The sequence below is a fragment of the Pseudorca crassidens genome, chromosome 11 (genome assembly GCF_039906515.1).
Source record: "Pseudorca crassidens isolate mPseCra1 chromosome 11, mPseCra1.hap1, whole genome shotgun sequence".
NCBI classification, from domain to species: Eukaryota; Metazoa; Chordata; class Mammalia; order Artiodactyla; family Delphinidae; genus Pseudorca; species Pseudorca crassidens.
The window spans coordinates 39,668,706-39,957,063 of NC_090306.1; the positions used below are offsets into that span (position 1 = coordinate 39,668,706).

The following is a 288,358-nucleotide window of genomic DNA, read 5'->3' on the forward strand; positions in this document are numbered from 1 at the left end:
AAATCAAAGAAGAAATTTAAAAAAAATAACAGGAGGCAAATGAAAATGAAAACACAGTGATCTAAAATCTATGGGACTCAGCAAAAGCAGTTCTAAGAGGGAAGTTTATAGTGATACAGGCCTACCTTAGGAAACAAAAAAAATCTCAAACAACCTAACCTTATACCTAAAGGAACCAGAAAAAGAAGAACAAATAAAACCCAAAGTTAGTAGAAGGAGAGAATTCATAAAGATCAGAGCAGAAATAAATGAAATAAAGACTGAAAAACAAATAGAAAAGATCATTAAAATGAAGAGCTGCTTCTCTGAAAAGATAAGCAAAATTGATAAATCTTTAGCCACACTCATCAAGAAAGAAACAGAGAGAGCCCAAATCAATAAAATCAGAAATGAAAAAGAAGTTACAGCCAACACCACGGAAATAGGAACGATCATAATAGATTAATAGGAACAATTATATGCCCAAAAAATGGACAATGTGGAAGAAATGGGCAAATTCCTAGAAATGTACAGTCTCCAAGACTGCAACTGAAAGAAATAGAAAGCATGAACAGACCAATTACCAGTAAGGAAATTGAATCAGTAATTTAAAAAAACTCCCAACACATAGGCCAGCTATCGCAGAAGCCATTCACTTTTTAAGAGACTACTCTGGCTGTGGAGAATGCAGCGTAGTAAGACAAGAATAGAAGCAGGAGTTACTGATAATATCCTTGTAAGAGTTGGTTCTTGCCTGAACTATGGTGGTAGCTGTGAATGTAAAAAGAAGGACATGAGCTTGGGTGCGGGATGAGAAAGGTATGTTCACACAATGGTTAAAAGCATGTATGGCATATGTTGAAATTAAAAGTAGAGTAAGGTATTAAGACTTTAGTCATCAGGGAGTTATTGAAGGTTTCTTGTGTGGAGAATTGATAGAATGAAAGTAGTGCTTTAAGATTCATGTGGGAATACAGTGCAGAATGGATTCAGGTAGAAGCAGAGTGCAAGAGAGGGAAAGAGATTTGAGACAGGAGATATGTTAACAAATTTATTCTTCCCATAGTCCAGGAATTAGATGCTAAATCCTAAACCTTAGTGTATAGGTGCAGGTTGAAGCAATGGGAGAGAAGAGATCAGATGGGGATGTTGGAGAGAGAGAGAGAGAGAGAACTGAGGGTCCAGGGCAAAATTTTTTAGAAATTCAGATCTGAAAAAAATAAGTTTCAGAAAGAAGGAGGGTTGTTGGTAGAATCAAAGGCTACAAAGTGTAGTAGGATTATAGGAACTCTGTGTTTGCCAATTAGGAGATATTTGGCAAGCTTTTAGAAAACATGCTGGAATGATGCTCAAAGATGGGAGACAAGATTTCAGGGAGTAAGAAAAAGTGAAAGAAGGAAAAGGCGTTTGTGATGACAGTGGTCCAGGCAACTACCTTATATTTAGTGATTACCCGTCAGGTGCAGAGGGAAAAAAAGAAAAAGTACATGTTTTATAATGAGAAGGCCAGTTTTAAAGAAACCTAGGGTGTTGAGTTATCTGTTGGCCCTATACATTCTACATAAGAATCGAATTTACTTATAAAGCTGAAAAAAATAAGTAAAAATAAACAAAGTTTGCCACATTATAGAAACAGTAGTTTAAAATGGACATGGCATTTTTTCTGTGCTGAACTAGAAAGACAATTTTCCCCCCTTTTGAAAATAATCACTATTTCTTTCTTTGCGAAGAATATGAAAACATGGTTTATTCCTTTTTCATCCTCGGAAGTAGCTTCAAGGATCTCTGTTTGTAGGAGTGATGGGGGCAAAGAAACCTTAAAAAAAAAAAACAAGAAAAGGCATTTCACTCAGTCTTCCTGATTGACTCTTCCTGCATTATCCAATTTTAACTAAATCTATAGCTCGCTATACTGTAATATCTTTAAAATATCTCCTCTTACAGATTTGGCAAAGACATGGCACTTTTTAAAAAAAAAAATAAATTTATTTATTTATTTATGGCTGCGTTGGGTCTTCGTTGCTGTGCACAGGCTTTCTCTAGTTGTCAATGGGGGCTACTCTTCACTGCAGTGCGCGGGCTTCTCATTGCGGTGGCTTCTCTTGCTGTGGAGCACAGGCTCTAGGCACACGGGCTTCAGTAGTTGTGGCACACAGGCTCAGTAGTTGTGGCACACAGGCTTAGTTGCTCTGCGGCATGTGGGATCTTCCCGGACCTGGGCTTGAACCCGTGTCCCCTGCACTGGCAGGCGGACTCTTAACCACTGCGCCACCAGGGAATTCCCGGCACTTTTTTGAAGTGACTATATTTTTCTTTCTTTCTTCTGTAACTTATTTCACAAGTAATTAACATGAGTCAAAGGCCAGCCTGCGGGAAGTTTGTGATATTTCCAAGAAAACTGGGTCGGGGCAGGGTGGTAGTGACATCTATAGGAGGAAAAGTTTATAAAACAATGCCCCTATGTTTCTGAGAAGTTGACACACAATTCCAATTGCTTGCTCCTACACTATAATAATAAAATATTTATTATTATTATTCTGCACTGCAGATAAATGGAGAGGCAGAGTTCTTTAGGTCTTGTGTCCAAGAGGGAGCGGCGTGGTATTAGATCCAAGTAAATCTAAGTTTGAATTCCTGCTTCATCACCTGCTAGCTATGCCAGAGGCTACTAACTTCTCTAAGTGCTCATTGTCAGCTTATGTTTTAATAGAATACCCTATGTTTTAGCAGAGCACACAGCGGCCCAGCCGTAGGCTACATTTCCCAGCGTCACTTGCAGCTTGATGTGGCCATGCATCTAAGTTCAGATCAGTGGGATGCGAGCAGAAAGGCTTTTCTCAATTTCTGGGTCATCTCCTTCAGGACAAAGCTACTTGCCCTGTATATTTTCTTTCCCCTTCCTATAGGCTGTAACATGTATATGGTGGTGACTGAGCTTTGGCCATGCAGGAGATGGCAAGAGCAATATAAAGGGAACCTGAGTCCCAGAATGGCCCTACAGAGTAGAGCTGCTCCAACAACCTGGAATGCTCACATTGGGCTATTAAGAAATAAACATTAATTTAATTAATTAAGCTACTATATTTTCTGGCCTCTTCATTACAGCAGTTCAGGCTGTAGCCTCAAAAATACACTTGTTAAGAGTCCTTGGTGTTTAACCCCTCTGAATATCAGCTTCTTCTTGTGTAAACAGGATAATGCCTACATCACATCCTTGCTATGAAGACTAAGTGAGAATACGTACATGAGGACCAGAGCCTGGCAGGTGAAAGGTGCATGATAAATATTTGTTGTCTTCTCTTCAACCACTTAGGAACATGTGTTTCATGTACTTTTTCAATGAATCTAGAGAGTACAGAGACTGACTGTAAAACAGCTGAATAATAGGGTTTGCACTGTCCAAAAGACACTCCATTCTAAGACACTCTAAGTGTTGTTTGAATAAACTCAGGAAATAATTGGGTTAATCAGATGAAGTCCAGTTGGTCCAGCAACAAGTTTCCCTATTAAATCTCCAGTGCCTAGCGCAATGGCTGGCCCCCGGTAGGCCCTCAATAAATATTTATTAAAAGAACAACTACTGGGGCTTCCCTGGTGGCGCAGTGGTTGAGAGTCCGCCTGCCGATGCAGGGGACACGGGTTCGTACCCCGTTCCGGGAAGGTCCCACATGCCGCGGAGCGGCTGGGCCCGTGAGCCATGGCCGCTGAGCCTGCGCGTCCGGAGCCTGTGCTCTGCAACGGGAGAGGCCGCAACAGTGACAGGCCCGCGTACCGCTAAAAAAAAAAAGAACAACTACTCAGCCATAGACCATTCAGGGTGGACGTTTTAAGTACTCAAGAATTTCGAGTGACAACACTCCAGTTGTGAGGATCGCCGGATGTGGCGTATGTGAAAGTCCCTAGCAAATGCATGACATACATATAATAGGCACTCCAAAGCTTTCATCAGACCGTGAGCTTCCTTTTTTTTTTTTTCTTTTTTGCATTCTTGCACATTTTAAATTAAATTTTCCCAATACCCCAGTAGGTGAGTCAGATACTTCCCAGAGACAACATTAACAAGACATATTCAAAGACATCTAGAAGCTAGGAGTAGAAGTGAGCTGGCACTCTCCTTACTGTGGTGCCCCCAATTCAGTGACTACGTCTGACACATGACCCTCAATACCTCCAAGGGAGCTGTTTGGAGGTCATGCCCCACACCATTTTCCAGAACTAACTGGGCCATGCTAGACTCAGAATGGGCCACAGAAGAGGCAACCGTTTCCCAATTTTTCACTAGGGAATAAATGATCCAGGGTGTCACCAAATCAATTCATCCATGCTTCCTCATCACAGCTCTTGATATTCCAGTCCATAACTATCTTCAGGATTTCCTTTTTCACCACCAGGCCCTCCAACCTTTGCATCATATCCACACCATTGCTGTGCTTCTTCTCCAGAATGATCTTGGCTTTCCACATCCACTTTTTTTTTTTTTGCGGTACACGGGCCTCTCACTGTTGTGGCCTCTCCCGTTGCGGAGCACAGGCTCCGGACGTGCAGGCTCAGCGGCTATGGCTCACGGGCCCAGCCACTCCGCGGCATGTGGGATCTTCCCGGACCAGGGCACGAACCCGTGTCCCCTGCATCGGCAGGCGGACTCTCAACCACTGCGCCACCAGGGAAGCCCTTCCACGTCCACTTTTTAATGGTTTCATGGCAAGAGCAGTATATGCCACTGAGCCTGCTGTAGTTCTTGCTGAAGTCCAGAAATCACAGACTTTGTTTGTTGAGGAACACGATCATATGCTTCTTGAGGGCCAGTTCTGGGTCTTGTTTGCTACTTTATCCCAAGTGCATAGCACACAGTAAGACTAAATATTTGTTCAGTGCACAGAACATTGATATAAAACGTTAGCTATTTTTATCTCCAGCACTTCCCTTCCCTCCCCTCAACCCAAGAAAGGAGGAAACTGACATGCAAAGTGAAGCAACTTTCCCAAGCTGACTCAATTTTTAAGTAGCAGAGTCAGTATCTGCCCCAAACCTGGGCCTTACTGGGCCCACATTTTTTTTTTTTTTTTTTTTTGCGGTACGCGGGCCTCTCACTGTTGGGGCCTCTCCCGTTGCGGAGCACAGGCTCCGGACGCGCAGGCTCAGCGGCCATGGCTCACGGGCCCAGCCGCTCCGCGGCATGTGGGATCTTCCCGGACCGGGGCACGAACCCGTGTCCCCTGCATTGGCAGGCGGACTCTCAACCACTGCGCCACCAGGGAAGCCCTGGGCCCACATTTTGAGGTCTTTCCACCTTCAACCTAGATAAATACTCTTTCTTGAGAGCAGATTTTGAGACAAGAAAGATACTTGAGCACCAATAGATGAAGAAAAACAACTTAAAGGAGAAAGAAGTTCAAATATTTTTGTATATTTTACAAATTTGTCTAGGTACTATACAGCCCAAAGCAGTGGTCATTTTTCCTACTCCTTGCTTCTTAGAGGATATAAACTCTTCCAAAGCACCCCCCTCCCTTTTTATTCCAATGAGCTAGGGTATAACTAGAACTTCTGGAATCCCTGTGGGAAAGAATATTCTTTAAAAAGCTCTTTGTTAAATAGCCAGACTAACGAATCTCCAGGCTTCAGCCCTGGGTGGTATGTACACTAGAGAGGAAAAAAGAGTTAAGCCACTAGCAGGGCTCTCATTGTTCTAACTGAAGCTGACTTGCAACGTACTTTACACTTTCATCGTAAATATCAGAACAACGGATGAGTCACTGATCCTCAACAAGATGTCACTGCTCTTCAGCAAAGGGATAAGTGGAACTAGTTCCCCTGTGCTGATGGCAGCTCAGGAGTTGATTGTAAATAGCTTGGTTAGGACTGACTCAAGACACAAAATTCTGCAGGGAGCAAGGTTTTTCTTCCAAACATACCTTCCCTCCCAACTTATCTACTTTAGGAGCCGTTACTGTTTTTAGAGGCATAATGTTTTTTCCAGCTGTCTGATAAGAAAGATATTGGCTGAGTAGATTTTAGTTGGATGCTTTTGCAGCGATATTTGCATATTAAAATAGCAGGTGAGGGTGAAAAATGTTTCTCTGTTTAGATTCAGGAGTGCTGCCTCCATGCTATCTCTAGACTACTGGCTGACTTGAAAATATAAACCTGTAACTGACCATCCTTCCGTATTTCTTCTTAGGATCCGCTCAACTCAAATAAAAGAAATTAATATTTATTTGTATTAAATATTGTGCGTGTATGTTCCCAGGTTTACAAAGTTTCTGCAAGTATTATCTGTAACTATCGTATTGGGCCTGAGATATCCATGATGATAAGGATTTAATTAATACGTCTTTCTTTCTATCTTCGTTCTTCCGTTTTAACCCCTTCCTTCCCTTACCACTTGCTCCTCTTTTTCTCTCACCTGAATCACAAAGGTGGACTCTGGTCAGGGTGAGAGTATTTGGAAACCATATCAATACCCTTCCAATTCTGCCCCTGGGTGTGGGGAAGGAAGGTGCTCTTAGGTTTTGCCATCATCAGTCTTGTGAACACTCTTTTGTGAGGAGCTGCAGCCACAAAGGACAGTGGTAAAATCTGCCTTCAAGCTCACTTGGTTCTCCGGGGCTATCATTGTGTCTATACGTGGATGCTTTGCACTCACGCAGAAATCAAGGCCACCCCGACAGCTACCCCAGTGCTGATGAAATATCTGGACAAGGAAGATCCTGCCCCACACCACCGTCCCTCACCTGAACTTTGTGTCTTTTGAGGTTTGGATTAGATTCTGACAGAAATTTTTTTTTTCTCAAATTAGAACCTATTTGGAAAGATAATAAGGGAACAGAAATGCATTTGGGGAGGGGGAGACCTTGGGGGTGGCTGGGCTTTCAATTGTTGACTTAGTGGAAAAGGGAGAAAAAAATATTATGAAGCCAGTGACATTTTGGAACTTGCAGGAATTTGGTAACGAATAGTAAGCCTCTTTTCTGTTTTCTTACTACTCAGTTATGGGAGACAGGAGTGGGGCAGCAGGGAAGGCCAGGTTGGGTGCAGCCCAAGGACAGAAGAGTAAAGGGAAGCAGATTCAGGTCAGAGAAATTCCTCGAGAAGAAGCAGCTATGTAACTTCTTCCTTTCACACCTCATTTATAAAATGTAGTCAGTTTTCTACTTGGAGGAGATATGATAGCACCAAACAGCTGGTAAAACCAAACCACGCCAAACATGGTACTAATTGGATATAAAATAAACTTCCTTCGTAATCCACATTTGCAATCTGCACGTAGAAAGAGAATGAATTTTCTCAACATTCATTCAAAAGTATAAAATATGTAATACATTCATGATTGTTGAGGAACAATATACCTTTCCTAAATTACTAGACAAAAACCTTATTATTGGTTAAAAATTCATTTTAATTATGTTGTTTAGTTGAGCTCTCATTTCTGGAATCCAAGAGATAAACAGCAGTTCCTTATTGCCTGCACAGTTCTTCCCCTGGTGTCAGCGGTAGGGTTAGAATCCCCAGCCTGCTCTCATGCCCCTTTGGCACAGCAACCAGTGACAGCTTCCCTGGGGCAGGCTGTTGGAGGATGGAGGGACATGGCTCATCTGATGATCAAGGACCAGGCAGCCCCACTTTGCAGTAAACACAGCGTGGCATCCATTGCTTCACTGTTAAGTCAAACAGGAGACACCTTCTGATATGTTTAGAGATTAAAAAATTTTTTCATATATATATATACACACACCGTAGATGTGTTTTGCTTGTATTATTGGAGTATGTTATATGGAGTACAGAAAGATCCCAGCACAGTTTTATATATTCTCACACCAAATTGAAAAGGAGACCCCATGCTCAAATACAGGTGAGACATGGTTTGTTAAGTAAAGAGAAGCAGAATTCATTTCAGGAGGGCTTCTGTGAGGCCTTGTGAGTTTCTAAGGGGGGCACCGTGTGGGACATATCCCTAATGTATTTGGCCACCAAACTCTATTTTCTTCTTTTTTGTTTTTAATTTTTTTCTTTTAACCAGGACATGTCAAAGGACTGGAATACTAAACTGAAAGGCTGCTTTAGAGGCTCAGTATGTCAATAATTCAACAGATCTTTCAGAACCAGTTAGACAGCAATACTTAATAAGCACCTATTATGCACCAGGCAGTATCCTGGCTGTTGGGTATATGGGGGTGAAAAAGACAATGTCCTTGCTTTCAGAGAGCTTACATTTACTGAAAGAAGATAGGTAACAAATGGGTAAACAAGGAAGTTTCACATTGTAGTGTGCAGAAAATAAAAAAGCCTAATGTGACCCATTTGAACTGAGAGCTGAATGAAAAGGAAGACAGAGCCTTGTGAAGACAGGAAGGTATATTTTGAGGAAAGAAGAGCATCGAATGTAAAGACCTTGACATGGAAACCCATTTGGCTGTTGCTCATAGAACTGAAAGAAGATGAGGTGACTGGAGTGGATCCAGCAAGGGGAGAGTGAAGAGAGATGAAGGTGGTGACCAGCAGGGCCAAGTGCGGGGGCAGGCTTGTCCAGCTAGATTCGGCAGTAAGCCACTGGAGCCTCCTGTTCGGGGTTTGTTTATTTGTTTTCACTTCTTTACTTTTTATTTTGAACCACCTTCAAATACAGAGAAGATACAAGAATATACAAAGAATGGCCATATACCTTCCACCCAAGTTCCCCTACAAACTCACATTACAACCATCGAAATTAAGAAATTAATATTGGGGCTTCCCAGGTGGCGCAGTGGTTGAGAGTCCGCCTGCCGATGCAGGGGACACGGGTTCGTGCCCCGGTCTGGGAAGATCCCACATGCCGCGGAGCGGCTGGGCCCGTGAGCCATGGCCGCTGAGCCTGCGCGTCCGGAGCCTGTGCTCCGCAATGGGAGAGGCCACAACAGTGAGAGGCCCGCGTACCGCAAAAAAAAAAAAAAAAAAAAAAAAAAGAAATTAATATTGATATAAACCTATCAGCTAAGAGATCACATTTAATTTCTATAATATTCCTAATATCCTTTATAGAAAGTTTTTTCCTTTTGGAACAAGATCCAATCTAAAATCTAAAATCACGGGTTGCATTTAATTGTCATACCTCTTTAATCTGCTTCCACCTGGAATAGTTATTCTGTCTTTCCTTGTCTTCTGAGACCTAGACGTTTTGAAAGATTGCAGGCCAATTATTTTGTAGAATGCCCCACAGTTTGAGTTTCTCTGAGGTTTCCTTAAAATTAGATTGAGGTTATGCCTTTTGATAGAAACTTCACACAAATTATGCTGTTTTCTTTTCAGCATAACATGTAAGAGAGTACATGATGTTAGTTTGTCCCATTTCTAGTAATGTTAATTTTGATTAAGGAGGGTCTGTTCAGATTTTTCCACTCTAAACTTATTATTTTTTAATCTGTGCTATAAGTTATCACGTGGAAGAAAAGCTTTCAGACTATGTAGATATCCCATTCTTCAATAAACTTTTACTGCCTGATTTTAGGATCCATTAAACCATTGTCATTGGGGTTGTCAAGTGGTGATTTCCTAATTTCACCATTCCTTCAACATTTATTAGTTGCATTCTGGGAAGTGATCAAGATGGCGGATAGGAGGAGGTTGAGCTCACCTCCCCCCCATGAACACATAAAAATACATCTACATGTGGAGCAGCTCTCACTGAAAACAAACTGGAGACTGGCAGAAAGGCTCTTCTACAACCAGGACTGCAAAAGAAAGATCCACACGGAGTCAGGTATGAAGGGAGGAGTAGCAATCAGGTAGGTACCTGTGCTCCTAGCAGGGGACACAGAAGAGAAGGAAGATATCATGGGCTCTGAGATCCTCCCTGAGGAGTGGGGTGTTCAGGCCACATATTGGGCACCAAAGCTCTGGGGTCCAACACCAGGAAGACAAGTCACCTTAGCTGGTTTGAAAACCAGTGAGACTTAGAGGAGGGCTGTAATAAACCAAGAGCCCACTCATGAAGAATGCACACACTATGATGGTTGCTCAGTCCTGAGAGAATGGCTGAGAAGCAGACTGAAACTCCCTGGAGCTCTGGCTGGTTTCCTGTGCCAACCCAGCACATATCCTGGCCTGCACCGGGCCCCTTCCCCAGCCCCTCTTGCTCTGATGCAGCTCCACACTAGGGTCAAGTCTGCCATGGCTAACTCAAGGGAAGGAGAAGGAAGAAAACCAATGACCTGCTTTAAAGAAAAAAATAAGGGAAAAGAAGAGAACGAAAGAGGATGAAAAAGAAAGACACGGAAGGATTTCCCCCTTTTAAAAAAAGTAAAATTTAAAGCAAACAAAAAATAGGGAGAATAGTATACTGACCCCTTCCCATCACCTCACATGGACAATTCTCAGCCCCCGACCAGTTTTATTTGATCAATACTCCTATGTTCTCCCCTTCTCTCTGGATTATTCTGAAACAATCTCAAAATTCATATCATTTTATCTATAAAGTTTTCTGTATGCATATCAAAAGAATTTTAATTACAATACTACTATCACACTTTAAAAATTCACAATTATTTCTTAATATCATCAAACATCTAGGAAGTGTTCAAATTTCCTCAGCTGTGGAGGGTTTTAAGCAGAGAAGGAATATATTCATATAGAGATTTTCAAAGAATTTCTTTAGCCACTGAATGGAGAATGGGCTGTAGAGAAGGAAAGAAGGAAAATAGGAAGATCAGATAGGATTCTGCTGATTGCTTTAGTCATAGATGATGGTTAGTTGGATCAGAGTGCATCATGGGAGATAAGAAAAAGGGCTCAGATGCTTAATGTACTTTGGAGATAGAATGAACCAGACTTGTTGAATAGATTGGATATGAATATCAGAGAAAAAGAGGAATGAAGAATGACTCCTAAATTTTTGGCCTGTGCTAGTGACTAGCTGTTACACTGTATTCATTATCTAGTGCTGTGTAACAGATTTCCCCCAAACATAATCATTTATTTTCTCTTATGGCTTCTGTGAATCAGAAATTCAGATATGTCACAGCATAGATGACTTGTTTCTGTTCCATGTATGGAACTTCACCTGGAAGTCTCAAAGGCTGGAGGCTGGAACCATCTGAAGACCTGATCAACTTACATGTCTAATGGTTAATAATGGCTGTCAGTTTAGCCCTTACTGTGGCTATCAGCTGGAGTACGTACAATGGCCTCTAGATGTGGTCTGAGCTTTTTCACAGTATCGTGTTTGGCTTCAAAAAGTGAGCATCTTGAGAGATCACCAAGCAGAAGAAGCTCTACCCTTTCTAAGGCCCAGTCTCAGAAGTCACATAGCATCACTTTCTCTGTACTCCATTGACCAGGTTAGTCACACACTGTGCCCATACCCAAGGAGAGAGAACACAGAACCCACCTTTCAGTGGAACAGTGTCAGTCACATTTTAAGAAGAGCATGGGAAATGGGATGAGTATTTTGGTGCAGCTATCTTTATAAAATGCAATCTGCCATAGGTGCTATTCAGTAAATGGAGACAATTTGGGTAATGGTGTTTTGGTGGTGTTCATAAGTCTGTTCTTACCAAGAAGGAATGTAGAATAGACAGACACAAGAAGCTGGAGCACTCAAGAGGTGTCCAGGTTAGAGATAAAGATTTAGGGGTCATCAAGATATAGATGGCATTTTAAAATCATGAGACTGGGTTAAATAACCTCAGGAAAGTGGAGAGATAGAACAGAGGGCTAGATGTCTGGTAGGGAAGGAGTGGGTGTTGAGTATGGAGGGACTCTGAGTGAGATGCCCTCAAAGCCTAGAGAAGAAGAGTTTCAACAAGGAGGGTGTAGGATCACTTTTAAGAAGCACCATCTATGTAGGATTTAAATATTTTTTGAAAAATCTTAGATGCTTAATATATAGTCTGAGCTATTCATACAGGGTCCTTCCCCTCAACAGAAAATATGAAGAACTAAAATATGACTAAACAATTAAAAAAGCCTTGACAGTAAAGGGTATTAAATGGTAACATGGGAAAATACGGGATGTTTTGCAAAAACATGTGAGAAGCATTAAACATAGACTGGGGAATATCAAAAAAGACTTCCAGGAGGAAGTGAAATATAAGCTGAGATCTAACAGATAAGTGAAAGCCAGTTCACAGTGGAGGGAGTGGTCCAAGTAAGAGGAACAGCATGTTCAAAGTCTTGGAGGTATGATAGGGAATGAAATCTTCAAATAACTGAAGATGCTGGAAATATTGAAGATGCTGAAGAAGTGTGGAGAATGAGGCTTGGCATATACACAGGACCTCAGGTTATGAAAAAGTTAGCCACTATTCACAGTGCTATAGGAACCCCTTGGGGAATTTGAAAGGAGTGATTCCATCAGATTTTCGCATAAGGAGGATCATTTCTGACCACAAGAGGGAAAATGGACTGGAAAGAATAAGAAAATTAGTAAGGAGGTTTCAGCAGTAATCCAGGTGAGAAATAGCTCCAGCAATTCAAATAATTCCACACCATCAAAGTATTCAGATTTCTGATCCTACCAATTTTGTTCAGTCATGTCCTCACTGTTTTATCTTTTGGATCCTATAATACAACACTAAAAGCACTCCCTTGTTTATACCGTCAATTCCCACCCCTTCTTTCCCTCTGTTGAACTTACCTTGCAAAACCTACCTCTATTTATATCCAACTGTCCACCTATTTGATACATGGACCTGAGTATCAGATGTGCCTGGAAAATAATATGACCATGCTAACAGGTTTCGCTTTCAATTCATGACCTCATGTGTGTCTCTGGTGTGATCCTATGCTATTTCCCTAGTCTATTTACTTTCCATTTGTCTTATATACTATTCCAAACCTTCTCTCTGCTTAAACCTCCTTCCACATTTTCATCCCTTGCTAATAACCTGTGTTTTCTATTTTACTAGGTAAATAGAAATTATCAAATAATAGTTTCCAGACCTTGAGGACATTATATTAAGTGGAATAAGTCAATCACAAAAAGACAAATACATACAGTTTAACTACTTTACATACCTCATGTTCAAGTCCAAGTACATGAGGTATATAAGGTAGTTAAACTCATAGAAACACAAAGGAGAATGGTGGTTGCCAGGGGCTGTGGGGAGGGGAAATGGGAGCTTTTCAATGAGCATAGAGTTTCAGTTCTGCAAGACGAAAAAGTTCTAGAGATCTGTTGCACAACAACATAAACATACGTAACACTACGGAACATACACTTAGAAATGGTTAAGATGGTAAATTTTATGTTATGTATTCTTTACCACAATTAAAAAACAGGTAGCTTTCAGTCTGCCACCTGGTCCACCCACAGCTGGGTGTTTGGTGCCCACCCCAGGTCTCCTGTCCCTGCCACTTCTTCCTCATCCAGCCGTCTGGTCCCACGCACTTTCATATTCAAGCAGAGGTGCCAATGAAAACAAAACAGAGATGTCTGTACAGAGCTACTGCCCTAAGAAAACCCCGAGGCAGAAAGAAAGGTGAAGGTATCTAGGGTAAAGTCTCAGAGCTCTCAAAGACTGCAGCCCAGACCAAAGGGGAAGTTGCCCTGTGAGCCCATCACTGAGGAGAAGCTGTTGGGACCCCTGAAGAAGTTTGAGGAGGATACTAAGAATGGAATGCACGTGAAGGAGGACTGTCCAGGGACAGCACAGAGAGTGACAAACCTTAGCATCACCAGCAAGAATCTATGCGAGGGAACTCAGGGAGCAGAGGAAAAGGGACGTGCATGCTGCCCAGGGTGGGTGAGAACTGACTTCCCCCGATGCCTGGAAGAAAGGGCTGAGACCCAAGTATTTGGCTTTTTTGTTTCCTAGTGTTAAGGGGCCCAGTTTGGGGGGGAAATGTCATGTTGAGCTGGACTCCATTCTTGGGCACCAATCTGTTGCCTGTCCTAGGCAACCAAAAGGACATTTAACACTTGTCAAAAACATCCCAGTAGAGCACTCACTTTGAATTGGCTGCTAATTCTATGAAATCTTTTGTGATTTCTTCCGTGATAATCTATAGGGTGAAAATGTGTAATTGCTGAAAATACCGCATGAAAATCGACACATAAATAAGTTGTTCTTTAAAAATACCCATTTGTGCCGATTGTTCATCTGCTGAAACAGCTCTGTCTCAGAAGTATAATATACCTTCCAAAAGTTAGGTCGAGGGAAGGGACAGTATAAACCAGGAGTTGGCAAACTCTTTCTATAAAGGGTCAGTGAATATTTTCAGGTTCACAGGCCATTTGACTGAGTAAATGGTGCCAAGAAGGCTAAGATAATTCTGTGAGTTGACTGCAGTCATAAAACATGCTCCTTCTTGTTGATTATAAAAATATCTAGCAACGTTCTGGAAGAGGGGATTTTACTTCACTTTCACTCACAAAATTATTTGTGAATTAAATGCTAGTGAAAATGAAGGCTATATGGCAAGTCAAAGTGCCATGGGGACTCATGCCTTGATGTGGTTTGTCCATTTCACTAAACCATCGCTCTAGTTGTTACAGGAAGTTATTTCTAATCTCTGTAAGTGTGAGACCCTCGTGTCAGTTTTTCCTGATACCTCACCTAGCTTAGCCAAGTATTATATATTTTAAAAATGGGATTAAGGGCTTCCCTGGTGGCGCAGTGGTTGAGAGTCCGCCTGCCGATGCAGGGGACACGGGTTCGTGCCCCGGTCCGGGAAGATCCCACATGCCGCGGAGTGGCTGGGCCCGTGAGCCATGGCCACTGAGCCTGCACGTCCGGAGCCTGTGCTCCGCAACAGGAGAGGCCACAACAGTGAGAGGCCCGCGTACCGCAAAAAAAACCAAAAACAAAATAAAAATGGGATTAAATCAAAATAACTTTGAGATTGTGTTATGGAAATCCATGTTGCCCCCTCTCCACCAGCAATGACTTGGCTTCTGTAGTATTAAGCTGGATGTGTGAACATTTAGGGGTGTTTGGTATTTTCCATCCTTTACAGCAATTGAGGACCAGCTATTGGCAAAGCCGTGGCCTCCACTCAATTTCATAAGCAAAGAACAAAAACAGAGCAAAACAGAACAAAAGCCAAGTAGGAAAGTTTCTTTCTTAAGAAAGCCTCCTGCCCACCACTGACCTAGCTGTCCTGACACTGTGATTCTAATCTCATCCAGTGGTGTGGGTAGTTCTAATGCTAATTTTTGCATGACCCTTCTGCCTCTGCAAGACAGTGAAGCAGCCCTGCATGGGGGCTTTGGAAACTTCCAGAGGACGAGGTACTTCATACACTTTGGTCCAAACTCTTCAAGTGGAGCACATTTGTCCATCCTCCCTAGCAAAACCAAACCAAAAATATCTAACCCTGAAAATCTAGTAACCAAAAAATTCTCTCAATGAATTCATTGTTTTCAAGCAGAGCTACAGGTAATCTGGCCTAAATTGCCCTTAAAAAAACAATTTTAATCTCAAGTTTCTGCCTTCCCAATATTAGAACCCTCTTTCCTCAGAACCCAGGGTATCAGAGAATCAAAGAGATTAATGCCCACATCAAAGACCACTTTCCTATTTCACTTACTCATTTTTCTGTGCATAAGAAAGATGGATCTTGGGGAATGATAATGAATCAAAATGGAAACTAGAAAATTAGCTACAATCTGAGTTATCTCTTCCCTGGAGCAAATCAACTGCAGTGCTTGGTAACATCTAGGAAGCTGACACATGTATTAGTCTTCTCCTCAATAAATAGAGAACACACGAAGGAGTTTGCTTTCACCATGAAGTACAACAAGCTCCAAGGGCCCTTTGTTAAGATTATAAACTGACAGGTCATTTTCACATAGTGAGCGGAGCCATCGGTTTTGAGTCCTAGCCTTGCTGATTGCTCACGTGTGTTAGTTCTTGAGCCCTGTGCTCTCGCCTAGGGAGGCACTGTAGCAAAACGGTTAGAGGCACAGACCCTGGAGTTACATTGCCTGTGTTCAAACCTTGATCTAATGGAAATATCTGGCATTTGCTATGTAACCTAGTGCTCTAAATTAGCACCAATAATGGTAGAACAACCTGTCAGTGTACACCTCCTACTGTAATGCCACATGAAAAACACAGCATCTTCCATGACAGATTCTTGCCAAAAATGCTTAACTTGAATCTAAAAGCGTCTGACTTAAGGTGCAATTTACAGGAAATGCTAGACATTGAACAACAGCATTAGGGGAGAAGAGTCATCCACAACTATTCTGTTCTCTTGAAAAAGTCAAAATCAGTGGGAAAAAACGTTGAGGAATATAATCAGTTGCAGTGTGTGAAACGTATAAAATGCATAAAAGCCTTGGTCATGAAAGAGTCTGAGATTTGAATATGGATTGGGTATTAGTTGGTATGAGGGAAGTGTTTTCTATGTGAATATATTATTTATGTAGGGATGGCATGTCATGAGGTCTGCAACATTAATATGATTCAATGAAATATACACAGAGAGACAAACAGATAAAACAAATAGAGCAGAATATTCGCAATTGTTGAAGCTTGGTGGTGAATGTAGAGATACCTGTTACACTATTCTTTCAACTTTTCTATGTGTCCGAAAGCTTTCAAAATAAATATCTGAGGGGAAAAAAGATAGCTTCTACAGCACCTACCAATACATTTACCAATACACCTGCATCTGCATTCATATACTATGTGTTCCCTATGGTTTTTGTGAGGGAAGTTTTATTTTGCTTTGTACAGCCAATATCTCCATGGTGTACTGGAACTCATCACTTTCACTTACCCAAGGACATTATGACAGCAATTTTCCCTTCTCTCTCCCACATTAAAACCTTTCCCTCGGGACTTCCCTGGTGGAGCAGTGGTTAAGAATCCACCTGCTAATGCAGGGGACATGGGTTCGAGCCCTGGTCTGGGAAGATCCCACATGTCGCAGAGCAACTACGCCCCGTGTGCCACATGTACTGAAGCCCACGCGCCTAGAGCCTGTACACCTCAACAAGAGAAGCCACCGCAATGAGAAGCCCGCTCACCGCAACAAAGCGTAGCCCCTGCTCGCCGAAACTAGAGAAAGCCCGCGTGCGGCAACAAAGACCCAATGCAGCCAAAAATAAATAAATAAAAAAGAAATAAATTTATATAAAAAAAGAAACCTTTCCCTCTCTTGGCCCACATACCCTTCTATCTACTACTGCATTTCGCCACTACCCTTTACAGAAAAACCCAATCCAATTTCATAAATCTTTATCGGGTACCTACTCTGTGCTGAGGATATAGTAATGAACAAAAGACAAAAGTACTGCTCTCATGGAAGTCATCTTTTAGTTGGTGAAGACAAATAATAAACAGAATAAGTAAACAAAGGATGTAGTCCATAAGAGGGGGCTAGGAGATAAAGAGAAAATAAAGCAAAGGAAGAGGGGTGGAGAGTACCTGTGTAGAGGTGTCCAGGGGTGCTGAAAACCTGTATGGAATCTTGTATAGCGTCTTGCACCAAGGCATATGACTTGGCAAGCAGAGCCTGAGCTAGATTTCAGGCCTCACTTCATTCCCCCTGACCAGACACCTGTGTAGAATAAATATCCTGCACAACCATATGGGGTGACTCTGGCAATTTTGCAATTTAAATAGGGTGGCTTTGTAAATACTTTAGATTTTCCTATAGTTAGAATAGGGAGTTGTTGTTGAGCAGAGAGTAATATGATCTGACTCAGGGTGATGCTTTTAGCATCACTTTGGCTACTGTGTTGAGAATGGACTGTAGGGAGACAAAGGTGGAAGCAGGGAAACCAGGTAGAAGAATAATCCAAGGAAGGGAGGATGATGTCACAGATGAGATGTTTGTGGTGAAGGTGGTGTGTAGTGGTCCAATTCTAGGAATATTTTTTAATAGACTTAACAAGATCTGCTGGGCTTCCCTGGTGGCGCAGTGGTTGAGAGTCCGCCTGCCGATGCAGGGGACACTGGTTCGTGCCCCGGTCCGGGAAGATCCCACATGCCGCGGAGTGGCTGGGCCCGTGAGCCATGGCTGCAGAGCCTGCACGTCCGGAGCCTATGCTCCGCAACGGGAGAGGCCACAACAGTGAGAGGCCCGCGTACTGCCAAAAAACAAAAACAAAAAACAAACAAAAAAGATCTGCTGGCAGGATATGGGGTATACAAGAAAGAGAGAAATCAAAGATGACTCCGGACTTTGGGGCCTAAGCAATCAGAGGAAGAGTGTTTTGATTATCTGAGATGGAGAAGATTATGGGTAGACCAGAGTTTGGAGGAAGATCAGGGGTTTGACATTGGATATGAAATTTTAGCTGCCCGTTAGAATCCAAGTGGAGATGGATATAGAAGTCTAGAGTTCATGTGTCTCAAAGAGTTTCAAGTCTCCTCAAAAGAGTTGTCTGTAGTCATTGTTATCACTTCGTCTTCCCTCCTTCCCCTGTGAACTTGTGGTATGTTGAGATATACGCTTGGTCTTTGTACCCTGTTCCTGGCACAAACCGCAAACCCTTGGAATCTTCTGAGTGATAGGAGTGTCTTTTGTCCTTCGTGAAAGACCCCCTTTTGAGCTTATGCTAATGAGGTGACTTAGGGTGGTGGCCCTAGGTAGCCTTAGGACGGGGCTGGTCACCCACGTGATTAGAGTTAGAACTTTCAGCCCCACCCACCGACCTCTGAGAAGGCGAAGGGGGGTGCTGCAGATTAAGCTCTATAAAAACTCTTGAAAACAAGATTTGATGAGCTTCTGGGGTGATGAACAGATGCACAGGCTGGGGGGATGGTACACCCTGGTTCCATGGGGACAAAAGCGCCTGTGCTTGGGATGCTTCTGGATCTCGCCCTGTGTACATCTTCGTCTGGTTGTTCATCTGTATCCTCTATGAAATCCTTTTAATAAACCGGTAAATGTAAGTAAATGTTTCTTTGGGTTCTATGAGCAGCTCTAACAAATTAATCAAACCCAAGTTGAGGGGTGGGGGAACCTCCAATCCATAGCCCGTTGGTCAAAAGCACAGCTGACAACCTAGACCTATGATTGGCATCTGAAGCAGGGCAAGGGGTGCAATTTTGTGGGACTGAGTGCTTAACCTGTGGGATCAGTTGCTATCTCCAGGTAGATAGTGTCAGAATTGAGTTAATTGTAGGACACACAATCAAGTGTCCACTGTGAATTGGAGAATTGGTTGGTGGTGTTGGAAGAAACATATTGGAGAACCCGTTCCAGACTTTTGTCCCCTACCACTCCTCTGAAACTGAGGTCACTGTTGACCTCCCATTGCTAAATCCAATGACCAGTTCTCTTCACACCCGAAGAAATCTGTTCCAGCTGTAGGAAAATTGGAAGTCTTTTCAAAGTTGTCCTATCAGATTCATTTGACACAGGAGATCATTTTCTCTTTTTCCTTTTTTTTGAAAAAAATTTAACTGAACCTCACCCTTTTCTGTTCTTCGTTCCTCACTGGACACTCCTTCCATCTGTCTCCTTTGCCGGTTTTTCCTCCTTTTCCCAATGCAAGTGTTGGAGTGGAGAGTGCTAGAGCTGAGTCCTTGGACTTAATCTCTTCATATAGATTAACTTTCCAAGAAGTCTTATCCAGTCCTAAATTTATATCTCCAGTGTAGATTTCTCCTCCAAACTCCAGACTCATGACCCATAACTACCCATGACCCATTTTCTCCTCCAAACTCCAGACACCCATGGATGTCTAATATTGAATTCAAATTGATGGGCACAAAAATCAAACTCCCTTACCCCTTACTGCCCTGTAGTCTTCTACATCTCAAAAACAGCGACTCCATTCTCCTAGTTACTCAGGTCAAAATCTTAGAGTCATTCTTGACTCCCTCTTTTTTTTCTCATATCCATACTGACTATATCAGAAACTCTTTTCAGACCTACCTCAAAACATATCTATAATCCACATCTACTACTACCACTCTGGTTCAAGACCATCACCCCTTGTCGAAATTAAAGAACTCGTCTCTTAACTGTCTCCCTTCTTTTACACTTCCTTTTGCATAATCTAGTCTATTTCCCATAAAGCGGTCAGAAAAATCCTTTTAAATATCAGTTCAATAACTCCATCCACTTATTCAAAACTTTCCAAAGTTTTCCCACAATTATCCAGAGTAAAAGCCCAAGACCTTCTGATGGCAAAAGTGATTTGCAGCACTCCCCCTCCCTCACCAACCCTGACCTCCTACCACTCTCCTCCTGCATCACTAATGCTACAGTCACATGGCCTCTCTGCTTTTTCTGAAGACACTAAGCATGCTTGTCCTCAAGGCTTTTGCACCTGAAACTTAACTCTCCTTAAAACTCTGTTCTCTCAGGTACTTACATGTCTGTTCCCTCACTTTCTTCAAATCTCTGCTAAAATGTCACTTTATCAGAGGCTTTCCCTAACCACTCCGTGTAAATCCGCATCACTCTCTATTGCTCTTGCCAAGACAAATAAGACAAATGTACTTGTTTGTTTGTCTCTATCCACTGGAATTCACAAATAAATAAGAACATTTGTCTTACTTGTCTTTATCCACTGGAATGGAAGATCATAAGGGCAGGGATGTTGTCTGTCTTTGTTTCTACTATTAAACCCACAGCACCCAGGAAAGTGACCAGCATATAGGTAGTTCTCAGGAACTAAGAATGAAGAATGATGGTGGTATATGTATCAGAACAGTGACAGTGAGATGGGTGGCAGCCAGCCTCCAAGATGGCTCCCCAAGATCCCTGCCTATGGTCTTCATGCTCTGTATAAGCCCCTCCCTCAGTGAGTAGAGCTGACTGACCTGGGTAACCAATGGCAGAATTGACGATCGTGTGATTGACAATTGAAACTGTGTGATTTCCAAGGTTAGGTCATAAAAGATGTTGTAGCTTCCACCTTGCCCACTCTCTTGAATTGCTCATCTGCAGGAAGACGAATGTCGTGTCATGAGGATGCTCGAGAAGCCTCCAGACAGGCCTGCATAGGAAGGAACCAAGGGGTCTGCTAACAAGCAGCACCACTTGAGAGTGAACTGTCTTGAGTGGAGCTATCTTAGGAGAAGATCTAGTCAAGCTTTTAGGTGCAGCGCTGGCCAGCATCTTGCCTAGAACTTTGAGAGAATGCAGCCCAGAATCCCTTGACTCTGTTGCTCCAACTTCCTGACTCATAGAACTGAGTGAGATAATGTTTATTGTTGCTCTAAGCCACTACATTTGGGGTTAATCTTTGTTTTTGTGGGGGGAGGGTTAATCTTTTATGCCACTGTTGCCATGACCTCTTTGCTGGTTCTCCTTGGAACTTTTACACTTGCTTTTCCTTCTGCCTAAAACTCCATTCCCTCAGATAATTTCATGTCTTAATCTCTTACTTCCTTCAAGTCTGTGCTAAAACATCATGCTATGCAGTTATGCAACAATGTAACAATGGGTAACAAACACAGGCTGTGTTTGAGATATCCAGAAGGTGGATGCCACAGGATTTAGCAATTGACTGGGTAGGAGGGAAAAGAGAGAGAGGAAGGAGTCAAAATGATGCTCAAATTATTGGCCTGTGTGATTCGTGGTGTCATTCCTGGTTTAGAGAAACTGGTCTGGGGCAGAGATTATAAATTTAATTTTAAACCTGCTGAATCTGAAATGTCTTAAATATCCAAGTGAAGATGTTCAAGCATGCAGGCAGATATACCATTCGCAACACTGAAGAGAAATTTGGGCTGCAAATAAAGACCTTGGAATCAGGGCCAACTCTACAATTTGCAGGGCCCAGTGTAAAATGCAATGCAGGGTCCCTTCTTCAAATAGCCTCTGAGGTCCAACAACTGCTTTGTCCTCCTCCCAACAATTTGGAGGACTAAATGCTCTGGATGAGGGTGGGGAAGTTGAGCCAGGTATCTCCCCTTCCCACAGCCCGTATTCTCCAAACCACATCGAGGGACACCTCCAAGAGATTGCAATTTCCAGGCTTCCCTGGTGGCACAGTGGTTGAGAGTCCGCCTGCCGATGCAGGGGACACGGGTTCATGCCCCAGCCCCAGTCCGGGAGGATCCTACATGCCGCGGAGCGACTGGGCCCGTGAGCCATGGCCGCTGAGCCTGTGCGTCCGGAGCCTGCGCTCTGCAACGGGAGAGGCCACAGCAGTGAGAGGCCCTAGTACCACAAAAAAAAAAAAAAAAAAAAAAGGGGATTGCAATTTCCATGCTAGGATGCACTGGCACAGGGAATGGGTAAGAGGCTCATCCCTACCAAGTCGCCCACTAGATGGACTGTGGCACTGACAGTCCAGGACAGCTGCCGCCATGCCCTGCCCTAAGACAACGTGGGTGCACACACATGACCCTGACTTTCCCGGTGCCTGTGCCCAGGCGCTGCTGGTCCTGTGGTCCTGGAGCTGGGTGGGGTGAGGAGGAGAGTAGGTGGGGCTGAGATGCCAGAAAATGGGCGGAGCTGGCAGCTGAACTTATCCCAGGGAGGCAGAGAGGTGGTGGGAGACATGCTCCACTCTCCCATTAGACTTCACTTACAAAACAAAGACCCGAAGGTAATGTTATTAAGAATTTCAATCAGGCAACCACAGAGCATTGAGACCTCAAACATTAAGCCCTTCTGAGTGCAGGGCCCTGTGTGAATGAACTGTTAGTATGCCCATGAAACTAGCCCTGCTTGGAAAAGATAATAAAGTTGTAAGAATGAATGAGTTAAGTAGGGAAAAATGAGAAGAAAAGAGGCCTAAGGGGACTTCCCTGTTGGCGCAGTCATTAAGAATCCGCCTGCCAATGCAGGGGACATGGGTTCGATCCCTGGGCTGGGAAGATCCCACATGCTGCAGAGCAACTAAGCCCGTGTACCACAACTACTGAGCCTGTGCTCTAGAGCCTGCACACCACAACTACTGAAGCCCGCGCGCCCTAGAGCCTGTGAGCCACAACTACTGAGACAGCATGCTGCAACTACTGAAGCCCGGGCACCTAGAGCCTGTGCTCTGCAACAAGAGAGCCACTGCAAGGAGAAACCTGCGCACCACAACGCACAGTAGCCCCCGCTCGCCGCAACTAGTGAACGCCTGCGCGCAGCAACGAAGACCCAACACAGCCAAAAATAAATTTAAAAAAAAAAAAAGGAAAGAGGCCTGAGGACGGAAGCCAGAGAAGCACCAACATTTAAGCGATGGGCAGATAAAGATGGGCCATCCTGTGGCCAGACAAGGGTTGCAATTAATCAGAAGACCAATGAAGGAGAAGATACTTTGTCTCTGACCCCTGACTTGGTAAAGCTTTGCAAGCTATCACCTGGCCACAGATTGTTAGGCACATTTTGTTTCATAAACTATTCATGATATAGTTGATAATTTTTCAGAGTCAAGAGTGTGGTTCTTACCTAGGCCTATTACCTCGATTATTTTTGAAGCATATGTTACTCAGTTGAAAAAAAAATAATGCATGAAAGAAGCTGCAGGAAATAAAATAGATTAAGTGAAAGAATGGAATTTACTAATAGACTTACAGCTAACCAAAGTAAATAATTCATTTCCCTTCTAGCAACAGTCACTTTACATATAAGGCCAGCAATGTTTCTCTGCAACATTTATCCAGCAAGGAAAATGTAAACTCTAAAATCTGTGAAGAATTTCAAATGAGCATTGAAACCTGTTGCAAAATCAATCACAAGTGTTTTCTAACTAATTAACCTTGAGCAAAGCCTTAGGCCCTAAGAACCGGACTATTTGATGAAAGAACTGTGGCAGGGAGTTGGTAAGAATTTTAGAGCTTAGAATTGGTGGGGAGAAAAAAAGTGATTTTTAAAAATGGATTTAGAAATATCTCTGGAAGTGGTTTATAAAGTGGCTAAGAACACAAATTCTGAAATAAGCTGCTTGGGTTTGAATCCCAGCTCAGTCACTTACTGCCTGTGTGATTTTGGACAAATTATTCAATTGCTCTGCACCTGAAAGACTGGTAACAACTCGTAGGGTCATTATGAGGATTAAATGACTGAATGTAAAACATTTAGAACTGTGCCTAGCACATAAAAAGTACAATATGCATTTGTTAAATGAAAATTGTGAACATCAATCATGTAACCAAAATACCTCTGGAATTTCTATTTTAGTAGGTCCCATAAGAATTGGCGAAAGAGTTCACTAAAAGAAAACAATCTTTTCTCCTTCTCATTTTTTTTCTTCTTCATCCTCCCATGCTTTTTTCCCACCCTCTTATCTTCAGAGTACTGTATTGGTTTCTCTTTATATTAGAAATAATTTTTTCCCAAAAGTTTCCTTAAGAAGTAAGTATAATGTTTCCTGGATATTTTCTTAAAAGTAATTTCCTCATGTCTTATCATGCATATTCATAGCTGTTTTCCCACTCCCACTTACAGTTGATCTCAATGTTTTATTTCTTTCATATGAAAACATCAGAAGTATATAGAATAAAATGCACAGTAGATTTAGTGTTATCTGAATATTCTAATTATCATAACAATTCTGAATTAAGTGGAAAAAATATAAAAAGTTTCAATAAGTGTTAGGGGAACAATGAATATAACAAGGATTACAAATACACCTTCTAGCCCTTTTGAGAAGTCAAAATGGACCCATCTGATTTCACCAGCTTCTTTGAAAAAAGTTCTGCGGATGCACAATCCCAGGAAGCCGCAGTTCAAACTACCCCATGTATCTTAAAAGCAGAAATCCCTTTGTATTTGTCTTACTGTTCCCTCTGGCCTCCAGCATTGTCTTCTTATACTCTCTGCCTCAACTTTATTTCAGTACTTTGTTTCCTCTGGTTCTGACGTTTTTTCACAGTGCTTTATAATAATTTATACCTAACCCATAGTGGAGGTCTTCACTTCTTTTGCCTTTGTGATACCGAGGATGAAGTTTTCAAGGTCCCCATACGCTGCACGCTCAGTGATCATCTTCCGACCACTCCCTATGCGCGCTCCTGCGGGCGGGGGTAGGTGGCGCTTCTCCAGCCTCCTAACCTCACTTGAGGCGGAAATCCTCCTGCCTTTTGTGAACGTGTTTCTTTAGGTCTCGCTCTCTTGGTCTTTTTTCAGTTGTTTCTCATCTACGAGTTTGACCTCCTCTGTAATTGCCCCCTCCCCATTTTCCCTACAGAATACACGTTCCCCCACTTGGAGTCAGAGTAATTGATACTTTAACAACATCCTCCATTGGCCCCCACTTCGTCTTTAAACACCATGCAAACGCGCTCTCCTTCAGGGTCCTGCCTGGGAGCTCCAGCAGCGTTTCCCCCCTCTCTCGTAACATATGTCAAAGAGAGCGAGGCTCCGGACGTGCCCATATATGACCTTGGAACAGAAAGCTGCCTCGTTTGGAGGCAACGTTCGGGGGAACCCTCCCCACTCCCACCCTCGCGTGCTCTCGCCTCCCCCTTCGGCGAGTTCAGTCGCGTGCACAACGCGGGCGCCGGCTACTCCCTCTCTTCTCCCGACTTCCTTCTGAGAGCCTATAAACCGGGGGAAGTTCAATCATTCCTCAGCGAGCCTCGGCGCTCACTGGGCATGCTCAGTGGCCGGGCCCGGCTCCGGTGGCCAGAGGCTGCCTTGGGCTCTAGGGCTCGGGTCGGCGGCCGCTTGGGCTCGGCTTCCCCGAGCGCGGGCTGAGTACAGCGGCCCCTGAGCCGGGAGCGAGACGCGCCCCGCCGTCCCCGCCCGGGCGCCGGCCTCGCCCGAGCGCCGTCGTTCCGGACCCCGAAAGCCCCCAACTTCGCGCCAAGTTCCGAGCCGCCTCCGGGGGGAGCCATGCAAATGATGACCAGGGACGGTCTGCTAGAAATGGAGCTGGAGGAGGACGACGACGACGATGGGGATATCGGTGAGCCGCGGGTTCCGGGGGTGAGCTGACGCCGGGCCCCGCGTCCGCTCCCGAAAGCCCGAGCCAAAGCGGGAGAAGTCGGGTACTGCGCGTGGGCGCCGCGCCCTCGGGAATGGAAGTTGGCGGGGACCCTCGGCCGCTCAGAGGAGCTCGGGTGCGGGGGGCCGTGGGGGTGGGGGGAAGCCCGCGCCGCACGCCCCGGGCCGCAGTGCGGCTGCCTCGCGCCGCTGACCGCCGGGCGAGCGGGCGGCCCCCGGGAAAGCCGGGGAGGCGCGGGGTACGCATCGGCCCCTAGGTCAGTTTCCGGACGGGCGAGGGACGCGGGCCCTGAGTAGTCACGGTAGATACGGGGACGCCCCCGAGCGCGGAAGTCTTGACTCAGAAAAACAACTTTTGGATCATTTTCTCCGGCTCGAACAGGCGTGGGCGGCGAGCCCGTGGGCGGGGTTCGGGGAGCGCGCCCGGGTTGGGAGAGCAGGGGTGTGACCCGCCTGAATCCTCCTTAAGGTGAAAGCAAACGGCGTGGCTCTGGGACGGAGGGTTGGGCCTGGGTGGGGCGGCCCGGGAACTAATTTGTGGCCGCTGGGCGCGGGCCGGGATCCTTTTTCCATCAGCAGCACCCGCGGGGGAACGGATGGGAGGAGGAAGCCCTTAGTCTGGGTGGACCGCAAGGCATTTCCTACCCGTCCAGAGGGCCCCGGTGCCCCATTTCTGGTTAAAAGTGCTTAGAAAGAGTGGACAGAACGGAGGGAGAGCTGTTTAAGAGTTAAACAAACAAACGGAGTGGGAGGAGGTGAGGAAGGCGAAAGCAATTGGAGCAGTGGGGAGAAAATCTGGTCCCTAAAGAGAACACTGCCAGGGAATGATGGCATATTGGGTCCGTCCGGAAGACGAGCAGTTAAATTACTAGGCAGACTCTGACTCAGTTTCCTGGACGCCAAATCAGTTTTAAAAACGTAACAGTTCCTGCTCATGTGCTAATACTTTTCTCTAATATATGCTTCTCTAATACCTTCTTCTCTAATAACTTTAGAAGTCATTTTAGGAGATAGATGTGGTTTTTCGTTCACGTTTTAGGTTCTGCTCATTTATTTTTCTGGTTTTTCCAGCTCTATTGAGATATAATTGACATATAACAATGTGTAAGTTTAAGGTGTACAACGTCTTGATTCGACACATTTATAAGTTGCAGAATGATTACCACCATAGAGTTAGCCAACACCTCTGCAACGTCACTTAATTGTGTCACTTAATTTTTTGTGGCAAGAACATTTAAGATCTTCTCTCAAAGTATAAGATACAGTATTATGAACTCTAATCACTCTGCTGGAAATAGATCCCTGGAACTTATTCATCTTCTAACTGGAAGTGTACCCTTTGACCAGTATCTCCTCACCTCCCCCGCCCCCCCCCCACATTCTACTGTTTCTGTGAGTTCACCTTTTTTATATTTCACATATAAGTGATATCATACAGTATTTGTCTTTCTCTGCCTTATTTCACTTAACATAATGCCCTCAAGTTCCATTTGCTTGTTGTTGCAAATGACAGGATTTCCTTCTTTCTCATGGCTGAATAATATTCCATTACATATATATATATATGACACATCATCTCTGTCCATTCATCTGTAGACAGACAATTAACGTCTTTCCATATCTTGGCTATTGTAGGCACTGCTCATTTAAATCCAAAAACAAATTTAATAGAAGGGATTATACTCCATGGTTTAGCATTACCTTTCATTCACTTGAGAACAGTTTATTAGGTGTCCATTCTTATGGAGGGAGCAAATAGTAGTATTCTTTTTTATAGGAGAGAAAACTGACGCTCACAGGTTCATCTGCCTAGCTTCTCACACAGCTTATTAAGATTCAAACCCAGGTTTTCTGACTTGCAAGACCTGTGCATACTGATGCCCTTTTCAGCGGGTCACTCCAGCTGTCACATAATATATAATGCTACTATTTAGCAGGCTGCCGTAGTAAATCATGATTGCATACAATATAAATCATAGGAACAAACTTTAAAAAGTTACAATAAAATTAGCACAGTCTGTTTCATAGGAAAACACTCATCTGTTATGGTGAGGTGTCACTGTTTACACTGACAGTTGTAAATAAATAAGGGTAAAAACCCAAATGGAAATTGAAGTAAGCAAGAGACTTTGAGCTTTGTTCCAACCTGCCATCAGTAGATCTCAATTTAGAAAGAAAACTAACTTGGGCTAGTTTGTATTAACCTGATAGTTGTATCAAGTCAAACAGTATAGATATATTTAAGAAAAAGTTAAATATCTCTACTCTTCTTGCATCCCACCCTCCATAGTCTACTGAAATTAATACTTTTGTAGTTGTAGGATTAGGTGTTGGGAGGCAAAAAATGAGTAAGATGCATGCTTTGGCTGTGGAGAGGTGGGTCCCATGGAACCAACCATTGCAGTAAGTGCTGTTATTGAGGTACATACACAGCTGTGGAGGAGGATGGGAGACCGCTGCAAAGAAGAGATTGTTGGGCCAGGTGCTGAAGAAGCAGGCAGGCATAAAGGGCAGGAGGAGAGTCTGGAGTTTCAAGTACTGCCTATGGTGGAAGGGAGCAGTCACGAGGCTGGGAAGGCAGGGGGGTGTGGCACCATGAAGAATCCTCCAAACGTTTTAAGGGTTTTGGATTTTACCCTGTAGGTGATTTGGAGCTCCAGAAAGGTTATACGGAAAGGAGTGATAGAATCAAATTTGCTTTTGGAAAGATCTCCCTGGCAGTGCATTGGGAAATGGGTTGGAGAGGGGAGATGCTTGAGGTAAGCCTTTCTGGTAGTCAGGTTCAGAAATGGCCTGCAGTGGCCATGAGAATATAGAGGAGTGGGTCTGAGAGCTCATGAAAGAGGCAGCATCTCCAAGGTCTTGGAGACCGAATGTGTCCAGCAAGCAGAGAGGAGCCTGGGATGACTCTTGGACTTGAGGGCAGTGGCAGGTGGAGGAGAACAGATGTGCAGGAGGGGAGAATTTTGTATTGTTCCAACAAGCCTTACATTCTTCTCTGCTTTAGCTCAGACCATTCCCCTTCCCAGTAATACTGGACTCTCCTCTTTCTCAGCAGCTCTCTCTCCTTCTAAACCTGTCACAATCCCAGGAAGCTATTGTTCCCTCTAGCCCAAAGCACCCACCGATGAATGCTCACACCCCTTATTTTTCTGTTCCATGCAATTAGCATTCACCTTGTATTTTTGCTATTCATTATCTTTGCATTAATTAATCCCCCCAACTAGAATGTAAATTTCTTGGGGACTGAGACTAGGTCATGCAAAATATCCCAAATGTTGTAGACATGCCATTACTATAATTTAAGAAAATTCTCACTTCCTCACCCTCTAAAGTGAAAGCTTCTCAAAGGCAGCTGTTTTGTGTACTTTCTGTTCTAAGCTATGTCCCTAGTGCTTGGAATGGTGCTTGATATTCAGTGGAAGCCAAGCAAATCATTGTTGAAAGAAAGAATAAATGAATTACTTTGAATAATTAAACAAATAAATTAAATTATTTAATTAAGTAAATTTATTTAATTAAATAAATAAATGAATAATAAACATAATGCTTAGTGGTTTTTATGGCCCTCATGGAGTTCTCTTCTTTGGCACCTGGAGATGCCCACAGTCATCTGCTATAAAAACGTTGATTGTACATACTCTTCCAGGAACTCTTCTAGGTTCTGTGGTCCCTGACCTCTGGAACCTCACTATCTAGGAAGGAAGCAGATATATGAATAGATAATTGCAGTCATCTGTGATTAATGCTGTACTGTAATCAAGATGTGTACCAGGGTCAGTGGTGGTACCAAGGATAAAACATGTAACCTTGCTTAGGGGAATCCAGGATGGCTCTACAGAGGCAGTGCCTATGCCAGCCCTGGACGAATAACCAGATAGGTGAGGGAAGGAGCTAGAACAGTAGAGTGTCCTGAGCATTCCTAAATGTTCCCTGATTTCTCAACAAATCACCCTTGATGCTGCCCTTGCCTTATTTGCTATGACAAGTGTAAATGGTGTGTGTGTGTGTGTGTGTGTGTGTGTGTGTGTGTGTGTGTGTGTGTGTGTGTGTATTCTTTACCAGGGTATGACAGCTAAAAACAAAGCAAACTATTCTTAAAGTCATTCTCTTTGAACACAGTCAGTCTTAACCTGTTGCATAAACCTTTTATTATTTTCAGTTTCAAATCCACAGTCACAATTTAGCTTCCATGTTCTGACTCTCAAGTCAAATAATTGCTTTCCAAAATGTTCCCCAGTCTCATCTTACAAGTCTCATTATTCTTTGGATCTGACACAAACAGAGGTCTAAAAGAGGAAAAGAGTTCTACACACATGCCCCCCACCCCTTTTTTTTCCTCAAGGAGTTGTAACAGTCACGTATGTTGATTGCTGTATATTTGTGTTTTTTCCTCTTAGAAACCAAGGAATTTACACTAAAAGCTCCTGTGAAGATTTCCCTCAGAGATATTATTTAAATTCTGACATTCTTGGGGGAAGATTATACTATACTGTTAAGAATTCCACAGTCAGGCTTTAAGTTAAAGGATGGTCTTGAACTCTCAAAGCGTTATTTGTAGCAAGTTAGATTAAAATCATTGTATTTTATAGAAGTTTCGACTCTAGCTAATACTTAAGGTTTTCTTATGTTATCATACATATCAGTTTGTGTTTTGTATTCCAGTCAATTCAGTAAATCTTAAAACGTATAGTCTTAGGGGGAGAAGTGCTATCTTATTTCCCTTTGTATGCTACAGCCTACATATAGTAATGCTTTTCACATAGTCCCAAACATTTGTTAAGGGATTGTTTTTTAGATTGTAACAGGAAGCTTTGTTTGCTATAAGATTTAAGCTGCTTGATCTGCTTTTGATACAAATCATTCAGGGCTGGGTCTGTGCAAAAATCACGATTTTTAGAACAGAAAAACATCATTTCCAATCACCTTCAACCAAGGAAACGTACTCCTTGACTGATTGGTAACTCATATGTAAATGTAGAGGTTGTGAGAATTTAATACAGTCAAGTGATTGTCTTATGCCATTATTGCTTTTCTTTTAGTTTTGTCTTGCTTTTTTAAAGGCAACTAAAATTATTTAGCAGCCATCCCAAGGAGCAGCCAGTTTAAATACTAGGTGAAAATGTCAACAATAGAATATTTTGGACATGTACCAAAGAGCAATCCAAATACTATTCAGCCCCAAATCAGATAGAACGTTTGCACAGAAGACAAGTTGAAGGGTTAATAGGCAACTTTCTCTGCCGTGGTCTTATTACTGCCCTGGCTACATGTCTGAATACTAATTGAAAGAACTTGCTGCAGTAAGTTATTCAGCAGCCAAAAATACAAATGAAAGAAAATATATTCTTTTGTGAAGTCCAGATGTTGCTTTTATATTTAATGCTTTCAATCTGAGACATTGAAACTCTACTATTTCCTACATTATTTAAAAATACAAATACTTGAAATTGGGGGAAGAAAGGATATTAGTCATTAAAATTCTCTTTTCTATAATTTTTATTTTAACTTTGGCAGAACTTTAGCCAAAGGTCAAAGTCATGTAAATAGATGTTCTTTCACAAAGTAGAATTATGCAAATTACAGGCTTGTTTATAAAGCTTGTTTTATATAAACTAAGATTGTGTTTACATAATTGATTTTTTTATGATTCTTCAGACATTCTATCTAGACGTTTGAAAAATAGTCTTTGGCTTTGCACAGACAGGGTGATGGTTAGATTTTTCTTGTGGCATCCCATAGACACAGACTTAAGCATTAAAAAAATTTTTTTTCTGATTTCTGCAACGTTTTTAAGAAAAATTGTTCCCCACTAAATTAAAAAAAAAATACACCCTCCCCACATATAAAACTTAGACCCTTAACATTATTTTCAGTGTTTTATTATAATTTATATTATGATTTTAAACAATTGCATTCATTTGTTGTATCATTTTATTTCCTTCTACTGTTACTTATTAAACAATTCCTGAATGCTCAATCTGTGTAAAACATAAGATACTTTTTTCTAAAGAGACAAAAGAAAAACAAATAAAACACACCTTTGTTTCTAAGTAATACAAATAGTGAAGAAACAGTGTAAGCTCACTGATCTTAGATGCTACTTAGGGAAAGTAGATTTTAAAGACTGAGTTTCTTGGTTTCTTTGGGGAAAGTTAATCCCTAAAGAGGACATTTGAAAAACAAAAAGGAAGAAAGAGCCTGTGAAGGCTGTGCTGATGGAGAACTGTGAGGAGGGAAGGAGACAGGCCTGCAGTCAGAAGACCTCAATTAGCGGTTGGCTTTGGCACCTAGAATCTATCACCTGGGGCAAGTTTCTTGGCTTCTCAGCCTGTCTTTTCAGCCATGTGGGGTTGCTAGGAGGATGCAAGAAGGCATGTACAATGGGGGGTGTGGGGCCTTTTCACTCACACTACCTGAGTGGCAGTTACAATATCACCATCATAATGAATTTTTTTATTTAAAAGCAGTCATGGGAACTGCTACTCTTTTTTTTTTTTTTAAACATCTTTATTGGAGTATAATTGCTTTACAATAGTGTGTTAGCTTCTGCTGTATAACAAAGTGAATCAGCTATACATACGGAACTGTTACTCTTAACCTTGGAGAGCTCTAAGTCCTTGCCTGGTTTTGTGTTGTTCTGTGTCATATTATGCATGCAGGAACTGTCCACTAAGTGTCAGGTTAAGGGTGATCATGACCGTGGCTGTGCTACAGACACATGTACTTAAAGATAAAAGAGTTGAAGAATAGCATGTGGTTTCTGCAAAGAGATAATCACTGAGTGTGCTTTCCTATACTCTTACTGATCTTCTGACAGAATGACAGTGTTATTCAGATTCCGGGAAACCTATTTCAGGGGGAATCTCTTTCAGGGAATCTTAGCAAAAGGTTCCAACAGCTGACACTTGGCTCCCAATAAATGGCTCATAAATGTAGGGATTGTATTTCCATTGGTAGCACATGTGGCTTATCCTATCCTCCCAATTGCTGTCAGGCAGTTCTTACCAAGTATGTATGCCCCCATGTGTCACCACGTAACTGAATGCATAAGAAGTGAGGAAGAAGACTTTTTTTAAGTAAGAAGTGAATAGCTTTTATTACAAATCGAGCCTTTAGAATATCACAGGAGAACTGAGGAGAGAGATTAAAACTGAGAGAGTTTTGATTGATGATGAGATTCTCCATTGTCACTACTGAATTGTGGAAACATGGAGGATCTTTCATAGTGTTCCCCATTCCGTGGAGAGAGGGAAGTCACAAGGCAGTGAAGGGAGATTGTTGACCTGGTGTTAAAAACCTTTGACTTGACTTTGACATCCTTCCCACCACCCCTTTCCCAATTTCTGATCATTGTACATATGCAGGCACTGTCAGTCTTGGCCGCTCGTCCTCTTAATGTCTTCTAGAATTGGAGATTATCCTGCCTTTCTCAGAGGGGACCTTCTCAGCCCCTTGTTGCCTCGGCATACTCAAACCCCGCTCTCAGAGGGCTGGGGGATGGATGCCTTGGGAATCGACATCCGCTTGGATCTGGAGGGAAGAAGGAGAGGTGAGGCCCCAGGGATTCCCCCCCCCCCAACAAAGCCCTGGATAAGTGTAGGTATTAGGGATCAGGTGAAAATGATCTTTTCTTGAGGTTTGGATTTGCAGATGAAAACCTGAATTTCATTAGAGGTACTTATACTGGAGGCAAAAGAGAAGGATGACTCTTCCCTGTGTTGGAAGATCATTTCCACCGTCTGTTACAGACAGCCTCACCTTGGCCAAGGATGTGGACCTGCGTCCTGTTGGACTACGAATATCTGTGGTGAGGGAGAAAGGGGCCACTCTGCTGGCCTGTGGTCCTTTTTATTTATCCACGTCAGCTCCTTCTCCCCAGTTGAGTCTGTTATCTTGCCTCTGACTCAGTACTTTTGTCCGACACTTAGCCTGGGTCTGCAGAGGTGGAGGGCACCACTACTTAAACTTACGTTTTAGACAGGTATAAGTTCAAATTCTAGTCCAGACATTCACTAATGGTGTGACCTTGAGTGATTAACATAACTTTCTCCTCCTCTGTAAAATGGAGCTAATATTAGAACCTACTTCAAAGGTGATTGTGTTAAAAATGACGATTTTAAAAAGCTTACTTTGCAGGATGGTGGTGCCTGATACACTAAAAGCCCTCCATAATTATGAGCTAACGTTAGTATTATAGATAGCTGCTTTTACCTATATTTTAACTCAGACGTATCTCTTTTGCTTTTTATTAGCAGTTTTACCATTCTTCCACTTATATAGCTGTCATTTTTTGTCGTTTTCATTGAACTGTGAGCATCTTGAGGCTATCATCTCAGTGAGCAGCTTAATGCCTGGCACAGCATAGGCGATCAATACAAGTTTGTTGAATGAATGAGGAGATGAATGAAAGATATTGACTATTGAAGAGCTCTGTGCTATGATTGGAAAGGTAGGCCTTTGGACACAGATCAACCCTTGGACAGGTTCATAAAACTTTGGAGCCTTGGTTTCCATATTAGAAAAGTGTAGTAGAGATAATAATACAGAAAGGGTAATGATGCTTTACGGAATTGTTATAAAGTTTAAAGTTAACATATAAAAGGATGAGGAACAGTTCCAGGCACATAATAGGCCAATAAATAATAGTGACAGTCCTGATAAAGCAACTAAAAATGGAGAAATGTAAGTGACTGGCGTAACCTAAGTTGGATTTTCCAGTAGATGGATTTCACAATAGAATTGTATCATCCCTTTGAATATATATAATTTTAGTAAGAAAGGTAAGAGAATATAGGATAAAGATATAATGAAATTTAAATGATACTTTGATAGCCTTTACACTAAAGAAAATGTGTGAGAAATAGGAGCATTTCTTAATCTAGCAAATTTAAGATTTTGAAAGTATCTTTTATCAAAGTCTAAAGGGTAAAGTTGATATTGATCATGTGAACTTTCAATGAAATAAACAATAAAATATGTAGTTTTAAATAAATATGTAATTTTGCTTATGTGAATGGTCAGTTCTTTTAAACGGGAAAATTCTAAAATGTTTAATTTGCCTACAAGACTAAAATGTCTGTTCATTGAGTTTTATTGAAAAGTTTGAAGTAAAACCTGTTAAAAGAGACGGGTGTGATACGGATCAAAATGATAGAACAGAAGACATGAACACACAGAGAAATTGCTACCCTTATGGTTTGAATTGTTTTGAATTTAGTGATATAAAAAAAAAATCCATACCTAATTTGCAAAATAGGTATATGAAATAATGTTTCTCATTTTGTAAGCTTGAAGTTTGGGAATGATTCAGCCTACATCAGTTTGTTAGAAATTAAACACTGCCAGGCCCCCTCTAGCAGCATCAGACCTAAGAAAAGTTAGACGTTCCATTCCATTTGGGTAGGTGAGAGCAAAAGCATAGGAAGAAGGCTCTTTTTAATCCCCAAATACAGTAGAGTTTAAGGTTATTTGCTTTATAAGTAAGGCTTTCCTAGAAGTGACTTTTCAGTAAAAGCCAGAGTTACATCCTTCAGTTAACTGCACTTAGGACTGCAGTTCCTGTTGTCCCCTGGGTTTCAGCCTATCCTCCATCCACAAGATGCCAGATTGTCTCATATTTCCTGCCTCCATTTAAATTTAGGTAGAGTCTGTCATACAGAGTGAAGTAAGTCAGAAAGAGAGAGACAAATACCGTATGCTAACACATATATATGGAATTTAAGAAAAAAAAAAAAATGTCATGAAAAACCTAGGGGTGAAACAGGAATAAAGACACAGACTTACTAGAGAATGGACTTGAGGCTATGGGGAGGGGGAAGGGTAAACGGTGACAAAGCAATAAAGAGGCATGGACATGTATACACTACCAAACGTAAGGTAGATAGCTAGTGGGAAGCAGCCACATAGCACAGGGAGGTCAGCTCGGTGCTGTGTGACCGCCTGGAGGGGTGGGATAGGGAGGGTGGGAGGGAGGGTGACACAAGCGGGAAGAGATATGGGAACATATGTATATATATAACTGATTCATTTTGTTGTGAAGCTGAAACTAACATACCATTGTAAAGCAATTATGCTCCAATAAAGATGTTTAAAAAAAAAAAATTTAGGTAGTATTTAGTACTCACTGGGTACATGCTTCTATAACAGGCATATTGCAGCTTACAAATCACAGAGGAGACGTGAACATTTCTAACAGGCTTTGCCCTCCACTCTAAGGGTGAGCAACACAGCAAATGGCTTTTGAGCAATGGGGTAATCATGGTTTTCCTGAGGGTTACAGTTGCCTAAACTGTGGCTAGTGGCTTGTTTTCTACTCCAAAATACTTACTTTGAAGAGTTCAGTCACCATACTGACTGACTTTGGCACACACACAGAAATCCCTTTGCAAGCTGATCATGGAATTGCTAGCAGTGGCCTTCCTAAATCAGGTCTATTGCTTTTTTAAAAAGTCATGTACATAGAGATTTCATTTAGCTCAGAGCACTGGCTTGATCTTATCTCACAATCTTTATTAATTGAGTAAATATTTTCTGAAGACTTCCTATAGGTCATGTGCTATTCAAGGTCTGAGGATAGAACCAGGGAGAGAAGATCACATCTATCGGTGGAGCTTATATTCTAATAAGTGATCAAATAAAATCCAAAAATGCATGTGGAAATCCATTCATTTACCTAATGTCAGCTTAGCACCTTCTCTGTGCCAGGCATTGTGCTGGGCACTAGGAATTTAATACACAAGACAGAAGAAACGGCCTCTGCCCTCGACGAGTAGCCATGCTGGCAGGGAAGACAAACATGCCCACCGATCACCAGCAAATTATATGTAAAGATTGTGAAAAAAGAGACAGAACCAGGATAACACAGCCGAGGACGGAAGTGGGGTGTATCCAAAGCCGGTTCAGGGGGCTGGGCCCTCCCTGGGGGATGGCTGACAAGTACAGCTGTTTTTCTCATAATTCTAAAAATAGCATGGACTTAGACTATAATCTTTAAAAAGCAGGTCTACAGGAAGGCTCAAGATGTACATTAGATTAACCTGTAAAACGCCGCACGTGTTTTCAGGCTCACAACTTCAGCTGTACTGGGGGAATCCTCCACGCAGGAACTTTCTTTGTATTGATTTCAGTAGCTGTTAACGCACCTTGCGAAGGTGAGCAAGTAGCATTACTGCTGTACTTTCGGTTCTGTGCCTCTCCTTTCCTTGGTAGATGGGCTAAAATGTCAGCACTGCATTGGAAAGCAGCAAAACCTCGTGGGTCACTCCCAGTTCCTTTCTGTCTGTCTTTGTAGCTCGGTGTAGCATAATCTTCTAACTGAAGTTGGAGGAGAAGGTGAGGTTGGGTGCAAGCAATTCTGTGCGTTTTCCCTGAGCTGTCAGAGGAGGATGGGTAGATGGGGTAGGTACCTCTTGTTCCTGTGCTCCATCCTTTCCTCTCCTGACTTGAACGGGGCGGGGAGCTAACAAGAATGCCTTTTCTAGATTCTCAGCCGGGAGCTGCTTCTCTGGTCTTCCTGCACAGGTCGCTGTGGGGTGTGACTCATTCCTGTTTGGAAGTGACCGACTTTGGCTGAGAGTCATAACCAAGCCCCTGAAGCATGAATCAGAATTTGTGTGATGGTGGAAAAGCCCCACAGAGACCCTGAGGTGCTCTCTCAAGAATTTCTCCCCTTGAGAAATCCTAATACTAGAGAAACACTCTCTAAACCATAAGGTCCTACTGTATAGCACAGAGAACTGTATTCAATATCCTGTGATAAACCGTGGAAAGGAATATAAAAAAAGACTATATATATGTGTAACTGAATCACTTTGCTGTACAGCAGAGATGAATACAACAGGGTAAATCAACTATACTTCAATAAAAAAATATTGAAAAGAAAATTAAAAAAATAGAGAAACACTCTCCAGAATTCCTTCACTGTGAGTAGCCAGTACCCTGGTATTAGAGTAATATGGAAGATGCAAGTTAAAACTTCTTTTGTTTTCAGTTGATAGGACAGAAAGAAGCAGATGCAAATTGTTTCCATTTACTCTTAAAAAATCCTGTTATTTTTCTGTGTTAGGATCTTTTCATACATGACTGAAATCTAGCAGGCAATATGACTGTATTGTTCAACTTATTGTTATATCCATTACAACTAATTCCTTTCAGATGGAGCCTGTTTTCCTTATAAATGCCATTGAGATCAAGTATAAGAGATCCTATCATTAACCCTTTGCCATGCTTTTATCTGAACCCTCCATTCTAGTAATGTTTATTTAGTCCAGTGTTATTTTTAACATGTAAAAGGCATATTTTATACTATAAAATGCACAGTTCAGTGTTCAGTTTAGTAAATTTTGACAATTCTGTAACCACCCACCCAAAATAAGACAGAGGACATTTTCATAGTCCTTTCATTTCAGGCTGTCACCACCCCCCAATCCAGGCAAACACTTAATGACATCTACTACCATAAATTGGTTTCACCTGTTCTTAAACTTCATATAAATGGAATCATAGAGAATATAGTCTTGTGTAGCTGGCTTCTTTCACTTGGCATAATATTTTCGGAGATTCATCCATGTTGTGGGTATCAATAGCAGTCTAGTATATTTTTAACTATAAGAATATCTGGAAAAATATTTTGAATTACGTCTTAACATATTACATCTCGGATAAGGAGCAAACTAACAATACTTAACCTTTTAATTCTATTTTTACTCTAAAGTCAAGTACTTTTTGGTCTTAGTTATTTTTGTGCTTTGTAATCTTTTTAGAAGCTCATACAATGCCTTGCCTGTAATAGGAAATTGGCAGATGTTCCCTTTAAGTTGGAAGGGAATGTATGAGGAAAATTAACTCGTATCTCACTTTATAGAAATTCAGATTTTAACTGCCCGCTGTGGTGTGAAACCAAACAGCACATTCATTCTGGGCACTGGTCTGCTGATGATTTTACTGATGAGTGTACTCGTCCAGAGTGGACCGTTTGTGGGCTCTTTCCTCCAGTGTAAGGAGTTCAAGTGTGATAATAATTCATTTTTCCAAAAGGTCAGTTCTTACTGATTTTTATTTTAACTGGTAAAAATATTCTAAACAGATATTATTAGCCTCATTCGGTAATTGAAGAGCTCTGAGAACAAAAACAGTAACGGTGACCTATCCAAAATGAAGGAGCGAGTCAGTGTCGGTGCAAGATACTCGATTCCAAAATATTTGTTCTAGCACATGTGTTGCAAGCTCCCAGAGAAGTTATTGACACTGACGTTGGTTTCCTTTAAGAGTGACTCATGATTTCTTGAGCCTGGTTTCCACTGTTAGTCATCCCCACTGCTTGGGTTAAAGCAGGCTGTTAGACTCTGCCTGGATTCCAGCCTTCACAGTCCCCCCACCTGGCCCCCACCCCCTTGATTCCCACCTCCTGGCTCAGCCACTCAGCAGTCTCTGGAACCAATTCTGACTCCAGGCAAGCAGGATTTTATAATTCAGCCTTTAGTATCAGTGCAGCATCAACCTTGTGTTTGTGGTTCAGTTCAGGTAAGTTGGCTTGTCCTTTTTTTCCCCAGTTGCCTAAACTCCTTTCTCAGAAACATGCCTAGAACGTCAGTATCCCTAGTTCTTCAGGTCCTGTCTTAGTCCCATCAGTGTCTCCTGATAGCTCTCATGCCTGGGAAGTGAAGTCCTTCCTCCCCCTATGTGGTGCCCCCTGTCCCTCGCCAGGAGCAGACCGTAATCATGGCCTGCCCGTGTCCCCAGATTTAATAACGTGAGCTGTGCCTCTGTTCCTTTCTTTAGCTGTGCTTACCAGTGGTACCGTAAATCTTGGACCCTAAATTGCCATCAGGCTGTATTTCTTTCCAGTCCATTTCATTAGTCATGCCGTGCTGGCTGCTATAAGTGGGGCTGAGTAAGAGTGGGATACAGTTTCCTGCAGTAAGAGATAGGAGACTTAACTTCAGCCCGGCACCTAAGAAAGATCAAGTGTTTACTGGAATGTGGGCAGACCACCTCCTGGGCAAGGAGGAAATCTGCGCCTGGCAGTAAACAGTTCTATTCAAAAGCAGTTCCCCAGTGCTGGGAAGGGACCTAGTTGAGCATCGGGGTAACTGACCCAAGCTGGTACTCAGCTGCGAGTGCTGATGACTGTGGCTGGAGACCTTCCTTCCCCGTTCTTCAATATGGAAAAAAGATATTTTCCTAATCTTGTGCACGTACAGCTTTAAGAAAAGTACCCTGGTCAAAATTTCCAGTATTTGAAAATATGCTGAGAATCCAAAAAGTAGAGAACCACTCTGAGCTTTTTCCTTCCCTACCTGATGCCAGTGGCGTTTCTGAACGAGCATGCTGGTCTGCTTCCACATATGCCTTGGTTACCGCATCCTCTGGCAGGTGACCTGCCTCTTGGTTCCTGCACTGGGCTTAGTCCAGGCGTTTGCTTCCAGGCCTCCTTCCCCCCAGGCCGCCTCTGCAGCCTCATCCTGGATCTCCCCTGGGTCAGGCTGACTGTCTTTGGAAATGGCAGAGACTGTATATGATGGGGAGAGGGGTCTCACCTGCCTTAGGAGAGGGAAATTAGCTAAGGTGAACGCACAGGCAAGACGCTCCTAACCCAGCTGTGACAGAACCTAGAAGACATCAGGTTCACGTTTTAATTATTTCAAAAAAGCGATAAATGCCGTGAATAGGCCGACTACATAAGGTTGATTGTCAGACTTCTAATAGAGCTAGTGTGTGTCCCTGTCATTTGTTTTATTAAGCTTTATGAGTTTTCACATGTGAAGTTGAAAGGAGATTGAGAAAGGTTCCCTTCAGAATTTTAAATTTTATACAATAAGGTTACAGTATTTCACAAACCTTTGAAAAAAGCTGATTGTGACTACTGACTTTTAATCTGCAGCTAGAACAGAAATGTATATATTAACCAATATTTTGCAAACATATGTAGAAAATCCATCGTCTGTGGCTTCTGTATACCGTGTTGATTTATTTGTTACTTTATTTGTCCACAAGTAGTAAGAGATTATTTGGATAATAAAATAATTATGGTGACACATTGCTTTGTAGCTTTCTGAAGTCTAAATGAATTTATTGTACATAGGAGTCACCTTGACCATGCATTCTGAACTTTTAAAAGCACCACTTTCTTCGTATTAACCCAGTCGTGACCATCTGGAATAAAGCATTTTATTTTTCTACGTATCTCTCCTCAAATATAAAGCAGTGATTGAATTTACCTCCTTTTTGGTCTTATTAGAGATGTTTATAGATACATATTTTAGTGTAATTCATTACTGCAGATTAAATGGGAGAGATTCAGACATAGTACAGATTGTCTCTCATTTAATCTCCTGGAAATGTGCAGTATAGAGAAATACTTAAATAACTTAAAGCTCATTTTCTTGTAGGAGTGGTATATAAAAAAGATTAGACTAAGGGTCTTTTGTCCTGTGTTTTATAGAAATAATCACAAATACTTTAATCCAATATAAATGCTGTATAAAGCTTTTCCTGTAGCTTAAAAATTGATTGGACAGGGAAATACAGTAACCATATAAAATCATACTTGATTTTTGATGACAGAATAGTAAAAGTTTCTGTTCATGTTCTTCATGATTCCTGCCGTATTTTTATTGCAGCCGTTAGAAGATGAGTGAGTGAAAGGCTTTGCAAGTGGGAGGGGTGGGTTTCGAAAGGGCTCTTTGAAGCCGCGGTCCCTAACCTTTTTGGCACCAGGGACCGGTTTCGTGGAAGACAGTTTTTCCACGGACGGTGGGGGCGATGGTTCAGCCAGTAATGAGAGCGATGGGGAGCGACGCGGAGCGGCAGATGAAGCTTCCCTTGCCCGCCTCTCACCTCCTGCGGTGCGGGCTGGTTCCTAACAGGCTGCGGGCCGGTAGCGGTCAGCAGCCCAGGGATTGCGGACCCCTGCTTTAAAGGGCAGTATCTGTGAGGCATCTTTTTTTTTTTTTTGCGCTACGCGGGCCTCTCACTGTTGTGGCCTCTCCCGTTGCGGAGCACAGGCTCCGGACGCGCAGGCTCAGCGGCCATGGCTCACGGGCCTAGCAGCTCCGCGACATGTGGGATCCTCCCGCACCGGGGCACGAACCCGTGTCCCCTGCATCGGCAGGTGGACTCTCAACCACTGCGCCACCAGGGAAGCCCTGTGAGGCATCTTTGAGGAGGCTTGTGGGAGTCTGAGGCATGGAGGGTGGCCTTTTTTTTTTTTTTTTTTTTTTTTGGGCCACGAGGCTCGGCTTGCAGGATCTTAGTTCCCCCACCAGGGATCGAACCATGTCCCCTGCAGTGGAAGCACAGAGTCCTAACCACTGGACTGCAAGCTACCACCTGAGTTCTTAACTTAGGTCTGTAGATCGCCATGGGTGGGCTTGGAGGTGGGAGACTTCTTAGATCCCCTAAACTGTGTGGGAAAAGGTTTTATTTGCATATTTACAGGTCTCTGGAATCCATAACTGTCATCAGATTCTTAAGAATCTGATGCTTCTTGATCCAAAAGGCTTCTTGATCCAAAAGGACTGAATTGCCCGTTCGGTGAGACTGGGACAATTATGATACAAAACTCATGAGTTAAAGTTTGTCAACTGCACATAGCTGTAAAATCGCTAGCACTGCTGCCTTTTGAAACTGGAAGTCTCTTTCCCTGTGCTGTCATCATCCACTCCTGCACTGATATTCGTAAGCCCACCTGCCTTAAAATGTGTGCATGACGATGGCTTCCCTTACGTGGCTGTATTGGGGGAAGACCAGAGAAGGAATAGAGAATGTTCTTCTTATTATTATTTTTTTAATATTTCTTGACTTTTGACTTTCTGTTTTAATTAGGAATCTTTGGTCACAGGGGACAGAAAGTCAAATCAAGTGGCCTGAATAATCAAAAGAATTTATCAGTGCAATAAGTGAAAGGCTCAGGGGTAGTTTTCATTTCTGGAGGTAGCCTTGCCCATGGGTCTCATGGAAGGGACTCCCAGCAGTACCAGCTCTCTCCTTGTAGCTGAGGGCAGTGATGGTGTCCCACCTGCTACCCTACTTTCACCATGTCATCCACAGAAAGGAAGAGTTCAGGTAACTTCTCTTCCCTAGAAATCCCAGCAAATAGCGCTGATGGGATTGTATGCCCACCCCTGTAACCACCATTGTGGATGTGAATTACAGGGTATGTTGATGAGCCCTCGATGAGAGTGGAGTTACTTAAGCCGCATAAATGCAAATGAGGAGTATGTACATTTCTTTTGAACTTTTGTATTGTTACTTTCTAAAACCAAAACTGGGGTGAAATAATCTGTCGTTTCAGTATACTGAAATGTAATTTTTAATAGTCTTATGTTCGCTTTTCTTTTTAAATTTATTTATTTTATTTTTGGCTGCATCGGGTCTTCGTTGCTGCGCGCAGGCTTTCTCTAGTTGCGGCGAGCGGGGGCTACTCTTCATTGCGGTGCGCAGGCTTCTCAGTGTGGTGGCTTCTCTTGTTGTAGAGCCCAGGCTCTATGCATGCAGACTTCAGTAGTTGTGGCACACGGGCTCACTAGGTGTGGCTCGCAGGCTCTAGGGCGCAGGCTCAGTAGTTATGGCGCACCAGCTTAGTTGCTCCACGGCATGTGGGATCTTCCTGGACCAGGCCTCGAACCCATGTCCCCTGCATTGGCAGACAGATTCTTAACCACTGCACCACCAGGGAAGTTCCTGCTTTTCTTAATATAAAAATTGGAGTCATATTTTCTATTGCTCTGTCTTAAAAACAAACAAAAAATTAATATTGATTTTTTGGGGGGCCCTCATTAGAGCCCCTCCTCTCTCTCCTTGGGATGGTGGTGTTAGCAGCTCTTTATTGAAAAGATATTTCCGTGGCTTAATCTGCTTTTTCACTGTGTTACTACAAATGTTTTTCGAATATCTCTCCAGTGTAAAGCAGTAGAAAAGGCTCGTTGGGAAGGGTTTTCTGATGTTAGGTTGACTGAATTAAAATCTTTACTCTAATACATACTGGTTGTGCAAACTTAAGTAAGTTGTTGAATCCCTGAGCCGTTTTCTCTCTTTGTAAAGATAAAATGAGAAAATGTACTGAAAGGACTTTGTATAGTGCCTGGGACTAGTAGCGTTTATGTACGGTGCCTGGGACTAGTAGCTGTTTATATTAGTCAAATTATGCCAATCTCATGATTTCAAGTAAAATTATGATAATGTGTACAAGAACTTAATTATAGGCATTCATGAATGGGCCCATGGCTAATTAGTATGTCTATAGAAATAAAATGTTCATTGTAATTTTGCATAGATTCTCTTGGGTAGGATTCCAGAAGTTAGATTGACATTTTAGTCAAAAAAAACCCAAGAAGATTATTAAGTTGACAGAGGTAGCATATGGTACATTAATATTACTAATAAGCATTATTTGTGTTACTGAATTAAGTCTGAAAATATCAGGAGGGAAATTAGCTTAAAGCACTGAATTTCCAAGTCTGTCCGAGTGTAAGTACACAGTACATCTATAATTGATTTTATTCCTCAGGTGACTTTATTCAGTTTATACTGGGGCTCACTTTTCATAATATTATAAAAGGGATGAATAAAAATGAATATATTCATTTACCTTCTATGATAAATAGTTTCAGTCAGAATTGTTGAATCAGTGACATTCTTTGCAGCCAATGAGTACAAGACTGAAACCTGTTGAAAGTTTACTTTGTGGCTTTTGGGTTTCTTGCACTTTCCAGTGCAATCCTCTTTGAGTTCTTCAGGATTTTTTTAACCTGGGTCAGTATAGTGCCTGAAATATTTCTACACCTGGGAATTCAAATAAAAATAAACATTGCTAACCCTGAGGCAAGAGTAATGGGGCTGAGGTTGTTGGGCTTTGAAAAAGGAAGCCTGCCCAGTAACCTATAATAATGTAGAGAGGCCAGCTGTGGAAATGGATATAGAGGGAATCCTAGCAGATTTAGGGAATTCATTCTTGTAATTAACCTAATGGTATAGGTTGTTAAACATTTACATGGTCCAAATATAGACTTTTCCCTAAGACTGTTTAAAAATAGACAAAGGAGGGACTGGTCTGATTGTTTTGATACAGCCTTGCTGCCTATAAGGGTAGACCAGATGACTTCACATGGGTTAGTTCCATCCCATTTTCTAATGAAATCTATCAATCCGAGATTTGTTAAGTGTCTGCTCTATGCCTATCAGTGTTAAAAACTAAGAAGGTACATAAAAAGAGTAACATATGTTAAGTGCTATGTATAATTTTTGTTTTGTTTTTTATTGTGCTTTCTTTTTTTTTTAAACATCTTTATTGGAGTATAATTGCTTTACAGTGGTGTGTTAGTTTCTGCTGTATAATAAAGTGAATCAGCTGTACCTAAACATATATCCCCATATCTCATCCCTCTTGTATCTCCCTCCCACCCTCCCTATCCCACCCCCCTAGGTGGTCACAAAGCACTGAGCTGATCTCCCTGTGCTATGCGGCTGCTTCCCACTAGCTACCTATTTGACGTTTAGTAGTGTATATATGTCCAAATGCCATGTATAATTGTAAATACTCTGTATGTAGTACATTTAATGGTTATAATAATGCTATTGTTACCAACTCGGGTCCGGCTGCTCGCTGCTTGAAAATCAATATGAGAGAGAGAGAAAGAGAGACAAATGTTGGTAGAAAGGAAAGTCACTTTTAATCAGAATGCTGGCAATCCAGGGAGACAGTGGACTCAGTGTCACCCCAAAACTACCTCTGAAGCTTGGCCATGAAAGCTTTTAAAGGGAAAAAGGGAAGTAATCTCAGTTAATCATTGAGATGGGGGGCAGAGTCATCGCCTTTCCCCACTGTGTGCAGGCTTGTGTGCAAATTTGCTGACTCCTTGTGATTTTTCTTTAGATGCTACCTTGTTCATACAGTTTGTCCTCGAGATTACTGAAGGGGAAGCTAGGGAAGAGATCTGGTCATCTGTTAATTACTTATTCTTCATTTCTACTTCTTTGATCTATGGAAAGAACCAACAAGTTAGGTAAAGTATTGTGTTATCAAAAGATTTGAAAGGTGTGCTAGGGCCAGAGATGAATAGAGCATGGGGGTGCCTGGTTTAAGGTTAGTGACAAGACAGAGGGGCCTCCTGCAGAGAGCTCTTTCCTGCAAAGAGCTCTTTCCAGCCAGAAGTTGCTTACAGATCCCCACTTGTCAGAACATCATTCCATTTCTGTGGGATAATGGATGAAGGTGTGTCTTCTGTAACTTCTTCCTGCTGACGTAGGTGCCACATTCTTAGAGTGGGAGATGTCGACATGGGTCTGTAGCATCTCTTTGCTGACAGTTGTACCTGCCCGTATAAATATACAGGTAGAACAAGCTACAATGATTTTGATGCCCACAAAGATATAGATTATTATGAGCAATAGTGTTAATCCCATTCTCTTAAGGCCAGTTCTTGGAATTGTGCTAGTCATAGACTCAATATTGCTCCAGGTGGAGCAGCTTCTGTCATGGCTGCCGTCTGGTCATCATGCAGTCAGCCTTCTTCCTCTGGTGACAGTTACAGTGTTTGTAAAACAACTCAGGAATGTGCATTAGACACTGAATGTGTGACTCTATTGTCTTAATCATTAGCTGCTTGAGCCTCTGCTCCTTTGTGACTCAGGGAAGCCTGGGAGACTTCAGCTTCTCTGCAAACGAGGCAGGAGACATGAAGGGGCCTTTGTACTTGGGGGTGGGGAGCTCACAGAGCTCTGCTCGGTTCCTCTATTAGGTAGGTGCTATTATTATAATACCGTTTTTATGGATGATACAGTTGAGGGTCAGGAAAGTCAAGTAATTCACTAAGGCCACACAGCAACTAAATAGTAAAAGCAGGATTGGAACTTAGGCTCAAACATTATACCGATTCCTGGACAGTCTAGTTATGGATACAAGAATGCAAAATAAAATAAGAACAGTATAAATATTTGATGAGCTAATGTACTGCAGGATTATGGATCTTATTTCATAAGAATCTCATTGCCATTAATTTTGTTTCATCTGCATGAAAACCCTGCTAAGTTCTCCCTAGGTGGAAGGCTGATCTGGATATGAGAGTGAGTCCTTAGAGTTAATGAAGGAAAGAGTTTGATAAATACTGCTGTAAAGTTACTTTTTCTTCCCCCTCCTGGCAAGCATATATAATGGTAATAACTTCATTTTGTGTAGCTGTGGCACTTACAGTTAACAAAGCACTTGAGTCTCGCTTGATTCTTACAACAATCATGTAGGGTTGGCAGGACATCCATTTTATAGATGAGGAAGCTGACCTGCTATGTCACCCTGAACTTTTGCCACTACGCTGTTCTGTTATTCAGTTTAGAAACCTTTTGCCAAATAGGATGGCTGCATTTTCTTTTGTGTTTATAGAGCATATACACGAGGTAGTAAAGAAAATGTGTTTTGTGATAAGTAAACTTTTTAGAAAAAACAAACCAAAGAATTTGGAATCAATTGACCTGAAGGAATATAGAGGAAGACACTGGCAAAAGGCATTTAAATAAAGGGTTGTGTTGGGCTTCCCTGGTGGCGCAGTGGTTGAGAGTCCACCTGCTGATGCAGGGGACACGGGTTCGTGCCCCGGTCTGGGAAGATCCCACATGCCGCAGAGCGGCTGGGCCCGTGAGCCATGGCTGCTGAGCCTGCGCGTCCGGAGCCTGTGCTCCGCAACAGGAGAGGCCACAACAGTGAGAGGCCCGCGTACCGCAAAAAAAAAAAAAAAAAATTAGAGCAGATGTACAATGTGTTTGATAGGCCACAAACAGGCTGTTCTAGTTAGCATAAAATTCAAGTTAACTCATGAATAAGCCAGAATGTCTTCCCTGTACCTCAGTATGTGAAAATTTCTTTTATCAAAAGTAACACCAAGGTTTACCTTGAAGATATTTCATGTGAAACGGGAATGAAGAGGTGAAACCTTAGGCATACTTTTTGAAGCTAATGCTACTGTCTATATTACTGAAGCAAATTTTGGTCAGAAGTTTTATTCCATACTCTCCAAGTAGTAATTCTTCCCAATTTCACCCAAGGAGAATGTTTAAGATAAAGGCGTTAGAAAGAAAATAGGTCAGATTGTCCTTAACTTTTAATAGAAGGTACAACTTCTGAGAATATACCCAAGTACTAGTTTTTGAGTTCCCACAATAACAGAATAAAAATGTGGAGATGGGATGTGATGAAACCAAGGTGGGTCCTTTGAAAGGACAGACCTGGGAGCCCAAAGGCCTGCTTTCTATTTTTAACCCGATTGCTAACTAGTGACCTTGGACACTTAACTAGTCTGGATCTGTTTCCTCAAAAGCCAACAGAATGTTTCGCCTGGAGATCTTCAAAGCCCCTTGCAAATTCTGTGATGCTCTACATAGTTGCTACATAACAAACTATCCTAAAGCTTAGTGACTGAGAGCAACAGACAGTTTACTACATCTTGTGAGTTTACAGAGATTCAGCCACGGCTCAGTGAGTAGTGCTCAGCTGGTAGACAGTCATGTCCAAGACAGCTTCCCTCATGTTTCTCTGACCTTGGCAGGGGGTCTGGAAGGCTGGGCCCAGCTGGAGCTGTCCATCAGCCTGGCAGCCTCAGGGTAATGGGACTTATGACAGGGCAACTCAGGACTCAGAGACCAGTGTTCCCATGGACAAGACCGGAGCTGCATGGCCCCTCACGGCCTGGCCTTTGAAGTCACAAACACCATTTCTATCAGACTCTGCTGGAGGAAGCAGTCACAAGCCTGCCCAGATTCAAGGGGAGGGGACATAGCTTCCACCATCTAATGAGAAGAGGTTCAAAGAATTAATGGCCATATTTTAAAGTTGCTATAGTCCCATTCACTGTGGAGGGTAAAGTTTGTTCAACTGTGGTAAAACTTGCTGTTTTAAATTTGGCCTTCTCGAAATCTTGGCAAGATGGAAAATTCATCCTTACGCCCTAGGAGAGAATGCAGATGACCAAAATTAACACCCTGTTCTCCACTCCTTTTTTCTTGCCCATTCTCTCGTAGTGTTTGCTTATTCATTGAACTTTTTAAAAACTTTTATTTGTTTAGCCTACATCTCAAAGTCCTCAACCACTGCTTAAGCTTTATTGTTATTATTATTATTGTTATACAATATAAAGAATACTAAGATCTTGGAAAGTGGAGCTTGAGAGTATATTCCAAGGGCTTGACATGGGGTGAAGAGCATGGGGTGTTTCCCAACCTTTTCTTTTCTTTTTTTAAAAAAATTATTTTGTTGAAGTATAGTTGATTTACAATATTGTGTTAATTTCTGCTGTACAGCAAAGTGATTCAGTTATACATATATACATTCTTTTTCATATTCTTTTCCATTATGGTTTATTACAGGATATTGAATATAGTTCCCTGTGCTATACGGTAGGACCTTGTTGTTTATCCAACAATCTATCTACCTAATCCCAAACTCTCAATCCATCCCTCCCCCACCCCCTCCCCTTTGACAACTACAAGCCTGTTCTCTGTGCCTGTGAGTCTGTTTCTGTTTTGTAGGTAAGTTCATTTGTGTCACATTAGATTCCATATGTAAGTGATATCTATCGTATGCTATTTGTCTTTCTCTTTCTAACTTAGTATGCTTAGTATGACAATCTCTAGATTCATCCATGTAGCTGAAAATGGCATTATTTCATTCTTTTTTATGGCTGAGTAATATTCCATTGTATATATGTACCATATCTTCTTTATCCATTCATCTGTTGATGAACATTTAGGTTGTTTCCATGTCTTGGCTATTGTAAATAGTGCTGCTGTGAACATAAGGTTGTATGTATCGTTTGGAATTATAGTTTTGTCTGGATATATGCCCAGGAATGGTATTTCCGGATTATATGGTAACTCTATTTTTAGTTTTTTGAGGAACCTCCATACTCTTTTCCATAGTGGCTGCACTAATTTACATTCCCACCAACAGTGTAAGAGGGTTTCTTTTTCTCCACACCCTCTCTAGCATTTATTATTTGTAGAGTTTTAAATTATGGCCATCTGACTTGTCTGAGGTGATACGTCATTGTAGTTTTGATTTGCATTTCTCTAATAGTTAATGATACAACCTTCTTATTTCTAATGTGCAGTTGCTTGAAGCAGAGAATCTGGTGGGAGTGCCGGCTTCACCTGGCTGAGCACACAGACAGTCACAAAGAGGTCATTTCAGCAGTTGCAAAACCGTATTTTATTTTATTTTTTATTTTAATTTTTTTTTGTGGTACATGGGCCTCTCACTGTTGTGGCCTCTCCCGTTGCGAAGCACAGGCTCCGGACGTGCAGTCTCAGCGGCCATGGCTCACGGGCCCAGCCGCTCTGCAGCATGTGGGATCTTCCCAGACCGGGGCACGAACCCGTGTCCCCTGCATCGGCAGGCGGACTCTCAACCACTGCACCACCAGGGAAGCCCGCAAAACCGTATTTTATCGTTAAACAGTCAAACCACCTGATCTGATGCATCATGTTTCCGTAATTTTAAACTTAAGTGTAACATTTTGAACTCATCTCTTCTGGAGACCTGTATTCATCCTGAATATAACAGGTGGTGTTGTAAAGTTTAAAGAAATTAATAAGCAAATATTACAGGAAAGTGGTCAAAAATCTCTAAACACAAACATATCTGTGTCTCCAAACATGCTTAATCATTTTTTTAAAAAAGTCTAGGTGATTTTTTAATTTTAATTTTTTGTCATTTCTTAAACTAGTTTTTATTAGCTATAGTGTATAAGAAATGACATCTCTCCGTTGCTTCTTAGATAGGGACACATGCTGAAATTGGGCTGACAGTCGGTGTTCTCATTAAATACTCATTTCACTGCTGTGAGGGGGTTTTGTTGCCCAGGCCCATACAACTCCCACATTTTACCGAGGCTCAGAGTGAACTGTAAGGAAGTGGTGGCGGTGGGGATCAGCCTTTACTTTATTTTATTAATGAAAGTTACGTTGTGTTATTTCATTGTGTCTTATAGGTGATGGTTTGGTCATTGACACACCTAAATGTAAATATAAATTTGGACTCTGAGGGGGCAAATTACAGTAAAGACATGATCCTTATAAATCTCTTTCTCTAAGTCAGCTTTGGGGATTTGTGGAAACCTTCACACAACAGGGAATTGTCGTGATTCTTGACTCATTCAGGTGTTTATCTTTCTCTTGAGACTTGCTTAGGAAAAAGGTTACCACTGTATTGTTCTTGCTTACTCTCTGCAGATGCTGTTAAATCAACACTTTTATTAGCCTTTTATTGATTAGCCTTTCATTAAAGACTTATTGTGTCTTTTATTTATTTATTTATTTTTTAATTTATTTTTTGCGGTACGTGGGCCTCTCACTGCTGTGGCCTCTCCCGTTGCGGAGCACAGGCTCCGGACGCGCAGGCTCAGCGGCCATGGCTCACGGGCCCAGCCGCTCCGCGGCATGTGGGACCTTCCCGGACCAGGGCACGAACCCGTGTCCCCTGCGTTGGCAGGTGGATTCTCAACCACTGTGCCACCAGGGAAGCCCTCTTGTGTCTTTTATTAATTAGCCTTTTATTAAAGGCTTTTTGTGTCTGTTTTTAAAACTGGCCCCCTTTCCTTGTTCTGTCAAAAAAATGTCTTTGCTTTATTGATAGTGAGATGTTCTGTAGACCAGCATAACGTAAGTTAAGACCCTTACAGCGAGTAGAGAGCATTCTATAGTTTGGGTTATTTAATGTCACATTTGTTTAATCGCGTAAATATTACATTGTCGCTGGAAGAAAGTAAGAATATACAGAAGAAGAAACAAAACGATAGCACCTATAAATGTCCGTTAACATTTTGTTTATATCAGGAGTTAAGTATTTATGTTGAATAAAATATAAATTAAATAAAAAATATTTAACAGCCGATACGGCGCAGGCACCAGCTAATCAGAATGGACTGGCCTTACACAATATATACTGTCTGGTTAAAATTGGTTTGGGGGGCTTCCCTGGTGGCGCAGTGGTTGAGAGTCCACCTGCCGATGCAGGGGACACGGGTTCATGCCCCGGTCCGGGAAGATCCCACATGCTGCAGAGCGGCTGGGCCCGTGAGCCGTGGCCGCTAAGCCTGCGTGTCCGGAGTCTGTGCTCCGCAATCTCCCAGTTTATCCCTCCTCCCCTTCCCCCCTTGGTAACCATAAGTTTGTTTTCTACATCTATGACTCTATTTCTGTTTTGTAAATCAGTTCATTTGTACAAGTCATTTTCATTTTAATAAATTTTGGTCTCTACTAGTTGTGACTCCCAGTTCTGGGTGGTTATCAAGAGGGGAAATTATGACTCCATCGGTTCCTGGATGGATAGATCCTGCATCTCCTTCCGGCCCCACATGTCTCCACTATAATCTTGAAGTTATTGCCTCTCTTTTTATGGTCAGGCTGCCATCAAGTCAAGTGTGCGTATGTTGTGTACACATACATATGCACACATACTGTTGACAAAGATGACAAAAGATGACGAATTCACAGTATTTGGCCTTTCCTGGCTTTATCAAACACTGTCACAGTAATCATTTCAGATTCTGGTGCCTTCCTGGCTTTCTAAGCCTTTCCAACCTTTACCGAAGGCAGTGAATGTAATTTATTTTCATATCTGTCTGTCGTTGCATTGGTACCTTGGAAGGGCGAGTGTTTTCCATTTATTTGAATGTTCCTACTGTTAATCATTACCAAATCATATTATTACTGCCCATATATAAATCAGAAAAAAACAAATTTGATTTCTAGCATTCTAATGTGGTAAAAAATTGATGAGTAGAGGAAACTTCTTATGCAAATGTAAGCGACTGACAGAGAATAAATATGGGCACAAACTCTTGCTGTTATAATCATCTTTTGACCTCAGCCACCCTTTGTATAGCCCAAGTAATGACTGTTTGATATTTATTATAAAGCATATTAAGTTCCGTGATTAACTGAACCTTTCATTCCTATTTTTTGTTTCACATAGCGGTGAAAACAGATTGTTCTATTATCATTCTTGCCAGGAAATTTACAAAATGTATAAAATTATTCATAAATGCATTTTAAACTGAAGATGTATTAATGTATTTATTATCGGGTGTACTGGGCAGAAAACATTCCACATTTGAATGGCAGGCACGTGGTTATAAATTCACTTCCTGCTGAATATTAATCATCAACTCCATATGGCTGGTGGATAAACCTCTGAGAGACGACCAGGATATGTAAATTCTTACCCTCGTCATGGACTTTTTATCTGACTTTGTTTAATGTTTAAAATAGACTGAATGACCTTTGAATTTAAAAAAAAAGTCATCCTTCCTGAGAAGTCCAAGGGCAGGATAGTCTCAAGATGGATTATTATTCCTTCTGCTCCCCTCTTGGCTTGTGGGATCTGGGCTCTCTTGGCCCCTCCTGTGTCTGACTGTTTCTTCCTTCTTGGTCTCCTGCTTCCTCTGCTTGACTTAAAATCCTGGTGTTACTCAGAGCACCAACCTGGATTCACTTCTGTTCTTGCTCTATTGTCCTTCCTTCCTCCCTCCCTCCCTCCCTCCCTCCCTTCCCTCCTTCCTTCCTTCCTTCCCTCCCTCCCTCCCTCCCTTCCTCCCTCCCTCCCTCCCTTCCTCCCTCCCTTGCACCACACAGCTCACTGGATCTCATTTCCCCAGCAAGGGATTGAACCTGGGCCATGGCAGTGCAAACCCAGAATCCTAATCACTAGGCCACCAGGGAACTCCCTGTTATTGCTCACTCTATTATATGTGTTTTCTGAGGGCGTTCCATTCACGCTTGCAGTTTATAGGGTCTGACCTGCCTTTGGACTTCAGACCTCCCTCCAGGCCATCTCCACTGGGATGTACCCACCTCTGTGCTTCCTTGTTTTCCTACTCTATTACCCCCACTCCACCTGTCCTGTGACCTCCTCAGTCTGGTTCACCACTGACCCCAGCATTTGGCAAGGCACCTGGCGTGTAGTAGGCACTCAGAATGTGTTCAGTGATTTAATGTTCACAGTCGAACTCATTATTCCCCAACCGCCACCTCAAAATGCACACACTGAAAAATGCATCTCTTCCTGTGTTCCCTCTCCCAGTGAATGCCACCCCCTATCCACCTTCCCCACCTCCTCTCTGTCCTCACACCACCCTGCTGCTGCTTTTTCTCCATACCCAGTCCTTTAAATTCTGTCTCCTGTGTTTTCTGAGTCCGTTCTCTCGCCTCCATCCCAAATATCACCGCCTTGGTCCTAGGCTTCTGTGTCTCTCACCGGGACTGTGGCCTTATCTCTCAGTTTGTATTGCAGCTTTCCAATCTTGTCCTCTCAGATCCACCTTTTTGTACCATTGCCAGATTAATTTGTCTACAGTGCATGTCTCAACATGTCACCCTCCTAAACTTACAAGGCTTCAGTGAAGAAAGCTGTAAGCTTTACCAATTGCAACATATTTAAGTAAATGGCAGGGGGTTTTGGCGCTCCCTGTCTGGGGAGACAGTAGTAAAGTCCTCATGCTTTTCAGGTGTGTTTTTTTTTTTTAGTTTACTACAATGCTAATCCGGATCCCAAAGGGAGTTTTTTGAGCAGACTGGATATAGTGATTCACTCGTCTTATAAATTAAATGAGTGAGAATAAATTTAAAAAATTGAAGTGTAAGAGAGTGGTCTTTACAGTAAGAAAATTTGGTGTTGAATCTTAACTCTGCTACATATTAGCTGGGTGGCCTTGTACCTCTCCCTCTCCCCCTTACCACTCAGCCCTTCACTATGTCTTCCTCTTTAAAATGGGATTACTATGGGAAGTACCTCTAAGAATTTTTGTTAGCATTAAATGACATAATGACAGAATACATGTAGTATATTTAGCACAATGTCTGGTATCTAGCAAATGCTTCATAAATGTTAGCAGGATCAAAAGTACATGAAAACCATAGTCACATACACATACGTATGTGTTTATGTAATACATAAAGATGGTAATGGTGGTTGTCTCAATATGGTGGGGTTGTAAATGTTTATGACTTTTCTCCATTTTCTACAACTATCATCTGTCACTTTTCAAGTAGGAAAGAAAAAAATGTCTTTCAGTGACTTCCTACCTTTACGAAATAAATTTAAGCTCCCTTCCACCTCGTTCAGTGCCCTTCATAACCTCATCCCCTCTGTACTGCTCTCTCCTCATCTCTGATAGCTTCCTCCTGCCTACATTTTCAGTCACCCTGAATCCTGAATTACTTTGTTCCCCGTACACACTGTTTCCTGCCCGCCTGCCCCTCTGCTGTCATGTCCACTACTAACTTTTCTCATTTACTGCTGCTGCTCCTTGAAGATTTAGCTTAAAATCACTCATCCCATCAGGTTGACCATTAGGATCCCAGTGTTAAAATTATCTGAATTTGTGTCTGTTTCCCCTCAATGGACTGTTTTTCTCCAGAATAAGGACTTTACTAGAAGCTGGAAATAAAAGATGATGAAGTTACAATCCATGCCCTTAGGTTGCTTATCATCTAGCAGGAGAAGAAAGCCATGTAAATACACGAAGGTAGTAAATGTTGCAGGATCTCTGATACAAGGGCCTGCTGAGTATAGTCATGAAGCAATAAGGTGCGATGAGACCCTCTTGGGGGCAGTGGGGGAATTAGGGTGAAGGGCTCAGAATGTTTTCATTCAAGAGTGATGCTTAAGGGCTTCCCTGGTAGTGCAGTGGTTAAGAATCCGCCTGCCAATGCAAGGGACACGGGTTAGAGCCCTGGTCGGGGAAGATCCCACATGCCGCGGAGCAACTAAGCCCGTGCTCCACAGCTACTGAGCCTGAGACCTTAGAGCCCGTGCCCCAAAACAAGAGAAGCCACCGCAGTGAGAAGCCCGCGCACTGCAACTAGAGAAAGCCTGCGGGCAGCAACGAAGGCCCAACGCAGACGAAAATAAATAGATAAAATAAATACATTTATTAAAAAAAAAAAAGAGTGATGATTAAGCTGCTGAATAGGGGTTTCCTGGGCAGATAACATGGGGACCCGTGTTCCAGGCTGGGCGTGGGAAAACAGTTCGACACAGAGAATGGTGACAAGTTGAGTTTGAGGTGGGGTCTCCAAAGTGCTTGGCACGTGATAGAAGCTCAAAAACTTTCAAACTGAACAGTGTACCCCTCCTAGTATTCCAGGTATGGGCTTCAGGAGTTTGCGAATTCCTAGAAGTTGTATATAATATTTTATGTTTATCTGCTTCTGAGAAATTTTCTGGGGAGAGGATCCTTGAATTTCACTATTTTCCCAAAGAGTTGCATGGCCTACGAAAGGTTAAAAACCACTCTTGACAAATATTCTGCCACTGGAAATGGGTGAGGTGAGGGGCGGAGGACAGACAGTGATTTGAAGATAAACTGTCCCCAGCTGCAGCTGACAGGGGTGCACCTGGGCATTCACAGGGCAGTCACTCACCTGCTAGGGCCGCTGAGGGCCTGGTCACAGTGGGCACTTCAGGCAATGGTTCCACGCACACTTTTCTGGCTCCTTTCAGCCAGCAGGCTCGTTCTGCTTTCTGTTTGCTCCATCTAAGCCATTACAGTGTTCTTTCCCTGATAGTCAAAGCAACTCTCCAGGGCAGGAAACATTATGGGGTTGAAAGACTGGGGAGAGAATGAAAGCACCATATGTTTTATTCCAAAAATAAAGTAAGGAGGTGAGCATGTGAGGGGAACAAGAAAGCAAATGCAGTAACCAAAGCAATTCAGTGGCAATGGTGTTAAAGAGACTGCATTAAAAGACTGCAACTGCATTAGCCCCCCAGAGACACTGTGGGGTCAGCTCATTCATTCCTCAGTGGCTGGTAAAGAGATGTGTGAATTACCCGACTCCTAGAATCCTGTCTGGTCACACCCAGTGTCCTCCTCCGCCCCTCTGTGCAGCTATATACCTTTGTTTAGAACATATTGCACTATGGTGTCCTTGTTAACACACTTTTCTTCCATAAGGCAAGACTGGCTTATTTTGGAATACCCAGCATTTACCGCTCAGCTCAGGACATGTTTATTGAAAGAACACACTCGAGCTTTCTAGCCTGAGAGTAGTGGGGTTCATAGTTCAGTCTGCACAAAGGAAACCCCAAACAGCTGAAGACTTCCATCATCCTTTGTTTGGTTCTTTTCCTGCTTTGCCCAGTGAGGCACTCAAGTAAAAGAGCTCATCAAGGAAGGGAGCAGATCTTCTGCAAAGCTACAGGCTGCTCTTTTGAAGGGAGAAATGTGGTGCAATGTTGAATCCGATGCAATCTCAGAAGCTATCGGCTTGCTAAACAGTGTTGATGATGACAAAGCAAAGCAAGGGACAAAGGTTACGGAAGCAGACGGAGGGCACTACCGGTCACACTTGGATCTGTCTTGGGAGCGCCCACACACCCCCATCGGTCGCCCCAAATCAAGTAACCTTCAGAAGCATAATGATTAGTTAGTTGTATTTTCCAAAGCTCAACATTGGGGTGCATGGATCAGGTGCTGCCTTACGCGAAGCTCAGCCCTGCTCACAGGGATTTGGAGGATCCCTTACAGTGTTGGGGGGAACTTGCAGAGGGCTCAGAGCTTGTTTAAAGGAATGAAAGATTTTAAGATGGGAACACTGAAGAAGGAAGTGAAGGGTGGCTTCATGGTCTCAGGTGTGTGAAATACACAGAGAGTAGTGATTAATGTTTTCCTATTACTAAGGAACAAAGAATAGGAATATTGTTTTGAACTATATGAGAACTGAATTGATGGGATAACTTAAAATATTATTGAAAATATCTTCCTTTACTCCTATCATATTAACTTTGTTTATAGACAGTTGGTCATTTTTAGCATTCAAGTCATTTACTGTTGCTTTCCCAGATTAGATACTCTTTTCGAAAGAAGGAAAGGAAACCAGTGATACTGATTGAGCACCTACTGACTGCAGGCTCTGCTCTGGGTTTTCTTGTGTCTCAGATTTGCAAACATCATCCCATTTAATACCCAAGGGGCAGGTATTATTATCCCCATTTATTTGTGGGGAAACTGAGGCCAGGAGCGCTCAACATGACAATTATAGGTGGCAGTCCTAGGTCTTTTTTATATGTTACTTCAATCCTGAGTCTGTGCAACTCCAAAGGCCTTGCTTCTAATTTATCCTTAAATGTGGTGATTCTCATGTTTCCTGAGTCTGTCTGGATGCCTCATTCTCTACGAGGGATTCCAAACTGGCCCATCCCAGGTCCGGAAAGCCTTCACCTCTGAGACAAACTGTGCATTTGATGCAGTTCGGCATTTCCGTGTCCAAAACAATCATCTATTCCTATTTCTCAGCCTGGACAAAGCATACTTACGGAGCAGCAAATTTGTAATGCATGCTTTCCAGCATTGCAAAAAGAAAAAGAAGAGAAAGACATTTCAATATAATAAAGTTAAAATTTTAACCCTCACGGCATGCCTTTGGGTTGTCTCCACAGTGTGGGCAAGCACAGATAGTATGCAGTATCAAGGCTCATAGCAAGGTGAATGATTCTCATCCAAATTAAACCTGTTGGTAACCAAACCTTCCTATCCCTGACGTCTGCTGTGCCACATACTTTTCTGATTGTAGTGTTACAGTCAGCTCTCTGTATCCACAGGTTCTGCGTCCACAAATTCAACCAACCGTGGATCAAAAATATTCCCCCCCAAAATTTCCAGAAAGTTCCAAAAAGCAAAACTTGAATTTGCCACAAGCCAGCAACTATTTACATAGCATCTATATTGCATTAGGTATTATAAGTAATCTAGAGTTGAGTTAAAGTATACAGGAGGATATGCTTAGGTTATATGCAAATACTACACCAGTTTATATAAGGGACTTGAGCATCCAGGATTTGGGTAACTGCAGGGGTGCTGGAACCAATCACCCGCAGATCCCAAGGTATGACTGTAAGTGGTCCATTGTAGATATTTTGGAAAAAACAGAAAATTGCAAATAAAACAGAAATCACCCCTAATGCTACTGCTCAGAGATAAACCAAACATGAATACCTTAGTGTGCTTCTTTCCAGCCTTCTAAAAACGCAGAATTTTATATAGTTTAGAAATACAGTATCCTGTCTTCCCACTTAACTTGCCTCATAAGCGTTCCATGATATTTATTTTTCATTGTGGTAAAACATACAGAACGTAAAATTGACCATTTTACCCAATTTCAAACGTACGATTCAGTGGCATTATATACATTCACCGCTTTTCGTCTCCAGGACCTTTTCATCATCAGCATTCCTTATATTTAAAAATGCTTCACAAACCACATTTAATAGCTGCATAATATTCCACTAGACAGAACTGACGTGGAAGCCTTTGCTAGCAAACATTTCACAGATACTTATTTTGTCTTCACTGTGAGGTAGACTTTGTGGCTGAGTCCATGAACAAAACACGGTTTTTGCCTCCAGGATCTTAAGTCTGGTGAAGAGGTTGTTCATCAGCAGGCAATCTGATTCCCATGGAGGGTGAGCACAGGGGCTGTGGATGAGAGTTTAAGTCGAGGTACCGTTTACATAATCATCCCTTGATCGTTGCAGATCTAACGTGTAGCAGATTATTTTGCTGTTATAAATAATACTGTGAGACTGTTGTAGGTATAAATATTTTTTCACATTTCAGATTATGAAGATTTTGAAAGGGGACTTACTGGACTACTCATTGTAACAGGGCAATAAGTAGAACTGGTTATTGTCATTTCTCAAGGTCAGGGGCGGCCACAAAACGTTTTCATTTTCTCTTACACCTGATGAGCTCTACCAGCTTTTTCATAAATGTGCATCTTACTTGCATTTGGCAGGATTGTGTGAAGCGTTGGGATTGGGTAAAGAGTGTATCCGACGAGGAAGAGCTAGGAAGGGCAGAGGCAAAGTGATTGTGGCCTAGGTCAACATTGTAGCACAGGGAATGTTCAACCTGTCCAGCTGTTTGTACTCATTTCAGAGGCCTTGGTTTAGCTCAGGCTTCAGGGCTGTGCTCCACGGGGCTCCCTTCTGTGAAATTCCAGACTGGTGCACTTGAAGCCCACTGTGCAATGAAAGTAGCCTATTAAAAAAAAAAAAAAGTAACTTTATCATCTAAACAGAAACTTCTGGTCTTTTGTCCAAGCTGCAAGAGACTTTTGGATATCATACAATACTTCCCTGTTCAGACAACAGATGAAGATTCTGAGGCTTAGAAAAGTTAAGAAACATTCTGAAGAAAACCAGTTGGGTGGACAAAGCAGAGAGATTCAAACTCATTTCTCTTGATTTATCTGGCGGTCACCCCATTACCTGTCCCATGTTGTCTTAGCCTTTGTTCTTCTCTTTACAGGAATCCTTTTCTTCTTCCCACTTCTAAATTCCTTATTTTGTTCTCTGCTGTTTTCTTCTAAGATGTTACTCATTTTCGGTATTGAATATGTATATGTGCTGGCTGATATCTGTCTACAGTCGTCACATGATGCTGGTGTGTTTGACTTCCTTTAGTTGACTAATTTGTTTGACTGCTAACTCTCTCTTCACCTGGGCCTCATTGTTTATTGGAAAGTTTCTCTTGGCTCTGGCAAAACGAATCAGTTATGCCTTATTTTTCTCCCTTTGTGTTAGTCCCTTTGGGTAATTTTGTGGGTTCTGTTTGTTTTGTTTTTGAATTAATTTTAAGAAGTAATATACCCTTCAATGATACAGTAAATGTTGAAACCTGGTTCAGGGCCAAAGAGTAAGCAGTTTTTAAATAGATCATGTATGTTGAGAATAGGAATATTAACACGGATCTCTGATACATTAATTTCATGATGTTTGATACATAAAGGTTAGTTGGTAAACCTTTTACCATGTGTACACGTGTATGTATTTATGTAAATGTGCATGTATTTTTTTTTTATGTGTAGTAACTCTTCCTTCTAAGGTCAAGTTGCATTGCTTCCTGTTAGACAAAATGCCATTATCTTCAGTAGAGCTTCATATGTATCTAATGACTCTAAATATAGCGCTGTGGGCCCTCTGGTAATAACCAGAAAAAGGAACTTAAAAAGGCAGAGCGCCAAATGTGGTCTGAGGCTCTCAGCCCCAATATGAGGTGATTATTATGCAGTTGGAAAGTCCTGTAGCTTAGATTCTAAACAATTTCTGGTAATCAATATCTCAAAATAATTCACAGAGTTATCAGGTCCTTTCATTTATGAGTGAAAGGAACAATTCCTCATTTATCTGAAGTCTTTTATGTTGGCAATTCCATCCTTAATTAAAAAGGCATTGGCATTTTCATTATGAAAATTGTTCTTGTGGATTTATATCTGAGTCTATTAATTTAGTGTTTCAAAACTGATTAGCCTTAACCCATATAGTTACTTTTATACAAAGGCAACTTAAAAATTGATTTTGGAGTATCTTGATTTTAAAGATCATTTCAGACATCCGATTTGCCTGTGTTGGTTCTCCTGTATTGATGTATTAAGTTCTGGAGAGCTAAGGAATAAATGCAGTACATTTCACTCCAAAAAAGCCATTATCATCCTCTCTTTAAAGGACTTGAGAGCCCAAGGAGACATACCCTGCTTCTGCACCTCACACTTGTTCTCTCACTCATTTCCTTCTCTATTTTTCAGTGTGGAATAGTCATTATGATAATAATAGCAATTATATTTTCTTAAGTGCTTACTGTCAGGCCATGTGGTATGCCCAACTTTAGTATTCATAATAGCCCTATGAAGATAGGTAGTATGATGCCCATTTTATACATTAGGAAGCTGAGACTTTTCCCAATAGATTACATGATTAACCTCCTTTGATTAACCCTTTGATTGATTGATTCCCTGTCATTTCCCTGTCATTTCTCTGGTCCATTCTGTACGTCACTGCTGGTCCCATCTGTGTTCTATAATATTCTCTTTCAGAAACACCTTTAAAGACTCCCCAGACTTCAGTCAGTCTACAGGTTGGCCCCAATTGCTTTAACTTTATATCCCACAACCTCCTTACAAGAACCTGCACCACAGACCCCAAGGTGAGCATACTGTGTACTTTCCCCCACTGTTCCCCTGCCCCAGCTCTGGCAGGTGCCTACTATGTGCCAGGCACTCTGTTAGGATCTTAGGTACATAGTTCTTGCCTTTAAAACTTTATACTCAGTGGCAAGGCAGACCTGGATATATTACCTCTCCTTAGCCTTTATGTGTCTAATACCAGATTGGTTTAGAGCTCTTGCCCTTGTTGAAACTTTTCCCTAACCATTCAAGGCAAAAGTGAGTCTGCCCTCCTCAGAACGTGGCCTGAACTGACTGTACCAAATACTTAGCTTCAAGTTTTGATCTTCTTTTCATGTGCCTGGATCTTAGCCCACTTCTGCGTTATAGAATCTGTAGTTAAAGTCTGTGGCTTTAATATCTCTTTTAACACTAAACTCTAATTTTTTTTTTTTGCGGTACGTGGGCCTCTCACTGATGTGGCCTCTCCCGTTGTGGAGCACAGGCTCCGGACGCACAGGCTCAGCGGCCATGGCTCACGGTCCCAGCCGCTCCGCGGCATGTGGGATCTTCCCGGACCGGGGCATGAACCCGTGTCCCCTGCATCGGCAGGCAGACTCTCAACCACTGCGCCACAAGGGAAGCCCAACTCTGATTTTTAAAGGGAGGATTGATTAATTTATAAAAATCTATATAATTTTATAAGGATATTTTAGCCTAGGAATATCATACTTTTAATATATTGCATTGTGACCTGAGACCACATGTATTAAGCTATAAAAAAATTAGGTGGGTACAGAAATATGGCATTTTGTTTTGTTTTTTGAAATTTTTACAAACCCTGGTACCAAATCTTTTATTTTTTAAATTGATTAATAATATTACAGTTACACTTTCTTTTTCATTAGTTATCAGCACAAGAAGAAAGCCTTTTGAATATAAGCCAAGCCTTTAAAGGACACTAATAACATATCTTGAGCTCTATTCCTTTTTTTTAAAAATTTTTTTTTAGATGTTGGGGGTAGGAGTTTATTAATTAATTTTCGCTGTGTTGGGTCTTCATTTCTGTGCGAGGGCTTTCTCTAGTTGTGGCAAGCGGGAGCCACTCTTCATCGCAGTGCGCGGGCCTCTCACTATCACGGCCTCTCTTGTTGCGAAGCACAGGCTCCAGACGCGCAGGCTCAGTAATTGTGGCTCACGGGCCTAGCCGATCCGCGGCATGTGGGATCCTCCCAGACCAGGGCTCGAACCCATGTCCCCTGCATTAGCAGGCAGTTTCTCAACCACTGCGCCACCAGGGAAGCCCTCTATTCCTTTGAGTTATGGGATTTGTTAAGTAAAAGGTAAGTGGCATAAGCAGACTGAGTCCTGACTGAGATAGGAAACCTGTTCTAGTCCTGGCCCAAGTCACTAAATTGGGTTACCCTGATCTAGTCAGAAGCATCATGTGCCCCAGTTTATTCACATGCCAGGTGAGGCCATCTTCATCACAGCAGACATAGCGGGGTTTTGACCCACTGAAGACTTTTGGGCGCCTGTCTCCATGTTATGTTAGTTTGAATTTCACCCATCTATTTATGTATATACAGGCATCCCTGGGAGATGCTGTAGGTTTGACTCCAGCCCACCATGATGAAGCAAATATTGCAACAAAGCAAACATCGCAATAAAGCGAGTCACAAATTTTTTGGTTTCCCAGTGCATATAAAAGTTAAGTTTACACTATACTGTAGTCTATTAAGTGTGTAATAGCATTATGTCTAAAAAACAAGGTACCTACCTTCATTTGAAAAATATTTTATTGCTAAAAAATGCTAGCCATTATCTGAGCCTTCAGCAAGTCATCGTCTTTTTGCTGATGGAAGGTCTTGATGTTGACAGCTGCTGACTGATCAGGGTGGTGGCTGCTGTGGCATTTTCTTACCGTAACAGCAATGACGTTTGCCACATTGCTTGACTCTTCCTTTCACTTAGTAACTGGCCTAGTTTCAATATTGTGGTGTCTCAGGGAGCAGGGAGGACCGGGGAGAAGGAACAGCTGGTTGATGGAGCAGTCAGAGCACACACAATACTTATCAGTTAAGTTTGCTGTCTTATGTGGGTGCAGTTCGTGGCGCCCCAAAACAATTACAGTGGTAACACCAAAGATGACTGATCAAAGATCACCGTAACAAATATAACAATAATGAAATAGTTTAAAATATTGTGAGAATTACTAAAATGTGACACAGAGACATGAAGTGACCAAATGCTGTTGGAAAAATGGTGCCAATAGACTTGCTCGATGCAGAGTTGCCATAAGTCTTCAATTTGTAGAAAACACAGTATCCACAAAGTGCAGTAAAGTGAAGTGCAGTAAAATGAGGGATGCCTGTACCGTGTTAGTGTACTAGGGCTTCCATGTAAAATACCAGACTGGGAGGGTTAAACAACAGAATTTATTTTCTCACAGTTCTGCAGCCTGGAAGTCCAAGGTCAGGGTGTCAACAGATTTGGTTTCTTCTGAGGCCTCTCTCCTTGGCTTGTGGACACCACCTTCCCGCTGCATCCTCACATGGTCTTTCCTCTGTGTGTGAACATCCTGAGGTCTCTCTGTGTGTCCATATTTCCTCTTCTTCTAAGGGCTCCAATCAGATTGGATTAGGGCCCACTCTATCAGCCTCATTTTAACTCATCAGCTCTGGAGAGGCCCGTTTCCAAATATAGTCACATTCTGAGGTACCGGGAGTTAGGGCTTCTACATATGAATTTTGAGGAGACATAGTTCAGCCCATAATATCTATTTAAAATAGCATTCATTTGTTTTAAATTATATCTAGAGAGACTAGTACAAAGAAGAAACCAAAAATAGCCTTCCTAGTTAAGGCCTATTGTTTAACAGCAGTGGGGTGGTAGGTACCTGAAAAGATAATTCAGACTGTATTGAGGGTATAAAAGGAAGAACGACACTCTCCTAGCCCCCTTCTCCTACGCTAAGGCAGCTTCTTTAAATACATTTACATACACGTTTACATACTCTGTTTAGCTCTAAACAGAGTCCAGGGGCCTTTTTTCCTCCTGTCTTCATGTATCCTACGAAATACGTATCTCTGGATCTGCACACGCTCTGGACTGGCCTTCTTTTAAATGGCTACATAGTATTCCATTGTGTATGTACGAGATTTTAATTTAACTAGTCACTTATTAATGGGCATTTAGATTGCTTCCAGCCTCCTCAGCCCCCCACCAGCATTATGGAGATGCATTTCTTTTTAATACCCATTGTGGAAAGAACAGTAATGGGCCACCTAATAGAAATAACTGACGTCCGATTTTGGTGACGACAGCCGTTGTTTTTCACCTTCCTGTCTCTGGGTTCGTACAGGAGTTGTTGTGAAAGGTGTTTGTCTTTCTTGCCCTCCAGTCCCTGACCATATGCCAGTACCTCTCCTTCCTGCGTAATGTGAAGGAAGGGCCTCCCTGGGCGGCCTTAGGTCATCTCTGTACAGCAGTCCTTCCTCCTCAGGAAGAAAGGCTCTCCAAATCAGCAGGCATAGGCTCTTTCTAGTTAAGCAAAATCGTCTTTCTTGTAAGCATTGCTGTTTCCTTGTCCACACCGACATATGCATCCTTTCTGGCTGCTTCGACCCTTCAGAGAGGGGCAAGCTTTCTAATGGCATGCGAGCATTCTTACCGCTAATCAAGATTTACAGCTGAGACCAGGACGCCCAGCCGCTCATTGGATTTGCAGACCCTCTAAGCGAACAGCAGCAGCTCCAAGATTAAGTGCAGCGCAGGGGCCCCAGCCCTGTTGTCCAGGCCGTTCCTCCTTCCCCAGGCCCAGCCTCTTAGTCCCAGGTATCATCTGGCGTTACTTTATAAGCTGCGTCACCCTGCAGATGTTCTTTTCTGAAGAATTACTTTCATTTCTGACTCATTTCAGGAAATGAGGCAGTCGATCAGAGGTGTTCTTCGTTTCCAGACCTCCGGAGAGTTCATTTTCTCCTTGGATTTCTAACCACATGTGGGCAGTGCTTTATTTACCCAGATGTGAGAAATAACAGTAATGAACAGCCCTCATCTTAAGGAGCCCTTACTTCCCTGAAGAATCCCATGTGAGGGCCCAGAGGTGGCTTATGCTCTTATTAACATCAATATTTCTGAGGCTTTGGTTTCATGATGCTTGTAGACATGCTGTGTGTATGAGTTTGGTGCAGGCAAAATATAATTTAGCAACAGATTTAAAAGGTAGTCTGGAGTGTTTCTAATGACTGTTTGTTTAGTTCACCATTGCCTAATAAGTGGATTTAAGTAACCTTGGGGGTAGGGAATATAATGTTCATATTACAGTCAACCATGCAAATCATATTCTAAGTATTGCAGAGCACACACCATGGAGTCACTTTATAGATGTAGTCCTTGGAGTTTTGAACTTAGAGCTGAGAGCATTTTGGAGTGGACATTTTCTACCTGTCATGCATCAACATGAATTATGCACATGTCCAAAATCAACCCTACTGTGTGTTACAACTCTGTCGGGGGCTTTTGGCACTCAATTCTCTTTTTAATTTGACATAAGACTTCTCATTCTTCTGGGAGAAACTGGCTTCTCTTTCCTTCCTTTTCCCATCTTTCACTGGCCATATAGGAAACTGAAGTCATGAGAGGGCCTAGAACAGTGGTTCTCAATCTGGGCTGCACCACGGAATCAGCCTGGGAACTTTCAAAAATACCGATGCCTGGGTCCCACCTCCCCAGAGAGTCTCGCCTAATTGTTGGGAATGCAGCCTGCACTGGGAGGATGTTATTGTGCCCTAAGGGTTGAGAACCATAGGCTTGAGAGCTCATCTCAGCCCGTGGTTCTCAGCCTGGGCTGCAGGCTAGCATCACCTGGAAAGCTATTGCCCAAAACGCTGCTGCCCCACCAATTAAAACCACACTTTGGGGGGAAGGATCCAGGATTTTTAGAAAGATCCCAGATGATTTCTGATGCACAGCAAGGATTAAGGTCAACTGACATAATCTAACCATTGCATATCATAGATAAGGAAAAGGAGAACTAGAAAGGTCAAATGGCTTGCTCAAGGTCAGATCCTGGTTGTTGCAAAAGCAGGTCTGGGACTCAGGTCTGATGCCTCTGACTGGTCTTTCTGCTGCCTACCTGGCCCCCTTATATTTGTTTGTTGTATTTATTGATGCCTCCTCATCCTTCAGGTGGTGTTCCTGCCTCCAAGAGGCCTTTAATGGCTCCTGCCACTCTCCCATCCGGCCTGGGTAAGATGTCCTTCCTTTATATTTGAACCACCCTCCTTCCCCTTCCCCTTGGACTGTCAGCTCTAGAAGGACAAGGCCCATATCCTTTCAGTAACTTGCTGGCATGTAATGGGGGACCTAGATAATGTTTGTGGAATTGAAATTCCCTAACCTTTTATTCACCAATTAGCCCACATGGATTGCTAAAAATAATCCACTCCTTTTGAAAGTAGCTTCTGAGAGCAAATGTTATTGTTACCTGTCGACCGCCCACTGTGCTGTGGGTCAAGATCTCATACACAAGGAACTCCCACCCTTGCCTTCCAGGAGAGAGAGTTGCGGGGGGGGGGTGGGGAGTTTGTCAAGGGGATTTTGATGACAAAATAATGAAAGCAAGATTTCTGTGACTTTACATGTTGCTCAGGGTATTTATAATATCCAGGGACTTGCGAATAACATACTTACAAGTGTGTGTGGTGTCAGTGAAAGGGGGCATGTGGCATTATCTTAAGACAAAATGAAAATGCTCTTTCATAAAAATATGTTTTAAGGACTAAATTATTTCCTTTATCATAATGCATATATAACTGAGCAACCACATCCACTAGCATAGCTGAATTAAATCCTTTGGCTTCTCAGGATTAATATGTTAACGTCTTTTCAATTGAGTAAAAAACTATTGAGGAGATCAAGATGGCAGAGTAGGAGGATGTAGAACTCACCTCCCCATGTAAGCACATCAAAAATTACGTCTACACGTAGAACAACTCTCACAAAAAACCAACCAGACAGTGGCAGAAGATCTCTTAAATGACCAAAGCTGAAAGAAAGATCCCATGTAACTGAGTAGGACAAAAAAAAAAAAAAAGTCATCAGGATGGGACCAGCACCCCTGGGGGGATCTGTAAAGGAGGGAGTGTCCACACAGGCAGGCCCTTGCTGTATGAAACTCCCCTGTCTGCTGGGAGGCCCACTGGGACAGATAGGGAGCTGGAGGGGCCTGGACTCTGCTCATGAGGCATGTGTACATGCTGGCTTGCTAGCAATCAGAGCAGAGAGAGACCAGCCCTGACGCTGACTACTACCACCTTGCTGCGCTTCCAAGCCTGAAATGCACGCTGGGCAGGGCTGCTAGTATGTACTAAAGTGCTGAAACTGCAGCGAAGGGACCTTGGGAGAGGACTTGGTCTAGCTGCTTGGAGACAGGCTGGAGGGCCTGAAGTGAGGTCCATTGTTAGTGCATGTAGGGTGGGACGTGGGTCCACCAACGGAACCCCACTTTCAGCTTGCTAACAGCAGGGCACGGCTCCGGTGGTGCAGGCCTTGTGAGCATGTACAGGGTTGGGGTGCGGCTGAAATCTGAGCTCATTATCAGCCCTCCAACAGTGGGGCCAGATCTGGGCAGCAGTGGACTTTGTTGGCGTGCACACGTGGTGGTTGGTGGCATCACAGAATCCCATGTCCTCAGTGGATAGCCCCTGGGTAGGATTATGCAGCAGTTCCTTTCTCAGCAGGAGTGCTGTAGTTAAGCCCACCTCACACCACAGCTTGGAGCTGGATCTGGGGTGGACAGGTCCAGGAAGAGGCCTGCCACAGAGGCAGCACAGGTCCCAGGCCACAGCACAACCACCTCAATTCCTGCAGCCACGATGCTCCGGCCTCCTCCACCAGCTTAGTACTAGGTCTGGGATGAATACAACAGAGAAAGGAATGTGGCCTTGGGCTGCTTCTGGGCAAAACCTTGGACACCTGCATGGGTAGCACATAGGTTTGCCATGACCACAATGGGTCTCATTTGCTTCAGGGCTCACCTCCTTGGGGGCAGAGCATATACTTAAGTACAGTGGAGCTTTATTGAACCTGACCCTCAGGACTTCTACTGCAATAAGTGGGGAGCAGACCTCACCACTGACATGGCTGTGACAGCCATGGAGCAAAGAGGAGGCATCACCCAACACCCAGTGCAGGATCTGGACATCAGAACAGCAGTCAACCCCCTGTCAAGGGGATAATGTCCAGCATACTCTGAGGAAAGATGTGGCAGGCATTCATACCAAAAACAGCCCAAGCACCAAAAATATTGCACCCACAGCCTGCACAGGAATGCTCCCACATAAAAACAGCCCTTCAAGAACAAAGTAGATAACTATTTCTCCTAAATTCATAGAGACAGAGAAATGTAAGTAATGTAAATATAAGAAATGTAAGTAAATGAAAAAGCAAAGGAACTACTCACAATTAAAAGAACAAGAGAAATCCCCTGAAAGAACAAACTCAGTGTACTTGACCCTGAGTTCAAAAAGGAGGTAATAAAAATGCTAAAGGAATTAAGAAAGAAATTCAGGTCACTGTAACTAGAAACCAGAATTAGGAAGCAATCAAAATTAGACAATTTGATTGCCAAGATAAAAACTGATCTAAAAGCAATGAATAGCAGACTAAATAACACAGAAGAATGAATAAGTGATCTGGTAGATAGAATAATGGAAATCACCCGACAGAACAGTGGACAGAAAGAAAAATAAAAAAAAAAAAAAAGGAACATATGAGATTTATAGGGTAATATAAAACACGCCAACTTATGCATAATAGAGGTTCCAGAAGAAAAAGAAAGAGAGGAGGGGATTGAAAATGTATTTGAAGGGCTTCCCTGGGGGCTCAGTGGTTGGGAGTCCGCCTGCTGATGCAGGGGACATGGGTTCGTGCCCTGGTCCGGGAAGATCCCACATGCCGCGGAGCGGCTGGGCCTATGAGCCATGGCCGCTGAGCCTGTGCGTCCGGAGCCTGTGCTCTGCAACGGGAGAGGCCACAACAGTGAGAGGCCCGCGTACCGCAAAAAAAAAAAAAAATGTATTTGAAGAAATGGTGGCTGAAAACTTCCCAAACCTAAAGAAGGAAACAGATATCCAGGTATAGGAAGCACAGAAGGTCCCAAACAAGATGAACCAAACAGACCCACACCAAGACATATCATAATTAAAATGGCAAAAGTTAAAGATTCTAAAAGCACTAAGAGAAAAGAAAGAGTCAGTCACGAGGGAACCCCTATAAGGCTATCAGATGATTACAGAAACTTAGCAGGCCAGAAGGGAGTGGAATGATATATTCAGAGTCCTGAAAGGGAAAAACTTACAACCTGGGATACCCTGCCTAGGAAGATTATCATTTAGAATAGAAGGAGAGATAAAGAATTTCTCAGGCAAGCAAAAATGAAAAGAATGCAGCAATACTAAACCTAACCTAAAGGAAATATTGGAAGGTCTTCTCTAAGTAGAAAAGAGTCAAGAATCTATAGGAAAGGGAGACTCACAATAAGAAAGGCAAATATATAAACTGATTGAAGATTACTTAAATAAGCCAGTACATAGATTAAAAAACAATAAAATAATTTTTGTGAAAGCAGTTATAACTACAGTTAATAGCAAAAGGATAAACATGAAGATGTAAAATAGGGCGTCAAAATCACAAAATGTGGGGGAGGGGAGTAAAAAGATGTAGATCTTTTAGAATGTGTTTGAACTTGTATGACTATTAGTCTAAAGCCAGTAGATATAGTTATGGGTCAACATACTTAAAAACCAGGGTAACCAAAAATCAAAATTATACAACAGATTCACAAAAACCAAAAACAAAGGAACTCAAGCATAATACAAGAGAAAACCATCAAACCACAAAAGGAAAAACAAAAAGGACAAGAAATTAATAAGAAGAACTATAAAATCAACTGGAAACAAGGTTTAAAATGGCAATAAATACATACTTATCAAGAATTACTTTAAATGAACTAAATGCTCCAAACTAAAAAACTAGAGTGGCCGATTGGATTTAAGAAAAAGAACAGAAAGGAACCAATAATGTACTGCCCTACAAGAGACTCAGTTTAGGCTGAAAGACACATATAGATTGGAAGTGAGGGGTTGGAAAAAGATACTTCATGCAAATAGAAACTACAAGAAAGCAGGGGTAGCAATACTCATATCAGACAAAGTAGACTTTAAAACAAAGTTCATAAAGACAAAGAAGGACACTGTATAATGATAAAGGGGTCAATACAAGAAGAGGATATTACACTTGTTAACACATGCACCCAATATGGGAGCACCTAAATATATAAAACAAATACTAACAGACATAGAGGGAGAAATTGACAGGAATACAATTATAGTTGGAGACTTTTAATACCCCTCTGACATCAATGGACAGATCTCTAAGACAAAATCAATACGGCAACAGAGACATTAAATGATACCATGGAACAATTGAACTTACTTGATATTTACAGGGCACTACATCCCCCAAACCCAGAATACACATTCTTTTCAAATGCACATGAAACATTGTCTAGGATGGACCACACACTAGGGCACAAAATAAGCCTCAACAAATTTAAGAGGATAGAAATTATTTCAAGCATCTTTTCTGACCACAACAGAATGAAACTAGAAATCAACCATAGAAATAAAAACACGAGGGGCTTCCCTGGTGGCGCAGTGGTTGAGAGTCTGCCTGCCAATGCAGGGAACACGGGTTCAAGCCCTGATCTGGGAGGATCCCACATGCCACGGAGCGGCTGGGCCCACGAGCCACAACTACTGAGCCTGCGCGTCTGGAGCCTGTGCTCTGCAACAAGAGAGGCCGCGACAGTGAGAGGCCCGCGCACCGTGATGAAGAGTGGCCCCCGCTCGCCACAACTGGAGAAAGCCCTCGCACAGATGCGAAGAACTAACACAGCCAAATAAATAATAAAAAAAAACACGAAAAAAATGATCACATGGAGACTAAATAACATGTTACAAAAAAAAAAAAAATAACATGTTACAAAAAATCCAGTGGGTCAACAATGAAATTAAAGAGGGAATCAGAAAATACTTCAAGAGAAATGGCAATGAAAACACAACCTTACAAAATCTATAGGATGCAGCAAAAGCAGTTCTAAGAGTGACATTCATTAGCAATACAGGCCTTCCTTAAGAAATAAGAAGAATCTCAAACAGCCTAACCTACCACCTAAAAGAACTAGAAAAAGAAGAACAAACAAAACCCAAAGTTAGCAGAAGGAAGGAAATAATAAAGATCAGAGAGGAAATAAATAAAACAGAGATCAAGAAAACAATAGAAAAATCAATAAAACCAAGAGCTGGTTTTTTGAAAAATAAACAAAATCAACAAACCTCTAGCCAGGATCACCAAGAAGAAAAGAGAGAGGACCCAAATAAAATAAGAAATGAAAGAGGAGAAATAAAAACAAATACCACAGAAATACAAAAAATAATAAGAAAATACTATGAACAAATTGGACAACCTAGAAGAAAGGGACAAGTTTCTAGAAATATATAGCCTGTCAAAATTGAGTCAAGAAGAAACACATAATTTGAACAGACCAATCACTAGAAGTGAAATAGAATCTGTAATTAAAAAAAAAACCAAAAACTCCCTGCAAACAAAAGTACAGGACTGAAAGACTTCACTGAGGAATTCTACCAAACATACAAAGAAGAACTTATCCCAGTCCTTCTCAGACTATTCCAAAAGATTAAAAAGGAGAGAACACTGCCAAATTCATCTGTGAAACCACTATCACCCTGATACCAAAGCCAGACAAAGACATTACAAAAAAAGAAAATTACAGGCCAATATCTTTGATGAATATCGATGTAAAAATCCCCAACAAAATATTACCAAACTGAATGCAGTAATGCGTAAAAAGGATCATACATCATGATCAAGTTGGATTCATTCCAGGGTAGCAAGCATGGTTCAGCATACACGAATCAATCAATGTGGTATACCACATTAACAAAAGAAAAGTCAACAATCGTATGATCATCTCAATAGATGCAAAAAAAGCATTTGATAAAATTCACCATCCCTTCATGATAAAAATTCTCACCAAAGTGGGTACAGAGGGAACATATCTCAACATAGTAAAAGTCATTTATGACAAACCCACAGCCAACATAATACATAATAGTGGAAGCTGAAAGCCTTTCTCCCAAATTCAGGAACAAGACAACGATGTGCACTCTCACCCTTTCTATTTAACATAGTATTGGAAGTACTAGCCACAGCAATCAGACAAGCAAAAGAAATAAAAGGTATCCAGATTGGCAGAGAAGAGGTAAAATCATTATTTGCAGATGACGTGATACTCTATATAGAGAAGCCTAAAGATGCCACACAAAACCTATTAGAACTGATAAATGAATTCAGCAGGGTAGCAGGATACAAGGTTAATATACAGAAATCTGTTGCATTTCTTTACACTTACAAAATATCAGAAAGAGAAAGTGAAAAAATGATCCCATTTAAAATCACACTGGGGAAAAAAACAACAAAAAACTGTGAATAAACTTAACCAAGGAGGTGAAAGACCTATACGCTGAAAACTATGAAACATTGATAAAGGAAGCTGAAGGTGATTCAAAGAAATGGAAAGGTATCCCATGCTCTTGGATTGGAAGATTTAACATTGTTAAAATGGCCATACTACCCACAGCAATCTACAGATTTAATGTGATTCCTATTAAAATCCCATGACATTTTTCACAGACCTAGAGCAAATAATTCTAAAATTTATATGGAACCACAAATGACCCAGAATTGCCAAAGCAATACTGAAGAAAAAGAACAAAGCTGGAGGCATAACACCCCCTGCCCCAGACTTTAGACAGTACTACAAAGCTACAGTAATCAAAACAGTGTGGTATTGGCACAGAAACACACATGAAAATCAATGGAACAGAATAGAGAGCCCATAAATAAACCCACACGCCCACAGTCAATTAATCTACACCAAAGGTGGCAAGGATATACATTGGAGAAAAGACAATCTCTTCAGCAAGTGTTGTTGGGAAAGCTGGACAGCTACATGCAAATCAGTGAAATTAGAACACTCCCTCACACCATATTACAAAAATAAACTCAAAATGGTTTAAAGACCTAAATATAAGATATGATACCATAAAACTCCTAGAAGAGAACATAAGTGAAACACTCTTGGATATAAATCATAGCAATATTTTCTTAGATCAGTCTCCCAAGACAAAAGAAGAGCAAAAATCAACAGATGTGACCTAATCAAACTTAAAAAGCTTTTGCATAGCAAAGGAAACCATCAACAAAACAAAAAGACAACCTCTGAAATGGGAGAAAATATTTGCAAAGGATGTGACCAACAAGGGGTTAATATTTAAAATGTACAAACAGCTCATATAACTAAATACAAAAAAACCCAAAAACAAATGCTAACCCAATCAAAAAATGGGCAGAAGACCTACATAGACATTTCTCCAAAGAAGATACACAGATGGCCAGCAGGCATATGAAAAGATGCTCAGCATCACTATTTATGAGAGAAGTGCAAATCAAAACCACAGTGAGGTATCACCTCACACCAGTCAGAGCAGCCATCATCAAAAAGTCTACAAATGGTAAATGCTGGAGAGAGTGTGGAGAAAAGAGAACCCTCTTACACTGTTAGTGGGAATGTAGATTGGTACAGCCACTATGGAGAACAGTATGGAATTTCCTTAAAAAACTAAAAATAGAGCTACCATATGATCCAGAAATCCCATTCCTGTGCATATATACAGAAAAGACGAAAACTCTAATTTGAAAAGATACTTGAACCCCAATGTTCTTCGCAGCACTATTTATAGTAGCCAAGACATGGAAACAATCCAAGTGCCCTCAACGGATGATTGGCTTAAGAAGATGTGGTACACACACACACACACACACACACACACACAGGAATACTACTCAACCATAAAAAAGGATAAAATATTGCTATTTGCAGCAACATGGATAGACCTAGAGAATATCATACTAAGCAAAGTAAGTAGGCAGAGAAAGCAAATATTATATATTACTTATATGTCAATCTAAAAATAATACAAATGAAGCTATATACAAAATAGAAAAAGACTCACAGACATAGAAAACAAACTTATGGTTACCAATGGGCAAAGGGAATGGGGAGGGATAAATTAAGAGTATGGGATTAACAGATACACACTACTATACATAAAATAGATAAGCAAGAAGGATTTCCTGTATAACACAGGGAACTATATTCAATATCTTATAATAACCCATAATGAAAAATAGGATAGGATAGATGTTAAAAATAGGATAGATGTTAAAATGATGTAAAGAGATTGCAGACAGTAGCCAATAATGACCCAAGTGCGTGAGATCTTTTTGAAGTCTTAGTAAGACTTTGTGGGTTCATGCTTTATAATTGGGAGTCTTCGTATCCCAGGTAAGTGGCAGTGTGGCAGGGTGTAAATAAAGCCGCCATTTATCAGGGGAAATCTTCCCAAAACAAATATCCTTAAAATTTTCCAGAGAAAGCTAAGTTACTTAGCTGGAGGTAAATATACAACATTTTTATATTAAAATAATTTCATTATATCGTGAATAAAATGCAAAGTTTGCATAACTTTTTTTTTAAGATGAGAAATTTTAAAGAACCACTTTCCAGTCTCTCCTTTGCTGCTACTTGGATGAAAAGTTAAACCAATAAAGGTTTTTGCTAAGTAACCAACTTCTATCTCACTAATTTCGGAGGCTCAACAGTACATTCTGGAAGACACGAAGGAGGGAAAGGAAGGGTTTATTAAATATGTAAGACACCATGTTCAGTGTTTTCACCCATGCTGTGCTGTCGAATCTTTATGGCTGTGCTGCAAATTAGGAATTATTCACAGCAGTTTTTGCATGTGAGGAGGTCTGTACGCACCTGTCCACTAGGAAGCAGAGCTGAAATTTGAAAACAGATCTGATTCCAGAGTCCTTGTATTTTTCCCCTGACATGGCCTTTCATGTCATGAGGGTGGAGGCGTCTCCAAAAGAGCCTTGTTATTAACTCTGAGTATTTCACATGCTGGTGGAAGAGGAGGGCTGACTTTAGCTTCCCCTAGAGTTTTTTTTTTTTAATAGATTTAATTAATTAATTTATTTATTTATTTTTGGCTGCGTTGGGTCTTCGTTGCTGTGCGCGGGCTTTCTCTAGTTGCGACAAGTGGGGGCTACTCTTCCTTGTGGTGCGCAGGCTTCTCATTGTGGTGGCTTCTCGTTGCAGTGCACAGGCTCTAGGCGCGCGGGCTTCAGTAGTTGTGACATACGGGCTTCAGTAGTTGTGGCTCGTGGGCTCTAGAGCGCAGGATCAGTAGTTGTGGCGCAGGGGCTTAGTTGCTCCATGGCATGTTGTATCTTCCCGGACCAGGGCACGAACCTGTGTCCCCTGCACTGGCAGACGGATTCTTAACCACTGCGCCACCCGGGAAGCCCCCTAGAGTTGTTATTAAACACCAGTAAGTTAATATTTACAAACTTCTGTGACACAGTTAAAAGCATTTCCCAACATTATCCTATAAAGTTCTGACTTTAAAATGACATGTTGTTATTACAGTGACCCTCAGAGTTCCAGTGTATTCATTGTCATGATTTTAAAGGGAGGAAAGGAATAGTCAGCAGTGGCTATGTTTGGCCACAAGCCATATAGTGTCAGAATTTTGTGATCTCTCTCAGACATCATGCCTTTGACTTGAGGGAGGCAGCAAAGCAAAATAGTTGATAGTTTGTGCTTTGCCCTGCAATCCCTGAATTTGAGAATCCTGGCTCTGCTACACACTAGCTGTGTTATGGCGGGCAAGTGACCTAACCTCTTTGTGCCTTAATTTCCTCGTAAGTAAAACAAGAACAGTAATAACTTGATTGCTGTTTTAAGAAGTGTATAATATCAGGCCTGTAAGAGCTTAGAACTTTGCATGTTGCAAAGTTAGTGCTCAGGAAGTATTTAGCTATTCTTAGTAAAAGCTAGGTGCTACATGGCCCAGCAATCCCACTTCTGGGTACTGCCCCAAGAGAAATGAAAACCTGTGTCCACATAAGACATTTTAACAAAAGTTCATAGAAAGTTTTATTCATAATAGCTCAAACCTGGAAACAAATGTCCATCAACTGGTGAATGGATAAACTGTGGTACATCCACACTGTGGAATACTATTCAGTAGCAAAAAAGAACAAAATTCTGATAGGGGCAACAACACGGCTAAGTTTCAAAAGCATTGTGCCAGGTGAAAAATCCAGACATAAAAGCCTGCATCCTTTTTGATTCCAATTATGTGACGTTCTATAAAGGCAAAACTGTAAATCACACAAATTAGATCCTTGCTTGCTGAGGACAGATCATTGAGGAGCAGAGGAGATTGACTGCAGAAGGGCAAAAGGAAACTTTCTGAGGTGATGGAAATGCTCTCTGTGTTTATTGTGGCGGAGGTTACGTGACTGTTTATGTTCATCAGAATGCATCCAGCTTAGAAAGGGTCCAGTTTTACTGTATATAAGTTACACTTCAATAAATCTGATTTTAAAAGTCAGGAACTGCAAGATGAACAAAGCATAGTGGGGAAAAAAAGGGGTTAGAAACTATCAGAATTGCCGAAAATGCAGCTATTCTACAGTTTCAGTTAGCATGTGAGATGGGAGGAATAATTTTGTTAATTTTCCTCTTACAGGCTGTGAGTTAGAAAAATGTTCTGTCCTGCTCTAGCATATCTGATTCTCTTGCCTCTGCTCTGAGCACTGTCTGCTTCCCCATTTTTGAGCTGTTGCCATTTCACAGACACAGGGATCTCCTGGGTTGCTGGCTGGGAGGATCCTGAAGGAGGGCTTGCCATGTGATGAGGCATTCATGGAAACAGATCCTTGGTATTCTAGATGAATTGAACGTTCCTAGTCCAGATAACTATGTAGTCTGAGTACACTTATGGGGAAGGAATGTTATCTCAGAGCATTTTTCATTCATCATGAGTCACAGAAGCCCCAGCACTTTCTTTTGGAGCCAGCGCTTATCTCAGCAGCCCAGGACATGGTCGACCACTCCCTCCTTCCTGAAATTCTTTCTTTCCTTGGCTTCTGTGATGCTCCTGCATCTTGATTCTGTTCACAACTCACTTGTTTTTTCTGTCTCCTCTGCTGGATCCGTCTCTCCCCATTCCTGGCCCCTAAACTTTGCAGCGCCAAGGCCTTTGTTCTCTGACCTCTTCCCCATCTTAATGTACTCCATAGGTGCTCACCTTCATTTCCTTCATTTTCCAGTCTGCATGTTGATGATTTCATATGCTTACCTCTAGTCCCCGTCTCTCCCTTGCTTTCCAGCTAGCTGCCTGTTTTATCTCGTTACTTGGTTGTCTAATAGATATCTCAGACTTAACAGGTCCAAAACCCAAGTCTTGATTTCTTTTCTAACCCTGCACTTCTTCCATTGCTTCTCATCTCAGCAACGACTCTACCCAGTTGCTCAGCCACGAACCTGGAGTCCTCCTTGATCCCTGTCTTTCTCTCCCACCTCATATTCGAGCCATTAGCATCCATCCCAAATCCAAGTGCTCCTAATCTCCCACCCCCACGCCTAAATCCAAGCCCAGGCCACCACCAAGGCTTCTGGGACTTCTGCAGCCACTTCCCAAGTGAGCCTCTGCTATGTACCTCTTGCTCCAAGTTCACACAACAGTCACAGTGATCCTTCTGTGTTAGACTTTTGTACGACCTGCAGTGGACTCCCTACAAACAGTATACAGTTCAAACTCTCAGCTCTGTTGGACTTAAGGCCCTTGCTAACTCTCTGTCCCCATCTCTTCCCACCCTGCCTATCTCTTGAGGTGCCCCAGACATACCGGCCTCTGTCTGTGCCCTGACATGCTGCCCCCCACGCCATATCTTCCTCTCCATCTCTTCTCACCCCCCAACCCCTTCCTGTCTAGGATTCCCGTTCCTGCACTTCATTTAGTTCTCCCTCAAATGCCACCCCCTCTGAGCTGGCCCTCATCTAAAATATCACTGTTACTCTATCCCCTTCACGTGCTTTATTTGTTTTCAACGCGTTTCTCCCCACCTGAAGTTGGTATATGAGTATTTGTTTATTGCCTCTGTCCCCTGGCAGACTGTAAGCTCCCTAAGGATGTTGTGCTGGTGTTTGATACGTATTTTCTGAACGACTGAAGGAATAAGAGAATTAATGTTCTGGTACCCCTATATTAAAAATTAAAGAGCCAAATATCTTCCTACACCCTAATATCCCTGTCTGTCTCTCACCCCATTTCTCTGTCCCCCTTTAAGGCAGAATTTCTAAGTCGTCTAGATGTACTGTAGCTTTTCATTACTCGTTTTCTTTTCACTCTGTCAGTCTGATATCTTTTCCCATCACTCTTGTGCAATTTCTCAGGGTCATTCAAGTCCTATGTGTTGCTGCCTCCAATGGATGCATTCCTGTCCTGTCTTACTAGGTCTCTGAGTAGCTTTAGCACAGTTTTCCATTCTGCTGTTGAAATTCCCTCCTAACTTGGCTTCCGCCATCTCTACTGGCCGTTCCTTATTCCTTTGCGGGCATCTCCTTCTCTTGGGGACCTCTGAATGTGGAGAGTTCTTCAGGATGTGGCTTAGGCCCTCTTCTCCCTCTACATGCTCATCTGTTCCCAGGGCTTTACATGCCGTCAATGAGCTGATGACTCCCCAGTGTATGTATATGTCCAAGAGTGACCTCTTCTGACCTTCAGACCCCACATCTGACTGCCTCCTTGACGTCTCTTTGGATGTCTCATGCTCAAGGAGGAAGTCTTGTTTCGCTTCTGTATCCCATCTCCCTGAATATGCCTTTCCACATCCCACCTCGGCCATCTTAGTTCCACATCCCACCTCGGCCATCTTAGTAAATGGTACCACCATCTTGCCAGTTTCCAAAGTCAGAAACTTGGGTGTCATCCTGTGTTTCTCCTTCATTGTCCCCCTTTGCCCCAGTACTATGTTTTTTTTTTTGTTTTTTTTTTTTGTTTTTTTGCTGTACGCGGGCCTCTCACTGTTGTGGCCTCTCCCGTTGCGGAGCACAGGCTCTGGACACGCAGGCTCAACGGCCATAGCTCACGGGCCCAGCCGCTCCACGGCATGTGGGATCTTCCCAGACCAGGGCTCGAACCCGTGTCCCCTCCATCGGCAGGCAGATTCTCAACCACTGCGCCACCAGGGAAGCCCACTTCTATATCTTTAATTAAGATACAGTGTTGTTACTTATCTATTTTTTTTTTTTAGTTTGAGGAGTTATCTATTGCTGAAAAAGTGAGTATTTAGCTCCCTTTCATCTACCCCTGCCCCTCTCCCCTCCTCACACAAACTCTTCCACCCCCTCCGCTCTCAACTGTAATTGTATTGTAATTTTGGTGAGATCAATACGCAGTGTTTACTTTATTATAACCGTGTAATACTATCTACAGAAGAGCCCTGTAATATCGTTTGATTGCTTTTCCTCTCGACTACCCAGCAGATATTGATTTTTTTTAATCTCTTAATTTTTGATGTACTTATGAATAGTCAACCTCAGACTGTACCCCAGCTGTAAATCTTCTCTCTAAATTACTCAACCACATAGAGAATCTACCAGATTCATATTTTGGGGGAAATTTCTCCAGAGCCTTCTGATCTCTTTGTCTCGGTTGCTTCCTCAGCCCCCAAACAGCTAGGGCTTCCCCTTTGCTGCCCTTCTGAGGTCTCCTTTTGCCTACCCTGTTTTGGAGTCATCAGTCTCTGGAACTATGACTTATTCTTTGTTGGTTTACCTCTTCATTTTGGTGGAGCACATTCTCCAGTTTCTTATGAAAAATGGGTGTGAGAGGTAATTTTTTGAGACTTGCAGGTCTGACATTGCCTTTGTTCTCCACTGGCTTTTAATTGATGGCTTAACTAAGTTTATAATTCCAAGGTAGAAATCACCTGTTCTCAGAATTTTGAAGCTTCTGCCATCCATAGTTGCTCTTGAGAAGTTCCTGTCATTCTGACTTAAAATCCTTCATGTGAGAAACCTTTCTCTTGAAGTTTCACATTGATGTACCTTTGTGTAGGTCTATCTACATTTTATATGCTGGAAACTCAGTTGGCCTTTTTACTATGGAAACCCCATTCTCCCACATCCCCACTCCTGTCCTTTCTTTAAAGGGAAAACAATGTCCTTTAGTTCTGGGGGAAAGATGTCCTTTGATTCTGGAAATTATGTCTTCCCCTCCGTTTTCTTTGACCATGAACACTCTGTTATTTGATATTTGCTGTCCTGAATTGGCCCTCAATCTCTGGGTCTTTCCTGTTTTCCATCTCTGTCATCCTATTCAACTTTCTTGGACATTCCTGAATTGTATCTTTCAAGCCACCTATTGAATTTTTAATCTGCCTTCATTTTAATTTCTATGAGCTCTTTTATTCTCTATTTCTCTCTCTCTTTAATAACGTCTTGTCCTTATTTCATGGATATGCTTTTCTCGGATCTCTGAAGATGCTAGATTTTTTATTTTTGTTTTTTAAAATTTCTTCCTGTGATATTTTTCTCTTCTCTAAGTTGCTTTGCTGTTTCTCTGTTAGGTGCTTACCTTAATATCTGGAAAGTCTTGCTGTTCCCTCCTGTTTTAGATTAGCTTTGATAGTGGATGGGGTTTGGCAATTCTGGGCTTCACTCTAGGGGTACCTGGCTGGGCTGTTTTTGTTTTGTTTAGGAAATCCTGTTGTTAGTATCTTTAGGTCCTTTTTTTTTTTTTTTTTTCTTTGATTCCGCAGAGAAAATACGACTAGTCTGAAAGCAGAAGACCGGGGGCCTCTCCATTCAGCGGTAATTTTTTGTGTAATCTCTTCAGTATGGAATCCCCTTCCCCAACTATGCCTAGACTCCTTCAGTCCAAAGATCCTTTATTGGCTCTTTTCAGGGAATACATTTCCAGTCTTCTCCTAGGTGGGGCCTGGGGGTTTGGAGGCAATCACTTGTCTTCAAGGAGTGAGAGAGAGTACTGCGGGTTCTTAAACTTTTTTTTTTTTTAAGTTTTTTTTTTAATGTGGACCATTTTTAAAGTCTTTATGGAATTTGTTACAATATTGCTTCTGCTTTATGTTTTGGCTTTTTGGCTGCGAGGCATGTGGCATCTTAGCTCCCCGACCAGGGATTCAGCGTGCACCCCCTGCATTGGAAGGTGAAGTCTTAACCACTGGACTGCCAGGGAAGTCCCATGGGGGGTCATAAACTTCTTAAACAGACTTTCAGCCATTTCTCCGCCCCACCTTCCCCACCATTTCCAGAGGAACCTGTTGCCACCACCCTCAGCCTCTTGGGGGTTTATAATTTAAATGGAGTTGCTTCTAGGTGGTCCTAGTTTGGGATTGAGCTTTCTCCAGTCTGTTCAGCCATTTGCCATTGGTCTGTGTGCTCTCCATCTTCCAAAATTGTGTTACTATCTCTAATTCTATTCTCTTTGTCTTTATCTCTTTATGTTCTTGGATTTGAGGAGGGAACAGAGCTAAATGCATGTGTTTAGTACTTCTTTAAATAATTGTTGTTTATGATGCATTTGATCACACTTATGAAACAGATTTCTACATAAGCTCTGAATCTCCATTTTCACCAAATTCAATTCTTTACTTATCTACAGTCAGGGTGGGGTGGAGTGTGGTAGAAAGTTCTCTGGACCGGGAGTTAGGAGACTTGGGGTCTATTCCCATATTTGCTGCAAACCACTTAATCCCGAGTATTCTCATCATGATTTCCTCATCTAGAGGGCCAGGGAAGTGAAATAGATAATTTTAAGGTCTCTTTGTATCCATAGGTTGGTTTTATTTCTAAATAAATAATCATGTGTAACTGAACACCAAATTTGGAAACAAAATTGCAGCAGCCATCTGAAGAAATGCAAAATGTGTCATCTTGTATTTGTCAGTCAGTCTCTGTAACTGACACCTTTAAAGTCTCAAGTAAAATTGCAACCCATATTCCATGAACAAGAAACTGTTAAACATTCTGATTTTTTCCCCCCTCTGGGCTATTTTCAGCTGTTAGCAGCTCAGCTCCAAAGCATGCTTGGATTCATGTTCTCATAACTACACAAAGTGTTCATTTTGAGCCAGAAAGGCAGGGAAGATAATATAGAAAGAGGTCTATTTTTTCCCTTCTACCCTCTGGCAGGGATGGCTATCTAGGTTGTACCCCACCGGGAAATGTGTCCTTCCCATCCAAGCCATGTGTGAGTAGATAATAGCCCATCTATGTTTCCTCTCTCCTCCATGTTGCTGTTCCTCAGTTAGATGGATAGATGGAGTAGACGTTGCATGCCACTGTGGTTTTGACTGGCGGGTGTGATCACTCACCCAGTGTGCTCAGCAGTGGTCAGTACAGTGACTAAGGAGAAAATGTGATCTGTGAGGCCAGTGACTTGTGGCTCGGAGACAAAGGTGAGGTTTCTTTGAGCAATGAGAGCCACCCCTCCCCCAGTTACTAGGACAGAATGTCCCTGGGATGGGGCGTAGGAGGCATTTTGTGAAAGTTCTCTAGGTTATTGTGAAACACTTGATTCTACTACTGACTCTGGGGAACTATTGTCTCAGGAGCAGGAGGCCAGAAAGAAAAGCAGAGTCTCGAGCATTTGCAGAGCTCAGGAAAAAATCATAACAGAAACTGAACCCCACACAGCTAGCCAGCTCTTATCAATCACAGAAATGATTTCCAACTCTCACTGCTTTCCTCATGTTCTTATTTCACACCCTTTTCCCTCATTCTTAGTAGGTCATCTTCTTAAACCAGAGAGGAAATGGAAGCCTTCAGGGGATACTGCCTCAACTTCTTTTTTTCCCTTTCTTTCACCCTTGCCCATCAATATGCGCATGTGTGTATGAATATGTAATATACATCATGTGAATACACATTTAATCTTACAAAACAAAGCACAACAAACAAAAGTATACCTTCCTCAACTCTATGGCCATCCTAGGTTCTGCTGTATCTAGTTCATTCACTCATTATTCAGTCGGTCAATATTTATTAGGGTCAACTGTGTGCAGAGACCTTGGCTGGGAACTGAGGGTCTCCATCAGACTAAATAGATATAACCCCTGCTCTCATCATGCTTCAGTCTCTTTTTAACTGGACTTCTTTAAAAATTATTGTTCTTATTTTGCCCCACTACAGAAACAACACATGCTTGTCATAAATTTGAAAGTTGATTCTTAATAGAAAGCCACTAAAGGGTTTAAATCAGAAAAGTACTGGGTCAGAATTGCATTTTCAGAGGTCACTTTGGCTGCTGAAGGGAGAAAGGATTGGGGGGGAGGGGTGAAAGTTGCTGGCAGGTCAGGAGATTAGTGCTGTGGTCCAGATAAGGGCTGCTGGGGGCTTGGCAGTGTAAGGTGAGAGAGGAGGACAGAATCAAGAAATACAGAGCACTGTAGGATGGTGAATGTTGGCTGTGGGGATGAGGGGGAGATGGGAGTCTAGGAGAACACCCAGGTTTCTGGCTTGATGAGCTGCATAGACAGTGGTGCCATTTACTGAAATAGGAAATAATGGAGAAAGAATAGAGGTGTGTGTGTGTGTACATGTGCATGTGTAAACATAAGTCCTGTGTGAACACTGCATTTGAGATGCCTGGGAGGTTTCCAAGTGGAAGTGTCACATAGGCAGTTGGATGTATAAATCTGGTGTTCAAAAAAGACATCCGAAATAGAACGCTGCACTTGGAAGCTTTAGCCTAAAGGTGTTAACAGATGCCATGGGGTAGATTACAGAGGGGTGGGCCTCGGGTAGAGCCCTGAATAGTTTTAGACGTAAAGGTTCAGTTAGGAAGGAGGTGCCAACAGAGGCGACCAGCAAGATGGAAGAACCTCCAAGAAAGGAAAGCAAGGGAAGAGAGTCTTCACAAGAAGTCATGGTCACATGTGTCTATAATTGTTGAGATGTCAAATAAGGCAACAAAACAAAACGAAACAGACATTAGATTTATCTGTGTGTAACTCATGCATGACCTTAGCTGGAGCCGGGTGCTAGGTAATAGAGGCTGAATCCCTGTCAGAGGGGTGCCAGCTCACCTACAGCCCTGGCAGTAGTAGCAAGGATTTTGGACTATGTTATAATGCAATAGATGCAGTGGAAAAGGCTGGTAAACTTGTTGTGTTTCCTTTTATGAAAGCTTCTTGTCTTTATTGTTTTATTCTGATTACCAAAGCAGTATGTATGAATATACATATACACTATACAAATTTTAAGCATTAAAAAATGTGACTGAGAATAACCTATACAAATTTTAAGCCTTAAAAAATATGACTGAGAATAACCTCCATAATCACATTCCCTCATTTATCACCACTGTTAATAAGTTGAGGCTTCAAGAGGTTAATAAGTTGAGGCTTCAAATCCTTCAAGATTTTTCTGTGCATGTGCTACCACATACACACACTTTTACACATTTACTTTAAAAAAAACTGGACTTATCGCTCTATAGTCTGCTAAAGCTTGTATTCTTATCTGTATAGTTTAGACATCTGGCTATATACAGCAGATGTCCAGTATTCTATTATGCTGCAGTATTCTCTGGATATTTGAGTTTTATTTAGTCATTTTTGCTCTCTCCCATGATGCTACTCTGAACATACTTGTTCATATTACTTTCATATTACTTGCGTATTTCTTTCATATGTGTACAGGAATTTCTGTGGAATAAGTTCCTAAAGTGGAATTGTGGGGACAAAGGGTGTGCACATTTGACATTTTGATCCTGCTTACATTGCCCAAGGAGAGGGGCTTTTTTTTTTTTTTAAGATGGAAGAATTTTGAGCATGAAAAATGTCAGTAAGGGGCAAATAAAGAGTCGATTGAAGTTGTTGGGAAAAATGCTGAATGTTCAATCATGAGAAGGCCACTGAGAATGGAAACCAAGGCATGGGAGGGGGCTCTAGTCTGAGCAGGGTGGACAGGGTGAAGGGGTCGGGGGAGGGCAAGGTCTCCAGCTACTCTGCATCCCCCAGAGCCTTGCCCTGTGCCGGCACATGGCAGGTACTCAAAAATACTTGTTGGTTGAATGAATAAATGAATGTAGTTTGGTTGATTTGGCAATGGAACTTAGCGATTTTTCCATCTGAAAGCATCTAGTTTTCCACTTTCTCTACAAAATAGAGGGTTAAGATTTCCTACTGAAATTGGTGAAGGAGGAGTTGGAGATTTGAAAGCCCCTTCTAGCTTAGTGACCCCAGATGCCCAGGTCAGACAGGACTCCTGGTCTAGGCATCTCTTACCTTCCTCTCCAATCAGGCTGTTGAGTCTAAGGCCTTAATATCACTGGACTTAATCTAATTCTGTTCATCCCCACTACTACCATCATTATGTTAGTTCCAGTCTGGATTCTCCTGTCAGAGCCGCCTCTTAGATGGTCTCCTGTTTCTTCAGGGCTCGTATCAGAGGCAGCCTCCTCCAAACCCAGCCAGGCTGGCTCGGGAATCTCTTCTTCTGCTCCCCAGCACTGTGCAGGCATCTGTTTTCACTGGACGTCACGTGTATGTTTGTTTACGTAAAGCCTTTACATGCCAGTGTCTTCCTGGCTATTTTTACATCTCCAAGACCAGCTGTAGTGCTTAGCTCACGTTGCATGCTAAATAAATGATAGGTATTATTATTATTTTTAATTAAATTAATTAATTAATTTTTGGCTGCGCTGGGTCTTTGTTGCTGCGCGCGGGCTTTCTCTAGTTGTGGCGAGCGGGGGCTACTCTTCATTGCGGTGCACGGGATTCTCTTTGCGGTGGTTTCTTTTGTTGTGGAGCATGGGCTCTAGGCCTGTGGGCTTCAGTAGCTGCGGCACGCGGGCTTAGTAGTTGTGGCTTGTGGGCTCTAGAGTACAGGCTCAGTAGTTGTGGCGCACGTGCTTAGTTGCTCCATGGCATGTGGGATCTTCCCGGACCAGGGCTCGAACCCGTGTCCCCTGCATTGGCAGGAGGATTCTTAACCACTGCGCCACCAGGGAAGTCCCAATGATAGGTGTTATTTTGTGTGAAATAATAAACTTATATTTGCATAAACTTGGTACAGGGACAGGAAGGACCAGGACAAAAGCAGGCATGAGATAAACTCACAGAGGACCAGTAACTTAAGACCTCTGATCCTGGAACAAGTCTCAGGATTATTATTCACTGCCTAGGGAGAGGCAGTCATTTGTACTATGATTTCTGCAATTAGCACGTTAAATTTTTTTAATATTTTGAGAAAATTTAAATACTTTGTATCTCTAACGTGATTTCGCTAGGTTCAGAGGTCTATTTATTTTGGAAATCTCAATTTAAGAACTACTTTGTGGTATTTTCTGGAGTAGAAATGCCTGGACTGCCTTAACTGCTTCTGGCCAGCTGGAGGATAATCCCATGACTGAAGTCCCTGATGGAATTCCAAAAGACATGGCTTTCTAACCCATTGAAAGAGCTCCCAAATTGGGATGGGATGTTCCTGTCTGGATCTGCCTGCCTCCTCTGTCACCGTGCCCCCCCCTCCCCAACACCGATCTGCTGGGGAGAGTAGTAGGAGGTCCTTACTAGCTGGCAACTGAACTAGTATTTCAAGTTACACAATCAGACCGTAATGAGAGATGAGACATGAAGAGATGGTTATTTTTCTGTGGAGCGAATAGCATGGGTTCAAACCTTCTAAAGCATTATATTCACAGCTCAGAAACTCTGTGCTCAGAAGACTAAGAATAGTGGTTTGGAGTTATCCGCATTCCTGGGACCATCTTAGAGGGACACTTGTCACGAGGGCTGCGGTCCTGTAGAAAGAGATCAGCACCCTGGGGCACAGGGCCAGATGCTTCATGCTGTGATTCCCCCCTTCACATCCCAAACCAGAGCTTCCCTCAAACAGCCACGTATTAGTACCACATGACCCTTGCCACTCTTTTAGCAGAAGGGAATGACTGGGACTGGGGACACGGTCTGGGTGCCCCACTTCTGAGCAGTCCCCCGAGGCTACTGGGCTATTGAATGGTGAAGGAGGAGGTGGATGAGGCTTGTGTTGCTGGGATTTTGCCCTTTATTTTCTCATCCCGTTTTCCCGTTTTCTCATCCCACAGTGGCAGCACTATGGGCTGTTCGAATGGGAATTTAAATCGCTTTCACGGTGTAGGCATTCAGTTCTCTGTAGCCTAAGATAATATCCTGAACCATTTAAAACTGATTCATTTGGAAGGAATTTTTGTACTCTCAGTCCGTTATTTAACTGATGGCTTGAAAAATGCATCCGCACATTCAAAATTTAAGTAATGGGCATGAGTTAGAAATATCTAAATATTAATACAGTAGAGGATGCATAAAAATGGGATTTACATTTCTTGAGTTTTCTTCATTTTCAGTATTAGACTGAATTTACATACACTTTCCTAATTTTTGATACAACGGAACATTTAATAGACTGCTGTCAGCATTTTTATTTCTTGACATACTCCAAAGGCTATACTCCTTTTTAGAAATTGAAAAGAGCTTCAGGATGGTTCAAAAATAACATTGTTTTCCCTCTCACTCTGTAATGCTTATGGCTAATACTTATCTTGTGTCTACTGTGTTCAGGTACCATGCTGAACACTTTACATGCCACAGACCATCTCTTCTTGCAAACAACCCTGAGAGGAAGTACAATCAGCCCCATTTTTCAGTGTAGACTCTGAGGCAGAGAAAGGTTGAATAAGCTGCCTAAGGTCGCAGTTAGAAAGTGATGGGTCTGGGCTCTGAATTCAGGTCTGTCCAACTCTAGCAGCCAGCCTTCGAGAAGTCAGGCATCCGTTTGGCCATTCAGCAGAGAATTGCAGAGTGCCTGCCTTGACCCAGGAACTATCCTAGGTGTTTGGGATTCGGCTACAAACAAGGCAAAATCTCTGCCCACATAGAACTCACATAATATATGAGTAAGTAATTATTAGTTAAATGCTAAAGGAAAGTACAGCAGGGCAAGGTGACGGAGAACAGGGGCTCTGCTCTGGGACTGTGTAAGTTAGGATTTGAGGGGCAGCATCTCCAAGGCTGGGATATTGAACAGAGACTTGAATATTGCAGCAGCGCAAGCTACCCAAGGCCAGTGTAATATAGTAGGTACAAGCATAGCCTATGGGCTCCTGGGTTCAAATAAGGATTCTCCTGCTCATGAGCTGTGTGATCTTGGGCAAAATACTTGGCTTCTCTGTGCCTCTTCACCAGTGATATAAAGGAAACTACAATACTTATCTTTACCTTATAGGGCAGTTGTGAGGATGAGATGGGTTCATATATAAAAAGAATTTAGCTATGAAACAGGAACTGGAGCATATTAAGCACTCTAAGTATTATCTGTTATTATCTAGGCCCTATGGGAATGGTGAGAAGTAGCTGGTTTCTGGGTAGATTTTGAAAATTCAACTGATGGGATTTATTGAGGAACTGAATGTGAAGGTATGAGGGAAAGGGGGCAGGGACAATCCCAACAATTTTGGTCTCATTTATTTGGTGGATTTGGGGGCCGCTTACCCAGATGGGGAAGACCTGGGGCATAGCAAGTCTTTTTGGAGGGGGAGAAGGCAGAGTGCAGGGAAGAAGTCAAGAACTTTGGCTTGAGCATGTTAAGACCGAGATGTTTCTTGACATGTTCATGTTTTGTATATGTTCACTGTAGAAAATTTGAAAAACATAGACAAGCATTAAAATAAAAACACTTGATATTCTGCCACCCATTATCTTTTGCTTAAGTTTATTTTTACCTCCACACAAATTTTAAATCATGCAGTATATGTAGGGTTTTTTGGTTTGTTTTATATCCTCTTCCGTTTATTGGAAAATGGCTCATGGCAAAGAGGAGAGTTAAAATACAGGCAAGGTGATAAAAGCCCGAGCACCACAAGAGCCCTCCACACTCACCAGCACCAACCGGGGTTATGGACTTTAGAGAGGTTTCTACTAAGGAGCGTAGAGCATGACACAGACCTTGTTTCTGCTCATCTAAGAACCCCCAGCCCCTGCTGCCTGGTACTGCCTTATGCACAATTGTTAGCAGACATTTTTAAACGACCCTTTTTTTCTCATTGTGGTAAAAGACACATAGCCTAAAGTTTACCATTTTGTAACCATTTTTAAGTGTATAGTTCAGTGGCATAAAATACACTCACATTGTTGTGCAACCATCATCTCCATCCATCTCTAGAACTTGTTCATCTTGCAGAACTGAAACTGCACCCATTAAACAATGACTCCCCATTCCTCCCTCCCCCAGCCTCCAGCAGCCACCATTCTGCTTTCTGTCTCTCTGAATCTGACCACGCAGGGACCTCATGTAAGTGGACTCATATAGTATTTGGCCTTTTATGACTGGCTAATTTCACTTAGCCTAATGTCCTTAGGATTCACCCATGTTGTCAGGTGTCAGAATTTGCTTTCTAAGGCTAAATAATATTCCATTGTATGTTTTGTTTATCCATTCATCCGTAGATGAACACTTGTATGGCTCCTACCTCTTGGCTATTGTGAATAATCCTGCTATGAACATAGGTGGACAAATATTTGAGTTCCTGTTTTCAATTATTTGGGGTATATACTATAATCTAGTTTTATAATCTACTTTTCACATTAAAACACATTGTTAAAATTTTCCTTGTCATGAATATTCCCTACAAAATTAATTTAAATAATTGCGTTATGTACTATCATATAGCTGTATCCTAGTTGATTTAAGAAAGCAAGTATTGTTTCCTAGAAATAGAATTATAAATTCAAAGGGTATGACTAATATTAAAACTTTTGCTACATTTGTCAAATTGCTACCAGAAACTTATACAACCTGACACTGGCAATATCTGTACGTGTTCCCTGCATCTTTGCTAATATTAGGTATTAATAACTACCTTCTGTCAATTTGATAATTAAAAATGATATATCAATTCTGGTTTTCCTTTTATGCAAATTTAGGGTTCACTTTCTAGGTTAGATTTTATTTGTAGTTGATTACTGGTTTGCTAAACACTCAGCTTGTGAGATGTTGAGAAGAGATAGAAGTCTAGGGGTCCCTCCTTCTTAGTCTTGCATTCTAAGGCAATCTCAGGCTTTTTGCTCTGTGTATATATGACAAGCTGCTGTAATAGAGTTTTCCTGTTATTGTGTGCTAAATACATTCTTAGTAGTTAAACTTTCACAAACCCTTACTCACAACTCAAAAATCCAAAAGTTGCTAGAAAAAAATGTTTTTGGTAATTCATGTTACAAAACGGGACAGATCTGTTGAAAAAAACATGACCTCAACCCACATGAGACTACTTATATTTTTTATTCATCCCACTTAGAGTGTTCACATTTTTGGCTGCAAAACATGACCATGGTTGAGTAAGAGGTACTGTCCCAGACCCCACTGAGGGTGCATAGTAATATACAATATATACAGATAAGAATTATTTTCTTTTTGAATCCTGAAAAGTTCTGAATTCTGAAACACAAACATTTTGGCATCAAAGGTTTTGGATAAGGGAATGTGGACCTATAGTGTTTTTTTCCTTGTATTTCTATGTTCCCGTCCCTCCTAGGCTTTAAAAACTGATTGTGAAATCAGGCCTACGCTGGCCTTGAGTTTAAAGACAGTAGAAATTTAAGTGTGGTATCTTCTTTCATCCCCAGGACATGTATAATCACTATAATCTGGAAACTGACAGATCAGTGACTAGGACCAAGTTTCAGCTGAGCCATAGCCAACTTCAAACTCAGGGTGGTGTTCCACTGGGAACTCTGGGGGTCTTAAGAGACTTGAACCAATTGGACTGCTGAGTGATAGTGATAGCGTTGCAAGATGTTGTTGGAACATACTTCTATAATTAATACTATTTGTCCTTTATAGAACATCAACTCTCTTAGCCAAGTTTTTAAAAAACAATACCAAATTGGTAAAATTAAATAAAAATTAGTCTTCAGTTTTAAGATTGATTATTGTTCATGTTATTAAATCTAAAATTTTCAAAATATGTTTGTTAAAATGGTAAAGGTTGCAGAATTGAAAAAGCTGACTCAAACTCATGTGGAATTGCAGGGGGCCCTGAATAGCCAAAACAATTTTGAAAAAGAACAAAATTGGAGGATTTACATTTACTGATTTCAAAACTTACCAGAGAGCTGCTACAGTAATCAAAAGTGTGTGATACTAGCACATGGATAAACATATAGACCAGCAGAATAGAACTGAGAGTTCAGAAACTGGCCAGAAATGGCCAATTGATTTTTGAAAAAGGTGCCAAGTACACTCAATGTGGAAAGAAGAGGCTTTTTTTTTTTAACAAATGTTGTTTTGACGGCTGGATTTCCATATGCCAAAGGAATGCAGTTGGACCCCAACCTCACATCACATATAAAAGTTAACTAAGGGCTTCCCTGGTGGCGCAGTGGTTGGGAGTCCGCCTGCTGATGCAGGGAACACGGGTTCGTGCCCCGGTCCGGGAGGATCCCATGTGTCGCGGAGCGGCTGGGCCGGTGAGCCATGGCCGCTGAGCCTGCGCGTCCGGAGCCTGTGCTCCGCAGCGGGAGAGGCCGCGGCAGTGGGAGGCCCGTGTACCGCAAAAAAAAAAAAAAAAGTTAACTAAAAATGGGTCAAAAACCTAGATACGAGAGCCAAAACCATAAAACTGTTAGGAGAACATAGAGGTAAACCTTTATGACCTTGGATTTGGCAGTTGATTTTTAGATATAACACCAAAAGTATGGACAACAAAAACAAAATAGATAAATTGGACTTTATCAAAATAAAAACTTTAGTGCAACAAAGGATATTATCAAGAAAGTGAAAAGAAGAACAGTGGGAGAAACATTAGGAAATAATATATCTGATACGGCTTTAATATCCAGAATAATAAAGAACTCCTACAACTCAACAAAAAGACAAACGATCCAGGTAAAAAATGAGCAAAGGACTTGAGTAGACCTTTCTCCAAAGAAGATCTGCAAATGGTCAGTAGCATATGCTCAGCATCATTTGTCATTAGGGAGATGCAAATCAAAACCACAACATCATTTCACACCTACTAGGATGGCTAGAAGTTTTTAAAAAACAGAAAATTACAAGCATTGGCAAAGATATGGAGAAATTGACACACTCATACATTGCCGATGGGAACGTAAAATGGTGCAGCCACTGCGGAAAACAATTTGGTGGTTCCTCAAAAGGCTAAACGTCAAAATCCTGCATGACTCAGTAATTCCACTACTAGGTATATACACAGAAGCACTGAAAACAGAGGCTCTAAAACAGTTACGTATACACTGTTGTTCACTGTAGTATTATTCACAATAGCCGAAAGGTAGAAACAATCCAAGTGTTCATCAGCAGAGGAGTGGATAAACAATATGTGGTATATGCATACAATGGAGTGTTATTCAGCCAGAAAAAGGAATGAAGTTCTGATACACAATACAACATGGATGAACCTTGACATCATTATGCCAAGTGAGGCAAAAGGACAAGTGGTATGTGACTCCATTTATAGGCAATATGTAGAATAGGCAAATTCATAGAGACCGGAAGTAGATTAGAGGTTACTATGAATTAGCAGGAGGAGGACATGAGGAGTTATTGCTTAATGGTTACAGAGTCTCTGGGGTGATTTAAAAAAAAAAAATTTTGGAAACAGTGGTTATGGTTGTACAACATTGTGAACAGAATTAATGCCACCAAATTGTACACTTAAGAATGATTTAAATGGCAACTTTTATGATTTATATATGTTACTATAATAACTTTTTTAGATGAAAAGGAACTAATGAATTCAGTTAGAATCTGGTAGGTTTGTGATATACATTGTGCTTTTCTATAAAAGTATTAGCTGGGCTTCCCTGGTGCTGCAGTGGTTGAGAGTCCGCCTGCCACTGCAGGGGACACGGGTTCATGCCCCGGTCCGGGAAGATCCCCCTTGCCGCGGAGCGACTGGGCCCGTGAGCCATGGCCGCTGAGCCTGCGCGTCCGGAGCCTGTGCTCCGCAACGGGAGAGGCCACAGCAGTGAGAGAGGCCCGCGTACCCCGCCCCCCACCCCCCAAAAAAAAGTATTAGCTAATGTGGTTGGTATATGAGAGTGAATAATGTGAGTTCAGAAAGAGACATGTTTAACTTCCAGGGATATTTTTGGAGCTGAATTATTGAGGGAAGTTTGTGGGAATAGGGAAAGGCTAATAAGAGGAAAACAGCACTAAACGTCACTGGGAATGTAACAAGATGGGGAAAATTGTGTTTACTGAAGCTCTTCTCGGGCCTAGTATTGTTATTTGTGGATGGTAGAAATCCTTAGAGTTGCCACTTGGGGTAGGGCTGGGAGGGTGAGATGCCCAAGGGACTCACCAAACTGTCCGCCTTTCCTTCTGCTGTGAAGTCTTCGGTGCTGCAGGTAGGAAATGTTCCTGCCTGATGCGTTGCTGGAGCAGTGGGCAGGGTGGAGGGGAAGCAGAGCCTCTCCTTTTTGTAAATATTGTCCAAGCATTTGAAGACTATTATCTTGAAGGGACACTTTACTATTGGCCTGTTTTGTATGTGGACATATCCCAGTGTGGCCCAATGCAATATATTTCCGGAAATATAAAAACTCTCTTATTATTACATAGGTAATTAAATTCATTCTGAGGAATTGAGCACTAGTAACTTTTCTAGAGTGACAAAGCATTTATAATTCATTCCATCATTTATTCGCTCATGTACGGAGTATCCATAATATGCTAGGTATTACTTCAGGTTCTGAGGAAACAATAAATTAAGACAGTGACTTGCCCTCTAGGAGCTCCGGGACCAAGTGGAGAAGAAAAGCAAGTCATGACCATACAGTGTGATAAAGGGGATGGACATATATGTTTTTTCCAGATTTTATCTTCTTGGAGGTGACCAGTTTGTGAGAGAGTAACTACTATGTGATTATTTGGGACTCTGTTCCATATAAGCTGCAAATTTATTTATAATAATCACTAATTTTTATTTCTTTTCCACACTCTAACCAGAAGACCAACTGAAAATACTATATTTTAATAACTAATAATGCAACGGTTCAGTGTTTGGACACCTTTCATAGTGATATGACAGGTTTTACTAGACCTGCAAAGTGCTATAAGAATGTGAGGTTGAGGCAACTAACTTAACCTGGTACGTAAATGGTGACATTGAAAAAAAATTTGAAGAAAGGGTAAAATGGTGGTGAGGGGAGGTGCATTCCAGGTAGAATGTACTAAGGTTAAGATTGAATATAAAAAGGATAAAACTTGGTGACTGACCAAATATCAAGAGTGGGGGAAAGAGAAAAGTCAAAAATGGCCCCAGCTGTAGTTTAGGTGGTTGAATCAATGCTAATACATTAATCAAGAAGGGAGATACAACAGGGGGCACCTTTGAAACAAGGCAGTTTTTACCATAATGTAGGGAAAATATTTATATTCTAAATTACTTGAAGGGTAGTACTGGGTCCTAGTCATGAGTCCAAAAAAAAGGGAAGAAAATGTTCTTACCCTAACAAATTTGACATATTCATAAGTGCTTTTTTCCTTCTTCCCACGTTAGCTGTTTTTTTCACTTCCAGAAATATGAGAGAGAGAGCACACTTTTGTATTTCTGAAGATGGGAAAAACAGAACTCTAAAAGAAACCATCAAATTCAATTTGGAATTTGCATTCCCGGAATGATTAGAAGAGAATGCCACAGTTTAGTTTATATGTCAGTAGCAAGCTGTGGTAAGAGGCTGATCCATCCAGATTCAGAAAAGTGAAGAAACATTTCCTGATTCACATTTCTTTTCATTGAAAGTTAGTAGCCAGCAGTGCTTAGGCCACTGAGGTCATTCAGAAATATTTGCTGAATTAATATTATCTTTTTCTATGTTTAAATTCATTTTCTTATAAAAGGAATGAATGGTAGGGATAGTCAAGGTAAAAAGTCAGAGGGAAAAATGGGTGCCTAACAAGGTAAAGGATGCCAAAATTTATTAAAGAATGAAGTTTTTTTAAAAAAGTACCCAATAGTTATACAGTACTTAACAGTCTTCAAGTCACTTTTATATATGTGTCAGTTAATTTATTCTCCACTTTCTGATGTAGGCATTATAATCCACATTTTAATGATGAGGAAACTGAGACTTAGGGTTGAGTGATGTGCCTGAAGCCACAGGGTTATACTGCATAGAGGTCTTGTGAACCAAGTCCACTGCCCTGGGGGGTAAAACGCAGCCGTCTTAACCTTGAAAGGAAATCTCCTGTCGTCGTGTTTTATATTTCATTATTAACTTTATTTTCATTAATAATGACTCTTTGGACCCATTTTAGAATAGCATTTAATATTACAGGGCCTATAATCTTTAAGTTTACAGCCTTTGGATAATAGGGAAAATCGATTTTCCCCTTCCCATCACCAAACTGCAGTGGATCCTGTAAAACTGAAGCCAGAGAAAGAGACACTGGAACCTGGAGACCAAATACGATATCATAGGATGATGCGACACGTGGGGTATAGGCTTAGCCTTAGGTGGTGTGGGGAGTGAGACTGGGCAGGCCCACATGATATCTGGAAATTACGGAGTGACAGGAAATGGTGGTCCCAGTGTGTGGTTGCTTTAAAAATAGTGGCTGGTGAGTGCCAGGTTATTCAGGTTAAACATTAGATATATGCTGAGATCCAGTTTTCAGAGACTTCTAGTCCAGTGGGAGAAGAGAGGTATAGGTATAGGTATAGGATGCTTGGCAGATCACTAGACGTCCTGCTCAATCTGGATATGTGACCATATCTTCATTCCTAAGGCAGTATGGCCCATTCTTTTAACACTTCTTTAATTGTACATTCACTAGATCATGGGATTCCTGAGGACAGTTTCTATACCCTCTTCATCACCTAGCTCCATCCTTGGCATGTGAATATCTTTAGCCACTTGTCAGAATATTGTATTTGTTTGTTTATTTTGTGGAGCTTTTCCATTAATTCTTCTAATTGTGAGTACTATACCAATAAATTTCACTGCATTTTTTTTCATTATTTGTTTTTCAAGATGTGTTAGTCAAGTTAATACTTTTCTGACTTACCGTGCTATTTTAATTCATTACCAAGTTACATTTAGCATCAGGGGACCCCTTGGAATTATTTAGAGCAGCTTAGGAGACATTAGTGAATTCAAAAAGATGTCCAGTTTTGGAGTCAGATTCAGACTGCCATTGTATCACTTCTAGTCGTTGACTTCAGGCAACTAATGATATCTAAATTTTCATCATCTGTGAAAACGAGGATACAAAGAAGATTAAGTAAGATCAGACCTTTAGAAGTGCCAGGCATGTTATAACACCCTCAGGAAATTTCTGTTTACATTTCTTCATGTCACGATATGATATGATTATGTTCTATGTACGTGAACTTAATTTATATTTAGATAGTGTTTTATTTTTTTAACATGATTTTGAATTGTCATTTGTATTCTTTGCACAACCTGTAAGATAACCAGGGAAAGTAATTTTTTAACTAGTTTCAGATAAATTGAGAATAGGTCATTGCTCAGGATCATGCAACTAAGTTGCAGGTCAACCCAATCAATCCCCTTAATCCATGCACAGTGCCCTTTGCACCAGGCCACGGTCTGTTTTCACCTGCTATCTCTCATATACTTGCTATGCCTCTGACCATTTCATTCACAACCAGTCACCATAAAGAAGATGTCATTTGGACCCAATGACCTGCCATACTGATGCTGTAAGTTAGATATAGTGTGGATGCCTAATTCTGATTACTTTTATTGCTGGGCACTGCTTATCAGCCAGTCTTTGGGCCTTACGCATGACGTTCCCGAGAGGTCATTTTGTGTTTTCTGATGGATAATAGGTTATCCAAGTTATAAAATGTAGATGATGGCTCGTTTTATTGCCCATTTTAGGTAAATCTCAATCATCTTTGCTGTAGAAGTTACCTCTCCATTTTGCAGTTGGGATGATTTCCATTTCTAATTGATAGACAAGTAATCATGTGAACTGCAACTTTCTGGTGAGGTTTCTACTGTTCTCTTATTAACTCATTAATGTGACTGGACTTCTAGACATTTCTGTTGGGGCCTTCATGTATGTCAACTAGTACCACCAATGACTTTATTCCTTTAATCTTACTATAGTAACTGCATTGATAAAGTTTTAAAAATATTGTTTCTATTTCTTTCATTTTAAACTAATTGTTATGTGATTAATTACTATTAAATTTAGGAAAAGTAAATAGTGAGTTTCTTTTGACCAAAGCCTCAATTATTTGAGTTTTGCCTATAGTAAACCAGTTGATGTATGTGTATACAGTGTTTTCTTTGGTATTCCTATAATACTCCATTAGTCTGTCTAGCCTAGCACTTACTAATTATCCTCAAAATAGGATTTATCATGTCTCAAATTCCTTTCCTCAAGAAGAGAGAACTTTGTCTGGTTCTTCTTGGTATTCCCAGGGCCTAAGAACACAATGACTGTGCAAAATATGTATAAACCAGGCAATGAATGTTTGTTGAACCTGACTTCCAGTTGAACTTCCACATTGCATCCATACAAAATTATATCAACATGTCAGGACCAAAGATTTTTCATTGAATAAACAGTTTTCAGTTCTCTCAGCAGCTTTGTGATGAACAGATAACATAGAGGTACCGCATGCTTTTTATATTCCAAGTGCCAAAATTAAATGAGCTAATTATGGTGTCATCCAAGGTGGTACTTCTGTAGTATAAAGTGAGGTATTACGGCAATATGAAAAATGCATTTCAAAATACTACATTTTAAAACGACTTATATAAAGAAGAAAATTAAATGAACATTTTTGCCTTTTTAGAATCTTTTTCCTGATTCTGCAGCTATTTTAATAAAAAGCCCTCAAAGTGTCACCTAGATTTTGACTATTTTATTTTTGCTGAGAAATGAACTTTTTCAACTGTGTTAGATTACCAGAAATGAGAATATCAAACAGTAACTGGAGCCCCTCAGTAGGGAAGTATAATTATCATATTAGCATCATAAACCATTTGCTTCTCAGTACTGTATTAGGTAATGAGAGCAACAGCTGCAGCTTTGTTCTACCTGGATGATGTTTCAATTAAGCCATTTCTGTTTTATTCACTCAAATTTACAGGTTCTACTTTGTGTTGACATTAACCAGTGAATCTATTAGTTTCCATTACCAACAGAATAACTAAAATTATAAATAGTTCTATATTTTCTCTCACAAATCCTGTCAAGCTGCATAGATGCCTTTAATTTGATAGAACATCTGGGCAATACATCTTCTTTCTCCTCTGTGTTTAGGCAAAATTTGTACTTTCTTTTTTTTTTTTTGCGGTACGCGGGCCTCTCACTGTTGTGGCCTCTCCCGTTGTGGAGCACAGGCTCTGGACATGCAGGCTCAGCGGCCATGGCTCACGGGCCCAGCCGCTCCGCGGAACATGGGATCTTCCCGGACCGGGGCACGAACCCATGTCCCCTGCATCGGCAGGCGGACTCTCAACCACTGCGCCACCAGGGAAGCCCTGTACTTTCTTAAGCTTATCCTTTCATTAAAAAAAAAAAAAATGTCAACAACAGCAGCTCTGTCCCATCTGTTGACCCCAGATACATAATAGGTAAATTGGGCATCTCTTTCTAAAGGAATCCAGATAAGATGCAAAAGTCAAGTCACTCCATCAGGTTTACAATACTTGTTTAAAAAAATACCTGCAGTATGATGTTTCTCTGACTTGCTAGTTCTGCCAGGAAAAAAAAGTGAATCATAAGCACCACAGATACAATTTCATCAGTGTCTATCTTACTGCTATAAAAAGGTCTTTTCTTCTTACTTGTAAACCAAGCTGCAAAACACCAATTGAAAACCCACCCTCACAGCCACTAGTATAAACACATTTTAGCAAGTTTTAAAGGTGGCCTGCAAGAATGTAATTATCTTGGACAACTTGTTCTGATGTTGGAATAACCAGTTTATTACAATTCCCTGAGTGTAACAGACTATGCAGTACTTGCTGAATGTAACAGACTGTGTAGTACTTGCTGTCGCCCCCTGGCCCCTGGAGTTCTCAGGGGCAAGCACCTTAATTTCGGCTCTGGTCACAGCTCTGCAAGCCATGGCTCACCTCATCTCTTTCCTGTTTCTGCTCTGGTTCACATTTAGGGCTCCTGTGATGAACTCAGTTTTTCAGAAGCATTAGAATCACTTGTCTGTGTTCTTTACTACTGGCACTTTCTTGCAGTTCATAGGCTTACAGTGATATGAGTTTAGTGGGCAAGATTCTGAGTGAACCTGAAGTCTAGTCCAGATATTGGGATGTTTCTTAGTGATGTGCCAAATAGCTGAGTGGTTGGCCGATAGTTTGGTTTTGTTAAACAATCACTTAGAGATCTCATAACTCTCACCTATACATACCCAGCTTTCTTTGGGGCCACTGAAGGGAATTTTTCTGGGTTGATAGGAACCCAGTCTCTCCTTTCATGAAAGCCTCTAATGGATTAAAAAAAAATTAATATGCAATTAAAAAGTCACTACAAAGCTAACATCACACTTCATAAAATTAAAAGTAATTTACCGTAACTTAATGCTTATCCCATACTCAATCTTCCTAGTTTTGATAAATACAAACAAACCTTCCACCCCTAGTTTTGATAAAAGCAAACCTTTATAGCTGGTTTGTTCAAGTTAAGATCCAGCTGAGTACCACATATAGCTAATGGTGGTTGTGATATTGTGATTTGTAATAAGAAATATATATTTGTTCTTCCTTGGTTCATGTCACAGAGCTCCTTTTTTATTTATTTATTTATTTATTATTATTATTTTTTGGCCGCACCTCGCAGCTTGTGGGGTTTTAGTTCTCCAGACAGGGATTGGAGCAGTGAGAGTGTGGAGCCTTAACCACTGGACCGCCAGGGAATTCCCACAGAGCTCCTTTTTTAAAACTCTTGGAATTTCCAGCGTGATGAGAGGGATAAAGATGCCCTTTGTTATGATAATGAGGTGCTTGGACAGCCCCTAGGTAACCAAAGGAGGAGGGCTGGCTGCCCAGGGAACCCACCAAGTGATTAGAGGGTAGAAATTTTCAGTCCCACCCCCCTGACCCCTGGGGTAGGGGAGAGGGGCAAATTGAATCAATTACCGATGGCCACTGATCGTCAATCACTCATGCCTCTGTAATGAAGCCTCCATAAAACCCCAAAAGGACAGGGTTTGGAGAGCTTCAGGTTGGTGAACAGGTGGAGCTGTGGGGAGAGCAGGGCGCCTGGAGAGGGCATGGAAGCTCTGCACCTCTCCCCACACACCTTGCCCCTGTACCTCCTCATCTGGCTGTGCATCTGTATCCTTTATAACAGCGGACCCCAACCTTTTTGGCACCGGGGACTGGTTTCGTGGAAGACAGTTTTTCCACAGATGGGGGAGGGGCGGGGGATGGTTTTGGGATGATTCAAGGGCATTACATTTATTGTGCGCTTTATTTCTATTATTACATTGCAATATATAATGAAATAGTTATACAACTCGCCATAATACAGAATCAGTGGGAGCCCTGAGCTTGTTTTCCTGCAACTAGATGGTCCCATCTGGGGGTGATGGGAGACAGTGACACCCAAAGTGTGTTGCTTATATCCAGTCTGCTCCGTAAGATGCAGCTTAATCGTCACTTGCCACTCACTGATAGAATTTAGATATGAGTCTGCAAGCAATTGATTATGGTCTCTGTGCAGTCAAACCTCTCTGCTAATGATAATCTGTATTTGCAGCCGCTCCCCAGCGCTAGCATCACCGCCTCAGCTCCACCTCAGATCATCAGGCATTAGAGTCTCAAGGAGAGTGCAGCCTAGATTCCTCGCATGTGCAGTTCACGGTAGGGTTTGCATTCCTATGAGAATCTAATGCCGCCGCTGATCTGACAGGAGGCGGAGCTCAGGCGGTAATGTGAGCGATGGGGAGCGGCTGTAAATACAGATGAAGCTTCGCTCGCTCACCCACCGCTCACCTCCTGCTGTGCAGCCCGGTTCCTAACAGGCCAGGCACCGGTACCAGTCCGTGGTCCGGGGGTTGAGGACCCCTGCTTTATAACATCCTTTATACTAAACTGGTAAATGTAATAAATGTTTCTCTGAGTTCTGTGAGCCACTCTAACAAATTAATTGAGCCTGAGGAGAGGGTGGTGGGAACCTCCAATTTATAGCCAGTTAGTCAGAAGCACAGGTGACAACATGGACTTCCGATTGGCATCTGAAATGGGGGCAGTCTTGAGCCCATAAACTGTGGAATCTGATGCTACCTTCAGGTAGCTCGTGTCAGAATTGAATTAATTGTTCAGTGGTGTGGGAAAAAACACACGTTGGAGTTCTGTTCCGTAGGGCTCTTTAAATCTCTAACAGTCTACCTTTTTCATGTCATTGATTTGTTGAAGAGGCTGGACCTGTTGATAAATGAGAATATTTATTTAAATGCTTAATAATATTTGACTATTTATGTAAGTTTATTTAACTAAGAATATTTTTCTACATGGCCATTACGTGGTTATACTTATCGATATTAATATAACCCAACACTTAATCAGTATTCAAATTTTCGCAGTTTGTTTTTAAGTCTTTTATATCTGGATTGTTTAAACCTGGATCCAACCCAGAGCCACACACTGCAAATGGTTGTTTTGTTCTCTTGGTGTCTTTTAATCTGGAACAGTCCCTTTTATTCACATCAGGAACGTGTTTACAAGAGGAGACTAGTGTCTTGCAGAACAACCCACCTTCTGGATTTGGTTCCTTTATCCCTCTTAACACTGTGCTGTCCAGTGTAGTAACCACTGGTCCCATGATGTTATTGAGCTTTTGAAATGTGGCTAGTGCAAATTGAGATGTGTTGTGAGTATAAGAATACCCCCCAAATGTAAAATAGTTCACTAATAATTTTTTATACTGAATACACACATGTTGAAATGATAATCTGGGTATATCAGGTTAAATAAATCTTACTACTAAAAATAATTTTACCTATTTCTCTTTCTTAATGTAGCTACTAGAATATTTTGTTTGGCTCCCAGTATATTTCTGTTAGATAGTGCTAGTCAACAGATTTTAAAACAGAAAGTTACTACCCTAAAATGACTCCACATCAGTTCCCTGACATGTGGAAGAAAAAAGAACATCAATAGGCTAAAGTGTTCCTGAGCTGGAATTTTATAACATTTAGCTGCCATGTCCTTCCATGTAGAAGCTAAGTGATTTTCCATGGTAGATCTAGCCTTAGAGCATTTTAGGACCTAATATCCTACAAGTGTGGCATTGTCTAGTAGATGAAATAGCTACTGAAGATTTTGAGTGTCCTGATTTCCAAAAGCCTTAAATAATGTCAACCTGTAAGTGTGCCACAGACGCTAAAAATAGTTAAGCCAATGCTGCTGACTTAAAAGCAAAAAAAAGTATGTGAGCCAACGGAAGATCATGCTCATTTATTTATTCGTTTTTTTGTTTCTTTTCAGTCTTGGAAAACCTTGAACAGACAATTGTCTCCGGTTTTGGATCACTGGAAAGTCAGCAGGATTTCCGAACCCCGGAGTTTGTGAGTACTACCACTCTATCTTAAATTTGTATCAGTTAGCTAGAGGTTTCTCACAAAGTGGAGAAAGAGGGTTTTTTGTTTTGTTTTGTTTTTAAATGAGTTCTTGCCTTCAGTGGCTCTAGATCTGGCACAGGCCTCGCTGTTAGGACTCTGTGTGCAAAGCTCTCGTCCTCTGGGGAGCACGTTCCTGAACTACAGCGTCTTGGCATCATGCACTGTAAGCTCGCTCTTCACGCTGCTTGTAATAGCAAATGGGAACTTGTTCTGCAGTAAAATAGCACTGTGTGTCTGAAACTCCCCCTTTATTCATTGATACCCCTGCTACCAGTTTCTGCTGTCAAAAACTCTGGAAACCAGTCTCTACTGAGCACATCCAGGTCCACTGACCAGTCCAATTCCTTTTTCATTCTGGAGCCTCAGTAACACAACCTATATGGATACATCTTGTAGGGCTAGGGATATTCTATTGGTTGTTTCTGCTAAGAAGGGAACTAAGTGCTCTCACTAAATTAGACTCATTAAAGATTAGCCATGGTTCCTACCCTCAAGGAATTAAAAATCTTATTAGATGCTACTGTGATTTTATTAATGCCTTGTTTAAAGAAAATTAAGCACATAGGATGCCTGGTGGAGAATGTCCTTACTAAATAGGTTTTATATTAGGCTTATTTGAAGAGGGTGATGGGAAGAAGTATGTCTCTAATTCCTATACCATGTTATTGTACCAGATGTGTAAGGAAAGCATGCCAGGATCCACCTAGATTTACTGATTTTTGCCCCCTGCTGCAAATGGCTTGTCTACCAACTTAGCAATGGAAAAATCTTTTTTTAATTTTCAAAATATGATGTGTAGTCGCCACTCCAGTAATCGGCAGAGCACAATTATCTTATTGATAGCGGAAAAAAAACAACAACAAAAAGCCACCTCATTATGTGCTTTCCCTCTTCCCACACACTCTTCGTGGATTGTCCCCTCAATTCAGCCAAGAGTAAGGAAACTCGGCAGGTCTCTGGACTGAAAAGGGATGGCACATGAGACTCTATCCACAATGCCATTTTATTTCAAAGTGTGGGACTCCTGTGGTGTACTAGCAGATTGCCTACTGTGAAAATCACTTGGGTATAATGGAAAGACATAGTATTCAATGACTTCTCTATTATATTCAGTGAGATTTTCAGTGAAGCAGAATTGTGAATGCTCGCCAGTATTCCTGCATCTTAAAGTAACAGAGCAGTTTTGTGTTTTTTTCTGACTTCTGCCGTTACAGCCCCAAAGTAGAATTGACACAGATATTTCACGTTTGAGCATGATATTGGTACAGACTCATGGAGCTGACCTTTTTCTGTTTTGTTATTTTCTAACTGCTTTTTTTTTTTTTTTTAATGGCTTTATTTATTTTGGCTGCGTTGGGTCTTTGTTGCTGTGCGAGGGCTGCTCTTTGTTGTGGTGCGCAGGCTTCTCACTGTGGTGGCTTCTCTTGTTGAGGAGCGGGGCCTCTAGCTGCATGGGCTTCAGTAGTTGTGGCACATGGGCTCAGTAGTTGTGGCACGCGGGCTCTAGAGCGCAGGCTCAGTAGTTGTGGTACGCGGGCTTAGTTGCTCTGAGGCCTGTGGGATCTTCCCGGACCAGGGCTCAAACCCGTGTCCCTTGCACTCGCAGGTGGATTCTTAACCGCTGTGCCACCAGGGAAGCCCTGATGCTGAAATTGTTAATCACAGTTTCCTTATTTGTGTGGTTGATATCAGATCTCTATATCCTGGCTATTATCTTTCTCTGATTGTGTGTTCATATCATATTCAGGGAGGAATCTGTGATTTTCTTGTGCTTTATAAATTTTCACACATCTGATGATCATTGCCTGCCACATCTTTGTGTAGCACGTACATAGCTGCTTGTGTTTTCTCGTCAGCATCACAGTAGCCCATGTACTCCCAGTTCCATAGTAAACATGTATTTCCCGAGCTGTCTCCATGGTAAACAAACGGAGGTATAGAAGCTGCCTTGAGAATAGGGTACTCAGGGGACTCAGGCCCGATATTTAAGGGAAGCCTCTTTTGTAGGCAGAAAGTTACAGCATCGGTCAGAATGGGTGGCTGCAGTTGGGGAGGTGGCGGATTGGGCACATGCCAGGACAGAGTCAGCTAAGGTGATCCAAACCAAAATCTTGAATTAGAAACAGGGACACCAGTACAAAACTGGGAGCAAAAAGAGCCCCACAAAATAAAAAATAAACTATGTATATGCCAAAAAAAAAAAAAAAAAAGAGCCCAAAGGCAAAGCAAAATTGGAAACAGAAAAGAGAGAGAAGAATAAAAGGAACTGGATAATCAGCCTTCTGTTCTTCTCCGGGTGGCATTTCGGAAGGTCCAGCCGCAGTTTGCTGAGTTGAACGGAAATAAAATAAGGCGTAGACCGTGTTTACTCAGGCCTTATCCTCAAATAGTTCAGATTTTAGAAGGATGAAGAGCCCAGTGTTTTTGTACAGAATGTATTTATATAGTTTTGTATTTATATAGTTATATAGTTTGGCCAAGAGGGAGGACAAAATCCTTATCATTATTAGTTTCCTTCAGAATTTGTTTTTCTTTCATTTGAAACAAGGCCTGAGAGCAGTGCTCCTTATGGCATGATAAGTACATTAAAGGTTTCCTTCCCAGTTCAGGTGTGTAGTGTGACTAGTCAGACAAAGTATTGCCGTGTAGTCTACATAAATCACGGGTAAAGAAATGCTGTTGTGAATCCCTCATGTGCCTGCAGACAGCGGCCACCTTGCAGGGCAGAGTTTGTCCCGTGATCACATGTTGCCCCTCCCCACTGTCTGCTCCACTCTGTGGGCTGAAGTGGGTGAGTTTAGCCAAACCACGCTGACATGTTAAAAGGTGAATGAAGATGTGAACATAGGTGCATGTGTTGTTGCCACCCCAAAGCTTGTGAGGAGCTGGGAACATGTTGAAACTAGACGTAGACCCACTCCGAGGTGAGGTGCATGTGTGGGTGAGGGTCAAGGTGAAAGGGACCTGGCTAAGGGCTGACCTTACAGAGAGTCCCTTGGTTATCTCACTCTGGTGGGAAACCATCTCTGTCGTGGTTCAGTTTTTTGTTTAAGCACAATGAAAATCTGTTTTATAACCTGCTTTGTTAACTTAATGTTTTATCCTGAACATTTTCCCATACCGTTTTTTCCCCAGTTTTATTGAGATATAATTAACATATAGCACAGTGTAAGTTTAAGGTGTACAGCGCCATGCTGGTTTTTTCCTCTGACACTGATATCTTCTCTGACATTTTCTGTTCCCTTGTGCCAATGAACTGTAATTCATTACATTAGAATTTTCAGAGCAGTTAGTTCAAGAGGGAACTTGTCGAGGAAACGGTGGCATGGTCGGATGCTCTGGGCCCATGTGATTGGTGACCATCATTTTGGGACACGGACCCTGAAAGTAGATGGGGTGTGTGATGACAGGTATCAGACTCTGAGGAAAGGGATTGACCAGAGTGAGGCTGGGAACTGAGTACCAGAGACCCAGATAAACTTGTAGGAGTTCAGACTAGAAGTAGAGACTGCAGCACTGGCCAAGCTGGTTAGAACCAAGGATGGGGAGCCATCCACCTGGGGATGGAGCATATAAAGGTGGTCCTGCAGCATGGCAGCACAGATGTAGGGCATCCCAGGCTCCCACCAGTGCTCCCAATCCCAGATGTAGTTAAGAGCAAAGGTGATCTAGGCGTCACTGCAGGGGCCCAGCCAGCGTGACTGCCCCAGCAGACCCCAGGTTGATCCCAAGCCCCGGGGAGTAGGAAAAAAACCTGGGGATTGAGGGGTTAGTAGGGGGAAATGTTGGGTAGTGGTCAAGGCTCTTTCTAGAAACCCTGCCTCTGTTGGCACTGACCCAGGAACTCACATGGGTCTGATTGCCTGAGTATACATGGGGCGAAGGATGGGGTATGGGGAGGAACTCTGATCTAGCAACGGTGAATCTGCGTGCAGCACGCTGGATAGAAACCAGGCTGCAGTCAACATGAGAACACGTGGAAGGAAAGAGAAGGCTAAGGAATTACATTTTATGATCTAAGTCTCGATAGTAATACCCTGTCTTTCGGCCTTTCCAGAACTTGAGGTTTATTTATGACTCCCTGGGCTTTTTAGAGGCAGGAGGATTCTTATAGCCTCTTGTCTCATGCCAGTTGATGATGTTTCCCTTTGTTTACCTTCTACCAAATGTGGTGTAAGTAACAAGATAGAGTTTGGGCTGGCAAAAGAATATTAGGATTACAACAGGGTAAACCAGGGAAGATGATGAGAAACCTCAGGATTTAGAAAAGGAAAAGAGACTTGGGAAGATGAGGATTAAAGTGGAGCAAATATGTTCCCTTCATTCAGCACTCATGGTTATGCAGAGAGAAGGAGGTCGGAAGAGTTCTTATGCCATTTGGAATTTTGTGTAACTGGCTCCCCTTTTGAGAGAAGATACTGCTTAACAGAGAATACAGTTGATTTCCTGAAATTCAAATTTGTTTGTCTTTAACTAGATGAAAATAGATGTGACCTTGAAGAAAGAGTTAAAATCTTAATTCAGTCAACAAATCTTTATTTGATGTCTACTATTTTAAGCACTGTAGCAGACAAACAGAAGACATCCTTGCACGTGTGGAGCTTACATTTTGGTAGGGGAAACATAAAACACAAAATAAATAAAGCACAACATGTCAGATGATGGTAAATCCTTCAGAGAAAAATAAAGGAAGGATTATATGTGTGTGTTGCAGAGGGAGTTGGTTACAGTTTTCAACAAGGTGTACAGGGCAAATCTCACTGAGAAGGTGATCAGTGGAAAGACCTGAAGCAGGGATGCTGGAGCCAACTCTTTGGAAAACTAGATGAAGAGCATTCCAGGCAGAGGGAACAACAGGAACAAAGGTCTTGAGGTGGGAGTTGGTGGAAGGTTTGGGGAAAGGAGGCCAATGTGACTGGAGTAGAATGAAGGGTGGTGAGAATAGTAGCTAGTGGGGACTTTACAGGCGATTGTAAACACTTTGGTTTTACTTTGAGTTGGGAAGTTATTTGAGGGTGTTGTCTGCAAAAAATGCACAGCCTAAAAGTTGAGAGTTATGTTTTATTTGGTGGACTTTCTTAGGACTTCGAGCCTGGGAGACAGCATCTCAAATAACTCTGAGAGACTGCTCCGAAGAAGCAAGGAGGGAAGCCAGGATATATAGAAGTTTTTGCAACAAAAGACCAGGTAGTCAGAACATCAAAGGATTACTGTTAAGAAAAGAAAACCAGCTATCACAGGTGAAAGAATTTATTGCTTTTCTATGTATGGGAAGATGCAAGAGTCTGGGCTCACTGAAATCACTCCTTTGACACGCACCTTAGCTATCTGGGGGCCAGTCTCCTCAGGTGCATTGTATGGGGGTGGCTGCAGCGGCTGACTGCTAGATGAGCTTGGCAGTGGGCAGCCTGTTTGTCTCCATCCTGAGTTCCCTCAGCGCTCACCGTCCAGGCGGCTGCAATGTGAAGCAACAACCTTTGTTTACTGATATGGCAGGCAATATTTTAGTTCTCAAGGGTAACCCTTGGCAAGATAAACTGGGGGGTTTTGAGCAGAAGGGTGACTTTACCTGACCTCACCTAGTTTTAGCAGGATCACTTTGGCTATTGTGAGAACAGTATGGTGGAACAGAGCAGAAGCAGGAAGGTCTATTGGGCTTCTCAGGAATCCAAGTGACAGATGGTGGTGGCTTGGTCCTGAGTGTTAACTATGGCAGCAGTGAGATATACTCAAATTCTCGGTAATGTTTTGAAGGTAGAACCAACAGGATTTTTTGACAGATCAGCTGTGAGGTGTGCGAGAAAGAGCAATCAAGGATGACTCCCAAGATTTTTGACCTGGAAGACTATGGAAGGAACAGCTGGAAGGGAGACTCTTCAGAGGAAAATCAAAATTCTGTTCTGGGTATGTCAAGCTTGAGACATCCAGTCCAAGTTCAAGGAAAGGATCTAGCTAGAGACCTGGGAGTTGTCAGCACACGAACAGTATTTAAAGCTATGGGACTGGAGATGAGCAGCAAGGGAGGGAGTGAGATGAATCAGGAAGAAATCCTGGCCTGAGCCCTGGGGGGGTTCAAGTGTTTACAGGTCAGGGAGAGAGGAGGAAGCACCAGCAGAGGAGACTGAGAAGGAGGAACCAGTGAGGTGGCGAAAAACAAGGAGAGTACTGGAGGCCAAAGGAAGAAAGTATAAAGTAGGAAGGAATGCCCAAATGATGCTGATGAGGATGGGTGGTTGGATTTAGCAATATGGCAGAGACCTTGACAAAGAGAGGTCTCAGCTGAGTGCTGGGGACCCAGAAGCTCATTAGAGAGGATTCAAAATGGAATGGGAGAAGAGGAATTGGATACTGGCATTTAGATAACATTTTCAAAAATTCTTGCTGAACAAGAATACAGAGAAAGGGGGTATTATCTGCAAAGGCGTTAGGTTGAAAAGAGTTTTAAAATTTATCTAGTTAGTTTTAAGATGGCAGGAATGGTTGTTTGTAAAGTGATGGAAATAATCCAGTAGAGAGAGAAACTTTGAAAAGGCAGGAGTGAGGGGGAAGAATTTCTGGAGTGATGACCTTGAGAGGGCAAGAAGGGGATGGAATCTCCTCCTTATGGGAGGAGAAGTGGGCATCCACCTAGAGCTTTAGAGACAGTTCATTCTTAGAAGTAGGAGGGAAGCCAGTGTATTAGGACCCAGGTGGGATTAGGTCAATAGATCTGCTAGTAGGAGCTTGTTGAAGTTTTTTCTCGACTGCTTCTCGTTTATCAATGAAATGGGGAAAAAGCCATTAGCTAAGATTGAGGAAGGAAGAGAGATGAAGAGATCTGAAGAGAGAGAAGGTATGAGACAGTCATCTGAGAGTGAATGCACTGGGTAATGGAACATGATTGCCTGGCAGCCCTAAGAGCCCACTTGAGGTTAGTTGCTTTTCCCATTTAAGTCCAGCTTGGGGGAGTAGGTGTGGAGCAGGCAGAGTTTGATTTACTTGTTTGGGGGTTTCTCCAGGTCAGTTCAGCAAAGCAAGACAAGGGTAAGAGAGTTGCAGGGTGTTTGCAAGAGCAGAGGACCACAGACATGAGGAAGGTGGGGCAATAGGATCAATAGATTTCTACCCTAGTGGGGTTTGGTAATTTTTGGAGTTTGGGGTATTGAAGAGCATGAGCTGAAAAAATAGGAGGTGGTAGTTGGAGAGTCAGATGTTTATAACTGAGGGAGGAGTAGTAAGTGGTACAGACCAGGTCTGGGCTATGAGCACTGGAATTTTGGGCTGAGGCAGGGTGGATTTGCACAGACAGGGTGTGAGAAGGATTATATATGTGGATAAGGAGAGCCCCAAGGATTATGTCAGGAGTAGTGTGTTGGAGAAGTAACAGTGAACCAAGGCTTAAATCTCCAAGGAATAAGGGGCAGTGACTCAGGAGTCAATAGATAGCTGCAGAAGGAGAACACCAGAGAGGTAGGAGGAAAATCTGGAGAGTGAGAGGATAGAAGCTGAGAAACAGACGAAGTGATGAGTAGTTTCAGGTGTTGCGTAGGGATCATCATGTCAAGATTTCTCAACCTCAGCACCGCTGACATTTTGGCCTGGATTTCTCTGTTGTAGGAGGCTGTCCTATGCATTGTAGGATATTTAGCAGCGTCCCTGGCCTCTACCCACGAGGTGCAAAGGACCCTCTCCCCCGTTGTGATCACCAGATATCTCCAGACATCACCAAAATGGTCCCCATTTGACAACCACTGAGTGAGATGAATAAAGAAAAGGCATTGAGGTCACAGGTGTCCTCTGAGAGGGCTGCTCCCCAGGAGTGTTGAGGACGCTACTTTAATCCAGATTAGAGTGGATTATGGAATGAGAAGGAGAAAAGGAAGTAGAAAATACTGACCTCTCTATCAAGGAACGAGTTTGAAGGGCTAGCGAATGAGAGAAAACTGGAGGAGAATTATGAGGGCCAGGGATGACTACCTTCTGTCAAGTGGAGAGACTTGCACACATTTACATGTTGCTAGGAAGTATCCGTGTGAGGGGAACAGGTGACTCTAGAGGAGCAGTCCCCAACCTTTTCGGCCCCAGGGACCAGTTTCTTGGAAGACCATTTTTCCACGGACGGGGTGGGGGGCGATGGTTCAGGCGGTAATGTGAGCGGTGGGGATCGGTAGGGAGCAGTAGGGAGCGGCAGATGAAGCTTCCCTGGCTCGCCCGCTGCTCACCTCCTGCTGTGCGGCCCGGTTCCTCATGGGCCGCGGACTGGCACTGGTCCATGGCCCGGGGGTCGGGGACCCCTGCTCTGGAGGAGAGAGCTGCCTTGAGAAAGGCCGTGGAATGGTTTATAGATGTGGAGGAGTCCTCATTAGGTAGGAGGAGCAGCGTCTCAGGCAGGCACAGGTGCGGAGGGCAGATGCTCTTGGTTTATGGACCCGATGGAGAGAAGCTGAGGGAGTTCCCATCTGACACCTTCAATTCTCAGCTGCTGAGAGTGAAGAGAACACTGAGCACGACCAGGTCAGGGACCCGGTCAGACCTGGAGAAACCTAGAAAAAGTGCTAGGCTTTCTGGGAAGTGGTGAGGGCCCCTGTAGGACTGAGGGGCCTGAATCTGCAATGATACCAAGCTGCCCTGCTGTGGCTTTCTCCGGCATCACTCAGACACCGAGAAAGGGCATAGTGGGCTGCAGCCAGAGCTGGGGCTTTGCTCGACGGGCATGATGGAAAGAGTTCTGGCAAGAGTGTTACTGAAAGGATGACCTGGGAAGTGTAACCTTAAAAAAGGAAGGGAGGGAAGAAAAAGAGGATCTGCAGACTGATTAGAAAAAGTCATGGGGCCTCTGAGGTCACTGTAAAATGAGAAGATGATGGTGTCTTCAGAAAGAGGGATTCTTGAGTAAGTGACTTTGAAATGGAAGATTTTCAAGTGATAACAAGGTCCTGGACGGGACCATGGCCGTTAATGCATGAAAGGGAGACTGTTGGACATAAGGGGTCAATCTACTGACGGACCAAGGTGCACTGGTCATGTCTGTGGATGCAGGTGTGCTTCTTGTCTGATGGAGGACTTGGAACAGAGAGGGAAATGTGAGCCAGGGCCAGATTTTCAATGAACCAGTAGCAGCAGCTGGGAAATAGGAGATGCTAGGCTCTGGGAAACTCCAGGGGTATATTCTACTTGCATGGACCTACATGGAACTGTTTTTCTTCCTCCAAGAACATTGGAGAGTAATACTCTGAAAGTGGCACATAGAACCAGGAGAACGTCAATCTTACTTCTTTTTCCTGACATGGGAATGGTCTGAGAAAAATCAGAGCCAACTGCCTATGGGTCTGTAGATTTTTGTTTTCATGTTTTGATTCAAAGTGGTTGGTCAAGTTTTCTTTAAAAGTAGGCTCAAGGATCCATTTTCATCTTTGTTTCCCCCCCACACCACCACAAATCCAGACTTCATTTTGGTTATTTCTGGTCTAAACGTCCCTGAGGCAACTGAATTGGTGCTGGGGCTACTGAGAGAGAATAAGGTTTATTTTATGGTCAGTCCAAGGTCTTCCTTGCGAATCCCAAGAAACCCAACTTAAGTCCCAAAGTCTGCCTCGAACTCCAACGATCTTCAGGATCCAGAAGACTGGGGATAAAGCAGGACTCTTCTGTTCAAGTATTTATTTATTTGGACTTACACTCTTGTGCCTTCTATAAACAGAGGAATAGGGTGGCTTTGCCTTGTAACTTTATGGCACTAACTTCACTAAACTAAAACGGAAAAGAAACACAACTAAAAAAGGAAACATTTCTCCAAAGAAGACATAAAGATGGCCAAAAAGCGTATGAAAAGATGTTCAGCATCACTAATTATTAGAGAAATGCAAATCAAAACTACAGTGTGGTAACACCTCAGACGGGTCAGAATGGCCATCATCAGAAAGTCTACAAACAATAAATGCTGGAGAGGGTGTGGAGAAAAGGGAACCCTCCTACACTGTCGGTGGGAATGTAAATTGGTGCAGCCACTATTGAGAACAGTATGGAGGTTCCTTAAAAAACTAAACATAGAACTACCATATGATCCTGCAATCCCACTCCTGGGCATATACCCAGAGAAAACCGTAATTTGGAAAGATACATGCATCCCAGTGTTCATTGCAGCACTATTTACAGTAGCCAGGTCATGGAAGCAACCTAAATGTCCATCGACAGGAGAATGAATAAAGAAGATGTGGTACATATATACAGTGGACTGTTACTCAGCTATAAAAAAAGTATGAATTAATGCTATTTGCAGCAACATGGGTGGACCTAGAGATTATCATACTAAGTGAAGTAAGTCAGTCAGAGAAGACAAATATCATATGATATCACTTACGTGTGGAATCTAATAAAAGTGATACAAATGAACTTATTTACAAAACAGACACAGACTCACAGATTTTGAAAACAAATTTTTGGTTACCAAAGGGAAAGGGGTGGGGGAGAGTGACAAATTAGGAGATTGGGATTAACATATACACACTATTATACATAAAATAGATAACTAATAAGGACCTACTGTATAGCACGGGAAACTCTGCTTACTATTCTATAATAATCTATATGGGAAAAGAAACTGAAAAATTATGTATAGCTGATTCGCTTTGCTCTACACCTGAAACTAACACAACATTGTACCTCAACGATGCTCCAATAAAATTTTTTTTAAAAGGTGGTGGGGGGAACCAGACAAAGGAACATTAATTTAGCAAAAGGAGGCTCAGAAAGAGAAATGATATCAAAGATAAACTGGATAGTAAGCATTGCTAAATTGGCCCATTTTTTTGTGGTAAGAATTCACAGGGCATTTCAGCGTTGAAAGCTTTTTGTGCATTCAGGAGAACAAGGTGATGGTGCTTTGCCTGAATATGGGGAAGGGGGACCTACTCATCTGTTTCACGTGGCTGATTCAGAAGCTACATTTGTGGATTTGTTAGGATTGGGGGGTAGGAGCAAAAATAGGCAGTCCAAGACGCAAAGATCTCAGAAATTTCTCTCCGAGTCACGTTTTTGGAATGCAGGATGTGTTTTCCCAGAGAAACAGTCATAAATGGTGAGTAGGCTTCTAGGCCCAGCCAGGCCAGATTAGCTAAAGCCAGTTGAACGCAGAGTGCTAACAAATTATCATTCTGTGCATTAGCACGAATCCTTTGGAACGCTCCAATCTTATTTTTTTTCCATTATTACTAAAAAAGTGTGAATAAAACTAAAGTGCAGAGTGAGGGAGTGAGTTGAGGCTTGTGAATGCTTGGCGTCATAAGTGAAAGAGAAAAGGGTTGATTCTGAGCTGTGTTAGGCCTTGAAGAAGCGGTGGTGGGTCCCAAGCCTGAGGAAGACAATCTAATGGTACAGATGACAGAGAAGAAAAGAGCTTATCAGCTTCTCTATTACAACTTTTGTCTTTTCTGCTAAGGAAGGTGATCTTTAGATTGAAATGGTTCAAGTCCTGGTAAGGGGCTATAGAGGTCCATGCTGCACGAGACAGTTTTGGAAAGGAATACAGTTATTCCAAAGGAATTAAATTTCCTGACTAGAAAAATTGTGTATCCAGTAGGGTGTTAAAAGAGCTTATAAATTTGCTCATGGGACCACAGTTGGTCATCTTGAGGTGATGTGGGGACCAGGACAGGTGCCAGAAGAGTAGCGGGAGGAACAAATGTGACAGTTTTCAAAAGGGGTGGGGTTAGAGTGGAAGCTGGGCATAGACTGTTTCCAGTAAATGGAGATATTGAAGCTGGGATATAACAGCTGAGTTTTTTTTTTTTAAGCAGATGGGTTGTGAATGTTAAAAAAAAGAAAAGGTCATCAGGAACCAACATAAGTTCAGTAAAAATAAGTCATGTCAAACTGAGAGCACGTCACCTTTTTTTTTTATTTTTTTTTTATGGGCATGATTAGGCTTGTAGAACAGGAGAAAGCCACAGATATTTTGTGTTTTGAGTTTAGCAAGATGTGTGGGGAAAAATCGCACTTAAGTACAGAATGAAGAAATGTGTGCCTAGTGAGAGTGTGCTTATCTGGGTACCTGATCTTACCAAGACTCTGGAATAATGGATGGAAATGAATTTCTAGAGGAGACAAAAATCAATATGAATTAAAGTCAGCTCTTGTGCCTAATTCATAAAGATCATCCGCCTGAGGAAAGATCATAAGAGCTGAGGCTCATGACTGATCACATGAAGAGGTTAGGTATTTGGTTAATTCAACTCAGTATGAATCGAGCATGTAATAACAGTGTCCGAAAGTTTATGCAAATCTGGGTTGCATTCGTACCTATGTGTTCAGAACCAAGACAGTACTAAGCTTCTCCTGTTCAGTATTGGTAAAGCCACCTGCCAGTCTGGGTGCTCCATTTTAAGGGGAAGCATACTGAGAGGAGAAAGATGAGCGTGGTGGTGGATCCTGACACAGGCAAGAACATGACAACAACTTTAAATATTTGACAATGGTAGTAGGTGGATGAAGGTGCAAAATATGCTATTAAGACTCATGGATACGAGGTATATATAGGCAGACAGATTTCATTTCAGTGGAAAGACGTTCTCATAATTAAACTACCTTAGTTCCTTGGAGTAGTTCACATACAGACGTACTGGATAACAGTCTAGGCAGGAGATGATGAATGGTTGAACGAGCCAGTGCGGGAGGAAAGGAAGGGCATGCATGTTTCATGTGCAGCAGGACCGAATGTAGTTCAGTCGTAGTAGTTGATGGAAAGCGGGGAAGGAGGGAAAGAGAGGATGTTTCCGGGAACATACTACTTCAGTCAGTTATATGTGGCTCACAGATGAATTTGAGTTGCTTTCATTTCATTTTATATTTCCCTCATTCAACCTGCCAAATTATGTAATTGATTAAAACCCTTTCCTCCACGTAACAGTGTTCCTTCTACGTGGTTTTATTCCCCTATTTTCAGAAACCCTTGACTGTAACATGCTTTGTGAATTCCTGCCCCACAATGCATCCCATTTGAAATTCAGCGAGCTATCTGTTATCTGGGGAATGTCAAAGTTAATTTGACAAAAACACGCATGAGGAAAGCAGGGAGCCCTGGGCATTCTGAGGGCACTCTGAACAAAGATGTAATATCAGTATTTACCATGGAACTCATTTGATTATAAGTCATCTAGAAGCATATCACAGTTATGGCCAAAAAAGCCCACAGAAGCAAAAGAATTGAGTTAAAGCTGAGAGTCTGCTGGTAAATGACCTGACCATGCCATGACCTAAAAGCAGCGTTAATAAAAAGTTGAAATAAAAATTTAAAGAGAAACACAGAACTTGGTGGAAATGTGTATACACAATATGAATTCACAGTATTCCTAGAAAATTGAGAAGGGAGAGCCCAGTGAGATTTCAACTGCAGCTGTTCCTCCCAACTCTTCATTAATTTGGAAGGCTTAGAGGCTTTGGAAAAATGATTTAAAATTCTTTTATTCCTGAAGTCCCAATAGTTAACTGTAGTTTTCCTTATTTCAACAACAATAATAATAAGTGCATTTTTACTATAAGTTTCAAATGTATTAAGTCTGTCTCTGGTTAAAACAAAACCAAAACCCAAAAATTATAAATCTGCTTTTACCCTGAAAACCCTAATGGCTCCTTCAAAGAGAAAGTGCATTTATGGTTCCTTCTCCCAAGTCACTTTTCAAAATGTAGATTAATGTGATCTGACAGATCGTAATAACTACCAAAGAGCATTTTCATTAATTATAATGGGCAAACCAATAATACGAATCTTTACGATGTTAGTATGAATTAGAATATATCAAGTCAGGGCCATACTTCTAGCTGGAGCAAAATTTGACTGCAGAGTCCAAATCCCTTAGAATAAAAACACATAATGAAAATTTTGACAGATCATCTAGTGATGCTAATGGTATCACCACCCTTTCATGCACTTTCATTAGCCTTAAGTGTTTTTAAAAAGTAAACTGTCTTGTGAAAGAGGAAGAAGAGAGGCAAACGAGAGGAGGCACTTCTGTGACTTTGAAAAGCGTTTTTACTCTAAAAAAAAAAAATTTCTTTTCTGTGAGGGAAAGTTCTTCTAGAAGTGCCCCCAGGAAGCTGAGCATGGATAGAATTCCAGGGGATCAGAGCCCTCTGTCCCTACTCGACTCTGCTCTCAGACCCTTGGGAAAAAAGTCGATTTTCCTTTTAGGACCTCAGTCTTCTCATGAATAAAAAGCAGAAAAATCAGCGGTAGATTTCCTCACAGGAGTGTTGTTCAGTGACTACACAGAGATTGAAAAGCATTTTAGCTATCTGAAAAGCGTGTTCATAGAATAATAATACAGTGAGAATTCTTACCTGACATTTATGGATTGGCTTATAGTTGGCAAAGCACATTGCAGGCACAGGGCTAGCTAGCCATGAAATGGCCACAACCCCACATTGTTCAGCCCAGCCAAACCCTTCCTGTTCCCTTGCACATGAAATCAGACTGTGTTTGCATCAGGAATTAGTGCTGCTCTCCTTAGAAGAGCGCACAGGAGCATTTGTGACTTATGCTCCTGAGAAAGTAGTTACAGGCACGTAGGTACCTACCAGATTATCAATGGGTTGAGAATTAATCATACCTGGCATTATTACAAAATATCAATGGTACAGTCTGTTAATAAACATGTAGAGCACTTACTAACCCTTGCTGAACTAGAAATAAGAGCTATTTATGTGCTATTTTGAATAAACCACTATCAGCTTCACTAAATTCTACAGTAAAATTTTTGTCTATTCCATCACGTAATATTCATTAATCAGTGTACTTCAAGGAATAATACCAAGCAGCATATCTCAGTGTTTACCCTCAAGACCAAGAGTGGGTATTACTGATGCCTCTGTCCCCTGCACATTGTATTATCATCTGACAGATGTTAGTCATGCAACTGATGCTGGTTGGTTGGTTGGTTGGTTGGTTGGTTGAAAGAATGTAAGACAGTGTGCTGTGTTTGATGATTTCCAGGGGCACTTACAGCAGAGATGCCAGAGGAGTTCAGTTTGGACTGTAGTTCTCAATCCGGCTGTGCATTAGAATTACTGGAGAAACTCTTGTAAAACGTGAAGGCCCAAGCTCCACCTTCATGTACTAATCTTACTCTTGCATATGTGTATATAAAGAACCTGAATATGTTTATAAAAGTTTACAGAGGTGACTCAAGTGTGCAGCCAGGTCAAAAATCATTGTCTTTGAAAAATCAGGTTTGTATTTTTGAAGAAGGTGGTATATATTGCAACCTTGAAGGGTACATTTCATTAAGTACTGAAACCTGTACCAGTCGAGGTTTTACCAGAAAACAGAACCTGTAGGATCATGCACATAAACACACGTGTACACATGTGTATAGAAATATATCTATACATGTGTGTACACATATGTACACACATATATATCTATATTAATACACACATGCAGAGAAATATTTATTAAAGAGAGTTATCTCAAGGAACCTGCTTCCACAAATGTGGATTCTAATCTGTGGAGCACAGTGGCAGGAAGGGCAGGCTGGAAACTCTTGGGCAAGGGTTGACACTGCAGTCCAGAGGTGGAATTTCTTTTTCTCGGAGAAGCCTTAGTTTTTCCCTTAAGGCCAGTCAACTGATTGGATGAGTCCCACTCAGATCATTTCTTTTACTTAAAGTCATCTGATTGCAGATGTTAACCACATCTACAGAATACGTGCATAGCAACTCTTAGATTCGTGTTTCATTGCATAACTGGGAATTAAAGCCCAGGCAAACCAATGCACAAACCTAACCATCCCAGTGGATACACTACAGGAAGGTATCCTAATAGCATGACCTATGCCAGTAAATGAAAGTGGGAAAGAGTGAGGTGTGCCCAGTTTGTATCCAGCACAGAGCTGATCTAGGGGAGTGGGAGGAGATGAAGTTAAAAAAAAGGTTTAGGGTGGAATGTAGCGGTCTCCAACTAAGGGTTTGGACTCTTGAACTGAAAAGACAAAGCGAATCTGTAGCGGCGGCACTTTCTCTGACCATGTTTTCGTCTGTTCTGTGTCTTTGCTGCCCACTTAGCTCCACCTGGTTGTGGAGGCACTTGAAATGTGGCTAGTGAGACAGAAGAACTGCATTTGTAATTCTGTTTCATTTTAATTCATGTAAATTAAATAGCCCCATGCGGCTAGTAGCTACTATATTGGACAGTGCAGCCAGAGAGAGATCACTCTGGCAGGAGGATCCAGGAGGCATCCGAAGGAGAAACAACGCAAGCTGTCTAGTTAGTAACCTACTCTGGTAGTCCTGGTGCAGGGTGGGTGGAGGCTGGGAAGGTGGGAAGGGAGAGAGAAAGACAGAAGTGAGGGAGGAGGAGATCAAAGTTTACCCTGTGGTTGGCCACTTCACCATCTTTCCAGCCACTTGTCTGTCTACCTTCCTGCTGTCCCTTCCTCTTACACCCAAGTCCCTCCTATCTGTCACATGTCCTCAGAGCTCGCCCCAGCTTCTCTCTGCTCACCAGCTGCTCTCACACTCACTTCCTCAGCTTCAATTGCAAGCTCTGTGTTAACAGCTCCCAAGTTTATACTTGTAGCCTTAGATCTCTCCTCTCAACCCCAGCCCCCTAGTGTCGACACTTGAAAATCTAACAGATTCTTAATCTTCCCCTCCTAATCATATTTCTCTTCCAGTTTTCTGAATTTTGGTAATCTCCATCCTGTCAGCTGCTCAAGCCGGAAACCTGAGAATCCTCCCAATCCCTTGTTTCCGACCTGCTGATTCAGCCTGTCCCTTTCTCCTCATGTCTGTTGCTCCCCACTGAGAATAGGCTGCCACCTTTCTTCCCTGGACTCTCCCATCTCCCCATTCCCACTTGTGCCACCCATGATTTACTCTCTGAGCAGTTCCTTTAGAAACAGAAATCACACCGATTCGTTTCTTCTGTGATGTGTAATGGAATTTCCCCCCTGTTGCTTTAGCTATCATACTACTAAATGTCATAGGATAAAGGGTTAATTAATTTCAGTTGATTTATTTAATAATATTTATCTAGTTAATATTTCTATAACCCTGTTAAGTAGGTACAATTGAGAAATGTCATTGAAATATCCCTTGGGGCATATAGTCTAGTGAGATAGACATTAATCAAATAATTACATAAATAATTAGACAATTAAAATTGTGAGATGTGACATTTAAAGACGAGTATAAGGTGCTCTGAGAGAATGTGAGGGGGGGACCTAAGCTACCAGGAAGGTCAGGAGGTCATAAAGAGGTCATGCCTCTTTATGGCGTGAGCCATGGAAAAGGGAGAGAGGGAGCTTCTAGGAAGTGGGAACTACAGGTGCAGAGATAGGGGAAAATACTTTACTTCGATGGGACAGCATAGCCATTCAAAACGTTAATGGAATATAGTAACTGACAACCGCATTGGGGTGGAGTGTGGTCTTAAATTTTCCAGACCATGTGGAACAGCCTTTGGAAACTGACAAGACTGAACCTTTGTAGAACTTGAATAAAATGGTTCTGTTAAACCCTTTGACTTGAATATGTTATCTCACGTCAGTTCAGCAAGTATCTGTTGTCTTACTTCCCTAGGTGTTATAGGTTAAAAACAGGTTTTTTTCCTTCATTATTATAATCCAATTAAAATTATAGTATGTATACACAAAAATAGTTAGATGACATTATACTATGTATATTGTATCATACTATTACAATTTATATAATGCAAAATTAAGAGCTAAAATGAATGCTGTAGAACAACAGTTCTAAACTTTTTATATTCTTACACTTTATACCCTTAATAAAGTATTGACTCCAAAGAGCATTTTATGTGGATATACCTATCAATATTATATATTGATAATATTATAACTTAAACTGAAAAAACTCTTAATTCATTTAAACATAACCAATAATAAACTCAGTATACATTAAAATAAATATTTTATGAAAAGTGACTTTTCTAAAACAAAAACATTAGTAAGAGGGTGGCATTATTTTATGTATTTTACAGATCTCTTTAAGAGAAGACAGCTGATTCTTCTATTTGCTTCTTTTAACTTCAGTTAAAAGTTGCAATATGTTGTTTTGGTTGAAGTATATGAAATAGATACAGCCTTACACAGATAGGTAGGTAGAAAACAGGGGAGTATTTTAAAGCCTTTTCCGGTAATTGTCGATATTCTTCTTTGAAACCACATTAAAACTCAACAACTGGTAGTTTCTTAAAGATTGCTTGTGACGTGGAATGCAAAACTGTTTCAGTGAACTTTTGTGTATTAAAAGCCTGTCTTGCATTTTTCACGTGCTGTTGGTCTTCTGCATTTCCTTTTTGGAAACATATCTATTCCGTTCTTCTGCCTACTTTTTAATTGGATTGTTTGTTTTTAGATGTTGAGTTGTATGAGCTGTTTATATATGTTGGATATTAACCCCTTACTGGTCATGTCATTTGCAAAGACCTTCTCCATTCAGTAGGTTGTCCTTGCAAAAGCTTTTTAAAGTTTAACTAGGCCCCATTTGTTTATTTTTGCTTTTTTTTCCTTTGCTTTAGCAGACGGATCCAAAAAGATATTGCTGCGATTTATGTCAAAAAGTGTTCTGCCTTTGTGTTCCTCTAGGAGTTTTATAGTATCCAGTCTTACATCTAGGTGTTTAATCCATTTTGAGTTTATTTTTGTATGTGGTGTTAGAGAACGTTCTAAGTTCCTTCTTTTACAGATAGCTGCCCAGGCACATGAAAAAATGCTCAACATTGCTAATCATCAGGGAAATGCAAATCAAAACCACAATGAGAGATCATCTCACACTTGTCAGAATGGCTGTCATCAAAAAGAACACAAATAACAAATGTTGGTTAGGATGTGGAGAAAGGGACCCTCCTGCACTGTTGGTGGGAATGTAACTTGGTGCAGCCACTGTGGAAAACAGTGTGGAGGGTCCTCAACAAACTTCCATGTAACCCAGCAATTCCACTCCTGGGTATAAATCCTAAAGAAACAAAAACAGTAATTCGGAAAGATACATGCACCCCAGTGTTCATAGCAGCGTTATTTACAATTGCCAGGGTGTGGAAGCAACATGGATGGACTTGGGTGGCATTACACTAAGTGAAATAAGACAGAAAAAGACAAATACTGTATGCTATCACTTATATGTGGAATCTAAAAAGTACAACAAACTAGTGAATAAAACAAAAAAGAAGCAGACTCACAGATATAGAGAACAGACTAGTGGTTACCAGTGGGGAGAGGGAAGGAGGGAGGGGCAATATAGGGGTGGCGGGGTGCAGGGAATCTGTCTTGCATTTTGACGGAATCTTTACCCAAGCATGATTTTTATCACCATGCATAGGGAAGTTGGAAAATATTGGTTCATTGAGTTAAAGTAGCTCTTACAAATGTTGACCCATTTCATTATACAATATGAAAAAAATACATTTGTTAACACACCTCCAATCTCCATTTCATCAATCCCATGAGAAAAGCCATTGAATATTGGGAAGCTGTCAAGTTCCCAGGGGCAAACACAAGTTGTCTTAAATTCTAATATATACTTGCTTGAAAGCTCAAATTTTATCATTAGCAATAAATATTGTTAGTTGTTTTCCTTGAAACGACAGTTTCACTTTGTTCATTTTCGGGAAACTATCTGCCAAATGCTCAAGCTTATGTAACTGAATTTTGTGTCAGTTGTCTGTCAAGTAAGAGTGGCGTCTACGAAAAAAATTGGCAACTCAAAAATTGCACGGCACTTTTCCTCAAGACCACCATCATACTTTGATGTGCAGCAGAAGTACTTTATGGGTACTTCCATTTCTTCACACAGAATATTAAAAATCCAGGTACTTGGGCTTCCCTGGTGGCGCAGTGGTTGGGGGTCCGCCTGCTGATGCAGGGGACACGGGTTCGTGCCCCGGTCCGGGAAGATCCCACATGCCGCAGAGCGGCTGGGCCCTTGAGTCATGACCGCTGAGCCTGCGCGTCCGGAGCCTGTGCTCCGCATAGGGAGAGGCCACGGCAGTGAGAGGCCCGTGTACCGCAAAAAAAAAAAAAAAGAAATCCAGGTACTCAATGGTCAAGATTTAATAAAGTTAGTAATTGTTACAGCTTCATCAAGAACATTCCTAAGTGAAGTGACTTTTTTACTGTGAGTAGGTGGTGGTGAACAATACGATGATGACTCATATAGTTTGGTGCCACTGCTGAGTTGTGCTAATAAGATGCTGGAAGTTTTTACCCACCGTGGCTTCTGTACCATCATTGCAGATGTTAACACAATGAGAAAAAGGAATAACATCATAGTATTATTATAAAAATGTTTGTGACCTCATGGGCCCCCCGAAAGGGTCTTAGGAATCCCCGGAGGTCCACAGAACACACATGCATTGGTACAGACGGTAGTCTGGTGAGGGAAAAAGAAACATGAACCCAGTTGTTAGGAAGGCTGCATGAGAGAAGAACTGAGCTAGACCTCGGAGGAGAATTAAAATTTGGATAGGTGGGAAAGAGAAAGGGTGGTGGTTTCAGGAGGGGAAATCATGTGAGCAAAGGAGGAGAGGCAGGAAGCAGCATGATACAGTCAAACGCTGATGAGAAAGCATGGTGGGGTTGGAGGGTTAGGAATGGGGAGTGATAGTAAATAAAATGTGAGATATAATCAGATTATGAAACATCTGAATACCTATCTGAAAAGTTTGCATTTTCTCCAAAGGGCACTCGGAGAAACTGAAGGTTTTTGAATCCTGTGAGTTGAACATGTTGATTTAGGAACATCCATATGTATATATATATATAAATTGAATTGGCAGACAGGACAACTGGATGCAAGGAGACGGACTGGGATATTAATTGTAATCTAATTAGTGAAGGTCAAGAGCACAGACTAGGGTGATAGCAATAGATGTAGCAGTGAAATGCAGACTAATTGCTTCAAAGGTAGAAGCAATATGAGAACTAAAGACTAAAAAGTCAAAGATTACCAGTATATTATATTTTATAACCCCAGTTCCTTGCTAAGGTCATTGTCTATTTGGGAAATGGACAAAAACTGGGTGTTTCTGTATAAGATCTCACATGAAACTTTTTCCTCCCCCCAAAATCAGAATGCTTCCTTTTTTCTGATAGCAAGGACTGTATCATTGAACACATTTCCTTTTTGCCCTGCTGCCAGGAGGCCTTGTGCCAATGTCATGTTGAAATCACAATTGCAATTGTCCCAATGGTTAGTACATTTCTTCCTCCTACTTTCTCTGGCCCTGATTCTCCATCTCTATTTATTTATTTATTTATAAATTGAGGTATAGTTGGTGTACAGTATAATATGTTACAGGTGTGCAACACAGGTGATTCACAATTTTTAAAGGCTATACTCCATTTACAGTTATTGTAAAATATTGGCTATAGGCCCTGTTTTGTACAATATACCCTTGTAGTTTATTTATTTTATACATAATAGTTTGTACCTCTTAATCCCCTACCCCTTTCTTGTACCCCTCCTTCCCTCTCCCCAGTGGTAACCACTAGTTGGTTCTCTGTATCTCTGAGTCTGTTTCTTTTTTGTTATATTCACTAGTTTATTGTATTTTTAGATTTCACATATAAGTGATATCGTACAGTGTTGGTCTTTCTCTGTCTGACTTACTTCACTTAGCGTAATACCCTCCAAGTCCATCCATGTTGTTGCAAGTGGCAAAATTTCATTCTTTTTTTTATCTCTGTCTCAATTTATAATTCATTCTGTTTGATGCCAGGTGTCATGAGACCTCTTTCGAAAGAGATTGTGGGAAGGGGATAATGTATTCACCCTTAACCATATTTTATTCATTTCTGGGATGGGACCCTTTGCTTCAATCACAGTTTACTCAGAACCTGAAGAAAGCTAAAAAGCCTCTGACATCCCAAACCAAAGCACCAAGGCTTAATTTCAAAGAACCTCAACAGATTCAGTTAATCTGGTTGCCCAATTCAAAGCAGATATAAGCAATAAATAAAAGGGTAGTGGAATACCTATTAAAGACTGGTAAGTTGGTAACAAAAGAAGGGACTCCTCATAATCTGAGTAATGGCAGAGTTCTGCAAGATGCAGGTGAAAGTTCCTAATGATTGTAAAGTTTGTGAATGCACTTAACACAGCTAGTTATCCATGAAGAACTGTTTCATGTTGAAATAGAGAACACCAAAAGCTCACATTTATTGAGCTTTTACTGTGTTATAGGCTCTGTGCTATTCCTTTACATGCATCATCTCAATCTTCACAATAATCCTGTATTTCTTTCTGTGATTTCCCCCTTTTACAGGTGAATACATTCAGTTTACAGAGATGAAATACATACACAAAGGCACACACCTAGTTATATGTGACAGAGTTGTGATTTGAACCTAGCTCTGCCGGATACCAAAACCCATGTTCTTTGTTCTTCTTTGGGGCTCTCTTCATTTTTACTTTTTTAATAAGAGCAGTAGTAGTAGTAGTAATACTAGTAGTAGTTATGTTCAATATCCTCTCTTTAAGACATCAAAAATTATTATGTACTATATTTGAGAAAATTTTGAGCACAGAAAGGTTGAAGTAACCTTTTAATTAGCATAAAGTTCATCTGAAAACTCATTTCCTCAGAGCATTTTATTTCTTGAAAATTCCCAATAATTGATGGGAGGAAGATTTTTTTAAGGTGTTATTTATTATCTGTAGTCAGTTTAACATTTTTGTGCCATTGTTTTAAATGAGTCACTTGGTTTTTTAAATTTTGTTTTGGAAACACCTCTGCATCCTCATTTTGATACCGCAAGGAATAGCTATTCTTGTAAACTGCTTCTTGAGTTTCAAGAGAAAAAGTAACATCTTTATAAGGCATTAACCAACTGATAGGAGTTGTCACAATCCTTTGCTTTGCTGGGCACTAGATGCTCTGATTTTTCTTCTTCTTGCTTTGAATGAGGTTGCAAACATCAATTCCTAGAGAAGTGGTCTGAGAAGATTATGACCAGGGCACATATGGGGACCTAACAGTCCGATAGGGGAATCACAGATGATGACGGGACACTTGTGCTGCAAACTCTGAGCAGCTGAAAATAACTCAGGGCAGTTCTTAGATGGCAAATGGAAACCTCCTGTGAAAGATGAAGAGCTCTCTGGGAATGATGGATTGTAACTGTAAGGGAGTCTGCAAAAGAAGAATTACACAGGAACCCAGTAAGGAGCTGAACACTTGTTGCCTTAGTTACGCCCTCAGTTCTACCTTATGTGTCTTCTTCAGCTCAACAGTCTGAAGAGCAATATCTTGAAACTCCCTTTTCTGTTTATTCTCAGATCATAATCACATTTTGTGAGATTGGCTTTCATTCAAAGCATGAAATCTCAGGGACTGGTAACCCAGGCCCCATGCAACTCAGGTGACTAAGAGAAAGGGGCAGTTTACAGTTATGGATTTGGCGAATGGGAAGTACCAGTTAATAATTTTGAGTCATAACCATTTAATTTTCCAAAAACTGAAAATAAATGTGCTATTGAAATAAGATTAATTAAGAGGAGCAAGAGGGTAGGTGGAGGGAAACCTATGGTTATGAAGTCAAGCTAAAATGATTGTTCCTTAAGTCTAAGGAGCTTGTGTAGATGGAATAGTGTGAAAGTCCATTAAGTCATGCAGGATTTGGTTGTAGCACTATTATTTTGGTTCTAACTGATTCCAGAATATGAGATCGGGAACTATTTCTTAAAGATCGAAAAATGTCATTTAGGACAACCATCTAGCCTGCGTGGAAAACCTACTGCATATTCTTCCTCAGGAGGTGATACAAACTGAAAATGCTAATAGGTTCAAAAAAGTTTAAGGTGAATGGATTGATGTTAAATCCATAGTTCGATATTAAAACAAAGCAAGACACTTTGGGGATATCGAAACCTTAAGAGGTCAGCCTCCAGGAGGATAACCATTCTCAAACAAATGTCCTCTTGCACCACTTGTCTTGTTTCATCACATCCATCACTTTATCATTCCTGACTTTATTGGGAATGTCTTACAGCTTAATCTCACCCACATTTCTTTCACCAGTGTTACCACTACCAGATGAGAACAGTGCAAGCAGATGATGGCTTTTTCTAGAAAAGGGAAAGTAAGAAAACAACCACTATAGGCCTTTGCACATTTTTCCTTTTCTTTTCCTTTTCTTTACTTGTTCGTCTTCTTTTCTGCAGATCACCTTTAAGGAAAGCTAAACAAAAGTTTTAAAAATGGTGTACCACCTGTGGGAAAACAGGAAAGCAAAACAAGTTTGAAGTCATGCTAATGCAAATCCCAATCCCAGCTAACTGTGGGTTTAAGGAAAAGTTCACTCTGAGGCCATCCTCCCTGAGAAGGCTCCAAACTAAGAATCTTCCCGCAATAGAAAGCTTATTATCTTCCCTGGTTACTTAACTCCTTTTAAGGAAGCTTTATTTTAAAGGTCATTTCAAAGTTCTCTTTTCATATTTCCTCTAGCCTCGTTCATAAATTTTAAGAATATAATATTTAAAAACATATGAGAACTCTGTTTGCTAAAACTACTGCTTCCTTGGCACAGGCTAGAGGGAAATATTTAACAATAATTATGCCTGAGGCATTATGTCTCCACCCTCACCCTGTGTTTGAAACATGATGTTCTAATAATAGAACTCTAGAGTTTATTTTAACACAGGCAAAGGGAAACAAAGGCAAAATGCATATACCAAATCAGGAAGCCGTTGGCATGTGAGCATTCCCTCATGAGTATAAAAAAAAAGAAAAGAAAAAAAGAAAGACGAAGAAGCAGCAGCAGCATTTTCATGGCACAGTCTAATATTATTTATAAATGAACTACATCTATTTTTGATGGGAAATGACTGAAAATAGCCAGTTCCACTATTTGGAAACTACTTATAGCCATTTACAAATATAAATTAGCAAGACAATGTCTTTGTTCAGTTTTAATTTCTTTTTTTTTTTAACATCTTTATTGAGTATAATTGCTTTACAATGGTGTGTTAGTTTCTGCTTTATAGCAAAGTGAATCAGCTGTACATACACATATATCCCCATATCTCCTCCCTCAGCAAGACAATTTTTTTAGGAATTTGTACATCATGGTTTCCCTGGTGGCACAGTGGTTAAGAATCTGTCTGCCAATGCAGGGAACACAGGTTTGAGCCCTGGTCCAGGAAGATCCCACATGCCACGGAGCAACTAAGCCCGTGCACCATAACTACTGAACCCGTGCGCCTAGAGCCCGTGCTCCGCAACAAGAGAAGCCACCACAGTGAGAGGCCCGAGCACTGCATTGAAGAGTAGCCCCTGCTCAGCGCAGCCAGAGAAAGCCTGTGCAACAATGAAGACTCAACGCAGCCAAAAATAAATTAAAAAAAAAAGAATTTGTACATCAGTTTTAAACTTGCAACAGAAATCATTTATAAACTAAATCAGCAGTAAGTTCTATATTCTAAAAAATTATGAGTCAAAATATATACTGATATTTGGTAGTTACACAGGGAGCATGTAAACTGTATTGGAAAGTATGTCCAGGGGCCAGTGACCTTCTCAAACTAGTATCACACATTCCAGTTAAATGTCTACATTTCCAAAAACACGTCAGCACTGTTGAGCCTAGGGCTGGTAGACAGTGCCCTGGAGTATTTCTCTTTTCCTTTTGGGAAGTAACCGTATGGGCTGCTTCTGTGTTACCATTCACCCACTTGCTCCTTTGCCAGCGTGGTCTTTAGTATCTCATGAGTAAAAACCAAGAGAATCTACTGAGAAGGGATTAAATAATAAGATAGTTCAGTTAGGTCAAGAATAGTAATTGGCATTTCAGAAAAGCATTAATTCAATTGGGCAGTACCCATAAAAATGTTAGTGCTCTCTAATTAAAAGGTGCAAATGAAAAACAAACGGTATTTTAACTCTCATGGGAAAAGTGAAAAAGAGTGAAATCCAGTGAGGGAAAGGCACTTTCGTACTCTGCTGTTGGAAGTGTTCATTTTTATAAATATTTTGGATGACAGTTGAGCAACATATATATCAAAAAACCTCTAAAAGGCTAGGTCCCTTAAAATCTGCTTCTAGAATTTAGCCTAAGAAAATAGTAATTGAACATGTGCACAGATACATATGTGTAAAGATGCTCCTTGCAGCAGTGTTTATAAAAGCAGCAAATTGGAAAGAACTTACATGTTCATCAGTGGAGGAACTGTTTAACTAAATGGTATTGCAGCTACTAAACATGATGGTGCAGAGCTTTTTTTCAAGCTAGAAAAATGGCTGTGATGGGTGTTTTTAGAAAAGTACGTATAGTATCGTGAATGTGCATGTGTGTTTGTGTGTGCGTGAGAGAGAGAGATCCAAAATATTAAGAAGCTCGGCTTATCTCTGGGAGATGGGATTACATATGACTTTTATTCATTCCTTTATACTTCCCTGTATCTTCAGATTTTTTTTTGTATTGAGTATATATTACTTTTATCAGAAAAAAAAAAAGGTATATTTTCCTAAGAAAAAAGCAAACCAAGCTCCTGCTAAATGCAAAGTCTCAGCAGAGAACTCAGGGTGAACAAGACCCGGCCATTGGCCTTCAGAAGCTGAAAGTGTGTTTAACAGAGTAGGGAAGGAGACAGTGTGATTTGTACAAATATTATTCTGGGTCACTCCTAAGTTTACCCTGATTGTCACAGTCACCAACAGGGATGTTCTTGGACTCTCTAACAGACTTGGAATCCTTACTTCTAGATACACCTCCTCCTTGAACGAGCAGCTTTTCCACTGCACTTCTTTCCCGCCAGCACGTTCTTGAATGCCCCATCCAAGACACTCTGACGCATATCCCCCAACATGCGATTGACTGAGCTGACTTCCTGTGTGGCTCCCTTGTGCATCCATGTACTTCTCCTTATCCCTGGTACTAACGTGTTACTTCCTTTTCTCCCACCCCTGCTTCTCATAATACTAATCTTTCTACCTTCAGCATTCAGCCTTCCATGCCTGCAGTTCTTGGCATTTTTCTTTGTACTTTGTATTTTCTCACTATCAAGTGTTCTTATAGGCCGAGGAGGTGATCTGAATAAAAGGAATAAAAATTGATGTAGTCTCTGCTATCCCTTGCAGTAATTTTGCACACTTTATAAAGAAAAAAATGTTCCACTATCTCTTACGCCTTGAACCCGCCTGGACTCTGCGACAGTTAGGGAAAACACTAGAATATACCTCATTTATAACTGTGTGACATATAAATAAATTTTCATTATGTTCTATATTTCATGGGATCTAAATATTTACATAAAGGCTCTTGCTTCTAAACGTTTGTTTCCCTAAAACTTGCGATATACAGGGATTCAAGGTTTACTGAAAAATAGAAAATCCTATATTTTCACTTCAGTTTTTCGCTATAATTAAAGTTTTTTTTTCCTGTTTTGTTCTTCCTGGAATTAACTACTTTGTTTTGCTAGTCTTGAAGACCGCAGAGAGCCACATGTGTTTTCCACATTCACATATCACTTGCTCTTTAATTATGTGAGTGTTTTGATATTGTTTGTTTTTCATAGTGTAATTCCTCAACTATCATTGTTAGACAGTAAGACTTTTTGTGTCCTGCTTTCTGTAGAGGTTGAGACCACTAATCCAAATAAACCTGGAACACTCTCTAATCTCATAGTAAATGACAGCCCTAACAGGGGCAGGAATAAACTGTTTGGAAATTCTCTAGAATTTTTTAATCTGATACAATCAGATAATATCACTTGCTGTCCAAGGCAAGTTTCCAACATCCTTACACACAAATGAGAGTTTGAGCAGAGATCCCAAACTGATTGCTTTGTATCCAGATCTTGGACAAATCATTTAAAATTTGCATCTTAAACTCTAGGAGTAGATGCCTCTATTGTGAAATGGGACTTCCAATCTTGATTTTGCAGGGTTTATTTGAGGACACATTTTGTTTATTTGAGGACACTTGAGAAGTGTGAGTTTGGACACATGTTGAGCAGCAAGTTCTTTCCTGGACTCACCAAGTGCTGATGCCAGGGATTCCAGGAGGGTGCTTAGTGAGATGGGCTGCTCGTCTCTAACTGACCTAAATGCCATGGAGCAGTTACACCCAGGCAGCTGTTTCCGCAGATCCTTTCCTTCCCTAGCCCTTCTTTCTCCACCCGGAAGACAAGCCTCACCATTATATAATCATCATGTGACCCTTCATGTACCCAAACATGTACCCATGTTCCTCCTGTTCAAGGAAAATCCAGATAACTTATGAGAAGTTCTCCTACCAAGTAATTTCAGTCATCCCTTGGTATTCACAGGGCGGTTACCAAAATCTTTGGATGCTCAAGTCCCTTATATAAGATGGTGTAGTAGTTGCATATAATGTATACACATCCTCCCATGTCCTTTGATCATCTCTAGATTACTTATACTACCTAGTACAATGTAAAGGCTATGTAAATTGTTGTGAATATAATGTAAATGTCATGTGAATAGTTGTTGGCACACGGCAAATTCAAGCTTTGCTTTTTGGAACTTTCTGTATTTTTTTTTTTTTTTTTTTTTTTAGTCTGACGTTGGTTGAATCCACAAATTCTGGCAGCGTAATTTTGCTGCTTGCATTTTTATCCTGATTTGGTTAAAAGAGCCCTTTGGGCTGTTTTGTTGAAGGAGATGCCCTACAAATAGAAGGAGGAAAGAAGCCAGCTGAGAGCAGGGAGACCTGGGAAACATCAGTTGGGTACATTACACCCAACCTTTCTTATTCCTTCTCTCCTACACTGCTCTGCCAGGAGCTTATTTCTCAGACCTCCCCTGGCTCAGACCAAGCATGTCTCTCTTCCCAAGTGTGAAATGTCAAAGCCAACAGTTAAAGACAGAGGTGGTCAGGTCACTCTTCTGCAATGGTTGGCAGCATTGTTTCTGTTTATTTTGATATAATGACAAATGAACATGGATAGCCTTTTTAACCACTGCAGTCTTTAAGTACACCTTTGGGTCAGATTGCTGCAAATGAGTAAATGGACGCTAAATTGGTGGAATCTAGTGTCCTCGGAACCAGAGAGGGCAATGGCTATGAACAAATAAAACATACGATAGACTCTAAACTGTAATTAGAAATTTACTTCATATCTTTTCCAGGAAGAAAGAAGTATTAACAGCTAGAGACTCTGCTTACTTCCTTGGCATTAAAGACATTTGCCTAAGACCCTCAGGGTAACAATAAGTTACTCTGATGAGTATAAGAGTTAATAAGTTTCCTAGTGGGGAAGTCAGTAACCACACGTAAGCTCCAATCTCTAAAATGATTTGACCTGATAAATTTTAAACCATCTCTTAAAGTGTTTTTAAACTTAAGCTGCTGAACAGGAAAGACTGGGTTTCAGGGGGTTTTTGTATTTCATCTTGGTGCCCTTTGACTTGGTAGAAAAGACTAAAGATGCAATTTTGAGTAGATTTTGAGAGGTCAGGACTAGAATAATCCATCTCTGAATAATCAGTCATTTTGAAGAAGATTATCAATATTTATCCTAGGAAACTATTAAACTTTACTTCAAAACTTTAGAAGAGGATTTTTTTTTAATTTTTTTTTAGTTTTTTTTGTCATTTCAATACCTGTTGGATGAGTCAGGCCTATACTGGAACTTATAGCTGAAAAATCCAGCCTTTTTTTCTTTTCCAAGCAGTACTGTTTTGTTCATAGTTGAGTCTTTTCTATTTGGGCTAGTTCCCTTGTTTGTTAGATATTCTTTCTAGCCCAGCATTTTGTTTCTCCCTTCTCTTCCCAGTCACCTAGTGGAATGTTTTCTGCCAAGAGATGGGAAACGTGGATTTCACAGCCATACGAATTTGGCACTCTTTCCCCCGGCACTGCATTCTAATACCATATGAGAGTCTGACCTAGTTATTTCATACAGACAGTCTTGCCAAGCCAGTGGCGTTTTCCTCCAACAAAGGGCCGTGGTCTTCTATCATACAGGAGAGATGTGCATACAGACCTGATTATCTGGGAGCTTGCTGCCAACCTGTGTGGCTGACCAAGGGCTGTGTGGGGAGGAATGCCTGGATCCACGTGCAGATGTGGTTCTTATTCCAGGCCTCATTCTTCAGAACGTGACTTCAGTGAGCTGTCAGATGCCACCAAAGAAAGGCAGCAGAATGTGGGCTCCAGAGAGCAAGCTGCTTTGGACATGTTTCAGACGTCTGTAACAATGACCAGGTTTTCGTGACTATATTCCACCTTACTCCACTTCCCCTCGGCCTCACAGTTTTTTCCTCTACACACGGTTTTCCTCTAGCAACTGCCCAGGTTGTCACCAATAGTAACATCTTCACTGAAAGGAAGAGAAATTGAAGAGAGGAGGGGCCTCAAGAACTCCATGGTTGAAGTGAAAACAACAGGCCTTAGCATTTTTGTATAGCTTTTTTTTTAAATGTATTTTAAAATTAATTAATTATTTTTAATTGAAATATAGTTGATTTACAGTGTTGTGTTATTTTCAAATGTACACCACAGTGATTCAGTGATATATATATATATATATATATATATATATATATATATATATGTTCTTTTTCAGATTATTTTCCTGTATAGGTTGTTATAAAATACTGAGTAGAGTTCCCTGTGCTATGTAGTAGGTCCTTGTTGGTTATCTATTTCATATATAGTAGCGTGTATATGTTACTCCCAAAGTCCTAATTTATCCCCCCCACCCTTTCCCCTTTGGTAACCATAAGCCTGTTTTCTGTGTCTTGTATAGCTTTAAATACTCTTAACGTTTACTGGTTTTAAAGAGCTGAAATTGGAAATAAAAGAATTGGGTGGTAGCCTCAGCCTGGGACACTGATGTGTCTGTTTTTCTGGCCCCTCAGCGTCCTGGCTGGGAAAGGTCTCAGGCCAAGTCACACTGTTAGTCTGCTCCGTGGTAGAAAAGAGGAAAGGAGGGGCAAGTATCAGTTTGTATATGTTTAGCAAAAATATACATCTTCTCAAAAGTGTGAAGAAAACGGGAAACTGGTGGCGGTAAAATAAGGTGATTTGTGTAGTACTAACTGATGCTGAATGAAGAGAAGAATTAATCACATTTAATGATTAAGGGGTTCCACCAAATGACTGCAAAATGCAACCTCCCCATGACTTTTAATGGAAAAAAAATGAAAAATTGAAAAGTATTACTTGTCAGTTAAAAAAATATTCTGATTCTTAAACAACATTCACATAAGCAGTATGACCAGATGTTGGAGAAACACAAACTCAAGGCTTTCCTTAGAGCAAATTAAAACAATTCTATCCAAATCCATAAGGTAATACAGATTGTTTTAAACTGTATTAGGTCTGTGTTCTGCCGTTATGACTTTGTTTTTATGCCATAAGGCTTTTTTTTTTTTTTTTTTTTTTTTTTGCGGTACGCGGGACTCTCATCTCACTGTTGTGGCCTCTCCCGTTGTGGAGCCCAGGCTCCGGACCTGCAGGCTCAGCGGCCATGGCTCACGGGCCCAGCCGCTCCGCGGCATGTGGGATCTTCCCGGACCGGGGCACGAACCTGCATCCCCTGCATCGGCAGGTGGACTCTCAACCACTGTGCCACCAGGGAAGCCCACGCCATAAGGCTTTTAAGCTCTAAATTAAAGGCTCATTTATTTGTTCTTGTTGCTGGGATTTTTGTTTGTTTGCTTGTTTTTTGCTAGGAGTGAGGGGGTATCTTGTGTGGATTTGGGGACAAATACCAACGACCAGTGTATCTTTTGTGTGTATCAAAGCATTTTCTGGCATTTGTTTAAGGTTATAAAATGATACTTTCTATAAAGTGATGAGGTTCAGAGAGAAGTCATGAAAATTGATGAAAAGGTTAGAAAATATGGTCAAGGTAGGATGAGATTTTCATAAACAGTGCTTTGTCTTAGATTTTTTTCTCTTGTTAAATGAACTTTGGTCCTTCCGATAGGCATCTCTGGTTACTGTGTTCATTTCCAAACTTGGTACTCCTTTTGCTCATCCAGGTGGGAATAATTCTGGGATAACTGTGTTACATTCATAATGCTGATGTTTTCCCATACATTTGTAGAATAATGCTAACTTGCTCAATTCAAGGACTTCTTTCACCAAGAACAGACTATGCTTGCAAAGATCATGTGACCATGCCCTCTTGGTCAAGTAACTAGTTATGGATTTATTTCTCTTTCTCTGTAAACATACTGATGTATCTATTAAAGCTAGAAAATAAACACTTATAAATTGGCACTTTTCAAAAAACTATATTAAAATTTATTTTTCTATCCACACAGGAAGAATTTAATGGAAAACTTGACTCCCTCTTTTTTAATGATGGTCAGCGAAGAATTGACTTTGTTCTAGTGTATGAAGATGAAAGTAGAAAAGAGACCAATAAAAAGGGTTCAAATGAAAAACAAAGGGTAAGTTTTTTATCCCATTTTCTTTTTATTCCTTATAATATTGTGAAATGAAAAAATAAAGTGCTATTTTTATGTAAGCAGTAAAGTGAAACTGGTGTTTGAAATATCATACAACAAACATACCTTCATATTTTCTCTGTTCATCATTCCCTCAAGGTATTGGTAACAGAAAAAAAATTTTTTTTAACTTTTTAAAGTTTGGAACAGAAACTTCCTCAGGCTCTTAAGCTGAAGGCGGACTTTCTTCAGAGGAATGGCACTTTCTATCTGTAGAAGAGATTTACGTTAAAAGCACACTTGGCGATTTGCAACTAGGTATGAAAGGAAGCTGATGATTGACAATGACAGCGAGTGAAATAACAACCAGCATTCAGGGAGTGCCAACTCATGGATGGTCCGTGCATTTTGCATGCATTTTCTCATTTAATCCTGAGAACAGTCTGTGAGGTGCCTTTTATTTTCATACCATTCTGGATGACAAACTTGATCCATAGGTTAAATGACTGCCCAAGTTCATGGACTCTAGTGTAAGAACCGGTGGAGCTATGGTTCAAACTCTTGTCCTGAATCTCGAACCTGTGCTCTTGGAAGCTGACATTCAAATTCTAATTCTGCCACTGTATTATATGAAATAATTCTAGTTGAAGTAACACTAGCCTCGAATTACAGTGGCTTAATAAAATAAAAGTTTACTTATTGCTCGTGTCAAACAAATGTGGCATCCCTATTTGGCACAATGGTTTGGGGGTACAGGCAGGGCTTTGTTCCTTGCAGTCGTTCAGGAACCCAGGCTGACACAGAGGCTTTGCCATTTTCAACAGGTAGTTTCTAAGATCATCCTGAGCATCAATAAATGGTGGATGGGATGAGAGAGAGAATGAAGAAAGTACTCGTGCTTCTTTACCTCTTTGGACTGGAACTGACTATGTCAGTTGTGTTCACATTCTATTGGTCAGAACTCTGGAAGGTGGAAAGCATAGTTTCTGGCTGGACAGCCATTTCTCAGTAGGAACTCCATGCTGTGGACGGGGAACATGAGTTTTTGGTGGAGAGCGGCTTGTCTTTGCCACAGCTACCAACTGGCTGTGTGACTTGGATGAATTTTCTTATTAGAATTGTATTTTTTAATTATTTTTGAGATGCCTATTAGTTTTCCTTTTTTTTTTTTTTTTTTTTTTTTGTGGTACGCGGGCCTCTCACTGCTGCAGCCTCTCCCGCTGAGGAGCACAGGCTCCGACGCGCAGGCTCAGCGGCCGTGGCTCACGGGCCCAGCCGCTCCGCGGCATGTGGGATCCTCCCGGACCGGGGCACGAACCCGTGTCCCCTGCATCGGCAGGCGGACTCTCAACCACTGCGCCACCAGGGAAGCCCCGATTTTTACATTTTGACGTCTCTGAAATCAGGGTACATCTTAAGAAAGGTGTATCATACTTTCATTGGCTGCATTTTTTCTTATTGGTACATAAAATATTGGCTCACTATACAACCAGTGACATCTTAGATTTAGGAAAATGGGAATCCCAGTACCTAGTCCAGAGGATTATGGTTAGGATTAAATAAAACAATTAAATTAAATAGATGTTAATTCTTATACCTTACCTTTTATTTGGGGTTTTCTTAAATGCACTGGTATGAAAAGGCATCACTCTCCTGTTTTTATATAATTTTATCACTAGAGGAAACTAGCTTACAGTGTTTTATCATTTTCCTGTGGACACTAAGGTATCTTCTGTGCAGTCATGGTCACCATCATCAAATATTTATTAGGCATCCATATGCCAATGGAACAGAATTGAGCACTATACAAAGTAAGTTAACCAAACCTAATCCATTAAAGTATAGAGGAAACAGTTCTAGTTTTAGATAAGAGCTTCTCTGCCATGGTAAAGGAGTCCTAGAGCCTCTTACATTATTAATAAGGTCTGCATTTGCTTTACACAGAAACAAAGGTCCTGGAGTAACTCTCAAAAATCAAGAGAAAAAAAATCATCATTAATTTTGGCAATTCCTGAACTCATGGCTTGATACACCATGATGCTGGCTTTTGTAAGCTGTGCTTTGAAGTGTTTTGAGTCTCTGTTTATACATATTACTTAATTTAGAATTCAAAGCTCAGCTTTGGAATCACATTTTTATTAATTGGAAAATCATTTGCGCGCTCCATCATACTCCCTGTCAGGACGTATTCAGGATTTAACGTAACGCCAAGGAAAGGCAATTTCAAAATTCTTCTTTCTTTGAGAGGGAAAAAAAAAAGTATGTCTAAATCATATTGATTTCCTAAAACAACACCAAGGTTGTCTTTGCCAGGGGCTGATCTAAAAAGTATTGTTAAATTCTTGCTTAGCGGTGGGGAAAGATAGAACTGATAGGGCTATGAGTATTCAAAACATAGAAGAGCAAAAGACTGCATCTGCACATGAGCAAAATGGAAATTATTTTTCTACTCCAAATCTCCAAATATCATGTAACTTTGTCCCCTTATATTAGTGAAAATACCTCAGAACTTCACACCTCCCTTTAAAAAGCATAAACCATTTACGTTTAGATTACACATGAGGATGATCATAAGTTGTTCCAATAATAAGCGTTCGCTTAGCTAGTACTGCTGTCCGTGGCACAGAATCAGTTTGAATGTTTTTGTTTTGTTTTGTTTTTTACTGCAAGTAACAGGAAAACCAAACTCACAATGGCTTAAATGCTAAAAGGAGATAATAATTCTCTCATTTAAGAAATAGCCCGGACATAGGAGCATTTCTGAGTTACGTAATTTATTGGCTTAATGAGGTCATCAGGAATTGAGGTTCATTTCATCCTTCCACTCTGCCATCCTCAAACGTTGGCTGTTCTTAAACTGTCTTCACTTTGTTACGTGATGTTTGCTGCATTTCCAGACATCCAGAGGCAGAAAGAGGGAATGCCCTTTCTCATGGTCCTTTTGAAGGGAGAAGAAAGCTCCCCTCTTCCTTTTACTGTTGACTGTCTATCACAGGTCTGTTCCTAAACCAACTACTGGCAAGACGAATGGAATGACCGTCATTAGCATAGACTAATCAAGACTAGTCTTTCCTCTCTTGAATCACCTGATCACCCAGTATCTAACAAAACCATCAGGCTTTTCTTAGTAATGAAGAAGGGAGAATGGCTGTCGAATAGGCAGCCTCAGCAATGTCTGGCACAGCACATGATTAAATATATATAAATAGGTTTGCTCTATGTTGTGAAGAGCAAAAATGTTTTAAATAAAACAAATTACCATGTACTTTTCGAACTCCTCCTGCTCAGTTTTGTTAGTCACGCTCTCTTCCATTTCCTTTATCCAAGACTGCTAACCAGTGGCAGAACTGATCGATTCTGAATTTCATTTTGTCTGACACTTGGCCTCCCTTCAAACAGATGTGTTTATGACCAAGTAATGGTATAATGCAGATGATGGTAAAGAGGGTAGAAAGGTCTAGATAGCACAATAACAGTATAAGAAATCCTGAATGTGTTACTATTTATCGATATTTACTTTTTTATCAGCAGAATCCATTCCTAAAAGTTGATGGAAAGTTTATTTCCTTGAAGGTTATGAAAAGTTTATATATGGAATTATAAGTTTGTATTGTATATCTGACCTTAAGAATTCTTTAGTGGATCTGGCCAGTGGAGACTACAGAATAAGAAATTTTCCAAAAATGAGTGTTGAATTAAATTATATCCAAACTTTCAAATTATGTGAGACAACTGACTAATTGGTTACAGATCCTTTGAGCTTTTTTTTTTTTTTTTAATTTATTTATTTATTATTTTTGGCTGCGTTGGGTCTTCCTTGCTGCGTGCGGGCTTTCTCTAGTTGCAGCGAGCGGGGGCTGCTCTTCGCCGCGGTGTGCAGGCTTCTCATTGCAGTGGCTTCTCTTGTTGCAGAGCACGGGCTCTAGGCGTGTGGGCTTCAGTGTGGCTGGTGAACTGTAGAGCACAGGCTCAGTAGTTGTGGCGCACGGGCCTAGTTGCTCTGCGGCATGTGGGATCTTCCCGGACCAGGACTCGAACCCCTGTACCCTGCCTTGGCAGGCGGATTCTTAACCACTGTGCCACCAGGGAAGCCCCCTTTGAGCTTTTAAAACTGTTGTCCATTGTTTTAGATGACTTATCATGAGGCTGGAACTCTACCCAGAAGCTAAATGAGATCTCTTTGCAAATGGTTAAAAGTTCATCAAAAAGTTCTAATTTGTTGAACACAGTACGTCACTCCATTTATTGAGGTTTTACATACTTTAGTAAAGTTTTATAATAATATCTATGAGGATCTTATACATTTTATTAGCTATTATATTAAATTTTTGTTGCTGTTGTCAGACATTTTAAATTGCAGTTTGTGATTGATTATTGTGTGTGTTAAAAAAGAATATTGGTTTTTTATAAGTTGTATCTAGTTACCTTGATAAACTTTTTAGTTCTAATAGTTTCTAATGCTTGTTTTAAGTTTTCTCAAAAGAAGACCATATTGTCTACAAGTGACAGTTTTGCTGTACCTTTCTTTATACTTCATTCTTTTTCTTGTCCAAGTGATATGGCTAAGACCTCTTGAATAAAACCAGTAACACATAGTAGTTGTAAGGCCAACTGGCCCGAGGCAGGGGAACACAATCAGATTCACAGGTTGCATCAGACCGAAACTCTCCGGACCACCCAGTTCCAGAAACTGACCTGGGGACTTTGCACCCGGCCCAGCCTTCCCGCCTTTCGAGGTGCAGGACTAACGGTCCCCCAGGATACCCGAAAAGACCACCAAATAAGGAACACCCTGCGCCCTCCCAGATTCACCACACCCCTTTCCCTTCTTCCCCTATAAAATCTTGCCCAACCCTCACCCGGGTGCGACTTCTCTGGCCCCTTTCTCTCAGAGTGAACCTCGCCCGGGAGCGCTCCCTAATAAAGCTCACTTGAAGCTTTCCTTCCTCTGTTTCGCAGTGCCGTTTGTTAAGATCGGACCTTACAGTAGTCACCACTGTATTGCTGATTTTGATGCAAATGGTTGTAAAATTTCACCATTAAATATCACATTTACTATAAATTTTTGGTAGTTTTCTTTTAAAAAGTTAAAGGAGTTCCCTTCTAGTCCTAGGTTGCTGTGAGTTTTTATAATTGGGTTTTAAAAGTTATCAAATGCTTTGTTTTTTGTATCAAGGTGATCACATTGCTTTATTTATCAGTAAATCTTATGTGCATTAAGTATATGATTATTTGTGGTTAATAAGATGATAACTAACAGTATAGATAACTCAAACATCATTCACTATTGGCTTTAACATGCAATGTATCATTTTTATAGTCATTAGCTTCCTGCTTATGCTAATACTACATTAACATAGTTTATTTATAATTCACTAAAAAGTATTTGAGGTCACTTACAGAATATACCAAAAATGTAGATGAGGAAATCAAGGTGACAGAAATGTAAAAGCCAGAAAAAGAAAATGAAGCCATGTGTCAAAGTAATAAATAAAATGATTTATTATTAACCATAAGGTCCTGTTCAGAACTGAAGAGTTCATCTGCAAATTTGCCTCTGAGTTTCCTAGTAGCCAAAGAAAATAGAGGATGTTGTCAATAGCATGGTTTAAAGTTTCAACACAATAAAAGCAAAACTGGTTGTTCAAAAGAAATACAATCTTTCTGGTCTAAAGATCCCCCAGAAAGAAATTTGTCCCTTGGAGCCTCCTAAAGGGGAAGGCATGATTGAGTTGACTTAATGTTGCCCTTCACTCTCCAAATTGAAAAAATAAAGGGATGGCAGAAGGGGATTATGAAGAATCAGAATCATATTAAAAAATTCTTGGTAATGACATATTTGCTACAAATAGTCCATGAAAAATATTAGGCTAGGTTAAGTGATGATGGCAACCAGCGTTGGGTGGTCTCACCTTCTCAGATAACTTTTGGTAGGTGTTCTGTCTTTTGTTTTCGGGTATGAAATCAGGTTTAGCTTTAAGTCCTTAAAATTTTAGACTAAAGCAGGGAGCTCTTTATATTTTTATCGTCTTCCTTTACACCCTACTTGCTTAAACTAAGATTGTAGGTTAAAAGGAATAAATGAAATTAGAATCAGCAGTTTCAAATTACAGCTACAAGATGTGTTGCTGGTATAAGCATATTTGGTTTTATTTTTGAGTACTCAGCACGAGAGCAGTGAATCCGAATCTTGATTCTTAGTTCCAAAATAGGAAGTGTCCTTGGGCTCAATCCTTAAAAACAGACAAACAAGACAGTGAAATCCTGAAAAGTAAAATCTGATTATCCCATTTCATCTCAGAAAGATGTGGAGAAGAGAAAATCCTTTTCCCGATTAGTCCTCATGAGTTAGTTTTGAATGAAGCTGTCATTTGCCCTGGTCCCAACAGTCACCTGTGTCTCACTTTTTAAAGGGTCGTCTGTAAAAGGGTGAAGGGTTGGAAAAAATCAACTATACCAAATTCTCAGGCTTGAAGGGGATAAATAATCATAAAAGAAAGCTGCTTATATGCACAGAAAAGATATGTCCTAAAAAAATAGTATAAACTTGTCTGATGATAAGAGTCATCTGCTTTGCTTGTTGAAACTAGATTATCCAGGCCCCATCCTGTGCGTACTGAGCCGGAATCTCCAGGAGAGGGGCCCTAGAATCTGCCTTTTAAGCAAGCGCTCCAGGTTGTTCATATAAACAGGTAGGTTAGTTTGGAAAACATTGCCCTGAAGTATTTACAGTAGTTGTCTTAGTGGATTGATAACAGATGATTTTTTTCCTTCTCAGAAAACATCTGTTTTCTGAGTTACCATTTGTTTATTTTTGTAATTACACCAAAAATGTTAATTTAAAAAGAAAAGTTGGAAATAAGCTTCAGGTAAATATTCACTTCCTTTCTATGCTTACCATTTAGGATGCTCGTCTGTTTTCTGTCCCTTGTGAACATACCTCACCTACTTGGGTAAATCCCTCATCAGATCAGGCCCGCTAATGTTCAATGTTTTATCACCAACACGTGAATTTAAATTAAGTCCCAATTAAATAATTTATTCCTGCTTACCAGACCTTCTTGCGCACATGATATATAAGTAATAAGAAGCACTTTGAGTAATGAGAGTAGTTTTTTTGCACAAATTATGTACCTTTGTCTTATTTCTCATCCATCTTCATAGGCGTAACAGAGATTGGCAGATTCAAAAATACAATGATGGTACCATGAGTATTTTTCCTAACAAAGCTGGAAGAATATTTGAAATTAATCTATTCATATATTTCATTAATCCCTACTTGTTTATGCTGATTTATTATCATCACAGTGTATTTAATAATCTTACTTCCTAGACATTGCAACCCCTGCTTTTTATGCTTAAAAGCTAGGTGACATAAAGCAAATGGTAAAAATTGGTGTTTAAAATCAGTATTATTACTGTATAATTCAAAAGCAAGTCCTTCCCAACAATGACTTTATCAAGCCGAACGAGATGTGTAATCTCAGGTGCTTAGGGGACAGAAAGCTGCCTTAATTATGCCAGTCTGTCCTTTGTGATTTTGATTGCTTTATTCTTTATTTCTCTGACAGCTTTATTAACATCCCCAAAGAGGTATGAATAAAATTCCAGTTTCTGGGGTGGGATAAGTGCTCTTGTCCTTCTCTACTTAAAACCCCCAGGACCATTCTCCACTGACAGTAGTAGAATCATATGCATCTTTTTGTGATGTCCATAAGTCCTCAATGATTACAGTCACTTTGGATTTGCTAGAAGTAGGTTAAAAAAAAAAGATCCAGGTTACAGTCCCAGTGAATTTGCTCCCCTAGAGATAGAGGAACTTACAGCACCATCTAGTATATGGCTGGGCTTTTCTCAGAACCAGTGAGTCTGGTTTAGTCATTTTGTGCTGCCAAATACACATCATAGACTATAAACATAGGTTTAGGTTCTTACATGTAAGGGTTCCAATAAGGCACATAGATAATTTTTAGCTAAAACTTGTGTGGCCTCAGATATTCAACAAATATTTATTGAGCAATGGCTATGTCAGGCAGTATGCAATATTAATTTTCTTTCATTTTTAACATGGAAGACAGCTCTACCCTAATTTTTTTAAATGTCAAGAACACTGTTACACTTTTTGACATAAACCACAGCAAGATCTTTTTTGACCCATCTCCGAGAGTAATGGAAATAAAAACAAAAATAAACGAATGGAACCTAATTAAACTTCAAAGCTTTTGCACAGCAAAGGAAACCATAAACAAGACGAAAAGACAATCCTCAGAATGGGAGAAAATATTTGCAGATGAAACAATGGACAAAGGATTAATCTCCAAAATATACAAACAGCTCATGGAGCTCAGTATCAAAAAAACAAACAATTCAATTAAAAAATGGGTGGAAAACCTAAATAGACATTTCACCAAAGAAGACATACAGATGGCCAAGAGGCACATGAAAAGCTCAGCATCACTAATTGTTAGAGAAATGCAAATCAAAACCACAATGAGGTATCACCTCACACCAGTCAGAATGGCCATCATCAAAAAAATCCACAAACAATAAACGCTGGAGAGGGTGTGGAGAAAAGGGAACCCTCTTGCAGTGTTGGTGGGAATGTAAATTGATACAACCACTACGGAGAACAGTATGGAGGTTCCTTAAAAAACTACAAATAGAACTACCATATGACCCAGCAATCCCACTACTGGGCATATACCCTGAGAAAACCATAATTCAAAAAGAGACATGCACCACAATGTTCATTGCAGCACTGTTTACAATAGCCAGCACATGGAAGCAACCTAAGTGTCCATTGACAGATGAATGGGTAAAGATGTGGCACATATATACAGTGGACTATTACTCAGCCATAAAAAGAAATGAAATTGAGTTATTTGTAGTGAGGTCGATGGACCTAGAGTCTATCATACAGAGTGAAGTAAGTCAGAAAGAGAAAATAAATACCGTATGCTAATGCATATATATTGAATCTAAGAAGAAAAATGGTACTGATGAACCTAGTGGCAGGGCAGAAATAAAGACACAGATGTAGAGAACGGACTTGGGGACATGGAGGGGGCGGGGAAGCTGGCATAAAGTGGGAGAGTAGCACTGACATATATACACTACCGAATGTAAAACAGCTAGTGCGAAGCAGCAGCGTAGCACAGGGAGATCAGCTCTGTGCTTTGTGATGACCTAGGGGGTGGGATAGGGAGGATGGTAGGGAGGCTCAAGAGGGTGGGGATATGGGGATATATGTATGCATATGGCTGATTCACTTTGTTGTACAAAAGAAACTAACACAGTATTGTGAAGTAATTATACTCCAATAAAGATCTATTAAAAAAAAAGAAAACACTGTGACTTATCCAAGTGTAAATTCTACAGAGCAGTAAAGCTGATGATTTCATGTTAAATTTAAGCAATCTTTTCTTAAGTAAGCAGTCTTCTCCTGATATGTACCTGTTTGACAAATATAGCACATATGCTAATTTACTTTAGCTACCTGACAAACCAAGAAAATTTTTTGATCAATTTTTAAAATATTCCACTAGTTCTTTATGAATTGCCATGCCAAAGGGAAATAACAAGAACTGTCTTATCAGAGTTACACCAAGGTGATATGTTAACATGTTTAAGCAAATAAAAATGTTCTATCCTTGATTCAACTATTTAAGTATTTATAGTTAGTAGTAAAATAGAGGGCATTATAAACCAACTCCAAGGTCTACCAATTATTGAGAGATACCAGGTAAATTTCGCAGGAGTTCTTTGTAAAGAACCAAATAAGAACTAAAATAGGATAAATTAGTACAACTTTTCTCTGTGGCAGTACAGCAGTACCTGTTAAAGAAATTAAAATTACATGCACCTTCATAATTGTGAAAAATTAGAAACAGCCTAAATGTCCAACAATTTGAAAAAAATAATCTATTTCTGTTTTGTATATACATTCATTTGTATTATATTTTAGATTCCACATATAAATGCTATCATATAGTATTTGTCTTTCTCTGTGTATCTTATTTCACTAAGCCTAATAATCTCTGTTGCTGAGATTATTGTCCATTCATGTTGCTGCAGATAGCAGTATTTCATTCTTTTTATGGCTGAGTAATATTCCATCGTGTGTGTGTGCATGCGTCTGTGTATGTATCACGTCTTCTTTAAGCTAGTCGTTGGGTTGCTTCCATGTCTTGGCTATTATAAACAGTGCTGCTATGAACACTGGGGTGCATGAATCTTTTCAGAGTTTTTGTTTTTTCCCAGTATATACCCAGGAGTGGAATTGCTGGATAATATAGCAGTTGTATTTTTAGTTTTTTGAGGAAACTCTATATTGGCTTCCCTAGTGGCTGCACCAATTTACATTCCTACCAGCAGTGTACAAGGATTTCCTTTTCTCCACATCCTTGCCAGCATTTGTTATTTGTTGACTTTTTAATGATAGCCATTCTGACAGGTGTGAGATAATATCTCATTGTGGTTTTGATTTGCATTTCTCTAATAATTAGTGATGTTGAGCATCTTTTCATGTGCCTGTTAGCCATCTGTATATCTTCTTTGCAAAAATGTCTGTTCAGGTCTTCTGCCCATTTTTAAATCAGGTTGTTTGTTTTTTTCTTTTTTTGATATTGAGTTGTATGAGCTGTTTATATATTTCGGATATTAGCCCCTTGTTTGTCTCATTGTTTGCAAATATTTCCTCCCATTCCATAGGTTGTCTTCTCCTTTCACTGATGTGTCATTTGCTGTACAAAAGCTTTTAAGTTTGATTGGGTCCTATTTGTTTATTTTTGCTTTCATTTCTTTTGCCTTGGGAGACTGATCTAAGAAGATATTGCTGTGATTTATGTCCAAGAATGTTTTGCCTATATTCACTTATAGGAGTTTGGTGTCATATCTCATATTTAGGTCTTTAAACCATTTTGAGTTTATTTTTGTGTATGGTATGAGGGGATGTTCTAATTTCATTGTTTTACCTTTAGCTGTCCAGCTTTCCCAGCACCAGTTGTTGAAGACACTGTCTTCTCCATTGTATATTCTTGCCTTCTTTGTCATAGATTAATTGACCATAAGTTCATGGGTTTATTTCTGGGTTCTCTATTCTGTTCCATTGATCTGTGTGTCTTTTTCTGAGCCAATACCTTGTTGTGTTGATTACTGTAGCTTTGTAGCATAGTCTGAAGTCTGGAAGGGTTATACCTCCAGCTTTACCTCATTCTTTTTTCTCAGGATTGCTTTGGCAATTCTGGGTCTTTTGTGGTTCCATATAAATTTCAGAATTATTTGTTCTAGTTCTGTGAAAAATGTCATGGATATTTTGATAGGGATTGCCTTAAGTCCGTAGATTGCTTTGAGTAATATGACCATTTTAACAATATTAATTCTTTCTCCAGAGAATGAAAAGGATATACATCCATCAGATATCAAAGAAAGTAGTCTGAGGACCAGGACAATGTAGTGGTATAAAGAGTCAAGAAGAGGGAGGGCTAAATGACTCATATTTAAGATCCATTTCCTGGAGTTCTGGTAAAATGGTGTCACTGGTATCCCACTAGAGGGATTAAGATGTCACTGGGTGCACATTGTGGAAGCCAAGTGATTGGGGTTGCTTATTTTTGTTCTGATGTTTGATATTAAAAGAGGTGAGCCTCTAAGGCTTACAAGGTAGAGAGGATTTTTTTTTTTTTTTAAGGAATAAAGGAGGTTGAGCGTATTTGAAAGCAGAGAAAGAAGGTAATGTTGGCTGACATGTCTACAGAGCTTGTGTGTCAAGCCTCATGCTGAGGACTTTATACCCATGATCACATTTAATCCTTAAAAAAAAAAAAAACCTCAAGATGAAGCTATTTCCTTTACCACCTTTGAGATGAAGCCACTGATACCTGCAGAGTTTATTTGCCCAACATCACAGAGCTAGCAAATGGCAGAACCAGGATTTGAATTTTCGCTCGGAATCTTAACCATTATGCCCAGGCGTAAAAGGAAGACCAGTACTACAAGAGCTAAGGGGCAACTGGTAGACTAAAATCGAGAGGATAGAGTCCTGTGAAGGTGATAAGGAGTCATGACCTCAACTAGAAATCCCACAGAGGAGGAACTATGTCTAACTCGCACTATGTGGCTTGTCACGGTCATGGTTGATGCAGCTGATACAGCCGAGACAGGAGTAGTTTGTGTTCGGTATGTGTGATGACAGAACTGACCTCTCACGGGGCCGGTTCCTTCCAGGTTCTCTGAACTGGCCCCCCTTTGTCATCTCATAATTCAGATTCCTAGGGGTCAGGAAGCCTCTTCCTGTTCTGGATGCCCCAGAGCTATCTGGTGCTAGCACATTCCAGAATTAAACTGTATCTGTCCTTCTCTGTCATGTCCTATAACGCCCGTAAGTAAAAGTTCATGGAGCACTTGGGGGTGGGGGGTCCCTCAGGGAAGAGGAGCCCAGTTGCTGCACTGCAGTGATCTGTATTCTTCAGTCAGTCCCCACATAACAGGCAACCACCCACCCACCATCCACTCAACTTACTCATTCTTTCACCAGACATTTATTGCCTGTTTATTGTACTTTAGGCCCATTCTAAGCGCCAAGGATATCGAGATCAAAAGACAGGCATCTCTAGGGGCGGCAATGGTAACTGAAGAGCAGCCAGGACTGAGGCAGGATTTCATATTCTTAAAGATGGGAAATATTTAAGGTGTTTGTTGGCTAAGAGCAATGAGGAGAAAGGACTGAAGAGAAGAAAAGATATTGCCGAAGCAAGCTCAGGAAGGATAGGAAAAGGGAGTAATCTCCTGACACCGGAAGAGAGATGGTGTCTACCTATGAGAGGTAGAGAGAAAGGCATGTGCAGGACTTTGCGTGAGCGGCTGCATTTGTCTGAGGAAGGAGGCGACGGCACTTGCGGAGTTTGGGAGTGAGGTGTGGAATGCGACGAGCACCTTCAAAGTTTGGAACCGCTCCCCAGTGGAGGAGGGGGGCAAGGAAGGAGACAGCTGTGCCTCATGGCAGCCTGTGATGGGAACCGTGGAATTCCAGTAAAGCCAGTTAACACAGTTTTGTGGTTTCTCGTTACCAGCACTTCATTGTTCACACACCCATTAAGCCACAGGAGAAGCCCCTCTTTTGAATGATTCTCCTAGTCTTCTAACTAGAAGGAGGACGTTTGTTCATAAGAGCTAAAATCCTTGGGTCTGAGCCTTCACGTCCTAACTGAAATTATTCCTGACTCCTAGAGGATACAGAAGACAGTTGGATTCTGCTTATGACCTGCTAGTGAGATGATCTGGGTTGCCCCTTGTACAGCCTCAGGCTGAGTCATCTCCCTGGAAAGAGAGGAAGTCAGAGTGTCCGGTCTACACAGAACACCCCTCCCTCCACTGCACAGTGATTTCGGTTTTAGGCTAACAAGTGTTCCCTAGTTCGTGGTTACTCCTTTAGGATTCTTACTGGCAACAGAAATGAGCTCTAATTTAAGCAGACAAAGAGTTAATCAGAAGAATGTTAGGGGGCTCACAGGTTCATTGGAAGGCTTGGACAAACAAGCCTGGAGACGAGACTGCCAGAGGCAATGCCCCAAATCCCACTACACAGCTGGTCTGGGAGAAAGCGTGGTTGCTCCCCGGGGCCCAGAGCTGCTTCTGGCGCCACTGACCAGCAGTGCTCCCCCAAAGCTCCTGCCAAAACCTCTGTCACTGCTGTCTCTGGAACAGATATCCGCTCTCCCAGCTACCCCAGAACGGGTTCTGCGTGGCCTGACTTCTTTGCATCTCTAGCTTCTGACTCAGAGTCTAGAGTGGGTGGTCTGATTAATAGCGCCTAGCTCATGTGCCAGTAGCTGAACTTCATAGGAGACAAAGAACGGGAGTGTTTCTGTTTTTATCTGCTGTAGGGGACGTGGACTGTGCTGGGAGTTAAAATGTTGAGTGGCCAGAAAGAATGACAGATGTCCATTACAGTGCCGTAGACCCATGAATGCGTGTTCCAGTCCTTCTGTATTGGGGAAATTCTAGGTCACTGAATGCTGAGTTTCTCTGTAGTTCCTCTACAGCGGACTTTCAAATTCTTCTTTGAATCTTCAGCACTTTGAAGGATACTCCCAGGAAATGTTTGTAGAACAAATTAATACGTGTTTGTTGAGTATATTCTTTCAACAAACACATATTGGGCATATACTCGTGCCAAGCACTTTGTCAAGCGTTGTTTGAAGGATCAGAAAAGCTTTTACACAGTAGTAAAGGAAGAAGCCATCAGGAACAAGGACTGGGCTGCCATGCAGGAATCACAATATAAGGATTTGGGTCTAAGGTGAAGAAATACTGCTTGGGTACAAAGCAAGGTGGGTCTGAACCAGCTTCCCATTTGACGTTGGGGATATGGTGGATGTGGGGTGGAGAGGGCTGAGAAACATAGCAGGGTGGATTGCAGAGATGGGGGATGGGAGACTGGCAGAGTGGACGGCCACCTGCTGGGAACAGAATGGGAAAGTGGCACCTCCAGGCCCCCTGGCTCTCATCTCACTGGGCTTTTCTAGGCAAGTTCGGCTTGTTCATTTATAGCACTTGCTGGTTTTTCTCTAAGTGACTCTTCTGTGCTCAAGTTGTAACAAATAAGTTTGTTATATTTGTAAAGCTCTTAGAACAGTGTCTGGCACAGTAAATACTATGTAACTATTCATTAAACATATGAAAATAAAGCAATATTCTGTTTCTAATACTTCCACAAAATATGTTAGGAATTCCACTGGGACTCACATTTAGTCAAATGCTAGGTGTATTTTTTCACCTTTGACCTTCTACATAAGCACCTACTTTACATTTATTAGGTGCTTTTCATGTTCTAGGCACTGTCTGTAGCACAGCAGCTCAGCACCCCCTCTGCCCATTCACAGTTGGCAAATCTTGAGTGTTGCTCCCTGGGCAGAGTGCCCTGACTGTCTGACCCACTGGATTACCTAGACAATGACCCAGTAATTCTTCTCTATCTTGTTGAATGCTGAAGTTAAAAACTGAAATTAATGCAGCTTTTTCAGTTGTCTTCAGTGGGAGAATTGGTCCAATTCACCTCTTGTGATTATTAAAGATGGAAATTCTAGTTGATGTGGTTTACATCATATAATCCTCATGAGAACCTCAGAAAAAGCCAGTGAAGTTTTCTTCATTCTACAGATGAGGAAAATGAGGCAAGGGAGTTTAGGTTTCCTGCCAAGGGTCAAAGAACTAATAGGTAACGGCATCACATTTGAACCCAGGCAGGCTGGTTTCAGACCCTGTGTGGTTAAGCTCTATGTCCACTCATTTTCTTCTTTTCGTAAAGCAGCATAACTCCTTCATCATCAAAAGCATTCTTTTCAAAGGTCAAATGAGTCTCTACCTTTACATGCTTCCCTTACAAGTTAGCACACAGCTTAGCAAAAGCCTAGCCAGATAGAACTTAATATCAATAAATAAGGTGTATCCTGTATCTTTTTAAATGGTCATGCAATATGGACAGATATATTATCAATTAATTAGTTGTGTAGATTTAGGTGTTTTTTATAGCTTCAGAAACATTTCATTCTTGCAGAGAGAAAAATTTATTTGCATTTTGCCGAAATTGTCTGTATTTTTAAAATTGAATTTGGTCAAGGCATGCAAAGATGAAATAGACACATCCAAAACTGAACTGTTTGAATGTCTGGTATAGAAACATAATTTTAATAACATGCACTGTCAGATCTGGACTGTAACTCTGGTAAATGACATCAGTGAATGGGACTCCAAAAACTCTATTTGTGTGCAAAACCTCGCATTAGCCAAAAAAGGTCCTTGGAATTGTGCCAAAGCCAGAGACTTTTATGCACCTCAAATGGCCATAAACTCACAGGGACAACCAAGGGTCTTCCAGAGTGCCGAGAGAATCCAGTTATTCTCCGCAGCATTCCATCTGAGGAATCCTAACCCACAGTCACCAATAGCCAGAACACCTTCACTGCTTCTGTGCTCTTTTGAGCAAATGTGTCTCTTCATCGGGTTCAAATGGGTTTGTTGTTTATTTTTTTATAAAACAAACAAACAAACAACTTTTTGTTCCCTTGGTAAAACTGGAGGCCTAACGTATTTTCCAATTCCTTTTGACAGAGGAAAAGACGAGCATATGAATCTAACCTCATCTGTGACGGCCTGCAGCTAGAAGCAACCAGATCGGTAAGTGTCAGACCCTTCCCAGCCGCTGGCTGCCCCTTGCTGCTGGGAACCCCCGTGTCACTCGAGATGCTGGGATGGCATTCGAAACGTGTAACCCCAGCCGTACCTTAGCTGTCAGCTGGGAAGGGAGTCGATCAAAATCTGCATTATAGAATATACATTTGTTTCTCATAAAAGCCAGCAGATCTTTTTTAATAGCCAAAGAATGTAATAATAAATCCATATAAATGTATTTATTCAAGAACCTTTCTGAAGATTTTTTTCATTATACAAACAGTAGTTTACCAAAAAAAAAAAAAATAGAAAATGTAGGAATAGTGGAATCTGTACCTTAATTATCCATAAATAATCTTACAGTTCTTCTAAACATTTTTTTGCTCAGATGTATATATTTTTTTCCCTTCCAGAAAGGAAAATTATTATTTCACAATTTTTAAATTTGCTTTTTTCCCTTTATTATATAGTAAATGCATTTCTATATCAATAAATATAATTCTTTTAAATTCTTTTTAATGGCCATGTAACATGACATTGAACAGATATATAATAGTCTTCTATGTTTAAGAAATTTAAAAAATTGTTATTACAATAACACTGCAGTGACTAGTGTTTTTATGTTTACTTACTAATTTGGACTGAAAATTAACACGTTTGCTTTTTTTCATCTAAAATATTGGTAATTTTATGAAAGAACTATGCAACATAAAAAGAAATCTGTGTTTTAAAACTGTGAAAATAGTTGGTTTGGTTTTCTGGTTTGTGTTTTCATTCTTCCAATATAGCTTTTGGACGACAAGCTTGTATTTGTAAAAGTACATGCTCCATGGGAAGTGCTATGCACGTATGCTGAGATAATGCACATTAAATTGCCTCTGAAACCCAATGATCTGAAAACCCGGTCCTCAGCCTTCGATAATTTCAATTGGTTTACCAAAGTCCTCCAAGTGGATGAAAGTATCATCAAGCCAGAGCAAGAGTTTTTCACTGCCCCATTTGAGAAGAACCGCATGAATGACTTTTACATTCAAGATAGAGATACATTCTTCAATCCAGCCACCAGAAGCCGCATTGTAAGTCTAAACCCAATTTAGCTGCTGTTGTTGGGTGATTTAGAACCTGCTGTTGGATGATTAGTGGTTTAGTTTGGCTGGTTTGGTTTGGTTTCTAAAAGCTGCCCCAAAAAAAAGAAAGAAAAGAAAAGAAATACGCCTACAGATTCCTGTTAGGATAGTAAACAGTGATTGGTTAGTTACACTGTATAAAACGCCCACTCTATTTTGGAATCTTTTTAGGTTCACTTCATTCTTTCTCGCATCAAGTATCAAGTAAGGGACAACGTTAAAAAGTTTGGGATTAACAAACTCGTAAGCTCTGGGATCTACAAGGCAGCTTTCCCTCTCCATGATGTAAGTCAAACAGCAAAAATGAAATAAAATATCTAATGTGTACTCCAGTGTTAGTAGGGAAGGGCTAACTTCTTGACCTTGTTTCTTCCTTGGTAAAATGAAGACAACGTATTGCAAGACTACAAGCTCATTTAGGGCAGGAACCATGTTGTGTTGTTTAATGCTGAATCCCAGGCACAGGGAAGCCCCTCAGTTTAAATGAGTGAATGAATGAGGCAATGAATGAATGAATGAACAAAGAAAGGAATGAACAGTAGCTTACCCATAGTTAATGTGTGGAGTGTGTAGATTAGCAGTTAAGAGCATACACTCAGGCTGAACTACCTGCTGTGCCACGTCCTAGCTGGATGATCTTGTGAAAGTCATTTAGCCTCTCTGTTCGTCAATTTCCTCAACAATAAAATGGGGGTAATAATGGTACCTACCTCGTAGAGTTGTTATGAGTAGCGGTCCCCAACCTTTTTGGCACCAGGGACCGGTTTCATGGAAGACAATATTTACACGCATGGGGGGGCGGGGATGGTTTAGGGATGATTCAAGGGCATTACATTTACTGTGCACTTTATTTCTATTATTATTACATTGTGATACATAATAAAATAGTTATACAACTCACCATAATGCAGAATCAGTGGGAGCCCTGAGCTTGTTTTCACTTGCCACTCACTAATAGGGTTTTGTGAGTCTGCAAGCAATTGATTTATTATGGTCTCTGTGCAGTCAAACCTCTCTGCTAATGATAATCTGTATTTGCAGCCGCTCCCCAGCGCTAGTATCTCCGCCTCAGCTCCACCTTAGATCATCAGGCATTAGATTCTCGTAAGGAGCGCGCAACCTAGATCCCTCGCATGCGCAGTTCACGGTAGGGTTCGAGCTCCTATGAGAATCTAATTCCACCGCTGATCTGACAGGAGGTGGAGCTCAGGCGGTAATGCGAGCGATGGGGAGTGGCTGTAAATACAGATGAAGCTTGGCTCGCTCACCTGCCAGCCATTCACCTCCTGCTGTGCGGCCAGGTTCCTAACAGGCCATGGACTGATACCAGTCCGTGGCTCAGGGGTTGGATACCCCTGGTTATGAGGGTCAATTAATCCATGTCAATGTTAGAACAGTTCCTGGCATATAATAAGTACTATTTATCTGTCAGCTATTTTCATAATTACTGACAGATATTATTATCAACCAGAAAAGTATTGGTTCTTTGTAAGAAAAATACATGTTAGACCATTTCATTTGTCATTTTCTGTAATACAGGCTTTTTCCCCTCTGAAATACCATTTTGAAACTGTGCCCTGGAATATCACAGGGCTTTTAAACAAGCGTCTTGTCAGGGTTCTTGTCACGATGGCGATACAGCAGAGTGTTGACATTTTTTAAGGACTATGTACTGAGATGACAGCAACTCCTCAAATTCAGGAGCACTTCTCTAGCTGGTAACATCACTCATGAAATGAAAATTTTAAAATGTGACTGCTTTAGACCCTTAATGATTCCATAAATGCAAGGATATTATATCTAAGCTTTTAAAATAAATTCTGTCATTGAAATAAAATACTATATTATATTGCACTGTTACTCTGTTACATTCGCTGTCAATTTATCTGAATCTCTAAGACCAAAAAAGCAAAGACTGAGACTGATAATTGCTACTGTGTAATTCATGTATTTGTAGATAAAGACAATATTGAAATGTACTGTATAAGATAATAAAACTAGGACAATAAATAGCTTCTTCATACACATGCATAAATAGAGAACAGGGAGCTGGGTGGAGAAGCAGAAGCTGAGCTTCCTGGCTAAGACACCCAACACAGCAGTCCAGCCCTACAGTCCATATGCTTTATATTTGTGCCCGAGCAAAATTAACAATGAGAGCATGCCATGAACTTTGGGGACACTTGCAAATAGCCATCATGATTATTAATATGGGATGCCAAGGTTCTGTAATATTCAGTTGACATCTACCCCAGTTCTTTTCCCCTAAAGCCTCTTGTAACTGCACTAGTCCCATGTCCAGGCTAAGGAATGATCTTGTGTGGTGTTTGGAAAGGAAGTAAGAGGAGGTCAGGACCCATGTTAAGGCTTTAATACTAATACTTTTCTGGTTGATAATAACATCTGTCAGTAATTATGAAAATAGCTGACAGATATATAGTACTTATTATATGCCAGGGAGTATTGTAACATTGACATGGATTAATTGATCCTAACAGCTCTATGAGGTGGCTGTTATTATGATCCCCATTTTACTGATGAGGAAATTGATGAATGGAGAGGCTAAATGACTCTCACAAGGTCATCCAACTAGAAAGTGGGGGAGCAGGTGTTTCTGGTTCTAGTACAGGTGGAAGGAAAGTGAGTCAGGTTGAATTTAAGCAGAAGCAGGAAGTTTGGTTTCTTGAACAAGCTAAATGTGTAACATCATGTCAGGCTTTTTTGTTGTTTATATTCTATGTGTGGTCACAGAATAACTGCTGAATTGCGGGGCAAAAAGCCTGGGTTTTAGAATTGACCCTGCCACTAACCAGCCAAGGCCCTGGTTTCCCCAGGTGTCCAAGAAGGGGCTGGACTCTCAGGTCTTCCTCCAGTGTAGCAGTTTGGGCCCTTAAGCAGCCCAGTTTTTCACTGTTTAGGACTGGCCCATTTACAGGACATTAAGCATCTTCAGGGCTCTCACCAAATACCGGTGGTGGTCCCCAGGATTCTAACAACCAAGCATTCCTTTCCACCCGCATTCGCAAATGGTCCTCCAGGGGTAAGTATCACCCCTGGTTGAGAATTACTAAAAATTACATGGTATTTTCATCCCTTCCAGCAAATAAAGACCCCTTATTTACAAATGACTGTGAAGTGTTAGTACCACATTTAATCAACAGAACACATGAACACGTGGTGATTGTGATGCTCATTTGTTTGCTTCTGCTTCCCAGTGCAACTTCAGCAGTCCGTCAGAGGACCTCAGCTGCCCCAATGAACGCTACCTTCTGTACAGGGAATGGGCTCATCCTCGAAGCATGTACAAAAAGCAGCCCTTGGATCTTATCAGGTGAGTTGTAGCGAGCACTCCAATGAGAAGGGCTCAGGGTTCCCCTCGTGGCTTCTAAATGTGGCAGTCGTCCAAGAGTACTGCTAACCAGTGGAGTTCACCTGCAGCCCTGAGCTTCATTGCCCAGAGTTTTTATTGAGGCTTCATTACCTAGGCATGATTGATTGAGTCATTGCCCACATGGCTCAGTCTCCAGCCCCTTCTTCTCCTGTTGGTCCTGCAGTATCACATGGCTCCAATCACATGGTTGGTCTTTCTGGCATGGCCAGTCTCCATCCTGAGTCATCTCATTGGCACAGACCATCTAGGGTCCACCATCAATAACAAAGTCATTCCTATCTTGGGAAATTCCAAGGCATTTGAGGTTACCTCCGAGGAACTGGGACCAAATACCCACCAAATTCTTCATTAAACAGGAGTAAACATTAGATTTAGCTTAAATTGTATGATAAGAGATACCAATTTTCACTGCTTTCCTGTATCTGCTGTTAGGTACCATTTCCGTCAGCATATGAATTTAATGTCTAGTTCAGCATGTGTGTTCTGAAAGCACCAATGTTGGCTACTTTCCAGAAGCTTCTGTTGTTTGGGCAAGGCTACTGGAGAGAGAGAGATCAAGAACAACTAAACAAAAATAAGCAGATAAGTGAACAAAATTTCTGATTGAAATGAAGGAAATAACACAGTGATAAGATGGGGAGGGGTGGAGTGAAGTGAATCTAGAAAGTTATCTTGGAGTAGGTGGCATGTGAGCTGAGATTTGTCTACTGAAAAGGAGCCAGTACTTTGAGGATCTGGAGAAAGTCATTCTAGGAAGAGAGGCAGCTGGTACAGTGGCCCCGAGGCACAAAAACACTTGGCAAGTTTGAGGAAATTGTGAAAACCATTGCTAAGGAGAAAGGGAAAGATGAGGCACAAGGTTAGAAGGGTATCAGGAGCATGGAAAGGAGTGTAGACAAGTGCGGTGAGAAGCTGTTGTAATATTTGAAGCATTCAAGTAATTTTATCTCGCTTACATTTTGCAAAGATAGTGTAGAGGTTGGGTTACAGGGGGCGCAGGAAGCAGGGCGAGCCGGTAGGAGGCTAGTAGCATGAGCCAGATGAGAGATCGTGGGAGCAGGTGTAGAAGCGTTTGGGGATTCAGGTTGACAGGACATGGTTATGGGTTGGATGTGGAGGGTGAGGAGAAGAGGAGGGTCAAGGTGGCCCCCGGTGGCCCTGGAGCCAGGTGCCTGTTCTTTCTATGAAATCTCAGTGCCCGTCCACCTGAACTTGGGGAAAGCCTCTTAACCTTAAAAGTGAGAGTTTTAAAACACTGAAGAATTTTCGTTTTGTTTTACATTTTATTAAGGGAAATTTCAAACATATACAAAAGCAGAGAGAATAGTACAGCAAGTCTGCCTACTATGTCTGTCACCCAGCTCCAAACATTATAAACTCCTAGTCACTGTTATTTCTTGTTTATCTCTACCTCCTACTGGGTCATTTTGAAGAAGATTCCAAATAGTGTAACATTTCGTTAGTAAAATGACAAGGTCTCTTAAATACAACCAGAGTACTCCTTTTGTTTAAAGTCATGAAATAATCAGTATTCATGTTTTCCTGATTATCACAAAAATATGTGTTTTTTTTAACAGTTTTCTGGTTGTAATCAGGATCCAAACAAGGTCCAGACGTTGCAACTAATATATCTCTCAAGTGGCTTCTAATCTATAATTTTCCTGTTTCCTTTTTGTTTTCTTTGCAGTTGTTGAGGGGCTTCTCTATTCTCTATTTGGCTGATTTCATTCTCCCCTGTGGTGTTAGACTTGTTTCTCTGTCCTATGTATTTGCTTTAGTTAAGTCATTTGATCCTCATCTAAAAGTTTGATCTGATTGAGGTTCGACTTTGTGCAAGAATACTTGTGTGGGTTTTGTACTTCTGTCAAAAGGTACATAGTGTCCATTTGTCTCTCTCGTGACGATAGCAGCCATTAATGAACGTTGCGTATTTCATTTGGTCATACTCTAATTTCTTCCTTCATTTATTAGCTGGATCGGAATTATGAAGAGGCACTGTGTCTCATTAACTCGAGTTATCCTGTAGAATAAAATTTTGAAAGAGGATGTTTGTACACATGTCAGTATTTGAAGTTGATATTTATATGAGGGTTCCCTTCCATTATTTTTGTTTTATGTTAAACCTATGGCAGGGTGATAGGTTTGATGGCTTTTTAATCATTCTTTATGCGTTTTTGTTTGGGAGCAGGGATTCTGTAAAGAAAACAATTTCCCCATGATTTTAAGTATCTTTTGCTAAAATACATTTAACTATTCCCTGTCCCTGGTCCACATGTTCCCTTTGTTGCTTCCCATTAGTAACCCCTTGAGCGCTCAGGCTGTTAAACCTTCATCGCTGGTTCCCAGGGGTTAGCAGAGGGAAAATGGACTCTTTCCCAAACAGCAAACCAAACAAACCAGAAAGAACAACCTGGAGGAAACAGACTTTGCCCCGGAAAAAAAAAGCAAAGTTTCCCTCAGCACTCTCTCTGAGTGCTAAGATGTGGTATCCACAGTACAAGGACAGGATTCTATTTTAAAAAAGAGAAAGAAAGAAAGGATTATTCTGAGAATAAAATGCAGCTCTTAGGAATTAAAAATGAACAGAACAGAAAAAACCCCAACAGCCGTGTTAAAAAATGAAGTTGAAGTAATTGTGCAGAACGTAGAGCAAAAATATAAAGGAACAGCGGGAAAATGGGGGAAAAGAGAAAAATTTAAAAATCAGTCCAGGATGTGCAATGAACAAATAATAGGAATGCTAAAAATAAGGACAGAGAAAATGTAAGGAGGAAATCAGATAAATATTTCATGACAAGTACCTGTAGAACTGTATTGAAGAACTGAGCGCCCTGAGTCTCTGGATGGACAGAGTAGTCAGAGCCCAGCCCGGAGAATGAACAGGGAGCCATCAAGCCACTGCAACGCGACCTCTCAAATACTGCAGACAGACAGAAGATCCTACGAGCCTCCAGAAAGAAAAACAGGTTTCATACGAAGGAGCAGGACTCATAATAGCACTGAATTTCTCAACAACAACACTGCCACCTACAAGAAAAGAGAGCAAGAATTTCATATTTCTGAGGAAGGTGCTTTTTTTAACTCATGGTCCGAATGCAGTTATGGCCAAACTGTTGATTAGGTGTGAGGAATTTTCACAATTTAAACGTGCAAAGTAATGGAGGAGGTACTCCACCAAGAAAAAGACGTGGATTCAGTAAATGGGGATTCCCAACCCGAGAGAGGGACAGGGCGATCCCAGGTGACAGCTCTGTGGCAGGACTAGCAAGTCATTAATCCAGGTGGCAGGACCTCTGAAGAGATTGAGTCAAGGACATGAAATTGATAGGCTACCTCGTGTGTTAGAAAGTAGTGAGAAAGTTACACATTAAAGGAAAGTCTGGGGTTGAATCGTTGATAAGTACACAGAAAACTAAGCAATGAACCAGCAAGACAATTATTAATTCCAGAGAAAACAAAATATTGGGCAGGAGAGAAAAAGTAAGCATAGCAGATGACTTGATGCAGCTGTGAGCAGTCTTTACAGAGTCTTACTATTTATAAAGCAAGGATATTGCTCTAATCAAAATTATATCGTAACTATGTCGAGAGGATGGAGGAGTGGAGGTGTGGGTGTGTAGATGAGACGGGGATTGAAAGAGAGCTTAGGGCTTCCCTGGTGGCGCAGTGGTTGAGAGTCCGCCTGCCGATGCAGGGGACACGGGTTCGTGCCCCGGTCTGGGAAGATCTCACATGCCGCGGAGCGGCTGGGCCCGTGAGCCATGGCCGCTGAGCCTGCGCGTCCGCAATGGGAGAGGCCACAACAGTGAGAGGCCCGCATACCGCAAAAAAAAAAAAAAAAAAAGAGAGAGCTTAATCCTCATCTTCCAAAGTAGAGCATCAGTAGGTGATACATATAACTGAAAAGTCAATAAACTGCACTGCAGGTATATTATTTAGAGAGACGGAGGTAAATATTCCAGGAATCAGCTGTAAGAGTCGAAAGTGCTTGCTTCTGGCCGGGACATGGGAGAAGTTGTTGGGGACTGCTTCTTTGTATAATCAGTGTTCTATCAATAGAAGTGTTTGACTCTTTAATGAATGTATAGGTATAACTTTGATTAAAAAAATCAAAGCTGAAGTTTTAGAAATTGGTGTTAAGAACTGGGATGTTTGGGGCAGAGAGAGATAATAATCAGAGAATATCCCATTTGAAGGGCTTCTCATTTTCCCCAGCCTTTCAGCAAGAACCAGGAGGCAGGCTTTCTGTTTAAGATTTTAAAAGTTCTTTCTGACCTTCTTGCCTGCAGTGTGACGGGGGTACCTTCGGAAGTAATGAGCCCCTGTCACTGTAAATACCCAAGCAAAGACTGCCTGACCAGCTCTCCAAATGTAGCAGGATATTTTTACTATTGGATAGTTGGAGCAGGCGACTCCCAACATGATTTCCAGTTTTAAATGTGGTATTTCCAGGGCACATGATTGATAAGAACATATTCAGAAAGCCTGACAGCAAAGAGCCCAAGACATGTCAAACCCACTGCCAGGGTTTTCTCTCCCAGACACCATCCCGAGCCTGCCATTTACCTGTCATCCGTGAGCCGGACCACAAAGCCCCAGTCGCATGAGAACGGACACACTGTGTTCCTCCTGCCTCCTGGTTCCACATCGGCCTCAGCCCCTCGTTTTCCCCCATGGATGTGACCCACACCGCGGCCTGTGACCAGGGAGCTCTTCTCTCAGCTGCCCTGTGAGGGATGGTCCAACCCAGGGATGTTCCTGTGTGACGTCTTCTAGGACTCCAGGCTGTTTCTCAGGGCTGAGTCCCCGCCAGGCTAAGCCTGCAGAGCTCAGCCCAGCTCCAAACTGAGCCAGAAGCCTCATAGAGGCCCCAGAGCCAAGTAAACCTACAGGTTTTACCAACCACTGCTGAGCCAGAAGTGAAAAGTGCGTTGAGGAAAAGTATCAGCAAGAGTCGCCTCAACGAGTGTCTCGTTGCTTTCTCCTCACCCCTAAGCCCTTTGTCTCCGCCTGTGTGTACTTGTCTCCCTCTCAGGAACAATCTGGCCCTGCTTCATGCCCTGCCTCCTTTCTTATCTCGCCCACCCGGCCTCTTCCATTTACCCCGGATTAATTTAAAAACATTGAAGAGTCTCTAAAACTTAGGAAAAATAGAAGTGCTACATACAGAGAATACAGGGCAGTAGATTCCTCAGTCGCATCCGTCCTGCCCTCTCCCATTCTCATGAGTTTTATAAGTATTTTGGTCAGAGAGCCATTCCACTCCTAGTTCATTGTTATCAGCATTTTCTTATTATTTGTGATTTACATTACATTTGCTCCGAGGAAGTTCCCGAGATAAAGCAAAAACAGGTAACTGAGCAAATTGTTCGTGTTCGTTTGTTTCATGCATGTTAAGAACAATCTGGGGGAATTGATCAAATCTGCCAGTCTTGACAAAGAGTGATGATAATATTCTCTGTCTGCTCCATATTCAGCATTTTCCCCTCCTTTGCTGTATTCTAATTTACTTCTCTTCAGCAGGTTAATCCGTGATCAGTACTTCCATGATATGTAAAACACTTCTTGTTTCACAGTAGAATTTGGGGCCTGCTATGAAAATGGATATGTTTTTAAGGGTGAATTGAGTCAGAGGTTTAATTCTAAAGCCCCCTTTATTTAGGATCAGAAATTAGTATTAGGATAAAGCTGCAGAGTGTTCATATGTCTCTTCTGAAAATAACTTCTGTCTTTCTTCAGGAAATACTATGGAGAGAAGATTGGAATCTATTTTGCCTGGCTGGGCTATTACACTCAGATGCTTCTCCTGGCAGCAGTTGTGGGAGTGGCTTGCTTTCTCTACGGATATTTTAATCAGAATAACTGTACATGGAGGTAACCTCTCTCTATTCCTTGTTACCGTGCTGAAAAGTCGATTAGACATAAAATTATTTTCAGGGACTTAGACTGTTTTAGTAAAAGAAGACTCATCGCAGAACACTTACGGCTTTAGATGATACATCCCTTTTGTCCTGAGCATAATAACTAAGTGAAATGGAAGAAAATTTTTCTTAGATAACGCAGCCCAGCCTCTGACAGGAATATTACCGTTAGGAAACACGCCAGTATTTTAAGACAATACTTTGTTTGAAAAAGAAATGAGGTCAGGAGGGAGGATCAACTTTGAACTTCTGGCTCCCAGAGGAATGCTTCACTCAGCCCCACAGATGTGGGCCAGGAGCAGCTCTGATTGCTTCAGGGTTTCAATGGCAAAACTGGTAAAATCGGTGTTTTTATGTTTTTAGAAATGACTTCTTAACATATATTAAGGAATACATGTTTGAAAACTCAAGTAAATGATACTTTCTTTTGTTTGTTTTACTTTAAAAAAAAAAAAAGAAAGAAAGCCCTAACAGTGTTAGGGGGAAAAAAGTAGTAAAGAATGAGTTTGTGCTTGATGTTGAAATTAAAATACCAGCTGCGCTGTCTAGAGGGAAATACATGGGTGCCAGAACACTGAATTTCACCATCACTGTTCTGAAATGTATTATTAATCCTTTGCTTTTGGTGATCTCAACCTCCAGAAGGGATGCAGCACTGAACCAGGCATTCTCTCTTGTTCATCTGGCCTCTGTCCAGGTGTGACAGCCAGATCAAAATTTCTGGGCAACAGTGACAAACCGATGACCACATTTTTCTAGCCCAGGGCATATGAGCCTGGCTCTGGAGGCAGGAAGCTTACATGGAAGCTCTGATGTATAGGCATAATTATCCATTCTATTAACAGAGGATTCTGAGTGTTTGTGCCCGTTATGGTTCTTAGCTAGAAAGCTGCAGATGGTCTTGGAAGTACTCTCCTCTCTTCACTGGAAAAGAGTTTAGGGCCAAAGGCTGAATGTTGATATCTTTTGCCTAAATTTGTCCTTGGCTTCTCCATTGTTTCGCATATTGTTCCAGCCACAAAAAGGTATCTCAAAAATACACTTTCAAAGTGAAAAAGTAGCATTTTTGTACGGTTCTTGCATGGTGGTGGCTCTCATTATAATTTATTTTATAAAATCACCATAACAGGCACAGCACATGTTTCCTACTCTTTCACACAAATTAATTTACAGAAAAGGGTGTGGAGGGGGGGATAGAGTCTTGAGGATATACTCCCTGTGCTCAAAACTATTGCGACTTTATTTACTTAATTTTTAAATAGTTTTAAACTACTTAAAATATATGTATTTACAGTTAATTTTATTACATACTCAGAGTCACAAGAATAGAAAATGTATTCAAGATGTAAGGAGTAATGATTCATTACCCAGTTTAAGAAAAAGAACATAACTGTTACCTGTGAAGTGCTTTGCTCAATTGCATCCCCTTACTTTGGAAATGACAACTATGCTAAATTTTATTTTTCTCATTCCTTAGCGTACACTGTATATTCTTTTTCACATGTACTTGTACCCCTACAAAATATAATTTATTTTGTGTGCTTTTGAAAATATCTATGGATAGGCAGAGGATACTGTAGGTATTTCCTCTTCTATAAAAGGCCTGTTTAAAGCTTATGCACACTTTAAAATAACAGCTTTATTGAGATATAATTCATATACCATAAAATGCTCCCTTTGAAAGAGTACAATTAGTGGTTTTAACTACATTCACAGAGTTTTACAACCCTCACCACTATCTAATTTTAGAACATTTTCATCACCCCACAAGGAACCTTTAGTACCTTTAGTAGTCACTCCCTAACCTCCCTTCCCCTTAGCCCCTGGCAGCTACTAATCTACTTTCTGTCTCTACGTATTTGCCTATTCTGGACATTTCCTAAAGGGAACCGTATAGTATGTGCAGCATGTGGTGTTTTGCGATTGTCATCTTTCACTTAGCATAATGTTTTCACGGTGCATCCATGGTATAGCATGGACCAGTACTCCATTCCGTTTTGTGGTCAAATAATATGCCATTATATGGATACACAACAACATTGTTTATCCATCCATCAGTCGACATTTGGGTTGTTTCCACTTTTTAGCTATGGTGGATAATTCTGCTGTGATCATTCATGTACAAGTTTTTGTGTGGACATATGTTTTCAATTCTCTTGAGAACATATCAAAAAATGGAATTGCTGGGATGTATGGTAACTGTAGATTTAACATTTTGAGGAACTGCCAAGTATCTTTTTAAAAGTGACTGTACCATTTTACATTCCCAGTAGCTATGTATGAGGATTCCGATTTCTCTACATCCTCATCAACACTTGTTATTGCTGGGTTATAAATAAATAAACAAATAAATATTAGCCATCCTAGTTGGTATGAAGTGGTAGGTCATTATGGCTTTGATTTGTATTTCCCTAATGCCCACTGATGTTGAGGGTCTTTTCATGTGCTCACTTTGTCATTTGTATATCTTCTTTGGAGAAACATCTGTTCAAATTCTTTGCCCATTTTAATTGTGTCATTTGTATTGTCTAGCTTTAAGTGTTCTTCATATATTTTGGATAAAAGCCCCTTATCAAATATTTATATTGCAAATATTTTCTCCCCTTCTGTGAATTGTCTTTTCACTTTCTTGATGGTGTCCTTTGAAACACAAAAGTTTTTAATTTTAATGAAGTGCAGTTTACCTGATTTTTTACTTTTGTTGTTTGTGCTATTGGTGTCATGTCTTAGAAAGCATTTGTAATCCACAGTCATGAAGACTTTCTCAATGTTTATCTTCTAAAAGTTTTATAGTTTTAGGTCTATGAGTTCATTTCTGTAAATGGTATAAGGTAAAGGTTCAACTTTCTTTCTTGCCAGGTATATATTCAGGTGTCCCAGCACCATTTTGTAAAGATTATTTTCTCCCCATTGGATTATCTTGGCACCCTTGTCAAAAAATATTTGGCCATAAATATAAGAGTTTGTTATGGACTATCAATTCGTTTCTATCAATCGATATGTCTGTCCTTTATGCAAGTACCAGATTATATTGATTGCTATAGTTTTTTAGTAAGTTTTGAAATTGGAAACTTTGTTTTTCGAGATTGTTTTGATTATTCTGGGTACCTTGCATTTCCATGTTAATTTTAGGATCAGCTTGTTCATTTCTACAAAAAAGCCAGAATTGCATTGAATCTGTAGGTCACTTTAAGGACTACTGCCATCTTAACAATATTAAGGCTTCTTATCCATAAACACAGAATAGCTTTCCATTTATTTAGGTCATCTTTAATTTCTATCAATATTTTATAGTTTTCAGTGTACACGTTTCACACTTCTTTTCTCAAATTTATTCTAAGTATTTTATTATTTTTGATGCTATTGTAAATGAAATTGTTTCCTTCATTTTATTTTTAGATTATTCATTCATGTTGTATAGAAATACAATTACTTTTTATATACTGATTTGTGTATTATAACCTTGATGGACTGGCTTCTTAATTCTAACAGTTTTTGGTGGGTTCCTTAGGATTTTAATATACTATATCATATCATCTGGAATAGAAATAGTTTTACTTATTTCTTTCTAATCTAGAGGTTTTTAATTTATTTTCCTTGTCTAGTTGCCCTGACTAGAACCTCTAGTACAGTGTTGATCTTGGGAGGAAAGTATTCAGTCTTTCACCATTAACGATGATCTTTGCTGTGGTTTTTTCATAGATGTTCTTTATCAAGTTGAGGACATTCTCTTCTCTTCCTAGTTTTTAATCCATTATTCTGTTAATATGGCATATTACATGAATTGATTTTTCATGTTGAATGAAAAATCGGTTGAATGGTCCTTGCATTCCTGGATACATCCCACTTGATTTGATTTGATTTACTGGATTTAATTTGTTAATATTTTGTTGAAGATTTTTTCATTTATATTCATAAGAGATAGTAGTCTATAGTTTTCTTGTGATGCCTTTGTCTGGTTTCAGTATCGGTGTAATACTGGTTTCATAGAATGAATTGGGAAATGTTTCTACCTCTTTATTTTTAGGAGAGTTCATGAAGCATTGGCATCAATTTTTCTTTCAATGGCTGATAGAATTCACCAGTGAAGCCACATGGGCTTAGGCATTTCTTTGATTACTAATTCAGTCTCTTAACTCACTGTAGGTCTATTCAGGTTTTCTATTTCTTCTTGAGTCAACTTCAGTCATTTATGTTTTTCTAGGAATTTATCTGTTTCATCTAGATTATTCCATTTGTTGGCATATAATTATTGACATTATTCCCTTATATTCCTTCTTTATTTCCGTAAGGTCAACAGTAATGTTCCTCCTTTCATTTCTAAGTTTAGTAATTTTCATCTTCTCTCTTTCTTTTCTTGACTAGTCTAGCTAAAAACTTGTCAATTCTATTGATCTTTTCAAAGAACCAACTGTTGATTTTTCTCTGTTGCATATCTATTCTCTATTCCATTTATTTCTGCCTTTTGTCTTTTGATTGGAATATTTAATTCCCTTACATTAATGTAATTTCTGATAAGCTTGGAATTACATCCATTTTTCTATTTGTTTTCTATTCCATTGTTCTATTTATTTTCTCTATGTCTTATGTCTTTTTTTTCATTCCTCCATTACTACATTTTTTGTATAAAATATTTTCTAGTATACCATTTTAATTCTATTTTAATTTGTTGTTTCTTATTTTTTTGTTTGTTTGTTTGGTATTTTCCTAAGTGGTTGCCCTGGAGATTATAATTAACATCTTGTTTTAAAGCAATCTAGTTCATATTAATCCCAACTTAATTTCAGTAACATATAAAAACTCTGCTTTGGTATCGGTCTGTCCCCCTCCCCCTTTGTGCTATTATTATCAAACAAATTACATTTTTATACATTTATAAGCCCATCAACACAGTTTCATAAGTATTGTTTTATGCAGTTATCTTTTACATCAGATAGAAGAAAATAATTACATGCAAAAATGTATTTATATTTTCTTCTTTTTCTTTAACCTATGTAGTTACCTCTACCATTGCTCTTTAGTTTTTCAGCTGAGTTTGACTTACTGCCTGGTGTCCTTTCATTTAAGCCTGAAGGACTCTCCTTAGTATTTCTTGTAGAGCAGGTCTGCTAGCAGTGGAATCTTTCAGATAATTCTCCTTCATTATAAAAATCTATTATATAAATATAAATCTTTCAAATGATTTCTCCTTCATGTTTTTTTAAACTTTTTATTTTATATTGGAGTATAGCCAATTAACAATGTTGTGATAGTTTCAGGTGCACAGCAAAGCGACTCAGACTTACATATACATATACATGTATCCATTCTCCCCCAACCTCCCCTCCCATCCAGGCTGCCACATAACGTTGAACAGAGTTCCCTGTGCTATACAGTAGGTCCTTGTTGGTTATCCATTTTAAATATAGCAGTGTGTATATATCGACCCCAAACTCCCTAACTATCCCTTCCCCTCACCCTTCCCCCCAGTAACCATAAGTTCCTTCTCTAGGTCCGTGAGTCTGTTTCTGTTTTGTAAATAAGTTCATTTGTATCATTTCTTTTTAGATTCCATATATAAGGGGTATCATACGACATTTCTCTTTCTCTGAATTACTTAGTATGACAATCTCTAGGTCCATCCATGTTGCTGCAAATGGCATTATTTCATTCTTTTTAATGGCTGAGTAATATTCCATTGTGTGTATGCACCCACATCTTCTTCATCCATTCCTCTGTCAATGGACATTTAGGTTGCTTCCATGTCTTGGCTATCGTAAACAGTGCTACAGTGAACACTGGGGTGCATGTATCCTTTTGGACCATGTTTTTCTCTGGATATATGCCCAAAAGACCCCAAATAGCCAAGGCAATCTTGAGAAAGAAAAATGGAGCTGGAGGAATCAGGCTCCCTGGCTTCACACTGTACTACAAAGCTATAGTCATCAAACCACTATGGTACTGGCACAAAAATAGAAATATAGATCAATGGAACAGGATGGAAAGCCCAGAAATAAACCCACACACCTGTGGTCAATTAATCTATGACAAAGGAGGCAAGACTACATAATGGTGGAAAGACAGTCTCTTTAACAAATGGTGCTGGGAAAACTGGACAGCTACATGTTAAAAAAAAAAATGAAATTAGATCATTCTTTAACACCATACACAAAAATAAAATGGATTAAAGACCTAAATGTGAGACAAGACACTATAAAACTCCTAGAGGAAAATATAGGCAGAACACTCTCTGACGTAAATCGCAGCAATATCTTTTTTGATCTGTCTCCCAAAATAATGGAAATAAAAACAAAAATAAACAAATGGGACCTAATTAAACTGTCCTTCCTTTTTTGAAGAATAGTTCTGCTGGATATAGAATTCTTGATTGACAGTCTTTTCCTTTAGCACTTCGGTGATATCATCCCACTCCCTTCTGGCTTTCATGATTTCTGTTTAGAAATCAACTGCTTGTCTTACTGAGGAGTCTTAGTACATGTTGAGTCACTTTTCTCTTTCTGCTGTCAGAATTCTCTTTTCTTGTCTTTTGACACACTGAGTCTGATGTGCCTATGTTTGGATATCTCTAAGTTTATACTACTTGGAGGTTGTTGAGCTTCTTGGATGTACAAATTAAGGTTTTCATCAAATTTGGGAAGTTTTTCAGCCATTATTTCTTCACATATTGTTTCCGCCCCTTTCTTTCCCTCCTTCCTTCTGGCACTCCTATTATGTGTATTGTTGATGGTGTCCCACCCATCTCTTGAGGCTGTGTTCATTTTTTGTCATTCCTTTTTCTTTGTGTTTCTCAGACTGGATAATCTCAATAGACCTAGTTTTAAGTTAGCTGACTTTCTCTTCAGCCAGTTCATATCTGCAGAGGAACCTCTCTAGGGAATTTTTCATTTTAGTCATTATTGGTCTTTTAAATAATTTTTATCTATTGATATTCTCTGTACAATGAGATGGTCACATACTTTAATTTGTTAAGCATGGTTTCTATTCTTTTTTTTTTTTTTTTTTTTTTTGCGGTACACGGGCCTCTCACTGTTGGGGCCTCTCCCGTTGCAGAGCAACAGGCTCCGGACGCACAGGCTCAGCGACCATGGCTCACGGGCCTAGCCGCTCCACGGCATGTGGGATCTTCCCGGACCGGGGCACGAACCCGCGTCCCCTGCATCGGCAGGCGGACTCTCAACCACTGCGCCACCAGGGAAGCCCTCTGTTAGTTCTTTAACATATGTATAATTGCTTATTTATGTCTTTGTCTAGTAATTTCAGTGTCTGGACATCCTCAGGGAGTTTCTATTGACCTCTTTTTTACCCTGTGTTACGGCCAAACTTTTCTGTTTCTTTGTGTATCTTGTAATTTTCTGTTGAAAACTGGGCATTTAAAATATTGTGGCAGATCTGGAAACCAGATTTTTCCCCTCCTCAGGGTTTGTTGTTGCTTCTGTTGTCATTGCTGTGCTGCTGCTATTTATTTAGTTATTTTCCTGAGCAAATTCTGTAAAGTCTGTATTCTTTATCGTGCATAGCCATGAGATCTGTGTACAAAAGCTTAGTTGTCAGCTAATGATTGGACAGTGATTTCTTTACATACTTGGAACCAATCATTTTTTTGAGCCTTTGCCGAGTGGCTCTGTGTTTGTGTGTTGGGGAATGCCTTCAGCCCTCCAGCAGGCAGTTTGCAGCTCTTCCTTAGCCTTTACTTCTTGCTTATGCGAAACCTCAAGGTCAGCCAGAGTTGAGAGATTAAGGTTTTCTCAGGTCTTTGCTGGTCATATGCACTGTCCACAATTCTGGGAATTTGTTGGAGGTTTTTAACCCTACCCCCACCCCCAGAACATCTCATTTCGCAGTTTTTCCTTCTAAGTTTTCTAGTCAGCATCTTGTTAGTCTCCGTTGGTGTCACTGCCTCAGGCAATTGTAATGTTAAATAATTCCTGCTAATTACTTTCAACAGACACTCTGGGGATAGGGCTATTTGCACAGCATGAGCTTGAGATAGGTCAAATAGTGACAACTCTCTGGGGATGGGTTTTTTGGTAACTTCAAACCACTTCTGCCCCTTCAGTGGCTGCTAGGCTACCTTGGTTGTGAGACTGTTGGTTTTAAAGGCCACCGTGAAGCTGAGGTTATGGGGATGGCAATAAGTCAAGTTAAAGTGCCCCAAATTTTATGGAAAAGATTCAGCTATTTTTCCTCAAATAAGCACCCCTCAGACTGCTGGAAGACTTTGTTTAATTTCCACAGTTCTGCAGAGGTTAATTTTGACAGATTTTGCCAATGTCTTTGCTTTATAGAGGAGCAAGTTTTCCAAGATCTTTACTCAGATATTCTAGAAGTGTTTCTCATGCCCAGTTATATTTTACTGAGTTAGTTGCAGGGCCAACTAATTCTGCAACTCCAGTCCCATTCACGTAAGAGTCCATCTGCATGGCTTCTCCTAGAGCGAGCAGTGTGTAACCTGTTGTTAGTTTGTTGGTTTTTTCTTACTAATTTGTAGTAGTTTTAAAAATACTCTTGTGAGTAGTCCTTTGTCATTTTTATGTGTTGCAAAAGTTCTACCAGTCTGTGACTATCTTTTTTCCCTCTCTTTATGGTGTTTTAATGAAGTTCTTACTTTTAAAAGATTTTGAATGTATTAATATTTTCCTTTATGATTTAAGCTTTTTGTCTCATTAGTAGAATTTTTCCTTACCCCAAGGTTATCTAGATAGTCTTTTAAATTTAATTTTCATTGTTTTTTTAATAAGTTGGTACTATTGCATTTTTATTTTCCACCTGGAATTGATTTGTATATGATAGGATTTTGTGGTTCAACTTCACCTTTTTCTGTGATATTCCATTGCAGCAGCCCTATTTATTCAAACATCAGTTCTTACCTTACTAATTTGCTGGGCCTACCCTGCATGTTCTACATCAGTTTGGGTGTATACAGAGGTCTCTTTCTGAACTCTTTATTTCGTTCTCTTGCTCAGTTTTTCTTAACCTATCCCAGTAGCACCTTGTTCTTTAGGAGATGTCTTGAGTGTTCTGAGGCTTTGCTCTTCTATTCAATTTACAGCTCATATAAAGGAGAAGTAACATCTTCAAGTATTGATTCTTCCAAATTGTGACCATGATAATGTACCCAATTTATATAGGTTCTTTACTCTCCCAGAACAGTTTTGTCGTTTTCTCCATATAAATTTCATACATTTTGAATTAGATTTTTATACCTAGGCTCTTCATATTTTTTAAGCTATTGAAAAATGGTGTTTTGAAAACTGTTGCAGGTCTTTAGAGACACAGTTTCTTTTTGTGACCCTATATATATTATGTATACTGATTCTGCGTCCAGAAAACTTACTAAACTCATTTATTCTCACAATTTATCTGCACGTTTTATTGAGTTGTCCATATAAACAGTTATGTAATCTGTTAGTGATAGGAGTTTTCTTCCCTTGCCATTCCTCCTATCTTTGTTTTTTTGTTTTGTTTTGTTTTGTTTTACTTACTGTGCTGGCAAGGACCTCCACTGAAAAGAAGGGATGATAGCAGGACCCATCATCTTGTTTCTGATGCAAAGGAAATACTTTCACCATTTTACTATTAAGTAGAATGGGTTTTTATAGCAAGATTTTATCAGGTTAATGAAGTTCATTTCCATTCCTAGTTTCATAAGAATTTAGTTTAGTTTTCTTATCATGAATGGATGTTGGATTTTATCATGCTTGTAGAAAGAAAGTCCTGTTCATTAAATTTTTTTAAAATTAAATTTTATTTTTCTCTTTTCTTTAGCAAAGAAGTTTGTGATCCTGATATTGGCGGCAAGATCATAATGTGCCCTCAGTGTGATAAGCTTTGTCCATTCTGGAAACTCAATGTTACTTGCGAGTCCTCAAAGGTATTTTTTTTCCCAAACATTTACAAGTAATGAAAGATGTTTTTTCTTCTAAAAATTTTAGTACAACATAGTGATTATAATTTTTCCCTCTGAGGAATTTAGAAAGGTTGTCAACTAAATCTTCATTTTGAAAGATAGATATAAAATGCATGTGTTTATTCCTTGTTTACAAATAATAAATTGAAATTAAAAGCCTTATCTAAAATCTCCTGAAGGGTCAGTGAGGAACTGCGGAATTGAAACTAACTTAAGTATTTCAGGTAATCAAAGCAGAAATCTCAAACCTGGCTTATCTCATAAATACTATTTAATAGGTTTACTATTATAAGTATTTTCCTTAATTCAAGTGAACGGAAACCTGAAATCTGTACTTGTGTTTTCCCACTTTGAAAGTGTGCTGAAACTCTGCTTGGATTTTTAAAGACCTTGCTGGTCAGATTTAGACTGTATTTATAAAAATGCATAAGAAAGGTTTTGTCTGCAAATGGTAACAGCTATTCACTTTGTCTCAAAACATTCCCACAAAACACATCTGGTTCCCCTTATACATGCAGATGATCTTGAGCTATATGACTTCTTAAAATCCAGGAGGTTTAGGAAAAGCACTGAGACTGGAGAGAGCTTACTGAAAGGCATGCCAGAAACGCCAGACAGGAAGAAAGATGGTCTGCTTGCTTCAGAGAGTTTTCCTGACAACTTTGATGTTTGTAGTAGTCTCCATTGTCTTGATCTTTCCTCTGTCCCCTAGTTCTGCCGTGAAAGTTTAGGAATCTTTATATGACCTCAGAATATTCTGATCTACTCCGTGTAAGTCTTATTTTAACTGAATACACTGCTAAGATAGTGATGCCGCTTTATAGTCTATACTTTGCAAAGTTCTTGTAACTATATCATTACTTGACACACAAAACAGCACTGTGAGACTGGCAGAACAGGTGTTACGTCCATTTTACAGATTTAAACACTGAGGATCTGAGAGATTAAATGATTTGCTCAAGATCACCCGCCTAGTAACTGACAAAGCCAGAAAATGATAGCAAATCTGCCTTCCTTGCTATTACCGTGTTCTTCAGTGGCTGACTGTAGTACCAGGCACTCTACTCTCAAACTGAACTCTATGTTTGGAAAATTGTTCCACCCCTTAATTAAGGTGATTGCAGGGTATTGTCAGCACATGGATTTCTACACTTAATTTATGAATTAAAATACATTTCATTTCCCACCCCCCTCAACCAACACAAGTTTCAGACTATAAATATCTATCATAGATCACTCAAAGTAAAAGACTTGGAGCTAGTGAGAGAGAGAACCTGCCTTCCAGTGATGTTGACCCATAAAGGTCACTAGTTAGTGTGTATCCCCAGGCACTGGATTTAAGGCAAGTGCCGACAATAATACCAGAGGCAAACTGCACTCCACAAAGTACAAATGGAAATTCCATTTTCCTTAAGAAATTATTTTTCACACACCCAACCCACATCTCTTTTCTCATATCTTCTGCTCCACCTAGCCATCCTTAAGCACATGACTTTCAAATATGTCCCTGTGTACATTGTTTTTTTCATTGTTTTGGAAAAAAATGAATCATTCTCTTCCAGTTTCCCCAAAAAATCCCTTGAGTCTTGTCAGAGTGATTCACAAAGGGAGGGAAGCATATAAAAGAATATGAGTAAAAGAATGAAATGAAAAAATAAGGTAAAAAAGGAGAAAAAGAGAAGCACCTTTTCATGCTTTTCTGCTTATTGGTTAATTCAGTCATTTCTTCAATTATACATTTTTATATTCATTTCTTTCCTTTTGGAAAGAGATGGCGTATTCACTAATTGACATGTATGCCAGAATTGTTAACAAATTAGAAATAGAAATAGAAAATCAGGATCAAGGAAATGAAGAAACAATTATGGAAGTAATCAGGATTAATACTGTTCTTGTGACTGAGCATTAAATAAAGTTCTTAGCTTTTAGCTGGCAAGATAAAGAGGAAACATGGTTATGGTGTAATATTTAGTTCTTTGAAATACACGATTATAAAATTTTGATTTTGTTCCTTTGCAGGAAGAAAGCATAGCAAAAGGTCACTTTTCTAGATTCTAACTGGTTCCTCTGCTTAAAATCATCATGCCTGCGTATACAGCTCTCTCTTATTTCCTGCTCCACCTGACTAAAGCAGTATGCTGACTCATGGCCGCTGTTAACACAGCCGGCTTTCCCTCTCTGTGCCATCCCGCCAAGCAAGCTAAGCTAAGCTTCTTACCAAGAAAGCTCTTTGCTTATCTTCTTCCCTACTTCCTGCCTCCATGTTGCTCCTGGGGCACGGAGAGCAGAGAGGCCAGCCAGCCGTCTTCTTCTTTCTCTCCGTTCCTTGATCCTTACACAAGTGGCAAAAATGGTAACTTCCTCCAAGCCACCTAACTCCCTCTCGTAAGAGTGCAAGGCACATCTCTCGTCTTGAGCTAGGCAGCTGGGGTGAGCTTGGCATTAGCAGTAAACTTGCCTTTTCTTGCTGCTCCTTTTTTTTTCCCCCCTCTAACATTGACAGATGTGCTTCCAGTGGCTTTTTCTCAGCATAATAGGATTTTCTCTTTCTGGAGTGAGGGTGGAGGTGTCAGGGCAGATAGGGAGGTATCAAATAGAGGTTTGCATTGATTCCTAGAAGAAGAGTAACATTGGATAGAATCTTCCAGAATAACATTATAACACGCAGAAATGTTTCTCTTAGGACTTTTCCTGCAATAATTTTCAATAAGGGATAAGGTATGACATTAAAAGACAGCTTGGAAAAGATAGTTCCATAAGAGTCAAAGCTAAAAGACTTGAAATCATGTTCCATAGAGTCCCAGGAGTAGAGGAATAAATAGGTGGGGAGCATTGTTCCCCAGACGGATCACTCATTTATCAACTTTGTCTTCCTTGAGCTGGACTTTTGAGAGGAGTAATTGAAAGACAGTTCGGGACTGTGCTTTCCGCTCAGGGTATATGTGGATGACTGAGGGCATCTATATGCTTTGGAAAAAGGATCTATAAGAAGATGGGTGGGTGGATATTATTTTACAAAAATAACATAACTTATATTTTTATGTAGATGAAAGTTTACTCATTTTATATCAGTATAAAGGGCAACATAGAAAGAACCTTTAAAAGAGTTGAGTTTTTCTGAGAAGCAGATTTGAATTTTCTCTGGCACTGGAAAGTTTGCTATTCATTCATTTATTTATTTGTTTATTTTTAGCCTATAGCTTCCTTTTCTACCATGTCTTCTTTACTTTTCATAAGATCTGTTATAAAGTTGATATTATGTTTGCCACTTTTTCCACTAACTTAATAGACCTTTTTTAGGAGATATAACAATGCTCACTAATGAAAAATCGGTAACTAATTGGAAGATCTTCCAGGAATTCAGAGAGGGAGATAGACTATTTTTATACTAGCAAAAAGGGGAAACTTAGCAGAACTAGTAAATAGAGTATGTCATGTATTCCTTCATGATCATTGTACCCTTTGTAACGTCAGCAAAAGCATCTGTGCCTCCTTATCCTAAAGGAAGCTTCCATCAGCGATGGTAGAAAAGTCATCATTGGATTTGAGGAAACAGAGCTGTCTCCTGGGGGAGAGCCATCTCAAAGTAAACCCCAGCTTTGCGCTTCTCTTAACAAGAAATGCAGGAATTCAGGAACTTGCCCTCTGACGAGGGTTGGATAATCAGATGCAAATCATAAATCTAAAAGTTGTTTGGAGTTCATTGTATTCTTAGGGCCATTCTATTTCCTCAAATTCACTATCATAGTCCATAAAAAGAGGCTGTTATTCAAAAGTATGTTAGAAGCTTTCAGCAGCGTGGGATCTTAGCAGCTGAGCCTATTTCTTTATCATGATATGGAAAGATTCCATTGGAAAATGTACTCTGGTAAATACAGCAGAGGCTGTTTGCTTTCAAGAGAATGAGAAATCTCATCTGTAAGTATGTAGTAGATATAGTGATTGTCAAACTAGTTAACAGCTTTAAAAGAAATTCCCAAAGTGTAGCATATACAAAGCAGTTCATATTTGCTGAATCCTAGTAAGTGAAGAACATGATTCATGTACATGTTATTATTGTATTTTCCAGAAATTGTGCCTCTTTGACAGTTTTGGAACCCTAGTCTTTGCAGTATTTATGGGGGTATGGGGTAAGTTATGTCCATTTTTTTCAGTTTCCTTTTGCCTCTTAACTAAAAACAAACAAACAAAAACCTTAAGATCATACAAGTACCGAACTGAATAGCATTATATGGTTTTATATAGGTGATTAAGGTAACCCACTTGTAGTCCCTTGGATTGCCCAAACTTCATCTCCCCCCAGACTCCATTTATAATTCTTAAGGACATTGTATCAATTACTGCGTAAAAAACTACCTCAAAATGTAGTGGCTTAAAACACAGGTTTATTGTTTCTCATGATTCTCTGCGTCAGCTGGGAGATTCTCCAGGCATAGTTCGCCAGGAGGGGTTGGTCTGTGGGGCTCAGCTGGGCTACCTCCTCTGGGTCTACATGGTGTCCCATCCTCCAGTGGGCTGGCCCAGGATTCTTCACATGGAAGTTTAGGGTTCCAAAGAGAAGCAAGACAGGAGAAGCGCACTCCAGGCATTTTTTAAGCCTGTGTTTGCATCAAGTTTGCAAATGTTCCATCAACCAAAGCAAGTCATGGTCAACCCAACAACAATATGAGGAGGTGGGAGGACTGCTCAAGGGCTGGATACACAGGGGCATGATTCACTGGGAGCCATTATTGTAATAACCCTCATAGCTGTGATCCAACCTGACTTTCAAGGGTTTGGGGTTCGGGAAAAGCAGCAACACAAGGATTACAGGTAAGCTTTCTTCTTTATACACTTCTATATGGGTATGTGCTGCTACTCTTATAATAGTAACATTCTGTTTAATAAATAGAACAGATATGATCCTAAAGAATATAATTTGTTTATAGAAGGTTTAATACTATATATTATTTATTTTGAATAGCCTCATTAATGTAATAAGGCAATTGTCATTTTATTTAAATACAGACTTTCACATGTTTAATTGATGTAACTGTTTTACCATAGAAGAAAAAATGTCCACTTTCCAAGATAAATGCATTTCCAATTTCATTGTGTAAGTCAAGGGGGAAATAGTGTTCAGGGTGTAGATAGTTGGGGGAAGAAACAGAACCAAGTCTTTTATTTTGGAGAAGACAACACATCAACACATGCAACTCACGTATAGATACAGCTGTTTACAGGTGTCCTCGGTGATATTTCTATTTTGCAGTGGTTGTGCCTATGAAGGGTCCCCAAATGAATCACAGAACAGACAGGCCAATTATTTTGGACACTTTTAAGAGGTATTAGTTGCCACTGCTGCATAAACTCTAAGGAGGCCAAACTTACCTAATAAGTCACTCTGTCGTTCAGACATTTAGCATGTTTTGGCTGGAGGCCAAACACTAGCTAATATTTGACACATGGGAGACTAAAGATCAAAGTCATATATTAAGATTCTCTGTACTCCTCCACTGTAAAATAATCTTTTTTTTTTTTATCCCCGGTAAGAGGGTGGGTGCCCAACACTTGGGTGGGGTCAGTTTTAACTATGGCGTAAACCTCAGTCTCAGCACTGGTTCATAATCTATAAAATTCTAACACATCTATTGAACTCCATATACTAATGGATGCTGATAGCCCTAATTAAAAGAGACTTTTAAAATAAAGCAAAAAATACTAACTTTGGCACTGGAAAGAAGAACTTCAAGGTCCCTAGCCCACCCTGCTTTCTGTGATCATTAACTACACCATGTTTATAGAACTGACAGACACATTGAGCTGCTGCTTTTATTTCATCAGATTGTAGAATGCAGAAAACATTTCGGCCCTGCTCGTAGCACCATATATGTATCTTTAAGGATATGTATGTATGATGAAGTCTTTATTTTAAATGCCTGATATTGCTTTTCTTGTTACCTCTGCCTTATGAGAACTACTGCTGTGAACCTCATTACAGAAAGCGTGCAATTGCAGAACTGAAGTTTTTCATATCACCATCATCATATTCCTGCAGCATCTCCCTTGTGCCCATATGTATGTGGCAGAATATTTTTCTGCTCCATAGAAAGTTGAGGGTAGAAAACCTTTTCTAATAAATATAGCACAAATCATGGACTTACTTGAAAAATATCCCCCCTTGTAGGCCAAAGCATTCCATCTACTCACACTGACTCCTAAAGTCCTAAACACCAACTAACCACGATTGAAGTAAAGGTTCTGAACGTATCCTCCCTCCCCATTCCTTGTTGTTTCTTACCTACTTCTGTCTAATGCTCCCTGCCAACCTTTTGGCTGCATGACTGCAATTTTTAATTTTCACCTTTGAGTTCTAGGCTGGGCCTAGAGATTTACCAGACCACTGGCTCATAAGGAGGAGTGGCGGGGGGGATTTCAGGAAGCCTTCACCCTAACTAGCTGCACTTGGAGATCAGAAAATGACTCTTGCGACTGTTAGTTTGAGGTCTCTGCTTCTCCAGCTGCATCCATACCAGCAAAATAACACAGTGTCTATAACCACCCTTGCTTCTATTCAGCTGCATTTCTGATTTAAGTGACACACAGATGCATATGATGGGCATTTTTTTTTCTTTTTGCGGTACACGGGCCTCTCACTGTTGTGGCCTCTCCCGTTGCGGAGCACGAGCTCCGGACGCGCAGGCTCAGCGGCCATGGCTCACGGGCCCAGCCGCTCCGCAGCATGTGGGATCTTCCCAGACCGGGGCACGAACCCACATCCCCTGCATCAGCAGGCGGACTCTCAACCCCTGTGCCACCAGCGAAGCCCACATTTTTTTAATATTCTTTTCCATTATGGTTCATCACAGGATATTGAATATAGTTCCCTGTGCTATACAGTACAACCTTGTTGTTTTTCCTGAGAAATGTATTTTCCATCTCATAGTCTTTCAGTTAGGAAGCTAGAATACAGGCTGAGCGAGCTCATCTGCCTTGTCTGCCTTTGTGAGTGAAGAGGCCTGACTAGTTTCAAGGCCCAATACAATGTCTCAGCCCTTCAGCAGCAAACTCTTAAGGCAACCAGAATGCTCCCGTCTACCAGGGTGTGCCTCTTCCTTAGACATTGCTGGATACAGCCACCAACGCTGTGTATTGGGAAGCTTCTTCATCTGATGCGTATTTTCTTTCGCTGTTTAATGTCCTGATTAAGAGAACAAGCTGGTTTTGATTCCCAAGGTCCTAGGCAGCCTTCTCTCTTATTATATATTCGTATAGGAGTCCCGTCTCTCACCAGTCAGCTAGAGCTGCCTGGTGTGTGGCTTGCCAGAGAATATAAGTGCGGAGTTCCCCACCGGAGTCCGGCCAGTTGTTTTATTGCAGGAAGAGAGAGAGAGCAAAAGGTACAGAACAGGAAATTCCTGTCCGGCAGCACAGTCAGCCCAGGTCCCGGTGCTTTCACTCTGGGACGCACAGCACTGAGTCAGCAGCCATGTAGCCCAGGAATACTCCAGCACATTGGGTGGTTATGCTAGGCCCTCAGGGTCTTTCACGGACCCTGCAAAGTTCTTGGCTCTGTGAAATGAGGAACTGAGCAACTCCCACCCATTCCTACAGCTCCCAGGGTTTGTGCCCCTCAAGGTTTCGAGGATTTGCTTACCCAATCATTATGTTTCACCAGGCCATTTCTACGTTGCATGGCAGTTATATCACCTCCCACTCAGAACTCCTCAATTTCAGGATTTGGCAAAAGTAGTCATTTTACCCTTTATGTTCAAGTTCAGGGAGGAAGGGGAAGGGTACCGCTGTTCTTCCCCTATAGCACTGATTAGAATTGTTTCTGTTGCTTTTTGTGAGAAGAGTAGTTTGATTTTCATAAATCATCTCCTGTTGATACTGTTGCTAGATAGATACTGAACATATAAATGGCTGTTACACTCCCATTTTAAAGATGTGGAAAATGACACTCAGGCAGATTAGGCAAATTACCTGAGGTCCCCAGAGACAAAAAGTGACAAGCACAGAATAAGAGTTCTGCAAATAATTTGGTTGTCATCAGTGTTTAGATCAATGACAAAATGCAATGTATAGTAATAAAGTTGTAGCAAACTTTTAGAAGGATGCAGAGATATTTATTTGATATAATTGCACTGCCTTGTGTGGGGTTCTGAAAAATGGGCTGGAAAATGATGGTTCCACATCCTTGGTCCTACCTCACCTACACAGGTACAGACTCTTCTTTCTGTAACAGGAATAAGAAAGCCCCAGCCTTCCAGCCTCATGAGATCAGTCCTGTTTGTTTCATCTCTGCCTACCTGTAGGTGCCAAAACACAGACGGACTTTCATGTCTTGCATCACAAATTCTTTTAAAAATAGATACGTTTGAAGATACAAATTCGTGAAAGTAAGCTGCTTTTTTTTTAATAAAGTGAAAATTTTTCTTTACTTAGCAGAGGAGGAAATTGAGGATTTTCTTCATTGAAAATCAATAAAAATTTCAAAAACATCTGTATGTCTAATATTTCAATTAAAATGACAGAATTTAGAGGGATTACAGAAACACAAGGAAGGTATCCAAAGTGGCTTTAGAAAGCTTTTTCCAGGCTGGGCTCATAAAGAGGCTATTAATGGAAAGACACCCACTTCTTTAGGTTGGAAAGGGCCAGTGGTTTCCTCTGATGTGCAGTCCTAGTGCTTTGAGTGAGTTGTGGGGTAGGACGGTATGCATGATGATTCCTCAGTCTGTCTATCCTGAGTAGCTCCCAGCAGTCAAGGGGCTAGAGCTGCCGCAACCTTACCCATCAACAGTCACATCCTCATCTCAGCTCATCCAGGCCCACGTGACTGGCGGAGCAGCGTGTGGTGGACAGTGGATGGTCGGGCATAGCAGGGAGCAGTGGGAATCAGCTGGGCCCTCCGAGTGGATGATTCCATCCTTCAGGCGTCCCAGGTGATAGAGGTCCTCCAGTCCCTGGGATGACTTCCCACAGTACATTCATTTAGCTAATACTTATCCAAGTGCCTGCTGTGTGCTAGTGTTTCCCCTGGGAACGATACCAAATCCCTGCCCTCAAGAAGGTGACATTCTAGTGGGCATGATAAACAACAAACGCGGAAGCAAATATAGGTCAGGGTGCATGAGTGCTATCCATTTTGAAGCGCACAAGTTGAGGTCAGCATAGGGCATAAAGTGTGCCCTTGCGGACAGAATGTACACTAGCATTGGACTGATTTCATAGTTGCAGAGGGGGGACACAGAGTGGAAAGAACTTCATGGGTGGAAGGGGTAAGGCAGTGTTGGCAGTAGAATTCTCAAGTAAATTAAAAAGTAGGGGTCTTCTCTTTGATGGGGATGCATGGTATTTATCAAGGAGATGTGAGCCTAGGGGACTTTGGTAAGTGGGTGGCTTCCTATGTATACTGTGCCGCTTCATATGCAGCCCAAGGAGAGTTGGCTCATTCCCCCAAGCAGGGGTCTCTTTTCAGAGTATCTGCCCATGCAGCCAGCATGGGTCAGGTGGGAAGCAAGAACAGCCAGATGCAGCTTGGTCCATAGTTACCTGCTGCCCTCAAGGCTTTCCTTCCACGGATGCTTCATTTCCCCCTGGATAGAGGCAAGGGCATGAATGGCTGGGCAGGTTCTCAGTGGTGCAGGCATCACTCTCCATACTGAACACTCACCAGCAGGGGCCCTTTGTGTTGGCTATAGTATTGGCTAGATGAGGCTGTAGGGTAGCTGAGCTGTGGCACCATGCTTCCATTCCCACAAAGAGGGCTTTTTTTTTTTTTTTTTTTTTTGTGGTACGCGGGCCTCTCACTGTTGCGGCCTCTCCCGTTGAGGAGCACAGGCTCCAGACGCGCAGGCTCAGCGGCCATGGCTCACGGGCCCAGCTGCTCCGCAGCATGTGGGATCTTCCCGGACCGGGGCACGAACCCGTGTCCCCTGCATCAGCAGGCAGACTCTCAACCACTGCGCCACCAGGGAAGCCCAGAGGTCTATTTTTGAAGGTTCTGGTCAGGATTCACAAATGCTCTCTTACCCATAAATGAGGAACAGGCTCTTTCATTTTGGGAAGCCCCCACAGAAGGGGAAAGAGGCCCGTCCTGAAAGCAGGAGAAGCCAAGTCAGTCCTGCTGTCAGAGGTCTGACAGATGAGTCAGTGCGGTTTCTCTTAAAAGTTGTTTACTTAGAGGATTTGGAACATTTGGGTGACCTGAGAGTGTCAGGAAATAATACCCAAGGGCTTTGTAGCTTTCACTCTCCAGTGTTAATTCATCCCCCTGTAGCTGTCATGCAAGGAGATGGAACTAGGTGGACTACAGGCCATCACCTCCGCTCCCTGATGGGGCCAGTGGATGACAGTGTCAGCTGCAACTTGGGGGGCTCTTGGGGGCTGGACATCATTCCTATGTAAAGAGGCCAGGAAGCCTCACATAACTCCCACACTGGGTTTCAAAGTTCCACAGGGGGACTAGCTGCCTTCCAGTTCCCCAGCCAAGTAGGAGACAGGAAGTGGCCTCCCCTACTAACTGTGTGCTCTTTGCATCCACTGACAGCAGCGTCTGTGGCAGAAAGCTGAGCTGCCGCCTCTACTTGCTTCTGAACAGCAGGTAGTCACAGCAGTGGCATCGTGAGGGTTAGTGTACCCACAGAGACAGTGGTGGGATGGAGGACAGTTACTAGCATTGTGTCCTGGAGGAGCAGTGTTGGAGTCAGACGCTGGGCAGGCACGCAGTGATGGCATCTCAGCAGAGTGGGTGCCACGGGGCAGAGCCCACAGAAAGCAAGTTATGGAGCAGGTGGCTTGGGCAGTGCCGCATCGTAAGAAGGGCTCGGGCTCTGGAGCCAAGGATGCCTTGGTTTGATACCTCAATCCTTATCTCGGGCAAGTATTTGAAGTTTTCTGTGCCTCTGTTTCTTGGTGTCCAAAATGGGGATAGTAATAATAGTTACCTCAGAGGGTCATGAGGGCCTTTACAGATGTTGTGTCATTAAGCTCACAACAGCCTATGAGGTAGGTTCTATTTCCCCCATTTTCCATGGCGGGGGGTGGGCAGGCAACAGGGGCTCAGGAAGTTGAAGCACTTTAACCAGTAGTCTTACATCTAATGATTGTCAGAACCAGAATTCGAACTTGATTCCAAAGTCCAGATTATCTCTGGGAAGTGGGTGCTTTGAGCATTTCCATTGTCCTTGCCGTCTGGGAGCATTGCGTTCATGTTCCTCAGGGCCCATCCCGAGCTTTCTCCCATGTCTCAGGCTGCCTGCAGCGGGGTCTGCAGGATTTCAGGGCAGCTGGTCTTTGCTCCGCACTCAGAGGCTCCCTGTTCTCTACAGGTTGATTCACAGCCCTGACTGCTCAGTAGAGCTTTCCAAAAACAAAAAACAACGCACAGGCCCACTCCAGACCAATAAAATCAGAATCTCGGGGGTGGTGCCTGGGCTCAGTATTTTTCAAAAGCTCTCAGTGCTTCACGTGCAGGCAGGGTGAGAACTACCCCTCCGTAGCTCCTTTAGTGAGCTCATCCACTCATGCTCCAGTTACCACTGGAAACAGGAAAAAGTCTCGGCTCAGCCTAGGTCTTTCTCTGGAGTTCTAGACTTTGACCTGCCTACCGGGTATCTCCCCTGTGGCCCACAGGCAGCTGATCAGAACCGAATCAGTAATCTTCTCTCTCAGGCTTGCTCCTCTCCCTGCCCTTCTTATTTCAGGGAATGGCACTAGAATTTAGGACATCGCCAAAGCCAGAAAGCTGGCGGGCATCCTTGACCTCTTTCGCCCCCTTCCATCACACCTGCGTGCAATCTGTCCACCTGCTAAAACGCCGTCTTCTCTCACCTCCCAGCTGAAGCAGGCCTCATCGTGGACCTGCCAGTAGGTCTCCCTGCCTCTAGTCTCTTTCTCGACTTCCTTCAATGTCTCCTCCGCCTTTAAGGCACACAGAGTCCTTCGTGATGTGCCCCTGCCATCTCTCCACCTGGCTGTCCCACCCACCTCACCACAGCCTGTGCTCCCTTCCAGTCTGTTTGCAGCTCTTGGAAAGTACCTGGGTCTCTTTGGTCTCTTGCCTTTGCACGCACGGCTCCCTACGGGGAAATGGCCTTAACATTCCACTCTCACCTGATCAGCTCTAAACCATCGCACAGCTCACCCCAGTGGTCCCCTCCTCTGAGACAGCCTTGTTACATTGTGGCTCTGTGTGCCCAGAGCACCTCATGCTTACTTTGATCACAGCTGTCTTAAAAGTCCACTGTAACTATCACTTCACTGTAATTCCTATACACCTAGGAGCTCCTTGAAGCAGGGACCATACCTTTTTTTCTCTTTATTCTCAGCACATAGTAGAGACTCAAAAATATTTGTGGATGGAACAGTGTTTATTCCAGAATTTCTATATAGGAAGCGCTTAGGGGTATCAGTCTGATTGGAAGAAGGGCCTAGGGGATTTACCCTGAAACCACATTTTCAATGAACATTTAATGTTGTTTTTGTCTAGTATTTGAAGTTACAAATCTTGAAAAATAATGATTTCTAAAAATTATTTTATCCATACTTTACACAAGATTGAGAAAAATACCAGTTTTCCACATTTAAGAATGTTGTTTTAATTGGGGTGACTTGGGTGGTAGAAAACAAAGATTTGGGGACCACTGAAGCATTCTCATCCCTGCACCCCCAAGCCCTTTGGAAGGAAGAGAGGGAGAGGGATGCAAGGAGGAGCAGACTAAAGGGTGGACCATGAACTGCTTTGAATTATAATAGTTGCTTGTGTTGTTTTGTTGGCAATAATGTGTTAGGAGCGGATGCTTTAGCGGTAGACACAGTCAGATGCCTTCTGACCATCCCATTACCACCCTTCCCATGACCTATAGTCTGTTTTCACAAGTTGAATAAATGATCAACATTTTCCTTTTAAAAAAAGCATTAACTCATTTTTCTCTCTTTTAAATATTAGTATCACCTATAAATAAGTAAAATTAGATTTTATTGACCATATACACAAGTGTTGTGGATAATTCATAGTATTCAGTACAGATTTCTGAAGCATCAGTCATCACTGAAGACCCACATGATGCTGTTCTCTCTTTGGTAGTTACCTTGTTTTTGGAGTTTTGGAAGCGGCGCCAGGCAGAACTTGAGTACGAATGGGACACGGTCGAGTTACAGCAGGAAGAACAAGCCCGGCCAGAATATGAGGCACGGTGTACGCATGTGGTGATAAATGAGATCACTCAGGTAAAGAGTATGTTATCTAGATGCAATTCAGTCTGTGTATTGCAGGGGTTCTCAACCTTGACTGCACACTGGAATCACGGAGTAGGGGCGGGCGCTTAAAAAATATTGACGCCTGGCTTCTGTTGCTATATCCTCTGATGGTACTCAGTGGCCTGGGGTGCCTTCTGGCACAGGAATTTTTTAAGCTGCTCTGATGATTTTTAATGTACAGCCAAAGTGAAGGAGCACTGCTAAGAACAGTAGGCACAGGCGATAAATGTGGTCCCTTCTTTCATAATAACAATAAAAATGAAAAAAATTAAAAACCTCTGACATAAATGTATAAGAAAAGATGCGTTGATTTGTGTCCTTTCACAGTACCAATAAAAATTAGACTCTATGACATAGATGTAGAAGGAAAGACATTGGTTTTCATAGTTGATTCTCAGTGTTTCACATGGTCCTTCATTATTACAGCCACCTTTTCATCGTAGACCAGCTCCTTTGTCTTGCACGACGCCTCGGTCACTGCTCCCCCTTCTGGTTGGTACGTGCACAGAGTAGGGTGACTCATCCTAAAATCAGAGAAAGGATGAAGAAGGGAAACATCTGTTGAGGCCAAACTATATTCAGGCCCCATGCTAGGCATTTAATCTAATTGGAAAGGTAAATTTGCTGCTGTTACTGCTGCTGCAGAATTAAAAAATAAAACTATATAATGTCTTTGTATAAACATTCCAAAGCCAGTGAAAGACAATTTTTTTAAATCATCTGCATTATTGCCTCTTTCCATCAACACAGAAAATCTGGAGCTAATTGTACTTGTAGTCATCAGCATAAGGACAGTAGGTTTTAAATATGAATAACTCTTGGAAAGAAAATGCTTTTATCAAAAGCATCTGAAAATGTCTCCAACCATAGACTTTATAAATTGACTCACAGATTTACAGAATGTTGGCAGTAAAAGGGTCTGGAGGGAGCAGTTCAACCTCCTCATTTTATAAATGGAAAAAAATGAGGTTCAGTTACCCAACAGAAAGCGACATTTGTCTTTTACAATGTAACAAGTTTTAAATAATCCCCATTATGAATCGTTCCCATTGTTTAGGACGAAAGATGGGGGTCAAAGCATGTGTTGGTAAAAGATTGTACATAATGAAAGCTGAAACTTAGACAAAATCAGATGTTCATAACGTTTTTGAATACTGAAAAACAAAAGCTTATGTTATTGGCAACATACTGAAGAAAAGACATTTTAGAAATTTAAATCTGTCCATTTTAAATTTAAAATTGCCAACTAATAAGTTAAATTTCCCTTGTAACATTGCTTGTTAAAAAATTGAAGATGAAGGTTCATTTCTCCTTATCATTCTTTCTCATCTTACCTTGATTGAGAACACATCCTCAGTGTCTAGAGAGGCCAGCAGTGTGGTGGTGAGGCCTTGGGAACAAAACTGCCTGAATTCACATCTGAACACAGCAAGTTACTAGCTGAGTGATCTTGGACAACTTGTTAGGTTCTCTGTGCCGTAGTTTCCCCAGCTATGACACAGGAATAAGAAAGTTGCTTCCTCATATGATTGTGGTAAGGATTGATTGAGTTAATAGATAGAACCTACTTAGAATAGCACCTGGCAGAGAGTAAATGCCATGTCCTTGTTTGCAGCTATAATCACACTGTTGATTTCATTTCTAGAAAAATCTACATATATTCATATAAACTATAAAATGGAAACTCTAAAACTTCACAGTTATACCTAATATACCTAAAGGTCAACCAGAAAACACACATTGGCTCCCTAGTACTTGCAGACATCTGTGAAACTTTCTGTCCTGCACAGACTCTGGGTTCTCACTGCAGTCACTTCTAAAATCTAAGACAAGCTCGAGAATGGTATTGTCAGATACCCAGACTCCTGAACTCAGATCGTGGCAGATAAACAGTTTATTATTCACATTTGCATTTTCAAAAACTATTACGAAAATGAACACTGAACACGTTTTGCTGTATGTATGTCTGAAATTGTTAACAAGCAAACATGCAAGTATGAGTAAGGAGGCTGTGTCTGAAAACTAATTGTTTTTAAAAATTAAGCCTAGGATTCAGTGACCAATTAGGAGAAAAATCATTTCGTTGGAGGAATCCCTTGATTGACTAAACTTCTTTTTTTTTTTTTTTTAAATTAGGAAGAAGAGCGTATTCCCTTCACCACCTGGGGAAAGTGTATACGTATAACCCTCTGTGCCAGTGCTGTCTTTTTCTGGGTAAGAATCTGCCACAGATTTTTCTACTGTCTAATTTTATATGTTGAGAAAACTGAAAGTCGAGCTGGAAACTGTGTAGTTTCATAGAGAAGATTGTTCCCAGAGAACAGCTCAGCCACCACATGGAGCAACTCTCAAGGTTTCACAATATCTTCTGCTGCCCGTGGCTCTTCGAGCTCCTTTCACCTCGTTTGTTTAAATCAGATCTGTGGTTCAGGATTTTCAAGTTTCTGATGAAGAGACCAGATGGGAGGCATCAAGAATTCTAAAATTGCCAAGAGTAACAACTAATATAAAACGTCTAGGAATAACCTTAACAAAAAGATAATAGGAACTATTAAAAAAAAACATAAAAACTACTGAAAGACATAAAAGAGGCCTTAAACAAATGATTCTAGATAAAAAGACAATGTTTCTAAAATATCAGAACTTATGAAATTAGTTTTGGGTTTATTATGAATAAAATCATATTAGTAATATAATAACAAGTAATGTAATGAGAGTTTTATTAGCTCAAGAACAGTCAGCTCAGAGAACAGGACATGAAGCCCAGATATGGACTCACTAATAATTTAATATATGAAAAGGAAGGCATTACAAATCAGGGAGATAAGTAAAGATCATTCAATAAATGGTAATGGAACACTCGTTAGCTATTTGGGAAAAAAGAAAAGATTGAAATCATGCTATGAACCACATACTGTGATAAATTCCAGAAACATTAAAAAACATTTTAAAAAGTAATACCATGAAAAACTAGAAATAAATCTTGATGAATATACAATCTCTAGATGTGGAAGAAGTTTCAGAGGAAAGTATTTAAAGATTTCCATACATCAAAAGTGTCCTAAGTTTAAACAAAACACCAGAGGAAATATTTGTTAACAAAAAGGGCAAAGGGTTAATTCCTTCAGTACGGAAAGACTTCAGAGCACTTCTAAGACAACACCAAAAATCTCAGGAGCTGAGAAGGCAGAGAAGATGAATACACATTCAGAAAGGGACAAAATATTGTGGCAGATGTCAAACCTCAGTGGTAATTAAATCAGTGCACATTACAGTGAAATACAATTTTTCACCTGTCAAGTGATAAGCCTCTGTGTTTGTAAGGCTGAAGTGTCATAGTACTCCCATACCTGTGCTGTTGGACTTTTACGCTGCGCCAGCCTTCTTAGAAAGCAGCCTGGCAGCACATGTCAGAAGTCAGAAATATTCATATGCTTTAATCCACTAAGCCAGCTTTTAAAAACTTTTAATCAGGAAGTATTTCAAAATGGCAAGTAAAAGTCAGACATATATATATATATATATATATACACACACACATATATAATACATATATAATATTTTTGTTTATATATAAATGTTATATAAATATTAATTATACATACTATATTTATATATATAAAACCTCAGCCAAAATGTCCTCCTTCCAACCCTTCATACAGTAGAAAATTGTGCAGCCATGAAAAAGTATGTCCACGAAAATATTTTATGATATGTAAAAATGTCATGATTATGATAGGCTTAAGAATAAAATTAATATGTGAAATATTTTTTATATGAAAACAATGCATAGTTCTGAAGGAATTACACCTATGTATAGATGCATTTTTTTCCTATTTTTATTCTTCATTTTGATAGTTGGAGTCTTTCAATTGTAGGTGACAGAAAATCAATCTCCAATTGGTTTAAACAACAACCAAAAAATGGGGATGGGTGAGATTTCTTGGTTCCTGTAACTGAAAATCTCATGTCTGAGGTATGACTTCAGTCAAGAATAGATACTGTAGCCCAGATGATGTCAAGGCTGGTTTTGTTCTGTCTTCACTCTGTGTCCAGTGGTGTCCCAGCATGGTGCTTCTAGGCATCCCTCATGGGTGCAAGATGGCTGCAGCTTTCCAGATCTCACATCACATCCAAGCCAAGAAAGGTCTCTTTTAGCAGCATCCCCTGTTGACAGAGGAAGCTCGTCTTTCACATGGGCACTAGCACATATCTCCTCACATCTTGGTGGCTCTTTTTTTTTTTTTTTTTTTTTGCAGTACGCGGGCCTCTCACTGCTGTGGCCTCTCCCATTGCGGAGCACAGGTTCCGGACGCGCAGGCTCAGCGGCCATGGCTCAGGGGCCCAGCCGCTCCGCAGCATGTGGGATCTTCCCGGACCGGGGCACGAACCCGCGTCCCCTGCATCGGCAGGCGGACTCTCAACCACTGCGCTACCAGGGAAGCCCCTTGGTGGTTCTTAATAGGTTATTTGCCAATCCTTGAATCAGGTGCTGAGGCCAATAGGATGAGACACCTGTTTGTCTCAAACCAATTGGGATCTACATCTGGAGCCCTGGGGAGGGTGGGGCAGTCGAGCCCAAACCACTAGACTAAAAATAGAAGGGAGATTATTTACCCTAAAGCAAAATCTAGGTCCTCTTCTAAGACAGGGGACAGATCCAGGGCAGCAAAAGCAATCAGTGTCCACTACCAGGTACTTTCAGATTTTCTCTAATGAGCGTATATTAAAGTTATGATCAGAAAAGAGGATATGTAATCAACTTGAGGAAGGAGAATGAAAAGTTTTCCTGTCTCCTAAGAAATATTGAACCCATTAAGTGCTCTGAAGAAAAATGGAAACACGTCAAGTTTGTAAAAGTTCTGAAATGAATTAGAATTCATTTCATAAGCCACGTAGGGGGCAGTGCTATATAAAGGTTTGTGTATCTTTGGACTCTGAGTATCTCAGTTCTCTCACTTACTAGTTGCTTAATTTGGGACAAATAGCTTCATCTGTGTGTGGCTCTATTTCCTCATCTGTAAAAAGAGAATACTACCTACCTCACAGGATGGTTGTGAGGATTTAAAAAATATATGTGTGCTGAAGCAATAGTAAGCATTAAAGAATCTTACCTATTATGATTACTTAATATGTAATTTAAAAAATTAGTAGCAGAGTTTTAAAATATGTATATACTATCAATATTTAAATGGCCTGTATGTGTTATGATGAGAGGAAGACTCGATATACCTTCTCTAATACATTTTTCTCAGCCTTAATTAATTTTCACATCTAATCATACACACACACACACACACACACACACACACACACAGTGTCATTCCTTTCACAAGTATGAAGCCTTAACTGTGAAGAAAAGGAGACAATGAGAGAGATTAAAGGAGCAAATATAATGCTTTCTCTACAAACTGATAGCTTAAAAAGAAAGACATCTTTTTAACACTTTGGTCACCATAATCATAGCTAATATTTAGATAGTACTTTTCATGTGCCAGGGCTTAATGTCCTAATTGTTTTTACCTGTAGTAACTCATTGAAGCCTCACAATAATCCTATAAATCAGTTGCTTTTACTATCCCCTCATTATATGGGTGAGGAAATTGAAACCCCCAAAGGCTAAGTAATTTGCACAAGGTCCCCCCAGCTAGCGGTGGAGCTGGGATTCGAACGCAGAAGTCCGGCCATGCTTGTGGATCACTCCCTCTACTGCCCTCCGCAGGTGGCAACCAGCCTCCCTCTGTGACTGTAAACAACATGACGTGATTTGCTTGGTACTGAAATTCATATTCTTTGTAGCTTTCTCTATCACGGCAGTCATCACGAGCCATCGGAGACATTGAATACATGCTTCTGGAGTGTGTCCAAGAAGGTAGATGTAAGGAAAGCAGTTTAAAAATGGGACCTTTGATGTACCTTGTTCAGTGGCCAGAGAAAACCTGCCTAGTAAGGAAGTGAAACCCTACCAGTCACACGCAGATTATGTTTCACACACCCCCACTGACCTTGGGGCTATGCAGTCAAAACTACAGTAGACAAGGAAAATGAATCCTGTGCAAGTGCAGGTATAAGTAACTGCCAGTTTAAGGTCTCAAGATCCGAGTACGAAAAGTGTGTGAAGCGTTTATCGTCAGAGACCTGCCTGCTGCCATTTCCAATAGTGACCTTGGGGCGTCTCTGCAGCTTCACTGGTCCTGTTCAGAATCTCCTCAGCTGCGGGAACGAAGACAACAGCCAGCACATGCTGACCCCTGAGTCAGTAATAGGTGCTCTGTTGGAAGGAAACATCCTCTTAATGGATTACAAATGAGCAAAACCCACTCATTCATAACCTAAATAATTCCATAATTATTATTCTACAAAGGGATGTTTTCACTGGTTCTGCTATCACAGACTTTTTTCTTCTACCAGAACATGCTACCAATTACTCCATTTTTACCCCATCTGAAGATTCTCTCTCTCTCTCTCTCCATCTCTCTCTCTCTCTCTCTCTCTCTCTCTCTCTCTCTCTCTCTCTCTCTCGCGCTCTCGCTCTCGCTCTCGCTCTCTCCCTCTCGCTCTCTCCCTCTCCCTCTCCCTCTCTCTCTCTCTCTCTCTCTCTCTCTCTCCCCCTCTCCCTCCCTCTCTCCCTCTCTCTCTCTCCCCCCCTCTTTTTATTAGGCCTTCTTTTTTAGAGCACTTTTGGATTTACAGAAAAATTCACAGGAAGTACAGAGTTCCCACAGACCCTCTCATTCCCTGCTCACAGCTGCTCCTGCTGTTAATATCTTCGATTAGTGGGTGCACCAACTCTTTTTTTTTTTTTGAGGTACACGGGCCTCTCACTGCTGTGGCCTCTCCCGTTGCGGAGCACAGGCTCCGGACGCGCAGGCTCAGCGGCCATGGCTCACGGGCCCAGCTGCTCCGCGGCATGTGGGATCTTCCCGGACCGGGGCACGAACCCGTGTCCCCTGCATCGGCAGGCGGAGTCTCAACCGCTGCGCCACCAGGGAAGCCCGCACCAGTTCTTTTGACTACCATCATTTCTTCTCCTTTCTTTGAAATTTAACGTGCTTGATTTTCACCTCTCTTGTGGCATTTATGTGAGATTTACATCACTTCACAATGCATGTTGTCCATTTGAGCATGGGGCCAGTTTTTAAGTGTAAAAGTATAACCATTTGTGAGTCTCATGCTGCTGTGTTTATTGTGTTTTCAGATCCTTTTGATCATTGCTTCAGTTATCGGCATCATCGTCTACAGGCTCTCAGTGTTCATTGTATTTTCTGCAAAACTTCCCAAAAACCTTAATGGAACAGACCCAATCCAGAAGTATCTGACTCCACAGATGGCCACGTCCATCACCGCTTCCCTCATCAGCTTTATCATCATCATGATCCTGAACATCATATATGAGAAAGTGGCAATCATGATTACTAACTTTGGTAAGGTCCTGCTATATATATAGCGTGATGTCTAAGCCATTTTTAGAATCAGGTAAAAATAGAGACTGTACGTTTTAGGCATTTCAATTCCAGTATGTTACCATTTTTAGAAACTTTCAAGTGTAAACATATTTTCTGCAGCCTGTACGAGAAATGAATTATCTCCTGCTTTGCATTAGTAAAAGGGACAAAGCAAAGACGATCATTATAAAGCCCAAGCTCTATGTAAACAGATCAGTGCTGAATAATATTTTCAGTTACATTAGATCATGTACCCTATTGTTGAAAGTAAATGGTCTCTTTATTGCAAACAAGTGGAAGAGGGTCATGGTTCCAGTGGCAGATCTGCTCCTGCATTGCTGAGAGGACAAGCAATCACAGTGTTACGTGTCTTCCCCCCACGCTGTTCATATTAATATAGCTCCATTCTCATCAGCTCTGGCTTTTATAATAAAGGTTTCTTCTCTCTGGCTTGTATCCCAGGCAGCTGCTTAGTAGCCAAAGTTAAGTGCTTCCCACATGCTGCATTTGGCTGGGTCATTCTCCAAATGGTCATCTTTGGAGTGGTCATCTTCTGAAAATGATAAGACAGATTTAAATTCTAAACTAGAAGGATGACCTGTTTTGTCTTCCCCAGATGCTTCTAGCAAGTTGCTCCGTGTTTTGTTTGTTTTCTTCAACAGGCCTACCTTATTGCAGTTCAGGAGGACAAGAGAATATCATTTAGCAGGCTGTTCAACTTTAATTTTCTGTCTTACGTTGAAAGAAGACAGTTCTTGCCTATTTGATATCATTGTGCTTATAAATTTTAAGGAAAAGTTGACTGTTTTCTGCCTTGTGGGACATTGTGTTCATGGGGGAGAAACTCTTACAACAATGTGTAAACTTGGAATTAACATAGTAGCTATATTAAGAAATTCAAAACAGCTGAAGTGGAAACTGTGAATTGTATTTTTTTTAATCATGTTAACTCATGTATCAGTGTCTTTGATTACCGTCTCAAAGCTGTTCACAATTTTAAAATCTTAACATTTCTTTTAACTACAGAACTCCCAAGGACCCAGACTGACTATGAGAACAGCCTAACCATGAAGATGTTCTTATTCCAGTTTGTCAACTACTACTCTTCGTGTTTCTACATCGCATTCTTTAAGGGCAAATTTGTGGGCTATCCAGGAGACCCAGTTTATTGGCTCGGAAAATACAGAAATGAAGAGGTGTGACTGTAGAATTGTGTTCTCTTGACAAGTTAAGCTGTCCCATGTTTTCTCTCAGTTGCTCAATGAAGAGTTTCTTCATTGTACATTCCTTAGATTTTTTTTTTAGCCTAAACAAGAATACCAGAAAAAATAAAATGAATGACTTTTTCATGTTAGACCCATTTAAATAGGACTTTCTTTTTAATATTTCAGTGTGACCCAGGTGGCTGTCTCCTTGAGCTGACAACACAGCTGATAATCATCATGGGAGGAAAAGCGATCTGGAATAACATACAAGAGGTGTTACTTCCGTGAGTACCGAGTTGTGTGATCTTAGGGATAGAATGGCCCACCCATCCAAGTCATTTCCCTGCATGTCTAGCTGCATGCAGCCACCTCTAAAATGGAGTAGACCCTCTGCTTATTAAAGGTCTCCAGATAAGATGATCCAACCAACAGGGTACATGTATCCAGTGTTTAATAATTATATTTTAAAACCTCCTTCTTTATATTGAACAAAAATCCCCATCTGCTGTAGTTTTTGCCTATTAGCCCATTGTTGGTGGCTGTTGGATCATAGCCCTTTGAGAGATGGCTCTTGTTGGAGCTTTGAACTAAGTTTTTCCACAACTTCTTACAACTCTCTCCTCCTTTTATACATGCATTTAAAAATCAGTAATAGTAACTTGCTGAGTTCTAGTATGTGCCAGTCACTGTATTAAGTGCTTTATTTATCCCTGTCATTTAATCATGCAAACAATCCTTATTTTTACCTCCCTTTTGCAAATGAAGAATCTGTGTTTTAATGAGGTTAAGTGATTTGCCCAAGTTCATGTAGCCAATAAGAGGCTACTGTGGGGTTCAAATGTAAAACCCCATGGCTCCAAACCCACGTGCTTTGAAGAACAGAGGTTCTCTTATGGTCCTAAGGCACCAGGTTACATAGCATGTTGAGAGACGGATGTCTAAAATAACTACAAACGTTTTGACTTACTGTTCTTTTCCTAGAAATGAGAGGAACAGATGTTAGCTGAGGTCACCCCGTCCTTTTAATTTTCGCATAAGTCCGATCCCATATCAGAGTGGACAATTCCAGTGCCATCTGCAATTTCTGCATATTTCAAGGAGCTTACTGTATTAGTGTTCTATTGCTGCTTCAACAAGTATCCCCAAACTCAATGGCAATAGGAAGAAAATAGGGGGAAGAAGCCCCACAAAACAACAACGAATTTACTGTCTTGTGATTCTGGAACTCAGAAGTCTGCAGAGGTCTCACTGGGCTAAAGTCAAGGTGCTGGCAGGGCTGTTTTCCTTCAGGCTCTGTGGTAATCTGTATCTTTGCCTTTTCTAGCTCCTAGAGGCCACCCGCATCCCTTGGTCCGTGACTTCCTTTCTCCATCTCACAGCCAGCAAGATTGCAGGTCTGTGACTCTTTTCTGTGGTCACAGCTGCCTCCATCACTCCTCCCTTCTCTTCTGCCTCCGTCTTCCACTTTTAATGACCCTTTGATTACACTGGGCCCACCTGGATAATCCAGGCTCGTCTCTGTTAGAGTCAGCTGATTATCAACCTTAACTGCATCTGCAACCGTAATTCGTATGTTCTGGGTATTAGCATATGGACATCTTTGGGGGGACCGTTTTTCTGCCTACTACATTAACCTTTCAAGATAATTTCTGGCTCTGAGTTTCTGTTCTCACGAAACTGTTGATTTCTCTTCTGTCTTGCCTCCCTCTCCTGTACTTTCTGCCCCTGCCAGCCTGAACCAGAGCACAGCCTTCTCAGTGACCTGCAAAACCACTCACACGAGCAGGACTTGCTGATGTTTTGGGGCATGGAAGAGAAACTCAAACAACTTGAATTTCGAAACGCACAACCTCCATCTTTTTAGTCCCTTATCCCACTATACACCTGGGAATTTTGCTGCTGTTGTTGTTTACTTATCACCCTTCTTTGTAGGCTCCAGAATCCTGCCATTCCGCCCCGTCTGCCTCCCGTCACGTCCAACTTCCTTCTCATTCTTTCTCTTCCCTCCCCTAACCTTTCTTCTCTCTCCCTCATTACCAAGTTTCTGTTCATTCTCTTTGTAGAGCAGTTAAATTCTTTTTTTTTCTTTCTGTTTTTGTAGAACAGAACCCTCTGGGTTTCCGTGTGTCCTTCCACATTTCTTCACCAGGGCTTTATCCTCCATCTTCAGTGAGAATTATCAGTGTCTGTCTGTAAACAAAGACATCTCCCTTTTCCCCACTTCAAACCGTCCCCCTCAAAAAAAGATTCTGATCTTAGCTGTGAAATGAATATTTTTTTGCCCTGCTGTGCAGTAGACAGCCCTTACCTTGGGCTCACAGTTAGGTTTTTCCCAATGAGTAAAAGTAGGTCATGTGCAAATAATACTATGTTTCTATGTGAAAATAAATATATCAAATAGAGGAAAGGCTTATTAACTCATTACCAAAAAAAAAAAAAAGCATTTTCTGAAGGAAATAGGTTAACTATTTAACACTAAATTTTTATGAATAATTTGTTGTCAGTGAGCTATTTTCTAATTTAAACAATCAAGGGGAAGAGTATGTTTCCTAAACGGGTACTCACTGAGAAATTCATCCAAAATGAAACTTGTTCACATGAAATATTTAAAAACAAAGGATGTATTATAGTATCTGTGGTCTGTTCACTTCAAGTAAGCACATTGTTGCAAGTTCCAGTGAGCTGAACTTCGCCTTCAGATATTTCTACTACTAGCCTTGTTTGAAAACTCAGAGCACTAAATCAGCGCTCCAGTACCAGTCCATGGCCCGGGGGTTGGGGACACCTGCGCTAAATGTTAGGCAAATTAGAGAGTGGGTTGGGTTCTTCCCATCACTGCTTCTGCTCTTTGTAAAGGTGCCAGTTTCCTTCCTACTTTTTCATACAAACTTTTAACATACTAAAGATATATCAGTTACTTTTGCTACCCCAAACTACACCCATCCCAATAATACATAGGAAGGGAAAAGAAAACTTATAAAATTTAGTAGCTATTTTCACACCATTTAAATATGTCAAAAGGAACATAGTGAAATGAATTTCACCATATACTCACCTGCCTCCACCCCCAACTCCACTTGGGGTCCTTGACTAGGATTCTCAGAGCAAATGAAGGCCATGTGGTGCTGTGATCCAGGCTCCATCTGTGGAGGTTGGGGGGGGGGGGTCTCTCCAGCACCTGGGTCAGCACCTGGCATTTAGTAGGTCTTCAGTAAGAGCCAACTGAGTGAATGAGTGACTCATACGCTTCAAATACAAACATCAGTAAATTAATAGAATTGTTTGTTGGACCCTGAGAAGAAGCTTAGAGCCCTTTGGCCTTCCTAGCCTCACTTTTTTGATAGTTGGGGCATGCCTGGGAATTTTATTCTGTACTTGACAAAAAGGCTAGTACAACTCCTGTATTAAGCCTCTTGCTCTGGAGAAATTTTATGATAAAATGTTAAGAAAAATAGAGTTAAATATCCAAAATGCCTTAGCATTGTCCTTTGCTGTTTAGATAATGGGTGGCTGTAATTTTCTTCTTTATATGTTTTCTATATTTTCCTCAATGAATATTCGCTAGTCAGATAATAAGCAAAAGTAAACTCTTAACAAGAGGAAATGTCTCTTCTCAAGATATGATTTGGCTAGAGAATGAATCAGAGACGTACAATAAGAGAATCGGAAATGCAGGGATCCCTCACTCTACACACTCGGTCTTCAAATTCAGGAACAGTAAACTCAGGAGCAAAATAGATTCAGATGGTGAAGGATGCTTGTATTCAAAATTAGCCAGTGGCAATGTCCTAAACAGAAATGGTGATTAGTATGTGGATTAAATATGATAATGAGGAGACAAAGACAAAATGGGGTGTAAAGGGCTTCACACCATGCTTTACACATAATAAGTACTCAGTAAAGAGCAATTTGTTATGATACTGTTACACTAATACACGTGGTCAATTGCTAAGAAAATTATTTTGTAACCCCTGGTAGAGGGAGAAAGCTTCCAGCCTTGGCCAGGGGAAGAAGTATCCAGTGTCTGCACTTTTTTAAAGTTCTGTATGTGATTCTCATGTGCAGTCAGGCTGATATCCCTGTACTAGAGTCATAACCCAATAGAATATGCAAAAGACCAAGGGCAGTGATGAATGGACTGCAACCCAAGATTTCCTGCTACAGATGAGTGGTTCAACTCAGACTGAACAAGAGGCTCAGAGTCGAAGATCAGAAAAGCAAGCTAGTCATTTCTTCTCATTTGACCTAATATGATTGGTGGCGGGGGGAGGCAGGCAGTATGGTACAAGAAACAAGTACCAGATGACTTAGTCATGCAAGTGGCTGCCAGGACAGAAGTTTCATCCTGAATCCAAGTCATCATGGGTTTGGGTCCCCGATAGTAAAAGACCTGCTTCTCTGGGGCATGGAGAGGATTCCGCAAGAGGCTGAGGCTGGAAGTATGAGGCAGAGTGAAAAGTAAACCAGTAGAAACCGGTGATCTTGAGTTTGGGTGTCACGATGGGTGATGGATGTGTGCAGTCCTCGGTGCCATGTGCACGACAAGGCCCCTGGAACGTCTGTAAAACTGCGGATTCCTGGCCAAACCTCAGACTTGACTGATCACAGAGCTCTGGGTTGTGGCCTAGGAAGGAGCACCAGGCAACCAGCGTTCCACATCATTCTTGTAAGTGCTGGAGTGAGATCCGAGTCAGGATGCTGAGTCACTTAGGCTGCATTTACTGTTGGCCTCAGCCAGTTAGGCTGTGTTGGTCAAAAGATGATCCCACACGGGGATTTTGATGTGTTAGGAAGTTTCCTAAATACCTCACCTGTTCTGAATCTAATCCTGATAACAACCCTGGGCAGTGTAGGTTTTATCACCCCATTTTATGTGAACTTTGACTGAAGTTAAATAACGAATAAGCAATGAAGTGTGGATTCCGATGCAGGGGTGTCTGAGTCCATATCCCCTCCACTTCCACAGCCTCCTGCTATTCCCCTAATGTCATAGAAGAAAGAAGTGGGGAAAGATTGTGAAGCCCAGGACCATGTTTCACTGTAGAGAAATCTCCCCTTAGCAAACCTTGGGGGAGTGGTCAGTGAACAGTTAACACTGAGATCAGTAGCAACGGGCAACCCATCATGGTCAGTTTTTTTTTTTTTTTTTTTTTTTTTGGTGGTACGCGGGCCCCTCACCGTTGCGGCCCCTCCCGCTACGGAGCACAGGCTCTGGACGCGCAGGCTCAGCGGCCATGGCTCACGGGCCCAGCCGCTCCGCGGCATGTGGGACCCTCCCGGACCGGGGCACAAACCCGCGTCCCCAGCATCGGCAGGCGGACCCCCAACCACTGTGCCAGCAGGGAAGCCCATGGTCAGCTATTTTTAATTCCCCTCTTAACACTGTGTGTGTGTGTGTGTACACGCGCATGTTCACATGCAATGTATACAGTGGTCTTTACAGTGAAATCCACACAAACGTGCTGTGTCGTCAGCTGGAGCTTAGCCAGATGCTAAGTTGTTTGTAGTTGTTGTGCGTCTTCTGATGAAGTCGACAAGTAAACCACAAGCCAGCTGTTGCTTCGGGACAACAGCCCTGTAGGCTACAGGTGCACACCTTGTTTCACTGCCAACTGTTTCCGATTTCTTTTCAGTTCAAATTGCCATTAAAAAAGTGGGGACGGGGCTTCCCTGGTGGCGCAGTGGTTGAGAATCTGCCTTCTAATGCAGGGGACACGGGTTCGAGCCCTGGTCTGGGAGGATCCCACATGCCGCGGAGCAACTAGGCCCGTGAGCCACAACTACTGAGCCTGCGCGTCTGGAGCCTGTGCTCTGCAACAGGAGAGGCCGCGATAGTGAGAGGCCCGCGCACCGCAATGAAGAGTGGCCCCCACTTGCCACAACTAGAGAAAAAGCCCTCGCACAGAAACGAAGACCCAACACAGCCATAAATAAATAAATTTTTTAAAAAGAGGTATCTCTAAACATTAAAAAAAAAAAAGTGGGGATGCGTTCATTTGGCTCACAAGCTTCTGAGAAAGAAAAATGCATAACCCAAGAGGAGACACCAGGCTGCTCTGCGGAGCAGCATCCAGTAGGGGGCAGAGCACTGGGCCACCAGTTGGGGCTGTGTTTCCTGCAAGCTCTGCACTGACTTTGAGGAAGCATGTCACTCCTTTGGTCTTTAATTTGTTCAGCTGAAAGTAGGGTCTTGGACCTGTTTTATCCGGTGTCAAAGTATGTCCCTTTTCTGCTCCGTGCCCCTCAGTGGCTCCCCACTTCCTTCAGAGTAAAAAACGGCCCAAATCCTCACCGTGGTCTCTTAGGCTCCACCCCCTGCCACCAACAGACTTATTTTCCTCTTAGCCCCGGACCACACTGGCCTCCATGCTTTGTTTATTTTCTCTGGTGATTTTCAGTCTGGAAAGACCATCTTCGATAATAGCAGGGAAATGGGGAAAAAAAAAAAAAAGTTAATCAAATGAGGGAAAGTATCTTTTAAAAATTAAAATGCCCACATGAAAAGGAGGTAGGAGGAAAAATCATAGTAGTTACAATTTGGATAAAGCCAGGTATGTAGTCAATACTATTTTTCAAAATATTTTGGGGTAGGGAGGCAGAAATAAAAAGAAATTGAGCATGAAAACAAGAAATTAAATTCTTGGGAAGATGATGTGTTCAGCTCGAAACATCCGTAATACTTTTATGCCCTTGGTCTGACAATATTCTGATTGATAATTTGATCTTTTTGGCAGCTGGGTCATGAATCTAATTGGACGGTGTCGCACAGTTTCGGGAGCAGAAAAGAAAGCCCCACGATGGGAACAGGACTACCATCTGCAGCCCATGGGCAAACTGGGATTATTTTATGAATACCTTGAAATGAGTAAGTCGCTAATGAGATTTTGGGTGATATGAATTATACTGGAACATGTTTTGGATTCCAAAAGCATCGATTATAGAGCCGGATAATTATCTAGCCTGTTGAAATGAAGAGGAGTCCGTTTTTCTCCACTAGATAAAATTATACAATCAGGCTTTCAAATAAGGTGACTGTGTGTATCTTTGTCAACATTTATGTTGTGCAAAGCTGAAGATTTATTACCCAGCAATGAAATGGAATATTAATCGAGGTATGTCTTCACCGTTGATTGTTGGAGGATTCTAACCATGTTGTCTAAGAACGAACTCAGAGCTATTATTAGATGTGACTCAGCCTGGGCTGGAGTCCATGCAGCACAGCTGCTGGCCAATACCCTTCTGAACAGTCGTATAAGCAAGCCTGTGCAGAAAGCCCGTGGGAGCAAGGGTCACAGGGTCCCCCCCTCCTCCACATCTCACACTTGCCTTTGACATTATATCTATGTCTTCTGGCCAGTGGTTTCTGCCTGGCTCCTTGAATGACCTCAGGGCAAATCACTGGCTTGAATTCGGAACTATTTTGTTGGCCTGGAATTAAGATTTAGCACAGGTCTCCTCCTTCTCGAATGTCTTTGTGCATTTCTGTAGTATTTACTTGGGCTCTGTTTCTCTTCAGTTGAACTTGATTTTGAGCTCTCAGTTGCCTTTAAATGGATGCATCTCAAAATAGATTTCCATAGGAAACACCATCTTTTCTATTATGCATGACACACTTTTATCTAATAGAAGGCTAACAATAGACATGTTTTGTATCTGTGCCCTTTCAGCTCACCACTGTGTTGAATTACAGTTTTTTAAGCTTAGGAGAACAGGAAAGGATTTTGACAGGCTTTGCATGTATGCATGGGGGTTTGTGTATTTGTAGAGACACCCCTTTGTGGTTCCTGTTTGTCAGTCTGCAGATAGAGGGAGGTTTTTATTAAATCACATTCTATATACAAAATAATTGCTTTTAAAAATATACATTATACATGGAAACGCACCTGCTTCCTTCAGTGAGTGAAAGGTTCATCTTGTAGCTTCTTCAGTCAACAATGCTTTGCGGCCGGGAGTCTATTTGAATTTCATTTTTGCTTTTGTTATGTTTCGTGACCAGGTTCCATTAAGGGTGTAGCTGCAGTAAATAATGTAGAAGCTATGTTTATTTATTTATTCTGTTTATTTTTAAAAGAACTATAAGACAATTACCTGTTATTCCAAAATGAGACATAATTGTAAATATTTCTTATTGGAGCTATTATCAGCATTAATAATAACAGCATTCTGTGGCAGAATATCATTTGTTATTTTAACACAAAAAAAAACTTGGAAAAGTTATTTTTACTGTGTTTAGTCAAATAAATGGTATTGAAAGGAAAAGTTACATAGTCATGCTTTGGGGAGAAATTGATAGGACTTGTAGAATTTCATAGTCTCATTAAAATAATTACCAACTAAATAATTTGGCCTCACATGGATGGACCTAGAGATTATCAGACTAAGTGAAATAAGTCAGACGGAGAAAGACAAATATCATGTGATATCACTTATATGTAGAATCTAGAAAGATGATACAAATGAACTTACTTACAACACAGAAACAGACTCACAGACATAGAAAACAAAATTATTGTTACCAAAGAGGAAAGTGGGGGAAGGATAAATTAGGAGTTTGGGATTAACAGATCCATACTATTGATACTTTATATAAAATAAACAACAAGGTCCTAATCTTTAGCACAGGGAACTATATTTAAAAATAATAATAATAAAATAATTCAGCCTCACACTACCCTATAAGAAAGGATGGAATAACAGTGGTTATAGAGAGATTAAAAAAAATTTTTTTCTTTTCCATTATGGTTTATTACAGGATATTGAATATAGTTCTTGTGCTATACAGTAGGACCTTGTTGTTTATCTATTTTATATATAATAGCTTTTATCTGCTAATCCCAAACGCCTAATTTATCCCTCCCCCAGTTTTTTAAATTTATTAAATTGTTTTCCTATTATCCAAATAATCCTTAATGAATTAGAAAAATCAATCAGTTTCTGAGAGTAGGCAGTCTGTTATTCTGTATTCAACACCAGAGTGAAATCTATGTTTTGTTCTTTTGGTTTGTGGGAGATAGAATTTCCAAATGCCTTTTGAATTATTTTTGTTCCTCTAAAATAAACATAGGGTGCCTTTGGGGGTGAGCTCATCCCCACAGTTTCCTCCTTCCAATTTTCCCTGTATTCGTTAATGACAGCACCATCTACCTTTTTAATTCTGCATCTTGGCTACTGAAGGGAAACATCTTCTGACAGACAGCACTGGAGACTTCCACCCTTACATAGTTAGGCCTTGCACCCAGCCACCAGCTCTGGTCCCCTCTGCCCCGTGGAGGGAACTCCAACTCCCCTCTGCCTGAAAACCCTTTCCCTTCTTTTCTACCTGGAAGAGTTCCTAGCTAGCCTCAGCAGGAACCCTCAACTTTTCACACAGTTTCTGCTCTCTTCTCTAGCCATCAATAGCACTTGACTCTTGTCTTGATGGTATGTGTGTGCATGCCTCTCTCCCTGGCTAGACTGGTCCTGTTGGAATTTAGCACTCAGGCCTTTACATCTTTCAGTGCTCAGCTGGGACACCACTGCCTGGACCCTCATAAATATTTAAGTGACTTGAGCTTGGAGTCCCAACACACCCAAATACAACTGTTGGTTGAGTTTACAGTGGCATTGCCCCAGCAGCCCCCGCCAGGTTCTGTAGGGGCATATGTGTTTTGAGTGAAATTTCTTTATTTTGTTTAGTGAATTCCCCACCATCCTTTGAGATTATTAGAGTAAGCCTGGGTTGTTAACCAGAATTGCCTCCCCAGGTGTATGGTCCTGACATCTGAGAACTTAGACTTGGGGCCTAAGAGAAATAGTCTGTCAGTCTTAAAATCTGAAAAGCCACAGGATACCGTTTTGTACGTAGAGCACCGTACAGCACAAACACCAGTCTCTCGAGAACTTGATGATGCCTTCCCAGTGGGCGGGTGCTCCAGATGAAAGGCAGTAATGTGATGAAGTGGGCCCTGCTTGTCTCTGGTACTGCCTCTTTCACCCTTGCATGTTCACTTGATCTCACCTTCATATATAATTTTCTCCATTTAATTTACTGTAATTAATACCACTTGTTCTTTAACATCTCCTTGCACCTACCCCTCTCTTTCCCTCTCTCTCCAGTGCTACACCCTCCCAGGCCTCCTCTGCACTCTCCAGGACCAGGCCTGTCTTCCCCCACTCCCCCATCTCTGCTCTATTTCTTCCCACCACCTGCATTGACATTTCCTCATCTTTGCAGGGTGAACTTTCCAAAATGGCAACTAGGTGACTGGCGAGGATTTGTAGGCCTCTCATCTCTTTACTCATTTATTCATTCATCCATCCATCCATCTAACAACGATTGAGCAACTGCTCTGCCAAACACTGTATCAGTTGCTGGGGATACCAAGAAAAGTTAAGACTTGGTGTCTGGCCTCCCAGGGCCAAGCAATGGATGGTGAGTACTTGGTGGATTGCTAAGCAGGTGAACACAAATGAGACTTCCTAGAGCAGGTGATATTTAAACTGGGTTTTGAAGGGTGAATGGAAGGTAGCTAGCTAAAGTATGATAGAGGTGATGGACATTTCACGCAGAGAGCTGGGTGCAAGTTCAAGTACAAGGGCATGAAACAGCTTGGCCAGTTTAGAGAGCGGCAAGTAAACAAAGGATGGCTAGAACAAAGGACCCATAGGGGGGATATCAGGTAAGCAAGGGCTGTATCATGGTGGGTCTTGTGTGCTTAACCAGGAGACTTGAACTTATCCTTAAAGAAACAGGGATACTTTGGAATATTTGTAAGCAAGAGAATTGCATTGTGTTTATGTCCAAGAAGATCAGATTATTCTGGTAGCAGAATGAAGATAATATTTTGGGTGGGGCCTGCATTTGGTGGGGAGAGGGTATTTCAGGGGGGGCTACACCAGGTAACCCACACAACAAGTGGTAAGCACCTACATAGAGGCTATGGGCTGAGGAAAAGGAGACAGATTTGATAGGTGTTCAAGAGATGACTAGTATGGCAGGTGAGGAATAGAATTGTGAAGATAAATTCTAGGAGAGTGAATATGCAGGGTGGAATGTAAGGAGAGGAGTTGGTTTTGAAGAAATGGTTCTGTGTTGGATATTTTGAGTGTGAGGTTTCTATGAGACATCTGAGAGGCGATGTCTGTTATTAAGTTGGATCTCCCGAAACTCAGAGGAGCTACGGGTGAGACCATGTGGGTGATTCGGGCATGCTAGGCAGAGAGTTGATGATGAAGCCCTGGGGAAAGGGGCGTTTAAAGGGTAAATGGGAGAAGAAAAATCCCCAAAGAGAAAGGAGAATAGCAGAACAGTTGAGAGAAAACTAGCAGAGAAGGCTATCAACTTGCTTGAAAGGGATTCAAATATTGACTAACGGAGCATAATGCAAAGGGGTAGGGGGAGGCAAAAAAGCAAGAGCTAATAAAGTCCCCTTAATGGCCGGGACTGTGGGAAAAAATACAAGAAGCACTATAGTTAGATATCTTTAAAAATTTATATCTGTGTGTGTGTGTGTGTGTGTGTGTGTGTGTGTGTGTGTGTGTACACACACACTTCTACCTTGGCTTTTTAAAACTATTTAAATAAACAGAAATCAAGGGCGAAAAACATTCCACAGAGAGGAAAATATTTGGCCATATCAAAAGCTGCTGGGAGGGGGCAGGGGGCAGGGTGGGGGGCACTGCGGGGGGCGGGGGGAAGCTGCCTAGTAATCAAATAAACAAGGACTGAAAAGTACATTTGGCTTTGGCATGCGCAGCCACCAACAGAGTTAGCAAGACGAGTGCAGTGGTGAGGGCCACAGAGGCTGCAGAGCTTTGAGTGATGGAGAAATCATCAGCGCAGGTGAATTTCAAGAAACTTGACTTTAAAGTGAAGAAGAAAGCATAGAAAGGATCAGAGAGCAATTCAGGGTCATGAGAAAGTTTCAGGCAAGGGTTGTTTTTGTTTTCACAATGGATGTTTTTTTGCCTTGCTGAGCTGATAGGCCTTTGTTTTTGTTCTTGGTTTCAAAAGTTGTTTAGAAAGTTCTTCTCACTTGAATATCAGAGCAGATTATACCATGCTGGTTTTTTTCTGGTGCTTTAATTAAAAATGTTTAATGCATCGAATTTATTTTGATATCAAAAGTGAGGACTCCATACCAGCTCTTCTAATGATTTAGCTAATTACTCCATTACTTGAATCCACTGATTTGAAACATCATTTTTATAATATACTAAAATCCCATGAATATCTGCATCTGTTCTTGAAATCTATTTAATTCATACTATCTATTAATGCACTAGTTCTGAACTGTTACCATAGCAATATAATACACATTAATATGTCTTAGAGCTGGTCCCATTTTATCCTTTTTCAGAAATATCCCTAACACTGTCACTTTAAACATCCCTCCTCATTATTTCACTTGTGTACTTGTATATATTTCTTGAAGAACTTTAGCATCACCTTTCAGCTTTTTTTCTTAAATCCACTTGGGATTATTAACTAAATTTGCATTCAAATTCTAAACTTTATTTTGGAGAAAAAAATCTGACATGTCCCCAAACTTGAGTCTTCCCAGTTAACAATATGGTGCGTCCATTCATTCATCATTATTTGTTGTTCTTTATTTTTTTAAGTCAATTATCATAACCATCTTAACATTTCTCACTAATTTATTTCTAAACAGTCTGTGCCTTTGTTGTCTTTATGAATGGTATCTTTTCTCCTCTGGATTTTTAACTGGCTTTACTGCTAATAAAGTCCTAATTTCTGGCTTCTCTTCAATAGTAAGGAGATCTGGCAGCCCTGGGCCCTCGTTCCAATATGGTGCCTCTGAGCAGTTCCTTCCATTAGGACATCCACTTGCCAGTTTGCCAGTTACTGTACCCATTCCACACATTTCTGTTACCTGCCTGGCCCCTGGAGGTGGAGGACTTCATTTAGGGTTGGGTGAATCATGGACACAGATGTTGACATCAGTGCTCGGTGACATGCTGCTGACTCTATAACGTCACAAACTCTGGTCCTTGCCTGTGTGATTTCTCTGAATACAGCGGCTCCTGCCTGGCCTGTAGACTGGCCAGATCTTTCCAACCCTGACTGCTTTTCTGTGACACTTTCTGGCCTCTCATATCAGAAGCGATTGCCAGCTTCTCCTACCCAGCCACCGCCTCCAGAGTCTTGCCCTTCCTGGCCGGAGCGATCCCTGCCCCTTGGCTGAGCAATAGCCCTAAAGGGCCTGCTTAGGGCCCTTTTCCTCTGATCCACTGTCTTAGTTACATCCCTATGCTAGTTCACTTGAAAGGTCTGCCAGTTAGGAGAGAAGGGTGTGAAACTTCTTTAGATCTCTGGCCTTATCATAGCTAACCCTACCTTCCCGTGGTACAGCTTCCCCCAGATCTCTGCTGCCCCATCTATAGCGAAGCCACGTAAATTACAGACAAAGGGAAAGAACTTCTAAGCCACCACCCCAATTTTGACTTACTGTGACCGCATAGACTGCAACAATATCGAAATAAAAGTTCCTGAGAAAGGATTATATTTTGACTTATTAAGACACTTACTGCATACATTTCCATCATTTGTAATAATATACCAAATTCTCTGAATGTGCTGCACTTGCATTCACAGACTCAGGGGAGCTTGTGCATTTGCTTATTTTCAGCATATTTCCTCCAGCATTCTCCAAACATAGGCTTCCCAAATTTACATTCGGTACATTTCTTATTTCTTTTTAGCTCGTTAGGTATTTCCACAATATTCCTTTTCTGTTTTTTAACCCTAAATCACAAATCCTCTTCCAACATTCTGTTACTTCTACACTGAGAATGAAGAATATGCTTAGAGTATCCCAAGTTTATTACTAGCAAATAACTGTGGTTGATTAAAGATTTTTAAATATGTTATTCCTATGAAGTGTATATATGTGAAAGAAACAGGCTATCATTAGTCTTCTCTCCAGAGGTTTTATATTTGTCTTTTGTTTGGATTCTTTCACTGTTGAACATTATTATTACCACGAATGTCTTTTCTCTTTGGGATGTAGCTCACTGTTTGCCTTTCTCTTTCTTAATAAGAGTAAAGGAATATGTGTTGTCCTTCCATCCATCCACCACTCCATGATGTATGTCCCTTCCATTGACAGTTATTCAGTTTGGGTTCGTCACCTTATTTGTGGCCTCTTTTCCACTGGCCCCTCTGTTGGCTCTGGTGAACAATATATTGGAAATAAGAGTGGACGCATGGAAACTGACTACCCAGTATAGACGCATGGTGCCAGAAAAAGCCCAGGACATCGGAGCATGGCAGCCCATCATGCAAGGAATAGCAATTCTGGCTGTGGTGACCAATGTGAGTAAATAGGCTTCACAGGGTAAAGACCTTGGAAAGTCCAAAAATGCATTAGGGTTGCTTCCTAAGGAATCCAGTGTTTGGTATTTCATGATATGGGAGGAAGATGCTAATACTGTCATTCATATAAACAACATAGTTGCTATAACTGTAATTGTTATTTTTAAATGTATTTTGTTTATTGTACATTATGTATTATTACTGGTGAATTACAAGACCTCTTACAGAGGCAGCTGGTAAGGATAGTGACCATTAAGCTATTGTTGCTCATTTGCTAGTTTTTATTCAACAGAAACATGGTAATAGTATTAACAGTAAGTACTATTTTAATCCTCACATGACTATAAAAGGAGTTACCCAACAGTGCTTTTATAATGGAGATAGAAATCAATCCATTTAGAGTTTGAAGACCCTAAAATAATAACAATCATGCCACCATATTCTACTGTATATTCCAGACGACGAATTGAAAATAGGAACTATTTGATGATGAAGTATAAACGCTTTGTGCATTCCCAGCCGTTCCTTGCCTTCCTCGTGCCCAGGGGCAGAGGTTCTTTGAGGAGGCAGATTTAGGGCACGTCTTATCTCTCCTCACACCACCCGTGGTCTTTCCTACCCGCTGTTGGTCATAAGCTAAGCATCCTCACGCCCTGCATGTGTCTGAGTGATGAGGGAATAGAATGCAGTTGTTTACAACCTGTACTGATTATGGACCAGTCTGAACAGTCTCTCTCTTTTCCCACCCCTGCCCTCACTGGCCAACAGGGGGCGGGCAAGCAGAGCAATTCCCATGCCAGCCCATCAGGGAACCGCCTTCCCTAGAAATGCCCGTACAACCAGGGCTATTTCCTCCCTTATTTCACTGCCCATTTCACTCCCAGGTTACAGTCCCCACCGAAGCAATATCCCAGTTTTAACAACTTCTTAATCAAGTCACACTTACCCTGCATCCGCCACCTTTTCCCACGAGCACTTGTAGAAACAGAACGGAGTCGGGCAGTGCCTGAGCTGTGCCTCCTAGCACTGCAGCTTCCCAACTGCACAATCCTGGGCCAAGACTTAACCCTTCAGAGCTTCATTTTATCGTTTGTACATCGTGTAATTCCCTATCACATATTTTCAGGCTATTATATACCACAAAGGGGGCTTAGGGAATTCAGTGAGTTAGTGCATGGAATGCACAGAGCCTGGTCCTCATGGAATGTTAGCAGCTTTGTTATCACCTTCATTCACAGTGACAATGTAGACCTTGCCAGGTGTCAAAACTAGAGGCACAAGAATTTTACAGTGTGTCACTGTGTGGACCATGGTCACAGTTTTACACAATAAGACAAGTTATCTGGAACCCAGCTGTCACCCCCCAAGAACCCTCAATTTATCTGGATTGCATGCTGTCTCTCTTTTTTGGAGAAAGTTGGCAAATCACACACAGAACAACCGCTAGATTATGTCAGTTTCCACACACCCAGCTAGTCCCCACCTTCAGCATCCACTGTGCTGTGAAACGTAGGCTGATGTTCAGAAACATGACAGCAAGGCCTTTCAAGCGCCACAGTCATAAAAGTACGCATCTGTCATGTTCAATATGCTATACGACACGAAGCCAGGCAGGAACGTGGACTTGTGTGCTTGAAATTTTTAGCAACAAGGTTTGAAACTAAAAGCATTTTTGTTTGACCTTCAGCAAACCAGAAAATTCAATTGACTTCTACTCCCCATTACTCAAGCGTCCTGGTCTGATCGTATGAGGCACCTTTTCCTCGTGCCCCCAGCATGGCTCCACGCCGCTAGCGCAGATGGAGTATTGGCTGTGTCTCTAAGACGTGTGCACACACAGGCACACACACGCCCACTAATTGGTGCTACTGTTCTCATTCAGTGGATGTTTTTTCTTATAACTCGGGCATTGTTTTATTATACCCTAGAAAAATTGCTTATTCGATCATCTATTAAACTATGGACAATCCTTTTTTCCATATTAAAATTTGTTACAGCTTCCAAGATGCAGCTCCTCTTCATGTTTGCGTATAATTCTGTAAGAATGAAACATGTATATTATCCCCTCACATACCTAATTTGTGCCTTGCCAATCTCATGTGCACAACAATAGCTAGCTTCCCATAATAGGAGAACTTTTAGGAAGCAGGAAGAAGAGAACAGCCACCAGGGATATGAAAGGGCATCAGGCAGGAGTCTGGTATAAAATCATTCATTCTAAAGCTGCTGGTTCAATAAATAAGCTGAATTGACATTGTTGTATCATGCCAGAGCATCTGCTACTGAAGACCTATTTTAATTTATTTTGATATAAATGGAAAATTGTGTTTGGGATAGCATGGGAAATGAAGCACACTGCATTTATTTGTACTCTTGCAGTGTGTCTCAAAGCAGCTCAATTCAGGAGGAAAAAGTATCTTGTCAGAAGTCAATAGAATTATCTTTCTTGTTGGAATTTTTGTAGCTCCTTGAAGCACATCTGCAGGTGATTCTATAAAAAGCTAAAGTTGAGTTAAATGATAACAGGAAATTTTAATCTATTGAAATCTAGGAAGAGTAAAATATTCTTGTCTTTCACCACCACCGCTACCACCACTGACAGGCAAGGCTACACACACCCAGAGAGACTCCACATCAGAGGAAATGACAAAGCTGGTTCTAGTGGGGGGGGGGGGAATTTTGCAGTAGAAAAGCCCCTCAGTTGTTTTTCTTGCTTTACCTGAGACCTTGTTTATTGGCCTGTGGTCTCACTGTGTCTAAACCATATGTTCAGATGAATACTATTAAGATCGTGTTGTGCAAAAAACATGTCATTTCTTTTGCTTCAGTAAATGACTGAAACATTTAGCTTTGTTTATTCACATAGAATTTGGATTGAAGAATATTCTTTACTTTCTCCTTCCTTCAAACCAGTTTTACACATTGAGAGATTAAAGCCCAAATTAAAGAATTTTGGAGAAAATTCATGTAATTCATAATAGCTTTAGATCCTAATAAATGTCTGCCTGGCATAGACTCTGGTTTAAGACTGACCCATATTTATTTCTTTAATCTGGGAACACACTAAACTCTCTTTATGTTATTTGATAATTTACAGTGTTTTTAACTATCTATTTAACCTTTTGGAAGTTTAGAGGCTTAGACACTAGGTCTAACAAAATAGATACCATTGCTTGACTGTATGAATAGAACAATCCCAATACAATTTCTTGTTACTACATTTTATTAAAGTAACAGAGTTCTTGCTGTCTAATAAAGCAACAGACATAAGTATATACTGAGAGTTTAAATCAGACTATGGTTTGACTTGTCTAACCAAGTCAAGATACTATAGGGAAAAAGTATGAAGTTGAAGGAAAATAGATATTATGCAGTTAGTATTCTATTTTTAAGAGGTAAGTGATAAAAAAGTAGCTTTTTCTCAATTATTTATCTACAAAGGAATCATATAAAGCCAACCTATTTTCATAATATTGACCTTAGTATGATGCATACAAAAGGGACTTCTAAATCCTAAAAGATTAAATTATATCAAATAGTGCTCCAAGGTTGATTGAATTTCATTACATTCTAATTTTTTAAAATATAATTTACAAATAACATATGCAAGCAGCTCTTGAGTTGTCCACAATACCCCAGTCTACAATTATTCTTACTGTACTTAAGACACATAATAGGCAACTATCAGGCCTTTGCTTTTGAACTGCAGGTAGACTTCTGGACATTCCCTTAAACACCAAAAGCAAAGGAACTATTTTACTTTAAAGCAGCTGCTCAAAGACTTTAGGATACTCACTACCTATATCCATTTGACAGGGAAGAATTAAGGTTTCTGAGTCTTTAATTTAAAAAAAAAATCAACTGATGAAAATGTAATTCTGGCATGTCAGTTAACCTTAGCTATAAAGGCTCTCAATTAATACCCCCTTTACTGTTTTCTTCCCAACATAGGCCATGATCATTGCTTTCACATCAGACATGATCCCCCGCCTGGTGTATTACTGGTCCTTCTCCGTCCCGCCCTATGGGGACCACCCACACTACACCATGGAGGGATACATCAACAACACTCTCTCCTACTTCAACGTTGCCGACTTTAAAAGCAAAAGCAAGGAAAATCCGTACACTGAGCTTGGTGACTATACCACATGCAGGCAAGTTCTGGTTATAAGTGTTTAAAAATGCACTTCATCTTTTAAAGGACTTTTATTGTAATATAATTCTATTTGGTATCATTTAAATAAAATTGCTAAAGATGTTTTTTTCCTAGCTTTCTTTTCAATCAGACTTTAAAAAGGATGGGATATAAAAGTTAATACAGACTAGGGTTAGAACTTTCAAGCCAAATCATAAGGCAAGGTTTTTAAATGAGAGTTTCAAATGATTACAGGAAGACTGATCCAGGGGGAAAGTCCTATATCTTAGAACTGAAGAAACTCTAAGAGTTCCAAAAAGCAAGATAATTCAGTTGTTATGACTAATGTGTTATTCAAGCACAACCTGATGGTACTGAATGATGACAAACTAGTATGTACCATCACTTAACAAAGCAACGCAAAGACAAAAATGTAAATACCTCAGCCTGGCCTAGCAGTGTTCTCTAAAAGTGTTCCAAAGCTCTGTGCACTAATATTAATGGCTAGTAAGATCAACTGTGGACAGTGTACACTTAGTTTTGTCAACTGAGTTACTAACTGAAAAGTTTGTTGACTGCTCGTAGAGTTGTGTGTGTGTGTGTGTGTGTGTGTGTGTGTGTGTGTTTTCAATCAAAGTCTTAAACCTAAAGGAGGCTTTAAAATTCATTTAGTTCAACTCCTCAAAGCCTTCTCTGATCCACATTCTCAACAACACAACCAAGAAACCAGAGATAAGCCCCAGATAAATGTTTCCAAGTTACACATAGTAAAGCCTCTTCAGAATCCCTCATTGAATCTGGTTACTCTTACTTTACATAGTTCTAAAGAGTAATTAAACTAGGTCTAAGAGGTTACAGGCAGAAAATGAGAGATGTGCTACCTGAGGGAAATACACTAACAGCAGTAGCATATGATGTCTGACAACAAGGAAATTAAGTAAGAAAATTATAAAAAGTAGGTTAGTATTCTCTGTAGAGAGAGATAGCCCCATAGCTGAATGAACCCTGATGACACCATTATATAAATAAATTTATAAGCATGTTTCTGAAAATATGCTAACTTGTTTTAGTTATACTCTTTTGAGGAAGCAGGGATAAAATTTAAAATATTTTTGTTCTTTTTTACAAAGATGGAATCCATCATTACCATCATCTTCCTCTTGTAAGTTAAATGAAGTATTACTGGAGTAGTTATTTCAGGGTTTTGTCATCAAATTAAACTCTTGGAGAAAACTTGGGAGTTCCCTGCTGGCCTAGTAGTCAGGATTCCAGGCTTTCACTTCCGTGGTCCCGGGTTCAGTCCCTGGTCAGGGAACTGAGATTCCGCAAGCCATGCCATGTGGCGTGGCCAAAAAACAAACAAACACTCTTAGAGAAAATTTATATGACGTCCAATTTAAAAGAATGTTGCATGAAGTATGACCTTTTTTAATGGGCCCTTGTTTACAGCATTTGATCAGAAAGAATTATCTCCTGAAATGTCTCCATCTCATTTCCAGGTATCGTGATTTCCGGTACCCTCCTGGACACCCACAAGAGTATAAACACAACATCTATTATTGGCATGTGATTGCAGCTAAGCTGGCTTTTATCATTGTCATGGAGGTAGGAAAAGTATACTCTGAAATAGTTTATGAAGCAGTGTATTTGCAGGCTTTGTTGTTGCCTCTTCTGACTTAAAATGTACAATATGTTATCTCCTGCTAATAATTATTTTATAACATTTATTAATAAAATTTGACCTGAGAACAGTAATTAAATGAAGTTGGTTGGGCTTCCCTGGTGGTACAGTGGTTAAGAATCCGCCTGCCAATGCAGGGGACACGGGTTTGATCCCTGGTCTGGGAAGATCCCACATGCCACGGAGCAACTAAGCCCGTGCGCCACAACTACTGAAGCCCGTGTGTCTAGAGCCCATGCTCTGTAACGGGAGAAGCCACCCCAATGAGAAGCCCGCGCTCTGCAGTGAAGAGTGGCCCCCACTCATCACAACTAGAGAAAGCCTGTGCGCAGCAATGAAAGCCCAACGCAGCCAAAAGTAAATAAATAAATAAATTTATTTTTTTAAATAAATAAAGTTGGTTAACTCCTTTAAAAGTTAAAGGCATGTTGTGTGCTAGGGGAATTCAATTCCTTTCAGTTCAGTATTAATTGAAGGCCTTTTTATTTGGGGCACTGGGCCTTTTATTTGGGGCACTGGCTATTAGGCTATGAAGGGGCTTATTCAAGACAAATAAGAGATCATATTTTCCATGGAGAAACTTTTATTGCTATAATATTTTTATTTGTATTATTTTAATTGCATTTTCACAGTGTACCTTCTTACAATAGTTTTTTACATCCCTGAAATTTACCAGCTATGAAAAATGACTAAGGCAGCTATAAATTTGAAATTGATCTAACCAACTTTACTTCTTACACCAAGTGAATAACTACTACTTAATTCCAAAGATTTGAAAGTTACTTCATTGGTGTGGTCAGTTAGTATTATATTTAGCTGCAAGAAACAGAAAGCCCATCGATAGTGGCTTAAACAAATAGGGATTGATTTTTCTTACATAACAAATTTCACTAGGAGTAGCTGGGTGCTCCTGAATTAACACCAGCTCACTGATGTAAGGACTGTATCTGATTCTCTAGGTTTTCTCTCATTGCATGTCACTCTGTGGTTGTAATATGACTACTGCAACTCCAGATAACACATTTATGTTCTAGGCAGGAGGAAGGAGAAGGGTGATGCTAGCCAAATCTTTTCCTATTGGTTAGGAAAGAAAATGCTTTGCCAGAAGCCCCCAGAGAAGACTGTCACCTACATCTCATTGGCTAGAACTACAGCACATGGTTCCTCATAGCAGCTAAGTAGGCTGAGACAGGAGGTGTTTGGTTTGCTCTGAGGAGACTCAAAATCTGTTAGCAAGAAAAAAGTGGGACAGGCTACCTGGCTTTGATAATTTTTCTAGTATTTTTTTAAGTAGTTACCAAAAATTAACAGAAGAAAATAGTTCATCATTAGTTCACCATCATAAGTGGATTCCTGAAGTACAGTATCTGATATATCGGCAAGAGTCACTAGTTTATATTCAAATATGTAGTTGCCAAAGTGTTTTGATTTCTACTTTTGATATCATGGTGGACTAGATGCTGTGAGGGGCCATCTCACTACAAAACATTTAGAATCAGTTAAAAACATAATTTCCTTTGCAGTTTTGCGCTTACTAGAAGGAAAGAGAATATACAAAGAGGAAAACACCATGATTGCCTGAAATAGAGCAGTGAGCACCTCTGAAGTTCAGGACTGCTCTGAGAACAAGTGCTGTTATTAGTGTCTCCACCTAAAAACCCAAGGAGACCAAGCTTTGGGTCAGCAGTGCAGTAGAAGAGCTGAACTTGAGACTCTTGGATTCAGCCAGGGACCCCACAAAAGGCTAAACATGTCTCCAAGCAGAGGGAAATGCATATCTTCTCTGAATAAAAGCATCCTTAATTTAGACCCCAGTTTTTTCCCAGATTGAGATAAGCAAATATGAGCTAACTATCAAAGATCAACAATGGCAAAGGGGAAATTTTTAAAAAAAGAACGAAAAACCAAGAATGAGATTTAGCCAAAAAAAGTTTAAAAATAAAAACCTGATTTGGACCATCAATAACTTTTAAGAGTTTGAATTATCAGATAAGGGATATAACTTAACCATATATGAGAATATTTAAACAAATAAATGACAGAGCCAAAATGAACAAATAAGAAACTGTAAAAGAAGTCAATATTTACATGCACTGTAAGGAAAATGCAGCACACTGAATATAAGATCTTAAAAGTAACCTGAGAAAGAAGACAGATGACTGACAAAGAAAATTAAGATTAGAATGAGAGTAGATGTTTGTGGGGTTTTTTTTTGTTTTGTTTTGTTTTGTTTTTGTGGTACGGAGGCCTCTCACTGTTGTGGCCTCTTCTGTTGCGGAGCACTCTGGACGCGCAGGCTCAGTGGCCATGGCTCATGGACACAGCTGCTTCGCGGCATGTGGGATCTTCCTGGACCAGGGCATGAACCCGTGTCCCCTGCATCAGCAGGTGGACTCTCAACCACTGCGCCACCAGGGAAGCCCTAGACGTTTGTTTTTAATTGTTGTATAGTTGTTTCACAATCTTGTGTTAGTTTCTCCTGTACAGCAAAGTGAAGTACAGTTCCCTGTGCTATACAGCAGGTTCTTATTAGTTATCTATTTCATACATATTACTGTACATATGTAAATCCCAATCTCCCAGTTCATCACACCCCCCCACCCCGCTTACCCCCTTGGTGTCCATATGTTTGTTCTCTACATCTGTGTCTCTATTTCTGCCTTGCAAACTCATTCATCTGCACCATTTTTCTAGATTCCACATATATGCGTTAATATACGATATTTGTTTTACTCTTTCTGACTTCACTCTCTATGACAGTCTCTAGGTCCATCCATGTCTCTGCAACTGGCCCAATTTCATTCCTTTTTATGGCTAAGTAATATTCCATTGTATACATGTACCACATCTTCTTTATCCATTCATCTGTCAATGGACATTTAGGTTGCTTCCATGACCTGGCTATTGTAAATAGTGCTGCAATGAATATTGGGGTGCATGTGTCTTTTTGAATTATGGCTTTCTCTGGGTATATGCCCAGTAGTGGAATTGCTGGGTCATATGGTAGTTCTATTTTTAGTTTTTTAAGGAACCTCCACACTGTTCTCCATGTGGCTCTATCAGTTAACTTTGCCACCAACAGTGCAAGACGGTTCCCTTTTCTCCACACCCTCTCCAGCATTTGTTGTTTGTAGATTTTCTGATGATGCCCATTCTAACCAGTGTGAGGTGATACCTCACTGTAGTTTTGATTTGCATTTCTCTAATAATTACTGATGTTGAGCAGCTTTTCATGTGCCTGTTGGCCATCTGCATGTCTTCTCTGGAGAAATTTCTGTTTAGGTCTTCCACCCAATTTTTGATTAGGTTGTTTGTTTTTGATATTGAGCTGCATGTGTTGTTTATATATTTTGGACATTAATCCTTTGTCCATTGATTCATTTGCAAATATTTTCTCCCATTCTGAGGGTTGTCTTTTCGTCTTGTTTGTAGTTTCCTTTGCTGTGCAAAACCTTTTAAGTTTCATTAGGTCCCATGTGTTTATTTTTGTTTTTATTTCCATTACTCTAGGAGGTGGGTCATAAAAGATCTTGCTGTGATTTATGTCAAAGAGTGTTCTTCCTATGTTTTCCTCTAAGAGTTTTATGGTGTCCGGTCTTACATTTAGGTCTTTAATCCATTTTGACTTTATTTTTATGTAGGGTGTTAGGGAGTGTTCTAATTTCATTCTTTTTCATGTAGATGTCCAGTTTTCCCAGCACCAAAACTGCCTTTTCTCCATTGTATATCCTTGCCTCCTTTATCATAGATTAGTTGACCATAGGTTTGTACGTTTATCTCTGGGCTTTCTATCCTGTTCCATTGATCTGTGTTGCTGTTTTTCTGCCAGTACCATATTGTCTTGATTACTGTAGCTTTGTAGTATAGTCTGAAGTCAGGGAGCCTGATTCCTCCAGCTCCGTTTTCTTTCTCAAGATTGTTATGCTCTCTGGGGTATTTTGTGCCTCTCTACAAATTTTAAGATTTTTTGTTCTAGTTCTGAAAAATTGCCATTGGTAATTTGATAGGGATTGCATTGAATCTGTAGATTGCTTTGGGTAGTACAGTCATTTTCACAATATTGATTCTTCCAGTCCAAGAACATGGTATATCTCTCCATCTGTGTCATCTTTGATTTCTTTCATCAGGGTCTTATAATTTCCTGAGTGCAGGTCTTTTACCTCCTTAGGTAGGTTTATTCCTAGGTATTTTATTCTTTTGTTTCAGTGGTTATGGGATTGTTTCCTTAATTTCTCTTCCTGATCTTTCATTGTTAGTGTATAGGAATGCAAGAGATTTCTGTGCATTAATTTTGTATCCTGCCACCTTACCAAATTCATTGATTAGTTCTAGTAGTTTTCTGGTGGCATCTTTAGGGTTTTCTTTGTATAGTATCATGTCATCTGCAAACAGTGACAGTTTTACTTCTTTTCCAAGTTGTATTCCTTTTATTTTTCTTCTCTGATTACCATGGCTAGGACTTCCAAAACTGTGTTGAATAATGGTGGCAAGAGTGGACATCCCTGTCTTGTTCTTGATCTTAGAGGATGTGCTTTCAGGTTTTCACCATTGAGAATGATGTTTGCTGTGGGTTTGTCATATATGGCCTTTATTATCTTGAGGTAAGTTCCCTCTATGCCCACTTTCTGGAGAGTTTTTATCATAAATCAGTGTTGAATTTTGTCAAAAGCTTTTTCTGCATCTATAGAGATGATCATATGGTTTTTATTCTTTGATTTGTTAATATGGTGTCTCACATTGATTGATTTGCCTATATTGAAGAATCCTTGCATCCCTGGGATAAATCCCACTTGATCATGGTGTATGATCCTTTTAATGTGTTGTTGGATTCTGTTTGCTAGTGTTTTGTTGAGAATTTTTGCATCTATATTCATCAGTGATATTGGTCGGTAATTTTCTTTTTTTGTAGTATCTTTGTCTGGTTTTGGTATCAGGGTGATGGTGGTCTCATAGAATGAGTTTGCGCGTGTTTCTTCCTCTGAAATTTTTTGAGAAGGATGGTTGTTAGATCTTCTCTAAATGTTTGATAGAATTCACCTGTGAAGCCATCTGGTCTTGGACTTCTGTTGGAAGATTTTTAATCACAGTTTCAGTTTCATTACTTGTGATTGGTCTGTTCATATTTTCTATTTCTTTCTGGTTCAGTCTTAAAAGATTATACCTTTCTAAGAATTTGTCCATTTCTTCCAGGTTTTCCATTTGATTGGCACAGAGTTGCTTGTAGTAGTCTCTTGTGATGCTGTGTACTTCTCTGGTGTCCATTGTAACTTCTCCTTTTTCATTTCTAATTTTATTGATTTGAGTACTCTCCCTCTTGATGAGTCTGGCTAAAGGTTTATCACTTTTGTTTATCTTCTCAAAGAACCAGCTTTTAGTTTTATTGAAATTTGCCGTTGGTTTTTTGTTTCTATTTCATTTATTTCTGCTCTGATCTTTATGATTTCTTTCCTTCTACTAACTTTGGGTTTTGTTTTTCTTTCTCTAGTTCCTTTAGGTGTAAGTTTAGTTTGTTTATTTGAGATTTTTCTTGTTTCTTGAGGTAGCATTTATTGCTATAAATTTCCCTCTTAGAACTGATTTTGCTGCATCCCATACATTTTGGATTGTCGTGTTTTCGTTGTCATTTGTCTCTAGGTATTTCTTGATTTCCTCTTTGATTTCTTCAGTGATCTTTTGGTTATTTAGTAGTGTATTGTTTAGCCTCCATGTGTTCGTGTTTTTTACGTTTTTTTCCCTGTAATTTATATCTAATCTCATAGAATTGTGGTTGGAAAAAATGCTTGGTATGATTTCAATTTTCTTAAATTTACCGAGGCTTGATTTGTGACCGAAGATGTGATCTATCCTGGAGAATGTTCCGTGTGCATTTGAGAAGAAAGTGTAATCTGCTGTTTTCGGGTGGAATGTCCTATAAATATCAATTAAATCTATCTGGTCTGTTGTGTCATTTAAAGCTTGTGTTTCCTTATTAATTTTCTGTCTGTCTGGATGATCTGTCCATTGGTGCCATTAAGGTGTTAACGTCCCCCACCATTATTGTGTTACTGTCGATTTCCTCTTTTATAGCTGTTAGCATTTGCCTTATGTATTGAGGTGCTCCTCTGTTGGGTGCATATATATTTACAATTGTTATATTTTCTTCTTGATTTGATCCCTTGATCATTATGTAGTATCCTTCCTTGTCTCTTGTAACATTCTTTATTTAAAGTCTGTTTTATCTGATATGAGTATTGCTACTCCAGCTTTCTTTTGATTTCCATTTGCGTGGAATATCTATCTTTTTCCATCTCCTCACTTTCAGTCTGTATGTGTCCCTAGGTCTGAAGTAGGTCTCTTGTAGACAGCATATATATGGGTCCTGTTTTTGTATTATTCAGCCAGTCTGTGTCTTGAGAGTAGACTTTTTAACATCAATCTGAAAGCCAGAAGAGAAGAGTCTAATATCTTTAAACTGCTAAAGAAGGTAACTATAAACCTCAAATTATAGCAAAACTTTGAGTAATTGAAAAATCTGTCCCCATTGAAAACACCAAGCCATATGGCTTTCTAGGAGAGTGATACCAAACTTTCTAGAACAGATCATTTCAATATTATACACACTCCTCCAGAGATAAGAAAATACTCTCCAACCCCTTTTAGTTCCTAAAATCAGACAAGATTAGAAAGGGAAGGGGAAATTATGTCAGTCTTACTCAATGCATAGAGGCAAAGGTCTTTTTAAGATGTGCAGACTGAATCTAGCAATCTATTTTCAAAAGATGACATCATACCACATTCGCTTTATCCCAGAACAGCAAGGGTGGTGTAACATAGAAAATCTTCATATCTGTAAATATTACCTACCTCAGAAATGGATGGGAAAAAAAAACAAACCTCTTTCCTACATCAACTTTTGCCTCTTTCTTTACTATGTAATTCTATCACCTGAACTCACCAATATTTCTCTCAGCTCAAAATATTCTCCACTGTCACACTACCTGACTTACAAGAAACATTTGACACAGCTGATCACTCTTCCTTGAAATTCTTCCTCACTTGGCTCCCAGGGAAACACATATTTTGCCTTTCTTCCTACCTCTCTATGCAGTCCTGTCTTAACTTCATTGCCCGTCCCTTCCTTCTCTTCTTAATGATCCATGGCTCATTCCTTGGTTGTGTTTTCTCTCTACCCACAGCGTTGGTGATCTCATGCAGTCCGGACACTTTAAGTGCTATCTGTATGCCAGTGATTCACTAATGGATATCCCCAGAAAACCTCTTCTGAACTCAGCCCATCAATCCAACTGCATACTTGACCTTTCTGCTTGGATATCTAACAGATACCTCAAATCTACTGCCCTAAATTCCCATATTTTCTTAAGTCCACTTGCAATGTTCTTCTCCCTACCATGCACTAAATCTGTTCTGTCCACAGTTTTACCCCCCTCTCAATTATGGCAGTTCCATCTCAACAGTTGCTTGGGCCAGAATTCTTGGAGTCCCCCTTGTTTTCTCTGCCCCACTTATTCCACATCCAGTCCTGTTGAGTTTTCCTTTGAAAATGTATCACAGATCTGACCACTTCTTACCAGCTCTGCTGCTGCCACCCAAGTTAGAGCCACCATCATTTCTTGCCCAAATTAGGACAACAGTCTCCTAACTGGACTCCCTATTGTCTTCACATCTCACTCTGAGTAAAAGCCAAAGTCCTTATAATGACATACAAGGCCAAACACAATCTAGCCATGCTCTGTTACCTCCCTGAGGTCACTTCACTCCAGCCTTCCTGGAATGCACCCTTCAGGTTTCTACCAGATGATGGACTGTGTTGGCTGTTCCCTTTGCCTAGAATGTCTTTCTTCCTGATGTCTGCATGGCTAATTTCCTCACCTCCTTAAAATCTTTGCTCAATGAGGCATGTCCAGACTGATCTATATAAAATCTATATAAATTTTACCTCCCACCATAACACTCATGATAACTGTTACTCTGCTTCACTTAGCTCATGTCACTTTTTTCCCCATAGCTCTTATCACTTTTTAACACTATGTGTAATTTATTTGTTTTTAATTATGTTTATACTATGTTATCTCTATCTTCTTGCTAGGTTAGGGATTTTTGAACAGTGAATAAATAAAAAGGTTTTCAAGCTCATTAGTCATCAGGGAAATGCAAAGTAAGACCAAAGTGAAAGTCCATTTCATAATCACCATGTTGGTTTAAAAAAAAAAAGTGATGGTAACAAGTGCAGACAAGGATGTAGAGCAACTGAAATCATCACACACTGCTGGTGGGAGTGTCATCTGGTATAGTTGGTACACTCTTGTAAAATTGAAGATTCATGTAACAGAGGGTCTCAGCAGTTCCACCCCTAGGTGCACGCTTTTGAGAAACTCACAGGTATTCTCCAGAATCCAAGTGCAAGAATGTTCCCAACATCATTGTTTCTAATCCAAAAACTAGACACAAACCCAATTCCTTTTGATAGGGGAACAAATAAATTACAGTGTGTTTGCACAATGGAATATTATATAGAAGTGAAAATGGATTACAGTTATGCACAATAACATTGATGAGTCTTAGAAACTAATTTTGAATGGAAAAAAAGCAATTTTCAAAAGACTATACCATACTGACAGTATCATACTGTTTTTATAAAGCTTAAAGCAAGCAAAACTAAACAAGATACTATTTGGGGATATATACATACCTTGTTAAACTATTCAAAGTAAAAGAAAATTATATACATATACTCACACAGATAGTTCAGTGTTTACCTTTGGGGAAGAGGCCTGGGAACAAGATAGGAAAGAAACACACATAAAAATATCATAGCATCGTCAGTGTCATGGTGAGTGTTCTAGATATTAGATGTATTCTGTTCTACATGTCAAATAGTATTCTTGAAATGTATAAAGTAACAAAATGTAGCACCTTGGCAGAGCCATGCTGTGGTGGGAGAGATGGGGTATACATGACGAATGCCCACCACCTTGTCCTGATATACTGCTATAATGACTAGCAAAAATAAATGGAAGAAACTCTGTGTTCCCCTACTTCTCTTTGTGATTGACATTTTTCTTCTCTCCCTTAGCATATCATCTATTCTGTGAAATTTTTCATTTCATATGCAATTCCAGACGTATCGAAAAGCACGAAGAGCAAGATCAGGAGAGAAAAATACCTAACCCAGAAGCTTCTTCATGAGAATCACCTCAAAGACATGACCAAAAATATGGGAGTCATAGCTGAGAGGATGATAGCAGTAGTAGATAACAATATACGACCAAAATCAGATTAAGAGTTTTATGTTCTGAGAAGCACTTTAAAGAATTTAGCTTTATCAAAATATATTATGAATCACTAATGAGAATAAGTTAAATCACTTCAGCAAATATGAGTCTTAACTATGACCATTTTCATGCAGATTATTTTTCAGTTTCAGCTAGCGATGTAGGAACTGGAAAATGTAAAATTGAGATCAAGAAGGGCATAAAACTAATCACCAGGAAAACCAAAAATGTTACTTTTTTTGATAAATTGGAATTTTAGTAACACAGAAGAGGTGTCTTTGTGTGCTTAAAAACAACCCCTACCAAAGTAGAGTGGATTTTTTCCCTCCATTTGATTATTTTCATTCCTTCTGTTCTCAAGCACATGATCTTTTTTTATTTTTAGGCACTGTTTCATTTCTTCACTTTTTGCCAGATCTTTTCCAGAGTTATCTTTCCCTTACAAATACCATCATTAAAGATTAGACATGCTAGCAGTTGTGTATTAAAAATATCTAATGCAGAATTCAGTTTGAATGCTGTATTAAGTGACAGATAGACCCAAGACTTCACAATATTTAGGTGCGTTATCACATTCCTACAGAAAAAGAAATCTCAGGTAATGAGGCAATAGTTTCAGTCTTCATCTTGGCCTTTCTTTCCATCTCAGAGAAATACTTTTAATGGATTGCAAGGAAGATGATAGCAAGGTTCTGAGCATATTTGTGCTAATTCACAGTGACACCTTTCATCTTCCAGGAGCACTCCTAGAATGTTCTGTGCCTAATCAATGTTGACTGCTTTGCAAATCTCAAGGGAATAAGATGGCAAAAGCAGGGAAAGTTACAGATTGAAACAGAATTGTGACTCGTATTGATCAGGATAATTAATTTACCTCTTCTGAAGATATGTCATTTCTTGAAAAAAAATGAAATCAAGTGATTAAAGTTACACATTTATCAACATAATGGTTTGGAAAAGATGAGCGCATCAGGTTCCCACCAGTTGCCCTTTATCCATGAGATCCCAGGAAGTACAGTATTACAAGCAACCTTGTGATTGTCTCACGGCCATTGTGACAGGCCAGTGCTGCGCCTGTCAAGAGAACAGCAAGTGCCCTCAGTGTGACCGCGCCGTGTGCCTGCGAGGGGTTCTGCACGTCCAAGTGATCAGCCTACCAAAGCATCTGCCACAGAGAAGGTAGCTCAGCGCGTCCTCCCTTCTCTTACTCCCAGCCCAGTAACTTGTTTGCACCTGGGGAGCATTTTTTAGGGAGGGAAAGGGAGAGACAGGAGAATACCTAGATTATTCCCAAAAGAGAAAAAGAGACGGGATTTGATTTGAATTCCAGCCTCTCCTCAAGCCAGTCAGGCAATTAAGGGTCAGAAAACAAATTAGTTTGGTCACAAACTCTGCCGTCAGATGGAGGTAACTTCCTGCTAAACTTCTGCCCCACCGTGCACATCTTGACCTTAATTTATTCAGCTCCACAGTCTCTACTGTGCTTTACTGCTTTTCGGGTGCCAGGCCCTCTTGTAAGCTCTGGAAAAGACACAGGGCCCGTACCTCTCACCTGTGACTGGTGACAAGGCAGGGCTGGGTGCAGGAGAAGGTGTCTGGCACGGGATTCTTGCTAGATGGGCCGCCACCCACTGGGATGCTGCTAAATGCCCAGGTGCCACAGGAGCCAAGACACTCAGAGTCCCAGCAGCAAAGGAAAAGGAAACACTGTTCAGTGAGCAGATTTAATAGAGTAGCTTCACTCCAGGTCACAATTCTAAATGCCTGCCATGAATGTTAAAAACAAAACAGTATTTCTGTAGGATTCATCAAAACAGTATTCTGGACTTTTGAATTGTCCCAGTGGATCTGGACCATTTCACTAACTTTCTTGATAATGTTAATGGTGTGATCAGAGAGTGCTCACAACAGGCCATGTGAGATGGGGCCACACTGGGAGAAAGAAATGAATTTCTTCCGAGTGGGGAAGTGCTCTCATCCCTTTCCCTGCTCACCCGGGACACTGCTCCTGGAAGTGGTGCCGATTCCTCTCAATTACCTCTTCTCTTCTCTGAAGTGTAGGAGTATCTCCTAGTGTTGGATATGGCAATTACTCACTGCTTATGGAGTCACAGAAAAGGAAATGTTTTTGCCTTATCTCCTTGTATATAAAATAGAACTTGAAAAGAATTCATTTATGTTTTCATAAACCATCTTTCATAAATCGTCTTCACAGTTTAAAATTTGCTTCTGTGGACAGGAGGGAAAAAAACCTCTACCCTTTTAAGGCAGCGAATGTGATGTATGACACTGCCAATATTCCCCAAACGGCCAGGTTGTAGTGGGGACCCAGATTAACCTGTGACACTGACAGTGTTCATGTAAGTCTAGTGCTGACTAGTGGGTAGTGAAGAAAATGTGGGGCTGTGTCTGCAGGCACTCGTGGGCTACCTCTGTAGATGTGAGCAGAGGCAGCACCTTGGAAAAATGTATGGGTGTGGCAGTGGACCTGTGAAGGGGAAATCTGGGCCTAGACCTGCCTGGTGTTAACCACTAGAGAAATTTTACTTTGTATCCTTTTGTGATGCCTGTGAATTTTAACAAATCAAAGCATTAGACCAAAATACTCAGGAGATTTTTCTTTAAATATCCCTCAGATACTTTAGTTATGTCAATAGGAAGGGAAAGCTTTCATTTTTGTTTGAAAACTAAACAAGACCATTTTGCAAACTGTTTATCACCAAAAGCCTTCCCTTATAATTGCATGTGCATCTTGAATTTCAGAAAACATTAATTCACAATAGGGGGTCAGAATACGCTCTGTTGTTGAAACACTTCTTGTACCATTTTCTTGTGTCCATATTATATTTTAAGATGTTTGAAAAGTTAAAATGTATGAACAACTTAAGTAAAACTGAAATATTCATGATGCTTTTCATACACTGTGGCATAAGATGTAAAGTTTGTAATATTTTGCAAATTTCTGTGCACTTTAATCTTTTATAATTATGAGCAATTTAATAAATTCATTTTTAAAAACAATACTGTGATCTACTCTGTATGCAATTGTCACAATGTTTTTAAGAAAGAGAGCAGATGTATATCTATTTACCAATTATGTATCAGATAACAGATGTGCATTTTTATGTGGATTATATCTAAAATTGTATTTTTCGTAACTTGCACTTACTTTAAAACATGTTTTTTCTGGGAAAAATTGGGGGTGGGGTTTCAGCCAGGGCTGCTGCAGACAGTTGTTGGGATTGAGGCCTGTACAGGACACCAAGCCTGGAGACCAGGTGTGCCAGTGTCGGGATGCATCCACTAGTAGGGAGAGGTGCTTCCCACTAATTGCATAAAGATGCCTCTGCATTCTACACATGGGGCATGTCACCTGACATGGGGCAATGACTCCCAGAGAGGACATGTCTCTAATAAGGCTCAGAAAGGCTCTGTTTGGATCTGCCATGGCCTTGGGTACAGAAAGGGGAAATTATGAAGAAGAATATAAAGGAAAATCTCATTACAAAACACAACCTTTTTTTTTTTTTTATCCTGGACAACATAAAATCCAGATATTAACTCATTCCATCCTTTGATTTCTTTTCCTTTTTTGACCAGCTTAAATCTCATTAAGCTGGCAGTAAAACTAAGTCAAAAATAGTCCATAACTGGACCAATAGGAAGAAGCATTTTCTCTAATTCTTAAATGGTACGGGTACCGATGATGTTATTCTTCCCTTCAAGCATTTTAACTCCAGCAAAGGAGCAACTAGAACTTCTTTAGCAAAGTACCCCCTTCTCATTTTGGGGAAATGATGAAATCTTAAATAACTGGTATTTATCTGACCCCACCAGGTACAGTGCCAGTTGTTTACTTACACAGATCTCACTGCCAACATGATTTTGTAGCAAGGAAATTTTTAGTAACGTTTTAAAAAATGATGAAGGTACATGATTAAAAAAGAAATGTGGGGACAGACACCAAAAACAATGGGAACTATGAACCTCCAGCCTGCAAAAAGGAGACCCCAAACACAGTAAGATAAGCAAAATGAGAAGACAAAACCACACAGTAGATGAAGGAGCAAGATAACAACCCACCAGAGCTAACAAATGAAGAGGAAATAGGCAGTCTACCTGAAAAAGAATTCAGAATAATGATAGTAAAGATCCAAAATCATGCAATAGACAAAATGCAAGAAACAACAAGGACCTAGAAGAACTAAAGATGAAATGAGCAACGATGAACAACACAATAAATGAAATTAAAAATACTCTAGATGGGATCAATAGAATAACTGAGGCAGAAGAACGGATAAGTGACCTGGAAGATAAAATAGTGGAAATAATTACTGCAGAGCAGAATAAAGGAAAAAGAATGAAAAGAACTGAGGACAGTCTCAGAGACCTCTGGGACAACGTTAAACGCACCAACATTCGAATTATAGGGGTTCCAGAAGAAGAAGAGAAAAAGAAAGGGACTGAGAAAATATTTGAAGCGATTATAGTTGAAAACTTCCCTAATATGGGAAAGAAAATAGTTAATCAAGTCCAGGAAGCACAGAGAGTCCCATACAGGATAAATCCAAGGAGAAATATGCCAAGACACATATTAATCAAACTATAAAAAATTAAATACAAAGAACATATATTAAAAGCAGCAAGGGAAAAAAAACAAATAACACATAAGGGAATCCCTATAAGGTTAACATCTGATCTTTCAGCAGAAACTCTGCAAGCCAGAAGGGAGTGGCAGGACATATTTAAAGTGATGAAGGAGAAAAACGTACAAGCAAGATTACTCAACCCAGCAAGGATCTCATTCACATTTGATGGAGAAATTAAAACCTTTACAAACAACCAAAAGCTAAGAGAATTCAGCACCACAAAACCAGCTTTACAACAAATGCTAAAGGAACTTCTCTAGACAGGAAACACAAGAGAAGGAAAAGACCAACAATAATAAACCTACAATAATAAACAATTAATAAAATGGTAATAGGAACATACATATCGATAATTACCTTACATGTAAATGCATTAAAAGCTCCATCCGAAAACATAGATTGGCTGAATGGATGCAAAAAGAAGACCCGTATATATGCTGTCTACAAGAGACCCATTTCAAACCTAGGGACACATACAAACTGAAAGTGAGGGGATGGAAAAAGATATTCCATGCAAATGGAAAGCAAAAGAAAGCTGGAGTAGCAATTCTCATGTCAGACAAAATAGACTTTAAAACAAAGACTGTTACAAGAGACTAAGAAAGGCACTACATAATGATCAAGGGATCAATCCAAGAAGAAGATATAACAATTTAAATATTTATGCACGCAACATAGGAGCACCTCAATACATAAGGCAAATACTAACAGCCATAAAAGGGGAAATTGACAGTAACACAATCATAGTAGGGGACTTTAACACCCCACTGTCACCAGTAGACAGATCATCCAAAATTAAAATAAAGAAGGAACCACAAGCTTTAAATCATCCATTAAACAAGATGGACTTAATTGATATTTATAGGACATTCCATCCAAAAACAACAGAATACACATTCTTCTCAAGTGCTCTTGGAACATTCTCCAGGATAGATCATATCACAAATCAAGCCTTGGTAAATTTACGAAAACTGAAATCATATCAAGTATCTTTTCCGACCAAAACACCATGAGACTACTAATCAATTACAGGAAAAAAATCTGTAAGAAATACAAACACATGGAGGCTAAACAACACACTGTTTATTAAACAAGAGATCACTGAAGAAATAAAAGAGAAAATAAAAAAATACAGAGAAACAAATGAAAATGAAAGGACGATGACCCAAAACCTATGGGATGTAGCAAAAGCTGTTCTAAGAGGGAAGTTTACAGCAATACAATCCTACCTTAAGAAATAAGCAACATCTAAAATAAACAAACTAAACTTACATCTAAAGCAATTAGAGAAAGAAGAACAAGAAAACCCCAAAGTTGGCAGAAAGAAAGAAATCATAAAGATCAGATCAGAAATAAATGAAAAAGAAATGAAGGAAATGGTAGAAAACATCAGTAAAACTAAAAGTTTGCTCTTTCAGAAGATAAACAAAATTGATAAACCATTAGCCAGACTTATCAAGAAAAAAGGGGAGAAGACTCAAATCAATAGAATTAGAAATAAAAAAGGAGAAGTAACAACTGTCACTGCAGAAATACAAAGGATCATGAGAGATTACTACAAGCAACTCTATGCCAATAAAATGGACAACCTGGAAGAAATGGACAAATTCTTAGAAATGCACAACTTCTGAGACTGAACCAGGAAGAAATAGAAAATATGAACAGACAAATCACAAGCACTGAAATTGAAACTGTGATTAAAAATCTTCCAACAAACAAAAGCCCAGGACCAGATGGCTTCACAGACGAATTCTGTCAAACATTTAGAGAAGAGATAACACCTATTCTTCTCAAACTCTTCCAAAATATAGCAGAGGGAGGAACACTCGCAAACTCATTCTATGAGGCCACCATCACTCTGATACGAAAACCAGACAAAGATGTCACAAAGAAAGAAAACAACAGGCCAATATCACTGATGAACATAGATGCAAATGTCCTCAACAAAATACTAGCAAATAGAATCCAACAGCACATTAAAAGGATCATACACTATGATCAAGTGGGGTTTATCCAAGGAATGCAAGGCTTCTTCAATATATGGAACTCAATCAACGTGATACACCATATTAACAAAATGAAGGATAAAAACCATATGATCCTCTCACTAGATGCAGAGAAAGCTTTCGACAAAATTCAACACCAATTTCTGATAAAAACCTTCCAGAAAGTAGGCACAGAGGGAACTTTCCTCAACATAATAAAGGCCATATATGAAAAACCCACAGCCGACATCGTCCTCAATGGTGAAAAACTGAAACCATTCCAACTAAGATCAGGAACAAGAAAAGTTTGCCCATCTCACCACTCTTATTCAATGTAGTTTTGGAAGTTTTAGCCATAGCTATCAGAGAAGAAAAAGAAATAAAAGGAATCCAAATCAGAAAAGAAGAAGTAAAGCTGTCACTGTTTGCAGATGACATGATACTATACATAGAGAATCCTAAAGACGCTACCAGAAAACTACTAGAGCTAATCAATGAATTTGGTAAAGTAGCAGGATATAAAATTAATGCACAGAAATCTCTTGTATTCTTATACACTAGTGATGAAACATCTGAAAGTGAAATTAAGAAAACACTCCATTTTACCATTGCAACAAAAAGAATAAAATATCTAGGAATAAACCTACCTAAGGAGACAAAAGACCTGTATGCTTAAAATTATAAGACAATGATGAAAGAAAATAAGATGATACAAATAGATTGAGAGATATACCATGTTCTTGAATTGGAAGAATCAACATTGTGAAAATGACTCTACTACCCAAAGCAATCTACAGATTCAATGCAATTCCTATCAAATTACCACTGGCATTATTAACAGAACTAGAACAAAAAATTTCACAATTTGTATGGAAATACAAAAGATCCCAAATAGCCAAAGCAATCTTGAGTATGAACAAAGGAGCTGGAGGAATCAGGCTCCCTGACTTCAGACTATACTACAAAGCTACAGTAATCAAGACAGTATGGTACTGGCACAAAAACAGGAAGATAGATCAATGGAACAGGATAGAAATCCCAGAGATAAACCCACACACATATGGTTACCTTATCTTTGATAAAGGAGGCAAGAATATATAGTGGAAAAAGGCCGCCTCTTCAATACGTTCTGCTGGGAAAACTGGACAGGTACATGTAAAAGTATGAAATTAGAACACTCCTTAACACCCTACGCAAAAAGAAGCTCAAAATGGATTAAAGACCTAAATGTAAGGCCAGAAACTATCAAACTCTTAGAGGAAAACATAGGCAGAACACTCTATGACATAAATCACAGCAATATCCTTTTTGACCCACCTTCTAGAGAAATGGAAATAAAAACAAAAATAAACAAATGGGACCTAATGAAACTTCAAAGCTTTTGCACGCAAAGGAAATGATAAACAAGACTAAAAGACAACCCTCAGAATGGTAGAAAATATTTGCAAATGAAGCAACTGAGAAAGAATTAATCTCCAAGATTTACAAGCAGCTCGTGCAGCTCAATAACAAAAAAAACAAACAACCCAATCCAAAAATGGGAAGAAGACCTAAATAGAAATTTCTCCAAAGAAGATATACAGGGCTTCCCTGGTGGCGCAGCGGTTGAGAGTCCGCCTGCCGATGCAGGGGACATGGGTTCGTGCCCTGGTCCAGGAAGATCCCAGATGCCGTGGAGTGGCTGGGCCCGTGAGCCATGGCTGCTAAGCCTGTGCATCCGGAGCCTGTGCTCCCCAACGGGAGAGGCCACAACAGTGAGAGGCCCACATAACGCAAAAAAAAAAAAAAAAAGAAGATATACAAATTGCCAACAAACACATAAAAGAATGCTCAACATCATTAATCATTAGAGAAATGCAAATCAAAACTACAGTGAGATATCATCTCACACTGGTCAGAATGGCCATCATCAAAACATCTAGAAACAATAAATGCTGGAGAGGGTGTGGAGAAAAGGGAACACCCTTGCACTTTTGGTGGGAATGTAAACTGATACAGCCACTATGGAGAACAGTATGGAGTTTCCTTAAAAAACTACAAATAGAACTACCATATGACCCAGCAATCCCACTACCGGGCATATACACTGAGAAAACCATAATTCAAAAAGAGTCATGTACCAAAATGTTCATTGAAGCTCTATTTACAATAGCCATGACATGGAAGCAACCTAAGTGTCCATCATCGGATGAGTGGATAAAGAAGATGTGGCAAATATATACATTGGAATATTACTCAGCCATAAAAAGAAACGAAATTGAGTTATTTGTGGTGAGGTGGATGGACCTAGAGTCTGTCACACAGAGTGAAGTAAGTCAGAAAGAGAAAAACAAATACCGTATGCTAACACATATATATGGAAACTAAGGGGAAAAAAATGTCATTAAGAGCCTAGCGGTAAGATGGGAATAAAGACACAGACCTACTAGAGCATAGACTTGAGGATACGGGGAGGGGGAAGGGTAAGCTGTGACAAAGTGAGAGAATGGCATGGACATATATACACTACCAAACGTAAAACTGATAGCTAGTGGGAAGTAGCCACATAGCACAGGGAGATCACCTAGGTGGTTTGTGACCACCTAGTGGGGTGGGATAGGGAGGGTGGGAGGAAGGGAGACACAAGAGGGAAGAGATATGGGAACATATGTATATGTATAACTGATTCACTTTGTTATAAAGCAGAAACTAACACACCATTGTAAAGCAATTATATTCCAATAAACATGTTGAAAAAAAAGAAAAAAAACGTTCCAACAAACAAAAGCCCAGTACTAGATGGTTTCACAGGCGAGTTCTATCAAACATTTAGAGAAGACCTAACACCTATCCTTCTCAAACTCTTCCAAAATATAGCAGAGGGAGGAACACTCTCAAAGTCATTCTACGAGGCCACCATCACTCTGATATCAAAACCAGCCAACATAGTCACAAAGAAAGAAAACTACAGGCCAGTATCACTGACGAACATAGATACAAATGTCCTCAACAAAATAGAAGGAAACAGAATCCAACAGCACATTAAAAGGATCATACACTATGATCAAGTGGGGTTTATCCCAGGAATTTAAGGCTTCTTCAGTACACGCAAATCAATCAATATGATACACCATATTAAGAGATTGAAGGAGAAAAACCATATTATCATCTCAATAGATGCAGAGAAAGCTTTTGACAAAATTCAACACCGATTTCTGATTTAAAAAAACCTTCCAGAAAGTAGGCACAGAGGGAACTTTCCTCAACATAATAAAGGCCATATATGACAAACCCACAGCTAACATCGTCCTCAATGGTGAAAAAGTGAAACCATTTCCACTAAGTTCAAGAAGAAGACAAGGTTGCCCACTCTCACCATTCTTATTCAACATAGTTTTGGAAGTTTTAGCCGCAGCAATCAGAGAAGAAAAAGAAATAAAACGAATCCAAATCGGAAAAGAAGTAAAGCTGTCACTGTTTGCAGATAACATGATGCTATACATAGAGAATCCTAAAGATGCTACCAGAAAACTACTAGATCTAATCAATGAATTTGGTAAAGTAGCAGGATACAAACTTAATGCACAGAAATCTCTGGCATTCCTATACACTAATGATGAAAAATCTGAAAGAGAAATTAAGAAAACAGTCTCAATGACCATTGCAACAAAAAGAATAAAATACAAAAGAATAAACCTACCTAAAGAGACAAAAGACCTGTATGCTTAAAATTATAAGACAATGATGAAAGAAATTAAAGATGATACAAATAGATGGAGAGATATACCATGTTCTTGGATCGGAAGAATCAACGTTGTGAAAATGACTCTACTGCCCAAAGCAATCTACAGATTCAACGCAATCCCTATCAAACTACCACTGGCATTATTAACAGAACTAGAACAGAAAATTTCACAATTTGTATGGAAACAGAAAAGACCCCGAATAGCCAAAGCAATCTTGAGAAGGAAAAATGGAGCTGGAGGAGTCAGGCTCCCTGACTTCAGACTATTCTAGAAAGCTACAGTAATCAAGACAGTATGGTACTGGCACCGAAACATAAATATAGATCAATGGAACAGGATAGAAATCCCAGAGATAAACCCACGCACATATGGTCAACTTATCTTTGATAAAGGAAGCAAGAATATACAGTGGAGAAAAGATAGCCTCTTCAATAAGTGGTGCTGGGAAAACTGGACAGGTACATGTAAAAGAATGAAATTAGAACATTCCCAAACACCACACACAAAAATAAACTCAAAATGGATTAAAGACCTAAATGTAAGGCCAAACACCATCAAACTCTTAGAGGAAAACATAGGCAGAACACTCTATGACATAAATCACAGCAAGATCCTTTTTGACCCACCTCCTAGAGAAATGGAAATAAAAACCAAAATAAACAAATGGGAACTAATGAAGCTTAAAAGCTTTTGCACAGCAATGGAAACCATAAACAAGACGAAAAGACAACCCTCAGAATGGGAGAAATTATCTGTAAATGAAGCAACTGACAAAGGATTAATCTCCAAAATTTACAAGCAGCTCATGCAGCTCAATATTAAAAAAACAAACAACCCAATCCAAAAATGGGGAGAAGACCTAAATTGACATTTCTCCGAAGAAGATATACAGATTGCCAACAGACACATGAAGGAATGCTCAACATCATTAATCATTAGAGAAATGCAAATCAAAACTACAATGAGAGGCGCTTCGCTGGTGGTGCTGTGGTTGAGAGTCCGCCTGCCGATGCATGGGACATGGATTCATGCCCTTGTCTGGGAAGATCCCACATTCCGCGGAGCGGCTAGGCCCATTAGCCATGGCCGCTGAGCCTGTGCGTCCGGAGGCTGTGCTCCGCAATGTTAAAGGCCACAACAGTGAGAGGCCCGCATACAGCAAAAAAAACAAAAACAAAAAAAAAAGCTACAATGAGATATCATCTCACACTTGTCAGAATGGCCATCATCAAAAAATCTACAAACAATAAATGCTGGAGAGGGTGTGGAGAAGAGGGAACTCTCTTGCACTGTTGGTGGGAATGTAAATTGATACAGCCACTATGGACGTTCTTTAAAAACTAAAAATAGGGCTTCCATGGTGGCACAGTGGTTGGGAGTCCGCCTAGCAGTGCAGGGGACGCGGGTTCGTGCCCCAGTCCGGGAGGACCCCACGTGCCATGGAGCGGCTGGGCCAGTGGGCCATGGCCGCTGGGCCTGCGCATTCGGAGCCTGTGCTCCATAGTGGGAGAGGCCACAGCGGTGAGAGGCCCACGTAGGGGGAAAAAAAAAAAAATTTAAAAATAGAACTACCATATGACCCAGCAATCCCACTACTAGGCATATACTGTGAGAAACCCATAATTCAAAAAGAATCATGTACCAAAATGTTCATTGCAGCTCTATTTACAGTAGTCAGGACATGGAAGCAACTGACGTGTCCATCAACAGATTAATGGATAAAGAAGATGTGGCTCATATATGCAATGGAATATTACTCAGCCATAAAAACGAACGAAACTGAGTTATTTGTCATGAGGTGGATGGACCTAGAGACTGTCATACAGAGTGAAGTAAGTCAGAAAGAGAAAAACAAATGCCATATGCCAACACATATATATGGTATCTAAAAAAAAACAATGGTCATGAAGAATCTAGGGGCAGTACGGGAATAACGATGCACACCTACCAGAGAATGGACTTGAGGATATGGGGAGGGGGAAGCGTAAGCTGGGACAAAGTGAGAGAGTGGCATGGACATATATACACGACGAAACGTAAGATAGATAGCTCTTGGAAAGCAGCCGCATAGCACAGGAAGATCAGATCAGGGCTTTGTGACCACTTAGAGGGGTGGGATAGGGAGGGTCAGAGGGAGGGAGATGCAAGAGGGAAGAGATGGGGACATATGTGTATATATATAACTGATTCACTTTGTTATAAAGCAGAAACTAACACACCATTGTAAAGCAATTATACTCCAATAAAGATGTTAAAATAAAATTTAAAAAAATAATAAATTTTTTAAAAGATCATATTCAGTGTGTTAAATTTACAGATCAGAAAAGCTGGTTCTTAAATTTTTAAGCTGAGCCTAAATCCTATTATTTTCATAAATGTAGCATATTTTACCACTTTTTTTTTTTTTTTTTTTTTTTTTTGCGGTACGCGGGCCTCTCAGTGCTGTGGCCTCTCCCACCACGGAGCACAGGCTCCGGACGCGCAGGCCCAGCGGCCATGGCCCACGGGTCCAGCCGCTCCGCAGCACGCGGGATCCTCCCAGACCGGGGCACGAACCCGTGCTTGCTGCATCGGCAGGCGGACCCCCAACCACCGTGCTACCAGGGAAGCCCTACCGCTTTTTAAAAGACTTTTGAATGTTTCCACTTGCAAACTTATTGAAATGCTTTAAAGTATCTGGAATAACAATTATAAATTTATTCCAGTCGATTTCCTTTCTAAGTACTCCAGTTTTGCAACCAACTGTGACCAAGGAGTCATAAGTGGAGGAACTGCAAACTCTTCTTTCTCCCGCTGTTCTCTTTAGAGGATTCCTTCCACAAAGCCATGTTCTCCCTTGTCACCCCTTTTTACCAGTAGGCTGAATGTACAAGTGGACAATGGCTAGATCATATATAAAAATAGAACTCTGACCCACAGCCTGCAGCCACCAGCCCAGGAAACCAACACCTTATGTATAATAATCAGACCAGAAAGGCAGCCAGACTTGTAAGAAGTCAGACTGTTTTCTCTCTAGTGATAGTCCAGGAAGCCAAACAATAGCCCCAGAAACAATTAGCCCCAAGTGGCCAGGACTTGAGTAATAACTGACAGCTTCCATAATTTCTATCCCTACTTCCACCTTAGGACCAACCAGAGAAAGCCAAATATGTAACTCTCACCAATCACACAGGATGCCCTGCTAGTATTAGCCGACCTCCAGCTTCCCCATGCCAACTGCCTCCCGTCGGAGCTCACCTGAAGCCTTCCCTGTTTTCCACTAAAAGCTTTCCCACTCCTCTGCCTGCCTTTGAGTTTCTACCAAAACACAAGTGACAGTGGCTGACTCCCTTGCTATAGCAAGCTCAGAACAAATAGCCCTTTCCTTGTTCTCATTTGGTTGGTTTTTATTTCCACTAAATTGTTTAACCTAAACTCTAGCTTCCTAATCCATGAAATGGGTCTATATAGTTCCACCACGCAGTGTCATTTTGAAGTCCCTAATGTCTCACACTGGATTCAGCATGCCAGGAAGTATAAGAAACCAGGGTTTGAATACAAGACATCTTCTTGGAGGAGAGTGTTTCAATGATTAAGAAAGAAATGATTGTATTAAAGCACAGATATGCTATAGAATTAAATATAAAATGTGAATGCATTTTTAATATAAAATAACAATCTTCAAGGAATTGTATGTTTATGGTGAGCTACTTCATCTAGACCGCTAGGTAATACCTTTGCTTTCCTCTCTTCATTGGAACTCGGATGGAAAAGTCTATGAAATATTGACATATTTTGAAAGCACCTTGTCAACCATCAGTTTCTAGAAGAGTGGTTCTCAAAGTGTGGTCTAAGTTCCTTTGGGAGGGTCTAGACCTTTTCATGAGGTCCACAAAATCAAAACTATTTTCATAATAATAGGAAGACGTTTAAAATTTTTTTTAATTTTATTTTATTTACTTTTTTATACAGTAGGTTCTTATAAGTCATCAATTTTATACACATCAGTGTACACATGTCAATCCCAATCGCCCAATTCATCACACCACCATCCCCACCACCCCTGCAGCTTATCCCCCGTGGTGTCCATACGTTTGTTCTCCTCATCCATGTTTCAACTACTGCCCTGCAAATGGGTTCATCTGTACCATTTTTCTGGGTTCCACATATGTGCGTTAATATATGATATTTGTTTTTCTCTTTCTGACTTACTTCACTCTGTATGACAGTCTCTAGATCCATCCATGTCTCAACAAATAACTCAATTTTGTTCCTTTTTATGGCTGAGTAATATTCCATTGTATATATGTACCACATCTTCTCTATCCATTCGTCTGTCAATGGGAATTTAGGTTGCATCCATGACATGGCTATTGTAAATAGTGCTGCAATGAACATAGGGGTGCATGTGTCTTTTTGAATTATGGTTTTCTCTGGGTATATGCCCAGTAGTGCGATTGCTGGATAATATGGTAATTCTATTTTTAGTTTTTTAAGGAACATCCATACTGTTCTCCAGAGTGGCTGTATCAATTTACATTCCCACCAACAGTGGAAGAGGTTTCCCTTTTCTCCACACCCTCTCCAGCACTTGTTGTTTGTAGATTTTCTGATGATGCCCATTCTAACTGCTGTCAGGTGATACCTCATTGTAGTTTTGATTTGCATTTCTCTAATAATTAGTGATGTTGAGCAGCTTTTCATGTGCTTCTTGGCCACCTGTATCTCTTCTTTGGAGAAATGTCTATTTAGGTCTTCTGCCTATTTTTGGATTGGGTTGTTTGTTTTTTTAATATTGAGCTGCATGAGCTGTTTATATATTTTGGAAATTAGTCCTCTGTCCGTTGATTCATTGGCAAATATTTTCTCCCATTCTGAGGGTTGTTTATAGTTTCCTTTCCTGTGCAAAAGCTTTGAAGTTTCATTAGGTCCCATTTGTTTATTTTTGTTTTTATTTCCATTACTCTAGGAGAGGATCAAAAAAGGTCTTGCTGTGATTTATGTCAAAGAGTGTTCTTCCTATATTTTCCTCTAAGGGTTTTATAGTGTCCAGTCTTACATTTAGGTCTCTAATCCATTTTGTGTTTATTTTTGTGTGTAGTGTTAGGGAGTGTTCTAATTTCATTCTTTTATATGTAGCTGTCCAGTATTCCAAGCACCACTTACTGAAGAGACAGTCTTTTCTCCATTGTATATCCTTGCCTCCTTTGTCATAGATTAGTTGACCATAGGTGCGTGGGTTTATCTCTGGGCTTTCTATCTTGTTCTGTTGATCTATGTTTCTTGTTTTTGTGCCAGTACCATATTGTCTTGATTACTGTAGCTTTGTAGTATAGTCTGAAGTCAGGGAGTCTGATTCCTCCAGTTCCACTTTTCTTTCTCACGATTGCTTTGGCTATTTGGGGTTTTTTGTATCTCCACACAAATTTTAAGATTTTTTGTTCTAGTTCTGTACAAAATGCCATTGGTAAATTGATAGGGATTGCATTGAATCTGTAGATTGCTTTGGGTAGTATCATCATTTTCTCAATATAGCTTATTCCAATCCAGGAACATGGTATATCTCTCCATCTGTTGGTATCATCTTTAATTTCTTTCATCAGTATCTTATAGTTTTCTGCATACAGAAAACTTTTGGTCTTTTGTCTCCCTAAGTAGGTTTATTCCTAGGTATTTTATTCTTTTCGTTACAATGCTAAATGGGAGTGTTTCCATAATTTCTCTTTCAGATTTTTCATCATTAGTGCATAGGAATGCAAGAGATTTCTGTGCATTAATTTTGTATCCTGCAAATTTACCAAATCCATTGATTAGCTCTAGTAGTTTTCTGGTGGCATTTTTAGGATTCTCTATGTATAGCATCATGTCCTCTGCAAATAGTGACAGTGACAGTTTTACTTCTTCTTTTCCAATTTGTATTCCTTTTATTTCTTTTTCTTCTCTGATTGCTGTGACTAGTACTTCCAAAACTATGTTGAATAATAGTGGCTAGAGTGGACATCCTTGTCTTGTTCCTGATCTTAGAGGAAATGTTTTCAGTTTTTCACCATTGAGAATGATGTTTGCTGTGGGTTTGTCATATATGGCCTTTATTATGTTGAGGTAGGTTCCCTCTATGCCCACTTTCTGGAGAGTTTTTATCATAACTGGGTGTTGAACTTTGTCAAAAGCTTTCTCTGCATCTATTGAGATGATCATATGGTTTTTATTTTTCAATTTGTTAATATGGTGTATCACATTGATTGATTTGCGTATACTGAAGAATCCTTGCATCTCTGGAATAAATCCCACTTGATCATGGTGTATGATCCTTTTAATGTGTTGTTGGATTCTGTTTGCTAGTATTTTGTTGAGAATTTTTGCATCTATATTCATCAGTGATATTGGTCTGTAATTTTGTTTTTTTTGTAGTATCTTTGTCTGGTTTTGGTATCAGGGTCATGGTGGTCTCATAGCATGAGTTTGGGAGTGTTCTTCCTCTGCAACTTTTTGGAAGAGTTTGAGAAGGATGGGTGTTATTTTTTCCCTAAATGTTTGATAGAATTCACCTGTGAAGCCATCTGGTCCTGGACTTTTGTTTGTTGGAAGTTTTTTTTTTTTTTTTTCATTATGCGGGCCTCTCACTGTTGTGGCCTCTCCCATTGTGGAGCACAGCCTCCGGACGCACAGGATCAGCGGCCATGGCTCACGGGCCTAGCCGCTCCATGGCATGTGGGATCTTCCTGGACCGGGGCACGAACCCGTGTCCCCAGCATCAGCAGGTGGACTCTCAACCACTGTGCCACCAGGGAAGCCCTTGTTGGAAGATTTTTAATCACAGTTTCAATTTCATTACTTGTGATTGGTCTGCTCATATTTTGAATTTCTTCCTGGTTCAGTGTTGGAAGTTTATACTGTTCTATGAATTTGTCCGTTGCTTCCAGGTTGTCCATTTTTTGGCATAGAGTTGCTTGTAGTAGTCTCTTAGACTGCTTTATATTTCTGCAGTGTCTGCTGTAACTTCTCTTTTTTCATTTCTAATTTTATGACTGGAGTCCTCTCCCTCTTTTTCTTGATGAGTCTGGCTAATGATTTATCAATTTTGTTTATCTTCTCAAAGAACCAGCTTTTAGTTTTATTGATCTTTGCCATTTTTTTTTTTTGTTTCTATTTCATTTATTTCTGCTCTAATCTTTATGATTTCTTTCCTTCTGCTACCTTGGGTTTTGTTTATTCTTCTTTCTCTAGTTGCTTTAGGTGTAATGTTACATTGTTTATTTGAGATTTTTCTTGTTTCTTGAGGTAGGTTTGTATAGCTATAAACTTCCCTCTTAGAACTGCTTTGGCTCCATCCCACAGGTTTTGGATCATCGTGTTTTCACTGTCATTTCTCTCTGAGTATCTTTTGATTTCCTCTTTGATTTCTTCAATGATCTATTGGTTAATTAATAACGTATTGTTTAGCCTCCATGTGTTTGTGGTTTTTTACGGGTTTTCCCCCCGTAATTCATTTCTAATCTCATTGCATTGTGGTCAGAAAAGATGCTTGATATGATTTCAGTTTTCTTAAATTTACTGAGGTTGATTTCTGACCCAAGATGTGATCTGTCCTGGAGAATGCTCCATGCGCACTTGAGAAGAAAGTGTAATCTGCTGTTTTGGATGGAATGTCCTATAAATATCAATTAAATCTATCTGGTCTATTGTGTCATTTAAAGCTTCTGTTTCCTTATTTTCATTTTGGATGATCTGTCCATTGGTCTAAGTGAGGTGTTAAAGTCCCCCACTCTTTTTGTGTTACTGTCGATTTCCTCTTTTATAGCTGTTAGCAGTTGCCTTATGTATTGTGGTGCTCCTATGTTGGTTGCGTACATATTTATAATTGTTATATCTTCTTGGATTGATCCCTTGACATTATGTAGTGTCCTTCCTTGTCTCTTGTAATATTCTTTAAAGTCTATTTCATCTGATATGAGTAATGCTACTCCAGCTTTCTTTTGATTTCCATTTGCATGGAATATCTTTTTCCATCCCCTCACTTTCAGTCTGTATGTGTCCCTAGGTCTGAAGTGGGTCTCTTGTAGACAGCATATATATGGGTATTGTTTTTATATCCATTCAGCAAGCCTGTGTCTTTTGGTTGGAGTATTTAATCCATTCACATTAAGGTAATTATTGATATGTATGTTCCTAGGACTATTTTCTTAATTGTTTTGGGTTTGTTTTTCTTGGTCCTTTTATTCTCTTGTGTTTCCCACTTAGAGAAGTTCCTTTAGCATTTGTTGTAGAGCTGGTTTGATGGTGCTGAATTCTCTTAGCTTTTGCTTGCATGTAAAACTTTTGATTTCTCCATCGAATCTGAATGAGATCCTTGCTGGGTAGAGTAATCTTGGTTGTAGGTTCTTCCTTTTCATCAATTTAAGTATATCATGTCACTCCCTTCTGGCTTGTAGATTTTCTGCTGAGAAATCAGCTGTTGACCTTATGGGAGTTCCCTTGTTTGTTATTTGTCATTTTTCCCTTGCTAAGGAAGTGAACTAAGGAAGTGAACAACTTATAGGCTGAGAACTATAAAACGTTAATAAAGAAGAAACTGAAGATGATTCAAAGAAATGGAAAGATACCTCATGCTCTTGGAATGGAAGAATTCATATTGTTAAAATGGCGATACTACTCAAAGCAATCTACATATTTCGTGTGATCCCTATCAAATTACCCATGACACTTTTCACAGAACTAGAACAAATAATCCTAAAATTTATATGGAACCATAAAAGACCCAGAATTGCCAAGGAAATCCTGAGGAAAAGGAACAAATCAGGAGGAATCACCCTCTCAGCCTTCAGACAATAGTACAAAGCTACAGTAATCAAAACAGTGTGGTGTTGGCACAAAAACAGACATATGGATCAAGGGAACAGACAGCCCAGAAATAAATAAACCCACACACCTCTGATCAATTAATCTTTGACAAAGGAGGCAAGAATATACAATGGGAAAAAACATCTTTAGTAAGTGGTTTTAGGAATGTTGGACACATAAACTATAAAACAACCAGAAAACAATAAGACAGGATTAGGAAGTCCTTACCTATCAATAATTAGTCTAAATATAAATGGATTGAATTCTCCAATCAAAAGACATAGAGTGGCTGGGAAGGTAAAAAAATCAAGACCCAAGTATATATCACCTACAAGAGACTCACTTTAGCTTTAAGGACACACATAGGCCCAAAGTGAAAGGCTAGAAAAATATATTCAATACAAGTGGAAGCAAAAAGACAGCACAGGTAGCTATACTTATATCAGTCAAAATAGAAATTAAGCCAAAAACAGTAACAAGAGACAAACAAGGTCATTATGTAATGATAAAGAGGTCAATTCATCAAGAAGATATAAAAATTGTAAATATATGTGCACACAACATTGGAGCACCTAAGTATATTAAGCAAATTCTAGTAGACCTAAAGGGAGAAATAAGCAAAAATACAACAATAGTAAGAGAGTTCAATACCCGACATTCAATATTGGATAGATCATCCAGACAGAAAATCAAGAAGGAAACATTTGACTTGAACCATACTTTAGACCAAATGAATCTAACAAATATATACAGAACATTCCATCCAACAGCAGCAGAATAGACATCCTTCTCAAGTGCACATGGAGCATTCTCAGATAGATCATATGATAGGTCACAAAACAAGTCTTAGGAAATTTAAGAAGACTGAAGTCATGCTAAGTAACTTTCCCAAGCACAATGGTATAAAGTTAGGAAACAATGATAAAAGGAAAGCTGGAAAATTCACAAATATATGAAAATTACACAGCACACTTCTGAAAAACTGCTGGGTCAAAAGAAGAAATTTTTTTAAATCCAAAAATATCTTGAAATAAAAATGGAAACACAGCATATCAAAACCTATTGGACACTGCCAAGCAGTTCAAAGAGGAAACTTTATAGTGATAAATACCTACATTAGAGAAAAAGAAGAAAGAATGAAAGAAAGAAAGAAAGAAAGAAAGAAAAAGAAAGAGAGAGAGAGAAAGAAAGAGAGGGGATGGAGGGAGGGAGGGAGGAAGGAAAGAAGGAAGGCAGAAAGGCAGAAAGGAAGGAAAAAAGAGGGAGAGGAGAGAGGTAAGGAGGAAGGAAGATCTCAAATAAATTAACTTTACACCTTAAGAAATTACAGGGCTTCTCTGGTGGTGCAGTGGTTGAGAATCTGCCTGCCAATGCAGGGGACATGGGTTCAAACCCTGGTCTGGGAAGATCCCACAGGCTGTGGAGCAACTAAGCCCATGCACCACAACTACTGAGCCTGCACTCTAGAGCCTGCGAGTTACAACTACTGAAGCCCGCGCACTTAGAGCCCATGCTCTGCAACAAGAGAAACAACTGCAATGAGAATCCCACGCACCACAATGAAGAGTATCCCCTGTTCGCCACCACTAGAGAAAAACCCATGTGCAGCAATAAAGACCCAACACAACCAAAAATAAATAAATAAATAAATTTTTTTTTTTAAAAAGAAGAAACTACAAAAAAAACAAACTTAGCCCAAAGTTAACAGAGGAATAAAATAGCAAAGATCAGAGCAGAAATAAATGAAACAGAGAAGAAAAACAGTTAAAGAGAACAAAACTAAGAGCTATTTATTGAAAAGATAAACAAAATTAACAACCTTTAGCTAAACTATGAAAAAAAGGACACTCAAAAATGTAAAGTAAGAAATGAAAGAGAAGACATTACAACTAATGCCACAGAAATAAAGAATGAGACCACTATGAAAAATTTTATGCCAACAAATTGGGTAACCTAGAAGAAATGGATGCATCCCTAGAAATATATAATCTACCAAACCTAAATTATGAAGAAATAGAAAATCAAAGACCAATGTAACAGAATTGAGACCCTGAAAGTAAACCCTAACATGAAGGAATACCAAAGGGCAATTGTAATTAGCTAATAAGAAGAAATAAACTCCTGAACCACTGGTAAGAATAAAGAGGACAAAAAGGAAGAAAAGGATACAAGAGGATAACAGGCACACTTCTGGCAATTGGAGTCATCATCAAACTCTTCCTTTGTGGGAAAGTCATTTAATTGGCTGTTTTTTCTTGCATCTGACCTTTGACTTTGAAATCAGGATGACAATATCTGTTCATTTTAAGTCCCATTCACTTAAATGTATGTAGAGTAACATTTTTCCCAGAATACTTTTCAGACATGTACCATATTTCAAAATGTACAATGTACAGGCTAAACCATGGAAACTTTTTATCTAATAAAGCTCTTTGAAAAAAAAGAAGTAAACCTAACATATACAGTGAACTAATATTTGACAAGGAGACCAAGACACTCAATGGGGAAAGAATAGTCTTTTGATGAATGTTGCTGGGAAAACTGGATAATCACAGGCAGGAGAATGAAACTGACTCCAATTTTATACCACTTACAAAATTAACTCTAAATGAATTGAAGACTTAAACGTAAAAACTGAAACCAGAACACTTCTAGAAGAAAACATAGGGAAAATCCTCCTTAATATTGGTCTTGGCAACAATATTTTGAATATGAAACCAAAACCACAAGCAACATGAGTAAAAATTAATAAGTGGGACTACGTCAAACTAAAAATTTCTGCACAGCAAAAGAAACCATCAACAAAATGAAAAGACAACCTTTGGGATGGGAGAAAATATTTGCAAAAATCATATATCAGATAAGGGGTTAATATCCAAAATATACAAAGAACTCACACAACTCAACATCAAAACAACAAACAACCCAATTAAAAAATGGGCAGAGGGGAAAGCTGGGCCCATGCTGGACATAGGGGATTGATGACTTGGCTGGTGGGCATGGCCACCTGGGCCAACTGAGGAGAGATAGAAGAGTAGAAAGATCCTGAGCTCACCACCTCTAAAATCACAACTATCTATAGAATAACCATTGATGAAAAAGACTGGAACCTACCAGAAAAGATTTTCTGCAGCTAAAGACATAAAGAAGGAACCACAATGAGACTGGCAGAAGGGGCAGACTTGTGATATAACATCCCATACCACCTGGTTAGGCAGCCCAGAAACTGGAGAAAAATCATATTGCAGAGGTCCTCCCACAGGAGTGAGAGTTCTGAGCCCCACGTCAGCCTCCCAAGCCCGGGGTTCCTGCAGGAAGATAAGCCCCCATAGCATTTGGCTTTGAAGGTCAGTGCAGGTTAATTGCAGGAGCCCCACAGAACTGGGGGAAAGAGAGACCTCACTCTTAACGGATGCACACAACACCCCCACCAACAGGAACCCAGGACAAAAGCCACAATTTAATAGGACCCTGGACCAGACCTACCAGCTGGTCTGGAGAATCTCCTGGAGATGCAAGGAATGGCTGTAGCTCACCCTGGAGACACAGACACTGGTGGCAGACATACTGGGGAACATTCAAATGCATGAACATTGCTGCTGGCAGCTGCCATCTTGGTTCATTAGCACCAAGACTTGGCCCCACCCAACAGCCTATAGGTGCCAGTGCTGGCATGTCTCAGGGCAAACAACCAACTGGGCAGAGACATAGCCCTACCATTGACAAACAGGCTGTCTAAAGACGCCCTGAGCCCTCAGCTGCCTCTAGACACAGCCCTGCCCACCAGAGGGCGAAGACCCAGCTTCACCCACCAGTGAGCAAGCACCAGCCCCTCCCACCAGGGAGCCTACACTAGCCTCTAGACCAGCCTCACCTACCAGGGGGCAGACACCAGAAGCAGAAAACAACAATCCCATAGCCCTCAGACCAAGCCTGCCAACAGCAAGCCAGACCCTACCCTGGGACCACCTGGGCCCTGACCCTGCCCAATAGCAGGCCAATGCAACCTTTAGGACAGGTCAGACCCCATACTCAACTGTGTCAGGAACTTCCCCTGCCCACAACCAATGATCTGAAATGAGAATTGGCATACCTGGGTCCTATACCCAGACTCCAGGAACCAGCTCCACCTGCCAATAGTTTGGCACTAACTCCAGGATCTGGCTTCATCTACAAGTGGATCAGCAACAGCTCTAGAGTCTTCAGGACCCTGACTCTTCCCACCAGTGAGCCAGCACTAGCCCTGGGGTCCCCTAGGGTTCTGCAACCAGCTGCCTCACAATCAAGCCCTGATAAACAGCTGCCAGCAGCATCCACACAAGTGAGGGCCTGGCACAATTAAATGGAGTGGTGGCCAACTAAGCCTACCAGGTCACCCACATAGTCAGCCTGCCACAAAAGAAGGACCCACACAGCCCACCTAGGGGGAAACCTTAGAGCATATAGCTTGGGTGATGAGAGGGGAGTGCACTTCTGGGAAGCATAGGACATCTGCTGCAGAAGACCATCTCTCCAAGGTTGAGAAACATAACTAACCTACCACATACAGAAAAATACAAATAGCAACTTATACAAAATGAGACGGCTGAGGAATAAGTTCCAGACAACAGAACAAGATAAAACTCCAGAAGAAGAACTAAGTGAAGTGGAAATAGGCAATCTACCCAAGAAAGAGTTCAGAATAATGATCATAAAGATGATCAAATAACTCAGGAGGAGAATGGATTCACAGAGTGAGAAGTCAGAAGTTTTCGACAAAGAGTTAGTTAGAAAATATAAAGAATAACCAAACATGAAGAACATGTTTGGTTATGAAGAACATAACCAAAAATGAAGAATACAATAATTGAAATGAAAAATACTCTAGAAGGAATCAATAGTAGACTAAATGATACAGAAGTATGGATCAGTGAGCTGAAAGAATAGTGGAAATAACTGCTGCTGAACAGAAAAAAGAAAAAAGAATGAAAAGAAATGAGAACACTTTGAGAGGCCTCTGGGACAATATAAAGTGCAATAATATTCACATTATAGGGGTCTCAGAAGGAGAAGAGAAAGAGAAAGAGGCTGAGAACATATTTGAAGAGATAATAGCTGAAAACATCCCTAACCTGGGAAAGGAAACAGTAACCCAAGTCCAGGAAGCACAGAATCCCATACAGGATTAACCCAAGAGGAAAACACAAAGACAGATTGTAATCAAAATGACAAAAATTGAAGATAAAGAGAGAATCTTATAGAAGCAAGGAAAACAGAGAGAGGAACCAAGATGATGGAGTAGAAAGACGTGCTCTCACTCCTTCTTGCAAGAACACCAGAAACACAACTAGCTGCTGGACAATCATTGAAAGGAAGACACTGGAACTCACCAAAAAAGATACCCCACATCCAAAGACAAAGGAGAAGCCACAATGAGACAGTAGGAGGGGCGCAATCACAGTAAAATCAAATCCCATAACTGGTGAGTGGGTGACTCACAGACTGGAGAACACTTATAACACAGAAGTCCACCAAATGGAGTGAAGGTTCTAAGCCCCACGTGAGGCTTCCCAACCTGGGGGTCCGGCAACAGGAGGAGGAATTCCTAGAGAATCAGATTTTGAAGCCTAGTGGGAACTGATTGCAAGACTTCAATAGGACTGGGGGAAACAGAGACTCCACTCTTGGAGGGCAGACAGAAAGTAGTGTGTGCATCAGGACCCGGGGAAGGAGCAGTGACCCCAGGGGAGACTGAACCAGACTGCCCTGCTAGCATTGCAGGGTCTCCTGTGGAGGCGGGGGGTGGCTGTGGCTGAGCCTGGGCACGGGGACGCTGGCAGCAGAGGTTCTGGGAGGTACTCCTTGGCATGAGCCCTCCCAGAGTTTGTCACTAGCCCCACCAAAGAGCCCAGGTATGCTCCAGTGTTGGGTTGTCTCAGGCCAAACAACCAACAGGGAGGGAACCCAGCCCCACCCATCAGCAGTCAAGTGGATTAAAGTTTTACTGAGCTCTGCCCACCAGAGCAACAGTCAGCTCTACCCACCAACAGTCCCTCCCATCAGGAAACTTAGCCTCTTAGACAGTCTCATCCATGAGAGGGCAGAGAGAAAAAGCAAGAAGAACCACAATCCTGTAGGTTGTGGAAAAAAACCCACATTCTCAGAAAGATAGACAAGATGAAAATGCAGGGGGCTATGTACCAGATGAAGGAACAAGATAAAACTCCAGAAAAAGAAGTAAATGGAGTGGAGATAGGCAAACTTCCAGAAAAAGAATTCAGAATAATAATAGTGAAGATGATCCAGGACCTCAGAAAAAGAATGGAGGCAAAGATCGAGAACATGCAAGAAATGTTTAACAAACACCTAGAAGGATTAAAGAACAAACAAACAGAGATGAAGAATGCAATAACTGAAATGAAAACTACACTAGAAGGAATCAATAGCAGAATAACTGAGGCAGAAGAATGGATAAGTGACCTGGAAGGCAGAATGGTGGAATTCACTGCTGCGAAACAGAATAAAGAAAAAAGAATGAAAAGAAATGAAGACAGCTTAAGAGACCTCTGGGACAGCATTCAATGCAACAACATTCGCATTATAGGGGTCTCACAAGTAGAACAGAGAGAAAGGACCCGAGAAAATATTTGAAGAGATTATAGTCGAAAACTTCCCTAACATGGGAAAGGAAATAGCCACCCAAGTCCAGGAAGGGCAGCGAGTCCCATACAGGATAAACCCAAGGAGAAACACAATGAGACACATAGTAATCAAATCAGCAAATTAAAGACAAAGAAAAATTATTGAAGGCAGCAAGGGAAAAATGACAAATAACATACAAGGGAACTCCCGTAAGGTTAAAAGCTGATTTCTCAGCAGAAACTCTACAGGCCAGAAGGGGGTGGCATGATATACTTAAAGTGATGAAAGGGAAGAACCTACAGCCAATATTACTCTACCCAGCAAGGATCTCATTCAGATTCGATGGAGAAATCAAAAGCTTTACAGACAAGCAAAAGCTCAAAGAATTCAGCACAAACAAACCAGCTCTACAACAAATGCTAAAGGAACTTCTCTAAGTGGGAAACACAAGAGAAGAAAAGGACCCACAAAAACAAACCCAAAACAATTAGGAAATGGTCACAGGAATATACATATCGAAAATTACCTTAAATGTGAATGGATTAAATGCTCCAACAAAAAGACACATGTTTGCTGAATGGATACAAAAACAAGACCCATATATATGCTGTCTACAAGAGACCCACTTCAGACCTGGGACACATACAGACTGAAAGTGAGGGGATGGAAAAAGACATTCCATGCAAATGGAAATCAAAAGAAAGCTGGAGTAGCTATACTCATATCAGATAAAATAGACTTTAAAAGAATGTTACAAGAGACAAGGAAGGACACTACATAATGATCAAGGGATCAATCCAAGAAGAAGATATAACAAGTATAAATATATATGCACCCAACATAGGAGGACCTAAATACATAAGGCAACTGCCAACAGCTATAAAAGAGTAAATCGACAGTAACACAATAATACTGGAGGACTTTAAGACCTCACTTACACCAATGGACAGATCATCCAAAATGAAAATAAATAAGGAAATAGAAGCATTAAATGACACAATAGACCAGATAGATTTAATTGATGTTTATAGGACACTCCATCCAAAAACAGCAGATAGCACTTTCTTTTCAAGTGCGCATGGAACATTCTCCAGGATAGATCACATCTTGGGTCACAAATCAAGCCTCAGTAAATATAAGAAAATTGAAATCATATTAAGCATCTTTTCTGACCACAACGCTGTGAGATTAGAAATGAATTACAGGCAAAAAAAAAAACCGTAAAAACACAAACACATGGAGGCTAAACAATACGTTACTAAATAACAAAGAGATCACTGAAGAAATCAAAAAGGAAATCAAAAAATATCTGGAGACAAGTGACAATGAAAACACGATGATCCAAAACCTATGGGATGCAGCAAAAGTAGTTCTAAGAGGGAAGTTTATAGCTATACAAGCCTACCTCAAGAAACAAGAAAAATCTCAAGTAAACAATCTAACGTTACACCTAAAGGAACTAGAGAAAGAACAAACAAAACCCAAAGTTAGCAGAAGGAAAGAAATCATAAAGACCAGAACAGAAATAAATGAAATAGAGACAAAGAAAACAATAGCAAAGATCAATAAAACTAAAAACTGGTTCTTTGAGAAGATAAACAAAATTGATTAGCCAGAGTCATCAAGAAAAAGAGGGAGAGGACTCAAATTAATAAAATTGGAAATGAAAAAGGAGAAGTCACAACAGACACTGCAAAAGACATAGCATCCTAAGAGACTACTACAAGCAACTCTATGCCAATAAAATGGATAACCTGGAATAAACGGACAAATTCTTAGATAGGTATAACCTTCCAAGACTGAACCAGGATGAAAGATAAAATATGTACAGACCAATCACAAGTAATGAAATTGAAACTGTGATTAAGAATCTTCCAACAACAAACGAAAGTCCTGGACCAGATGGCTTCACAGGTGAATTCTACCAAACATTTAGAGAAGAGCTAACACCAAGCCTTCTCAAACTCTTCTAAACAATTGCAGAGGAAGGAACACTCTGAAACTCATTCTATGAGGCCATCAACATCCTGATACCAAAACCAGACAAAGATACTACAAAAAAAGAAAATTACAGACCAATATCACTGATGAATATAGATGCAAAAATCCTCAACAAAATACTAGCAAACAGAATCCAACAACACATTAAAAGGATCATACACCATGAGCAAGTGGGATTTATCCCAGGGATGCAAGGATTCTTCCATATAGGCCAAACAATCAATGTGATACACCATATTAACAAATTGAAAAATAAAAACCATATGATCATCTCAATAGATGCAGAAAAAGCTTTTGACAAAATTAAACACCAATTTATGATAGAAACTCTCCAGAAAGTGGGCATAGAGGGAAACTACCTCAACATAATAAAGGCCATATATGATAAACCCACAGCAAACATCATGCTCAATGGTGAAAAACTGAAAACATTTCCTCTAAGATCAGGAACAAGACAAGGATGTCCACTCTAGCCACTATTATTCAACATAGTTTTGGAAGTACTAACCACGGCAATCAGAGAAGAAAAAGAAATAAAAATTGGAAAAGAAGAAGTAAAACTGTCACTATTTGCAGAGGACATGATGCTATACATAGAGAATCCTAAAAATGCCACCAGAAAACTACTAGAGCTAATCAATGGATTTGGTAAGGTTGCAGGATACAAAATTAATGCACAGAAATCTCTTGCATTCCTATACACTAATGATGAAAAATCTGAAAGAGAAATTATGGAAACACTCCCATTTAGCATTGCAACAAAAAGAATAAAATACCTGGGAATAAACCTACCTAGGGAGACAAAAGACCTGTATGCAGAAAACTATAAGACACTTATGAAAGAAATTAAAAATGATACCAACAAATGGAGAGGTATACCATGTTCTTGGATTGGAAGAATCAATATTGTGAAAATGACTATACTACCCAGCGCAATCTATAGATTCAATGCAATCCCTATCAAACTACCAATGGCATTTTTTACGGAACTAGAACAAATCATCCTAAAATTTGTATGGTGACACAATAGACCCCGAATAGTCAAAGAGTCTTGAAGGAAAAAAACGGAGCTGGAGGAATCAGACTCCCTGACTTCAGACTATACTACAAAGCTACAGTAATCAAGACAATATGGTACTGGCACAAAAACAAGAAAAATAGATCAATGGAAAAAGATAGAAAGTCCAGAGATAAACCCATGCACCTATGGTCAACTAACCTATGACAAAGGAATCAAAGATATACAATGGAGTAAAGACAGTCTCTTCAATAAGTGGTGCTGGGAAAACTGGACAGCTACATGTAAAAGAATGAAATTATAACACTCCGTAACACCATACACAAAAATAAACTCAAAATTGATAGGAGACCTAAATGTAAAACTGGACACTACAAAACTCGTAGAGAAAAGCATAGGAAGAGCACTCTTTGACATAAATTAGAGCAATGTCTTTTTTGATCCACCTCCTAGAGTAATGGAAATAAAAACAAAAATAAACAAATGGGACCTAATTAAACTTCAAAGCTTTTGCACAGGAAAGGAAACTATAAACAAGACAAAATGACAACCCTCAGAGTGGGAGAAAATATTTGCAAATGAATCAATGGACAAAGGATTAATCTCCAAAATATATAAACAGCTCATGCAGCTCAATATTAAAAAAACAAACAACCCAATCCAAAAAGGGCAGAAGACCTAAATAGACATTTCTCCAAAGAAGAGATACAGATGGCCAAGAAACACATGAAAAGCTGCTCAACATCACTAATTATTAGAGAAATGCAAATCAAAACTACAATGAGGTATCACCTGACATCAGTTAGAATGGGCATCATCAGAAAATCTACAAACAACAAATGCTGGAGAGCGTGTGGAGAAAATGGAACCCTCTTGCACTGTTGGTGGGAATGTAAATTGATACAGCCACTATGGAGAACAGTATGGACGTTCTTTAAAAAACTAAAAATTGAACTACCATATGACCCAAGAATCCCACTACTAGGCATATACCATGAGAAAACCATAATTCAAAAAGAGTCATGTACCAGAATGTTCACTGAAGCTCTATTTACAATAGCCAGGACATGGAAGCAACCGAGGTGTCCATCAACAGATGAATGGTTAAAGAAGATGTGGCGCATATATGCAATGGAATATTACTCAGCCATAAAAAGGAATGAAACTGAGTTATTTTTAGTGAGGTGGATGGACCTAGAGACTATCATATAGACTGAAGTAAGTCAGAAAGAGAACAACAAATATCGTATATTAATGCATGTATGTGGAACCTAGAAAAATAGTACAGATGAACTGGTTTGCAGGGAAGAAGTTCAGAGACAGGGATAGAGAACAAACGTATGGACACCAAGGTGGGAAAACTGCGCTGGGGTGGGGATGGTGGTGTGCTGAATTGGGTGGTTGGGATTGACATGTATATACTGATGTGTATAAAACTGATGACTAATAAGAACCTGCAATATAAAAAAACAAACAGACAAACAAAAAAACAACTAATACTAAACTTTCTTTGGGTTATTTGTATGGAAATATGTTAATATAAATGTTTCAGACATTACATGAAACTTCTAAATCTTATATGCTGTGGTATAATGTTATAAGTCATAATTCTAGTTATTACTTTAAAATGTATATCTCAGAAATAACTAAATTTCCTTGTCAATTGCATTAGTATGAACTTTCATCAAATCTTTAACCGTAGTCATTTTTAAGTCTTTTGTTATTTATAGACAGTTCTTTGTGTATTCTGATGCTTTTGCGAAAATGTTCCTATAAAAGGGTTTCATCTTCAAGGAATTCATGGGAAAGACTCTGAAAATACATGTTTCTTGTAACTGCCTATACTGCTGAACTGAATGAATAAGCATTTTCAGAACTCTAATGGAAAACTGATGAATTCATAAAAGTGCTAACAAAAGATCAAATGAAAAAAAAATTAATTACATGGGACTGAGTGAAGTGATGAGGATGATTATAATTTTTGTGACTTTCTGTGTGAATAAAAAAAAATTCCCACAAGGACTCAGAGGCAAAAAATATACAAATCAATTTTCACTGCAAAGTAAAGGAGCTGTTACAGTGGAGGATTACTGGACTGAATGTCAATATTATGACATAGTATGAGTGTGTTTCGTGTTTGGTAATTGCAATCATTGTTGCTTTTGTTGTGGTCATCCATTTACAATGCTTGGTGTCAGTTTATTTATCTCTTGTAAAAATAAAATACAATGTGTGTGTGTGTGAAAAAAATTGTGACATAGTTAAAAAAAAAAAAAGCAAGGGAAAAGCAAAAAATAACATACAAAGGAACTTCCATAAGGCTATCAACTGATTTTTCACCAGAAACTCTGCAGGCCAGAAGGGAGTGGCATGATATATTTAACGTGATGAAAGGGAAAAACCTACAACCAAGAATACTCTACCCAGCAAGTCTCTCATTCAGATTTGATGAAGAAATAAATAGCTTTACAGACAACAAAAAGCTAAAAGAATTCAGCACCACCTAACCAACTTTACAACAAATGTTAAAGGAATTTCTCTAGGTGAAAAAGAAAATTCCACAACTAGAAACAAGAAAATTATGAAATGAAAAATTAAAGGCACACAAATAGTAAATGTAATAAATCATCCACACACAAAACTACAAGGGAGGTTAAAAGACAGAAGTGCTAAAATCATCTATACCCACAATAAGAAGTTAAGGGGTACACAAAACAAATAGGTATAAAATATGATATCTAAAACAGTAATTATGAGGGGAGGAGAATATAAATGTAGGGTTTTTAAATGCATTTGAAAATAAGAGATCAGCAAAATAAAACAATCATATATATATGATTGTCTGATAGATTGCTATACAAAAACCTCATGGTAACTGCAAAACAAAAATCAATAATAGATATACCCACAAAAAGTAAAAGGAATTCAAACATAACACTAAAGATAGTCATCAAATCACAAGAGAAGAGAATAAAAGAAGGGGAAAAAATGAAAGGGGGGGGGGAGACCTACAAAAATAAATCCAAAACAATAAGATGGCCATAAGAACATACACATCATTAATTACGTTAAATGTAAACGGACTAAATGCTTCAACCAAAAGACATAGAGTGGCTGAATGGATACAAAACAAGACACCTACATAGGCTGCCTGCAAAAGATTGACTTCAGACCTAGAGACACATAAAGACTGAAAGTGAGGGGATGGAAAAATGTATTCCATGCAAATGGAAATCAAAAGAAAGCTGGAGCAGCAATACTTATATCAGACAAAATAGACTTTAGAATAAAGACTGTTATAAAAGACAAAGAAGGACACTACATAATGATCAAGGGATCAATCCAAGAAGAAGATATAACAAGTGTAAATATATATGCACCCAACATAGGAGCACCTCAATATATGAGGCAAATATTAACAGACATAAAATGAGAAATTGTCAGTAACACAATAATAGTAGGGTACTTTAACATCCTGCTTACATCAATGGACAGATTATTCAGACTGAAAATCCATAAGAAAACATAGGCCTTAAATAACACATTAGACCAAATGGACTTAATTGATATATAGAGAGCATTCCATCTGAAAGCAACAGAATACACATTCTTTGCAAGTGCACATGGAACATTCTCCCGGATAGATCACATGCTAGGCCACAAAATAAGCCTCAGTAAATTTTAAAAAATTGAAATCATATCAAAGCGTCTTTTCCAAGCACAATGCTATAAGACTATAAATTAACTACAGGAAAAAAAGCTGCAAAAAACACAAACACGTGGAGGATAAACAATATGCTAATAAACAACCAATGGGTCAGTGAAGAAATCAAAGAGGAAATAAAAAATACGTAGAGACAAATAAAAACAAAAACATGATGATCCAAAACCTATGGGATGCAGCAAAAGCGTTTCTATGAGGGAAGTTTATAATGATAAAAGCCTACCTCAGGAAACAATAAAAATCCCAAATAAACAAACTAACCTCACATGTAAAGGAACCAGAGAAAGCAGAACAAACAAAACCCCAAGTTAGTGGAAGGAAAGAAATCATAAAGATCAGAGGAGGAATAAATGAAATAGAGACTAAAATAAATAGAAAAGAACAATGAAATTAAAAGCTGGTTCTTTGAAAAGATAGACAAATGATAAATTTTTAGCCAGATTCATCAAGAAAAAAAGGAGAGGGCCCAAATCAATAAAATCAGAAAGGAAAAAGGAGAAGTTACAACCAATACCACAGAAATACAAAGGATCATAAGAGACTACTATGAGAAACTATACACCAACAAAATGGATAACCTAGAAGAAATGGAAAAATTCTTAGAAAGGTACAATCTCCTAAGACTGAACCAGGAAGAAAGAGACAATATGAACAGACCAATTACCAGTACTGAAATTGAATCAGTAATTTAAACATGCCCAACAAACAGAAGTCCAGGATCAGACGGCCTCACAGGGGAATTCTACCAAACATTTAGAGAAGAGTTAACACCTATCCTTCTGAAAGTATTACAAAAAATTGCAGAGGGAGGAACACTTCTGAACTCATTCTATGAGGCCCCCATCACTCTGATACCAAAATCAGACAAAGATATTAGAAAGGAAGGAAGGAAAGAAGGAAGAGAGGAAGAAAGGAAGAAAGGGAAAGAAAATTACAGGCCAATATCACTGATGAACATAGATGTAAAAATCCTCAACAAAATACTAGTAAACAAAATCCACCAATACCTTAAAAGGATCATACACCATGATCAAATGGGATTTATCCCAGGGATGCAAGGATTTTTCAATATCTGCAAATCAATCAATGTGATATACCATATTAACAAATTGAAGAAAACTATGTGATAATCTCAATAGATGCAGAAAAAGTGATAAAATTCGGCATCCATTTATGATAAAAATTCTCCAGAAATTGGGCATAGAGAGAACCTACCTCAACATAATAGAAACCATATATTACAAACCCACAGCTAACATCCTACTCAACAGTGAAAGGCTGAATGCATTCGCTCTATGATCAAGAACAATATAAGGATGCCCACTCTCACCACTTTTATTCAACATAGTTTTGTAAGTCCTAGCCACAGCAATCAGAGGAGAAAAACAAATAAAAGGAATCCAAATTGGAAAGGAAGAAGTAAAACTGTCACTGTTTGCAGATGACAAGTTACTATACATAGAAAATCTTAAAGACAACACTAGAAAACTACTAGAGTTCATCAACAAATTTGGTAATGTTGTAGGTTACAAAATTAATACACAGAAATCTGTTGCATTATTATACACTAACAATGAAATATCAGAAAGAGAAATTAAGAAAAAAAATCTCACCGTCACACCTAAAAGAATAAAATACCTAGGAATAAATCTACCCAAGGAGGCAAAAGAACCTGTACTCCAAAAACTGTAAGACACTGATGAAAGAAATAAGACGACACAAACAGATGGAAAGATATATCGTGTTCTTGGATTGGAAAAAAAATCAATATTGTTAAAATGACCAAACTACTCAAGACACTCTACAGATTCAATGCAATCTCTATCGAAATACCAATGACAATTTTCACAGAACTAGAACAAATAATTTTAAAATTTGTATGGAAACACAAAAGACCCTGAATAGCCAAAATAATCTTGACAAAGAAAAACAGAGCTGGAGGAATCATGTTCCACTTTAGAGTACACTATGAAGTTACAGTAATCAAAACAGTGTGGTACTGGCACAAAAACAAACACATAGATCAAAGGAACAGAACAGAAAGCCCAGAAATAAACCCACACACTTATGGTTAATTAATGCATGACAAAGGAGGAAAGAATATACAATAGAGGAAAGACAGTTTCTTCGCTAAGTGGTGTTGGGAAAAACGGACAGCTATATGTAAAAGAACAAAATTAGAACATTCTCTAACACCACGTACAAAAATAACAAAAATGAATTAAAGACCTAAACATAAGCCCAGATACTATAAAACTCCTAAAGGAAAACTTAGGCAGGACACTCTTTGACATAAATTGCAGCAACATTTTTTTGGATCCACCTTCTGGATTAATGGATATAAAAGCAAAAATAAAGAAATGGGACCTAATTAAACTTAAAAGTTTTTGCATAGCAAAAGTAACCATGAACAAAACCAAAGGCAACTTATGGAATGGGAGAAAATATTTACAAATGATGCAGACAACAAGGAATTAATTTCCCAAATACATGAACAATATCAAAAAAACAACTCAATCAAAAGGAGCTTGGGATTGACATATACACACCATTATATATAAAATAGGTAACTAATAAGAACCTACTGTATAACACCAGGAACTCTACTCAACACTCTGTAATGGCCTATATGAGAAAGAATCTAAAAAAAGAGTGGATATATGTATATGTATAACTGATTCACTTTGCTGTACACCTGAAACTAACACAACATTGTAAATCAACTATACTCCAATAAAAATTGTATTGTATATATACAATACAAATATATATACAATACAAAGCAAAAAAAAAGAAAATCATCAAAAATGGGCAGAAGATTTAAATAGACATTTCTTCAAAGAAGATATACTGATGCGCAACAGGAAAAGATGCTCAACATTGATAATTATTAGAGAAATGCAAATCAAAACTAAAATGATGTATCATGTCACACCTCACACCAGTCAGAATGGCCATCATCAAATAGTCTGCAGATTATAAATGCTGGAGAGTGTGTGGAGAAAAGGGAACCCTTCCACACTATCGGTGTGAGTGTAAATAGGTACAACCACTATGGAGAACAGTATGGATGTTCCTTAAAAAACTAAATATAGAGTTACCAGATGATCCTGAAATCCCACTCCTGGGCATATATCTGAAAAAGATGAAAACTTTAATTCAAAAAGATACATGCACCCCAATGTTCATAGCAGCACTACAATAGCCAAGGCTTGGAAGCAACCTAAATGTCCATCGACAAATTAATGGATAAAGAAAATGTGATGCAGATATATATATATATATATATATATATATATATAAAATGGAATATTACTCAGCCATAAAAAAGAATGAAATAATGCCATTTGCAGCAACATAGATGGAACTAGAGATTATCATACTAAGTGAAGTAAGTCACACAGAGAAAGACAAATATATGATATCATTTATATGTGGAATCCAAAAAACAATGATACAAATGAACTTATTTACAAAATGGAAACAGACTGACAGATATAGAAAACAAACTTATGGTTACCAAAGGGGAAAGGAGGAGGAGGAATAAGTTAGGAGTTGGGGATTAACAGATACACACCACTATATATAAAATTTATAAAAAACAAGGGCCTACTGCATAGCACAGGGAATGATATCCAGTATCTTGTAATAACCTATAATGGAAAAGAATTCTAAAAGAACATATGTGTGTGTGTGTATATATATATATATATATATATATATATTCATACACACACACACTAACTGAATCAATTTGTGTACACCAGAAACTAACACAACATTGTAAATCAACAATACTTCAATTTTTTTAAATGGGCAAAAGATCTGAATAGACATGTTTTCCAAGAAGACATACAAATGGCCAACAGGTACATGAAAAGGTGTTCAATATCACTAATCATCATGGAAATGCAAATCAAAACCAAATGAGATATTACCTCACACTTGTTAGAATGGCTCTCATCAAGAAAGAAAGAAAGAAAGAAAGAAAGAAAGAAAGAAAGAAAGAAAGAAAGAAAGAAAGAAAGAAAGAAAGAAAGGAAGGAAGGAAGAAGGAAAGAAAGAAAGTAGGTTGGCAAGAATATGGAGAAAAGGGGACCCTCATGTACTGTTGATGGGAAGATAATCTGGTGCATGTATTCTATGGGAAACCATATAGATATTCCTCAAAAAATAAAAAATAGGACTATCATATGATCCAGCAACCCAACATCTGGGTATATATCTCAAAGAAATTAAAAAGAGATCTCAAAGAGATATCTGCCTTCTCATGTAGCATTATTCACAATAACCAAGATATGGGAAAAACCTAAGTGTCTTTCTTCAGATTAATGAATAAAGAAGATGTGGTGTATAGATACAATGGAATATTATTTAGCGATGAGAAGGAAGGAAATCCTATCATTTGTGACAACTTAGATGAAATTTGAGGGCATTAAGCCAAGTAAAATAAGTCAGACAGAGAAAGATAAATACTGTATGATATCACTTATCTATGGAATCTAAAAAATGTCAAACTCATAGAACCTGAAAGTTAGAATGGTGGTGACTGGGACTGGGGGTGGGGGAAGTAGAAAGATGTTGGTCCAAGAGTACAAACTTCCTGTTATAAGATGAATAAATTCTGGGGATCTAATGTACAGTATGGTGATTATAGTTAATAATACTGTATTATATACTTGGAAGTTGCTAAGAAAATAGATCTTAAATGTTCTCATTGCAAAAAAAGAAAGAAATGGTAATCATATGACATGATGGAGGTGCTAACGAACAGTCTGGTGGTAATCATTTTGCAATATATTAGCATATCAAATCAACATGTTGCATACCTTAAGCTTACACAATGTTATTATCAATTATATCTCAATAAAGCTGAAAAAACTAAAATAAGAAAGATGTTCTAGGAGTGCTATTTGCTTTTCATGTTTATATCATTTCTCTGAATGAATGTGCTGACTATTCTATAAATCATGTAGAGAAGTAATTAAAGAGAGATGTAATAAGGAGAATAAAAACAGAGAAACAGGTTAACATGGGCCATTCAAGGGAACAAAATAAATCTCCAGAAACCAACCTAAAGAAAAAGAGCTTTGGATTTACTAAACAAAGACTTTTAAACTACCATCTTAAGTATGCTCAGAACCTAAAGGAGAACACGAACAAAATACTAAAGGAAATCTGGAAAATTATATTTGAACAAAATGTGCATATCAACAAAGATATAGAAATTATATAAAAGACAACAATTCTGGAGCTCAAAATAAAAAATAAAATTGAAAAATGTATTAAAGAGATTCAATAGTGGACCCAAACCACTAGACAGAAAACAGCAACCTTGAAAATAGATCATTTAAGTTTGAGGAGTGAAAGAAAAACAAATGAAGAAAAGTGAACAGAGCCTAAGGGACTTATGAGAAACCACCAAGGAGAACATATATACAAAATGGAAAACCCAGAAGGAAAGAGAGAAAGAAAGTCAGATAGCTTATTGAAGAAATAAGAGCCAAAAATTTCCCAAATTTGAGGAAAAACATAGATATACAATACAAGAAACTCAATGAACTCTAAGTAGAACAAGCCAGAAGATACTCATACTGAGACACATTATAATCAAGTTCTCTAAAGTCAAATATAAAGAGAGAATCTTGAAGGGAGCAAAAGAAAAATGACATCTATACAATGAATCCTCCAGATTACCAGCAGACTTCTCAGCAGAAACCTTACAGGCCAGAGGGCATTAAGATAATATATTTAAAGTGCTATGAGAGGGCTTTCCTGGTGGCACAGTGGTTAAGAATCTGCCTGCCAATACAGGGGATGTGGGTTCAAGCCCTGGTCCAAGAGGATCCCACATGCCATGGAGCAACTGAGCCCATGTGCCACAACTACTGAGCCTGTGCTCTAGAGCCCATGAGCCACAACTGAGGCCCACACGCCTAGAACCTGTGCTCTGCAACGGGAGAAGCCAGTGTGATGAGGAGCCCGCACGCCACAACAGAGAGTAGCCCCCACTCGCCACAACTAGAGAAAGCCTGCGTGCAGCAACAAAGACCCAACTCAGCCAAAAATAAAGTGCTATGAGAGAAAAACTGTCAACACATAATTCTATATCTGGCAAAATTATCCTTCAAAAATGAGGGAGAAATTAGGACATTCCTAGGTAAACAAAAACTGAGGTAATTCATTACAACTAGGCCTTCCCTACAAGAAATGCTAAAAGGAGTTCTTCAAGTTCAAACAAAAAGACATCAGACAGTTACTCAGAGCCACAGAAAAATATAAAGTTTTCTGCTAAAGGTAAATACATGGACAAATATAAAAAGCAGTATTATCATAATCTGGTTTTATAACTCCACTTTTTATTATTCTACAGACTTAAAAGAAAATGCACAAAAAGTAATCATAAATCTGTTAATAGGCACATTACATAAAGATTTAACATAAAATAAATTTACATATTTATATATATAATATGTATACATTATAGGTACATATAATATGCATACATATTATACATATATTTATACATAATATACATATACATATATATATATAAACACATGATATAACAGTTTAGTTTGTGAGAAATAGAGTAGGTTTTGTATGCACCTGAATTTAAGTTGGTAACAGTTTCAAATAGTTATATGATTATTTAATAGTATATAAAAATATCAAATCAGTGTTATACACGTGAAACCAATATATTGTATGTTAATCATAATTCAATTAAAAATGAAATAAATTGTTATATCTTTAGGATGTTATATATAACTCCCATGGTAACCATAAAGAGAATATCTAGGACTTCCCTGGTGACCCAGTGGTTAAGACTCCATGCTCCACTGCAAGGGGCACAGGTTTGATCCCTGGTCAGGGAATTAAGATCCTGCATGCCACATGGTGCGGCCAAAAAATATCTATATATATATATAGAATATACACAAAAGAAAATGAGAAGAGAATCAAAATGTGTCACTACAAAAAATACCATGTAACACAAAGGAAGGTAATAAGGGACAAAAAAAAAAGCTATAACACATTCAGAAAACAAATAACAAAATGGCAATAGTAAGTCCTTCACTATCAGTAGCTACTTGAAACCAAAATGGATTGAATTCCCCAAAGACATAGATAGGCAGAATGGATTTAAAGGCAGTACCCAATTATGTGATGTCTATAAGAGACCAACTTTAGATCAAAGAACCCACACAGGCTGAAAGTGAGAGTATGGAAAAGATATTCCATGCAAATAGCAACCAAAAGAGAGCAGGGGACGCTATTCTAATATCAGACAAAATAAACTTAAAGTCAGAAACTTATAAGAAGCAAAGAAAGACATTGTATAACGACAAAAGTGTCAATTCACCAAGAAGATGTAACAATTATAAGCATATTTGCAGGAAACATCAGAGCTGCAAAATATATGAAGCAAAATGTGACAGAATAGAAAGGAGAAATAGCTCTACAATAATAGTAGTAAATTTCAATATCCCACTTTGAATAATAGATAGAACAACCAGACAGAAGATCAATAAAGAAACAGAGGACTTGATCAACATTATAGACTAACTGGACCTAAAAGACATATAGAGAACACTTTATCCAACAGTTGTAGAATATACATTTTCCTCAAGTGTACATGGAACTTTTAGGAGTTTGGGATTAACATATACACATTATAAAATAGATAATCAAGAAGGACCTACTGTATATCACAGGAACCATACTCAATATCTTGTAATAACCTATAATGAAAGAGAATGTAAAAAAGAATATATATATCTATATATATCTCTGAATCACTTTGCTGTACACCTGAAACTACATGACATTATAAATCAACTTTATTTCAATAAAATTTTTTAAATGTATGTGGAACAATCTCTAGGCTAGATCATATATCAGGTCAAAAAAAGTCAATGAATTTTGAAAGACTGAAATATACTAAGTGTCTTTTCTGATAACAAAGGAATGAAATTTGAAATCAATAGCAGAAGGAAAATGGAAAACCCAAAAATATGTAGAAATTAAACAACACGGTTTTAACCTTTGGGTTAATGGAGAAATCACAAGGAAAATTAGGAAATATCCTGAGAAAAATGGAAATGAAAACACAACATACCAAAACTTAGAGGATTCAGTGAAGGCAGTGCTAAGCAGGAAATTCATAGCAGTAAATGCTTATATTAAAAAAGAAGGACAATATCAAACCAAAGCTAATTTTATACCTTAAAGAACAAAAAAAAAAAAAAAAAAAAAAAAATAAGAAAAATGCAAACCCAAAGCTAGCAAAAGGAAAGAAAGAATGAAGATTAGAACAGAAATAAACAAAATAGAGAATTTAAAAAACTAATAGAGAAAATCAGTGAAACCAAGAGTTGGTTGTTCAAAAAGATCAACAAAATTGACAAAACTTTAGCTAAAGTGATGGAAAAAAGGGAAAGAACTCAAACAATTAGTATCAGAAATGAAAGAGGGGACATTATATAATAGATTTTACATAAACAAAAAGTATTATAAGAGAGTACCATGAACAATTGTACATCAAATTAGATATCTCAGGTGAAATGGAAAAATTACTAGAAACACACACACACAAATTAACACCAATCCTCCTCAAACTTTTCCAAAAAATTGAAGAGGAGGGAATATTTCCTAACTCATTGTGTGAGATCAGCATTACACTGATACCAAATCCTGACAAAGACACAAGAAAAGAAAACTGCAGACCAATATCCCTGATAAATACTGCTGCTAAAATCCTAAAGAAAGTACTAGCAGACAGAATTGGCTACACATTAAATGGATTATGCACCATGGCCAAGTGGGATATTTTTCTGGAATACAAGTATGGTTCAACACACGAATATTAATCATCATAATACACCACATTAGCAGAATAAGGGAGAGTGGGGGACCCATCATCATCTCAATCAATGGAGGAAAAAAGCACTGACAAAATTTAACACCTTTTCAGTATTTAAACACTCAACAAACTAGGAATGAAAAGTAACTACCTCAACATAATAAATGACACGTATGAAAAGCCCACAGATAACATCATACTCAATGGTGGAAGACTGAAAGCTTTCTCTCTAAGATCAGGAACAAGACAAGAATACCTACTTTCCTCACTTCCATTCAACATAATAAATACTGCAAGTCCTAGCCAGAGCAATGAGGCAAGAAAAAGAAACAAAAGGCATCTAAATTAGAAAGGAAGAAGTAAAATTATCTCTGGTTGCAGATGACATGATCTTGTATGGAGAAAACTCTAAAGACTCTACAAAGAAACTATTAAAACTAATAAATTAATTCAGCAAAGTTACAGGATACAAAATTAACACAAAAATCAATTGCCTTTCTATGCATTAACAATGAAACATCAGAATAAAATTAAGAAAATAATTCCATTGATAATAGCATCAAAACAAAATACTCAGGAACAAACTTAGCTAAGGAGATGAAAAACTTGTACACTGAAAACCAAAAATTATTGCTGAATGAAATTAAAGAAGACATCAATAAAGGGAAAGATGTCCCATGCTCATGGATTCAAAGACTTAATGTTAAAATGTCAATACTGGGCTTCCCTGGTGGTGCAGTGGTTGAGAGTCCGCCTGCCAATGCAGGGGGCGCGGGTTCATGCCCCGGCCCGGGAAGATCTCACATGCCGCAGAGCGGCTGGGTCCGTGAGCCATGGCCACTGAGCCTGCACATCCGGAGCCTGTGCTCCACAATGGGAGAGGCCACAACAGTGAGAGGCCCGCGTACAGCAAAAAAAAAAAAAAAAAAAAAAAAGTCAATACTACCCAAAGTTATCCACAGAGTCGGTATAATACCTATCAAAATTCCAATAACATTCTTTGCAGAATTAGGAAAATCGATCTTAAAATTCATATGGAATCTCAGGGGACTCCAAATAGTCATAACAATCTCAAACAAAGAAGAACAAAGTTAGAGGTTTCATATTTCTTGATTCCAAAACTTAACTATAAAGGTACAGTAATCAGTGTACCTGTACGGCAAAAGGACATATCTACTTAATTGATATCTTGTATCTGATCATTCAATATCAGAAGGTCGTGGGTATCTAATTTGCTTTGTGCTGTTTTCTGCTAATGTTTTCACACATAATGGTTCATTTCCTATGTGTTTTGAAATTTTGAACTGTGAAATCATATTTGAGTTTAATCTGTAAGAATCCTGAAGAGCCTGAGTAAGGAGACAAGCCCCCTTGGGGGACGTGCATTTGCTTTTGCTAGGTGTCCCAGGGTCCTCTCAAACAAGAACCACTTTAATTCCTCAGTCTAGAGTTTCTTAGTCATTCAGGTAGTATAAATTCAAATCCCAAGCCCTCATATGGGATGGCCTCGATTATATCGAGAAAAATGTTTTTTTCAACCTGGAGCTTAGGCCATGATAAGCAAGTGCCCTTGTCATTTCTCTTTGCCAGCAGGTGAATTTTTTTCTAGTCCATTCTTTCATTCAGAATATATTCCCTGAGGTCTTGATTGTGAAGGAGTCTCTAAGCTCCAATTCTCCATCCAGCAAGGGTCTAAAGCTTCATCTTTTATCTCCTGTTCAACTGTTGAAATGAAAGCCTTTTGGTTATTAGAATTGACAAATGTTCCCTGGGAAGCCAGTGCTACAGAATGAACTTGCCACACAGGTTTCCAGCTCCTTCTTTGTTTTTGGCCCCTGGAGATTTATCTCATTTTCTTATGATTTCAGCTCTGTGTTTAAAGGATGTTTGTTATATTTTATCTAGCATTCCTGGGAGTTTTGTATGGGGTGGCTCTTTAGGATATTTAGTCTACCATATTGCCAGATTTATAGGCCCACACGTTACTGCTGTAGTAGGAAAAAATGAAGGGTTTTTTTTGCCTTAGAATAAGAGAATGAGAACATGGAGGAGACTTAGATCAGGGTCCACTAGTGTAAGATCTTTATCAGACATCTAACTCCCATGTTCACTTCTGTTATTTCTTCTCTGTTTCCCAGGTTGATTTAGTAGTAAACTACTTTAAATGAGATGGGCATGGGTCCTTAAGGACACTGCTACTGGGGGTTGGAGGGTAAGGTAAATGGAAAGTTCATCTTTCTCTGAGTCTAGACCAGAAAAATGAAGAACCCTAAAGACTAGAGTGGGGCAGGGTAGATTGTGAGGAGAGGGAAAAAATCAGGCTAACAAGGGGCACAGGGATTCATAAGTTCAAAACATAAATATTCAGATGACAGGGGAGAATTCTTCAGTACCCCTAAATCAGGATATTCTTACCCTGCTTATTTATCAAGTATGTTTATCAAGATGACCTTTAAAGTCATCCTTAGATAAGTAAGATTTGTTTTCTGATCTCATCAGGAAAGAAAACAATTCATAGTGAATTGAAATAACTGTCACCCAAGCCACGTGTTCATTCATCCCTCTGCCAGGAATGAAACTCAGGATTGATAGGCTTTGTACCTCTGTCCTTTGATCTCTCCTCTGTCCCCACAGCTCTCCTCCACCACCACTGAGGAAATAAATTCACACTGTGACAGAAGGTGATGAAGAATTTCCCAGAGGACAGAACATTTGTGGACTCTTTGAGTGTCCCTCTCAGGTTTTGTATGGTTTAGTATAACTTTCTCTAAAAGACAGAAGCAAATGCTGGGCATCTCAAAGACATCAGGTCAGCACAGTTTTTCTAAATTCACACAATTAATTTACTTTTGGGAAAACAAAAGGAAAGAAAATCAAGTGAAAATTTCCTTAACCAAGGCTTTAGCAAACTATGGCCCACAGGCCAAATCTGGCTAGCCACTGGCTTTTGTAAATAAAGTTTTATTGGAACACAACCACAACCATTTGTTAATGTGTTATCTATGGCTGCTTCATACTACAAAGGCAGAGTGGCTACGACAGAAACCATGTGACTTGGAAGCCTAAAATATGTACTTTACAGAAACAAGTTTGCTGACCCCCATATAAACTTTCTATTTCAGTCTCCTCGTCTACTCAGGATCCAATGCAACCAGTCAAAGGTAATGAAGAGGTCTCAAAGGATGTTTCCTCACTATTTTGCTGGAGACAACCCAGCCTTCGTTTTCTTCCTTGCCTCCACTCTCCTGCCATACCACTTACTATATCTCTTACCATGGTTTTTACATTTCTAAAAGAACACATATAGTATCCCCTTCATTGGATCACTGTGCAAGTTAAAGAAGATAGGATAAAGCACTTCACATAGCACTTGGCACATTACAAACATTCAGCAAATGGTGGCTATGATTAAAACCCACCCATTCAGCAGATATTTATTGAGTTTGTAATTTGCCCTCTCCCCAAATGTCTATGTTGAATTGCTGACCCCCAGTGCCTCAGAATATGACTTTATTTGGAGATAGGGTCTTTACAGTTAAAATGCAGTCATTAGAGTCAACCCTAATCCAACATGACTGATGTCCTTATAAGAATGGGAAATTTGGATACAGACATTTACAAAGGGAAGATGAATTGAAGACCCAGGGAAAAGACAGCTGTCTACAAACCAAGGAGAGAGGCCTGTGACAGCTCCTTTGCTCACAGCACTCAGAAGGTAACAACCCTGCCAACACCTTAATCTCAGACTTCCAGCCTCCAGAATTATGAAACAATAAATTTCCATTAAGTGCTATGGACTGAATGTCCCCCCAGATTCCTACAGTGAAACCCTAGTCCCCAGAGTGATGGTATTTGGAGGTGGGGCCTTTGGGAGGTAATTAGGTCATGAGAGTAGAGCCTCCATGATGGAATTTCTGTCTTTATAAAGAGATACAAGTGAGTTTTCTTCCTCTCTCTCTCACTGCCATGTGAGGGCATAGCAAGAAGGTGTCCATCTGCAAACCAGGAAGAGGAGATTGGTTCAAGATGGGGAGTAGAAGGACGTGTGCTCACCCCCTCTTGTGAGAGCACTAGAATGACAACTGCTGAACAATCATCGACAGGAAGACACTGGAACTCAACAAAAAAGATACCCCACATCCAAAGATAAAGGAGAAGCCACAGTGAGACTGTAGGAGGAGTGCAATCACAATAAAATCAAATCCCATAACCACTGGGTGGGTGACTCACAAACTGGAGAACAATTATACCACAGAAGTCCACGCACTGGAATGAAGGTTCTGAGCCCCATGTCAGGCTTCCCAACCTGGGGTCTGGCAATGGGAGGAGGAATTACCAGAAAATCAGACTCTGAACGCTAGCAGGATTTGACTGCAGGACATTGAGAGGACTGGGGGAAACACCGACTCCACTCTTGGAGGGAACACACGAAGTAGTGTGCCCATCAGGACTCAGCGTGAAGGAGCAGTGACCCCATAGGAGACTGAACCAGACCTACCTGCTAGTGTTGGAGGGTCTCTTGCAGAGGTGGGGGGAGGCTATGGCTCACTGCAGGGACAGGGACACTGGCAGCAGAAGTTCTGGGAGGTACTCCTTGGCATGGGCCCTCCTGGCGTCCACCATTAGCCCCACCAAAGAGCCTGTAGCCTCCAGTGCTGTGTCGCCTTAGGCCAAACAACCAACAGGGAGGGAACTCAGCCCCACCCATCAGAAGATAAGTGGATTAAAGTTTTCCTGAGCTCTGCCCACCAGAGCAACAGTCAGCTCTACCCACCGCCAGTCCGTCTCATCAGGAATCTTGCACAAGCCTCTTAGATATCCTCATCCACGAGAGGACAGACAACAGAAGCAAGAAAAACTACAATCCTGCAGCCTGTGGAACAAAAACCATATTCACAGAAAGATACACAAGATGAAAAGGCAGAGGACTAGGACTATGTAACAGATGAGGGAACAAGATAAAACCCCAGAAAAACAACTAAATGAAGTGGAGATAGGCAACCTTCCAGAAAAAGGATTCAGAATAACGATAGTGAAGATGATCCAGGACCTCGGAAAAAGAATGGAGGCAAAGATTGGGAAGATACAAGAAATGTTTAACAAAGACCTAGAAGAATTAAAGAACAAAAACCTAGACGAATTAAAGAACAAACAGAGATGAGCAATACAATAACTGAAACGAAAAATACACTAGAAGGAATTACTAGTACAATAACTGAGGCAGAAGAACAGATAAGTGACCTGGAAGACAGAATGGTGGAATTCACTGCCATGGAACAGAATAAAGAATGAAAAGAAATGAAGACAGCCTAAGAGACCTCTGGGACAATATTAAATGCACCAACATTCGCATTATAGGGGTCCCAAAAGGAAAGAGAGAGAGAGAAAGGACCCGAGAAAATATTTGAAGAGATTATAGTCAAAAATTTCCCTAACATGGGAAAGGAAATAGCCACTCAAGTCCAGGAAGCTCAGAGAGTCCCAGGCAGGATAAACCCAAGGAGAAACATGCCGAGATACACCGTAATCAAACTACAAAATTTAAAGACACAGAAAAATTATTAAAAGCAACAAGGGAAAAATGACAAATGACATGCAAGGGAACTCCCATAAAGTTAACAGCTGACTTCTCAGCAGAAACTCTACAAGCCAGAAGGGAGTGGCATGATATACTTAAAGTGATGAAAGGGAAGAACCTACAACCAAGATTTCTCTACCCGGCAAGGATCTCATTCAGATTTGTGGAGAAATCAAGAGCTTTACAGACAAGCAAACGCTAAGAGAATTCAGCACCATCAAACCAGCTCTAAAACAAATGCTAAAGGAACTGTTCTAAGTGGGAAACACAAGATAAGAAAAGGACCTACAAAAACAAACCCCAAAAATTAAGAAAAGGGTAATAAGAACATAATATCAATGATTACCTCGAATGTGAATGGATTAAATGCTCCAACCAAAAGACACAGGCTTGCTGAATGGATACAAAAACAATACCCATATATATGCTGTCTATAAGAGACCCACTTCAGAACTAGGGACACATACAGAAAATGAGAGGATGGAAAAAGATATTCCATGCAAATGGAAATCAAAAGAAAGCTGGAATAGCAATATTCATATCACATAAAATAGACTTTAAAATAAAGAATGTTACAAGAGACAAGGAAGGACATTACATAATGATCAAGGGATCAATCCAAGAAGAAGATATAACAGTTATAAATATATATGCACCCAACAGAGGAGTACCTCAATACATAAGGCAAATGCTAACAGCTATAAAAGAGGAAATCAACACTAACACAATAATGGTGGGGTACTGTAACAACTCACTTAGACAATGGAAAGATCATCCAGACAGAAAATAAATAAGGAAACACAACTTTAAATGACACAATAGACCAAATAGATTTAATTGCTATTTATAAGACATTCCATCTGAAAACAGCAGATTACACTTTCTCCTCGAGTGCACATGGAACATTCTCCAGGATAGATCACATCTTGGGTCCCAAATCAAGCCTCAGTAAATTTAAGAAAACTGAAATCATATCAAGCATCTTTTCCAAACACAATGCTATGAGATTAGAAATCAATTACAGGAAAAAACATAAAAAACACAAACACATGGATGCGAAACAATACATTACTAAATAACCAAGAGATCGCTGAAGAAATCAAATAGGACATCAAAAAATACCTGGAGACAAATGACAATGAAAACACAATGATCCAAAACCTACAGGATTCAGCCAAAGCAGTTCTAAGAGGGAAGTTGATAGCAATACAATGCTACCTCAAGAAACAAGAAAAATCTCAAATAAACAAGCTAAACTTGCACCTAAAAAAACTAGAGAAAGAAGAACAAACAAAACCCAAAGTTAGTAGAAGGAAAGAAATCATAAAGATCAGAGCAGAAATAAATGAAATAGAAACAAAGAAAACAATAGGAAAAATCAATAAATTAAAAGCTGGTTCTTTGAGAAGATAAACAAAATTGATAAACCTTTAGCCAGACCCACCAAGAAGAAGAGGCAGAGGACTCAAATCAATAAAATTAGAAATGAAAAAGAAGTTACAATGGACACCACAGAAATAAAAAGCATCTTAACAGACTACTACAAACAACCCTATGCCAATAAAATGGAAAACCTGGAAGAAACAGACAAATTCGTAGAAAGGTATAACCTTCCAAGACTGAACCAGGAAGAAATGAAAATATGAACAGATCAACCACAAGTAATGTCATTGGAACTGTGATTAAAAATCTTCCAACAAACAAAAGTCCAGGATCAGATGGCTTCACAGGTAAATTCTATCAAACATTTAGAGAAGAACTAACACCTATCCTTCTCAAACTCTTCAAAAATATAGCAGAGGAAAGAACACTCCCAAACTCATTGTATGAGGCCACCATCACCCTGATACCAAAACCAGACAAAGATACTACAAAAAAAGAAAATTATAGACCAATATGACTGATGAAATAGATGCAAAATCCTCAACAAAATACTAGCAAACTGAATCCAACAACACATTAAAAGGATAATATACCATGATCAAGTGGGATTTATCCCAGAGATGCAAGGATTCTTCAATATAGGCAAATCAACCAATGTGATACACCATATTAACAAACTGAAGAACAAAAACAATATGATAATCTCAATAGATGTAGAAAAAGCTTTTGACAAAATTCAACACCCATTTATGATAAAAACTCTCCAGATGGTGGGCACAGAGGGAACCTACCACAACATAATAAAGGCCATATATGAAAACCCACAGCAAACATCATCTCAATGGTGAAAAGGTGAAAGCACTTCCTCTAAGATCAGGAACAAGACAAGGATGTCCACTCTTGCCACTATTATTCCACACACTTTTGGAAGTCCTAGCCATGGCAATCAGAGAAGAAAAAGAAATAAAAATTGGAAAAGAAGTAAAACAGTCACTGTTTGAAGATGACATGATACTATACATAGATGATCTTAAAGATGCCACCAGAAAACTACTAGAGCTAATCAATGAATTTGGTAACGTTGCAGGATACAAAATTAATGCACAGAAATCTCTTGCATTCCTACACACTAACAACGAAAGGTCAGAAAGAGAAATTAAGGAAACAATCCCATTCACCATTGTAACAAAAAGAATAAAATACCTAGGAATAAACCTACCTAAGGAAGTGAAAGACCTGTACTCAGAAAACTATGACATTGATTAAAGAGTTCAAAGATGACACAAACAGATGGAGAGATATACCATGTTTTTCGACTGGAAGAATCAATATTGTGAAAATGACTATACTACCCAAAGCAATCTACAGATTCAATGCAATCCCTATCAAATTACTAATGGCATTTTTTACAGAACTAGAACAAAAAAATCTTAAAATTTGTATGGAGACACAAAAGACCCCAGATAGCTAAAGCAATCTTGAGGGGAAAAAACGGAGCTGGAGGAATCAGATGCCCTGACTTCAGAGTATACTACAACACTACAGTAATCAAAACAACATGTTACTAGCACAAAAACAGAAATATAGATCAATGGAACAGGATAGAAAGCCCAGAGATAAACCCACACACGTATGGTCAACTAATCTATGACAAAGTAGGCAAGGATATACAATGGAGAAAAGACAGTCTCTTCAATAAGTGGTGTTGGGAAAACTGGACACCTACATGTATAAGAATGAAATTAGAACACTCCCTAATACCATAAACAAAAGTAAACTCAAAATGGTTTAAAGACCTAGATGTAAGCCTGGGCCCTATAAAACTCTTAGAGGAAAACATAAGAGGAACACTCTTTGACATAAATCACAGCAAGATCTTCTTTGACCCTCCTCCTAGAGGTAACGGAAATAAAAACAAAAATAAACAAATGGGACCTAATGAAACTTAAAAGCTTTTTCCCAGCAAAGGAAAGTATAAACAAGATAAAAAGACAACCCTCAGAATGGGAGAAAATACTTGCAAAACAATAAATGGACAAAGGGTTAATCTCCAAAATATATAAACAGCTCATGCAGCTCAATATTAAAAAAACAAACAACCTAATCAAAAAATGGGCAGAAGACCTAAAAGGACATTTCTCCAAAGAAGACATACAGATGGCCAACAAACACATGAAAGGATGTTCAACATCACTAATCATTAGAGAAATGCAAATCAAAACTACAATGAGTTATCATCTCACAACAGTTAGAATGGGCATCATCAGAAAATCTACACAACAGATGCTGGAGAAGGTGTGGATAAAAGGGAACCCTCTTGCACTGTTGGTGAGAATGTAAATTGATACAGCCTCTATGGAGAACAGTACAAGGTTCCTTAAGAAACTAAAAATCGAACTACCAGCCATCCCACTACTGGGCATATACCCAGAAAAAACCATAATTCATAAAGACACATGCACCTCAATATTCACTGCAGCACTATTTACAATAGCCAGGTCATGGAAGCAACCTAAATGCCCATCGACAGACGAATGGATAAAGAAGATGTGGTACACATATACAATGGAATATTACTCAGCCATAGAAAGGAATGAAATTGGGTCATTTGTAGAGATGTGGATGGACCTAGAGACTGTCATACAGAGTGAAGTAAGTCAGAAAGAGAAAAACAAATATCGTATATTACGGCATATATGTGGAATCTAGAAGAATGGTACTGATGAACCAGTTTACAACACAGAAATAGAGACACAGATGTAGAGAACAAATGTATGGACACCAAGGGGGGGAAGGCGGGGGGTGGTGGTGGTATGAATTGGGAGATTGGGATTGACATACATACACTAATATGTATAAAATAGATAACTAATAAGAACCTGCTGTAGAAAAAAATAAAATGAAATTAAAAAAAACAAACAAACAGGAAGAGGGTTCTCACCAGGAATCAAATCAGCAGGCACATTGATTTGGACTTCCCAGACTCCAAAACTATGAGAAACAAATTTCTGTATGTAAAGTACCAAGTCTATGGCATTTTTGGTTGTAGCAGCCTGAACTAAGACATTAGCAGCCTGAACCACCCAGTCGGTGATACTTTGTTACCGCAGCTCTAGCAAACTGATGCAGATTTCAATATGAAAACAAACAGATAGTTATGGTGAAATATCAGGAGGTGCTACTCTGGATTAATAACTCATCTCTCTGAAATGACATTTGTGTTGCAACCTGAATAGTTATAAGGTGCAAACTGTATGAAAATCTGGGCAAAACTCATTCCAGCTGGAATAAATAATAAGCGCAAAGGCCCTGGAACAGGAATGAGTTTGCTGGTACTGCTCCTACCTCTCCTAACCTTTTTCTTACCTTGAACATGGATGTGATACATGTGATGTCTGAAGCTATAAGAGCCATCTAGGGTTCATGAGGCAGTAGGCATAAGGTCAAATGCTAACATACTAAGGATGGCAGAGAAAAAAAAAGAGAGTCTGAGTACTTCATGGAATCATTAAACAGCTGCACCAATAGCAACAACTGCCTACTCAGGTTTTCTTGTTATGTGAGAAAAATTAATCCTTTTTTAAGGCAGCATTAATCAGTTTTTCCACTACTTGGAGCCAAAAATATTCTTAACAGACATAACATTGTACAATGTGGCAAGGATTACTAGACTTTGAAGGTTCTTAATCTGGGGAATGACAAAATCTGATTTAAGTTTTTCAAAGAACATTCTGTGAAATTAAGAATTGTAGAAAATGTAGTCATTGAATTCAGAAACAGATCTTTCAAGCCTTTGTATGCTTCGATAAGCTCAAATTTTATTCTAAATGTAATAGGAAACTACTATAGGAAATGTCAAAGCTTATTTGTATTTTTAGAGGGATACAAAAATACAGAATTTGGTTGCAGAGTTTGGAGATCAGTTAAAAGGCAAAATACACCAGCCAGGAAAAAGTATGATGGTGGATTGACAAGGACGATATCAGAAAAGATACAGAAAATTGGGGAGAAAGAACATTCTGGCTACTGCTAGAAGGAGAGAAACCTGTTAGACAGCTTCCATAGTCATCAGAGTGAAGGATAATGGAGGCTGGTGGTTTTGGGAAACATTTTGGTGGTAGTCTTGAATGGACTTGCTAATGAATTAGATGTGGGATGAAAAGAGGGAGAAACAGGAGTTGCAAAAAACTCTTACATTTTTTGCTGGAGCAACTAGGTAGGTGAAGAAGATATTGTTTAGAGAGGTCAGTATAAAATTAAGAGTTCTGTTTTCCCCAGGTGTTAAGTTTCAGATCTTAATTAGACTTCTGAGACAGGATATCAAGTAAGCATTGGATATATAAATGTGTGGTTTGGGGATGCCTTTCAACTTAGATGTGTAAGTCTGGATTCATCTACATGCCTGTGGAAGACCAGATATGACCTCCTAGAAAGAGAAAAGAAGACCATCACAAACCACACTCTGGCACTTGTCAGTCATTTAAACACTGACTATGGAAGGAGGAGATTTGGAACTATCATGAGGAAAACTAGAATCGTGTTTAGTGTGGAAGGCAAGAGAAGATGTTTCAGGTAGGAGGCAGGGGTCATCCATTTCACATGCTGACAGGTCAAGAAAGGTAAGAAACGGGCTTCCCTGGTGGCGCAGTGGTTAAGAGTCCGCCTGCAGATGCAGGGTACACGGGTTTGTGCCCCGGTCCGGGAAGATCCCACATGCCGCGGAGCGGCTGGGCCCGTGAGCCATGGCCACTGAGCCTGCGCATCCTGAGCCCGTGCTCCTCAACGGGAGAGGCCACAACAGTGAGAGGCCTGCGTATCGCAAAAAATAAAAATAAAAAAAGAAAGGGAAGAAACAAGGGACATTTGGATTTGGTAAGTTTATAAATCTTGAAACAGTTTCAGTGGATTGATGTGGTCAGAAGCCCCATTCAAGTAGGTTGTAGAAATCATTAACCATAAAAAAAAGAAGACACAGCAACCATAGACAATTATAACGGGAGAGCTGGGAAAAACACCTGTACTTCCCCTGAAGACGATATCCTTTCCACTTGCCCTTTTTTTCTTACTGTTTTTCCCTACTGCTTCCCTTGGTACTATGTGGTCCTCTGGGCTAGTGCCCAAAGCCCAGTGAGGAGTAAGTGGTCTGGGAGCCAGGCATGGTGGTCCCAGGGAGCGGGGAGACATTCTCCCTCCTTCTACTGCTTTTCTCACTGCACACCAGCACTGAAAGTGATTTGATCCCGGTCAAAGAATGTTGAATTTCCTGACTCTATTGTATGTCACATTTTCAGCCTAGCATCATCGTCATTTCGTTCTTTCGTTTAATGTACTTAGTTTCTCAAAAGCAGCAGAGAACGAGTTCTGTTTGTGTCAGTTTATTTTAATGTATAATGAGCGATTCAAATGATTGCACATCACACATTCAAATTTTGTTGAATGTGTCATCATTTAAATGAACACAGGTGCCACGCGCCTGTGTATGCCTGGAAAAACCACCCTCTGTGCTTCATGTGGAAGAAGATGATGTACTTGGCTGTATACAGCTCATATCTTAATTTCTTTTTAATTTGCTCTTTCTGCACCACTTTATTTTTTCCATCCAATAAAGCACGCTGAACCCTGGGTGTTTTAAGGTAGATATTTAGCCCAACAGCAAACCTGAAACCACACATGAAGCAGCGAGCCTGCAAATGTGAAGTGTGTTTTTAACTTTGGGAATGAAAAACTATAAATCTGTGCTCTTCAAAATTAGCATTTTCAGGAAGGTATGAAACCCTAGAAACAAGGATAAGACATATTAAATTATCCTTTCTGATGATGCTCCTGTGGGGTTGGAATAATGGCACTGCCACTTCTCTCATGTCACTCCTGACAGTTTAGTATCAATCCTCCCAGGCAAACTAACAAAATCAACTCTGGTATGTTTCACTGTAGCATTGACTAGAATGGCATTGTTAATACGACCATGTAATTTCATAATTAACGTATCTTTTATTTTACAGGCAGGAACAACATCTAGTAAAATGAAAGCACTTGGGGTTTCTTTGACTAGGACCCTGAACTGTTTATATACCCACATCCCTAAGTCCCCGTGGAAGCTTAGATGTACAGTGCAATTCATTCTCGCTACCTAACCTGTTACAGTCATTATGAGGGGGCCAGAATTCCTTGTGCCCTACCATAACTGTCAAAGAAATCCTCCACCACTATCACTGTTACACCTGAACACATGTTAAGAATCACCTGAGAAATCAGTGTTCCTCAAAATGAGGTATGTGGACCGCTTTCAGCGGATTCACCTGAAGGGCTTATGAAAAAGTACTGATAGTTGTTTGCCACCTCACTCAGTCAGGATCTCTAAAGGGAGCCCTGGCATCTGCATCTTTAATAGGCCCTCCAAGTGTATGTATGCCCTCTAACATGTGAAAACCATCGAATTCAAGTATTTTGTATTAGTCATATTTCACACGTGATAACAATTGTCATTAAGCCATTTCCTGTGTGTGTGTGTGTGTGTGTGTGTGTGTGTGAGGGAGGGAGGGAGGGAGGGAGGGAGAGAGAGAGAAACAGTGGATCCTACTATATCACAATTGGGATGGATGCCTAGATGCCCAGCCAGTGCGCTCTTGTTTAGCAATGCTATTCTGCAAAAGTCAGCAATGTATTTAGTGGTCATGGTGCCACCACACCCATCAAAACTGATTTGGCATGGACTGAACAAATTAGGGCCTCTCTCTTAATAATTTAAACTGAGATAGCAAAACTGTAGTAATTAGTGGTAGTCACTGCAAGTGGAGAGTCACTCCAGTGGAAGTGGAGACCCTCAAGGCTGGGAGTTTGGGGATGGCGTGGATGGATGAGCAAACCAAGAGAACCAGACACAGGAAGAAGCAGAGGGCAAACAGATATCCTAGAAGAGGGAAATGAAATACACCTTGGAAAGAAAGAGAAGCAAAGCATGGGCATGAGAGAGAGATGAAAAGAACAGGAATCTTGTTTCCTGAAGGCCCTCTAGCTTCCAGTTCCAAACTCTCATTAGGCTCAGCTGTCCTTCCAGGTCTCAGATTCCGTTTGCTTACTGGTATTCATCGGTTTCTGCTTCTTGCAACTGAATGGCCCCTGAATTAAACAGGAATTCTTTGCTTTTCAATGTTTGTGATAAGCTAAGAGAGTTCCTAGTCTACTACCAGGACCTTCGTGGTCAACTAGTAAGAAAACAAAAATAGGTAAACTGTCCTGGGTTTTGTTTTGTTTTTTTAACTGCTCTTTTATACTCATAGACAGAGTACAATTAAACTCACGAAGCAGGGAATTCCCTGGCGGTCCAGTGGTTAGGACTCTGCGCTTCCACTGCTGGGGGCCCAGGTTCGATCCCTGGTCAGGGAACTAAGATCCCACAAGCCACGTGACACAGCCAAAAACCAAAAACCAAACAAACAAAAACTCATAAAGCAGAAACGTCGAATATTTGGGTTGCAAGGCCACTAGCCAGAGTAACTGTGTTATTGTTCCCTGCATTCCCTTTGAAGGACAAGCTGGCAGGAAAAAGTCTAATTGCCTTCAAGGGTCACCTGTGTGCTTCTAAGCCAACAAATACAGCCATATTCTGAATACCCGCAGCTGAGCTTAATGAAAAACAAACCAAAAACAACAACAAAAAAAGCAAACCAAAAAAACCCTGAAATCTTTGCTTAAAAAAGAATAAATAGGCACTTCCCTGGTGGCTCAGTGGTTAAGAATCCACCTGCCAATGCAGGGGACACAGGTTTGAGCCCTGGTCTGGTAATATCCCACATGCCACGGAGCAACTAAGCCTGTGCACCACAACTACTGAGCCTGCTCTCTAGAGCCCGTAAGCCACAATGACTGAGCCCGTATGCCACAGATACTGAAGCCCGCACGCCTAGAGACCGTGCTCTGCAACAAGAGAAGCCACCGCAGTGAGAAGCCTGAGCACCACAACGAAGAGTAGCCCCCACTCGCCACAACTAGACAAAGCCCATGTGCAGCAATGTAGACCCAACACAGCCAAAAATAAAAAAATAAATACATTTATTTTAAAAAATAATAATAATCATAAACAAAGGGGAAAAGGGCAGAGGCCAAAACCTGGCCTTCTTGCTAACAGAGTGTTAGGAAGCCGGGCCTCCGTCTACTCACTGTGTTCATTAGGCAGAGAAGAATGTTCATTTCCCCTGCAGACAGGTTCCAGCGATTGGAGGGAAAGCTCTGAGAAAAGGATGGCATTCCACGCTCCCCCATCCATCCCCCTTTCACTCCCTTCTCCTCCACTCCTCACTCCGCTCCCTCTGGCAGCTGTTCCAAGAAAAGAAGCCTGGAGCTGGAGGGGGCTCCCAGGCTGGTCTGTGGAAGAATAGGCTTGCCAGGTTTTCAGCTGCAATTAATTTTCCAGATAAGCCCTAAACCTCTGAAACGCATTTGAAATTGAAATGCTGATACAGTCGTCAACCACTGCAGCATATGACCACAAATCTTGAGTACAGAGAGTTGTTTTTTGGTAATAAGGAAGTAAATATACATTTAATTAGTGTGAGATTTAGGAAATGTGCAGTGTAATAAAACAATATTCTAATTAGGGTTGGGGAAACATCTGAATATGATTTGTGCAGGATTGTCAATGGAGTTTTTATAAAATACGCAGAAATGTGCTCTTACTAAGTAAAAAAAAAAACACCTAGTAGAGACAAAGTCTTTATGCCATTGAATATTAGTCCCAGGGACAGCACGAGGTTAGAAGCAAATGCTTGGTGGAAGTGGAGTGGTCAGCCCAGGGGAAAAAATTGAACTGTTTTGAAAATCCTGGCTTGATTGTTAGTGAAAGTCCAGGCTGTCCTTACACCTTAGTTTATTTTCCTGTGAATTTAATGCTCTAAACTTCCTAACTTCCTGTTCAAAAGCCACCATCTGTTCCTGGAAATGCCACTTGTGCTCCTGTGATTATTAAGGATGCATTTCCTAAGAGTCTCTAAGTCCTGCAAAGGAGTTGGGAATCTAAACGGACTCTGGGAAAGAACAGCCTAATGGAATAAAGCATCTGGGTCAGAAAACTTAGATCCTAATCCCGGCCTTGATTGTAATTTTCCCTGTGACCTTGGGAAAGTCAGTTAACGCCTCTGTGCTTCAATCTCTTTATCCGAAAACTGAGGATAGCAGGTTTCACCTAGGCAAAGACTTATAGGTCTCAGATAATTCCTATGTTATAATGACTCTGAGTAAAGAGTGATGGGAAATTATGTTAACCTCTTCCTCTCTGTGACATATACATACACGCAGATGTAATACAAATGGAAAAAAACCAAGGAGTAGTTTCTCAGCTTATTGAATTGGTTTTTGATTATCTTTTAAGGGGAAGATGTAAAGACTTTTTAAAGTCAGGACTCTTAGTATTTAGAAATAGTTTAATTGTAAATCAGAAAATTTTCCCCAGATCTAATAATCCACTGAAAAATGTAAAAATAATTTTGATATCTGCCCAAAGTAAAATCTAGATAATGGGCATTTTCTGGAGCTGCTCTTCTGGAAAAATAGATCTATATATAGTTCAAAGTTGTAGATTCAAAAGACCAAGTATAAAGTTTTTTGTGTGATTTTGGGCACGTTGGTTAACCCTTTTGTGGCTCTGTTTCTTCATTTACAAAAACATTGCCTTACCAAGAAAGTGGTGAGGAATAACTTGGCCAAACTTACCTCATTTTTTCTCTTCATTCAGAGATGTTATTATATGGATGTAAAATAGTATCACAGAATTTCATATCTGGTAAAGTCCTTAAAAACCACCTAATCTAAACCCTTCCTTTCGTAGATAAATAAAATGAGGCCCAGAGAGCTTCAATGACATGTCCAAGGACACAGAGGTGGCTAGGCCTTGCATGTCCCTGTGTGTACTATTTAATAAATGCAGATGTCTGAGCTGTACCCCAGAACTTTTGGGGGTCAATCAGAACCTCTGCTATCCTAGGTGTGATCTTCTTGTGGAATGGCAGCAGTACAAGAAGCCAAACAAAACCACTCAAGAACATTTGAAGTCTGTGTTGTGACATTCCACTGGTCCAGCCCGGCGTCAATGAGACAAGAATTAGGCTCTCCCTGCCCCTGTGGGAGGCACTGCACAGTCACAAAGCAAGGGCGTGGATGTCCTGTAATTCTGTAACAAGGGAGGGAATGAAGAATTGGAGAATAATCCAATCACTAAAGCTGAATGTCTGAAAACGTGCCAGGCTACACAAATAATGATGGCCTGCCTCGTCAACCAGGCAAGTAAGCAATAATTCTATTCTTCCAAATAACAATTTCCTTAGGGGTGCTTGCAGAGAAACGGGCACATATTAACAGGCCTACGGTTGGGTTTTCACCTTAAGAAGTAGGTGGTGGATCACATTTTACAGCAAAAGCAAGGTTTGGCTTTTACTTTTCCTTTGAATAATTTTAATGTTAAGTCCTTCTTAATATGCATTGTACCATCTTATCAGTTAGAAAAACTTCTCAAGGGCAGACTTGTCATAGATCTGCTGTGTAGAACAAAGCAGCAATTTATGCATCTGTTTTACTTCATTGCCTAGGGCAGTGGTTCATTACATCTGGCTCTCAGAGAGTAGAGCCTACGCACTGGTGTTTTTTTAAAAGCACCTCCAGGTGAGTCAAAAGTGCAGCTATGGTTAAGAACCATTGGCTGGGGCCTTTGACCCATGACTGATTAAAAATACGACAAAGAAGTTGTACCACACACTAAATCTCCCTTTGCCAGAAGAAGCTACAAAGCCAGTCTGCAAGAAGATAGTTTGTAAAATTTCCTCTGGGGTCCACTCAGACCAGCAGCGGCAGCATCACCTGGGAACTTGTGAGAAATGCAGACTCTCAGGCCTCTCCACAGACCTACTAAATCAGGAAATTATAGTTTAAAAGATCCCCAGGTGATTCATATTCACATTAAAGTCTGAGAAGCACTGCTGAAAATCTTAAATCCTAATTAGGCAAGACAGTCTCCCCTTAGAACAATTTCTTCTTATCAGGTTCTTGAAATTCAAGTCCAGGATTCATCATCAAGAATGTTACAGGTGAATGAATTGCTCTAGTGAGATATGTATGTAATATAGCATACTGTAATGTAATGTGTGATAATTAATATAATATAATAAAATGTAATATAATTTCTCTTCCTTTCCAAATAAATTTATTTGCAGAGGAGGAAACCCTAAATTGTATTAGGAATAGAAGGACTCTACAACTACCCAGCACAGTAGTACTTTATTGCCATTTTATTTCATTGTGGTGGAGATAAAATAGATAAGATCTGGTCCTTGTCTTCTGGCTGCTTATTCTAGTAAGGGATGCTGAAAAGTAAACAACTAACCAGAACTTAATGTGGTCTAAAATTCTAAACTAAATGGAGTCTGATTCCCTGGGTTAAAATTCTGTTCCTAGCTGAGCAATTTTAGGCAAAGGTACCAAACTTTTCTGAGTCTCAATTTTCTTATCTATGAAATAAAAAAAAATAAAATTCTAAACTAGAAATAGAGCAATATGTTTAGGACAGTGACTCTCAAATGTTAATGGACATTAGAATCACTTGGAAGGCTTGTTTAACCACAGATTGCCCCAACCCCAGAGTTTTCCAGTAAGTCTGTGGTGTGACCTGAGAATTTCCATATCTAACAAGTTTCCTGCTGGTCAAGGACCACACTTTGAGAACCACTGGGTTATAGAAACAGAGCCAAAAGAACAGAATGCTAGGCTTCAGATGGGTGGCAAAGGATGAGCTAAATATTGACGGAGAAGGGAAAGAAGGGCATTCCTGGTTGGGACAATAATCAGAGTGGAGCATATCTGAGGATCTGTGGGAAGTCTGCTATGATTGGAGCTCAGTATACGTGAAATGAGGAAGAGATAAGACTGGAAAGATGCGTAGGGCCCATTCGTGGAGGGTCTAAGACAGCAGCAAAGGAGTTTAGAGTTTATTCTGTGGGCACTGAGGAGTGATGGAAGGTGTTTGAGGATAAAAAATTTTGCATTTAAAAAGGACGTGGTCCAAATTTTTCTCTAGGATAGTAGTTTGGGTAGTAGTGAAGAGGATGGACTGGAGACACAAGAGTATGGAAATCAGGAGAGCAGGAGAGAGGCTAATCCCAATGATGAAGGAGAATGATCCACAAATAGGGCCGCTACCAGAACAGCTGGTAACCTCCATACTTCTGGGAAGCACTAGGAGAGCCCATATGGCACAGTGACAGAAAAGAAGGAGGGTCATTCATTCAACATGTATATATTGAGCTCCTATTATATTCCAAGCACTGTGTTAGGGACAGAGGAAACAGTGATGAAGGAGACAGACAAGGTTCTTACACTCATGGAGCTCTTGGACTAGCAGGGAAAACAAGACAAGGCAATAGGACCAGCAAAGAAGAAGAGAAACTATGGAACAATGTGTGTGATGTCAGAGCTGGGGATGGGGTTGGGTTCCTCACCCAGATTGGAGAGTGAAGGAAGGTTTCTGGAGAAAGGACATTTAAGCCTAAATTCCTCAATGGCCAAAATGCCTATCAGGGCCTAAAAGACCCTGAATGATCTGGGCCCTCCCTTTATTTTCAACTTATTATAAGTCATTTTTTCTCTTACTCTTCGTGCTCTGGAACTGGACCTCTATCAATTCTTTTCAGCTTCAGGACCGTTGTACATGCTTTTCTCTTGGCTTGGAATTTTCTTATCTCTCTTACCTCAGGAATTGTTACTCATCCTATGAGGTTCAGCTTAAATATCACCTCCACAAAGGTTTCTCTGTGCCCCCAAGATTAGATCAATACCCATTTTATTCTCTGGAATCTTCCTATATTTCAGCTCCCTAACATTATCACACTAGCAATTAATTCATTATTTGAGAATAATTTGCTTCATGTCTGTATCCCCTATTAGATTATAAGGCCTGTGGGACACTTGTGTCTTCTCCATACCTATTCTCTGAGTTCTTAACACAGTTTCTGGAACATAATAAGTACTCAGTATTTCACTTTATAAATGAAAACCAAGAACTAAAAGATAAAATGGAATAGTTAGGCAAAGGGAATGAGAAGGCAAGGAAGAGCAGGTATGGAGGCCCTGAAGTAGAACAGAGTGCTACTCAATAAAGGAGCTGCACGGAGAACAGTGGGGTTGGGTTCTAGGCAGAGAGAGGTAAGAGATGGGGCTGAAGGGGCAGTCAATGGGAAAACACTGAAGCATATGAAACCAGGTAATCTTGCACCAGATTTTCTCCAGGTCTGGTGGGAGGGAGTGAATAATGATATCATTGGGAGGATTTTCCAGGAGTCCAGGTGCTAGTAACCTTGCGTAAGGAGGTAGCAGTGCGAAGGGAAAGATAAGGACACTTGAGCAAGACATTTAGGAGATGGTGCTGATAGAACCTGGTGGTGGATTGAATGTGTGGATAAAGGAGAAAAGAGGTGATCACAGTTGATATGGAGGTTTTTGGTTTGTAGGATGATTTACTAAGATGGGAACAATGAACCTTCTGGGTGATGGAGAGCTCCTCTTAGCAATGACACAGAGCCCTAACTAGGAGCATAGACACATAGACGATAAGAGGCTGAGATTCAGGCAAACATAGAGCTACAGAACTTAGAGGTCACCTGAGGGACCTTAGAGACCATTCCAGAAAAAAACAGTTCTGCTGCTAAAAATGTTTGATCACTACTGTGCTGTGCCATGGTGCCAGTGCCCTACACCTGGTAGACTGACAGGTGATATACAATCCCAATTTGCTTAGTGAAGTATATTAGTGTGATTATGGATTTCTTCTCTATATGCAGAGGTGGAAATATTTCTTCTAACTCAGCGGTTGGCAAAATTTTCCTATCAAGGGCCAAATCTGAAACATTTTATACTTTGCAAATGATACAGTCTCTGTTGCAGCTCTTCGGCTCTGCCATTGTACCTCAAAAGCAGCCATAGACAATGTATAAAAAAATGAACGTGGCTGTGTTTCAATATGAGTTTATTTGTGGACGCAGAATTTTGAATTTTACATAATTTTCATATATCACCAAAAAATCCTCCTTTTGAGTTTTTCAGCTATTTAAAAATACAAAACTATTCTTAGCTCACAGGGTATACAACTACAGTATTTGTCCCATGAGCTGGTGTTCATGGACTTCTATTCTAAATGAAGGACTTTTCTACAGAGACACAGAGTCACAAAGTATAGGTAAAGGACAGCAAGCTTTAATGCCATGTCCTGATCTCATGTAATCCAATGGGGCAAAGGGGAAAAGATTCCTCGCCAAGAAGAGGCATTAAAGTTTCTCATGATTCCAGGCAGTTGTGAGTTGCTGAAAGCAGAGAAGGGAAGGGGGAACCATTCTATACCGTCTGTTTGGGAGCAGCAGATCTCAGTGGCCCTAAAAGGGAGTGCCTCAGGCTGCCAGGTGCAGTTCTGACTTGTATTCTTTTTCTCACTCAGAACCCAGGTACATCAAGTGAACCAGGCATAGTAACTCACCAATTCTTTTAAGATAGAAGGCTAAATACCAATCACATTCTTAGTTTTCAAGTATAGCACTGGTACCTAAATTCAAACCTTTGTATTATCATCAAGTTGGGTAAGCTTATTAAAGACCTACAGACTTCAGTGACTTCAGGGACGATACAAAGATTAAAGAAAAGTAATGTCATTACAAAATGACATTTGCTTAAAGAAATTTGAGTTATCTCTAAACCGAGCTCCCTGAATCTCTTAGCAGAACTGTCAAACTAAAAAGATTGTGCACAGGGCTTCCCTGGTGGTACAGTGGTTGAGAGTCCACCTGCCGATGCAGGGGACACGGGTTCGTGCCCCGGTGCGGGAGGATCCCACATGTCGCGGAGCTGCTAGGCCCGTGAGCCATGGCCGCTGAGCCTGCGCGTCCGGAGCCTGTGCTCCGCAACGGGAGAGGCCACAACAGTGAGAGGCCTGCGTACCGCAAAAAAAAAAAGATTGTCCACAGACTAAGAATATGTAATCACCAGAGCTGGATATAAATATTATCATATATGATCATCAATGCTCTTTTTATAAATAAATTATAATTGTATGTATATAATTGTCTACACCAAAGTGTTTTAACTTCTGGACTATGAACTACTTGAGGCTATGGAGCTTATCTTATTCATCTCTGAATTATCAGTATCTACCATAATTACTATCACATAGATGATGCCTAATAAATATTGGTTGAATAATATTATGACCATAAAAATGTCATAATATTATTAAAATTGTTAGTAGAGGAAAAAAGTAATATATGCTTTTGTTCCAAATTACAAAATCTTATCTTAAAATAGACACTGAGGAATACTTTGTGAATGCATCTCTCTATAAGAGTACTCTGGAGATTAAGGAAGTCTGTGATAAAATAAAGACATAGAACGTCTTGCTTCTTTACCAGAGGACCAAGTGGGATTTTACTCATTAAGTGCCCCTGGGGAAACACTGCTTGTTCTGCTTACCGAACAGTCATTCCCACCCCCACCACTTCTCTCTTGCCGTCTTTCACAGCACAGCCTGAAAAATGTAAAAGCTCACTTTCTCAGTATCCTCTGTAGCAAAGAAGGCCATATGACCATGTTGTGGCCAATGAGCTGTAACCTGAAGTCTCCCAGGTGTTCCTGAGAAATATGTGCATTCCTGATAGAGTCTGATAACTGGCACTAACTTTTCCTCTTCTTCCTGCTTTGAATGTGGGGCAGTGGGAACTTATTTGCAGCCATGAGTTTAAAGTTAGAAGAATGTCAACACATATTCTGATATCACTGAGCTGTTGAACCAAAGCCTGAATCTTTCTACCTCCAGGCTTCCTATGTTAGAAAAAGTAACCAAATTTATTAAACCACTGATGGTTAATATTTTTTTTTGCAAATGAACATACTCCTAACTGATGCAAAACCTATTTTGCAAAAAAAAAACCTCTTAAGTACCAATTAAGTAATCTCCAGATGTTACAACATCGTCACTAAATAGTCTTATTACTTTCTATTTAACTGAAGATTATTTGGAGGTCCTTTTTAAACGTCTGGCCCCCCAGGTCTATAGCTATTTAAACCCTGCCATTTACTGTTTTTTTGTTTGTTTTTGGCACCCCTTTGCACTTACTCTGAACACTAGACTCTCAAGAAAATCTTAGTTTTTCCTACTCAACAACCTGAAACACAAATACATTAATATTCTATAATTTGTTTCCCTCTTAAATGATGTGAATTTAACCTTATTTATTCAATTTATTTACGACATGTTTCCACAAAAGATATGAGTACTTATTTTTTCAAAATATTCAATATTTATACAGGAGAGTGACATCAGTAAGATGGCCGGATAGTAAGCTCTATACTCTCAATCTCCCACAAAAACACCAAATAAACAACAACTTACAAACCAAAGCAGCTTTGCAAGAATTCTAGAAATCAGTTAAAAAGTTGCAACAAGCAAAT

At 40.3% G+C, this 288,358-nt stretch overlaps 1 protein-coding gene across 3 annotated transcripts; it reads left to right on the forward strand.

Annotated features, from left to right (window-relative positions):
• The first annotated feature begins 25,292 nt into the window (after window positions 1–25,292).
• On the forward strand, window positions 25,293–226,536 carry ANO6 (anoctamin 6). Of its 3 annotated transcripts, none has more exons than XM_067696281.1 (21): window positions 25,293–25,717; window positions 66,880–66,939; window positions 103,213–103,292; window positions 135,577–135,705; window positions 151,813–151,878; window positions 152,661–152,948; window positions 153,171–153,284; window positions 156,215–156,330; window positions 162,130–162,264; window positions 172,077–172,182; window positions 176,288–176,348; window positions 185,291–185,433; window positions 187,600–187,677; window positions 192,662–192,887; window positions 193,935–194,104; window positions 194,300–194,397; window positions 200,848–200,978; window positions 208,222–208,427; window positions 212,379–212,581; window positions 214,062–214,167; window positions 223,317–226,536. In XM_067696281.1, the coding sequence occupies exons 1-21, from the start codon at window positions 25,645–25,647 to the stop codon at window positions 223,521–223,523; spliced, it is 2,796 nt and encodes a 931-aa protein (XP_067552382.1). In that variant the 5' UTR covers window positions 25,293–25,644; the 3' UTR covers window positions 223,524–226,536. The 3 variants fall into 3 exon arrangements, with proteins under 3 accessions (XP_067552382.1, XP_067552383.1, XP_067552384.1); XM_067696283.1 differs by lacking the exon at window positions 25,293–25,717 and adding an exon at window positions 39,107–39,279; XM_067696282.1 differs by lacking the exon at window positions 66,880–66,939.
• Window positions 226,537–288,358: the final 61,822 nt, after the last annotated feature.

Coding starts and splice junctions, on each gene's coding strand:
- ANO6 (XM_067696281.1), top strand. CDS start 25,645: ATGCAAATGATGACCAGGGACGGTCTGCTAGAAATGGAGCTGGAGGAG. Junction 66,940..103,212: donor CACTCTCCCATCCGGCCTGG/GTAAGATGTCCT, acceptor GTTTCTTTTCAG/TCTTGGAAAACCTTGAACAG. Junction 153,285..156,214: donor CAGCTTTCCCTCTCCATGAT/GTAAGTCAAACA, acceptor TCTGCTTCCCAG/TGCAACTTCAGCAGTCCGTC.